Source organism: Sceloporus occidentalis, unplaced genomic scaffold (genome assembly GCF_023333645.1).
Source record: "Sceloporus occidentalis isolate IW3139 unplaced genomic scaffold, rSceOcc1.0.p SCAF_3, whole genome shotgun sequence".
Classification (NCBI taxonomy): Eukaryota; Metazoa; Chordata; class Lepidosauria; order Squamata; family Phrynosomatidae; genus Sceloporus; species Sceloporus occidentalis.
Window position 1 is genome coordinate 183,404,070 of NW_028316983.1, and position 232,456 is coordinate 183,636,525.

Genomic DNA, 232,456 nt, shown 5'->3' on the forward strand with positions numbered 1-232,456 from the left:
ACACACTGCAATATATGTACCCTTGAAAATGTATGTTTTGTTTTGCAGCTCAAGCTCTAAGTCCATATATCAAGATGCTTGAAGCTTTGATTTTTTAGGTTATTTCAAACCCAATTCCATTTGCTCTCTCAAAAATCCTGATAATGCAATTTAGATAGTTGTCATTCATCTGAAACTCCCCCCTACCCCCATTTGCTAATTATCACACCCTGTAAACCTGAGTGATAACTGGTTAAGTGCAGATGAGAGTCAATTCCCCCCAGAATGCAGTGTTGCTGCATATTAGCCAGGTAAATGTGGATGCTTCAGGCTCAGTTTTCAACATCCAGGGCTTTGTTCGTTGTTCTACCAGTCCTAATTTTCTAATGTGTTTACAGAACTGATATTGCTGAGACCACCACAGCCTGCTGTGCTTCTGTTTTCATCTAAGTGGGGCAACATGAATTCTTCAGTTACTAAGCTAAGCTTTAAGTGGGCAACTGCATACAGGGCAAGGGCTAATGCCACTTCCCAGACCCAGCCGTAAGCGGCAAACCGCTACCACAGCAAGCCCAAACACTTCCCTTTTCTTCTGAAGTCCCTCTCAAAAATGTGACATCACATCACTTTCTGTCACCACTTCGAGAGAGACTACAACAAAAATGGAGGTATTGAGGATAGTAAGTGGGGTGGGGTGTTTTCACATAGTTTGTATGGCTTTCTCAAATAAAAATTGCCCAAAAAATCACATTGAAAAAGATTGTTTGGGGGAAAATAGCTTTGGGGAATGGTGGAAGACTTCTGGGCTTCCAAAAATGGGGCCAATGCCACACTTGTCCCCACCCCTGAGCTAGGCAGGAGCCAGGAAAATGCAAGGAAACTGGACTTTGAAATCAACATAGTCCAGACTTCTTCCACTTTCTTCATTCCCTCACATATATTATTCAGGGTTAAATGTTTATTTTTATATTTTATTTAATATGCTCCCCTTCCTCAAGATTGCAGCTTACAGGCAAAGCACACCTGGTGGAAATCTTCCCCTTTTACGTTATCATATGTGAAATAAAGATATTGTCTTTGTTCTCTTAACACCACAATGTTTTAAAGTTGCAATTCTAAAACTAGATAGCTCCGGCTCATGTTTTGCCACATAGTGCATTTTTTCTGTTCAATGCTCGATTCCTTCACATGCCTAAGGAAATCTTTGGAATTGTATGAATTATGCTGGGATGTAATTAAAATAATGAAAATCTTTATGTCTGCCTTTTGATCCATTTCCTGTCAGTTTTCATGTAGTTATCAAAATAGCAGTATCTTCCAGGAAATTTCAGCTACTAATTTCTTGCTTCCATAACCGTAAGCATTAGTAATAACTTAGATACACTCAACCAACAGATAAGGAACAACAGTTCAGCAAATTTCAGAACTGGGAGAGTTGGGACACAGCCACACTATTACTCTTTTGGGCTGGCTCATAATTACACTTTTATCACTCAAAACTTTCTTACAATTCACCTTCAAAGCCAGCCAAACTGTGAAGGATAGAATCATATTGCAGGGTAGTTACACAGTAATTGACTTTCAGCTATCAATGCCCCGATGCTTCAAAGCATCTTTTTCTGAGAGTGTACACATGGTTTTCATTTTGGACCATTGCAATGCATGCTCAAGAATATCCAGGCTTTCAGTACAAAATCTTGCTTTTCACCCTGTATATTTGCTGGGATATGTTTGTAGGGATGAAGGGGACAGTTGCAGTCAAGTCTTCCTATGTTTGGGGTTTCCGTATTTGTTCAGAAAGCTCACTAAACAGGAATCATATTTATTGTAGAGATGATAGAGAAAAGTTTGCCTGTACAGCTCAATATCACAGATCCAAGGCAACATTAATATTAGTAGTAGCAGTATAACATGATCTTGAACTACAGATTCTAAGACTAGAAATAACTCAAAAATTATTGTTGCCTTTTAAAAAACTATATTGAAAAATAAGCTGAATTTATCTGAAACCTCATATTACATGAAATGAGAGATAAGAATTATGAGAAGAATAAGGCCATTTGTAATATGTTTGTACTTAACTGTGTGGAGAAACCAACCTCACTACTCCTGGCATTAATTTTCAGCAATATAATCAGTTGGATGGTTTATTCTGAACTTACCAAAAGTATGAGACAGGCAGAATTCTCTGCCTTTGGGTTGACAGTGAAGTGCATCTCCACATGTGCAAAGCAATTATAACTAGAAATAAAAATCCTCTGCACACATTTGGCTCTGGCATGCAGACCGTGTGACTTGGTGTATTGCCATCATTCCCAAACTTTATAATGCTTTTTCTTCCCAGCTTCTAGTTCTGGGGTGCTTGGGAAGTCTATTGGAGAGTGGTATACCAGCAAACTGCAATATTTTTTTCCTTGTGAAAAAAGAATTTTATATTAAATCCAATTCATCTGGATGAAATTGCATTATGCTGATATCCCCAAAAATATGTCTTGCTCATACTGGAGCATGATATTGCTGACTATGATTGTCATGCAGAAAGGCATACAAGCAATTGTATTTTTCTGATTTGTTCCTTTTTTAGGAAATGCTACCTATAAAACCACTAAGCTGCTGTTCAAATTGTCCTTGATGTTAAAAATGCAATAAAATCTTTTACCCTAACTAAACAGAGCCCCTTTTCAAAAGTGATCTTCTATCAACTTGGGACTTCATCATGGATCACACTATCAATAATTGTTTTGTATATAATCTATATTGTATATAATCTATGATCATGGAAAACAATCCAGCAAGTGCAGACATCTGCACAGGAGGCTTTCATGTTTTCCATGTGTCAGATACTACTGAGCAAAGTGGTTTTTAAACTCACTGCATTTAATCTATTGCTGCACATATTGACCATCACCTGATGTTAATGCAAATATCCTCAAACAAATGTACAGGCTAAACTTTCTTGGTAAGATTTGTTCAGAGAGGTTTCCCTTTCCCTTCCTCTAAGGCTGAGAGAATGTAGGTTTCCACAACTGAGTTATAAGTCAAAGCCTGGCCAGCAGTCATAGTCCAACATTCAAATCAGGTCACCAAACTAACTATACACAGGTATTATTTACATAAAACAGGAATGCTGTGGGAGACAACCACATGTCTCCATAAGAGATCATAACTGCATGTAAAAATCTAGGCCACATATTATATACAATATCTCCCCCCCAAAAAAGTATTAAATACATGTATAATAAATTATTGCCATCTAGTGGTAGCATCTTGCTACTGACCCTGAAGAAATAAGACTGTAATGTATTCAAGTGATATATGGTAGATATTTCTACTAATTATACTGTTCTTGCAAAAAGAAAAAATCCAAAGCACTGTCATGAAAATAGGCAATTATTATTTCAGTAAATAGTAAGCATTACTAATACATTGTTATGGATGAACTAGTCATTAGATGTAATACTATAAAGCAGCCAGAACGCTGCTACAAAGCACCTACCTAAACAAGTTAATGTCTTTATATGTTCTCAAATCTCATAGTGAAAACATGCTTATTATTTTCTAAATGTAGAATTTCTCTCATCAAAGATTTGAATTTAGCGCTACAGTAGTGCAAATACTAAATGCAAACTAGGCTACATGAGAATATGAACAGACACAACAAATCTATCTATATCAAAAGGAATTGCTGTCATTTGTCCAAAATACGGCAAACTCTTCCCAAATTTTTCAAACATTTAAATAAATAGTCTTGAATAATTAGAAAAATTTCCAAATATTCTCAGAACAGCTGGTCAATAGCATCTTTAACTTTCCAACTTTTACAGTTAAGAGGCCCAACACAACTGTTGGCTCTGTAGATTACTAAACACATGCTGTTATCTCCTCACCAGCAATATTAACTACTTTCAACAATTGTTTCAGTGGCTTAAATCAAAATAGACCTAAAAACTCAATGACACTGGGTTATATTAAAATGCAGTATCGCTCTTTAATCACACAGAAGATAGTCCTAGAATCCAAAAAGCTAACTTCAGAATTGCTTTCTAGATTCCCATGTTCTTCAAAAGCCACTTTGCAAAAAAAAATTGAAAGACTGTAGTTAGGTCACAAGTTCAAAACATGTGGCTCTCAATCAAATCATTCATTACAACAGACTATCAAAGGAATGCTTAAATAAAACCATTATTCTCAGTGTAAAATAGAGATTGCTATATTCATGAGTTGGTTACAGTGAAGAAAGGACAAAAAGTTGGCCATTTTATTGTAAATTTCAGTGCCATTTGGGGTGCTGATTCGCAACCACATCTACCTTAAGGTATATAAAATTTGTCCATAGCCAGCAAACTTAATAACGTCTGTTCCAACATAGTATCTGAATGATAGACGTATAACTCCTATTTTAATTTACTTCTGTTAATCCAGTTACACTAAAAGGGCACAGAGGAAAAGAACCACCAATGTCCCCAACTGTCAAATCCAGTTTAATACCAGGATTTGAGTATGCCAGTGGAACACAATGTTGGTTGAAAAGCAAAATGACCGTACATTTCTAGAAAATGCTTTATCTCAACCTCAATTGTGAAGTAATTATCAAGATTGTTTCTCTGTGGACTAGAACATTATTGGAGTGGTCAAGAGTAAAGGTGCGCAGGATGGAGGAACATTGCATTATAAAATATTCCTGGGCCGCTAGCCAACAGAGTTGGAAGCCTAGAAGATAAGCAAATTACAGTTGATAAAGAAGATCACTTTAATTTATGAGCTGTCACTATCCCTCAATAATATCAGGAGTTAGCTTCAACAAACCTAAATAGATAGACTGCAGTGAAAATCAAAACAACGTTGACCGAAGGACTGGTGAATTTACATCATTATGAATCTGTATCTTGCTTCCTGCTTCTTCCATACATTGTTGTTCTAAAAAGAAACCACTTCAAAATGCTTTCAGTAATTAAAACAAATGAAGAAAGACAAAATCTATTTCCCTGCTCAGAAACTATTAGTAAATCTAAAAATTTTCTAAAAATGCAATGCCAAATCTGCAAAATGTTAAAGGAAAACCACTTAGAAACCTATACCAATGAGCTACACTTCCTTCCCACTATTTATTCTTGTTTCAAGATTTCAATTAGTAGGTGTGATTAATAGCAAGAAGCAAGAGTCAGAAAAGCAGGCCATTAAGATGACAAGGAAATACATAAAACAAAACTCAATTCACACATACATTTATTAGGATCAACTAAACTGCCATTGAAGAATGCAAGTTTTTGCACTCTCCAGAATTCTTCATCAAGATAGTACAAAAACTAGGGGGTGAGGGAAGAAGCAGGGAAGTTGGGACAGATGTTGTAGCTACTACGAAGCCTGAAGTTAACCTCAGTCCAAAAATGGAGAATTCAGCCTTGGTAGGTGACTAGGCATCAAATTACATCTAGCAACATACACTGGGATGGCGAGGCAATGACAGATATCAGTTTCCTGAAAACACAAGACCAGGGGAAACTAAAGGCTGACAGAGATCTCAGATTGCATTCAGTTTGCAATTGTTGTCTTTCAAGCACTAAATGACTAAGTGGGAAACTTCAGTGATCCCACATTCTATAAATCTAATGGCAAATATCAGTTTTCAGTTAAGGCAGTAATATTTTTAATAACCGATTCTCATGAACACTTATCTGGTTTCATTCTAATGTTGTTTCCATAGTCAAATATAATACAGTATGACAGAATTTTTACATTATTCGAGTCACTTATTTTAACACCATGTTATGCAATATGACATATAGGGAGACTACCAAGTACCTGTACAAACCAAGTACAAATAATTTAATTCCAGTTTATGAACATAGCAAATCTATGTCCATGATGAGACCAGGTGTGAATTTAAAATACTCTATGAACATATCCCTTACCTATGTACAGTGAGTCCTTGGTACCTGCTTGGGTTTGGTTCCTGGACCCTTGTTGATACTCAAGTCCCATTATAGACAATGGCTTAGTAAAACAGTGCCCCTTACATAAAATGGGAAAATCAAGATTTAATTTTTGGAATTCTTTTTTTTTTTTTTAAAATATATTTTCAAGCCAGGGATGGTTGAAACCGGGAGTGCAGAATCCCTTAAGAAATGTATTTCTGAGACAGTTCTATATGAACAGACTGCTTGTAAAATCATTAGGCTCTTTCCAGAAATAGTTGTACTGATTTGGAAAGATATTTTGGTTCAGTTAAACTATTCTGTAACTGCCATATCTCCCTGGACACACCAATTTCTTCTGATTTCAGGAATTAAGCAGGGCTGATCAATCCTTGGCTGGGAGACCAACAAAGAATACCAGTTACTTCTAGGTAGGGGGAGGAAAGAATCCTTCCTGAGACCCTGGAACCACTGCTAGTCTTGAGTTGAGAATACTAGCCTAAGGTAACCAGCAGTCTTTCTATGTTCCTAAAACGTAGTAACTAAAAAGAAAAGAGAAAATCGAAGGAGCTGCAATTCTCACAAATGTCTATCTTTTGTAAGAAACAGTCATGCTACTGGAAAGCAACTGTTCCTACCTTGGTGGTTAACATCTGTTCCTACAGAGACTTCTCATTTTTCACCCACTTGCTATATTAGAGTGCCACCTAGTGTAGACTCCAAAGTTTCTGCAGCTTTTCCTATCGAGGGTTAGGGTTATGTGCACCAGCATATCCTGGAAAATACACTTTTTAATTCAGAAATTCTTAAAATAAACTAGAGGCTGCAACTCACAATCAAAACAGATAAACCACCAGATCTCTCAAACCATCATCCTACAGTGACACGTGTATGCCTCCACCACAGAATTAATTGCAGCAGTATTCTCTCACCACAGTTAAAAAAGAACACACACACTAAAATCCTCAAGCTATCAACAGGATTCAAGGAAACATACACAAAAACAACCCACAGCCTAGAAGGTATGTGTGCACTTATGAACATGTTGGCAGATTTAAAAGCCAATGGCCCAGTTATGATACATCTGTTGTTGAGACCAGTTATTGGTTGTGATAAGCAGCAAAACCTGAAGCTTTATGAAACTAAGGATAATACATAATTACAACCACTATCAATGCTGATTTAATAAAAGCTTCACTTGAAATATAACACTTTTACAAAGTTTCTAAATTATTTATTTTTGCCACTCAAGTAATAACTTCCGCTTATTGGATGGTATTAGGCTGTCGCCTTGTTCTAGTCCAGTGCAGAACAAAGAATGATCCACCTGGAAATTTGCATTAAATCATATTTGAAACTTCTCTTTTAAACAGATTATGCAGAGCCTGAGTCAAGTTTCCTTATCACTTTATACTAAATACAAGAAAAAATAAATAAATTTTGATCTCTGCTCATTGATCAGCAGATAAACCATTCTCTCACAAATTTCAAAGTACTTTTTCTTATTTGAAATGAGGGCAGACTCCCTCACATTTATGTACACAAGCAAGCAGGCAAGGTTCTAACCATTTCAGGAACAGATAATTTAATCCATATTACATAATTTCACTGAATACAGTTGATATCATTCAAAATCACTCCTGAGAGCAAAATAGGTTAGCGTTACATTTTATATACATTTATGAAAGATTAGAAACCAGAAGTGCATCCATATAAGCAAGAGCACTTCACTGTACACATACTGCTTATGATGTCCAAATGCACCTTGACTTATTCAGTAATATTTATGCTTGAAACATATGCCTTGCTAAATTATCTATTATCTCATAACCTAATGCTCTACTAATAATCAGACTGTAGGCTTTGGGACTTCATAATTTGCAGCAAAAGATCATGCCCACATCAGGATACTTCCCAGTATGAAGCTTCAGTCCACCTTTGATAAATTCTAAACTCAATCTGCCCTCTAAGACTAAAATGTGTAGCCACTACCACAAGCCTTTTGTATGCACTACTTTTACAGTAAACATATCTTTGAAAATTTTTCTCTTCCACACAGAAATATTAAAATGTATCTAGAAGTTATAGCCTATACATTAGTCTTTTTTCCTGTAATCTTCCAATGGTCAACTTCCTTTAAGGAATAAATGATTTCTTCTGACATACTATTTATACACCACAGTATGAAGAGTCTTATTGATTTCAGAATCGATGAAGTGAGAACCAGACTTGAGTATACTTCTTCCAGTCACCACAGTCAGAGAAGACTTGAATGCAGATACCGGAACACACAAAAAGAAAACGTCTGTATTTGCATGCTTTTAAAGTGAAACATCAAGCAGTGGTTTGTTCATCATCTTCTTTGCAAAGTGCGAGATGTTTTATAAAAGTTTATCATAGAGAACAGTGACAGTACATGATGTACATACATCTTCCATTAAAAAAGCACTATTAATCAAAGGCAACCAAAAATGATGTATATTTTTTGCTAGAACATTTCTCAGCTACGTAAGATCTAACACGCTTAGCTGCATCATATCCAAGAATATACAAAATTCTGCTTACAGTTATAAGCCTCCCAGAATGTCAGTTTAAAATAATTCCATGTGATGGATAAAGTTTCAGAATAGCTGTATTGTGCTTTCAAAATTATCTAATTAATGACATAAAAACCAGAAATGAAATAAGCCAAAGGATTAAGTGCAGAAAAGCAGTTCAGGTCCAATAAAATTACGTTCCTAGAACATGGGCAGTATACATCACTAATAGGCAACTGCGAAGAGGTTTCCTGGTCAAAGCTTTATTCTCCTCTCACAAAACTAAATGATTTAAATCTGCTCAGCCATGATCAGCCTGTGATGCTTATATGTAAAACTTATTTGCAAAAGTTGTCATTCTAGGAAATATTTGAACTAATAATATGTCTGGAGGGGTGAGAGGTGATTTAAAAAAATAAATACGAAGGACTCAAAAAAAAAAGGGAACATCACTGATGCAAAAGAAATACTTGCAAAGCTAAACAGTATTTTTAAAAAGACAAATTCAAAAGATTTGACTTTGTAATTACTCCCATGTTCCACAATAAATATTTCTGACCTTCCATTTTGCTAAAAACCAGATATCCTTGCTGCCATTAAAGAGGTGGAAAACAATGTTTCTTCTGGGACCTTACCGGTGCCAATCTAAGACACACCTAGTGAAATGAAAAATATTGATCTGTGACAAGAAACAGGTTGTATATGAAAAGATGTTAGAATGCTTTTCTAAAAAGAACAATTCACAGAAACAAGCTACCCAGCAGAAAGTCTGTTAACAGTTTTATTATTTCATATGTTAAATACCATGGGATAGGGCTGTAAAGATGAAAACCTTTTTCAACAACCGCCTCACAAGGGTAAGAAATTCTGCCATGATATTAGCAAAGTAAGGTAAAGGAGAAATTTACACACTAAGAGGAAACATTTCCCCACAAAATGCCTCATCATATTCCTGAACAAGTGGGATTAGCATTCTAGTAATCATTTTCCAAGAGGCAAGAGCAACAGATAAAATTTTAAAAGGATTATTAAAATAACATTTACAAGACTTTGAACAATTTTTAACTCTTATTAAAACCACAGAAAGAAATAACAATTCTTTATTTATGAGATTTCATAAAGGACTGAATGTGCAACTGACACCTGCTATTGATGAATTAATATACAATTTCGTCCAGCAGCCGAACAGTTTCTTTTTATTGTGTTGTCTAACCGTGCAAGATCATTAAAGGCAAAGCCTATATGATGCTGTACACAAAAATGGTCACCTGGGCCATACTACCAATGAAGTGGTAGGTAAATACTTTTTTTTTTTCTGGCCAAGAAAAAAAGGAAGCTGCATTTTGCATGCTTCTTTCTTTCTCTCTTTCTACAAGATGAATTTCCCTAAAAAGAATCCAATGAAAATGGCTGCAATTACAACAAGAAGTGAGGGAAGAGGGTTGGAGCCATTATCCCGGAAGGCCAAGCCAGATGGTCCAGGTTTATCTGAGTGTGCCACCTTTCTCAGCCTCAAACCTTCGTCCTGAAAATACATGGAATAAATTATGTCAGATATGAATTTAACCAGAATATATAAACATTTATTACAAGTGTTACTATTAGATCCTATTTGTTGATGTACCATTCAGCTTTAAAATATCAAAACATTAAAACTGTAGCATATAGGCATATTAGTAACAATGCCATTAGATATTAATTTACAGTATAGAAGAAAAATAAAAAGGATCTCCTCCCTATGTAATAACATGCTTGGTATTAGGACCCACTTTCAAGACCAGAAAACCAGAGGCCCAACATTCAAGGGGCTATTGTGATTTCCCCAGAACTTCACTACTCAATTTAGTTTCAGGATCACAAATTAAACAGACAACAGAACACAGGACCTTCTAGACTTTTGACAAGATTTTCATGGCTTTTCATGGTGCATGAAAACAAAACAAGGAAATTTCTACATTGATTTGAATTTTTAAAAATGCCAGCACGAGGGTAAAGGCCTCCATCTTACAGAGCTTCTCTTAAGGGTTGGGCAATACTTCTGAATAGAGTGGGCTGTGGAGCAGAGGACTAATGTGGAGGAGAGGACTAAGGTGGAAATGAGCAGGAAGGCACCTTCCTGCTCGTTTCCATTCCAGCTCCTTGAGCTCTGATGTTTGATGCCCTTAGGATACAGAAGATGGTCATTGCACGTGATACAGATTGGATGACTTCCTAATTCAAAGGATGACCTCCTGGTTCAAAATTAAAATCATAACTAAATGTTAAGAATCTATCAGATATTATGTAGCCCGAATAATCACAATCTGATTATCTTCTTCATTTTAACTGCCCTGGCTCAATGCTAGAAAATCCTGGGAATTATAGTTTATTGTGTAATCAGAGCTCTCTGACAGAGAATATGAAAGTCTCACAAAGCTACAGTTCCCAGAATTGCCTCACATTGAGCCAGGGCAATTAAATGGTCTCAAACTGGATTATTTCTGTAGTGTGTTTTGGACTGTTATCTTCTTTGATGACATGGTTTTGTAAATCCCAAACTACCAGCCTGGCCAACCTTTAATTGTAGCCTACTGATTTGATGTCACAGACATCCCAGACATTTAATCAACCAAGATAATACCTCCAGATTCAAAATGTCCAAAGGGAAGAAGAGAATGGAATACAAGAGCACAAGGCTCACTCGCAGTCTGGTCAAGTATGATTCTAGTAAAATTTGGAGTTTATATGGCTATTTTACAGATTGTAAAAAGAAAATGTCCTTTTGTTGTTTTACTCAATGATTACTTCATAAAGTTTGAGCGTGGGGAAAAGTAAAATTAAACGCAACATTGAAAAGAGAACTGACAAATAATTTGGCTTAAGCACTTTCTCAAACCCTTCCACAGGGAGCCATGCCACAGTTTAAATGTAATCCATTACGTATCATTTCATGAAATGAAACTTACTCTCAGATGTCTATTTTCCTCTGATAGTTTCACCACATCTGCCTGAAGTCTTTTGCATTCTTCCACGAGCTTTCTTGTTTCAGTGTCATTAAGTGAAACACTATGTGGTTTTGGCATTGGCCCATCCTGTTTAGTTGTATTCAGTATTGGGGCAGATTTACTTGCATCTATGTCATTCTGCAAATATTAAAAGAAAATGTTTGAAAATATAATTCTTTAATCAAAACTAGTACTGAGCATTTTTCAGTTTAAGTTAGTTTTCCAGATCTAATCTGAAGGAAGAAAAATTAAGCAACTATAAACATTTATTAAAGGTAGAAAGTCAGTAAAATGTATCAATCCTTTAAAATGTTAAGATTAAGAACAGAAAAATAGATTTTTGTACCAACCTTCCAACTCATTCTAAAACAGGAAAGTTTTCTAGGGAAGTAATAATTGAAGCCCTGTGCAAATACAGTTCCTGACCACCTAATTATGGCTGGGAGAGTAGGAACATGAATGTCACTGGGCTTTCATATTCTTCTCCATGAAACTATGACACAGAGCAATGGATGCAAACTACAGGAAAAGAGATTCCACCTAAACATTTGGGAGAACTTCCTGACATAAGAGATGTTTGACAGTAGAACACACTCCCTCGGAGGGTGGTTGAGTCTCCTTCTTTGGAGGTCTTTAAATAGAGGCCGGATGGTCATCTGTCGGAGATGATTTGACTTTATATTCCTGCTTGGCAGGAGGTTGGACTGGATGGCCCTCAAGGTTTCTTCCAACTCTACATTTCTATCATTACAGTCGCCCCTCCATTTGTGCAGCCTTGGAATTCGCACCCTCGCTTATGTGCAAGTGGCAAATGGAGGGGGAACATAATGGGGCACGTGTCTGCGGTGCATGCCCACGGGCGCACACCGCCATTCAAGCTTATGGGCGAGTTTCCTTTTTCGTGGGGGGTGGGTATTCTAGAACCGATCCCCCGTGAGCTAATCATGGTCTTCAGTAAAAATATAATATTATGTTATGGTTATCTTTGAAAATGGGTGGCGGATTGAGAGCACAAGATGACAGTAGAGAAAGGCTAACTTATCACCATCAGGAATTATACATCTGCATGAGGCTACTTTGCATTTTAAGGAGCAGTTACAATGTAAGGAAGTCATTTTACAATACGACTGAAAATATTTAAAGCAAGTTTCATCAGATTTTCTTACCATAAATACAGTTACAAACTTATACCAACTGTTTAGTTGAGGTATCTGAAAAATTGTTGAACTGAATGTAAAATTCAGCTTCCTAGAATTTTAAATTTCTTTTTAAATAAATTATGTAGTATAAAATATTTATTGGGTAAACATATACAGAATATCACAATGTCAAAAATACATACACTCATATGATACCAAACAACCATATCTTTAAAACAAATGTTCCCTCTTGAAATTGCCTGTCGTTCAAGCCAGTTATTTTTTATATTTGCATGTACAAGTATTACCACCCTATGTAAGATCAGTTCCCATACTGAAGGGCAAATGCAAACCATAGTTCCCTCATTTGGATTTAATCTCAACCTATGTTTTACTGAAAAATGGAAAAGCAACTAATCAAGACATACTTCATCGGTTCCTTCCAGATTCATTACCACAATTTCAAGTCATAACTTGATGTTACAATGAACATAATGGCTGAATTTGGAAAAACTGCATCTTGGCTTAATAAATCAAGATATGAGCATACCTTTTGTTTGCATAGAATATCTTTGCTCTTCCCTTCAAACAAACATAATATTAACTATAGTTTCTTGTTTCACTTGGGACTGGGAATCTGTGCTTAATTACTTCAAAACAAGCCAGGTATGAACTTTATATCAAACTTTATAGCCTCACATGTTAAACATAGGCCCGAAACAGATGGGCAAGAAAGAGCAGCATCCAGCCACTTCAAGGGCATGGCATTCAGATGATGCATTCCCCCAAAGTGGCCAGACACTGGTCCTGGGCTACCAAAGATGGCCTGAAGCCACCGGAAAAAAGAGTAGCTCATTTGGGACCACAGTAGCAGGCCGCTTTGAGCCCAGGCCACGTGGTCATTGCACCCTCAGCTCCATCAGGGCTAGGCGAAGAAAGAGAGCCCTCGCTCCATGTTAACTACCATCCTTTGGCCTGAGAGGGAGTGAACAGGCAGGCCCAGCTCCACCAGGGCTAGCCTGAAGAAGAAGAGCCCTCCGTCCAGTCCATCTGCCTTGGTCCAGGCCTCAGAGGGAGAGAATAACCATCCCCTTTCCCATCACCATTCCCTTCTCCTTTTGTGTCGTGTCTTTTTGTAAGCCTGAGGGCAGGGAACCATCTAATTAAAAATAATAATTGTAAGCCACTCTGATAGCCTTTAGGGCTGAAGGGTGGAGTATAAATACCATAAAAATTGTGGCTGGAGTGGCTAGAGGCCATTCTTTGTCACTGGTCTGCTTCACCCCATAGTTTACTGCTTCATCTAAAATAGGAAACGAGTTGAATTAAGTACTTCTGGTGCACCTCTGATACAAAGCAAGGAGTAAAGGAGCTATTTGTGCTTCCAGAAGTCTTGTTCTCATCTCAGCTTATAAAGCCAACACATTGCCTTCTAAGCTAATACAAAGACGTCTTGGGGCTTGCTTTTAGTTGGCAGAGAAGGCTTAGCCTACTGCTTGTTCTCATTAGTACTATAGTCTTAATGATCCTCTTTTCCCCTTCCAATTGAAGTCTTTCCCTCCCCTTGTTATGCCTCACTTTCAGCAACAATCTAAATTCAGCAAAACACAATGATACAACAATATAGTATTACAAAAGAAAACAAGCTTGTGATTGTAGCCATTCTGATCATCTTTGCAGTTAAGGCTTCTTCAGACCTTAATATTGTCTTCTATTTCAAAGCCTATTTTTTATGTTTTCTTAGCCAGCTAAAAATGACTGAATGAACCACTGAGGTAGTCAAAGAGTCTTGGGGCTTTCAGCTCCCTGAAACAAACCTGATGCATCCTGTGTGTGACCTCACTGCCTGGCTCCATCATGTCAATCTTCTGGCTAAAATCTGCAGATGTCTGAAGATTGTTGTTGTTGGCTGTAGTTATGTATACAGATCCTGAAGAAGGTAGAGCCTGAGATGGCAGGTGAGACATGCCCTCAGCACTCAGTAGATCTCTCATTGCAAGATTTAGGGGAGTGACTAAACCAACGGCTAAAGGATTAGGCTCTGCAAACCCACTCTGCTACTTAGAAAAACATAAATGTTATGCAGAAGCAGTCAAGCAACAGCTTACAAAGTATCAATATAAGCAAAAAGAGGATGGCTTCAAATACTTGATTTACTCACTAAGATTATGAGCCTAAACACATTTTTGTCAAGTATTCAGCTCCATTTCAGACCATGTAGCTTAAGTACGGACAAACATGTGTAAGATTGTGCTGCTTCCTGTGGACAGAACTAGACCTGCAAGCTACAACTATCTTTGCTGGGTTTGCTACCATACATCTCACTGCTAACAGGACAAACTTATCAACAAACTTTAAATGCAGTTTGTCTCATTAGCAGCTGAACATCAAAATACAAACAGAATTCATGCTAGGATCCCAGCCTTTAAAAATGCTTCTATTAAAACTTAGTTGAACTTAAAGTTCATTTTTATGATAAAACCACAACATTTCTTTGAACTAGCTTTTTCCCCCTAACATGATCATATTTAGTATTTACTGGTATATCACCTTCACCTCCCCAATGATCTATCTGGTATGGTAAATCCTGTGAAAAGCTGCAGTTGTTTCATTCTGAGTTTTCTATTCAGGCCAGTGAAGCTATCAAACTATACTGGACAGCTTGTTTAGTACTAAGAATTACACCCTGAGCCTCAGTAGCATTTGAGTTTATGTGGTATTGAGTGAATGATAACATTCCACAGCTGCAGTACTGCAGTTCTGCCGTTATTCTATCTGCTTGAGTGGCTTCTATAAATTTTGCATTTCTAGTATTTATCCACCATTCCTGTAATCACCATGATTTAAAAAAAAAAAAACCCAGAAATTTATAATATGCAGAAAATTGTGAATAAATGCAAGAAGATGTCTGATTTTGGTTTCTAATTTATTTACCAACTTCTTCTGATTACTAAGGTTCTTAGATGTAGAGTGCATGTAGATAATCTGTCAAATCACGAAAAATCTTTGAAGGTCTCCAAATTTCTTGTTAAAACAAGCTAGAAATTATGGTAGCCTGGGGATTCTGATCACTTTGTTTTGTTTCCTTTAAATTACCACAACATTCTCAAATCTTTCACATTACAATGTGTAACTTTAAAAAAATCAGTTTCTAAACTGAGTTCATCATTCCCAATATTAATATAGCCTATATTAAGATTTGATTATCCCAGTATATTGTCAAAAAAATTACTATCCTCTAATAAATTGCTGAAAATTAACTGTGTAACTTCCAGTCCAGTTATTAAGTTCACAGTAATTTAAATAAAATCTGAAACTTTGGTAAATGATGGTCAAAGTGAGTAACAGTCCAAAGAATCTTAAAATTATTTCATGCCTGTGCTTCTTGAAGTGAAGCAATACAGCATCCAATTGCAAAGCCTGGAGGTTAAAGCACTGCTTTTCCCTCTCTCTCCATTACAGATAAATTCCATGGTGTCTTGAACAGGTAGAATTAAATCTGCTAGATTATCTGTTTCCTGCATCTTTTAGTCCTACCTAGCTGGTTCCATTGAAATCAAGTTCCCTTCATTTCAACTGTTTCACTCTAGATACAATTAACATTGGATTTAGCCCAGTCTTTCTTTCCTCACAGCCCCAGGCAGGCCCACCAATACTTTGTGTGAGCATTAGCCATAGCCCCCAAACTATGGTAAACCAGGTGCAATTTTTCAAACTGCTGTACAAAAAATATTTTATTTATTGGATTTATATCCCACCTTTCTCCCAAAATGGGTGCTTTCTAGACCAGACATTAACTTTCACAATAATGCCCACAACTTGAAAGTTGAGAGAAAAGAGAAATGCATAGAATCCTGAAAAGCAAATGACTGCACAGGCAAAACAACAAAGCCAAAGATAGGCATTGCACACTGTGGTGAAAACAGCACTGTTCCAATAGTGGAAGCCACTCATATTATGCAGAACAACTGTACATTTAAAATTAGAGGACTTTTTTTTTAAAAGAGGCAAATAAACTTTAGGATTTCACAGGCTTTTCATTAAACTCTGAGGAATCTGTGATTCACAGCATGATCCTGCCAAAATATTTCTAAATAAGCCTAACATTTAGAGCAGGGGCAAGACCTGAGCAGTGCTACATCTTCACCTTCCTTGCAAATAGCAAATGTTTCTGTATCTTTATATAGTCCAGTGATTCTGGCATTTTGGACTTCAGGTCCCAGGATTCCTGGACATCAGCTATGATGGCTGGGGCTTCTGGGAGTTGGAGTCCAAAATCACCTGGAGAAGCAACGTTTTGGCGTCTCTGATATTGTCAGTGGAGTTAACGGCAAGCAACACAAAGGTAGTGCAGACTGCATAAGCAAAGGTAAATGAATTAAAATAATGGAATTAAAGCCTGCTCCTGTGCAGCTGATCCCCTTTAACATATACTTCCAATTGGATGTATGACTTTACACTCAATTATTACATATTTTCATATTCACCACTGCCCTCATTCCCAGAGCACTGCCATATGTCTGGATGCCTAATATTTTGCCAGCCTCTCTCAAGTGAGAAATTTAAATCCCAATACAAGTTATATCCTTGTGTCCTTTTGGCGTACAGCACCCTTCACAAGTGATTGGCTTACAAGCACTTTGCAAGCAAGATGCTTTTCAAGATTTGTCTCTAAGGCTACAATCTACTTTGACAAAATTATTTGGAAACATGCACTTCTACTATTACATGCCGTACATTAATCCAAAAGTGAAGATTACTAATATAGAATGCAAATGCATTTAAAGTATCAGAAAGATATAAAAGTTTGTGGTACTCCAGGACACTGGTTAAATTCTTCCACCTTTAATTTAAATTACATAAACACTCCAGATAAAAATAAAAAATCAAGAAATATTCTTAGCTTAATGGATTTGTACATAATGTCAGAGGGAGGAAGTCTTTTGCTTTTTACTTACCAGCTTATCATTTTCATTAGGCATTTCAAATACACATCTCAATTTGGAATCCATTAAATCCTCAGCTTTTGCATCCTTCCACTATAACAACAATGAAAATACATTAAAACAACTTCTTTATTCAAAATCTTCAAAACAACTTTTCACAATAATGCAAATTCAGACTTATACACACATTTTAAAGCACCAGAATGATATAGTGGGCAGGTTTTGGCCTGCTGTGGAGATAAATCTTTTGGCTTGTTAGGGCAAGGCAAAGAAAAGCTTTGTGCTCAGATATATACCTTTCTCTTTTTTTATCATGCGATTATAACAATCTTCCTGGTTTATGTAAAAATACACTCCTAAAATAAAAAGGATGACATCAATAATAAGCCAACATGCACCCCTAATTAGCCAATATACATGTACTGGAACAACTCCATTATCTTTTAGCTTAACTATCAATACAGAGTTGACCAAAAGAGATGACAGAACTGAGATGGGGGGGATACTGTGCTCCATGGATTGTTGCATTCTAAGCAGCCCTACAGATCTTATCAGAAGAACATAAAAGATCCATGCAAGAAGAAAGGGGTCCCTGCAACAAAACGATGCAATGTGAATTGCTTCTGTCCAAGGTTCCAGTTTCTCAATTAAGTTTACATTCTCCCTGGTTTTCCATTCCCATCCCACCTTCACCCTGCTCCAGCAACCAATCAGTAATCTGCATCTAAAGAAGAATCTCTGTCCTCAGGTTACCGCTTTGATTTCTCTCCTTCATTTGAGAGTTTTGGTGGGAAGGGACAGGACATCTCTCGTTTCTCCACTGATGTCTATGAGCAGGTCTCTCCAGGAATTAATTCATGAGGACATTTAAAAATAGCTTTTACAGTGTGGATTAGGTAATTGTATTATATGTATTATGTATTATATTAAATTATTTTTGTAGAACATACACCATAGGCAGGTTTGTCTATTTTAATTGACTGTATGTACAGCACTGTGTAAATTTATAGCTATATAAATAAAGCTAATAATAATAATAATAATAATAATAGCCTTTCTAGACATTCTACCTATTTAGATTCTATATTGTGTAGCTATGAATTTCTGTTTCTCCCTCTCCATCAACTCCATTCTATCACCTCTCTGACCCAATTCAGTTGTCCTCTCTGCCCTTCTCAGCCACCATTCCATTCCATTCAATATTTATGGAATGGTTCGGAGGATTCTTCCACAGTTCAGGATTTTCTCATTAACAATTTGTAAACCTTACTTATTTATGGGACCGTTTTGGCTTTAGTTCCATAAGCTCCAGAAGATTTTATTAAGAATTAAAGATAATGAAAACAGACCAGTATCAGAATACATGCAGCAAAATTCAAGGTCATGCTTCAATGGATACCACTTCCTTGACTTAGCCTAACAAACTTACTTCATTAATGAAAATTCCTCAAAAAATAGAGCTTGGAATATGAGGTTTTGGAAATTAATTTGATAGTGTTAAATGTGAGAATGTGGAAAGTAATTAAAAATATAAAACACTAAAAGTTAGAATTATTTGATCTATTGAGCTATTGTTAATTGGCTCATTGATCAAGATGCCAGTGCTGGGCAGACCATGGAATTTACGAAAGAATGAAGGTTTTCAACTTTGAACCTGACAAGCACATTTTCTTAATGTTTCTTTTAAAAGGGCTCTTTTGGCTTTTTTAGAATTGCCTTCCTCCAACAAGTTATTTAATCCCACATGAACTACAAATCTGTAACAGGATTCTTCCCTGGGAACAGAGGGAGTCCAAAAGATCTGGTAACTGTTTTGTCACTCACCTGCATAACTTTTTCTTTCCATTCCCACCAATATGTACATTTCACTTACTCTTGTTTGTTAAAGGTTAATAAGGAATGATTTATTTTAATTAGAGGGCACTTGCTCAAATGCAAGTAAAGCAAAGGCCTGGCAGAATTCATTATCCGAAATTTTTGAGAGCATATATAGAATGTTTTTTTTTCTGCACAACTGAATCCCTACTTTCTTTGTGTCTCCTCACTCCCAATCAAGAAATGCAGTCTGCAAAACTCAATGGTAGAGCATAGATTTTACATACAGAGGCCAAGGATTCTGTATGCAATCTGTGGCATTTGCAATATTAATGCAATCTGCACCTTTATTATATAATTAAATGAGGGTGGGTAAGAAGGAGTAGGAAGAAGAAGTAGGCAAAAAAGCAGAATGTGAAAGGTGAGGTGCAAGAAAAGGAGAAGCCAAGACAGAAACCAATGGTAGATTGATTTAAATAAATCTTTTCGATTAGTCTCAAAACACACAGGACAAAAGGAGCGACTTCTAGCCGCTTTGGGGGCGTAACGTTTAGACGATGTATGCCCCACAGTGGCCGGAAGCTGCTCTGATGCCGCTTTCCAGTCCAAAGGACTGGCTGAAAAAAGAGCTGTTTTAATTTGGCTCCTGTGCTGCGTAGTTGGGACCTATGGTGGCAGCCTGCTTTGAGAGCTGGCCGTTCAGTTACCACAGTCCCAGCCCGATCACGGCTAGCCATCTGTCTCGTCCCTAAATTATCTATGAGCATAGCACTGTGTGATTAAAATACTAATGAACTGTGAAAGGATTCACTGCAGCACACCCCAAATGTTATATAATATTTGTATGTCATGCCATGGTATGTAATAGACACCACTCCAGAACCTAATCAATAGAGGATACATTTACCGAAGAGAATCACAATGTACTGTCACCTTCCAGAAAAACTCCAAAAATCTTCCTTTCATACAGAACCAATCTATACAGGGGATATTTTGAAAGGGCCCTAGCCATCTGTCAAGCAAACAAATTATTCCCTCCCACCCCAGTCCAAGACTCACTTTTTCTCTTATTTTCCATCCCCATCCCATGCTTCTTCACCAAACTTAGTTCTTGTGTACCACTATCTAAGCTGGACTCCAAAAAGTTGTCCCTTTCCCTCTTCCCTGTTTTCCCAAAGAAATTACACAAGTTAGCCTGTCTAACAACATAGCCATGTGCCACATATCCTCCAATTCTAATATTTCTCCTCCTGACAGACCTTCCTGACAGAGGTAAAGGGATCCACCATAACAAATTTTAATGACTCAATTCACTAATTAATGACTTTATTCACTAATGACTTTATTCACTAAGCATATTTTAAACTCCAGTGTTACTTAGGGAATCTAGAAAGTTATATGAAATCAAGAGAACAAAATGTACTGAATCAATAACTTAGTTGTTGTTGTGAGCCTTCAAGCTGTTTCCAACTTACAGCACCCTAAGGTGAACCTATCATGGGGTTTTCTGGCTTTGAGAATGTGTGACTTGTCCAGTGAGTTTCCATGGCCAAACAGGGAATTTGGCCCTAATCTCCAGAACTGCAGTCCGTCATTTAAACCACTACACTAGCATCATAGAACCCCCTAAGAATGGTATCATCTTAGACAGCATGACTGAGTGAAGGCTGCTTTTCTTTCAAAATAAAATAAAATGTTTGATTAAATAAGTGCGAAAGCTGGGCACTTAATTTGTATTTACATTGTGAAAATTCTCTGACAGTAAATGACTTCATTCCCAATCCACTTCTACCAGAAATCAGAGGAAACTGGATAATCTCTGAGAACCAGGAGACATAAGATAGGACTAAGAAGGCTTGTTCCAAAAAACTAAAGACAGAATCTAATTTGTTACCCTATTAAAAACTGAAATGAAAGACATCTGTTTACTTACCACAGCCTCCATATCTGTAATGTTTGGTGGTGCAAAGATTGTCTGTACCATAAACTTGTGTTTACTTTTCTCATTAGGATCATAGTCAAAAGGTTGTAACATCACTGCATAACAGATAAAGTATGAATTACACAGAAGTACATAACCTTTTTCCTGTGAATGTTCAAGCATATTTAAAACTTAGAGCAGAAGGACTGTGTAGCAGCTCAGATAGTCACAGGTATGTTTTAACAAAATTTAATTAAAATACTGTAGGATCATACATCAAATTCTACCCTGTACTACAAATGTGTCTTTTCTAAGTATCCTTAAGCCGCATTATTATGAAACAGTCTTACAAATTAGTTCCAAGTTTTCTTGCAAAATCAAATTTGATGTTTCCACATAACAATCTAAGCTCTATAATTTGACACCAGTAGTTAATTAAATTGGTACAGATGAAAACTTAATACATCTGAAAATGATGACCATAATTTATTACAAGATTAATGCCTGTAAAGAAAAAAAAAAGAGATCCCCAACCTTTCTTCTCAGACAAAAAAGAGGAGCAGATAACTTTGACAGGAATCCTAGATGTGATTTTGTTCAAATGGTTACAATCATCAATCAGCCGGAGGTGATTTAAGAGAATTCCTCTTGCTTAAATATTTTTGTATTGTATAAATGAGCTTTAAAATAGTACTCCTTGGACTTAAACAGACCACTGAAGAATTCCAAAAGTGAAATGTTGTGTTTGTGTTTTTCCTAACAAGGACAACAAAATAAAGATCAGCCCACTCAAAAGTAGTGCAGTTTGTTCCGCATTTCTGTCAATTAGAACAGAATGGTAAAAAAGTAGCTGTTGTGCTGTTGTTTTAAAAGGAGAAGAGCATTTATTTTTAATAAGTATTCTATAAAATAGAGAACTACATACTAAAGCTCTTCCTATAGTTGATTTTATATGTTCCTTTTTTATACATTATAAAGAAACTAAGCACTTTCTTAGCAGTTTTTAAAATGTCAGCACCAGAACAGAACCTATATTTTTTCCTCTAGATTACGAGATTATGAGAGTTTTAGCTGATCACCTTTACACAACATTAGTTACCCTTAGAATCAAGGCACTGTCCAAAAATTGGGGCATCATGATGTAGGATAACCCTGTCTATAATATTAACTGTTTATATAGGCTTTCATATATTCAAAGCTCTACACAAACTTGTACCTAATGCCTAAAACAATCCATTAAGACAGCCGATTTTCTGTTCACAAAATATACTATACACACACACACACTTATGTATATATTTATTAAATAGTTGTAAATGCTTATAGGATTTACAGTTGCAACATTAACAGCCAATTTGTTGTACTAGTTAAAATGTTTGAATAGGTCTAAGAAACTCAAGTTCAAATTCCTAAAAATTTGTTCATTTCAATTGTGAAAGCTTGGTGTCAGCCAGGGTACATATATTCAGTGCACAAGTAAATTATTTTTACAACTATAGTATTAAATAAAAAGACCAAAATTCACAAAGATATTACGTTCCAAATCACTTAGTACTTTTATATGAAATTCTAGCTAATGCAGCCAAATTTAAATCCATCTTTTCTATCACCTCCTCCTCCAACATCCACCAAAGTCTACTCAAGGAAGGTGCCATACAAATAGATAATGTAAACTCATAAACAAGCATAACAATAAAAATCGTCTGTTGAAACATCTTAACAGAGACCTGTTACAAGGCCTTCCCATCAATCCTTTGAGGCCACCTTTTTCCCTCAGAAACATCCGAAGACTCCTCATGAATGACACTGGCCCAACATCCACTCTTAATATACCTTTCTTAAATGTTTAAGGGTTAGGGTCCTCAGCGTCCTTCTCCTATAAACCTTAAATCAATGGTAGCGTTTCCTGTGTTTTTCTTGATATGAATTCACTTAGCCTGAAGCTTGTCTTCAACCAAACAAACTCAAATTTACAACCATGTAATAAGAATATTACATGGGATGTGGTGGCTTAGTGATTAAGACACCAATTCTGACGATCGGAAGATCAGAAGGCTGGCAGTTCGAGGCCCGAGTGCCACATGATAGGTTGAGCTCCTATCACTAATCCCACCTTCTGCCAACCTAGCAGTTCAAAAGCATACAAATGCAAGTACAGGCAGCCCTTCTCTTATGCGGGGGATCCGTTCCGGACACACACACCCGGCATAAAAAAACGCGTAAGCTTGAGCCACATTGGAAGTAATGGGACATGTGTTTGTTGCACGCGCACCGCAACCACACACCCCATTATTTCTTCCAGGAAACGCAAGGCTTATTTCCAACGTGGCTTCCCGCATATAATGCAGGCCCACTGTAGATAAATAGGTATCACTTCAGTGGGAAGGTAACAGCGTTTGATGAAGTCATGCTGGCCACATGACCACCAGTCCAGTCCTCAGGTAACACTGGCTCTTTGGCTTAGTAACGGAGATGAGCACCACCCCCTATAGTCAGTTACAACTAGATATTCATGTCAAGGGACTACCTTTACCTTTACCTAATAAGAACATAACTTATTTAGTATAGTTTCATAGATGGTATGTTACAATAGTGACAATAAACCATCAGTTGCAAATACAGTTGGACCTCCACATTTGTAGCTTTGACTTTAGCGGATCTGATTATTTGTGATTTGGATTAATATGTTCTCTCTAGGAATCTCTCAGTTCTCCAGGGCAACTCTGACAGAAGTTGGCCATAGAGGTGTGCTGGAGAAATGAAATGTTCCTAGAGAAAACACTTCTTTAGGCATTTGTAGGTCCTTCAGCATGATTCTATGATCAACTTCTGGCAGCTGTGGACCACAGAGTTGCAGTGGAAGAGCTGGAGATTCCTAGAGAGGTGTTCCCTTACATAAAAAGTACACTATTTTTTTTATTCACAGTTTTTCCAGATTCACGAGAGTCCTTCACCCCTAACCCCAGCAAATATAGAGGGACCACTGTACTTTCTATTCAGTTTCTTTTTACTCTTACCCTTAATTCTTCAAAATCAAACTGTTCCCTTCCACTTCTAAACTTCTGCCTATTAACTCTTTATTCCTTTAACAGAACTCTGAATTCCACCAAGCAACTCTACACTGAAACCTCAACTAAACCTCATCTGCCCTCATCTCACTCTGCTCACTGCACTGACTGTCACTTTACACAACAAATTGCCTGATTGACAGTCTCCTCCCCTTCAGAGCCACTCTTGCCATAGCAGCCACTCCCCTACAGCCAGCCTGGACCAGCCTGTTGGGAAATCAAGTCTGCCTCATCACAAGGCCAAACCAAGAAAATGGTCCCTGGAGTAGGCATCTTCACTGCTGAAATGTAGGAAGAAGAGCTAGGTGCAACTCTTCCAACAAGCTCACCAAAACTCAGGTCTCTTCCCATGACCACTTTCCAGAATCCAGTCAGAAAAGGAACATAAAAGTGAGCCTCCATATCAAAACAGAAGGTTCTCATATAGGTTCAGATTATATAAAATATTAAAGGTCAAAACAATCACTATAAATTTAGATCATAGTGTGTATCTAGTACAGTTAAAAAGGAAATGGAGTACAGGTTGAGTTTCCCTTACCTGGAATTGCAAAATCCAAAATATTCCAAAAACCAAAACTTTTTTCATGGCAGCTGAGATAGTAATATTTTTGCCTTCTGATGGTTCAGTCTACACAAACTTTGTTTCATGCACAAAATTATTAAAAACAATCATATAAAATTATCTTCTGGCTAAGTGTGTAAGGTGTACATGAAATATAAATGAATTTTGTGTTTAGATCTGGGTCCCATCTCCAAGATATCTCATTATGTACATAAATGCAAATATACATATTCCAAAATCAAAAGCATTTCTGGTCTCAAATATTTCAGATAAGGGAGACCCACTGCCGATCAGTGCTCTAGTGGCCTCCACATTTAGGATAAAATTAACTTTTCAGAACATATCTGAGGGGGAAATTTCCATATCTGAGGGAAGTGCCACATTATACTGTAATAAGCCAATCTAGAAATGACTAGAACATGAATGACTAAGATTAGGCCTGGGTTTACTAGGTACAACACAGTGTGTTCACTACTGTCAGACATACTTTATTACCACCAAACAAGAGCAATAAATGTTCCAGACACTGAACATTTGCAACTTCCCTAACAGATCTGTTACACATGCAAACAAACAAACAAACATTCCATTCTTGTTCCTTATCATAGTTACTACTAACACTTACAAGACTGCTAAAAGGAAAAACCATTCATATAATCACAAATAAAAATAACATAATACTGACTGCCGTTTGCAACATAGAACACAGAGCTCTGTACCATAAAACATTTCTGATTACTGGGATCATGCCTCTGCTAAATAGAACAGATGCCTCATACCCAATGTCATGCTTTATCATCTCAGAAAGCAACAAGCTATATATGCACTTAAAATTATACATATGTATATACACCCAGTACATATACATATACGTAATCATACCATCTTCATTAAGCTCTGAATGCACCCTTGGAGATAATACAAAATTCTTGCAGCAAAGCATTAATACAGCTACATCTTTACCATTGAGTATGTTTCTCCAAGCCAAAGAAGAAGAAAACATGAGTGAAACTACCCCTTATGGTTTAGCAAGGAACACACAGGGTGGAACGTAAAGCCAAATCTCTGAAGATTACAAACTATGAAGCAACAACCTTAACATAATATGCTAATAAGTTAAACCCATTGTTAACACTACTAAATGTAGAGACCCATGGAAATTAATGGGAATTAGGTTTAGCTGTGATTTAAAAATCCCATTCACTTCAGTGGGTCTGTTCTAAGTAGGAACACCAAGATGGACTAAAAGCTATCAGGAACATCATTCTAGATGGGAACCTATCTGACCTAGCCACTCAGGTCTGCCAGTTTGTTCTCACACACAATTACTTCACCTTTGATAACAACATATACCTTCAAGTTAATGGCACTGCCATGGGCACATGCATGGCACCACAATATGCCAATATCTTCAAGGAATACTTCCTTAACACCTGCACCAAGAAACCACTCTTCTACCTGAGGTACACTGATCTTCATAATTTGTACTCATGGAGAAGACTCACTCAAGACATTCCACCAGAGTTTCAACAACTTACACCACCTGGAATTATCTACCGAACAAGTCCACTTTCTGGATACCACAGTACAGCTACAAAATAGATAAGCACCACACTATATCACAAACCCACAGACCGCTATACGTACTTACATGCCTCCAGCTTCCACTCTTAACACACCACTAGATTCATAGTCTACAGTCAAACCCTCCAATACAATCACATCAGCACAGACCAACAAGACAGGGATGCCAAACTCAAGGAATTACAACAAGCATTCTTCAAACTACAGCACCCACCACACGAAGTGAAAAAACAAATAAACAAAGCAAGACGTGTACCCAGAACTGATCTATTACAGAACAAAATGAAGAGGGAAAATGACACTAGTGATCACATACAGCTCCCAACTGGGACCACTCAGCCAAATAATCAATGAACTACAACCTATTCTGGGCAATAATGCCACTCTTTCAAGGGCCCTTGGTGGCAGACCTTTACTCACTTAAGGACAGCCTCTAAACCTCAAACAGGTACTACGCCTTGCCACAAACCAAGATGCCAACTCTGCCCACACATTTATCCAGGATATGTCATCACGAGACGTAATGGTATCACCCACAATATTAGGGGGCCTTCCTGTGCTTATCCTCCAATGTGATCTATGCTATACTGTGTCAGCAATGCCCTTCAGCTCTCTGCATTGGGCAAACAGGCCAGTCCCTGCACCAAAGGATAAAATGGACATAAATCTGATATCAGGAATGGGAATACACAAAAACCGGTGGCAGAACATTTCAATCTCCCTGGACATTCTCAGACCTCAGAACAGTGGTCATTGAACGAAAGAACTACAAATATAGATTAGAAAGGGAACCAGTAGAACTGGAATTCATCCACAAACTATAGTCCCTCAGCAATGATAACGGTTTCCTGACATACTACACACACTTCAACACGATCTGACCCCATCCTCATGAGGTGCCCTACATTCATCTATTCCCCTCACCATAGGCTAGTCCCATTGCAAAACTGGATCTGGCAGTTCATCTCCATGCACAAAGACCTATGTTTCCCATGTCTTTGTGCACTAAAGGCCATAGTTAAAATTGGACCTGCAACTTCATTTCCATACACAAAGTATTTGTAATTTGAAATGACATCCTCACATGCCAATGGCATATATATGTCTGTACCTGCCTTCCACTCCACCAAATGCATCTGAGGAAGTAGACTGAAGTTCACAAAAGTTCATGCTGCCAATTTCTTTCTTTCAGTTAGTCTCAAAAGTGCTACAAGATCTCTCTACATATTGATTCTACAGACTAACATGGCCATCTCTTTGAATTCTAAGTAGGAATAATCTTGGATGTAACTCTTTCCAAAATTTGTAAACTGGAAAAATTTTATTCTTGTGGAAAAAAAACATGTTGTTGATATTTTTAATAGAGTAATCCTTATGAGACAACTAAAGTGGAAAAATTCTGTATCAGATCAACCACCAAATGCAAAGCTGGTGATGTTATGAGAACATGCACAGTAGAATAAAGATAACACAGTAAGTGAAATATAAGGAAGACATTTTTGATCCCATTGCATTTGAAGGATAGTATGTTAAATAAACTAAATTAAGTTGAAAGTAACTTTTCATTATGAACTTTCTCTGCAAAATGTTGTGGATGAACAATGAACAGTGAAAACCAACAACCAATAATCAAAAGCAATCAAACTACTTAACATTTTTACCTGATACAGTTACAGAAGATCCTGGGTCAATAATTCCACTATTTGGCCTCACACAGTATCGACGAGGTGCCGTGGTCTTCACTTTAAAACATACTTTTCTGTCTGATGGGTTTCGTAGTTTAAGATTTGTAGTGACTACATCTGTGAAAGGACCTGAAAATGTTCAAAATTTATTTTTAAGAATCAGTTTATTTTGGGATGGTGTCTTCAAAAACAGACTTGACAAGTAAAATAGCAACAATACATCAATATACCATTTTTAGAAGGCAGAGAAGAGTGACCAGACACTTCATTCCATGCATTCGATGACGTAGACTTATGTCTACAAATACCTATGCTACCAACTTTTTTCTCTCAGTTAATGTTAAATGGTTCTACAAGATTCATTTGCATACTCAGCCTCCCACGCATTCAATAGCCGTCCCCCACTGTTCTGAAAGGTAATCCAATAGAAACATGAGGAAATGGAGATTTGATTGTGTGAGCAATCTCCTACACACATACAACTATTGGCTCTGACACCATGTACGTGCTGTACTTATTATTATTATTATTATTATTATTATTTTATCTTATATCCCGCCTTTCTCCCAATATAGGGACTCAAGGCAGCGAACAGCAGATTTAAAACAATACAATTTAAAAACAGTACACCATTAAAATACATAAATATAACATTTAAAAACAATTAAACCATTTTAAAAGTTAAAACAGTTATTAATTAAAAGAGAATATGTCATAAATTATAACATATTTTATTTATAGATTATAGTAAAGACTTAGATTGTATAGCTCAAGAAAAACTATGGATAGTTCTTAAAGAAATATGTGTGTCACAACATTTGATACATAACCTGTATGCAAGACAAAAGGCTACTGCTAGGACAGCATATGACAAAATGTAATGGTTTACAATTGGCAAGGGGGTCAAGCAGGGCTGCATTTTATCATCTTATGTGTTTAACTTGTATGCTGTACATACCATACATAAATCAGGTTTAGACTTGGAGGGGAAGTGTGAAAATTGGAGAAAGGAACATCAACAACTTAAGATATGTAAATGACACCATACTATTAGCAGAAAAGAAAAATAATGACCACAGATTATTTACAGTACATAACTTTAAAATAGACGATGAAGACATTGAAATAACTCAAGATTTTCTATACCTTGGTCCAGTCATTAATCAGAACAAAGACTGTAGTCAATGAATCAAAAGAAGGACTTGGAAGGGCAGCTATGAAGGAGCAAGACAAGATCCTCAAGTGTAAAGATGTATCATTGAATACTAAAATCAGGCTTCACCGTGCCATCATATTTCCCATTTCTATGTATCATTGTGAAAGTTGGACAATGAAGAAAGCTGATAGGAAGAAAATCCACTCATTTGAAATGTGGTGGTGGTGAAGAGTTCTATGAAGACAAATAAATGGATCCTACAGCAAATTAAACCTGAATTCTCCCTAGAAGCCAAGATGACTAAACCAAGACTGTCATAGTTTTGATATATCATGAAAAGACATGACTCACTAGAAAATACAATGCTTGGTAAGGTAAAAGTCCTCAAGAAAAGAGGAAGAATGCAATCCATATGGATAGATTCAATTAAGGAAGCCACAGTCTTGAATATGCAAGTCCTGAGCAGAGTTATTGATAATAGCGTGACACGGAGGTCTCTCATTCATAGGGGTGACATAAGTCAAAGTCAACTTGACAGCAGTTAACAACAACCAGGAACTAAAATTCATTTAAATGGCACTGTTACCACTTGAAGTATACAAGGTACTCAAAATTGTGAGGGTGAAGAAATATTTTATTTCTGCACAGAAGTAAAAAAAATACTGCTATTTAATTCCTGGGTAGATAAGTAAGTGAATTTTAATGAAATTGGTGCAGAAACAATACAATTAAGTATATCAATCTAATACCTAGACCGATAAAATTGGTTAATATGGTCAAAATTTAACATTCTTTTTAAAACACGGTTAAAAAAAGAATGAACAGAACTTTTATGACTATTGTAAGACATAAAAATGTTAATCAAAGCCTATTACATCTACAGCATGATTATTCACATTTAACACCATGATCCTTGAGTATATACCAGATCTTAGGGCTCATTTCAACCAAAATAAATAAAAATAAAGTAAGTAAGAAAAGAGAAAGAAGGATGTTCCTTACTCAGAGACAGCATATGTTTGGTTACCAAATTTCTGAAGAAAAATAAATAGGAACTTGCAACTTTTCTTTACCAACCAGAAGAAAGCACAGTGCATCTCTATAGTAAACACAACTAAGAGATATTCTCAGCATCCCCAAAAACAACATGCAGGAAAACTAGATACCTCAGAATCAAGATTGACAATGTAGCTCAAAAGTAGTAATAAATTTCTATCTTGCTATCTTGTCAGAACAAAATTGACCCAAAGCAATTAATAAAAATACGGAAAACATTTTTTTAAAGGGGGGGGGGGGGGAGGTCTTGAAAAGAGTTTGCATCCAATCTTGTACTGGAACTTATACAAACAGAAGAGTACTTTTGGAATAAATGAAATTAAAAAAACAAAAATAAAACATTAATTAGAAAGAGCCAGGGTGAAACAAAACAATTCTATGAAACAGATCAACAGCGTCATGGGGAAAAAATCTTTCAGCAGCAAAACTTCCCAATGCTGGATGTTTCACTGGTCACCCCAAAAAGAAACAAAGTATCATATAAATGTCCAATCCTACCTCATTTCAGAGGGTAGCTACTGTATATCAGTAAAATTCCATAAGGATAATAATTCCCTTTCCTTCGGTGTAACTACCACCAATGTCAAAACATTAATAAGATAACTTGAAAAAACTATTTGGGCATGCCTGGGTCAGTTTGGACATACAGTGGGCCCTCCCCTTATGTAGGGATCCATTCCAGGTCCCCTCCGTGTAAGGGGAAATCCACACGTGCTGGAGCCCCATTACAAGTAATGGGGCTCACACCCGCAGCGCACACCCCATTACTTCTTCCAGGGTGCATGAGGGGCTTTTCCAGCGTGGCTTTCAGTGTATGCTAAAAGCCATGTATGCCATGCCCACGTAAAGCGCAAACGTATTGTAATTCCAAACCATATTCTTGTACAAATAACCACTAGTAAGTCTCCGGTTCTTGTTCAAAAAGAAACAACAGACACTAGACCTTCTGACAAAACCTGCATCAGGTTTGTCACTGGTTTATTTCCACTAACGACATAACTATAAAATAATAAGTTTATTATAAATCAAGAGCTTCTCACGTTTAGTGATCCTTTACAGCACCTATGATTTTCTGTTTACAGATCCCAAGGACCACCTCAATCACACTAATTAATTCTTAATAGCATATAAAATAATGACTCCCCAGCATTGGCTGCAGAGAATCTTCCCTCTTTTGGTATTGTACAGGTCCCCAAAGCACAGTAACCCCGCCCCGCCCCCGATGGACAAGCTCTCCATTCTTACCTGCATGCTACACTGCCAAACCATGAGTGCTGTCATCCGAGGACAATAAATATAATATGTGTAACACCTTTGGTTGGACATTTGCTCTATTAGTAGAAACATCAAGAACATTTCCGACTTATGGTGACTCTAAGAGTTTGCTTGGGAGTATTTGTTCAGAGTGGGTTTGCCTTTGCCTTCCTGAGGCTGAGAGCATGTGACTAGCTCATGGTCACCCAATAGATTTCTATGTCTGATCAGGGATTTGAACCCTGCCCTTCAGAGTCAAAGTCGAATGCTCAAACCACTACACCATGCTGGCTCTCAAATCCCACGTCAGAGGAACTTAAATTAGTTACAACTACTAAGTCCTATTCAATTCAAACAGTTTGTTCCAGATAAATGTTAGATTTAGTTCTCTGATTAATTCCAGCTTTTTGGCTCATCCTTTGCTCACACAAAGTTCCTTCAGATGGAGCAAACTCTGCTAGAGGTTGCAGTATTTGTGGCTGTATTTCTCAACACACCAGACAACTTGTTTGTTCTCTTGGATTATTGTTGGCAATTCCTAGTATCAGCTGCAATTTTGTTATCCGCCCAGATATTCAAGATATTTTGCAACAAAGGAAGTCCAAAGGTGCTCTGCCATATCTTTCCTCTGGAGATTCTCTTATTGTAATATTGCCTCTACTCCCCTGGCAATAAAAACGCTCCATTCCACCCCATCCTCTGCCGACATACATTTCAACAGAGGCTCCATTCCTACCCCCATCACTGCAGAATCTCTTTCACCCTTGCTTTTCTTCTGGAAACCTGCCCACCCTCCACATCAGCGTCTCAATTTCCCCTGCTTGCGATTGAAAAAAAGAAGAACTGAAATGAACACACAAGGGACAACGGACTGCAGAGACAAAAACAACCTGCAATACCTGGCAAATGATGATGAGGTACCTTACAAGAGCTCTCACACCTCTGCCAAAGAGAAAAGTGAAATGGGTGTAATGCAGGTATATGCAGATGTATGAAACTTATTTACCATATATACTTGACTATAAGTCAACCTTATAGTCTTACCCACCTGACTTTATGTACAAAACACCTCCAGACCATTGTACAAATCTACTGGATTTCCACATAATGATGAGTTAGTTTTAAGATTAACTGTATTATTTTTATTGATGTATTTTATATGTATTTTATTATTGATATATGGGTTTTAATGGACTGTAATCCCACCTCAATCCACCTGGGAGAGGCGGGAAAATATAAATAAAATTATCATTATCATTATTATTATTATTATTTAACCTCATGTATAAGTCAAGGACAAGTTTTGGCGATTTTGGTATGACCCATGGATAAATCAAAGGTAAAACTTAGGGGCAAGTAACAAAGGATGTAAAGGATGAAGCAAAGGAAAACAATGCCAAAGCAGCTGGAAGCCACTCTGGTGCCACAAACCAGTCCTTTGGATTAAATCTGACTGCTGGCAGCACCTGTTTGGGACCACAGTGGTGGGATGTGGCCACTGCAGTCCCAGCCCTATCACAGCTGGAGAGGCCTCCAGTAGCTCTTTACCAACCATGTGCTTTGGCCCTGTTAGCAGTTGTAATAGCCCTTAACTTTACTATAACTTTGCCTGATTTTAATCCAGATAACCTGGCAAACTTACACAACTGACTTATTCAAATCTTTTAGTCCCGATTCCTCTTGGTGCTCCTTTGAAGACAAGTTCCAAAGAGCTGCCACCGCCACTATGGCATTCAAAAGGTCAGCGGTGGCCCCATGGCAGAGAGAGTAAGGGTGTTTGCACAGTGCACCCGCGTTATATCAAGAGCGCATGGGGCGGCGCGTCCCATTCAAATGAATTGGGTGCGCACCCATGGCATGCATGTGCCATCGTGCACATAAGCTCCATTCACTTGAATGGGGCTTGAGCATAGGCAGAATTCACCTTATGCAGGGGGTCCGGAACAGATCCCCCACGTAAGGCAAGGTTCCACTGTATTTCTTTTAGGTGCTTCTGGAATGGATTAAGCTCTTGGCTTTGCTGCTCTACTCAGAGGAGATGGTTCCATCTTTGATAAAAGCTCTAGTACAGTAGTCGACCCAAGTATTTTGGTCAATATGACTAAAATATCTGGATATATACATGAGTATATACAGTATAACTTTGTTTATTAAGTACAGTTTTGATTATTTAGAGTAGGCCATGTACAATTTTGGACCATGATTAAGAAAGAGAAGGTACTGCATCTGCACAAGCTAAAAAGGTACTTCCAATTCTATTATTGAAATTCCAATCACTATCCACTTATTTTGAGTCTCTTCTCACTTTTAAACATCTGCATCTGGAATTTTAACTTCTCTAATCCTCTGTTCTAACAAGTAGACAGAATATTACTCGTTTCCCAACTGTCATACATGGATCTTGTATTTTCGGCACTTTCCTTATATTATGAACTATACAATCAAGGCTTTAAACTTTAAAAAGAACCACTAGAGAAGTCTGTCATTTCATCTCATGTTATCTTAAACGTGAGATTAAAAATTCAGTTATCCACTAATAATAAACTAAAAGTGACAGATTCTTGAGAGCCCTTCTGCAAAATCACTGGGTTTGGCCTTTGTTCAGCCTTATGTTTCATTCTTTGCATATCTAACATTTGCAACAACAGGTAAGGAGACAGGTACAAAACCAGGTGTATTTGCAAAAACAATCAAAACTTGGCTAAACATATTCCTTTATTGAGGAAGTCCTATGGAACATACTATGCATTTTTCTCCTGCAATACTGTTTGCTTCTAAATATACAGAATTCCTTTGATGAGGGGCTGAAAGTTGTTGGGCTCCTGTCAGGTTCCTGTTGTTAAATGTCACTGCTTGGCTTAGTTTATGCACGCGAACAGCCTGAGAAATGAAGACTGCAATCCTATACCACTTGCTCCACCTTGAGAGCTCAACAGGACTTATTTCCAAGTAAGCACACAAAGGACTGCACTACAGATATTCTTCAACCTTGGAACGGAAATCTAGGTCCGAAACACAGTGCAGAAATAATCCAGTTTGAGACCACTTTAACTGCCCTGGCTCAGTGCTAGGGAATCCTGGGAATTGTAGTTTATTGTGGCACCAGAGCTCTCTGACAGAGAAGGGTAAATGTTTCACAAAACTAGTTCCCAGAATTGCCTAGCATTAAGCCAGGGAAGTTAAAGTGGTCTCAAACTGGATTATTTCTGCAATGCGCTTTAGACGCTAGTTCCTTTCTGTCCTACACCCCATATTACCTGGATAATATATTTTATACTTTTTGCTGTATTAGAATAGGTTAGGGGCTTTTCATCATTCTCATCTGCAGTATGACCCTAAAAGCAGTTAAAGTACACAGTATGTTTCAACATTTTGGCACACAGGAAGCCAGTTTAGTGTCTCCTTCATTAATTACAATTTAATGGATTTTAAAAGTACTGCCAAACGTCTAACTTATATTTTAGGGCTGCTACTTATGTACACGCACGCAGATCTATTTTCATCCTCTATATCATACAAATAGAAGCCTGTTTGACCCTAACGGGTATCATAAAATGAAATTAAAATATATTATAAAATTATGATGTGCAAAAACGTTTTTATATTTTAAGCCATGTAATTCTCACTTATTTTTCTCCACAGTCTTAATGCTTTTAGTGAAGAAAATACATCCTTAAATAATGTTTGCAGATAAGACAGATTCATATTTAAAATGCCCCAACCCTGCCTACATGAAAGACATGCCAGTGACCAATTTTGGCAGCAAATCTTAAAGGAAGAGGGATGGGTTTAAAGCTGGGCTATTTTTACTCTTAAGTGCAACCATCTCTATTTGCAACTATGTATACCATTAGCAATACCACTAGCAATGCGACTGTAAGTATTCTTCCAATTAAAAATGTATTAAAGTAACAATCCTATAAACATTTAACTGAAAATATGCCTCATTGAATATCATGGTGCATGCTCCTGAATCAAAATGCACAAGATTGTACACTAAACAAGTTTTTAACAAGTACCTAGAAAACATAAACTCACTACTCCACAAATTACAAAGTAATATCCAGTAGTAAACAAATTAATACAGGAACTATACACAAGTACCTTTGTGGTTTATGGCAAACTAGATGTAAGGATTCATTATTAATGTGTGTACAGACAGTCTTAAAGGTTTCTTGGGCTGCAGCAAGTCTTTGGCAGTTTGAGTGGTTTCTTGATTAAGCGGGGGTTCAACTGTTTACTGTTATTTATTTATTTATACTATGTCTTTAATTATATTTTAACTTACCTGTTTTAAAGCTTTAATTCAGATCCTGTTTTTAATCTGTATTTTATAACAGTCCCCTTTATAGCCATTTCAGTGGAATGGCAGGACATAAATTTAATAAATAAAGCAGTGTACTGTACTAAAATATCAAAGTTATGTAATTATGTTCTTTCTGTGGTGACATGTCATCAATAATGCAGAAAGATACAAGCACAGCATTCAAATATAGTATTGAATCAGCAAATATTCTCTAGTATGTTGTTGTGTGCCTTCAAGCCACTTCCAATCTATGGTGGCCCTAAGGTGAACGTATCATGGGGTTTTCTTGACATGATTTGTTTAGAGGAGGTTTGCCATTGCTTCTCCTGAGGCTGAGAGCATGTGACTTGTCCAAGGTCACCTACGGTTGTATGGCTGAACTAGGAATCAAACCCTGGTCTCCAGAGTCACAAACCACTACACCATGCCAGCCAGGGAGTAATGTCCAGTTGAGTCCTGCCAACTTAAATCCTTGAAGGACCAGCACATAGTTACCCTTATTTTTATTAGGTTGGGCTTTTCTGTCACCTGCTTTCCATGATTATCAGATGGAAGTCTTTTAAACATTCTGCACAAGAAATCTTAAATCAGATATACTTATATATTCATATGTGCTTCATATTTATGTTGCAATATTGTATACAGTATGCCATAACCATATAGTTGAGTGCAGCACAACTATATATCTTCACTGGATATCAGAGTGTTATTCAAAGGATTTTCTTTTACAAAAGAAACTTAAACTATTTTATGACAACCTAGGAAAAAAACAACTCCCCAAAATGGGCATAGCGTGACATCATGATAAGCCATGGTTTGTGTCTGCTGTTTACACCAAGAATTCCATGGCAGGCAGGCAGGCAAAGAAACCATGGCTTGTCTTTCCCATTTCTGATTTGTCTCTCTTCAGTCCTTCTGTAAGCTCATTTTACAGTGGACAGTTGAGGGGGGGAGACCAGAAACAAGTCATGGTTGTAGGTTTGAGCTGCATTAAAGCAGTTTCAACTGTTTCAACTGCCATGGCTTAATGCTAAGGAATTCTGGGATTTGTAGTTTTGTGAGCTATTTAGCTTTCTCTGTCAGAGAGCCCTTGAACTGCAACAAACTACAAATCCTAGGATTCTCCAGGATGGAGCCATGGCACTTAAAGCAGTGTTGAACTGCATTAATTCTGCAGTGTAGCAGCAGCTTTAGATACTGCAAAAAGGAATGGGTTAAATAAGTCAAGTTTGTAAACAACAGGTTCAGATCATGGCCTGGGATTAGTTAACAAGTTGTGGCTTGTTAACTGGCACTTTACTACCAACTGCAATTTTTGAGAACATAAAGCAATAATTCTGATTCATACTTGTACATCAGCACCATACAAAGCCAATGAAGGTGACTCATCTGTTTGTACTCCTTGTGAATTGCAACATCATCTTTTATTGTGAATAATGATACAACAGTTTCTAATTTGTTTTAGTATATTCAGGCAGGATTTACCAAGGTGTTTATAGTCTAAGCGTACAGTATATAACTAGCAGCTTCAATTTAGACAAAAGATGAAATCTAGAAGTACAAATGAGAAGATGACAGAAGTGGACTCCAATTAAAGGTTCTCAATACAGTATTTCTTCCCATCTAATGAGCCACCACTAATTCCTACATAATGCTACATAAAACTACATGTGCCCTTGTGTACATCTTGATACTAAATGCTTCAATCCATAAAGCCAGTTAAACTGAAATTCTGGATTCAACCTTAATCCAGCCTTTATCATAAACATTTTAATGCCCATGCAATTGTTCACAATATAAAAATATATGTACTTGCCCTTTATATTTGTTTAAGGATTCAGAAAGTTTATGGATCAGGAAATCTATCCTATGGAGAAAATATTTTTCATTCTAACATTATATTAATGTTACTATAATATCAATGACCTGATTTTAAATACTTGCCCTGAAACTCTCTGCATGCAATACCAACACAGGGCCACTACTGTGACGTTTCACTGGGACAGCATTCTATATATTTAGTTCTGAGTATTTACTTGCTAAGACCAGTTTAAAAATTATGGTAGAAATTCAACTTAACTTGGTTTTGAATGACACTATGGTCAGACCCTTCTGTCATTCACAACAAGCTTAAATCCTATAATTTGGTTTTAAGATTGTACTTATGCAAATACTCACAAACCAGTGGGGCTCAAGAGTAAACACCTGAGCAGGTTTACAGATCTATACACTAAGCTTGCCTTATTTGCATTGTACAGCACCTTACTGAGTTTGCCAGGCTAAGAAAGCTTATTTAGGGATAAATTCTACTACAATCTCCACTTTACAGGTGTATTCATTTAGGAGTGAAATCAGACTAATGCTGCAATTCTAAATATACAACTTGAACAGGTTTAAAATCTGTCTGCATAAACACACTTAAATTAGTGCTGCACATCAAGGTTAAGGTAACTTCATAATCTACCCAGCCAAACACTGTGCTTTTTCAACTGTCAGGCAGAGATCCATCCCAGCTCTGTCACCAATTTCCTGCAGCTGAAAGAAATAACAATTGATCTTTATGCATGCAAAGCTCTCCTCTTAAGCTATATTCAGGAAATCATACTGAAGGCACTACCTAGTATTATGATGTACATTCTTTAAAAATGCTAGCTGTATGAATAAAAGTTATAAATAAATGAGAGTAAACAAGTGGGCCAATTCCATGTTATCTGAAGGTTTTAAAACCTCGTTTAATAAATAATGCTCATCCCAGTACCTTGTCAATCCCTTCTGTTGATAAACTGAGATTCAGACATTCCCAGAAGTGCTACTGATTTTAACTAAATGACTACCAAGTGATGCAAGAACTACAACTAAGGATTTACTGCAAGTCTACAAACACTCACCTCGAAGCAAATCTCATAGAGCTCAATGGCCCTATTTCCAAGCAAAGTCAGATAGGCTAAGGGCAAATAAGAATAAATGCAAACAAAATTCACTGGAAGGGAAGTGGTTTCACGAAGCTACTTAATAGATTTGTGAAAACTGACAAAAATGATTGATTCTTTGCTCTTGGCCAGTTTTAAGAGAAAATCATTTGAAGCAAGTTAATCACCTCACAAGATTGCTAAGGGATCATTTTACTATTTTACTAGCTAAGGCTCCTGGCCGTTCAACCTAATTTCACAATGAAATCATTCTGAAAGATTTTTCTCTAAGCTTCAGTCTATCCTACTCAAGAGAGACAACAGTACTGTATTTCTAAGTCTTAGGGTTTGAAGCCACTCCCTACACCTAATTTGAGCCATTTCGTGAACACCCATCACTCCTGCTAAAAATGGCAATTTCTAGATGGTGATGTATTCTAAAACCATCCACCGCTGTATTTTGACAGCTGCCCTTCAAGAGCCTTGGCCATTTTCAAAATGCCCCTTTAATTTCATAATCTTCAGTACTGACACCAGTTATACCTCCTGTTGTCAAAAAGACTTATTTCAAATGATGAATACGCTGAGCACAGAAACTTCTGTACCTTGCATGGATTATGATTCACCACCAAGAAGAGGTCCCAACAAAAAGGCCACTTGGGACTGTCTTTTCATTCAGGCCAAACGTAAGAAAGCCAGCATGGCATAGTGGATTGAATGCTGCACCAAGACTCTGGAGACCTGGGTTCGATTCCCGCTTGGCCATGAAACCCAATGGGCGACCTTGGGCAAGACATAGTCTCTCAGCCTCAGGGGAAGGCAATGGCAAACTTTCTCTTAACAAATCTGGCCAAGAAAACCTCATGATACGGTCACCTTAGGGTCACCATAAGTCAGAAATGACTTGAAAGCATGTAACAGCAACAACAAAATGCCTGTTCTGTGTCGTGAAAAGTCTTGCATGTTTTCACTGACTACCATAAGTCAGAAATTAAGGCACACAAAATTTGGGGGAAAGAAAACAAACGTTGGAGGAGAATTGCTATGGAAGACGCCCTTAACACATGAAAGGGCGTTGGTGCAAAGACACCACCACTGTTGCTAGTGGCATGGAGGGAGCCCCCAAACGCAAGGGAGGAAGGAAGGATGGAAGGAAGGAAGGTGCGTGTGTGTGTGTGTAAGAGATGGAGGGAAATGGAGGGTGGAAGTGGAAAGGGGTTTTCTTGGCAACATTTGTTCAGAGGAGGTTTGCTATTGCTTTCCTCTGAGGCTGTGTAGATGGGAATATGGGAAGGCACTGCCTGAAAATACAGGAAGTGTATACAGTTCTGACCCTCCTCCTCCTCCTCCTCCTGCCAAATATCTTATACAAGCCACCGCCATCCGCATTTTGGGCCTCTCCTCCTCCTACCCAACAAGGCGGGGATGGCAAGGGGAAGAGGGGGCCCTGGAGGCCTCTGTCTCACTCCTCTGTGAGTGGTGAAGAAGGGGGCCATTTCTCCAAAAGGGGGAGAGGCCTTAGCAAGAGATACTGGAGGATCAAAAGGGGGGAGGCTGGTGTCTGTCTGGAGGGAGCAGGGCAAGGGGCAGTTTGTGAGGCTGGCTCTGTCAGGGAGACCAGATGAAAGGGTACTACTTGGGCCTAACAATGTGCTCCTCACAGACTGCCCAATACTCCCTGCCAAAAGACACTCTGCACAGGGTGACCGTGTGTGTGTGTGTGTGTGTGTTCCAAAAAGGAAACCTTTTTACAGTGTAGATATAGATACACAATACTATCCTACCAAAAGACATTGTTCACAGGGTGACCAGATGTATACGCATGTGTGTGTAAATATATGTGTGTGTGTGTGTATGTATGTGTGTGTATATATATATATATATATATACACACACACACACACACACACAAATAGCATAAACTTACTATATGTGCAAGATACAACACTGTCCCACCAAAGGACACTGTGTAGAGAGTGACCCGAGGACCTTGACCCCGAAGGAGGACGGGGCATCACAAAATGTAGGACACTCTGGAAAAAAAGACATGGAGGATGTGACCGAACTGAATGCTGAAAACTGTAACACACACAGAGAGAGAGGCCTATTCCATACAGTAAGCCTGGACTCTGCCTTTTCCATAAGGGGCGCCGGGATTTTTATCCAAGGAGCCCCATTGTCTGTAATGGGACTGGAGGAGCGGGGGGGGGGGAGAGGCTGGGAAACCAAAGGGCCCACTCTGGGTAACTATAGTGTCTGAAGCCCCTGCTCCCAAGTCGGGCTCAAAATGGAGGAGGAGGAGGCGCTGGTGGCGGAAGGGCGAAAAGTGGGTGGAGGACGGGCGTCCGGGAAAAGGAGGCGAGGCGAGGCCCCCTCCTCCGCAGCAACAGCAGCAGCCCTCGCCCGCCGCACTCTGGCCGCCGCCGCCGCCGCCGCCGCCGGGGAGGAGGAGGAGGAGGAGGAGGAGCGGGAGCGCAAAATGGCGGCGCCTCCTCCTCCTCCTCCTCCTGGGGCCGAGGCAGCCAGAGCAGGGCCCTGAAGGCGGCATCCAGAGAGCTGCACATTCACGCTGCTCCGCACAAAATGGAGGGCTGCGTACCTTTGAATTTGAGGTCTGTGGGCGGATCGAGGACCAGGATCTGCTCGTGCTTCGACAGAGCCCCGCCGGCGGCCGCCATCGCTGCTCGCACGTTCCCCCTTCAGCCCAGCAGGAAGAGAGAGAGAGAGGAGGAGGAGGAGGAGGAGCACAGGCGGCGGCGGCGGCGGCGACGCTGCTGTTGCTCTGCTAAAGCTTTCTCCCCCGCGCGCGCTCCCGCTCTCTGAGGCAAAAGCCCTCAGCCGGCGGCGCTGCCTTCCTCGCTTCCCAGCAACGCTCCTGGCGCGCGCAGCAGGCAGCAGCGGCCAAGTTTCTCGATACTAGAGTCTCTTTAACTACGGTCGCGCGCCAGCTCGTCTGCGCACGCGCAGAGATGGGGTGGGAGCCACGAAACGCGGCCGAGAATCTCTCTCTCCCTCCTTTTCAGCCTGTCATTTCCAGCTCCTCCTCACGGCGCACTCAAGGCCGAGTGGGCGGGGCGAAGTGGGGAGGTTGGCTGCGCGCGCATGCAGGGGCAGTAGCAGCGCGCGCGCGCGCGTCCATGTTTTCTCTTCTTCCCTTTCAGCCTGTCATCATCTCCAACTCCTCAGAGCACTCAAGGGGGCGGGGCGAAGTGGGGGGTTGGCTGCGCGCGCACTCAGGAGCAGCAGCAGCGCGCGTTCTCTCTCTCTCTCCGCCCGCCTTTCAACCTGTCATCTCGAACTCCTCAGCGCACTCAAGGCCGAGAGGGAGTGGGGGTGGGGCGAAGGACTGAAGAGTAATAAATAGCCTTTTTTTTAGCCACGGTGGCGCGCGCGCGCCAGTGCGCACGCGCGCCTCGGCTCTTTGGGGCTGGCAATCTCGCGCGCGCCTTCAAGCCGTTAGCCCAGCGGTTGACAGATCACTCAACGCTAGTCGTCGTCTCCTCAGCACGCGCAGGCCGAGGGGGCGGGGCGAGAGAGAGAGAGAGGGGCTGTATAGTGCCAGGAGCGCCCTGATGGTGGCGCATAGCGGGATGCGAGGCAAACGACTCACATTGAATCCCTGTCAGTCAAGGGGGAGTTCTGATAGGCTGCGGAGGGGGAGGCGAGGCAAAAGCCTATCCGACGCAGCCATAGGGAAGGGCGAGAGGAGGACTGGCTCCCAGAATGCAGTGCGGGAGTTCTGCGGCCGTGGAGACGCCGTTGCATGCTGGGAATTGTAGTCTCCAGCAGTGTCATCCCTAGTTTTAGTGTCAGATCGTGTAGTAACTCCTGGAGTAACTCGCCTATCGCTGCCCTCCTCCTTCTCCTCCCATTTCACACCATCCAGAATCCTTAGTCCTGCTTTTTCGGACTAATGTGGCTCATAAATCATAATTCCCACAGAGCACTGACTGTCAAGACATAAACAATTACATAAACATAAACAGTTGTGGCATAAACAACTGCCAAAATTAAAGATTATACCTTAAGGACTGTGGAAACGTCAAGAACGTTTTTAAAGTGTTTTTTAAAAAATTAAAATTTTAAAAATCGAAATATTTTGACATTTTAATTTTTAAAAACTGCTGGTGCCTCCTTCCTCCCCACTGAGCCTCCCCCTCTCCCTCCGTCCCTTAAAGCATTTTGAGGGGAAGCGGGGGAATGCCACAGTTAGGCATTGGAGGAGGAGGGGGGTCACACCTGGGGCGGTCCACACTCCCCACAAGCCCCTACATAAGGATTAACTGGCCACAGCATACTATTAGGATGTTAACAAAATGAACTTCAACACGGAGAAATGTAAGGTATTGCACTTAGGGCAGAAAAATGAAATGCATAGCTATAGGATGGGGGACACCTGGCTGAATGAAAGTACATGTGAAAGGGATCTGGGAGTCCAAGTAGACCACAAGTTGAACATGAGTCAACAGTGTGACGCAGCAGCTAAAATGGCCAATGCAATTTTAGGCTGCATCAATAAAAGTATAGTGTCTAGATGAAGGGAAGTCATAGTGCCACTGTATTCTGCTCTGGTAAGGCCTTACCTGGAATACTGTGTCCAGTTCTGGGCACCACAATTCAAAAAGGATGTGCAGAAATTGAAGCATGTCCAAAGGAGGGCAACTAAAATGGTGAAGGGTCTGGAAACCTTGCCCTATGAGGAATGTCTTAGGGATCTGGGGATGTTTAGCCTGGAGAAGAGAAGGTTAAGAGGTGATATGATATCCCTATTTAAATATTTGAAAGGATGTCATATTGAGGAGGGAGCAAGCTTGTTTTCTGCTGCTCCAGAGACTAGGACCCGAAGCAATGGATGCAAACTGCAGGAAAAGAGATTCCACCTCAACATTAGGAGGAACTTCCTGACAGTAAGGGCTGTTCGACAGTGGAACGCACTCCTTCCTCAGAGTGTAGCAGAGTCTCCTTCCTTAGAGGTCTTCAAACAAAGGCTGGATGGACATCTGTTGGGGATGCTTTGATTTGGATTTCCTGCATGGCAGAATGGGGTTGGACTGGATGGCCCTTGGAGTCTCTTCCAACTCTATGTTTCTATGACAATTATTTGTGTTAATTTTTTTGTGAAATGATTTTGTAATTATTAATCTGTAATCTAGCAACAGGAGATTACTGTATATACTCATACAGTATATAAATCTAGAAATGCTAATTAAAAATTTCTCAAATAAAACCTGGTTTGACTTACACAGGCGTCAATGTGTATATGTAAGTACATAAGTACATGTATATAGTGTGTATACTCATGTATAAGTCTAGTCATTTTAGTCAAAAAATTGACCTAAAAAACCTGAGTCAACTTATCCACGGCTCAATGCCAGTACTGTACATTGCATGACTATTATTTGTTTTTGACGTTTTTAATTTGTTGCCCGCTTTACTTTATTGAACCCTTTCCTGTATTGTTATGTATTATTTATATGTATTATGCTATTACTTCTTAGATTGTACGCCTTGGGCAGGTTTACTTTAGCTATTTTATTTTTTGTATGTATGGTGCTGTGTAAATCTACAGCGCTATAGAAATAAAGCATAATAATAATAATTTTTAAAGGACATCCCCTGAGGAAAGGCAAGAGTGTAATCTGTCCTGGAAGCACTGATCCCTCCTTACTCTCGTCCATCCAGCCTTTAGTATAAGTGCAAACAGATATGCCTGCTGGAGTTTTGTAACTTCTTTGACATTGTTTTCCTTTGCTTTGTCATTTACATCCTTTGTTACATGCCCCTAAGTTTTACCCTTGACTTATCTGTGGGTCATATCAAAATCCACAATTCCTAAAACCTGTCCTAGACTTATATAAAAGTTAACTTATAGTCAAGTATATACAGTATATGATTATTTTTATTACCATGTTTAATTTAATGTCACTTAATTTTTAAAATCTTGTAGTTGCATGGTGTTGTAATGGTCTGAACATTGGACTAAGACTCTGGAGATAAGGGTTCAGTTTTCAGTCACACACTCTCAGCCCCAGAAAACCTTGTGATAGGCTTGCCTTAGGATCACCATAAATTGGAAATGACTTGAAGGCACACAATAGCAACCCATAGTTGCATGCAGCTGTTACTACGGTATATACCATGAAACACAATTCTTGCATTTTTATCCGAGGTGATTTATAAAATATTTATTCTATTTCAGCCAGCTTGTATAGTTTTATAGATGGAATCTTTCTCTTCTATTCAATTATTCATAGGGCCACAGTGTGGATAATACTAATGAGAACTTGCTAGATTGCAGCTTGAAACTGATACAGTGCGTGATGTCTTGACCTCTTCCTTCCTTCAGATTTTATGTCCATTTTGTAATATTTGTTATCTCCCCTTAAACAATCTTTAGGAATAGAACAGCTTTTCCGACTGTTGAGCATTCCATGTATGCCATCACTGAGAAATTACAGAGCTCTTTAAAAGTTATACTACTGGACAAAAATTCAGTTTGTCTGAATACTTTTTTAAAGTATTAAATATCAGTTTGCACAGACACACAAACACTAAACTATAAAAAGGTTAAAACTAAAAAGGAAAAAATGTTTTTGTTTAAAGAAGTAATATGCAGATTATTTATACTGCCTTCTTTGTCACTGTAGCCACAATAACACAATGACTAGCCGTTTAATGAACGATTGCCTGCTGCTTTTGCACCAAACCCGAGATATACACCCATTCTACTTCACCAAAATATTTTGCAATTACTTTGGCTAGTTTGGGGACTTATGTTCATATATCAGCCTGTTTTTAAGTCAGATGCAAGCTACTTCTGTTATCAAGAGGTTTTTAAGGCAGAGGCCAGGCAGCTGCCTGGCTGGGATGTTGTAGTTGCATCCCCTATATTGCAAATCCTATATAGAACATGGGGCTGCACTAGGATCGCCATGGTCATCTCCATCTATATCTATGTAAAAAGACTATCTGAAAGACCATTTATCTCCCCATACCAACCTCCAAAAGGCCTAAGATCTACAGAGGATGGCTTTTGCTCAGTCCCATCACCATCACAGGCTCACTTGGCGATATCAGAAGAGATAGAGAGCCTTCTCGGTGGTTGTTTCCACCCTCTCAAACTCCCTTCCATGGGAGGCTAGTTTTGATCCAGCTTTCTAATCTATACTGGCATAATGGAGATTGCTCTCGAACAAATATGCACAAAATAGCAGGCTCATATTTCACAAATAACATTTGTGTATGCTGCCATTTTTGTCTGTTTTATTTAAAAAGTGAACGGTAACAAAAAATATTTCCATAGTAAATGGAAATTGTTTAAACTAGAGATTAAATAATAAATTCTACACACTATATAAAGATTTTCTAGGCAGCCTACAAATATGCATCTCTTTTGTGCAACCAGACATCTGCATAGGATTTTAAATAGCAATTCATAGAGTATCCCAGCAAGTACAAGTGCTTACTGTTCTGTTATTCTATTACTTTTATTTTTTAATATATATAAAGAAGGCCAAGAGTCACAAAATTTAAGGATATTTATTATTATTACACATTATAGATTAAATAAAAAGAATAAAAAGTTAGGCAGAAATTTCATTTGTGATCATACAAACTATAACATAAACCAAACAAAATTAACAGATTATAACATCCCATACATAAGTATCAATGGGTCCAGCCCATTCAAAGCCCTTGTAGAAATAAGGCTAACTGATAGTACAGAGCAAAAGCATTACAATGATTTAGGGTTAAAACAATTATCATGTAATGAGAAATATATACATGATATGTCTACAAAGAAAGCAAGGTCTCTGTGCATTGAAACTCTACCACTGCTTGAAAAACACAGCCCTTTGTGATTTTTGTCATAATCAAACAGTAGGAAACCGCGAATTGGGAAGTTGTTCTGTCACATGACTCTTTGTACTGATTGAAAAAGGAAGTGATGTGTGCTTATGTCCTTCACCACTGTGGCAAAGAGATATTTTCTGCTGGCATGAAGGATGGCAGGCATGTTCAGTCATCATCTGGAGTAAATTTGGAGGAACATGGATCATAGAGGTCATATTAATGTTCACTATTTTTCTACAAGAGTCTGTGAGTGGAGACTATTTTGCTCTTTCCATACAACCCCCACTATTAATCACCATTTTATGTATCATTACACAGTATGTGAAACTGTATGTTGATTAATGACTGAAACAATTATTTATTCCAAATAATTTCAAAGAGGAAGGTAGCATTACTGATATCAATGGGATATTTCTTAATAAATGTTTTTGATTACATCTTTAGTGCACATAAACTAGGGTTAGCTTGCAGATATATTACAGCCTAGAGCATTCTAGTCACAAGTAGATTTATGAAAAATTGAATTAATATCTCCACTTGTTATCATTACTTGGGAATTTGTCGTCTGTGCAAATTTTCTGAATACATACATCGCAGATAACACTGACAATATGCTGCAGTCACTCTATATTTATTTCATAGGGAGATGTTAATATGAGTGTTTAATCTATGAATGTACTCAGGCTATTTAGTCAGAACTATCTCTATATTTGTGAGTCTGAGTGTATATGAAGCAGACAAGTCAACAGCAACTGAGCTTACAAATACATCAAATACATGTTCTATTTAAAGTGAGATTCCAAGGAAAAAATATTGCAAAAGAAGAATAACAATGCTAAGTTGTAATCAATGTTGTATACAGGATTTCCAGATTGCATTTTAGGCTTGCTCGACTTTATTCCAGTTGGTCAAAACAAAGCAGATAATGTTACCTATTGATGCAAATATTTTCTAATGTTCTCTGACCCAGCCAAAGAACAAAGTCAAATCCCAACTCATCACCTGAATAGCAAAAAGTGCCCCTGATGCTGGAGATTTTGAACTAACACTGAGCAGGAGCAGGCAGCCATAGCCAGGAACCCACAGAACCATAATCCCTTTTAACAAGTAGTATAACTTGTTGTAGACTACATCAGCCTTGTACAAACTGGTACCCTTCAGATGTGTTGTACTGTATCTTCCATCACATACCCATCCAGCCAATGGTCTAGGCGTGATATGAGTTGTAATCCAACACATTTGATGGGAACCAGATTAGGCAAGGCTGGCCTGCTTAATATATACAGTTAGCTTATATCCACAGGGCTCTCCAATCCAATTCAGTGGCATATATCTTCCCACTATTTGTGGCAATATCATCATGACATCAACATAACTACTCAGACACAGAGCCAAGTTACTTTCAATTGACTGTTTAGTCCTGTTTTTCTACAGGCCATATTGTTCTTCCCAATGACTAGGAACCACAAGGAGTTGAAGGAAGCACCACAACTTAGAACTACTTTCTTCAAATTCAAGTGAGGAAGACAGTAGATTCAACAGCTTGCAACCAGAGAATAACTGTTCTGCTGTGATCACTCATGCTAGCCTGAGAATGGGAGCTTCAGTTAAACTAAAACCTGCTGTAATAGTCATAGTTATAACACACATTAAACCAAAGAAGGGGAGATAATTTAAGTAACACTAACAGAGTGAGATCATACATAGTCATGAGTGGTGTAAGAGTTCCAGAACTCCACTACAGCTTCCCTCTCATCAGCCCCAGGACTCACTGTCTCCTTGTAGTAGCTCCCCTATAGCCATTTTATGACAGCCAGAGAGAGATGAGGGTGCAATGGAAGAAACATCTATCTATGTCCCCATGAGCTGAAACAAACTGGCAAAGTCTTCTACCAAGATCCACCAGTCATCCAAGTCTCACCAGATAATGCACTTGGTTTTGTGTGGCTGTGGAAACATAGTCAAATGCTTCTCCAATCCCCCCAGTTACCATCAGAAATGGAATAGCCATTGGGGGCAGCTATAGTAGCGACACACAGTGAGTGCTGATAGGGACCTTTAGTTTTTAGAGAGGAAGGGAATGTGAACCTCTACAACAACCAAAATACAAACACAATCTATGATTGTAAGTATAAGGTAGAAGAAATATGCTTGCATGTGTCAGTAACAGAAAGGCCATGTCACGTGAAGTGAATGTCAACCCACTGAGGAGAATGGAACAAAGAACCTTTCTTTTGGGAAGTAATACTATAAAGCAAATATTAGAAGATAGTAGTATCTAGCACTGCTGGGGAAAGCTGCATTTGCTTATGGAATTAAGAAACTCCATTTCTGGCCCAGCCTCCGTGTGCTAAATGAGAAGCCCTCTGCAGTAGGTTTGTGGCAGATGAGAGCGGAAGAAGGTTCCAGTGCTACCACATAATATCATATTGGATTTAACCTAGTTTCAACTTTGAAAATGCTTGAAGGGAAGTTATTGCCTGAGAATAGAAATATAAGCTAGGTAAAACTGAGAATGTGGGTTTCTGTTCTGCATTGATTTAGATGTATTAAATCCATCTTAATTGGATTTTAAAGTCATGCAACTTTCACACTACACAATTATGTCATAATTCCTCTTTAACTGTCATGGCAGCACTCTGGCTAAGAATTCTAAATACCACTCCCTAAAGTGCAAACTTCAGAATACCGAAGGATGTTGCCATGGGAATTAAAGTATAATCAGAGTGCTATTATAGTGTGAAGGGTCCCCATGGAATTTTTTGAATGTCCAGTTCTCAAATTCTGGAATGGATTTCTGGCCATTTCCAGTTTTGGCCACTTCCGGATTGAGAGAGAGAGAGAGAGAGAGAACCGGATTTCCTCTCTCCACTCTAGTGCTGTTCCTGTAATTTGAAGCACACCAGTCATGCCTACAGGAGAATCCAGAACAAACTCATTCCATTGAAATGATACATATAAGACTAGTACTTAGAGAGGTGTTCATGTATCTGTCTCTCAGGTCTCAAAACAGAACAAGCCCCTGCAGCCCCACCTCATTTCTCTTAATCCTTGTCTCTTGTTTAGACTACTCAGGATTATATGACATGAGAACTGATTTCTGTTAGATTTGAAAAGTCTGACCACCATGCAAGAGATATAGTTCAATAATAATAGGCCCAAATACCTTAAAGGCACTAAATCCGACCTGATCTTAGAAGCTAAGAAGGGACAGCTCTGGTTAGTACTTGGATGGGAGACCGCCAACAAATATCAGGTGCTGTAGGTTGCATTTCAGAAAAAGGAACTGGCAGACAACCTCTGAATATTCCTTACCTAAGAAACCCTATGAAATTCATTGGGTCACTATTAGTCAGCAGGCAACCGGAAGGCACATACATCCATACACAATAAGAGCGAACAAAGCACTGAAAAATACAACTCCCTCCCCCACTTAGCTCTATAGCAAAAATGGAGTTTCAGTGAATGTAGCATAACTAAATAGCCCTCTTGCCACCATACTGACAAGTTTCAGGGAAGTTTTAGATAGTTTATAAATGCAGATATCATACAACTGGATATGTACTATACTCATTCTTCATCGAAGCAATACTGTACCATATTATTCAGGTTTAAAATAGACATAACCTAGCATGTAAAACATTAAAAGATGACAGATGAATACTGTTTTTATAATTATTTGGACCCAGATTTAAACTTATTATCTACATATTATCACACAGTACGTATAATAAAAATTAGAAGGCATCATGGACTGCCACCATTGTGCAGAATGTTTGTCATTAAGGTACCAAACCTGAGCATGCTTTCCTGAAAGTAAGCCCCATTGAAGACACTAGAACATACTTCTAAATAAACATTCATAGGACTGTGCTGTAATTGTGCAGTCATGCTTTTTCTATGCATATTCTATACTACATTGATGGTAGGCCTTGGTATGTCTCCATTTGAAGGTTCATGGTGGGACTCTTCACTAGAGTTAACATTTGTACAGAATGAGCCCTCAGACAATCCCATAAATTCATTTTTTTAAAAAAAATAATCAAAGAAATACTATTCACTGGTGAAAATTGCTATTTTTCTTATCAATGATTTCTTTGCCAATCTTTCTAGCAGTAATAAAACCAAGTTATGATTGAAGCTATTCCAAGCAGAAAAAGATTTACACAGCATAAAAAGATCATCCCAGCTTCACAACAATAATAGTAATAGGTACAGTAAGGGAGATGTTTATATGGTTATTTGACAGTTTTAACTCCCAAAAGGGAATAGTTTTAGCCATAGGTCACATGACATATCATCTATTCAAAGAAAAGATAATTCCTATGATTAATCAAGAAAGCAATGTTGCTTCTACTTATACACGAGTTGTTTATAGCATTTATTCTGTGCCCTGCCAAACCAGTGCCAAAAATCAAACAGTGCCCTGGAGCAGCACGCCATGCAACATAATGTGCTTTCTGATGGTGACAAAACTGGCTTTCCCTTCCCCTTCTCACAAGGAAGAGTTTGCAAGTGGAATTGACTACAATTTCTAGATTTATACATGAGTATATACAGTATATAAATTTTTGGGTTGCTTCCAATCATATGCTTTTAAACATAGTGTGTGGTTATGCCATTTTTAAAAAACTTGTGATTTTTAAAATTCTGTAGCATTTACAATCCATCCATTTATAAACTGTTAAGAGGAAGTCTTCATCACTGCACTTGTAGTAGTTTGTCGGCCTTTAGCTGCTTTAAGAATAATGAATTTAACCTTTCTCAAATTACCTGACACAGTGCATGTTATGTGCACTGTGCAAGGTCTGAAAGCTACCAATATTAAGTGTGTCTGTATTTTTCAAGTTGGAAAGCACTGGCTTTGTACTCCCATTATGGAACATTTTGATCTAGCTCTTAGTTGTATCACTCACACTTATGATCCACAAAGTTGTTCATAAATTCTGCTACATACACTGGCTTCATCTCACAGAAATAACACTAATGTTAGCACTATTTACTTTGTTATGTTCAACCATTTGACCAAAGATAGTTGCAAGACTACAGAGTTAGTCTGCAATTCACAAACGCCAGTACTGAGTTCTTTTCACTCTATTTTATGTTCTTTCCACTCTATTTTACAGTTTGGAAACAAATAGTTCTTACTGAAGTAACAGAGTGATTTAATACTTCCATCTGCTTGTCTCCAGATATATCACTGGTATCAAATGCCAGCACAATGGCTTGCAATGTCTGGCATGGGCAGAATGGCACTTCCCATTGAATTCTCCCATTTTCCTCATCCTGACTAGCCCCTTGGGCCCCATCACACAGCATTCCAAAGGATCACTTTATCCTCTGGATTTAGTTTAAGAAATGTAGGCAACTGTAGCAAAGAAAGAGGCAGAAACAGGGAAATATCCTGGGCAAGCAAAGATATATGTATCCATCTCTGAATCCAAGCAAGAATTTCTACAGCAGATTCTTTTAAAGTTGTTTATAACTCCCTTACAAAAAGAGTGCATTTGAATACAGCTGACTGGTCCTTCAATCCTGTCATTCAAACAGAGGTGGGCAGAACAAGTAAATAAATATTATTCATTGCATTAGAAGTTCATCACATTAAACCATGCAGAAGAGAAGTACACAACTACTGACAGATACAGATGGTATCATATATCTGCCAGATGGGCTTTAAATGAATATAAGTATTAAAGAAATTCAATAAAATATTCTTTCATTTTATCCCTTTTGGCTTCTGCTGCAGTATCTGTTGTCATTTTTATTATTATAACTTTTATGTTAAATGAAAAAATATCATTTTCATTGCCTTTCATGTAAATATTCCTAATGTATTTTAAAATACTGAGGTTCAATGCCTGTGATTCTTCTTTTCCATTACAGAAGAAATAAAAGCTACAAACTAAAATTATCAGAATTTCATTATTCTTTGTAAAAGATGCTAGAATTTTTTTCTGTTTGGGGCTGGAATACATCTATCTGATCAACAGCTTCTTTAAAGAAAAGGTTATTGTTCTAAAAACAAAGCCACTGAAGCCACATCTAGTAAGGAAAAAAAAAGATAAAACCATACACATCCTTCACTTAGTTAAAGTACTATACACTGTAATTCCATAAAGGTCAATATAAAATACTGTGTTGTAAACAGAAGAAGAAGGAATTTTGTATAAAATGTACCATTTGCATAACAAATTATTTTAAGACAAAATGTCTATTTAAAACAGCCATTGGTTTAAAAAGATTGCTTTAAAATGTTGATCAAGGTTTTAAACAGTTTGTGGCTAAGGTGAATCGTCCATTTAAATTTTGAAGAACTAATTTGAAGATCTTTTTCCTAATGTCCCCACTGACAGTACTGATGTTATTGCTTTTAGACAAGATGTCCTGTCACTTTGTTTCTGAAGTCTGTTGCTCAATAAATAAGCAAATTATGTCATGTTATTTTCAAGTAAATCAAACCAAGTAGGTTTTAACAGCATCGCCTAGTCATCTGTGTAGTCTGCTTTCCAAGTTTGATTGTTCCACTGTTGCCATTTTCATGTGTTTCCAAGGGTGGAATCTGTCGACCTAAAATTTAAAAAAAACAAAACATAACCTGTCATTCAAAGCCTTGTATGTTCTTTAGATGTAATACAGAATATGCATAAAAACAATTTCTTAAGGCAGTGCTTCTTGGGTTATCTGATGTGGAATAGCAAATAGTTTTTTTCCATGTGCCATGGACCAGCACCATATTTGTGTCCATTGGCTAAAACTGTTTTCTTCCTGGAAATCTGTGCCAGATTGGCAGCCAATGGCTCAGAGACTGGGACTAGTCCAGGGACCACCACTTTTAGTGGCACTGTCCTAAGGAATAAATTGCAGATTGGAGAGCATTTCTAAAGGGGAAACAATGTTGGTTTATGGTTATGCCAGCAGTGTGGTTAAATCCACTCCTCACATCATGAACCTGATACAAAACAGAATCTCTCTCCCCACAACTGCTCTGATCTTAAAACAAACAAACCAACCAAATCTTTACAGTTCCTATTCATTGATCTTCCATATTTTTTAGTTTGATAGTTTCTACACTGCACATCCAGAACACCTTCTTCAGATCTCCTGCATGTCAGGCTTTATACATGCACAGGGAATCACTGGGAAAATTGGTGTTTCTAATAGTTATCACTATGAACTACTTTAGTACATGCTCACACATGAACTGTAGGCTATACAGCAACGGACAATACATTTAATACCATTTTTCACAAAAACATCATCTTATGTTATTCATAAACATTTAACAATTTCATCAGAAAAGCTCAGGATCAATAATACAAGGCCATTTCATTTTTGTAGGAACAAAAAAGGAAAGCATTTGATTTAAGAGAAGAGCTAAGGCACTTACAAATTAATTCATGTGCCAAACAGCATGAAAATGCAAGTGAAGCCATGCACCTTAACCTCTACACCACTGAAGAAACAATGATTTTTGCAACCTCTGCACCACTTAAGAAGCAAAGATCTTTTGCAGTCTCACATACTGTGCCCATTTACAAAGCAGATTCTTTTCAGTCACACTTTACCTTAGTCTTTCAGTGCAAATCCTTCCTTTGCTGACTGGGGCAATAGAGATACTGTGGTCAATGGTATGTCATTGCTCGGTTTTTAGATTCCAAAGTCTAATTATGCTTTGAGGGCTTGGGGGAGTGTACACAGCTATAATTAACAATATAATCCTAGGGCAGTCAATTTTAGTAGCTCATATATTTAGACTTTAATTATAATTTTCTGATTATAACCACAAAATAGTGCATTATGTCAAACAGCACACAACTCACTGACCATTCAAGTAGACATGACTGCCACAAGGAATACAACATTTATTGACAATATAGAACAGATAGAACACAGCTAGCTAGTGACTCATAGGGTTTGCCTGTAAGATATCACAACATCAGTACTAGTTCCCATCCTAAGAGGGCACTAGTCATAATACTGGGGGATGTAGGTTCCAGAAAGCCTCAAGGAAAGACTTTATGAGAAGAATGAACTGTGATGATCCTGACAGTGGGGAAAAGTACAGATATTTCTGTTAGGTATAATCTAATCAATGGCACTTGAAGGCCTTTTTTTGCCCAATGAGTCAAAAATCATACCAAGGCCAGCTCCAGAGTTCAACAAGTACACTATGAACTTAGTCCATTTAGCATGGTAAAGAGTTGTGTGTGTAGAGTTTCCTTGCTGCTTGTATCATTTTGCTTGTATCCAAAAGGTACAAAGATCCAGATGCTGAACTCCATCCTGGCTGGATGATTTGGTAGGCATTAACAGTTATTCCTCAACAGTAGGAGGAAAGGGACAAACCAATGTTTTGTTTTGTTTTTTTGCCACTATGGTATTAATAAAATACAATTTACTTTGTGTCATTTTTGATGAGTTTCTGGGGATCAAGGGAAACAGTAGAAAGGCATATAGTAGAAGGATCATTTGTAAGTCCAGGAATACATTGTCCAACATGATGCTGTTTCTGTGGTTCCTGGAGCAAAATTTTCAATGCTGGGTACTGTGTGGTGGGGCAAAGAGATCTTTCCTTAAGGCAGGTCCTTAATGTGGCCTCAGTCATTGAAAAGGAGGTAAACCATGGTATTTGGCAATACACCTGTCCCAGTGTTTAATAGTTAGCTAAGGAGGGTGCTTGAACAGGTACCTCTTTATGTAAAATACAACTGTCTGTGATTATTTGGACCATGCAGGAGAGTTAAGACTGCTTGAGTGCATTTAGGGCTTTTAGAATGGCCAGCAGCTACAGTACAGTGGACCCTTGGTATCCACTGAGATTTGGTTCCAGGACCCTCTGTGGATAAGTGAATGCTTCAATCCCATTAAATACAATGGCATAGTGAAATGCTGTCCCTTATATAAAATAGCAAAATCAAGCTATGCTATTTGGCATTTCTATCTTTTTGGAATATTTTCAAGTCATGGATGCTTGAATCCATGAATAAAAACATCCATGGATATGCAGAGCTGGCTGTACATCAATGTGAAGATGCTATTCTGTCGGTGACATCTACAGAGGACAATAAGAGTATTCAGATGTGCCCCCACACTCATGTTGGGATAGATTCATAGATAGGTCAATGATGAGCAGCAGAATTTGAAAAAGAAGCCCTGCTAAAAGATTGTTTTGATTCACCCACCAACGAAGAGACAGAATTCAAAGATAAAGCCATATTAGTCTGGAAAATCAGTGAGCAAAAGGATCTTGAAGCACCTTTGAAACTAACCAAACGATAGATGGTAGCATGAGCTTTCATAGACTTAAACCTATTTGCTCAGTTTGATCTGGTGATAATGATTGTGAGGAGAGAGGGACAGCTATTCACCTGTCTGGCTTGTGCCTTGGTCATTGTTTCTATGGGTCTCAGAGCAGTTGGTGTCATTCACAAATACTGACTTCTGCAGTGTGGTGATGAGGAGATTAGGTAGGAATGGGGGGGGGGATTAGTCCTATCTTCTATAATCACAGCTGAATCAGCAAAAGGTACCAGGGGTGGATGAGTAGCTGGTCTCAGTGTGGTGGAATAGCTTCCATCTTGGTAGCATCTGATTCCAGATGAAGGGGGTTGAGCCTAGTGTGGACAGTATGTAGTGTGTAGGTCAGTCCCTGAATATTTCCAGTAAATCTGTCTGTAGGAGTAGATGGGAACTAGTGATCGATCGCTGTTTGGAAATTGACAGTAACAGTACAGAAAACTTGACATTGACCAGTGCCTGGGAGATCCAACATGGACTTATCCTCTAATGAAGGAACTAGGCTTCTAGAATCTTACCTTTGGAATATGAAGCCACAGACTAGATATTATCCTCTTGGACAGTTTGGAACTGATGATCATTAAATAGAAGCTGTCATTGGAGATCCTGGTGCTGAACGTCTTCCTCTTCAAGCTATAAATATTGCTGAACCTCCAGCTTTGGGACTGGAGCATCAGAGGTAATGGAGGATCTATTTGCTACAGTATCAAGGTTGGGGCTGGTTGTCAAATTTGAGACTGAGATAAAGATGATAGATGACAGTAGTACAGGGTTTTTCAGCCATACTTGAATTCATGAAGAATCTAGAGGTCTACACTTGCCATCCTTATCCCTCCCACTCTCCCTGTTGTCCCTCTTGTTGAGTCAAAATCTATTACACATGAAGCCCAAATGCCCCAGTGTTAGAGGAGTATGCTGGGTCTACCTGGGTATAGAGGTTGGTATCAAAGCATAACTGATTCCAAAAGAACTACCAACCCTATGTTTAGTCATCAAGGACTTCCAGCTCTGAGTTTGGGCAAACAAGTGCCATGGAAGAGGAATGCTGTAAACAACTGACAAATATGGTTTTATTGCCTCCTCAAGGTACCTTGATTATGGAGCACTTGAATCATGACTTTTTGGCAGTGCTTACACATCACTGTATGTGTCTAAATAAGGTGAAAAAGAAGAAATGAGAGGAAAAATCAAGGAACTGGAATATACAAAAAACTGAAACAAGACCCGACCAACAAAATCACCAGGAAAACGAGCACCTTGATCAAAAACTTCTCCATTCAACCAACCATATGCCAATTTTATCTACCACCAAGACTGTATGGACTTCCAAAGATCCATAAGGACTCCATTCCACTCTGACCCATAGTGAGTGCCATTGGATCCCCCACATATAACTTGGCCAAGTTTCTGGCCACACAATTACAAACCCATATAGGGAAACTCCCTCCACTACATCAAGAATTCAGCTCACTTCACAGAAAAAATCAACAACCTCGAACTCAAACCTGGAGACATGCTAATCAGCTTTGATGTGGTCTTCTTGTTCAGCAAAGTCCCCATAAAGGACACCATGGTACGCATCTGTTTCTGGAAGATATCACAGCCCAGTTCAAACATTGCCTCACAATAAGCTACTTCCAGTGGGACAATGGATTCTATAAGAAGAGAAATGGGGTAGCCATGGGAAGCCCTCTGAACTACATGATAGCAAACCTTTACATGGAACACTTTGAAAAGCAAGTCCTGGAAACAGAACCAAAAAGCCTACAACATGCTTCCGATATGTGGACAACACTTTCACCATCTGGGGCCATGGAGAACTGACTGTGTTTTTGAAACATCTGAACAACATCCACCCAAACATCCAATTCACAATGGAAAAAGAAAAGGAAATGTTAGGAAGGATCGAATTAGGGGAATTTAATTAGCTCAAATTTATGAGAGGCGTGTCCTAACAACGCACACAGCGGATCGTGTCCCTATGTCCAACCCCAAGAAACAGAGGCTCCAATGCCAATGAGTTGCAATTAAAATATAACATTTATTAAAGCCACACAACAAAGGGATCACACACGCACACACACATTCAATGCTAAAGCAAGGGAGGGGGAGAGTTTGGGAGTAGAGGAGAAAGGATAGAGGCACCGTTGAATAATTACCTTAGGAGTCTTCTCCAAAGCGACGGATGTGAGACATGGTGGATGGTGAACACGGCCGCGGGGAACGGGGAAAGCAAGCGGCGACCGTGGTGGCTAGGAGCTGAGTTCCGGGCAAAGCTAACTTAGAGGCCTGACAGAGACAGTGAGCGTTGGCTTAGCTCAAGTGATTTCAGTGGAGCCCAAGGCTCAGAGAACTCAAGCCTGGAGCAGCAGCTCAGCAAGCAAGGTTTTGAGGTTTGGAACTTCAGCTCAACAAGCCCAATGAGGGCAGAAATCTCGGTCCTATTTATACTGCGAAACATATCCTCAGGCTATGGCTTCCTGATGAACAAAGGTCTTGATGGCTATCTTTTGTCTAAGTCTAAAGTTAAACAATGGATACACAAAGGAGAGGTCTGACACCTTTCAGGGGAGACAAATACCTAGATGGCAGAGCTGTTTAAGACAATCACTTGTTCAATAGGAGAGAGGCAACTTCTTTGTCCTCTTCTCTTTGGGTTGCCTGTGAAACTTGTAGGGCAACTCCCAGAACTGGTTTCTTAAGGTTTAAATCTACCTTTTCCTATGACCAAGCCTAGCAGGGCTGGCTGGCTACGTAGTCAGCTCGCTTTTAGGGTAATGGCAGCTTGAAATGGGGTCAGTCAGGGGTCATGATTTTTGATCGCCTGGCTCCCAAAATTTATATAAAACCAAACTCGGTAACAGAAGGAACATTGCCGTTCTTGGATGTCCTGGTTATCTGCTAACTGAACCAACAGTTGGGCCACACAGTATACAGAAAACCTACACACAGATATCTGCACAAGAACTCCAATCATCACCCTGGACAAAAAGGAGCACAATAAAAACACTGGTAAACCAGGCAAAAAGGATTTTCCTGGAAGATGAACTGAAGTACTTAGACTGAGCCCTACAGGCTAATGGGTACTCCAGCTCAGACATCAGAAGGGCTGCCAGACTCAGAAAAATCCAGAGGAGTGAAGACAAGCAACCACCCATAGGGAAGTTATTTTTACCATATATCAAAGGAATCAAAGACAGAATAGGGAAACTGGTGAGGAAATACAACCTCCAAATTGTCTACAAACCAACCAAGAAAATCCAGCAAATGCTGTGCTCAGCGAAGGCAGGAGATACCCTCTCACAGCCATAGGAGTTTACCGCATACAGTGCAGCTGTGGACAAGTCTACATAGGGACCACCAAACTCAGTGTTCAAACATGAATCAAGGAATACAAGAGACACTGCAGACTAGGTCAGCCAGAAAAATCAGCAGTAGTAGAATACGTTATAAACCATCCTGGGCATAAAATGCTGTTTGAAAACACTGAAATTCTGGACCATGTCAATAACTATCAGGTCAGAATGCACAAGCCAGCCATTGGAATCCGTAAACACTTGGACAACTTTGACAGGAATGAAGAAACTCTTAAAGTAAACCAAGTTTAGCTACCAGTCCTGAAAAACACCAACATCAAGGCCCAGCAAATGCAAATGAAAACTACCCAAGGTGAGGGGGGGAGATTTCCCTAGCAGGCAATAGACCATTAATTAAACAGACACTCTGAGGCCTTGCCATTCAACCACAGAACAATACACAGATTAACATGCAAATTGCTTCCTCTCAAACCAACAGTATATATACCCCACTCTCTTCCATGCCAGCATTCTCTGAAGATGCCAGCCACAGCTGCTGGTGGAACATCAGGAATAAACTTTTCTATAACACAGCCTCATAGCCCCCAAAACCCACAAAAAACTATGAATGCCAGCCATGAAATCCTCCGACTTAACTCTGATTCTAAATTAAACCCTATGGAAAAATGATTATATGAGATCCTATTAATGACAGAACTGTATTAAACAGATGAACCAAAATATTAATTAATGTGCTGGTGAACAACACAATGAGTTTTGTTAGCTTCTAATGAAATTAAAGGAGACCAAATTGTAGCAAACATTTGTAGTTTGACTTCACACAGCATCCATTCATATCTGAAATAAAGGTTTGGAATTCATAAGTTTCCTAGCTCCCGCCAGGGAGAGACAATTGAAGGTGGAAAGAGAAGTGAGATATCTACGTATGTCACATAAGGGTAGTAAAGAGGGAAAGAAAAAAGATAAAAGATTTAAAAAGCATTCAAGTTCATGAAAGTGATACTTTTTAAAATGCAGATTCTGAACCTAGTTGTTGCAGCTATGGGCAGACTAAAGGAAACTGAGGGAATTGATGGGAGCCCCATTTTGTCATTGCATACTAGATTGGCAGGCCTCTCACCAAAATGTTGTATGTTCCAAGACTGGCTCTTCACAGGTGCAGGGTGTATGAGACATAGAGACTATGAAGAACCAATTAAGGGAAAGTGTGTTTTCCAAATGTGCAGCTGATGGGGAGAAGCCATTTAAATCCTGGGAATACAGCAGCAGTGCACTCGTTCATTAGACACTGCTTCCTGTAATCCGGCCAAATTTAATGAATCACAGACAGCTGTAATAGATACTCAGGTGAAATTATATTTTATTATTCAAGTCAGCACCAGCTCTTTAGAGAAGATAAAAACTGCTCAGCTCACTCTCTTCTAAGGCAGACTGAGTGTGAGCTTTATTCACTGACCTATAATGATTGATAGTGCCTTCTTGTCAGACTTGTCTAATTTCATATGTCAGCATCTGCCACTGATTCCAGTGTCCCCCTCCCTCCTCCCCCTGGGAAACCATATCCTTTTTCATGTTCTTTGCCAGCATAAGCTCCCTAGATGTCAATGATGTTTCAAATGGCAAGGCATTTTCAAGACATGCTTTTGACTAATATGTAAATGACTTAATATGCTCCCTGCAATGATCTGAAAATGCAATTCAGCCCTCAAAAATCCTCATACTTATATTTTTAAATGACAAACAGGATTTGGCCTTTTTGGGCTATATTTTTTTAATCACAGAAGCAGAAAACTGCTTGTCCAAATCCTCCATGATAATAGACAGATCACCCATGCACACTTCACCTTTGACAAGAAAAGAGGAGGTATGCCACATAACTGTACAAGGAGAATAAATAGCTATAGGCAGCGCAAACAAGAGGGGTGAAGCCACACATTATTGGCTAGGGAGAAGAATAGACTGGCACCTTCATTCCCCTCTCTGTAACTTCACTTGAACTGCTCAGCAGCACCAGGGCTTGCATCTAAATTTGCCTGAGCATATACCAGAAATTGGCACAATTGTGGAATGAAAAAATATATAGGTTCTCTTTTGGCTTCCCTTCTTCCTTCCTAATAATCAGAGAAAGGAAAATGAGGTCAAGAAGAAACAAATAAGAGAATGCAACATTGTGTCCCTTGTGTAAAGAGCTACAGTATTTCTATCTGGAAACCATACTTGCTGAATATTGGTGTATCACCATGAGTATTTGTAAACTGGTGGCAGTCACCACAGTCACTATTCTAATGTTTATCATAAATCAGAAAGCATTTAAATGACTAAATAAGAAGCCAGTGTCTTGCAGTAATAAGAGTAGACAGGGAATTTAAGTCTCAAATTCCTGCTTAGCAGAAATCTCACTTGGTAGCCTTAGCCAAGTACTCTCTCACAGGCTAGCCTAACTCCAAGGATTTACTGACTGTGGAAGCCCTTGAAGGAATATAAATGTATCAAATATAAAAATAAATAAGTAGCACACATTTCAGCCCAAGAAAAATGTAGGCAACTATTTTTGGTTGCTATATCAATGTCATTAAGGATTACAGCCATAAGGCTGCTCACACATATTAAATTATCTCTTCTCAGCAGCAGCCTAAAAATAATGTAATATTGGTAGATTTATTTAGTTAGAGGTGGTACAGTTAGATGTAAAACAGCAGCAGCTGCAAAACCTTTACAATGTCCCTATCATAAAACTGGTTGTATAGCACAAAAGAATGGATATGGAAGCAGAACTTGGAAGTAACTCTTTACAGATAGCATGTTACTTGTAGTTAGGGTGTTTGCATAATGAAGATGTAATTCACAGAGAATTTTTTTATTTATATATTTATTTATACATTGTAACTCATGTTTTTACTGCTTTTGTAATTATGGAACTGTAGTAAATGGTAGAGGAGAAATATGACATGTATTGGCTCATGTTGAAGTTTGTGCTCTATTGTGGGTTTTAAGGCAAGAACAAGGAAGACAGGAAGATAGTGTGTTTTGTTCCACAAGCCAACGGATTAAAGTATTCAGATGGCTTTTAAAATGTCATTAAAATTAACCAATTAAATCTGAGAAAAAGTGAATAAGTTACCTTTGTTTAACAATTACAACTATAGTGATAACCACTAGGAGCTGGTACTACAGCTTTATGTAATTACAGTACTTTTCCAATGTACTTTTCAAAGCCCTGCATGGAAGTTTTGAATATTAATAAAATAAATAAAACTTTTATTTATATGCTGCCTCTCTGCCAGCGGCAATTGATATTCATCTAAAGTCTATAGCAGGACACATTATGCACGCCATTGGTGGCTCAAGTGCATTCCTGCCCAGAATATGGAGTCTGGATTAAATGACTCTCAGCTTCACCATCTTCTTGACTACACAAGTATATTTATAAATTTAAAGATGCTATCTTTCAGATAATTCTAGTTCACATGAGAAACATACATATTATTTTTCTTATCCTATAACTTCATGCACTCATATCATCTAAAAATTATTAGACACTAAGTATACTCTTAGAAACAGTTTCAGTTGTCTTCTAACTCCTTTTCTCCTCTTCTACATAAAAAGCATAATGGGCTAAAATTATTTAGCAAGGACTTGCAAAAGACTAAACCATCACAGTACAAACAGTACAAACACAAATACATAAATACAAGTTACGTCTTTACTTACTGATTCCTTGAAAAAGTTCTTCAATGTTAATTGCATTTTTGGCACTTGTCTCAACAACAATCGCACCTATAGTTTCTCCATATTCTTTGGCATCTTTCATAGGTACCTCCCTAAAATAAAGTTCCACATGTTAAACTGCTGCACATATAAACATATTACCATTCAGGTGGCCACTCTTCCAATTACATCCCCATCCTCCAATAACTGAAGTATCATTAGATATTCCATACGATACAGAATTTGTTTCCCAAATGATTTAAACATGAAGTTTATCCCAGTTTTGTTCTTTTAAAATTAACACAAAAGTAAAAATATTAGACATGGAATTCATCAGGAACATACTGCTAAAAATTACTTGGGAAATATTTTTTTTTTAAATGTGACTATTATGATGAACCTCAGACAGCCTGATAGACTTTTCTGCACAGTTGTAAAACAACACAGATTGCAGAATGGACCCCAGCACTGAATCTGCCTTTTTGCTTCACTACTAGGACTTCATTCTGAATTGTCCAACCTAAAACAACATTAGGCATAACAATATTCCTTACAGAAAAGGTAATTAGTACAAGTATTTAAAGTATTGTTTTTGAAGCAAGAGAGCATTTTAAAATGTTATAACCCGAATGAACAGTTTCATACTGTTGCTGGTTAGCATGTCATGTTTCAGTACAAGTCTTAACATTGAGAGCTTACCCTCATATATGGTCATTTTCCTAAAGCAAGTATGGTTTTGTCCTAATGTATAAAGCATAATCTGCCTAGACTTTCCATTGCACTTTATATGTCACAAAATGTATGCATTATTGTGGGCCTGGGCACAGTGGGAGCCCAACAAAATGTATGCACAGTGGGAGCCCTACAAGCACAACTGGAGAGAAAATGTCCACAACACTTATTGGTTGGTAAGTGCTGGCATGGCATGAGGCACAGATCTAGGTATCAGACAACCTGTCTATCATCCAATAAAACACTTCCTGACCAGTTTGCTGGGGAATGCTCCTGACGAATGATATCTGGAATCACGTGGATGCACAGCTATAGTGTGAATCCCTGTGACCTGGGAGTGAGGCATATTTCCGGATCCCTGGACTCAAGTCACTTAAGGTGATCCCTGCTGGAGCACAGGGCATTGTTGGACCTTTTTCCCCCCAAGGGAGTGAAACCTTCAGTGTCAAGGTCCAATGGAGAGCTACTCCCACCCCAGCGTTCTGTGATAGGTTCTGCATCCCCAAAACTGCAAAAACTTTGCAGCCCATCTTTGGGACCTAGGATGCCTGGAGTTGTAACACAGCTTGCAAATGAGGTTCCAGATGAGCCAGAGCCTTTGTTTCTCTTCTTAGAGGCAAATGAATTGTAAAATATGAAGTTGCATTGAGGGTAAGATATGCAGAGGTCCATAACAAGACACACTGGCCATAACGCTGGTCTTTGAATGACAATAATATAGCCAGAATTTAGCCAGTCAAACATGAGAAGTGTGTGAGGGATTCTACTAAATGGTTCTATAAACTTTTGGGTAAGGTAAGTTTTAAATATGTACAGTGATAATCAAAGTGGTAGATCATGGACTGGTGCCAGTCTACAAGCTAATGACTGCCATCCCATGGCAGGTTTCCACGAAAAAGAAACAATTGTCAACATGCATAAATATGCTGCCAGTCCCTGGCATGCTGAGAAAAAATCCCACTGGCGCCACCCAACAATTACTGAAAAACACTGTTCTAGTACATGTGTTGACACATCCACATCATCAATTCAGACAGAGTATCAGGGCATACAAATTGTTTTTATTCCATATGTTATGGATTTGTCCTTCTAGTATTCAGTTCAAACATTTTGCCATATCCTATCATTTGTCAGAGTTACTTTTTAAAAGTATCATTCTAAGACCCAAAACATTATAGTCGCCCCTCCTTTCTCGCGGACTTGGGATATGTGTTCTTGAATATGCACAGAGGGGCAATCTCCATTATTGTCAATGGGGCACGCCACCACAGCATACAGTCCCCATGTGCTCACAGAGGTATGCCCCATTCAAGCCTATGGTTGCAATTTGAAACTGAATCTTCTCACCAGCCAATCTTGATTTAATCAAGCAAATGTCAATTTGATCTACCTATGAGGCTTGAATACATGCGAGTCTCCATTTTCACGGGCGGTACAGAACAGATCCCCCAAAAAACAGAGGGTCGACTACAGTAGCTCTTAAATCTTTAAAAAGCAACTCTTTGTTTTCCCATTTCTCAATCAGTTGTTTTAAAAATACACTGGAAAGCAGAAACATGAGACATAGCACAAATCAACACTTGAATCATGTGATATCCCTCTTCCATGCCACCATAGGCATAGAAGGTAACTATAATATTTGAAAAAGTGGTTTCATATAAACCACTACATTTCAGTTTCAGCCAACTATCTGTAACATAGGGACAATTATACTGATTCTGACGTGGTCTGTAAACTGTTATTAAAAATGGTGAAATATGGTAGAAAGGGGACTTTTTTATACAGTTGGTGACAAATACTATTACTATACCTGTATTTAAAATTATAGGGGCCAAAATGCCCTAAAAATACCACATTGTGGAAACTAAACAGAGTCTGCTCTAGCTAGTACAGTGGTCCCTTGCCTTATGCAGGAGATCTGCTCCAGACCCCACTGTGTAAGGCAAGTTATGCCTATGCTCGAGTTTCATTGAGAATGGTGTGGGGGTTTCAGCATAAGCTGAAAGCCACGTAAAAGGCACCCGCATATGATGTGGGTGCACTGTGTACTTGGATGAGAGAACACTAATGGATACCAAGTGCTGTAGGCTATATTCCAGAGGAAAGAATTGGCAAACACATTTCTTGCCTAAGAAAACCATATGAAATTTATAGGGTTGTCATAAGTCACAAAATGTGACTTGAAAGCACATACACATTTATAATACTTGATCACAGTCAAGAAGAAGCACTACTAGTCCTATGATGCTAATTTCCCTTTTTACAAAATCCATGTACACACACACACACACACTTAGAATTACTAGAATTTAAATTGCACAAATTAAGACAAATGAAGTTGAATGAAGAACACCTCTAAGGACATGCAGAATGTTTTCTCTGGTAAGTATAACTTTCCCTGCTCCACTATAACTTACTGATTATCTCAGATTAAAGCATCAAGCACTGGAAAACAACTTTTGCAAGCTTACATTCTGTTCCACTCCCCAAAACAATCTCTTTTCATTTTTAAATTTCTCCAGCAGCTCCTCATAAAGGAAAAAAAATGTTCACATCTTGTCCCTGATATCTCTGTATTACATAAAAGCTCCTCCTTCCCATGACTTAAATTATGCCAAGCCTTCACTGGTACAAGTTTCATCTTTGAATTCCCTGTGAGAGAATTAATAGTGTATTAAAAGGTCATTTTAAGCAGAAAATAAAAGTACCAGTAGTTTAATCTAAGGCTGCTTTATTTAATCCAGGGAGAGATCAGTCTACTTCAGAAAAAGTATTACAGAAGCAAATAGACTTTTACAGGGACTAGCACAGCTTTCATAAACTAAAGGATATTGTAGACCAAACAAAATCTGTCTAGAATTTGCAAAAGTATATATAAAATATGTGCCTGTAACATAAAAAGGGAACACTCAAGATAAAGGATCCACAGATCTTTTTCTTCTAGTAAGCACTGGGATATAATAAAATAACAAGAAATCAATTTAGGATGTATTCCAAAAATCAATTAAGAGAGATTTGTTGATAGCTTGTTGAATGCCCTTTTGTTTATACAATCAGGCTAATTAATACTTTGTGGAGAAATTCATATCCTGTCAGCATCAGAAACCAATGTAGATCTTTGTTTTGTATTTTTTTAAGATCCCAGATTAATTTAAATGAATCAAGAACATGGGACTGGATTTCAATCTTAGGTCAGTAGTTTCCTCCAAGCAGATTCCTGGGGCCCTTTCACATCACACAATTAAACCATAGTGATTACATTTTAACTGCCATGGTTCCATCCTAAACTATCCTGGGAAAGGGTTCAGAATTATCAGCCAAAACCTTCCTGTGCGTCTCTAAACTAAAAACTACTAGAATGCTCCTACTAGTGGAAAGAGAATGGACTATTTTCACTGATTCCAATCCTTCTCTCCCCCACAATAGCCCCGTAGTGCCACTTCCACCAATCCTGAAGGGCAGATTTTCAAGGGCCTGCAGGAGAAGGGAAGAAATCATGAACATCACCACCTTTTCCATCCCACTAGTGAAAGTTTTCTGTTAGATCAGGAGCTTTGTGCTAATGGAACAAGTTCTGGATGCAGTCCATGAACCCCATTTTTGAAACATCTGAAAAAATTACCATTCCTCTTATAACCTTCCTTTTGTCTCTGAAGAGACCTTAAAGGTAAGGACATTTGCTGCATGTTCCCAAACATCCCCAAAGATTATCTTACAAGACTGCTGACAAGGCACAATTTTAGATATAAAATGAAAAACAAACAACACTGCCAATAAGCAGGATAAATGCTAATGGCTGGTGTGTACACAGAGAGCTTCACTATGCCAGTACTTCTCCTAAAGGCAAGCATGCGCGTGTCTGGCACCAAGCCAGTCTACTTCACTAAAAAGATGTATGCTGTATTTTAACAGATTATATGGTTCCATCTCTAATACCTGATTGCAGTTTGAAACGGAATCTCCTCGCCTGCCAATCTTGATTCAATCAAGCAAATGTCCATTTGAGAACATTAAAGGAATAAATCCATGTTGATCAAATGAAACAACTGCAAAGAACCAAACAGTATATTTAACACTGCTTCTGTAGCATTTATCTCCCTTCATGGAGACCCCTTGTGCTCAACACTTTACAGAGAGCAATTACCTACAATCACTATTTTAAATATGTTCATTGCTGAGATAACAAAGCAATTTATGTGTCCTTTCCCCCCCCCCCCCATAAATTCACTCTAGAAGCTATCTACTAAATGTATTGGCACCACTATGCCATATCCCTCTCCACTACACAACTGGCAGGGTGAAAAGGTGTGCTCCACATGCCACATGTCACCCCTGCCCATTTTCAGCCTTCTTCCAAGACCACAGACCCCCCCCCCCCATTTTTTGAAAGTGGGCACAAAATCACCATAAAGTGGTAATATGCAGCAAAATAAACCCCAAACTCTGCTTAGTATGTTAAAAACTGGTGATTTAGATCCAACACACACATACAAGAGTCTCAAAAGTGCAAATAGGAAGTCACCTGTGCATCACACTTTGGTATGAAAATTTGCAACTGAAACCCACTGACCAAACCAGTTATCTACTCCTGCTTTAAGGGGAGCCAGTGAAAACTATATGTCCTTTAGAGACCATACAGATTTGTCCAATAGCTCTTTGGAAATAATAGTGTTAAATATATTGTAAACAAAACCAACAATATTCTTTGGCCATAGTTTTTTGTGGGTTTTTCGGGCTATGTGGCCCGAAACATGGCCTAGAACATGGTCACATAGCCCGAAAAACCCACAAAAAACTATGGATGCCGGCCATGAAAACCTTCGACTTTACATTCTGTGGCCATTTCACAGACAAATGTACTATAACATGAGCTTTCCCATACAATAGCCCACATCATCAGACACATGAAGCGTTATCTGGTCTTAGATATATGTGCAGTGTTATTGCACTATGCCAGCATAGTGTAGTGGTTTGAGTGTTGGACTATGACCCCAAAGACCAATGTTTGAATCCTGACTCAGTCATGAAAACCCACTGGGTTTATGATGTTTATGATATTTTAACATCTCAAACCCAGGAATTCTCTTAACATCAGGCAAAAGAGAAGTTTTGCAGAATATATAAATTTCACAATCTATTTTTTAATTTCAATTTAGTAATAATTGTTTTGAACATTCATTGCCCCCTTCCCCTCTCCCAAACACAGACAAAAATGGATCCCATATGAGAAAAGTATTCGCAGTGGTATTTGAAACATATTACTTTGAACAGCTGAGCTAAACTGAATTTGTCTATTGGGGGGGGAGAGACAGGTATTCTGAGACACATTTTTGCTTAGGTTGCTATTCCAAGCCCAATAGCCTCAAAGTGAGTCCCACTGGACTTAACAGTGCATATTTATGAGTAGACATGTATAGGATTGTACTGTTGTCCAACAAGTGAAAAGCTAGAAATAAGCTCTTATCTCAAATAGCCAATGTTTCAATTTCAGTTCTTAAAATGATAAAAGGTGCACTGGAGTCACATTAAAAATTTGAGAAGATTTGATCCATGGGGAGAGGTGCATAAGAAATTATTATTATTATTATTATTGCCGTTGTCATCATCGATTCTGAAAAACTACAAGGACAGATAACCAAGAGCATCTCTGTATTTCTGCTTCATACAGCAACTGAGGGTATCTTTTGTATCTAAAAATTATTAGAATGGGGGCATCTTATTAATCACAAGCATTCTTCAGAATTGTAAATTCTGACTGCATAACTTTCAGCCTTGCAATTTTTCTAGCTCCAAGTCTACAAGGGAAGACTACTGTCATTGAGTGCAGCTCTTAAGCCAGCCAAAGTACAAAAACATTCATGACCATATCACACTGTTCCTGCTTGATATATTACTGGATAAAAAGCTCTTAGTCATGGCCAATATTTTTGGGATGCCAATATTCATTTTATTCATCAGCAAATGTTTTGCAGATGAACATCTGAAAATAGATTTGGATTCCCACATTCTCTTTTTCTTTTCTTTTTTTTCCCTTTCCTTTTTTGGCATGCCTATAACTGTGACAGGCCTCCAGCAATCTAAAACGTTCTCTCTGGAGCTTTTTAGACTATGACTCCCACAATTCCTAGCCTACGCTAAGGAAAGAGGCAGCTCCTATATCCTGAAAACTGTTCCAGACTTTTTTTTTTCTGAGAGCAATGATAAAAAATTCATGAGAAATTTTCACTTGATAAATAAATCTTACTAATTCCACCATCATATCATGAATATACACCTTAGGGTTGTTTTATTTTTAAAATGCATTGATTTTAGTTATTTCAAAATTGTCTATAGCTAGCAGTACCACCTTCAGTTACCAGGTGGCAAACAATGACAACCAGCAAAGAAGGAAGCTGACGTCTGATATGGGACAGTTGTTTTCCCCAAGGGCCATCAGTTAACTCTGTGTCACGTGTCCTTCTGCATGGCCCACAAACTCATCAACTAATTTTGAAAGGAAAAGATAAAGGGCCTAAACAGACAGGCCAAAATAAAGCTGCTTCGGGTCACTTTGGAGGTATGCTGTTTAAATGATGCATGCATCCTAAGAGACCAGAAGCCGTGCCAAAGCCATGCTCCATTCTTAAAGATTGGAAAACAGCTTTGGCACAGCTTCTGGCCTCTTAAGAAGTGTATGTCATTTAAACAGCATACCTCTAAAGTGACCCAAAGCAGTTTTATTTTGGCCTGTCTGTTCAGGCCCAATGTTCTGCTGCATGGTAAGGCTGGGTGTAGGAAAGTAAGCAGACTGAAAAAGAAAATGAGCACAGGAGAAAGAAAAGAGCAAGAGCTGAAGAGGGAAGAAACAGCACTGTTGTACACTTGTGAGGCTGGATGCTTCACCTTGTCAAACAGATTACTATGATGTGAGATTTTAGAAAATCTATCATTTTATTATAAAAATCATAATTTTATATCAAGCATTGATGGTCAAGATATGTTGCTTTATTGGCTTGGTATTACCTAACTTCCTGACAGTAAGAGCTGTTCGACATGGGAACATGCTGCCTCGGAGTGGTGGAGTCTCCTTCTTTGGAAGTTTTTAAACAGAGGCTGGATGGCTATCTGTCAAGGTTGCTTTGATGGTGTATTACTGCATGGCAGGGGGTTGGAGTGGATGGCCCTTTGAACTCTATGATTTTATTCTATTCAACTCTATGATTCTGTGTCAACACAATGAAAAGATATAGATCACACAGCAGTGTTGGTCACTCTTCTCTTTTTACCCTATTATAAAAAAAAGTAGAAGACAACAAATAATTTGAATACTGTACCGAATATCAGAAAGATCACATTTATTTCCAGCGATGGCCATTACAATGTTTTCAGGTCCATGTTCTTTTAATTCTTTTACCCATTTCTTCAGTGTATGAAATGAATCCTAAATGAAACACATGAGGCAACAGCAAAGAACTTAGTAAATGCTTATGTTATTTATGTCAAAAGCAAATACTGTAACTATGCGTAGGTTATTTAAAAACAGATCTTTTCATAGGTTTTCCCCACTACCAAGTATACTGCTAATACACCTACCATATACACTTGTGCATAGGTTGAGAAATTTAGGTCAAAAAATTGAACCCCAATACCTGGGTCAGCTTATATGCAGTTCAATACACTATGATCTGAGCCTTTCCCTAGCCAGACTGCCTTCACAAGGGACAGCCCAGCTGGGGAGAGGCCGAGAAGGGCGATCAATCGACCTGCAGCCTCCCCTGAGCTGGGAAGGGCAACCGATTGCCTTGAAGCCTCTCCCCAGTCAGGCTGACCCTCAATTTATCCACAGTCATATAAAAATCTGAAAAATCTTAAATTATACACAAGGTTGACTTATAGTCAAGTATATTTGGTAATATTCAATCTCTCTGCAGAAACAGCAAATAAAATATGGATACAATTCCATTCAGGGGAAATGCCATATGGCTATTGAGAATGGGATATTACATTGTGACAGCAGCATTCTTTCCATAGGTGTATGAGCACTGAGAGCAGATTTCAAATCGCACTTGAGCTAGTGTCTCACTGTAGGGCTGGTCTATTGTGACAAACTATTTGTAGATGTGTGCTACGAATATACCTGCACACTTAAAATTCAGGTGTGTGCAAAAAGTGTAAAGAAAGTACTCCATGTACTTGCAAGCCATGCTTATCAATGCAAGGCAGTTGCTTATCCTTAGCAAACATTAATTAACATCTGCAAAAGGAGAAAACTAGACTATAGGCATATCTCAGTTAACAAAATCTCTAACAAAGCAGCTCCTTTTTACAAAGTCTTTTTACTCCCACGCCCCTTGCCCTTTTCTTTTCGTCCTCTATTTAGCTGGATTTTTAAAAGCAATTCAGTGGTGGGAAGATGGTGCAGGAGGACTGGAGAAATAAAGAGTTTGGTGTCAGCTTGCCACAGCACATCTGCAGTAAACAATGCAAAAAGCTTGAGCTGTAGGAGTATGAGTCTCAGCTCTAGCTGCTCTAGCTTTGTGTACCTGTCTACAACAGGCAAGGAAAGTAACAGCTGCCTCCAGAATCCCTCACTGTATAGACTGAACAGGAAACAGAAAAGTGGAAGGCAGATAAGCCTGCCTCATCAGCTCCCGCCAACAAGTTAAGAAAGCATATATCCTGAGGTTCCAGCCTGCAAGAAATATCCATCCATACCATCTGAACTGAGAACCAAGACAACAAAACATAGACCTATACTAACATCTTCATTTTTTTTCCTCCTGAATGGTTTTTAATACCTTGCCTGATGAAGAAGCCAATGTAGCTCCAAAACCTTGCAACATGCATATTAAGCATTTTGGCTGGCCCAATAAAGGTATCACTGTTTGGTGGATTTTTGTTGTTAACAGATCCAGATGTTTGGCCACCAAAATGGAAACCATAAGAAAAGTAGAAGCTGCTAGAGGAAAAAATGATTCCTGAATGAATTTTGGAAGAAGCCTTCAAGTAGTCTCTACAAGGTTCATCATGTTTTTGTTTCCTTATGGAAAGCTTTCCTAAACTGGCTTTTCCATTTGACACATGCATTTTGTTAATCTTGGAAAAAAGGTTTGCTGAAACATGTTAATGTGCTCTTCATTTTTGTGGTGTAGGTATACAGCATATTCCTATTCTTTCCATTTAATTTCTAACTCAGGCACTAGATTTTCTGTTAAAGAAATGCCCAGGAACCCATGTACTTCATTAACTTCACAGCATCTGTACTGTTGTTGTCTTTTTAAGAGTAGCCAAACTGAATTGACAAGAATGCTCCACAAATCGGATATGCATACTATCTAGATATATACAGAATATAAACTTTTTAGGGAAGGTAGGAGTGATAAATATAAATCAGTGCTAGGTGGCAGTCTGTGTGAAGAGGGCATGAATGCTAAGGCCCAATAGTAGACAAAGGGATAACTGAGTTGTTTGAACAATGGATCACATTTTTATCTGCTTCTTTCATAGGACTGGCCTCAAATAATGCCATGGAGTACTTATAGTCTTATACCATTAGTATGAAACTTGAAAGCAAGAGGGCCAAAGTCACACACAGCAGAATGAGTTTTAAAAGTAGCAGTTGACTATATTTTGAAGTAAAACACAGCATAATCTCAACTGTGGAGCCCGTAAAATAATTAAGTCTAGATGCTAAAATCATCTAATCGCATTTATTCTATAGATCAATTCAAATCAACTGGCATTTTTGGCACTGAATGTACATATCTTTCCCCAATTCCTAAACATTTTGTGTCATTATGAAAGAAGTTAGTGGTGATACAACATTTTGCTAATGCACTAAATTAATTGTATCAACACTCCTGAGATAAAAATAAATGTGTAATTCAATTTACTAAGGAACTAAAATGTAGACAAGTCCTTTTATCTATTCATTATTACTTACACTATCATATAGTTTGATCAGATGTATTTCTCATTTAAATCCAAATACATCATTTGGCTTTTAAGATTTGTAGTTTTCCATTTGGATGTAACAGTAGAGAACGTCCTGTCCATACTGAGTTCCCTCTTTTTCATTAATTTCACACAGACTAATGAAATTTTATATACTTTTATCTTAGCTATAAATACTAAGCCAAAAAAAGTGTTTTCATTACTTCACTTGCTTTATTGAAAAGTAAAACAACTTATTGATTCCTCAGTGATAGTCAACAGAAAGTCAGAAAGCTTTGGATTTCCCAAACCAGGTTTCTGATTTGGACCCTGGTCAAATTGGATGTCAGTCTTTCAGACTGGTGAATCAGGTTTCAAGTCCAATCCTGTAACATGATTGCTTGCAGAAGGCACAGAGAATACTCATGCAATGACAGGTTGAAGTGGAATTGTTGAGTAAGCTACATACTGGTGATGGAACCACTGCAATCACATAGCTTACCTGTTTGGTGATATCATATACTATGACAGCTGCTGCTGATCCACGGTAATACATTGGTGCCAATGAATGAAACTATGGGAAATCAAATACAAAACAGAGTAAGACAGCAATTAAATTTCTTAAAATTCTGTAGGTCAACAAGAGATGCATCAGCCCTTTTATTCAGTATTTTCTCATTAGTCTTATCTCTGTTAAAAAGCATATGTAAGGATCCAATTACTGGTCCCAACAGCAGACCCACTGAATCAATGGAAACAATAAATCACCACTTTTCTAAGTTCTAGAGATTGAATGACTCTGTTCCAGTTGGACTAATTATTTGATTTGGACCTTAAATCACTAAGGTAAAAGAATTACTGGCCTGTTACAGACAGCCAAAATAAAGCTGCTTCTAGTCACAGTGGAGGTATGGTGTTTCAATGATACATGCGTCCTAAGAGTCCAGAAGCCGCACCAAAGCCACGCTCCAGTCCTTAGGGCTGGAGCGTGGCTTTGCTGCGACTTCTGGACTCTTAGGACGCATGCATCATTGAAACACCATACCTCCACTGTGACTCGAAGTAGCTTTATTTTGGCTGTCTGTAACAGGCCACTGTAATATATTTTTGTGAGGTTATGTACTATGGTGAGCCAGCATGTCTTAGTGGTTTGAGTGTTGGGCAAAGGCTCTGGAGACCAGGGGTCAATTCCCTGCTTGGCCATGATGCCCACTGGGTGACCTTGGGCAAGTCTCAGCCTCACAGGAAAGCAATGACAAACTCCTCTGAACAAATCTTGCCAAGAAAACCCCATGATATGGTCGCTTTAGGGTTGCCCTAAGCCGGAAATGACTTAAAAGTACACAACAACAATATATTGAGATACATAAAGTTCAATGACAATTTTGTTCTGGAAGGACAATCTATACTATGTTAAGTGAAAAATAGCATGTTGCCATGGTCATGGACCACAAAATGAAGAACACTTCTTCCTTAACTCCCCCAGAATAATAAAGAACATGAGATAATGAAAAGCCGAATACAATGAGACATTTGACTTTTTCCCTATTTAACTATGTTTATAAATAGGCCATGTACCTAAAAAATCTTTCTTCATTATTCTTATGTAATGTCACATAGTGCAAAATATTGCACACTGCATTCCTATTTTATCAAAATTATCTTAACACAATTTCTAGAATATACTTTTATTTTTAAAAATGAAGATTTCTGGGTATATTTGAAAAAATAAATTCAACAGAATAGTCCATTTCTGCCTAACCCAACTCCATGTGCCTCAGCCATATTCCTCCACTCCCGTATTTTCTAGCTCACTTTCCTCTTTGTTCCTCTTGTTCCGTCTTCAGCCACGGACAGTTTCTTTCTATTGTTTACACATATATAGTATATTGTATAGTATATTGCAATCGGTGCCTCCTGTTCCTGACCACCACTCATATACAGACTGGCCAACTATTCTCTGAACTTCTAGATTATGTCCAACAAACACAGGGTTACTTTACAAGTAAAACTCCCAAAACAACTGGATTAATTTCCACACTTTTTAGAACTTGCTGAAGGTACCAAATGCTGTGTGCTGTATTTCATAGGAAGGGGCTGTCAAAATCAACTCTGAGTATTTCTTGACTTAGAAAACATTATGATATTCATGGGGTTACCATAAGTTGATGGACAACGAAGGCACATACACACACATACAAACAAGAGAACACCATGGCAACATGTTGGGCTAAGACAATAAAGGGAGGGTGCATAGCAGGGAAAGATAAGGTTAAGATTATTTGAGGAAGCTTTGATTGTGAATTCTCACACATATTAAATCTTTTTCCATCTGAGTAAACATAAATACTATGACTTCCAGCTTCCAAGATGAGCAAAAATTTTTGGAATGCTGGGCATCTGGAATTTAATCCAGTGTAAATACATGTGATTTCATGTGATTTCTCATTAGAAAGTCTCCTTTGATATAAGATTAAGAAAATACTGTACTTCTTCACAAAGGGTGTTTTATTAAAAATAGTAATTCCTGGCACCATATGAATTATGACAAAAACCGTTATTAAGACATGTGCTTTTAAAAAGCATGATTTGTTTTCACAATGTGCCTTTGAAGAGAATGTACATGCTCTGTGAAAACAACAACAACAACAAGCATAGTTTTTGCTTTCTTGGCTTTACAATTATTATAGTACAGTATATGAAAGACAAGATTAAAAGTATTTTATTTTTACAGCATTTTATTTTTCTCCCAAATCCATTATCCTTAAAAAGAAGCAGCAATAAAGACTGGAAACCCACAGTGATTAGTTATACCCAGGACAACTGTCATGGAAAGCTAGGGTTCAATTCTCCTGGTTCGCAACCTTTGGTCTTCTAGATATTTTGGGCTTCAAGCACCAGTCAGCACGGCCAGTGGTGACAAATTCTGGGTGTTAAAGTCCCAAACATCTGGAGAACCAAAGGTTGAGAACCAATGATTTAGAGGATATGCCAGTTAGAAATTAAACAATAGTTTATTTGTCTCTCACAAACAGACCAAGAAAAATGACCCACAGACCAAGACCTATAGGGACAGGTTGAAGAACAGGGATAGTTTGGGCTGAAGAACAGACAGTTAAGAGGGAATGTGGCAAACATCTTCAAATGTGTGAAGAAGTGTTGCAAAGATGATGGGGAGATTATCTGTTGTAATTTGTAGTCCTGATGTCTTTGGAACAGTGAAACTGCTATGTATTAAATCTGTACTTTAAAGTTGCTGTCCAATGTGCTGAATTTATCCCTAGAAGTTCCAACTAAACCCTAAAGTGGTTTCACTGGCTTATTGATACTTAAGCCACTAGATGCCAATGCAAATATGTTGATGAGAAAATGTATCCTGACACAGAAAGCTACCATGTCCAATAAATAAATATAAATCAGCTGTTGGTTGGTTGGTTTTTTGCATTAAACAAGAGCAACAACAACAAAAAAAAAAACAAACCAGTGCTTCTTTCAGCAGCAGCTGCAACAGTGAAAAAACAACAAGAAACACTGTGTTTTATGCTAAGCTCAACATTTTGTGTAAAACCACTTTTGCAAAAAAAAAAAAATGCAAGGTGAAAAATCATTTTAAAATGAATAAAAATGCTTGTAATTCACACTGTGGTAAGAAAACTTTTGTAATTTTCTATTCTTGTGTTCAAGAACAAAATATCTTGTTCAGGGCTAGCAGTAGGAGCCAATAGTTTAGCAAGATACTAGAGCTGCAAGCCAAGCCAGATGGTGCTGCAAGAGGGGCTGGAGTTCAACCAAGGCCTTTTATACATTTTGGCCAAGACTACTCTTCTGAGTTATACTATTTGCCACAAAATGGCAAGACTGATGAACAGACATAAGGTTTGGAGCCTAATACTGCTCCTCTTTCTCCTCCTGCTTTTGGTCAACTAGGTCAACAAGTGTCCAAGCACATACCTCCCTTCAGTCTATGGTGCAGGTACAAGAAGGGTCAGGGCAGTCCAGGGTCACACACAAGGTGCCCGGGGTTGTCAACAATGAAATGTAAACAGTGCAAATATAATGATCAAGGCAGTTCAGGGTCAAAACACAGGGGGAAGTCTTACAGAGGTCAGGTGTCAAAGAGGGATAAACAGAACAAGAATCCAAACAATGTCCTAGAATCCAGGAGCCAAAGGAGTAAGCAGATAGCCTCCTGAAGAAGATGCATAACATATATATGTTGGATTACAGATAAAAATGTCAGATTTATGAATATCACAGAAAGATGAGATAGAGTAAAGAAATACTTTAAATATAGCAATAAATCAAATGCATTGAAGTGAGTAACTTCAAATATTAGGAATCAACATGTCCTTAGATGCAGACGTACTAAGGCACAAACATCTGGTTTGTTTATCAGCCCATAGGCTTCTCAAAGAAAGAAGTGCCCTATGCATCAAGAAACAGACATGGCTATTTCACATAAAAAGAACACAAAAACTCTGCTACTAGACATTATGTAGCAAAAGCCAAAACAAATCAATATGGATTTTACTACAGCTTTCAGCAGAGCCCTTGCTCTTCAGTGAACCATGAATTATTTAAAACCACTTTAATTTCCATTGCTTACCAAACAGATTTCAGAAGGAGACCTCTATGATTAGGCTTTGAATGTATTTCTGTATATTTATATGCCAACAACACTAAACTGATATTGATGTCAAAACAACAGCAAAATCCTCACAAAGTCATAGTATTGGGACGGGAATAAAAAATAAACAGCCCCCAAGTGTACAACTTGACCAAGTACTTATATAGGCAGAGTGTATAGCTTAACATAATAAAAAATGCTGGGCCTGCTTATTTCCCAGCCAGGAATCATGGTAAACTCTCAGATACCAGAGAGTTTAACATTTGTTTAATGATGCAAAGCTGTTTAAGAAGAGGGCCTTTGTCCAAGAAGAAAGCCATGTGCCCTACTAAAAACCGCAGCCCAACATTTCCTGTTCCTTTTACCCCAGCACAAAACCACATGATACAAAATCACCCACCCATGTTCCTTTTTCATTTAGCAGCTAAACTTTAGCTGCTACTTATTGGACTGCAAAGAACATGCACTGATGCAATATCTGCACAGACAAGAGAGAAAAACATGCACAAAAGGGAATCTACATTGGTGTGTGTGTGTGTGTGTGTGTGTGTGTGTGTGTGTGTGTGTGTAACAGCTCCAGCTCTGGCAAAGAGCATGCATGAATACAGATTATTTTGGTTTTGTAATGGACATATGAATTTAGCTATATAAAATTTGTCTGTAACCTCCACTTTAATCTTCAGTTTCTAGGTAGTCAGACCACCTTAACTTTCATTGGAGCATTTTGCTCCACTGTTCTTCCTCCTCCCCACATGGTAAGGACTATGCAGGAGTGAAGCCTAGTTCCTGGTTGAAGGAAGACATGGAAAAGCTCCTCTCAGTACAGTATTTCTGCTGGGAATTTTATGATGCCAGGAGAATTGTCACACACACAATGTCTTCAGCTGATTTATCTGCCTTTTAAGACCACAAACATGGCACACTAAGGCAGAATTGTATTTTAACTAAAAGACAGAAGAATTATACTCACCCTCTCCTGGCCTGCTGTATCCCAGATCAAAAATTTATGAAGCTCATTTCCACAAGGCACAGTTTTAGTCATGAAAGAAGCACTAAAATTTGCAAAAAAGAAAAAAAAACAGCATATTATTTAGATGCAAGGTTTGCCTGTTATTAACAAAAAATCTCTAAGGGAAGTATTTATCAGTTTTAAGACACAAGGTTTGTCAGTTGTGATACCATGCTGTATCTAAATTTCCTAAGGGAAGGTAAATACATTTCTTTTTAAGATGCTTTGAAGTAAAAAATTAAGATTTAATTATTCTAATTTACTGGTAATCTGGAGAGTTTAATTAGGTACACCAAGGACCTGCAAACAAATAGCAATATTTTTAAATGGGAAAAAGAGGTTCTTTGGTGTGTCTTGATTAGAGTTGGAAAGCTAAGGCCAATGAGAGCCCAGAAGCATATATTCCTCTATACTGTGGCCTACTTTTTCTGTCATAAATATGATCAAAACAACCTTTAAAACATAAAAGCATGACTTCTGGAAGCCAAGAAGTTATCACCTTCAGTACATAAATTGTACATCAGACATTCAAAGGACATCAGGGAACCAGAGGAAAAACTAGACTTTCCAGCTTCTGTAGTATCTGGAGCACTGCCTTAGCAATATCCCTGCAAAATCCAGGGACTGGGTTCACCAAGAAAACCTCCTAAACATTGCCTATGATTGCCACTAGGGCCAGGTAAATGAGAAGGGAACATTTTGGCTGGATCTCACTGCAGTTCCAATATCATTCTGACAGCTACCGAACCAAATTTAAACACAGAATATTCCCAGCTGTTTTCTGATTGTTGTTGTTTTTAAAAGCTTGTTTAACCAAGACTAATTGAAAATTAAATGGGGCAGAAGAATTGCTTATCACTGCAAGAAAGTGGAAAGAGAGTTATGGGGAAGAAACTCTTTGTACAGTGGTGCTGCAAAAAGAATTGAAAACAAAGATTAATTGCTACATGATTAGATCAATGTTTCTTGCTATCAGATGTAAGAGAGTGGCATTTGGCTGTAACTACTTCTTTCTTTCCTTGAAGCTCTCTACAGTTTGGCAGCCAATGGCTTAAGGATCAGCACCAGTTCAGAGATCACTACTTTGAGTAGCACTCTTGGGTGGAAGAGAGGAATACATCTGTTCTCTGGTTGTAGCATGCTGGCGGTGGGGATAGTGCTGACTATTTTGCATCTGATCTTAGCTATAAGGCCAAGAAGTGATCCGCATGCAAATTGCTTTAGAAAGTAAAGCTAAAACTGTAATCTGTGTGCAAGACATGCCATTATTCTCTAAATCCTGCTTTTTCATTCTAAATGTGAAGGGGGCAGATCTATGAGACTGGATTTGCTCAACAACACATGAAGGACATTCTGCAAAAGCTCAGAAATAATGTAGCTGTCCTGTGCTAGTGACCTCAGATACGGGCGATTTTAAGACAGAGCTGTAAGGTAATCAATTCAGTCCAAGTTATTTACAGGTAATCCAGCCAGATGAAGGGAGAAAAAGGAACAAGGTCTTCAGCTGCTCGTTACACCTAACATATAGTACAGATAAACATAGCCAAAAGGAGGCAAGACCTGGGTCTAATCTGCACTGCATAAATAATGCAGCTTGATACTGATTTAACTGCCATGGCTCAATGCTATGGAATTCTGGGTAGTTTTGTGAGATAATTAATCTTCTCTGTCAGAGACTCTGGTATCAAACCAACTACAAATCCCAGAATTCCATAGCATTAAACCATGGCAGTTAAAGTGGTGTCAAAGTGCATTATTTCTGCAGTGCAAATGCAGCTACAGTGTTGTTAATCACAGTCAATCCAAAGCAACAAATATGCCAGGGAGCTGTTGGGAGACGTACAGGTAGCTGCCTCAAGATGCCAGGTGCCTCAGGAGTCTGTGTTTCCTATTCAACAGATGCTGGGGCCTACAAAGCCTCTCCTTATCTCTCGTACATCAATGGAGGAAGGCTCATCCTTTGCATTTACCAAGTCCTTATAAAAAGAGAGCCACTCAACTGTTTCAGCCCCCAGCTCTTTGGATTCAAAGAGGCTATTATTATTTGGAGACATACATTCCTGGCAATCTGATTCCTCTGTGTTAGATATGTCAGATTCCAGATAATGAATTATGACAGTAACTCTCCATGCCAAGTCCATCATATGAACTTATGACAATCATATAATCTTTGTTCTTGTTTTTGTGTGCTTTCAAGTCATTTTCAACTTATGACAACCCTATCATGGGAGTTTATTGACAATATCTGGTCAGAGGAAGTTTGCCTTTGCCTTCCTCTGAGGCTGACAGAATGCGACTTGCACAAGGACAAGGAATTTGAACTCTGGTCTCCAGAATCTTAGTCCAAAACTCAAACCACTATATGGCACTCATTTATTCTAAAATAGGCCAATATGCTCCAAATGGTAGAAATGCACTGTGGTGCATATTCTATGTTTTGGACTTGATATGTTGTGTTTGACTTGTCTCACCAGTCTTGCTACTGGAAGCATCTCCTTCCAGAAATGCTTGGTTCTTTCTTTCTGCTAGCGGCAAGACAAGAATATGATTATATACACTGCCTAGCCATACTATTGAAGTGTCAGATACCTCTGGCCCAATCCACTCAGGCAAAGGCTCGCCTGCTTTCTTCTGTCAAATGTGATATAATAATAATAATAAAATTTATTTATATACCGCTATTCCATGGATCATAGTGGTTTACAGCATAGTAAACACAGTTTAAAAACACAATATACAATAAGATAACAAGATAAAAAAACAATACAATTACAAGGCTGACAGAATGGAAAAACGTCACATTCAGGGGGAGAAAAATAACACCAACGTTCATGGGGGGAATGCCTGACGAAAAAGGTAAGTCTTCAAGTTTTTCTTGAAAATGTCAAGGGAAGTGGACATGCGGAAGCTCGTTAGGGAGTGCGTTCCAGAGTCTATGGGCTGAGACAGAATAAGCCCTCCTCGTAACAGCATAGCGGACATCTGGAACCGTCAACAGATGTCTTTCTCCTGATCTAAGAGTGCGGGGCGGACTATATGGGGAGAGGCGGTCCTCCAAGTACCCTGGGCCCAAGCCATATAGGACTTTATAGGTGATAACCAACACCTTGTTTTCAGCCCGGAAGCGAATAGGCAGCCAATGGAGATCTTTCAGAACAGGTGTTATATGGCTGGCCCTGGAGCAACCAGTGACCAGCCTTGATGCCATATTCTGCACTAATTGAAGCTTCCGAGATTGGTACAAGGGTTGCCCCATGTAAAGCGCATTACAGAAATCTAGTCGAGAGGTTACTAGAGCATGTACAACGGTTTCAAGGTCCCCCCCGGTCCAAGAAGGGTCGCAGCTGGCGTATCAACCGAAGCTGATAACAGGTGCTCCTAACCGTCGCATCCACCTGAGATGTAAGGTGGAACGATGAGTCAAGGAGCACCCCCAAACTGCAAACCGAGTCCTTCACAGGGAGCGTGACCCCATTCAGGACAGGTGGAAAAACGTCCTTGCCTGGACCAGGAGAACCTATCACCAGTACTTCCGTTTTCTCTGGATTCACACTGAGTCTGTTTTCCCTCATCCATACGTCAGCATCGGCCAGCTATATATGAATATACAACATTTCTTAAATCCTCCTCTTTATAAATAAATTGTATCAGAACCATAACCTCTGAACAGGGAAAGAAAAGATATGGGGACATGCTGATTACCCAGCATTGCTAATGCTAAGTAAAATCTCATGTGTCAACTTCAGTGAAACGCTCTTGGAATTAAAATTAATTCAATATTTTCATATATGCTTTCATAAAAACAAAACATTACAGTTTTTTCTACAGCCACATTTTTATTGCCAAGAGATGCTTCTGTCCAAGCACTGGTATTTTCTTCTAGATGAGCCTCCTCCAATCTGGTACCTTCAGACAGTTTTAGTATTTACATATTTGTTTTATTTTATTTATACCACTCCCTCCTCTGAACCCAGGGCTCAAGCTGCTTGATATCCAACAACACACACCTGGAACATGCTGCTGGGAATAACAACCCCCACCCCTGAACATGCTGGCTGGGAATGATAGCAATGGTAATCCACAAACTTCTGATGACCACAGGTTTAGGAAGGCTGATTTAGACACTACTAAAATCCTACTAGGGGCAACCGTTTATTATAGTTCTCTCTATATATATACACACACACACACACACACCTCTCTGAAGTACTGAGTTTTGCATTCTTCTAAGTTTACCTATAGGTTTGGATGGGCCTCTTCATGAAAAGCTGTCATCTTCATCCTTTTAACAGGCAGACAGCAGAAGTGACTAAAATGACCTTTCATCATCTACAGAGTTTTATTGCTTACTTTTTTCAAGTTCTGGATTGAGATTACTCTTGTATGATCAAGTATTTGTAATTATGTGTGCCCCCCTCCCTGTATGTGTGCATGTTGCGAAGTGTCAAGTGTTCTTAAAACCTACTTTCAAATTACTCAAATTAATGAGCTCTGTACTGCACACAAAGATTAAAATAACAAAGGAAGGGAAGTGATCTCTTGGGTATTTTGAACTACAGTATTTCTCCCTGGTACTTCACAATGTGGGGCTCTTCAGCATTCTGACAAGAAATTTTAACTGTGATCCTCTAGACACATACTTGGGAATATGTTCCTATTAAATTCAAAAGGGATTTGCTACTAAGGAAAAAAATATACAGGAAACATTCTTATGCAGTTAGAATACCTTCAGTTATGACCGCTGCTTGAATTGTAAATGTAATAATCACTTTTTCCAGAAGAGACAAACAGAAATCATATATTGAAAATGAAAAACTACAGTTGCTAATTAATAAAATTCCCAGTGTCAAGTATTTTCTGTACAGATGTTTTGTTTTAAGCAATATCATATCCAGATAACATATTTTCCATATTTAGCATAATTTCAATTAAGAACATATGGATGCCCCATTTAATGGGGAAATGTGATGTTCTTCAAATCTTGTACAGTTAAATATTTCATAAAGTTAAATAATTCCTTATATTGCTACTCATTCCTGCAGTGGCATAAAAAACACCTTAATGAATTAATGGTAATGACAAGATTCTCTTGTTCCTCTTTCTGCATTGTTTCTTCTTGTTCTAAAATTAGAATGCAACATTTTCCAAAAATTCACAGGTACAAAGAATAAATACTTCTCGGTCAAAAATATAACTTTACCTACCTTCAGACCAAGTACATAACATTTATTTTAAGCAGTTGTAAAGGTGTTACTTAGTTTGTCAAAGCAGAATCTTTGCAGGATTACCATCTCCATCTCCTGTACCAAATGAAAGCTCTGATGACCCTCCACAACTATATAGATATTTGTACCATATAGCTTTTTCTGCCACTCTTGGAATCAAAGTGCTAATCTGCCAAGAATTTCTTCTGTCATCTTATTTATTAAAATGCAACATCGAGGAGCCTCATTTGGGGCTGAAATTGATAATACTAGTGAGATGTCTCTTTTTTTGTAATTTACTTCTGAGTAAAAAGTAAAACTACACTCTTAATTCCTATTTATTTGGCATCAGAACAAAAACCACCCTCATTCAAGATCTTCACCCACATTTCACACCCAATATTTCACTGCTTCTTTATTTGTAACAAAATTTAAAAGGCAAAGACATCCTCTGCCTCCATGACCCTGGATGGATATTACATCAGGGCTAATGCTGGCATAAAGCAATAATGTTGCTATGGCTTAATCAGCAGCAGATGCAGCAGTGCAAAAAGTAGAAACTAAAGCCAATATAGCAACAGTACAAGATACATCTCCAGTACACCTGGGAAACACCACTGGCAGCAGCTGAAGGGAGAAGCCCAGGAGGAGAGCAGAGGCCACCAGCTTGAGAGGAAAAGCAGACCGGAGCCTGCCCCCCCACCTAGTACTAACCTGGTCCCCCTGGAACTTGCTGTGAGGGAGGTGGAGATGGAGAGCAGCACTTTACAAACATTGGCTCCAGTTACCACCACTCCAGCACTTCTACATTCCCGCGGAAGTCTTCTGAGAGGGAAGCGGAGGTGGAGATGGAGTGTGGCATCTGACTGGGTTTTGAACTGTTTTAACTCTTTAATTTATTTTAAACTGAGAGGAATGTTATTATTATTATTATTATTATTATTATTATTATTAGTTAATGCTTGAGGGAGTATAAGGGACTGTCTCTTGTTGCTATTGCTGTTTTGTATTTTGCATTGTACTGTATTTTTGCTGCCAGGAGAAAGTTAGATATTGTTGGTTAGTTTAATATGTTATGTGATATCTTAACTATTATTAAGTCATGTGTTTTGGTTTTTGTATCTTGCATTGCTATGTTCTGTATTTTTTACTGTATTTGCTGTATTTTCTGTACTAGTTCTGCTTATTATTATTATGTCAGTTCAGTTTTATTTGGTGGGGAGCATACTTTGTATCTAATGTTTTTGTTGTAATCCGCTTTGATTTCATGAGAAAAAAGTGGAATAGGAATAAAATCATTTTAGAGCCATTTAATTGAGGCCTTTCACACTACAGCTAACTGCGTGATTCCAAAGCTATGGCTACAACCTGTGCAATCCTGGGATTTGTAGTTTGGTGAGACACTAGAGCTCTCTAATAGAGAATTCTAAGTACCTCTCCCTATCTTGCAGACCGCAAGCTGTATCCGTGGCAATTAAAGTGGAATCGTAGTGCTATAATCTGTTGTTGCTGTGTGCCTTTAAATTGTTTTTGACCTATGACCAATAGCAAGCAAGTAGCAAGTATATTTCTATACCACTTATCAGTACACTGAAGCACTCCCTAAGCAGTTTACAATGTGTAAGCTAATTGCCCCCAACAAGCTGGGTACTGATTCTGGCAACCTCAGAAGATTGCCAGGCTGAGTCAACCCTGGCTGGTATTGAACTCACAACCTTGTGGTTTGTGAGTGAGTGGCTGCAGTACAGGCATTTAATCACTGTGCCACCAGAGCTCCTGGACTAAACCTATCATGGGGTTTTCTTGGCAAGATGTATTCAAAGAAGGTTTGTCATTGCCTTGCCCTAAGGCTGAAAGAAAATGACTTGCCCATAGTCACCCAGTGGGTGTCATGGCCAGGCTGAGAATTGAACCCTGGTCTTCAAAGTCACAGTCCAACCACTAAGCTACGGTGCTACAATTAAGAAGTGTTAAAGGGCTCTGGTCTAGTTCAACATTATACCACAAGAAAAGGGATCTTGTAGCATCTTTGAGACTGAGAAAAAGAAAGAAGTATAAGCTGGTGGTATACGCTTTCATAGACTTAAATCTACTTCTTCATAATGATAATAAATAAATGGTTTATTTATATTTCCCACCTCTCCCAGTTGGATTGAGGCGGGATACATCCAAAAACAGTCAATAAAACATGACAGCAATAATAATTTTAGTTAAAAAATGAACTCTATCATTAATAACAACAGTAGTAGAATTACAGGATAATCATAGAGGAGTGGAGCAGTATCTCTTGTATAAGGTTGGGCGGGTACACTCGTCAGAAGAGATCCGTCTTAATTGCCTTCTTGAAGGCATCCAAGGAGGTAATAAGACGGATCTCCTCTGGGAGGCTATTCCATAATTTTGGAGCAGCAACTGTGAAAGTTTTTTGGGAGGTTGTTACTAATCTAGTTGTTTGTAGCTCTAATAAATGCTTCCCAGATTTTCTGAGTATGCAGGGCAGATTATATAGGGAGAGGCATTCTCACAAGTAACTCGGGCCCAAGCCATGTAGGGCTTTAAAGGTGATAACCAACACCTTGTACTGCTCCCGGAAGCTGATCGGCAGTCATTTTAGCACAGGTGTTATATGGTCAAACCTGGAAGACGCAGTGACCAATCTGGCTGCCATATTTTGGATCAGTTGAAGCTTCCAAACTTGGCACAAGGATAGCCCCATGTAGAGCGCATTACAGAAATCAAAACAAGAGATTACCAGTGCATGTACCACTGCTTCAAGGTCCTTTCAGTCCAGGCAAGTATGCAGTAGGCATATCAACCGAAGTAGACAGAAAGCACACCTGGCCGTCGCATCCACTTGAGATGACAACTGCAAGGACAAGTCCAGGAGTACTCCCAAACTGTGAACACAGTCCTTTAGGGGAAGTGTAACCCCATCCAGGACCGCTTGACATATTTCCTTCCCTGTGCTTGCATGTTGTGCTGCCACAAAGTCAAGACCAACTGGAGACCTTTGGCTGCCTGTAGCAAAGCAGACAATGGTGCCAAGGCAAGGGGCAGAATATCAAAAGCCTGCAAAGGAAATTATCAGACGGGGGGAAATTGGGGAAGAAAAAATCATACTTCCAGAAAAGTCATGCAATTGCACTGAAAGTTTTCAGATGACATCGTGCTTATTCAGGATTTAACCCATGAAGTTCTAGGAATGCCCCAGCAACAAACCATTCCTGGGACTTCCCTGTTAATGGTTTGTTGCTGGAGTGTTCCTGGATCTTCATAAGTTAAGTCCTGGATAAGCGCAACATGTCTGAAAATCTTCAGCATGACTTTACCGGAAGTATGCCTTTTCCTCCTGGCACCCCACCCTGGTCTGATAATCTCCTAAATTACTTAGCACATGAAGCAGAAAATCGCTTTCCTCACCCCTGGCAGTAATAAATACAATCCTCTCAAAGTTAATAGCCATTGCAGTTCTACACAGATAAGGCCAAAGATCAAAACTTTCTTCTTCTAGTCCTCCTTTGCTATTCATCACACCTCAGCAAGACCTCTTTCCTGAATTCCTTTCTTCTTCGCCCACACCATTATTTTTGCTTCTTATGCTGCATCCACACTGCATAAATAATCCAGTTTGACATCACATAAACTGCCATTGCTCAATGCTATGGAATGCTGGGAATAGTACATTTGTGAGACATGTATCTTTCTTTGTAAGAGTGCTCTGGTGCCAAAACAAACTACAGTTCCCAGAATTCCATAGCATTGAGCCATGACAGTTAAAATGGTTTGAGCATGGATTACTTCTGCAGTGCAGATTCAACCATATTCTTGCAATGTTTTACTGCCACAGGAGTTCCTGTGCTGCCTGGGCTAATGAGTCAAAAGGTATCCTTCTCTAGCCTAGCACTGTATTCTGTTGGCACAGAGAGATTTGAGTAATGATAGTACTGTTCCTAACAGTCAAAACCTGAAGTCAGGCTTGCTCTTTTAAGCTTCCAATCACTTACTTTAAAACAACTTGGCAGAGTTGTCTCTAAATATAAACTAGCCTAAATTAAATTCAAGTCAGGATCTGGTTTGTCTATTATATTGCACAGTTTGTAAGCTTTGAAGTTCTGGAAGAATTTAATGAAGACGAATTACATGCCAGCCACTTGTGCTGTGTTATCCTGTCTTGTTAAAAGCCAAGGCGATGTGATGAATTATAAAATGAAATCTTGACTTTATGAGAAAGCAAATATGTGCCTAGGAATTAGTAAATATTAAATATCATAATTTGTGTTTAGATGACCTTCATGTAGATACTGTTAATCCAATGATAAAACTTAAGTCTAAATAAAATAGTTGTTAACTCCCATTTGGATTTACTTTTTCCTGGTCTAGATTGAATCATAAATATTAAACCAACAAACGAAATCAAATACAGCAGTGATTTCTATGAACCTTAATGCTCCTCTGTGTCCTGTTCAAACAAATGCTATATGTCCGGTAATGCTGACACTTGAGTCTGCCTGAAAATCATACAGTACCTATCTAAAGTGTGAGCTATGTTCCCTAATCCCAGGGCATGGGTCTGACTGCCATTACTCAGTACAAAGAAAATGCACTCTGCATACTTAGAAATGCACTGTTTATTTTACATACTCCAGAACTCTATTTGATTTATATTAGGCTCCTCAAAAGGGAATAGCAGTTGGTAAAACCATCAATGACATCAGTACTTTATGGGACAACATGGGAAAAGGTGTTCTTAGCTGTGGCACCCAAACTGGAGAAGGCCCTCCACCTGAAGGCCCAAATGGGCAGGAATGCTGGCTTCATTTAGGAGCCAAGTAAAAGTATGGCTATTTACTAAAAGCTTTGGGTCTAAGTCATTTCATATTGTTTATACACATGTTTTAAACTGTTTTAACCTTTTTAATCTTTTAACTTGTTAACCTGTTTAATATGTTTTAATCTATTTAAGTTATTTTTATTGCTTAAAATGTTTGAGCCTGTTTATATTGATTTTACTTGTATACCACCTTGAGATCATGTGATGTAGGGCAGGATAAAAATTATTTAATAAATAAAATAAATAAAAATAAACAAAGAGGTATCTATAATGTCCAGTATGCCTCCCCAAGCAAACTACAATCATGTTCACATTCTGAAAGACAAAAGAGTATGTGAAAAGCCTTTTTGGTGAAATTTCCATTTCTGTCCTCACTCTATTTCAGCTGATGCAGAGAGAGCTATACTAGCATGCAGTCTAGCATGTAGCAATTATTCCTAAAATACAATTCATTGTTCAAAATGGTCTACAAGTGTCAGTCAGGCTGTACACTGTAGATGAACCAAGAGCAAAAAATCAGAAAATTCTAGAGCCATTAAAATAACAAGCTCAGAGGAAAAAGTAGAAATGAGGGAAAACAGAAAATGGGATTATAAACTTAGACAACAAAAACATTGTTTGACTCCATTAGCCCCATGTAGCATGACCAATGTTAAAAGTTAAAAGTTAAATATCATTTACAGGAGTGATCCTTAGGCTATCTGATGTGGAGAACCAATAATATTTTCCCAATATGCCAGGAACAAGCACTAAATTTGGGCCCATTAGGTACAATTGTTTCTTCTTTTTTTCCCCTGGAAACCTGTCAGAGACTAGTAGACAGTGGTTCAGGAACTGACACTGCTCCTGTACTTTCAGCAGCACTAATCTAAATGGCCTTGGGTTCATCATCCCTACCATCAGCACATCCAAACAAACAGAGGAAGCAGATGTAAAGGAATATTAATTCCACATCATTAGTCACATATTTAAAACTCACCTAGTTTTATTTCTCAAAAGACACAGTCAGTATAATTAAGAACAATCCATGACATTCAGATTCAATTCATTGCCGAGAATGTGAAACTCCAAGATTCCATACATATGCAATATAAAATAATGTAACAGAGACTTTCTCTCTGCATATCTCCAGATTTATGTGTTTTGCTTAAAGAAAAAACACATGCAACCTCTGCATACACAGGCCTAATTTCTCTTTTATCCCTGTCTCAAGTAAACCTATTGAATCCATTAAATTTATCTACATCTTGACTCACTATTCATCACTTGACTAAATGTGTCTACTCTAACTCAGACTAACCAACAGGATGCTAGTCATAGACTTTACAAGTTGCTATGATTGCCAAAAGTATAACCATGGCAGCATGGCAAGTCCAAACAACTTAGATCACAGTTAGCTGATCTGGTAAGAATATGAAGAATGTTGTGTTTAAAAAGAGCCAAAACACCAGGAATCTTATGAGATCCATTTTTAGAAAGCTCATGTCAATGAAATTCTGAAGACTCACCACCAGCATACACTGTTTTGCACTTTCTCATTCCCTTCGCCTCCCCCATCCCAACACCAAATATGCATGAGCCATCCTCCAGGAATTTTCAAAACGTTAAGAGCAAATGCATATGTGTCTATTTAGTATAAGATTTATAATGAAATATTACTTTGGGGGATTGAATAAAATGGAATATTTGTAGGAATATTTACCTCATAGCACCTATATCAAACAGAGATCAGTGAAAAACAGGAGAAAATACTCAAGATGCTCTTGTAAGGTAAAAGGGAGGGAAACCATTTATTTAGGAAATCCATCTTGGAATAGGAAAGGAGAGGAGACAGACAAAAGAAGCCTCTCTCATGTGTGGAACTTGGCTAGCACCCATCATAAGAAGCCTAATGGTCACTCTCTTACCAGACAAAGGGAGGCAAAGGACTAACTTTTGGAAGAAGGGGAAAGTGACCTCTACAGGCAGGAAAGGCATGCTCTCTAGAGTCCCCTTTCACTAATTACTCTATACAAATGTTGATGCTTTTTTGCTTTCAACAATGTCATGTCATCACCTAAGCTGATGTCAATTGCTGTTATATGTATCTAAATGTCACTACAACACACATTCCATTCCATTCTTTAGAACAAGGCTGGGAAATCTGTAGATCTTCAGATACTATTGGACTACAATGCCCATCACTCCAAATCACTGACCAACCTGGCTGGGGCTGAGGAGTTTGAGTCCAACAATATCTACATGGTCACAACTTCTCCACTGTTTTAGTGGGGCCCATAGAACAATCCAGAAAGCCAGCATGATGTAGTAGTTTGAGTGTTGGACTACGACTCTGGAGACCAGAATTCGATTCCCCGCTCGGCCATGAAACTCATTGTTTTGAAAATTCTTGGACGATGGCTCATGCATATTTGGTGATCTTGGGCAAGTCACATGTTTTCAGCCTCAGGAGAAGGCAATGGAAAATCTCCTCTGAACAAATCTTGCAAAGAAAACTCCATGATAGGGTTGTCATACGTTGGAAACAACTTGCAGGCACACAACATATATACACCTAGAGCAATCCAAACTTTCAGAAAGTAAAGACAGACAGAGGAGGAAAGAGACTGTTGCATACTAACAGTGCAAGGTACATGTTGGACTATGGTTTGGAACCAGCAATATTTAAAGAAGTAAAGATGCCTTTTCAGTTAGTAACTGTTTACATTACATGTCTTCTTACATCTTTAATTATAAAGTGATTTGGTTAATAGTATTTATTTAACTTAAATGAAGTGTACAAATATACACAATAATACTTACCCAATAGTGGGACTAATATTGTGGTCAAAATGATCCTGAACAAATCGACAAACTATACTTGATTTGCCAACTCCAGTATCCTGAAAATTTAGAAACAAAGAATCAGCCAGTTATCAACCAGTTATCAGTATCAGTCTAGTTTAAACCTAAAGAAATTCCCTAAGGGCCCAAACAGACAGGCCAAAATAAAGCTGCTTCGGATCACTTTGGAGGTATGCTGTTTAAATGACACACAAATCTTAAGAGGCCAGAAGCAGCATACCTCCAAAGTGACCTGAAGCAGCTTTATTTTGGCTTGTCTGTTCAGGCCCTAAGTTTGCTCCCCTAGAGAGCTGATGAGAAGCCATAAAACACAAAGTGTTGTTCTGCCCTCAGGGAAAAGTTAAAAGCTCACTCATGTGAGAGACTGGAACAGGGGCAAAATGGGGTATGGTGGGACAAGAACTTCAAGTGTTAAGATTGATTGATTGAATTTATATCCCACCTTTCTCCAAAATAATTTTAAATGGTGTCATGTTTTATTCCCTGTTGATGGTTTTACCACAATTTTATATTCTGCTGTATTTTATACTTTTAACAAATTCTACACCAGTCAGAAAAGTTTGATTTGAAAGTGCAATAAACAAATACATAATATTAATTGAATTCATCAATTAATACTCATGACATCCATGATGGAACCACTTTAATTAATCACACTAATTGTTTCTACATATAAGATTTCTTACAGCCATCTGAATTCCAAATCATGATTTTACTCAGCAAATGGTCCAAAAGCTGAAGTATAATGATTTCAATTTGTTTCTCTTTTGGTCCAAAGCACACTGCAGATATAATCAAGTTTGAGGCCACTTTAATTGTTCTGACTCAGTGCTAGGGAATCCTGGGAATTGTAGTTTATTGTAGCACCAGAGCTCTCTGACAGAGAAGGCTAAATGTCTCACAAAACTCCAGTTCCCAGAATTCCCTAACACTGAGCCAGGGCAGTTAAAGTGGTCTCAAACTGGATTATTTCTGCAATGTGTTTAGGATCTTTTGTTTCTCTTCCGCCCTTTGCAGGGATTTTGTTCCCATTTTCACAAATATGATTTGAGACTTTGATAATATGATACGCCACCTCCAGAAAACAGAAAGACTGATAAGCCTACTTTTTCTATTATTCTAATTTAGAAAGCAAAATGGTTTAAAACATGCACTCTCAGATTCTTTGAAAATGATAGATATGAAAAGTGAGGGGACTAGTTTCAGAAGACCCTTTCTCAGTATGCTGAATTGGGAAATGTTCCTAATAAATCTCAGTGATTGTTGGTTAAGTCTCCATAATAATAAAGCCAATAAAGCTCCACCGTGAAGTTATGGTAAGTAAGTTTTGGGTGCAGTTTGAATATCACTGATAAACCTAGCAGAAATAAAATATGAATATTTTTAAGGCAAGTGGGAGGTGGGGGGTTGGTAGAGGGAGTCTTCTCCTGTAAAACATTTAATTGTTCTTATTTTTTGATTAAACTTGCCATCTGATCCTTAAAATCAAGAATGCTTGTTTGAATTACCACTCTGCATTGATTTCTAGCCTGTACTTGTTCCGGGGCTTTGGCACACTGTCTACTACACAGATTGATCTGTGAATCTCAGTGAGTGATTGGGACTGCAATGGGTTACCTTTGCTTACTTCCTTCTAATGGTATGATTCAATAAAAATCGTTCATTTCCCATAAACTGGGTAAGAGAACATGATAATATCTTCACAAATAGAAATGGTTCTTGGTAAATCATAATTCAGATGTGTTCATCAATAATCAAAGCATAGATTTAATCATCTCCCCTAATCCTCTAATCAAAACTGATTATTTCAGTTTGATGAAGCTTGTCTTGCATCAGATCTTGCTATCAATTAAAATATTTAAAAATCTAATCATATACACACACACACACACACACACACACACAAACCAATTGTTTGTGTGTGTACAGAATCTCCCTACAAGTATGCACAGTGTATATTCATATTTTAAAGGTTGCTTGATTTGGAAAGGAGCAGAAAACATCACTTGTGTATGTTTTCAACCTAAACCCGGCTTCCATACACATTAATATTACACCTGCCATGCAATCTCTCATCTTGCCACAAGGGGAAGACCTTAGACAAGATTTGCTAAAGTACCAATTCAGATAATAATGAGTGTTATTAGACAATTAACTCAAATCTTTATTCCTTTTCATTGAAAAGTAACATTACATCAATATACCTATAAAAACAGATATGTTGTAGGTTACCCTGGAAAAATCTGAAAGGAAAGTATACTTATGTAAAAAAAATAAAAATGCAATTACACATTCTATGATGTACAATAATCTAGATAAATATTCCATCTGTTATTTCAAAAAACCTACTACCACAATGCCTGGAGTGTTGATGGACTTGGCTGTAAATAGCTCTTCTTGACTTAGAAAATAAACACAGCAATCTTATGTCTACCAGTTCATTCCCAGGCACAATTCAAAGTGCTGGTCATGACCTATAAAGCCCTATATTGCTTAGGTTTCGACTATCTGAAAGACTGTTTCTACCCATATGAATCAGTCCGTTTTAAGATTTACAGGGAAAAGATTTCTCTCAATCTCACTACCATCCCAGGCTTGGTTGGTGAGAACATTAGAGAAAGGCTTCTTGGTGGTTGGTCCCACTCTCTGGAATTTCCTTCCCCGCTTTCCTTTCACTGGCAGGAAAAAGAGTTTTTTGCTTAAACTGTCTTTTAATCTGTAAAGAGATGAGCTTATTATTGGGATGTTTTATTTATCTTTTTAAAATTGTGTATGCTTGAAAATGATTTTATACTGTTGTGTGGTGATTTTAATTGTTTTTAGATTTTTATTGGGAAGGATTTTTTTGTGTTAGTTGCCTTGAATCCCTATATTGGGAGAAAAGCAAGATATAAATACAGTGGGCTCTTGGTATCCGCTGGGGTTTGGTTTTGCGACACACACACACACACACACACACACACACACACCATGGATAACAAAATCCATGGATGCTCAAGTCCCATTAAATATAATGGCACTGTAGAATGGTGTCCCTTACATAAAATGGCAAAAAAGGTTTGCTTTTTGGATTTTTTTTTAATATTTTCAAACTGCAGATGCTTGAATCCATAGATAAAAAATCCATGGCTATGGAGGGCTGACTGGAAATAGAATAATAATTATAATTATTATACAATTTTATCATTTTTTATATTTCCGTGTATATGGGTAATGTTGAAATTATTTTTTTCCAGAATGAAAGTTGGTAAACATTTTTAAAAGAAAAAAAATTCTATGTGACTGATAGCACCACTTGCAACGAAAATAACAACAGCACAATTTTAGATTTTTAAATAAAGAAGGAATAGGATAAGAGCCTATGAGAAAAAAGAAAATGCTGTGGGATGGGACAGATATGGGGGCAGCTAATGTCTGTTTGTGCACAAATGTGTACATATTGGAGAAGCATGTTAGGTCAGATTATCTGTCAAAAGGTGAAATAGTCCAAATCACTAGGATGAACTTGTATGCTAAAGGAAAATCCCTAGAAGGAATTCTTTCCTTAAAGACATGATGGAGCCTATCACTTCACTTCCATTTCAGAATCAATTTTAATCACTGTCCAGCTGAGCACACACTGACAGCTCTGTAACTTTTTCCATGTTTTGCTAGTGCAGCTGTAGTTCTTAAAGTCACATCCCAATGTGCAGCTTGGGGAAAGCATTTAAATACAGCTGTCAGTCAATATAAATGTATAATGCTTTGAAAGGTGTTAGGTAGCTACTGGCTACAATTATATTTTTGAAAAACGCAAGGATCACCTCAGACTGCTTTTTCAGAAACAAAACCCTCTGCCTTTCCACTCATAACTAATTCAGTTTTGGAAGGCAAATGCTAAAGCCCATTCATAATTTCCATAGCACTGTATTTGGAGGTTCAGTCCATAAGTGGTAGTCATTGTCAATCAAATGTAGTAATAAGTGATAAGCAAAAGTATAAAACTATCCTATGGCAATGTCTTAACATCTGAGGTCCAAACCACAGTGCAGAAATAATCCAGTTTGAGACCGTTTTAACTGTCCTGGCTCAATGCTAGGTAATTCTGGGAACTGTAGTTTTGTGAAACACTTAGCCTTCTTTGTCAGAGAGCTCTGGTAGCACAATAAACTACAATTCTCAGGTTTCCCTAACACTAAATTAAGGCAGTGAAAACAGTCTCAAACTGGATTATTTCTGCACTGTGTTTTGGAACTGAATATAGGAAATCAAAATAGACTATGTCTTTAAATACAGCATACCTTGTTTATTTGGGGGAGTGGGGAGTTAGTTACAAGAAATTATTATTCACTAATTACAGTTTGTTGATACATTTGTATGTGAACAATTAACAACTTATGCTATAAACTGTTAAGAACTACTACAGAGTTTTTCTGTGCCTGACTGTGTCCTCTTTTTAGAAGAGTTCATTGCAGTCATTTTAAGCTCTTCACTACTGAAACTTGACATATGCATGCAAACCTGTTTTCCAAAAATCTTTTTTTCTTTCTGAGGAAACTTTTGCATTTTGATTTTATCATCAGTTTTTTAGATACTCTCACAAAGGTTAGGTACCTAAAAACCGATGACAAAATCAAAGCACAATTAAAGAAATCATCACATTAAAATCATTAAAATGTTAAAAGCATAAAATCATTTAAAAGAAAAGTTACTAAGTTAAAAATAGATCATTCCGCCATGTAAAAAGCCTCCCTGAAAATAGTTACTCATTAAAGCCTGCTTTCATAAAACAGTATTTCTTGACTTGCAAAAGAAGAGAAGAGGGGACCAGCCTAGGCTGCTGCCACACTGCAAAAGCAATGCAGTTTGATACCACTAACATCCATGGCTATGGAATTCTGAGAAGTAAAGTTAAAAGTGGTATCAAACTGCTTTATTCCTGCAGTGTGGATATACTGTCCTTAGCCTCCTCTCGAAGGAAAGTTGAAAGGCTGGGAGCAGCCACTGAAAAGGCTCTCTCCCATGTCTTTACCAGACAGGTCTGTGACAGTGGTGGGACAGAGAGAAAACCCTCCCCCCTTGAGAATCTTAAGACTGGCAGCTTTATATAAGTAATAAGTTAAAATAAGATGTTCAAGGCTTCAGATACATTATATTCTTCCAAAAAATCTTTATATAACAAATATTTTCTCAGCTGCTGCAAATGAAAACTCTGGCAGTCAGTTAAAAAAAAAAACATGGTCAGCAATGTGCTGACAAAAATAATGACTGCTTTGGAATAAACCATTTTTGTAGCTATAACATATATGTGTAAGTTGATTAAAACATGTTGTTCTAATTCTGGCAACTATTTTCAGGTAAAAAAAATGATAGGAATATGGGACACTGTTGGTTACATACACTTCTTGTTATCTGGCCCTCTAGTGGAAATTGATGTGTGGACCCAGTATGTAATAACTGCATGCCATTATTTCAAGGTGTCTTTTCATTCTATCGCCTGCTAATTGGCACTTAAATCATTATCAAACAGTAACCGGCACATAAACCTTTTATCATGAAATAATAATGCATTCTTTACTACCAAAGAGTGAATTATTTATTATGAGCTGGCAGTTTTAATATTTACAAGATGTAGATAAAGTGTTTCTGTAAACCACATTCTGTCAACTGGATACATATGGCTTGCATATTATGTCCTGAGCGTCACATTATTATCATTAGAATCAGCATTCATTAAAAAACAGTGTGAGAATTCTAGTGTACTACATTGCATAAAAGTGCTGCATGTCTAAAGGACTGTGTATCAAGAATGAAGTGTGTTTTATCCAAACTGCCAAAGCCAGAAAATGCAAGGTAGAACAAAAGCAAAATAAGGTGAAATATAGCAATAGCAAGTACATGTCTATACCACTTATCAGTCTATTTCAGTGATGGCGAACCTATGGCATGCGTGCCAGAGGTGGCACTCAGAGCCCTCTCTGTGGGCACATGTGCCGTCGCCCCAGCACAGAGTTTGCTAGAGTTTGTTACTAGAAAGCCAGAGGGACACGGCACTTTACAATAAATAAATGGGTTTTGGGTTGCAGTTTGGGCACTCGGCCTCTAAAAGGTTTACCATCACTGCTATACTGGTATTTCACTGGTACTGAACATGCAACCTAATGGTTTGTGAGTGGCTGCAGTACAGGCATTTAATCACTGCACCACCAGGGCTCTTTTGCGCCACCCCCAATATATAAAGTGTACATTTCTTGTATTGTGGAGTAGTTCCTGGCCCCAATGAGTGCCAATGCCCCTAACTCCATGGAATAAATTTATACTTCCCAAAAAGGGGTAACTGCTAAATGTCAGTTATGTTTCACTGCATGATTTACTGAGAAATGGCATCAGGTATTTATGACCCAATATGATACATTAGCTGGGACAACAACAACAAAAAGAACAGATCTGCTTGTTCATTTCTGGTCCTTTTTGTCTCTTTTTTTAAATAAGAAAAAACCATACATGGCTGGTGACTGAATTCTTGTTGTTATTAACTGCTTTCAAGTCAATTCCAACTCATGGCAACCATGTGGATAAGGTATCTCCAAGTATCCCTATCTTCCACTGCTCTATTCAATAGCAATAGCAAGTACATTTCTATACTGCTTATCAGCACACTTAAGCACTCCCTACGTGGTTTACAATGTGCAAGCTAATTACCCCCCGACAAGCTGGGTACTCATTTTAGTGACCTACGGAAGGATGCAAGGCTGAGTTGACCCTGGCTGAGTCGACTCTGAGTCAATCCACTGACTGAGTCCATCCATCTGGTCTGTAATCTTCCCCTCCTTCTACCTACTACCTTTCCTTGCCTCATTGTTTTTTCTAGTGACCCATGCCTTCTTATTATGTGACCAAAGCATGATAGCATCAACTTGATCAACTTGGTCATCTTGGCTTCCAAGGAGAGCTCTGGTTTGACCTGTTCAAGGATGCATTTGGATGTCTTCTTGGCTGTCTGTGTTATCCTAAGTATCTTCAGCAGCACATCTCAAATGAGTTTATTTTCGTTCAGTCTGCTTCCTTCACTGTCCAGCTCTCACATCCGCACATGGTAATAGGGAATACTATGACCTGAACGAGTCTGACTTTAGTGCTCAGTTGTATGTTTTTACTCTTCAGGGTCTTTTCTAATTTTTTCATAGCTGCCCCACCCATTCCTAGATTTATTATTTCTTGGTTGCAGTCACCATTCTGGTCAGTGTTTGATCGTAGGTATGTGAATTCTTTAACTACTTCAATTTCCTCATTGTCTAGACTCAATTTATGTATTTATTCTGTAGTCATTATTTTTGTTTTATGTTCAGCATTAAACCTGTCTTTGCACTTGCATCTTTAACTTCCTTATTAACTTTTTTCTGCCAATATTATGGTGTCATCTGCATATCTTAGGTTGTTGATATTTCTTCCTCCTCTCTTCACTCTTTCTTCTGATTCTAACTCTATTTTTCTTATTATGTTTTCAACATATAAGTTGAAGAAATAGGGTGATAGGATACAGTCTTGCCTCAGCCCTTTGCCTTTTGGGAACCACTCTGTTGCTCCAAATTCTATTCTGACAGTGGCCTCTTGTCCTTGGTACGGATTTCTCAGTTACTGTTTATAAGCATGTTGGTCTGTTCTCTGTACAGTGTGCAACAAAGCATGACTCTAGGGTACCAAAATGTACTGTCCTGGTACAAATCAGTTAAATTTCAGCCATAATGATATAAATATTTTAATAAATTGTTTAATGCATTAAAACTATTAAATATATTGCTGTTGCTGTTGCCCTCGAGTCAGCCTGAGTTCATGGCGACCCTGTCAATGAGACACCTCCAAGTCTCCCTGTCCTCCACTGCTCAGCTCAAGGCCTGCAGACTCGTGCCCATGACCTCCCTAACTGAGTACAGCCATAATAATTAAAAGCCCCCTTGTATCCCATTTTGGGGGAAAGGTGGGATATAAATCCCATTATAAATAAAAACTACTGGGCTTGTCAACTTTTTCTACAGAATCCTGAAATTCTTGTGAGCAACAAAATGCTTCCCTCCCAAAGGCACTTCCAAATGAGGCCTCATTCATAGACCTTTATTGGGAGAACCAGGCATCACCAAACTCCATTTGCAATACAGTGGGACATTGGTATCCATAGGGGATCTGCTCTGGACCCCCCCCCCTGCAGATACCAAAATCTGTGGATGCACAAATCCTAAAGGATGGTGTGGGGTCAGCCCAGCAGGATCCACAAGGGAGAGGAGGGGGTTCTTCCAATCATGGGACAGCAAGGAGGAGGAGGAGGTGGTGGATGAAGACAGTGCCAGTTCCAGATGCGGGGCCATTGGGGGTTCCCTGCTGCCACCTGGGGCACCTCAGCTGTGCAGCCCCGGTCATGGGGGGGAGTGGTTCAGCAGGTGCTCTGGAAGGACCCCAAGCTGCTTCTTCCCAGAAATCCTGGTGCGGGGAGGGACCTGCATTGGGGAACCTGCATCAGAAGGGACAGAGGGGGCTGTGGCAAGTGCTGCTTCAGCTTCCTGGACTGCAGTCAGGGGGGCCGGGCCAGGTGGAGAGGAGATGCAGGGCAGAGACATGGCCACTAACCACCATCTTGAGGAAGAGGCAGGCAAGCCAGCTCCAACAGGCCACCAAGGGAGAGCAGATCTGTTGGACTTTTCCCCTTCCCTACTGCCATTCCCTTATCCTTTTGCTTCTTGTCTTTTTTAGACTGTAAGCCTGAGGGCAGGGAAATGTCTAATTAACAAACTGTAAGCCGCTCTAATAGCCTTGGCTGAAGAGCGAGGTATAATTATTATTATTATTATTATTATTATGGCGCGCGCTCACACACACACACACAAACACTTTCTCTCCTTCCTCCTCCTTCTCTTCTTTTTCTGGCACCACTGCCTCTCTTCCCTCAACTTGCCTCCCAGGCTGGCAACAGGTGGAGGGTACCGTGAGTATGGAGTGCTCTCTGCCTGCCTTCATGGACAGAGGGACAGCCAGGGCTGTCCCTAAAGATGGTGTAACTGCATCTATGCTTAGCTATTGGGGACAACCAGGGGCTTGCCACCTGTGGATAAGGAGGGCCCATTGTACTTCCATGTTTTCTGAATGCTTCTTCCATATTTGTTTTCATACCTCAGAAATCCCATTAAGGAGGAACAGGTAGAATAGCTAAAAAATATTTGGTCTGGCACTGCTAGCAGCCATCATATCCGGAAGTACCCCAAAAGAAATAGGGGTAAGACAGTGCTACTTTTTGGAGAGTTGTTGTAAGATTCATACTCTGAAGGAAGACCCGATGAGATGGCTGTTTAATTTAATTGGCTGTATAATTTAAGGTCAGAAGACTGTTGTGTGTTTATAAAAAAAGGAAAAATTATTAACACTGGACTTTTGAATATAAAATAGTCATTAGCAGATCATTATCTAGTCTATCATTAAATTGAGTGCGGTAATATTATTTATATATGACTAATTGCACAACAATGTGAATACAAACAAGCATTCAAGCACATATCCACTGAAAGCAATACTATCCAGACAGGCATCTGTAGATAAGATACATATTTTGATAACACAGACAGAATTCTCTTCCTTTGGACTGAGTTACTTAGATATATATTTTCAAGGAATTCATATAACTCGACTCTTTGTGGCCCCAATAAAAGCGTTGACATGAATTCTGTTAGCTTATGTTGCCCTCTCTTCTGCCCATTTCCCTTCCTTGAACTGACAAAATGGGTTACAGAAGTGGTATTAAGGATTCCACAGTCCACCTTGGGAGATTTCAAAATGCATCCCCATGCTTTCTGGGTCAAGTTTAATGCAGGATTTCATAGATCCTGATTAATTTCAGATTTTTGTCAGGAGAAGGGTATCCTACTGTCAAGGTAATATGTAATCAAGACTGGGCCGAAGCTATGGCTTGCCAGTCATTGGTTTTGACAATTTCAAAGAGAATGTATATATACATTGCACTCAGCATGAAGAAGTATGGGTACATCTGGTCCAGCGTTCTTTCCTTAGTACTCAGCTGCCATGAGTACCTTGAAATAGTTCAGCTCATTCACCAGCTGCAACCTCTTTTAGAAAAGATGGATTTGAAATCAGCTATCTGTGCTGTAGTTTTAATTATTTCCAGGCCAGAATACTCCAACACCTTCTCCATATATCCTGGAAATGAGAATTGGTCTAAAATGCAGAAACAGCTATTAGCTCCACTAGTTTTCTGTTGGTTTCAAGAGTCAGTTTTAAGGACTTTAAAGACTTAGGCTGCTGCCACATTGCACAAATAAAAGTAGTTTGACAGATTTAACTGCCATGGCTCAATGCTATGGGATTCTGAGAATTGTAATTTTGTGAGCTATTTAGCCTTCCTTGTCGGAGATCCCTGGTGCTCCACCAAATCACAAATCCCAGGAAGTTAAAGTGGTGTCAACTTCAATTATTTCTGCAGTATAACAGCAGCTAGAAAAATGCAGTTTTATACCACTTTAAGTGCCATGGGTTCAACTTATGGAATCCTGGGATCTGCAGTTTATTATGGCATTAAAACTCTTTGACAGAGAAGGCTAAATATTTTACAAACTACAAATTCCATAGCATTGAGCCATGTCAGCTAAAGTGGTCTCAAACTGCATTATTTCTGCAGTGCAGAAATAGTCTTTAAACCCCTATAAAGAGTTGGACCTAGTTAGCACAAAGACTGCTTGTTCTCATATCTATCGGCCTCCTCTCTGAATTACTGTCTTCAGTTATCAAATGAACAAGCACAAAAGATAAAACTCTTTGCATATCTGGTGGCCCTCCCCTATGAAATATGCCAGACTTTCTCTCAGATGTCTTTTACACAGACAATGGCGCGTTACAGACCACCTGTTTCGGGCGGCCTGTAAGCGGCCCTTTCCCCGCTGTATCGGGGCCTCAGCTGCCACAACGGCAGCCTCTGAGGCCCCGATCCGCCGCTTTCCTGGCCGTGGGGAAGTGGCAAAAGGCCGCTTCCCCGCAGCCTGGAAAGGGGTGTCCTTGGGGCTTCATGCCCCAAGGACACCTGATGGCGGGGGGAAGGAGGAGAAAGGGGCCGCTTGGCCCCTTTCTCCCTTGCGTCCCTGGCGCAGCCGTCTAAAGGCTGCTCCAGGGACGCAAACCTCAGAAGGAGCTCCATTTCGGAGCTCCTTCTCGCACCGCGGAAAGGGCGCTCTAGGCGCCCTCACGCGGCGCGATGTCACATCCGCGCCGCCTCGTTTGGAGGCGGCGCGTTCGTGACGTCGTAATGGTGGCCCCTGTGTGGAATGGGCGCCGCCATTTTGTACGGACTGGGTCCATACTAGGGTTAGGGGCGTCAGGAAGTGACGCCCCTTTCTAACCCTAGTACGTCCCCAGGACATACTTTTATGCCCGTTTGTAATGGGCCAATGAAAACAGTCTTATTCTAACAGAAACTTAATATTTTATCTAGTCACTATTCTACTGAGGTTAATAACAGTTTCTTTTAAAATGTATCTTAATAAAATTTATTGCTTTTATTGTATTTCCCATAAGCTGCTTGAAATTCTCTAAAAACCTAGTATAACACTAATTTGTTGTGTGCCTTCAAGTCGTTTCCCCTATCATGAGGTTTTCTTGGAAAGACTTTCAGAGGAGATTTGCCATTGCCTTCCCCTGAGGCTGATAGCATGTGACTTGCCCAAGGTCACCCAGTGGGTTTCTTGACCAAGCTGGACATCAAGCCCTGGTCTCCAGAGTCATAGTCCAAAAGTCAAACCACTAAACTATGCTGGCTCTTATGACACTAATATAACTGTACATTTTTCCTAACATATGTTAAGCCACCCCAGGATCTTCAGGAAGTCATTGATGGTTGTTCCACTGCAAATAGAATTTCTTCATTATGCCACAAAAAATGCAAGCCCTTCTCAGTAGCAGCCCAAGAAGAAGCAAAGACATAGAAAGTTTTTAATTCCTTCTGAAAATTCACTTGTTTCTTAACCTTTCCCTTGCTTATAAAATTGATAAGAACCCTGCTGTTCTGCTCATTTATTTTCATACTGTATTGTAATGTATTTAAGCTGTGGTTTTTACAATACTTTGTACTGTACCACTTTTGAGATTTAATATACTAAGCATTATATAGGTATCAAAAAATAATTATTGAAATGTCCCAGAAACATGTTAATAAGTATATTTACCAGTTGCTTTCATTAACATGAATATATACCTATTTGTGTGAGCACATATCCTTCTTCAGATATATAGCATCTCTCAAAATGAGCACCATTCTACCAGCTGTACCACAAGCAAGAATCTTTAATGGTAAGAATTTCTACTTACAGCCCAACCTATTCATTTTTATTTATAATAAAATGCTACTTAATTCAACAGTTTATTCCCAATTAAGTGGATGTTGTTGTTGTGGTTGTTTGGGGTTATTGTTGTTGTTATTTGTAAGCACCTTTGGGAAAGTGCTGGGTTTTAAGTGCTGGGTTTAAATGTACAATAAAAAATTAAAAGTATACATGTGACATGCTAAATAATTGGACGATTCAGCCTCTTCCAACCTGTCCATCATGATGTCAGTTATCCAAAGCATACTCAACTCTGGTGCATATATTGAATTAGAAATAAAAATGCACTTCTAAAATCATTGTGTTGGCAAACATCATCCACAGGAAGTATAAAATAGACATAATGCATTTTGGCCACACTTGAAAACTAAATATTACATGCTTGCAAAACAAACAAACAAACAGTATCAGCTCACATTCTGTATCTGTGTTGAAGACAATGCTATTTGCCTTTACAGTGCTTTGATTTTATCTCTAATTATATAATCAACAACCTTTACTCTTCTCCCCATCTATAGTCATATAAATGCCTGTGTGTGCTCTCTGGTTTCCTAGATAGGCATGTGTACTTACCACTCCCAAGGTATGTGGAACAGAAGACTGCTTAAGATATCCTTAGACCTATCAAAATCAAAGACCCACTTTCCTCATGATCAGTCTACTCTTTTGCATGACTAAATCTGGATCCACCCCATGGTTTGGGGGATAAATTATTGTCCATCCATATTTCTCCCCATACATAAATAAATTACTAATTTTCAATAATATGTAAATAATTAAGAAGCAGTCCACCACTGCTAAATACTGGTTACTTCAAGCAAAGTAATGGAAATAGGATCCTCTTGTAGAGGCACAGACTTCAACATGATAAAATTATAAGTACTAACACCCAGTTATCTTCAAACCTCAAATCACCCAGCTTTGATCATTTACACTTTGCATTGGATTGCCTGAACAGTGAAGACTTGTTATTTGTACAAAATGACAGACATGACACTATACCATCACAAAACTCAACCAGCCTGTTCTAACCGTCTTTTCTCTGACACTGGCCAGAGTACTTTGCTACAGGAAGGATATTGCATTCTTGGAAAAACTGACTGCCAGTTTCATGAGAGGTGACGCGAGGGAACTATGATCAAAATGGGTGGTTTTTCTTGGCTGTTTAATTTAAGGTCAGGGCAGAATCTCCACCCAGCAACTACTAGTCCAGGCTAGTGGAATTCAAGCTCTTTATGTCCTCGTTTCCTGTGCTTCTCTCAGACTCTTGTTTATATGCAAGAGTTGTGTAAGCTTGGTACATGCAGTTCTTCCACAGTCTTTTTTTTAAGCCTCTTGTAAATCTACTCTTAGCATTAATGTCTTTCATAAGACACAGGCTTTTCAAAATACTTACTTTAATGGCATAACTGTAAGTGTAGTTATACTGGAGTTAAGTCATATTTAATGTAGTAATTATTAATGAGACAGGTTGTATGTTTTGCCTATGAAAGAACAAAGCTTCTCACATTTTCTAGAACAAAAGTATTGAGATTAGCATAGGCTACCCTTATTTATGTTTTTTAATATGAAAAGCTGTTTTTACAGAAGAAAGTGGCTATTAAATTAACTCCAGTTAATCAAGGTGGGGAAAGTACAGTCCTCCAAAACAAACAAACAAAAAAACCCACCCATACTAATTTTTAAAGATACCTTCAAGTCTCCTTGAAGTGTGTCTGCAATCATCTATGCATTCAATACAACCTGAGCTGGAAAAGGTGAGAGTCTATTGTAGGCCATTGTATTGCAGCCATGTGTGCATGCTTAGAGCAGGCAAGGCTGACAGTGGCTACTTCCTGAATCCCTTACTGACTGATCATGTGTGAACAGCAAAACAAGGAGAAAACAGGTAAGCCTACCTTGACAGCTACCTCCAGCATATTTTTAAAAGCACATATGTATGGTCTGGCCATCAAAATGACAATCATTTCAAAAATGAAAGCTGGGAGGGGGTAATCATCCCTGGATACAATCAGGAAGAAGCTTTCAAATGGTCTCTGGAAGGTTGAAAATGTTATTTATTTATGACAATTTACCTAACCTGGTTGTAAACTGTTTTGAATTTAGAAGTTTGCTGAAACATGTTGAACTTTTCTTCTTTTTTGTGCTGTTGTTTCTCTCCAGGTTATTGATTCAAGTGAGTCTGTTATGTTATTGGATGCACCCTTGATGCAGTTATACTCAACGTCAAGCAACAACAAGATACCAAGATCAGAATCTCTAAACATCATCAGGTGTAACATGTCTGCAAGATAAATCACAGCAAAATGCAAAACCTGCAGGATTAGCTGTAACAACTATTGTGGATCTACCACAAACATGTATATGTTTTACTAGTAAATATCTTGTAGAATAATTTTATAAAATTATTCCAATTATTCAATCTATTTCGAGTGGATTTAATATCTACATTGAAATGTAATTTTAATAAACATTGGTTGGATTTTAAAAGATTTTTGCCTTGTTTGTCACACTCAGTGCCATTAATGGTAAAACTAGTGTCCCCCCCCCCCCCCCCCGCAGACAGGTTTCTGCAATAAAGGCAATAATGGTAAATCATCACGGCTGTGATAAAACAGTGTCTACTTTCAACAATGAAAAGTTTATTCAGAAAGAAAATAGAAGAAGTAAGATTCCCTGGAAACTGGTTTGTGTGGCTGTGCCAATTCCAGCAAAGAACTTACCATAACTCTGTAATGAACTCTTCTAAAAAGGAGGATATGGTCAGGGACAGGGGAAAAACAACCTTTCTTTCCCTCTTAACTGCTTTGCATGCAGTTACTGACCAGCTACTGCCAAAAATCAGTTAGAAGTATGTAGAAATCTTTTTCCCCTCTGGAGCACAAAACGTTACTTGCTAAATATAAACCACAAAAGACCATGTTTGGCTAAAACATATTTGATCTTGCTTGTAGAAGACAGTGAGAAGTGAAGGAAACAAACTTTCTTTGTATGTTGTTCAATAGCTCAGAATACTCAAGAGTATATAGGACTTGGGATCGTCGTTAAGTTGGAAACTATTTGAAGGCACACAACAGCAGCAGCAACAACACTTTTCTCAGAAAAGTATTCCTGTTGATCTGTTGTAGCCAAAACAAGATTTAAACTGTGGGAATTTTAAAAAGATATTTATTATCTAACATACACTAACATACCAAGTCCACAAAACTGTGAAACCTTCACGGGGACAATCAAAATGCAGAATATGTTTGTTTGGTTGGCCCCATCAAGGTCTCGCTCTTTTGTGGATTTTGGATGTTATTGTGCTTTGCTGCATGGCCAACACAGCTACCCCTGGAAATGCTAATCAAAACAAGGATTATCCCAGTGACAAACTTAATGGGGGAACCTGGGAAATGTTGGTCCAAAACACACTCCAGAAACAGTCCAGTTCAACACCACTTTAACTGCCCTAGATCAGTGCTAGGGAATCCTGGGAATTGTAGTTTATTGTGGCACCAGAGCTCTCTGACAGAAAAGGCTAAATGTCTCACAAAACTGCAGCTCCCAGAATTCACTAGCATTGAGCCAGGGCAGTTAAAGTGGTCTCAACTGGGTTATTTCCGCAGTGTGTTTTGGACCACAGGGAGCCATGGTGGCATAGTGGATTGAGTGTTGGACTACAACAGTCTAGGGTTCAACTCCCACCTGGGCCTTGAAACCCATTGGGTGACCTTTGGGCAAGTGACCCTCTCTCAGCCTCAGAGGAAAGCAATGGCAAACCTCCTCTGAACAAATCTTGCCAAGAAAACCCTGCGATAGGCTCGCCTTAGGGTTGCCATAAGTCGGAAATGACCTGAAGGCACACAACAACAACAACAGCAGAAAACATATTGAGACTCAATGCTAACCGGTGAAAGGAAGCCTGTGCTTAATATACCATATCTCCCTATACCAACTACCTAGAGTCCTAAATATTTTAATGTACTATGTTATGTACGCTTTTAATTGTACTGGTTTTTAAATATATATATATTTTAAGCCCTCTTCCTCCCCTGAGTCCCAGTTTTGGGGAAAGGGGTGGGATGTAAATAAATATAATAATAATAATAATAATAATAATAATAATCAATTGCCTTTATTGCAAACCATAGGCAAAATAAGAACAATATACGATACTCTACAGAAAGTCCTCTATGGTACAAATGTCACAAGCTTATAGAAAGGAGATAAGTAATTATATTCCTTGTGAAATAATAAAAGCAGGTTCAAAGAAGGTTTCTTTTTCCATTATAATTTATATTTCACCTAGATTAATAAGATTTCTGGAGATCAAAGAAATATGCAAAAAAAAAACCACAGAAGGAACCAAATAGAAAGAAGGAAGGAGATAAATGTACTTAATATTTAGTATGTTGTATATGTTTTATTTTATGTATGTTTTGTTTTTAAATTTTGTAAAATTAATAAACATTAGGATTTTTTAAAAAAAGAAATAACAATAGCAGGTTTGAAACCATTTTCACTCCTGCCATTATTACACATTAACTATTGATTCAATGATGATGATGATGATGATGTGTTGTGTGTGAGGTGAGAAATGAGAAACCAGAGCCAGGAGGGAGGAGGAGGAGGACTGTCTGCCTCCATCCTTATCATCTTTCTAGCATTACCTTTGCCTCCTTGCCAAAGTTCCCTGAAAACAAATGGAGAAAGGGAAAGGAGAGACAGCAGAACCAGCCTAAAGGAAACCCACATCTGGCTGAATGATGTGGGCCAAAATCAGGGCAAGACAAAGGAAACCCCCCCCCCCCCCAGACGTGGCTGTTTCCAGGTCTCTCTCTCTTCCTCTGGGTTGCGTGGAGTCTCTTTTCAACCCCCCAAAACCATGTTTAGGGCTCAAAAAGGCCTCCCACCCATAAAGGAGGACCAGGCCCCGTCCTCCTTTCCCAGGACCCGTCCTCCCTCCACTTCCACCTCCCCATCCAGGAGCAATGCCAAGACTATACATTTTGTTACAGCATAACAAAAGCAAAGCAAAACAACAAGAAAAGGCCCTCCATTTTGAGCATGCCAAAAACACGGCACAGAAACACGGCCCAGTTCTTTTGAGAAAGCTTTGGCTGCTTTTGGCTGAGTTGCTGCGGAATCCTGGGAACTGCGGTTTCATTGTGGCCCCAGAGAGCTCTCTCTCTCTCTCTCTTTGACAGAGGAGGCTCGGAGCCTCACGAACAAAACCCTACAGTTCCCAGAATCCCCTGCAGCATTAAGACAGGGCTCAAAATCAAGGTTTCGAGCCTTAAGAGGCAGGAACTGAGGGGCTCTTTTGAGCTCCTAGTGCTCCCCAAACTGTGCCCCTTTAAGAGGATTTTGGACTCCAATTCCCAGAATCCCAAGCTGTTGGCCGACGCGGCTGAGGCTTCTGGGAGCTGTAGTCCGAAAAGAACATTCTCTTAAAGGAGCACAATGTAGAGGCATATATATATATATGGAGATAGATATATGATATAGATATATGATATACACACTGAGAGAAATATATTCTATCCATATCTATATATCTATGGATAGAAGATATTTCTCTCAGGCAGTCTGTCTCGCCTTCGTCCTCCATCTTGTCCCGCCGCCGCCCACTTACTCCAAGCAGACAGACTTTCAGCTCCCGTATCGCCATCATCGGCGGCTTAATCGCATCCTTCGTCGGCCTCCTAGGCTCCTCGGAAAGGCTGAGGAGGCGGCGGCGGCGGCGGCGGCGGCGGTTTCTGGGCGGCCTCAGCACTTCAAGCCACCGCCGCCGTCGTCACATGGGGCCCGGCTCCTCCTCGCCCTTCCAGGGGCTCCCCTCCTCGCCCAGGCCCAGAAAGGAGGGCCGGACGAGAGCCCCTAGTTCGGCATCTTTTAGGAGGCGGTGGACATTTGGGGGGCTCCCCTCCTGAGGGGAAAGAACAAAGGCACCCACAAAACAAACCCAGCCTCCTTCACAAAGACAGCCAGAGAAAGAGAGAGAGAGAGAGATCCCGCCCATTTTGTTTCTCCCTCACAGACATCCCTCTCTGGGCCCACACGAAAGGGAGCTCTTTATTGTTGTTGTTGTTGTTGTTGTTGTTGTTGTTATTATTATTATTATTATTATTATTATTGGAGGGGGTTACAGAATAAAAGGAAAGGTTCAGAAACGCAAGTTATAAGGAATTATTTCATAGGCCGGCAGAGAAACACAATAAAAGGTTAAAATACAAATTATTTCATAAACCAGCAAAGATACAGAATAAAAGGAAAGGTTAAAAACAGTATTTCATAGACCAGTGCAGATAAAAAGGGGATACAGAATTCAAACAAGGTAAAAACACAGGTTATAAACAGTATTTAAAATATCCTTGCAGATCCCAGTAGAGCAAGGCAAGATTGGTACTAGTCTGGTGAGGATGTTGTTGCCTTTTGGTGATGGTTTCACTCAGTCAGTGGGTCAGGCTCTAAAAGTAGGGTGGCCATATTCCAGTCCCTCATATCTGGTCATATAATTTGCATATTGTTCATATTATTATTATTAAGCATATCTAATAACCTTTTAAAAGAACAAGCAGTGATGCCTTTATTGGGACAGCCAAAATGCACATTATATAAAGGTAAAGGTTTCCCGTTTGACGAGGTTGTCAAGTCACGTCTGGCTGTAGGGTTATACTTCATTATCGCCAAACAGTGATACCTTTATTGAGACAACTCAATGCACAATATATATGTTGCAAGCTTTCAAAATGTTACTGGCTTCTTCATCAGGCAAAACTTTAAAAACCATACAGGAGGGGAAAAAGTAAAGATGTTAGTCATATGCCTCCGTTTTGCTGTCTTTGTTCTCCGTTTAATAATAATAATAATAATAATAAAAATTTTATTTTTATACCGCCCTTCTATAAATCAAGGCGGTGTACAACATACATAAAATACATGGCATATCATATACATCTACAAAACACATATACCATATAACTAAAAACACAGTCCATTGAACCGTTCCAGCCAGCTGCCACTGCTGACGTGGGGGGGGGAGGGTTAATCGGAGCTTGTATTACATGGTATGGATGGAGTATTTTTTGCAGACTGTCACCTGCTCCTTCTGGCCATGTGACAACTAGGAGATTCTCAATGTCAAGGAAATTTTGCAATGCAAAATGATACCTCCTTTGCAATCCAATATATCTCCATCCTTTGTGAGGCCACAGGCGCCTCAGCTAGACATAATCAAGCCTATTATTAATTTGCACTCTGATTAAACAAAATCAGCACGTTAATAATTGCACTTTAATATTTCAACATCAGTACCAGTACCAAACTAAGGGCCAAAGCACATAGCCCGGAAGGGTGCCAATTGCGCCAGGACCGCAGCGAACACATGGCCCACTCCCAAAGTGGACCACAGCAGAGGTCCTGAATGGGTTGCCAGCAGCAGCGGATTTCATCTGCTCCTTTTTGGGCTGGCTCTTGCCACCTCAGTTTGTCCTCCATGCTGCTTCCAGCCACTTTGGGGGCGGGCATCATGTAAACAGAACAGCTGAAAGCTGCTTTATTTGGTCCATCTGTTTTGGGCCTAAGAGCTCTTTCTTTCTTCTCCCCCTTGCCCCCAACAAGCTGGTATGAAGACTGTGCCAGTCTTCTTGCACAGTTTCTTGCTTCATCTCCACTGCTCCATTTTAACCTACCCATCAGCCTGTGACAAAGGCAAAATCCATGATTTACTGCTTCAACTGGCCCAGAAGGATGGATATTTTAGTCCATTTTTTCCCCAGGCTTTCCAGGACAAATGGCAATCCTATCTAAAGGAGAGGAAGGAAGAGTGTGTGTGTGTGTGTGTGTGTGTGTGCGTGCGCGCGCACGCACGCAAGTACTGTACATTTAGGTTTTGCTTTAAAACACAGAATTTAGCAGTGATGTAGACTTGAGTCATTTGACTCAGACTTAAGTTAAACTTACTGTATATAGTCAGGTTTTAGTCAAAAAAATTGACCCAAAAAACCTGAATCAACTTATCTACATTTAATGTACTGTACATTAACTCTTATTTAAAAAGGAACCATCCCCTAGTGAAAGGCAAGAGTGTAATCTATCCTGCAAGCACTGACCACTACCCCCCACTCTTCTTCAATCCAGCCTTTAGTGTAAGTACAGTTATGCCTGCTCGAGTTTTGTACAATGGGCCCTTGGTATCCATTGGGGCTTGGTTCCAGGACCCCCCTTGGATACCAATATCCGTGGATGCTCAAATCCAATTAAATATGATGGCATAGTAAAATGGTGTCCCTTATGTAAAAGGACAAAATCAAGGTTTGCCTATGGGAATTTGTATATTTTTAAAGCATTTTCAAGCTGTGGATGCTTGAATCCATCGATTAAAAAAATCCTTGGATAAGGACGGCTGACTGTAACTTCTTTGGCATTGTTTTCCTTTGCTTCACCCTTTAGATCAGTGGTCCCCAAACTGTGCTCTTTAAGGGATTTTGGACTTCAGCTCCCAGAATCACAGACTATTGGCCAACATGGCTGAGGGTTCTAGGAGCTGAAGTCTAAAATCTCTTAAAGGGCACTGTTTAGGGACCACTGCCTTAGATCTTTTGTTACACACCCCTAGGTTTTATCCTTGACTTATCCATGGGTCATATCAAAATCCAGAATTTTGAACCCAAAACTTGCTCTCAAATTATACATGAGGTCAACCTATAGTTGAGCATATATGATAAGTCACTTCAGTTATTTTACGTAGACTTGATTTGACAAACATGATACACTGAATGACACACTGACTTGACTTGAGACTTGTATATTTTTAGTTACTGACCTACTGATACCATTTACTTTGAGCATCAGGCAAAACCTGCCCCCACAGGGCAAGGCACATTTTTTGGTGAGAACAAGCAAATGCATTATGCAAGGGGCTTGAGGCAGAAGCATCCTTCTAAAGCTTTTGAAAAGCTTGACAAGGCTCTTCTGATGTGCAGCAGGCACAGGCTGCCAAGCAGACCTCAACCTTCACCTCAAGCCCACTGCCTAATGTGCTTGCTTTACAAGAAATACACCCCGCATTAAAAATTGGCCCCCAGACTTGAAAGTATCTTGCAAGGACTTCAGACTTGAAAGTAGAGACTTGAGACTTAGACTAAAAGACTTGAATACATCACTGGAATTTAAAGACTTTATACATTGAACAGGTTCAGGTATTGATTGACTAGATGGCCTAACCTCAAAGGAGGACCAGGCACCTCATAATGTAGGATATTCAAGAAAAACATAGGGCATTACCAAATAAAAGCTAAAAACACTTGTAGAAATATAGATTTATTCTTCTTAGTCATGCTGACATTGGAGGATATGTTGAAATTCCTCCTGAACAGAAGGCTGAAATCTAGTGCATGACCTGGAAAAGAGGGATGCCTGGCCACCCTGTTGACATTACACAATTTACCATACTACTAGCAGAAAACATCACAGACCTAGAGTAACTTCTAAGGAAAAACAAAGAAGAAGTGCAAAGGCAGACTTTCTGCTGAACATAAAAAAACCCAAATATAATGACCACAGAGAATCTACACGATTTCAACCTAGACAGTGAAGAAACAGAAATAGTAAAAGAGTTCTCCTACCTGAGATCAAACTTTGACCAGAACAGGTACTGCAGAAGAAGATTAAGTATGAGGAGGGCTGCTATGAAAGAGCTAGACAAGACCTTAAAGATATACAACTGAGCATTAAAGTTAGAATTGTACAAGCCACTGTATTCCCTGTTACCATGTATGGATATGAGAACTGGACAGTTAAGAAAGCAGATAGAAAGAAAATAATTTCATTTGAAATGTGGTGCTGGAGAAGAGTGCTGAGGATTCCATGGACAGCAAAAAAGACAAACAAATGGGTCCTAGAATAGATCAAGCCTGAAATCTCCCTGGAAGCCAAGATGACTAAACTAAGGTGGCTGTACTTTGGTCACATCATGAGAAGGCACGACTCATTGGAAAAACAATAATGCTAGGAAAGATGGAGGGAAGCAGAAAGAGAGGAAGGCCGCACACTAGATGGATGGACTCTATTAAGGAGGTCATGGGTATGAATTTGCAGGAATTAAGCAGAGCAGTGGAGGTCAGGGAGTCTTGGAGATGGCTCATCCACAAGGTTGTCATGAGTCGATGTACTGAAGAGCAGTTAACACATTGAACAGGTTCCACTCGATTTTAGGTGATAAAATTATTTCCAAAAGTAAGCCTCAGAATATGGCAATGGCAAACCCTCTCTGAATTTATTTATTTATTTAGCTAACAAAATTGAAAACATTATGATAAAAACAATACAGCGCGCTCACATATACGCTGGAAGCCACGCCGGAAAAGATCCTCTTGTGCCTCAGAAGAAGTAATGGGGTGTGCGCCCCATGGTATGCCACATGCACGAGCCCCATTACTTCTAATGGGGTTTGAGCTACACGTTTTTTCCCTTACGTAGAGGGGTCCAGAACAGATCCCTGCATAAGGAAAGGGCATGCTGTACAAAATTTAAAAGTTAAAAACAATATAAAGCATTAACATTTAAATACAAAGTTTAAAAACAAACAATTTTAAAAAGTTAAAAACATTGCATGTTAAAATTTAAAATATATTAGAAACTCTGTACAAAACTCTATACAAACTTTGCACAGCATTTAAAGTCCAACATTTGTCTTGTGACTTGACTTGCCAAGAAAACCCCGTGATAGGGTCACCATAAGTAGGAAACAAGGCACACAATAACGTTGATTTAATGGATTTCCCCCCTCTAAACTGGGGCTTCAAATGCAACTAATAAATCACTTGTTGGTATACAATGGGATTCACTCACAAAAGAACCTGAAGATAATCTAGCCAGCTGGAACATTTACACAAAACCCTACTTTTATCATGTAATCACCCTCTCATTCATGGAAATTTACAGAGGTCTATATACTGTCTTCCATTTTCTTTTATCAATAAGAAAGCATTAAGGTAAAGATGAGAGTTGCTTGATTGCTGCTAGCGCAGGCAGCCCATCTCAAAGCAAAACGTGCTAAGGTTGCACACACTCCTACAAACACTTACCTTGGAGTAAGTGTTTTTAATTCAGAGGGGCAGACTTCCAAGTAAACATCCTTCACTGATTTCACTGTAGATAATTTCACTTATAGCCAGGAATGTGTACCGTCTGCACAAACAGAAATCTCAAACTCTACACAGGTGACCAAAAAAGAAATACTGTATTCTGTGACCTACAGAAATAATGCATATTTGTGGGTATGGACTTATTTTGCACAATACAGTGTTCTATCTCATGGGGTGCTTTTGCAACCTTAATCCTTCAAATGAGTCAGTGGCATGTAGTTGAGCATGGGAAATAATTATGTGTAGACATCATGGTTATAGACTATTAAAGGCTCCTTACTTATTCTATACTCTGTCATATAGCAATGAATATCTGTACATAACACATATTGCCTTCATATCCACTATTTAGCTTAATCTCAGCCTGCACTTATATGAAAGATCCAGTTATTTCACGTACATGTGGCTGTGCTTTGTATCATTAAGCCTCTCAAGGTGGTTCACAAAGTTAAAAAGTTAAAATATTTTATTATGTTGAATCAACATAGGTATTTTAAAATATACAAAGCAATTATCATTATAATATGAAAGATGGATCTATGTTCAATTAAAAGTAGTCTGGAAGAATCAGGTCTTTATGGAATATTTCGTAAGAAGGGAGGGCCACCACATAAAAGTTCCTATATTTTATTCATAAAGATCTCAGGGTAGCATACAGTAAAATCAATTTAAACAATGTAAAACATTTAAATTTTAAAACATTGTAAGATAATTTAAAGAGACTAAACTATATTATGCAATAAAACTATATGAAATTCATGGGGTTACCATAAATCAACAGGCAACTTGAAGGGATATACATACACACATAACCAGTTAAGGCAATTTAGTTTCACAACGAACCTTTTGGGTTTCTTTCTGGCAGCATCCCTGTCTCAGGTACAAGCCCCATCATTTCTGCAGAAGGCAAGCCAGCCCATTGGGGGGGGGGGGGGGGGACTGTTTTTAAAAAATAGTTATTGACCTTTCTCACTTACCGTATATACTCTACCTCATGTACAAATCAAGGGTAGGTTTGGGGACCAAAATTATAGATTTTGATATGATCTATGGATAAGTCGAGGGTAAAACTTAGGGGCGTGTAATAAAGGATCTAAAGAATGAAGCAAAGGAAAACAATGCCAAAGAACTTACAAAATTTTATCAGGCATAACTGTGCTCACACTAAAGGTTGGATGGATGAGGGTAGAGGGAGGTTAGTACTTCCAAGGACAGATTATACTCTTGCCTTTTACCAGGGGATGTTTCCTTTTCTTAATAAGAGTTAAAATACAGATCTTATATTGACCCGTGAATAAGTCCACTGAGATTTTTTGGGACAATTTTTTTACTAAAATTGCTAGATTTATACATGAGTATATACAGTACCTCACGCTGTATTTTAAGTGCAAAAATGTCCTAAACACAGTCTGGGCAAACAACCAAAGGCTGATTGCTTCACTCACAGCTGATAGCCAACAGCTAATGAGCAAGCCCAGTCAGAGAGTAGCTTACAGTTCTGCACTTACTGTACTTTAGTAACTACAAGCCTTAGGTCCCAAACAAGTTCAGCAATGTACAAGTCAAGTACATAGCATCCAGTCGACAAACACAGTTCAGGTCAGGTACATGGCATCCAGAGTCAACAAACATAGTCCAGGTCAAGAGTTCAGGTACATGACAGGGGAATAGATAGGTCAGATATCTCAACTACTGGAGGGCAGGGCTAGGAATTTATAGATTATTAGCTCAGTACAACTACTGCTTAATTAATTGCTGCTTCTTATAAATCCTCTGAGACCTCCCCAAGCCTTCCCTTTGTTGTCTCCACTTGGCAAAGGTAGGTAAGTGGTCTTCTACCTGAATGGGCAGGACTCTCTGCTAGAGCTGGTACTGCACTCTGGTATTTCTCTGAGATATGTAGCTCTGGAACCTCCTCCTGCTCTGGCTCAGCAGCAGGTCCACTGTTTCAATCCATGTCAATGTTCTGGAAGCATGGCATGACAAAAAATTCAATTGTACTTTTAGAGGAAACCCCCATTTATCTGATGGGTTAAGGGACTACAGCACTCTCAGAAACCAGAAGTGGTCAAAAAGCATTACCCCGTTTCATTTTTGGGCATTCCAAGACCTCTTTGGTACATAAGTGGCGGGGGTGGGGAAGAATGTATGCACAAATGCACACACATACATAATGCCTTTCCAACCTCCAACTAGAAGGCATAGCACAGCAAGGTACCAAGCCTGAAGCAGCAGCAGCAGAGGAGGAGGGTGCCCAGGGATTGGAGCCAGAGTCTGGGCTGCTGCAGTTAGGCCAGCCTCTCTCACTGTATGGACCCCATGGCCGGCCTTCTCCATCCCTTGAACTCTCCAGAGCTTTATCATGAGCAGGGAAATAATACAAAGCAAGGGAGCCCCACTTCACCCATAAATACCCCCACAAATGCTTACCAGACATCCCCTTGTCTAAGGCAGGCATTGTGTGTCTATTTGTGTGTATGTTGCTCCCCAGCCTTCACCCATACACCGAGGAGGTTCATTCATACAGAAGGTGTGCAATAGGTCTTCAGCACTATCAGATACTACAATTCCACAATGTTTATGAAGATGTGGTACTAAAGAAAACAATCCCGCTTGAATGGGTAGCATTTTTTAAATATAATGCAATTGTAGTGATAGAGGAAACTGACATGGTAAGGTCCTAAGCGCAGAGGGACCCATGCCCTTCTCCAGAAAAGTGTTAACTATCACTGAGTCAAGATGATAAGACCTATCCTAACAGATTTTAATTCCTGGCCATGAAGGGAAGGCATGGATCCATATAGAAGGTACATGTCTTAAACTGCCAAGTAATTTGTGCTCATCATCAAACCTATACAAAAATGTGGCCTCATCCATCTCTGAAGCCCTCAAAACTATGGCATCTATGTCAGAATGAGGAAAAGTTATTTTATTTGCAAAGGATGGCACCAAATGGTCCCCCATAAGTCACTAAGAGTCCCACCTGATCTTCAAGTAGAGAACAGGGCTTTGGCAACTGAAAGAAATGCCCCAAGAGACCTCAGGAAATCAACTAGATCCAGCAGCCCTTGAGGACAAGCCCATGAAATCAGTCCTACACTCTTCAAGAGCTAAAAATAAACAATAGGTCAAACTTGTTCAGCTAAAGAATCCATCCAAGAGCCATTCTAGCTGCCCTATCCATGGAACATTGTCCCTTAAATTAATGCAGAACACCAAGCTTATTATTTGTTTTGCTACATACAGTGGGACCTTGGTATCCGCAGGGGATCCGTTCCAGCCCCCCCCCCCCAATGGGTACCAAAATCTGTGGATGCTCAAGTCCCATTGTCCCTAATGGAAGTTCAAGTGAAGTCCTGTTGTCCCTAATGGCAGCACAGCCACATGCACATGGCTGCGCCACTACTGGGGACAACGGGGGCTGTTCCTAATGGGGACAATGCAAGCTTGCCATCTGTGGATGCTTAAATGCACAGAAGGAAAGATCGTGAATACTGAGGTCCTACTGTACTTTGAGCTACATACTGAGGCAGACCCATGATTGTCATAGTAGCCACGAAGTCCTGAGCTACTGCAGTAAAGGTGGCCCTGGTATGTGTATATTCATAACCCCAAGACCTGGAGTCCTCAGTGCTATCTTTGTCAAATAGTACAGGGAGCCTGCTGGGGAGCAGAATGCATGCTATAATTTTAAAAAAACCCAGTAGAGTCAATCAAAAGCTGTGCTGGATAGGGAATCCCATCAGAGAGGTGGCATCTGTTTATACCAAGGCTGCTCCATTGCTCTGTTCCCCAACCTCAGTTCTGTGCTATGTCCATTAATTTGGACACATCTGCCCCAGGTTTATACCTCTCCAGTCAGGTTTCAGTTATATATGTCAGGTCAGCACATTCTTTCTAGATTAGCTCTCAGTTTGTCACCGCCTTCCCACAGTGAGTGATGTGGCATTCAACCACAGTAGCCTAAGCCTTGAGGGCACTCTAATTAAGGCAGAATGAATTATAAGACTGAGACACAGACTGGAAGTACAATCAGCACAAAAATATCTGACTCACTGTGATAGCTTTGCCTCTTGTCCCCACTGTACACTGTATGTTTTAGAACCCCAATGGTGGCCCCTCTTCCCTATATCCACAGTAGTGAGTTGGGTCTCTGTCACCAGGCAGATGTGTTTTAGAGTCCTTGTTAGCATCATTGCCAGATGTTCACTTGTCCAGTGATGTGTCTTCAAGTCACTTGTTGACTTATGGAAACCCTGTGACTTAGGCAAGGAGTACTTAGAGGTGGTTTTGTCAGTTCTTTCCATTGAAATATAGCCTACAGTACCTGGTATTCACTGGCAGTCTCTCATCCAAGTACTAACCAGGCCTGACCCTGCTTAGCTTCCAAGATCAGATGGTATAGATAGGATTAAATTGTGTTTGTGACTGTCTGATACTTTTTTACATCATCTTGGCAAGTTTGGGTCTGGGAAAAGATATGTAGGCTGAGAAAGGATTGGGTGAGTGAATTTTCTAAGCTGCTTGCACAATTCTCATACCTACTGTGGGCAGGGGAAGATGGGTCATGCCTGTGCACTTTGATTTTCTTTGCTTCTGTATTATACAAATTTTGGGAGTCCAGCTTCCACTGGCCTCACCTAGTGGAGGGATGCACTCCAGTCCAAGGGCCCTGTATTGAGCCATAAGGGATTGGATTGCTGGGCATGGCTAGTCAGGGTAGAATTAGTTGTTTGGGAGCCCAGTTCTACTACTGTCTGTGAAGGGAAGCTGAACTGCATCAGTGAAAGGGCTGGAATGCTTCCCTACTTTATACCATCCACTGCATTATTTACAACCAGTAAAATAGTAGCAGCATTGTAGCAGCAGTGTGTGTTAGAGTTCAGCACCAAATAGAGCATTGGGTTGACCTGGAACTACACCCAGTTCCAGAACAGAACATCTCTCACACAACACACAGGAGGTAGAAATGCTCTCCTCACCTACCCTCATGAGTGGTTTGCATAACTTCCTCTCCAACTGCATACTTCCCTGTTGTCATTGCACTGTATCTCAATGGCCCAGTGCCAAAAATGCCTTTCCAAGCTGTTGTTGCAAAGGAAAACAAAACTTGATCCTCATCTTTGACCTTCTGTGATGTATACAAGCCCCAGAACTGTAGTTGTCTTCTTCTTGCCAGTGGAGTACAAAGGGTGGTGTGGTGGGGACGATCTGCCCTGGGTGAGGGTGCATTGTCTAGCAAATGCTGCAGTTCTTTCCTCCTTTCCTGCCTCTTGGGAGTCCATGAAGGAGGTGCTGGGTGGGGGAAGCCACTGCTCTTGGCTCCTTAGAACTAACACAGCTTGGTGGTAGGTGCTGGCAGGGTGGGTTTTTTTTAACTCAACAGTTTTGTGTAGTTTCTGTTTTTTATTTTTTAAAAAAACTGGTTCTGTTATTTTGTATCAGCAGATCTACCACATAGAGGAATGAAATACACTAGAAGTCCCATGTCTGAATTCCAGGACAGGAACTATAACCCAAACTCTAAACAGGTTGAGTTTTCCTTATCCACAATTCCAAAATCTGAAATATTCAGAAGGTGATTCCTTGTGATTGGGTGGGCTATAAATAATAATAATAATAATAATTATTATTATTATTTTCCAAAAACAACCAATCAACCAACCAACCAAAAAACAAACATTAACAGGTGGCTGAGACAGTGCCACCTTTGCCTTCTGATGGTTCAGTATACACAAACTATGTTTCATGAACAAAAATATTAAAAATGCTGTATGAAATTACCTTCAGGCTATGTGTACAAGGCATCAAACATAAATGAATTTTGTGTTTAGAATTAGGACCCATCATGTATGTATATCTCATGTATGTTTATGTAAATACAGGTATTTCAAAATCCAAAAAAATAAAACAAAACAAAATAAAATAAATCTGAAATGCCAAACACTTCATTTTGGACAAGGAAGGGTCAACTTGTAGTGGACAGTGGGAGAGGGCAGTTTGGAGGAGGTGTAGCTGTATATTACTGTAATAGAGTTCCATTCTTATTCTTAATTTTGTTTATACCTTAACTTTTCCCCAAAAATGGGCTGCAATGAGGCTTACAAATTAAAATAATTACAACATAGTTAAAAATATACCCCCCCCAAAAATTAACATTAAAATGGAGTTAAATATTAACAATAGTAAAATAATTTAAAATATATATCTATGTAAAAAGGCTAAAACAAGAAGAATTTAAGGGAAGATTTGGGCAGGATTGCTCTGTCATTGTGGCAAAAAATTAGAAGGGTGATTCCAATTATACACTGGGAAATGCTTCTTGATGGTAATAGTTCAACAGTGGACTACTTCAAAAAGTGGTGGACTCTTCATAATTGAAATTTTTTAAAGCAAATTTGAATGGCCATCTGCTAAAGACGTTTTAGCTAAGGATTTCTACACTGGCATGGGGTTTGACTAGATGCCCCTTGGGATCCCTTCCAGCTCAATGATTCTATGACATGGATAAACAGACATTCTTGCTACTTTACCCCACCTTTGTTGCTTCTTTTGAGGCCTACTCAGTCACAGGCAGGAATGTAGGAACCTGCCTTATATTGACTCAGTCCCTTTGTTTAGTGTCAACTCTAACTGGCAGCAGTCATGATTCTGCAGAGTTACAGGCAGGGTTTGCTTCCTAGTTCATATAGGAGACCTGTGACGTATCTTGATTCTAACTGGGGCCAACAGTTCTCAGCTTCTGAAATCAGGTGAGGCCACATGTTTAATTCCTTCTGCACCCTGTCCTAAAGTTGTGATCCTGGGCCATTTGTGTCTGGGATTAAGGACCACTGAGCCCAGTGGACTTTCTTCTCAGTTAACTTGTACAGTAGGAATGGGGAAAGTACATTCTGCCAGATGTTGATGAGATGCAACTCCCAGCTTTCCTCCCATGCTGGCTAAAACTACTGGGAGTTACATTGCTACAACATCTGGAAGGCTGCACTTTACCTATCCTGGACTTATATAACCAAGCTATGTGATAGTTACAAATTGAAGAATGTGGTTCAACACAGAGGACAGAGGGAGCTGTTCCCAGTTACTGAAAATCATTTAGTTGTACAGTACAACAGGAAGGTGTTTTAAATGATCTGTTCTGGGTGTCAAATAGGTACAGCTTCATGCCATCCTCCAGCACTTCCTTGGCTGAATCTCAAGTGCTTGAGTTCAGTCTCTTCCTCCGAATGCAGTTTTATATTACCTGGAAGGGTGGGAGAAAGGTAAGACTTGTAGGTAAGAGTATGGACTTTGAATCTCCTTGTTAAATTCACAAGCCAAAAAGAAATCTCCTTGTACAGATTTGCCCCTTCAAGGTTGTGAAGGCTGAGATTCACGGCTTGTTCCTGAGTAGTTCTAAATTAATTTTAATAATTAACATGGAATAGTTGAATTGTGAATTTCAGTTTTAGGCCTATAAAAGTAATTATGCTTACTAATCCTTTGTGGACCAAAAGCAAAAGCATTGGGAAATGTGGCATAAACATTGTTTTGAGCAAGAGAAAAATACAGTGATAATATGTAATATGTTAAATAGACTACATTGTCACAAAATTCTGGGCCAAACAAGATAAGGAAGAAAAATGTAAGGACAATCTTCTTTTATACATAGTGATACAAAAGAAGAAAATGTTCAGACAAGTATTTGAGATATAAGCAGTCTCTGACCCATTCTGTTCCAGGAACCACCAAAACTGCTTGCCTGCATTCAAAGACCTGTGGTTAGAGAAACATTTCTGAGGAATGGCATATTTCAGTGTTTTTAAAGCAGAAGGAAAACAACTTTTATCATCCTCGCCTCTCACCCCCAACCTTTTGTAACAACTTCTCCTTCTCCACTGACAAGACATTTTGAATTTACCTTTTATGAACAAACTGCAAAGTATTTATATGTAAATAAAAAAACACATTTTAACAAGGATAAATAACAGCTCAGTGGTAGAACAGATGCCTTCAATGCAAAGTCTTATTATCTAAACTCAGGAGGATTTGTGGTAATATGGGTTGGAGACTTTTGTGAAAGGCAGTTTGGATGCGAAATGCTAGCTAAACAAACCAATGGTATGACCTATAAATCTTTTAATGTGTACTAGCCAAGACCTAATTTGTATACCCTCCAATATTTGATAGATGAAAATTGGGACACATGTGACCAAGATGACAAACATTAACAATGCAGAGGAACACAGAAGCTAGGAGAGGCTGCAGCAGTTTGCTTTTGTCTGATCCTGCTGGAATTGATAAGGTTCTGTCCTGTCTGTTCTTTCCTTTTCCTTTTGCTGAGTTGAGTGCAAACTATTTTTGCACTTTGGACTCAGTTTGCAGCAATGGAAGTAAACTGAGAACAAAGGGGGGGGGGGTAGGAGCGGGTTCTGGACATTCTTTTTGCCCCATCTGCTCGACCCCAGAGGCACAGTGAGATTTGTTGTCACTGGAGAACCTGTATAACTGGGAATTCTTCTCTCTATAAGTTTGCTGAATACTGTATTTATGTCTCATAGATGGATACCAAGCAAAGAAAATCAAGCCAAGCCAAACCACACTGTGAAACTGACTAAATTAGATCTCACATTCATAGGTTTAATCAATGGAACCTTCAGTTTGAGTTACAACCATGTTTTAGGTTTTTTCCCCATTTCAGTCCCACCATCTGCAACATGTGAAATAAAAATACCTGCACAGCTGTTTTAAGGATTCAAATGACATGATGTATGGGAAATGATCTGAGTACTATTGTCAAGTATTCTTATTATTATTTGCTGTTATTATTAGATATACTGATTAAAAACATAGCCATGTCAAAATACCCTTCCATGGTGAAAAGGTAATACATCAGTAAGACTATAACATTGGAAAGCTATCTACCTAAAGTGGCTGTTAACTAACGTCTATTACTGCATGTCATATAAAAGCCAGAATAATTTTGCCAAAATTTTCTCATAAGGATTAAATAAGATTACTGAACTTGGTTTGGGTATAGATTATGTTTAATTGATCTTTGGGTTCCATTGCTTTTGTAGTCCGTTTTGTTTTAATTGTTGATGTTACTCTCATTAACCACTTTGATTTATTTTGAACACAATAGGGTAAATAAATTAAAATAACATTTGACAATTTTTAATAAACTGATTTTGGAGTTGGGGAGAGAGATAAAAATAATATTTATATGTTCTTAAATATGCAGTAAGTTTAATATGATACTGCCGGCTCACTGCCATGCTTCAATCCCCCTTTTTTGTTTTCTTCATCAAGAGAGAGAGAGAGAGAGAGAGAGAGAGAAGAAGGGAGGAGAGGAAGGAAGGAAGGAAGGAAAGAAAGAAAGAGTGGCTGGGGGACCACAGTAGTGGTGTCACCCAGCAGAGGCGGGAGGGAAAGGGCTACGCTCCACAACCAGGCTTCCCTCTACTGTGCCAGGGGCCTCCACATACATTTCAGTTACAGGAGAAAGAGGTGTGGTGAGTGGGTAGGTTAAGAAATAGGCAGAGAAGACCAGTGAGCAAGCTTCTCCCACCCAGGGAGTGTAGCAGCACCCAGCAGAGAAAAACGGAAATGGGGCACTACTCCCCACCACTTTCTGGACTGCCCTCCTGGGCTCCTGCCCTCTGCTCCACTTGGTGCCTACATATGTGCTCCAGCTGCAAAAGAAAGAGGCAGGGAGGGAGAGTGGGTGGAGAAAGAATAGGGAAGGTGAGTGAGACCCCTGGGGAGCTTGGTGGCAGCAGTAGTGACCAGCAGAAGAGACAAAGAGAGCAAGAGCTCCACTCCTCATCGTTTGTCTGTGCAACCCGCTTGAGCTTCTTCCCCCCCATTATCCCCAGTGCTTCCCCATACACCCTGGACATGGGAGGAAAGGCAGGTTGACAAAGAGGCAGGGAGGCGACTGAGCACTCCAGTCCCCCCCCGGCCCCCCAGTGAGGACATTGCTGTGGCCTCAGGGGTCTGCAGAACACAGGTTAAGAACCACACTGCCTTAAACTAGTAATTGGTTTAGTTCTTTGTTCAAATATGATTTACATTAACTGAATGCCATAAGAAACCATTAAAGTCTATTTGTAAGGACAATAAATTATATGGCTGCAACACTTATACAGCAAATTTCTTCATAGAAGGCAGATGGAAAATAAAACAAGCCACATGCCTTTCTGTCCATTTACTTTACATTGTAAAGTATGAGAGGGCATCACATTAACTCCACAGACTTATTACTGTGTAAATGGGCTTGAATTATGCACTATGCCAAGAAGAGATAACAAGTTTCTTCATAGACAAAACTGCCAAATAGGCATGAGGGCAATGTGCACTGCCAGCCAGCCATCTGAACTTCAATTTCAGATGGCTTAGAGATGTGCTGTGTAAGTATCTAATCAGTGGACTCTGCAGAACCAAATACATACCAAACATTCTCATAACCACATTCTGTGAGTAATTCTCCAAACAAATCTTAAATAGACTTAAATAAACTGAAGCATATTCCCTGATCAATTCAAGAACACTCTGCTATTGCATTTCATTATAAAGATTTATCCTAACTCAGATTTCAGTATCAGTCCTGTAACTATACCCAGCTAGATTACAGGTAATGGAACAAGACAAGTCGCCCCTTCACATTAGTGGTTTTGACTATTAGCGACTTAGTAGCTGCTGCTTATCAAGACCAATTTCTTCATCTTCTCCTCATCATCCCTCCCAGACAGTCAAAGGAAACACATTTCTAATCTACTTCCACTTTCAATCCGATGTTAGCATTCTCATCACCATGAAGGATCCACCTTCTTCCACTTTCAATCCAGAGTTTGGAAATGAGAGGGATGCGAAGTCTGGCAAAGTGGAGGAGGAGTTGTTTTTGCCTGGCTGGGAGGAGGAGGATGCTTTGTAGTAATCAGACTGCTAATATTGGATTGAAAGTGAAAGGAGTGTAGAAAGGGGGAGATGTGGCCAGGTTGCAAAGAGTGTTACGGGTAGTGCTCTTGGTGGGAGAGAACTCTGGATCATTCATGCCTGAGTGGAGCTAGCATATTCACTCCCCCCCCCCCACTTTTGCAAGGGTCCTCTGCCCCTAACCCTTGTGAATGTGAAGGAGTGACTGTAATTTGCAAAGTTTACTTTAAAGTTATCCTAGCCTAGTAAAGTTTGGGAACATGTCCTATTAGCTGACACAAAGATAATGATGACGATAGATTTTCTATTTAAAAATTATTTGCTTTATACTGCACCTTTCCTTATAATAGTTCAGGGCAGTCTTAACATGAGCTAATATAAGGAAAGGTGGGATATAAATTAAATAATTGTTTAAAATAAATCACGGCATTCTTAACAGGAGGCCAGTGTGGTGCAGTGGTTTAAGAGTTGGCCTGGGATTCTGGAGACCAGGGTTCAAATCCCCACTTGACCAATTTCACACCTCTTCCGCTTCAGAGAAAAGCAGTGGCATCCCGCTCTTGCTGAAAAAATATTGCCAAACCCCCACAGTGAGTCACCTTAAAGTCACCATGGGTTGGAAACAACTCAAAGGCACACAGCAACAAAGCCCTAACATAAAAACATTTAAAGCCACAAATTACAAGTAATAAATCTAAACGTACAAAGTATGGTTGGTTAAAAATATTATTCTTAACTACTGTGAAGTTAACTTTGATATGGTGACCTCCAGGTTACCATATCAGCAACAGTCCTGCTTAGATCTTGCATCCTCAGTACCATGGCTTCCTTGATTGAATCTATCTGTAATTCACTTTGAACTTTGAGAATCTCCCAGTAACCACATAGTCAGAAGGAAGCGGTTCCAGCCTGCAAGAAACACCCCACCATACCATCTGAGAACAAAGACAGCAAAATGCAGGCCTATGACTTTACATCTTCAATTTTCTCCCTCCTGTATGCTTTTTAACACCTTGCTTGATGAAGAAGCCAGTGGAGCTTTGAAAGCTTACATCTATATTGTGAATTTTGGTTGTCCGGATAAAGGTATCATTGTTTAGATGGTATCTATAATGCAGTTTACAAGTGTCTAAATTTCAAGTATCTAAAATAATAATTACAAATATTTGCTAACATATATTAAAGGCTACACGAACAACATCAGTCAAAGATAAACCAAACACTTACTTATTCTCTTAAATCTAGTCTAGATGTGTATATTTTAACTGGCACCTTAATTAAAAAGTGGAAGAGACAACCAGGTCCCTGACAGAAGAGAGATGAATATAACTGGAGTGTCACAACCAAGAAAGCCCTGCCATGTGTGGTAATCCAGTGGGACATACCACTCTAAGATGCAAGCAACAGATCTTCCTCAGCTGACATTAAATCCTGGATGGCTCAGTTCTCAATCAGACTTCTGGATTCCAGAGTTCTGGATTCCAGCGTTTTATGAGACATCAGGACAGAGCTATCTTGTCACATCTTAGTTATCTCTCCTTAAAAGACAGCCGATTCTATAAAGCTTTCCTGGGCTTCCTAGCACATGGAGAAGTGCTAGAGAATAACAAAAGAACACTACTACAATGCATTTTCCCAAAGGTTCAGCTGTATGAACAGATGGACTTTAGCAACCATAAAATAAATGTTTACTATTGCACAGGTTTAATAGCAGAAACTTCCCATAAAGAGGACAATATTATTTTCTTCCTTGCTGAAATACAAAAAGTACACATACATATGAAACCTACCTACACAAGAAAGAAAAACTTTCTAGAACAATCTGTTGTTACATATATACCTGTATAGTGAGGCATGAATAAAGAACTCTATGATGATTAATCATGACCTGATTAATCATGACTTACAATCAATAAAATTGACACATACATTTGTACTTTGCACAATCATTTGAACTTTGATTTGTAAAATGGAATGCAAGAATAAATAAAAGTGGTATGCAAAATAAATACAATAGAAGCCTGTGTAAAACAAGTTTGACCAGGAGTGGGAATAATATTAGCCCTTCAGATATTTGTGGACTAAAACTCCCAGCATTCTTCACCATTGGCTAGAAATCTGGGCTATTGGAGACTTAAAAAATTATATCTTTACACTTTCCAGACTGCTTCACTCAAACAACACAACTATAGAGTTTATCACTCAGAGGAAAACTGGAAGTTTAAACGGGGTTTATCCTATGAAAATCGCACAATTACTATTAAATCACAATTAAAATTTTCACACACAGCAGTCATTATCCCAGGAATAACCAGGCAATAAATAGCAACAAATCATTCATGGGATTTTCCTATGCATTATTTGTTGCTGTTTATTGCCTAGTTATTCCCGGGTTAATGCTTTAATCACTTTTGATCATGATGTTGTGTGAAAAACTACTGCCATTGTGTGATTTTCACGAGATATTCCTGGAATAATGGTACTTTATTCATGATGTTGTGCGATTTTCAAGGGATAAACCCAGTTTACATTTCCAATTGTCCCCATGTGATAAACTCCCATGTTAAAAAGGAAACTACTGTATAAGAAATCGTTTCACCAAGCTATTTAAAAAGATCAGTGAATTTCTTTCCACTGGGAATTGTTCATCTTCCAGAGGAATGCATTTGTCTGTAAAATTTATTATGATATGGGTAGTAAACAACCAAGACTGGCCTCATTTATGCTACTGAGTCCCTGTATGGACCTCATCCTTCCTCCTCCACCTCCCATCCTGACCTGTAAGCTGCTTTTGTGAATTATTTCTAGGAGCCTGCTAAGCAGTTAGCTAATGCTTATGTTCATTTTAATGTTCAAAGCAACTGCCTATTTCTGAACCCTTCCTCTGTTTGGTTCTTTAATTAATATACAGAAATGGAAACTGGAATTGATTTGGTCCTCTATCTCTAGCCTGGAAATTACCATCAACTTTGCACTGTAATGTTTGGCAAAATTATGCTGGACTACTTTACAGGAAGCTGATGTCTCATCTCCTATGAGACTGAGTAAGGCTAAGAGATAATTTAATAAATTAGTGGTGGTGAGGTGGTAAATCAAATATGTATTTACATCATCTGTAAAATGGCTCCCAAGGAAAACTGGAGTGAAAGGTAATGGGAGCAAGCACATCCAAAGATCAGGATGGGAAAAATCTGACCAGATCCTTTTTTCCAGTAATTTCTTCTTTGACCTCAAAGATCAGCTCCCCGTAACAGTGGGATTGTGACATAACCCTGCACAGAGATTAATAAGAGATAGAAAACAGCCAATCCTTTGCCCTCCTACTTTACTTCTTGGTACTCTAACCTCCAAGCAAACAGAAGAGAGGGAGAGTGTGGTCCATTTCTCATTTTACTTTCGTAATTTTGTCTTCTTGCATTATTTTAAAAAGGATTTCCTTCTGTACAGCCAGACATTTTTCTCTACTTTCCTGCAAGTCATAATGTAACTCAGATGGCTGATGTATCACAATGTTTATGGTTTTTTAAAAAGTATTTTAAAATGAGAACACTCCTTATTTGCCGACAGGATGTCAGCATCTGAATTGTGATAATGGTTATGGGCTTAAGCATGATTAGTTTTGTTGGACTATAGCCAACATAGTTTCAAATTCAGACATTCCAGTAATTTCTTAAAATGATATAGTGCAAAAACACTATAAATATAATTATATAGAAGATTGATTGAAAACTATAATGCAAAATTTCTTTTGGGTGTTTTTACATTATTCACATTGAATAGTTTCAGTCACTCCCTCCTATTTGAAATGTGAGGGAGAAACTCTCAAGTGATCATTGTTGTTTGTGCAAAGGTTTACTAAACACTGGAACAAAAAATTACTAATAAAGGCAGGCTTTTATTATTGAAAGCTTTTTCTTTTTTGGCTGATTTTAAAAGCAATGTGGGATAGAAAAATTCTTACTACTTAAAATTACTATGAAAAAACCCCAGTTTTTCAAACAGCATTATTTAGGAACGTAATAAATTTTAATAACAGCCAATGCTGGACAAATGGGATGACTGCAATAGTACTCATATCTAACATCAAAGCTTTAATTAATTTTTCAGATTGGCAATGGGATTCAGAAAGCTTTAAATAAACTTTCCCAGCCTAGTTTTCAATGGCTTTTTTTCTTCTTAGTTAAGACACATAACTTCTCCCTTTTCAATCAAACTTGGGGTGGGGCTGATGAAATCCAGGACCGCGAAAATGAATACAGTTCATATGCAGCTGACCGATATAATAGAAAAATATGCTATTTAGTTGTCATATATTGAAAATACAATCGTCCCCCCACATTTGCAGCTTTGACTTTTGCAGATTTATGTACGGATTTCATAAATATGTTCTTTCTAGGAATAGCTAGGTCCTCCAGTGCAACAGTGGTCAACTTAAACCAACAGTCACACTGAAGGACCTATTGATTCCTAGAAAGAACACTCCACTAGAATTTGTAGCTCCTTCAGTACAATTCTATAGTCAATGTCTGGCAGATGTTGACCACAGAGTTACACTGGAGGACCTAGTGATTCCTAGAGAGGTGTTCTTTCAGGTAAAACATAGTATTTTTGTTATTTGTGGTTTTTCCACATTCATGAATGTCCTGGGCCTCTAGCCACAGTGAATGTGGAGGGATGAGTGTATTTACAAGTATTCCAATAAAAATATATAGTTGCCAAGTAATATTTTGAATGTGTCTGATGTTGTATGCAATGTTGCATGGCTACTCTAAAGTAAACCCTGCTACATTCAACTTCAGTAGGACTTCTCATGTGGGTGGATATGATAGTAGCACTTAACTTTCCCCCTATTTTTTAATTCAGTTTCTTCTAAGCAGTGGAAAATCAGATCCATATCTTTTAGAAAAGCCAAATACGTTCCAGATATAAATCTTCTGGAAAACCTACATTACTGAACTTGAGGTACTGGGATGTACACAGAGTAGACATATACTACTCTATAAATTCTGATTTGCTGTGAGATGGAGGGAAAATGACAACAGTTAATCAGTGCTGCTTTTTAGTTACTCCGGAAATGACAATCTGAGAAGAAACAGGGTAGCATTAACAGAGAGGTGAGATGTAGCAAAAGCAGTAAAGGAATATAATGCAAAGCCTGCCTGAATAATATGAATAAGACTTCATGGAAAACCTTTCAGTGGCAGGATACAGACCGCCCCTTTCCCCGACGATCGGAGCCTGAGCTGCCACAGCAGCAGCCCCGGAGGCCCCGATCCCCCACTTTTCCAGGCCTCGGGGAAGCGGCAAAATGCTGCTTCCCCACAGCCTGGAAAGGGGTGTCCTTGGGGCTTCATGCCCCAAGGACACCCCAACAGCGGCGGGAAAAGAGAGAAAGGGGCCACTCAGCCCCTTTCACTTTTGTATTGCTGGCGCAGCCATGTAAAGGCTGCGCCAGCGATACACGACACGAAAGGCCTAGTTGAAGATGCAGCAACTGAGACTAATTGCAACTTTAACATTGCTACAGAGGTGTAGTTGGCTATCTTGCTATCCTAGCCTATGTTGCTTCAGTAGCATCAGCATAAGGGAGCTAATAGGAAAGAACATGTTAAAAGAGCACAGTGGCAGAAAAGTAACCATGTCTTTGGCCAGTTTCATTGGTTTTCATGTCTTAATGTCATTGAAACAGGGTAATGTCACTGCAATGGGGGACAGCAAGTATATTGTTTCTGTAATCCCTAAATCAGTTTTCTGTGTCAGTAATTTATAGGCCAACAAAAGAGGCTGATGTCAAATTAGCAGATGTACCTTTTCATAGTCAGTGATGGGGCTACCTTCACTCCTTCAGTAACAGAACAAGTATGTAGACTACACACATAAATAATCATTAAAACCTCAGCATGCATGGTGGGGTAACTGGATATCTGTGTCCTGTTTAAATGGCATGTGTTTGATACAATTGTTGGAACACAACTAATAATCACACTTGGAAAAAAAAAAGATCAAGTTTAACCAGTTGGGAGGGAAATTCTTTTTGCCAAAAGCATTCTTTAACACACCTCATTCCTTGACACCCTTGCACATCATATCACATTAAGTGTACTAAACATATTATTAATGCATGTTTGATGACTAGTCAAACATAAATCGTCCACTTATGTCTAGCATTCCTTCTGCCAATTATTGTCTTTAAACACAGATGTATTGAGTATCACAAAGTGTCCAGACAGAAAAATATTACTTTGTATTGTTTTTATATGGGCACAACCCCTTCAATGTAACCCTGTCTCTGGCTATAAAGGTCATCTGTGGCAAGGTGCTCCATATTCCATTTCACTGCAGCTCATACCTACATGAGACAGCCAGTGGTGAGACAATACAGAATACAACACTACTGTCTGCAAGGGGAACCATCAGTGCCAATATTTTATTTAATACCTAAACAAGCAGACATTTTTATATATTTATCTATAAATATTCCATCTCCTTTGCAATGTCATGCATCTCTTGATCCAACAGCAGTGAGAGAGAAACCACCCATTTGCTCAGCAGTTTTCATTATTAAAATAATTTACAGAGTATAATTACTGGCTCAATGACAGCACAATCATATGCATATTTGTTAGACATACCAAAAGATCAATGATCTTTAGTTACAGGTAAATCTGCACCAGTCTCCCTTGGTGTGTTAACAACTGATATTTGAACCAAGGATTTCTCACCTGACAGATCACATTCCTAGCAACTGTGATACCCCTTCTATTCTTCTTGTCAAAACATTAGATTCTACTTAAGTTTCAATATAATTATATAGAGACCAGTTTCATGGACTGAGGAAGGGAACAACAAATTAGATACATAATATCTGTTTAAAGAGCATATAAAATCTATACTTGTTAAAATATTACATACTATAAAATTCATAATTTAAAAATAATCCAGATAGATCTGCTGGCAGAACATGTTGTTTTAACAAGTATTGGTTTTGTACACTCTTTTAACAGGTATTATGTGTCTAATTACTAATTGTTCCCTGACTCAATCCATAGGTATTACTGGTCCAAAACACACTGCAGAAATAATCCAATGCTAGGGAATTCTGGGAACTGTAGTTTGTCAGACATATAGCCTTCTCTGTCCGAGTGCTCAGGTGCCACAATAAACTACAATTTCTAGGGTTTCCTACATGGATCCAAGCCACTAAAAGCAGTCTCAAACTGGATTATTTTTGCATTGTGTTTTGGACCACTGTTATTAATGATAATGATGATGTGGCAAAATTGTCCACATTTCATTATTAGGTAAATCTAAGGCTTTAGTTACTGAAAGTAACGTGCTTATTTTGAAGCTTGCAACTAAAATTCCAGTTTCAGATAGGTGGCTCAAGTATTTTTGTAAAAAGCAACAACCTTTTAATTTAATATGTACTAGAGGCCATAAACCGATGGTATTTGTGCACAAATAATTGTGGACAAATTTGGGACATGATCTGCTTGATTGTGCCACCAACTCTGGAGTTATTTCTACAGGGAGAGAGTTCTTTATAGAATGACATCACAATGATCTGATCTACTTATGGCTATACGTCAGACCTCTGAGCTCCATCTGGCTATAAACCAGTGTTTCAAGACACAATTCAAACAGTAAGTCCAGTTTTACAGAATCCACAGTTTGCTGTAGGCAGGTTTGTTTGAAAGATGAGAAGGTCTGTAGGAATGTAGTGAAAGGCGTGGAAAAGGCACTGCTGTAGTAACCTTCAATAAGCTAGAAGCAAAATAACAAAGATGAAGCAGAAAGAGACAACAGGACAAGGTCAAGCAAGGTGTTTGTGTGGAGAAGTGTCAGATAGTGAGCAGGTATCTAATCCAAGTAAGGAAAAATTAGGACAGAGTAATTAAAAAGCCAAAGCCAGCATAGTGGTTTTTTGTGGGGTTTTTGGGCTATATGGCCATGTTCTAGAAGAGTTTATTCCTAACGTTTCACCAGCATCTGTAGCTGGCATCTTCAGAGAAGATTTCTCTGAAGATGCCACAGATGCTGCAAAACATAAGGAACAAACTCTTCTAGAACATGGCCACATAGTCCGAAAACCCCACAAAAAACTATGGATGCTGTCCATGAAAGCCTTCGACTTCACACCAGCATACTGGGTTTGAGCGCTGGATTGTGGAGGCCAGGGTTCGAATCCCTGCTCTCCCACAAAAACCAACTGGGTGGCCTTGGGTGAGTCACCCTCTCTCAGTCTCAAAGGAAGTCCATGACAATCCCACCTGAACAAAAGCTGCCAAGAAAGCCCTGTGATAGGTTTACATTAGAGTCGCCATAAGTTGGAAATGACTTGCAGGCGCACAACAAAATTAAAAAGCCAGAACCAGCATAGTGTTTGAGCACTGGTGGAGACCAGGGTTTGAATCCCCACTTGGCCATGAAAACCTAGTGAGTGACCTTGGGCAAATCATACTCTCTCACCCTCAGAGGAAGGCCATGACAAATCCCCTCTGACAGCTTCACCCCTTAAGGTCACCCTAAACCAGGAAAGGCTTGAAGGCAAACAACAACAAAACTAAAATGCCAACCCCACCACACAAAAACCAACAGCAGCAAAATCAGAGCCAGAACTAGAATTAAGGGCAAGAAAAAGCATCACAGTCAAGTGCGTGGCTTTGAACGAAGCCCAGCAACAGTCACAAGTTGTAGCGGGAAGACTGGCAAATATGAGGCAGGCAGGAATCTGAATTTGGGAAACCCGAGTGGAAAGTTGCCCAGGGTTTAGCAAAACCATCCTGACTTCAGGATGACCAGACGTCCCCCTTTTCCTTTTCCAGGACCTATCCTATATTTCAACCTTCTGTCCAGGAGGAATTTCTTCATTTTGAGCATGACTTAAGAAGCATTAATTTATATTTATAGGAGTATTTTTAGCTTTTCTTTGGTCATGTTCCCCATTGTTCTTAAAAGTCCTGAATTTTAAGGTGCCTTGTCTTCCTTGGTGATGAGGACATCTGGTCATCCTTTCCCTGCTTACACCGCTAAGGCAGAGAAAAAAAGGGCAGTTGTTAGGTGTCTTCAAGTCATTTTCAACTTATGAACATCCTAAGGCACCCTATCATGGGGTTTTCTTGGCAAGACTTGTTGAGAAGAGGTTTGCCATTGCCTTCCGAGACTGAGAGAGTGTGACTCACCGAAGGCCATCCAGGATTGGCTTTTGAGGCCAGAGCGAGACTGCATTCACACTGCAGAAATATTGCCAACCATTCACATTTGCAGCTTTGATTATTTGCAGCTTTAATATGTTCTCTCTAAGAATCTCTAGATCCTCCAGCGTCTGCCAGACGTTGACCATAGAGTTACACAAGAGGACCTAGATTCCTATAGAAAACACTTCTCTAGCCATTTGTAGGTCCCCCGGCATAATTTTATGGTCAACGTCTGCCACATGTTGACCACAGAGTTGCGCCGGATGACCTAGAGATTCCTAGAGAGGTATTCTTTCAGGTAGGAAAAAACCCTAGGTTTTTTATTTGTGGGTTTTCCACTTTGACAGGGGCCTGCGCCCCTAACTCCATCAAAATGTGGAGGGACCACTTTCCCTGCCATGGCTCCATAGTATGGAATTCTGGGAATGGTAGTCTGTTGTAGCGCCAAAGCCACATTCACGTGAGTTAATTTTCTTCCTGCCAGCTTTCTTTCCAGACTAGCTTTGACAACTATACATAGGTCTACATAATGCAGCTTGACACTACTGCAACAGCCATGGCTCAGTGCCACAACAAACCATCACTCCCTAACATGGAGCCATGGCAGGGAAAGTGGTGTCAAAGCAGATTATAACAGGTGTCACAACTGACCCCCATTCCCAAAAGTCCCTAGCATGGAGCCATAGCAGATAAAGCAGTGTCAAAGCATATTATCCCTGGCGCCACGACAAACCACCATCCCCAAAATCCCCTAACATGGAGCCAGGGGAGGGAAAGTGGTCTCAAGGCAGATTATTCTTGGTGCCACAGCCAATTATAATAACTTTATTACGGCCAATTGGCCAGCACGGCCACAGCCAATTACCATTCCCAGAATCCCCTAACATGGAGCCATGGCAATTAAAGCAGTCTCAAAGTATATTATTCCTGGTAGCAAAGCAAACCATCATTCCCAGAATCCTCTAACATGGAGCTATGGCAATTAAACCAGTGTCAAGCCAGCTTATTTCTGGTACCAAGACAAACCACCACTCCCAGAATCCCCTAACATGGGAGCCATCGTGGAAGAAGGCAAAGCAGTATCAAAGCGGGCTATTTCTGCAGTGTGGATGGCAATGTGAAGGGGAAAAAAGAGAGAGAGAGAGAGAGAGAGAGAGAGAGAAGGGAAAGGCCTCGTCGTGAGCAGATTCTCCTCAGGCTTTGGGCCTCCTTCCTTCCTTCCTTCCTTCCCTGCGAGGAGAAGGAAGGAGGCGGGGGCAGCCCTGCTGCTGCTGCTGCTGCTGCTGTGTGTCCGTGTCCGGCCTAGTCCCCTCCCTCCTCGGTGGCTCCCGAGTCTTCTCTCCGCCGCTTGGGCCTAAAAAAGGGCCTCATCACGACGACGACGACGACGACGAGGAGGAGAAAACGAGCGCTTTCCCCTCCCTCATGTAGGCCCTGGAGCCGGGCGGGAGGCTTCTAGGAAGATAATAATGGCGGGTAAGGAGGGCGAAGAAACACCCCAAAGACCCCGCTTTCACAGCCCTGGCTGAAGGCTATGGAATTCTGGGAGTTGGAGTTTGTTGTGGGGCCCAGAGCGGAGCTCCACAACAAACTCCAACTCCCAGAATTCCATAGCCTTCAGCCAGGGCCTGCGTGGTGTCTTCCCCCCTTTTCCTCCTTCCTCACCCAAAAGGAGGGTCTGAGGGTGGGTGGGAAGGCCCTGGGGGTGAAGGGAGGTACTGGCAGCGAAGGATCTCCTCTGTCTCCCCCCAAACTAATAATAATGATGATGATGATGATGATGATAATAAAGAGTGGGATATTAGGGGCTCCACAAAGGAAAAGAGGGGTGAAATGGTGAGTATTTCCCTCTTTTGATAGAGTTTTCACCATTTGTAAAGCTTTTTGCATGGAGGGTGGGGAAAGGGGGGCATTGGGGGGATTGCTTTGCCCTCCTCCTCCTCCTCCCCATAATAATAATAATAATAATAATAATAATAAAGGGTGGGATTGAGCTCCTCCATTGCAAACTGAGGTGTGAGAGTTAGTTTTTACATTGTGTTTTGTCTGTTGTTTGTAACTCCTCTTTCCTCTCTTCATAATGCTGTGGGGTGTTTTTTAAGGGGGCAAGAAGTGATGATGATAAAGGGTGGGATATTGGGCTCCCAGGAAGAGGGTGAGGCTTTCCTTAGAGTTTCAACACTGTGTTTTGTTTGTAATTTCCCCCTCCTTCTCTTTTCCATGGTGGGTATTTTTAAAGGGGGCAAGACATGTGGGATTTCTCTGCCACCCCTAATAAAAAAGGGTAGGAGTGAACTCCAGCGCAAGGTAAGATGAGGAGAGAGGGGTTTTATTTTCCCCCACGTTGTTTTTCATCTGTAATTTGCAACCCCCCTTTTCTCTATTCAGGGTGGTTGGGAATGCTGTGGCGTGTTTTTAAGGGAGCAAGAGATGATGATGATGATGATGATGATGATGATAATAATAATAATAAAGGGAGGGATATTGAGCTCCAAGGAAAGGAGTGAGGTTAGGCTTTCCCTCTATCAGAGTTTCTACATTGTGTTTTGTGTATACAGTAATTTGTAAGCCCCCTTTCTCTTTCCATGGTGGGGATGGGTGGGTGTTTTCTGTGGGATTTCTGTGCCCTCTCCATAAAAAAGATTGGGATCGAGTGCCAATGGAAGGTGAGGAGAGGCAAGAGTTTTTCTCTTTCCACTGTGGGGTGTTTTTAAGGGGGCAAGAAAGGTGGGATCACTCCCCCCTCCATAACAATAAAGGGTGGGATTGAGCTTCAATGCAGGGTGAGTGGCTTTGCACAAAACCTCCTTCCATGGTGGGGTGTTTGTAAGGGGGCAGGGAATGGGGAACCCAGTGGCAACCCCCCCTCCCACTAATAAGGGCTGGGATTGAGGTCTAATGCAGAGTGAGGCTTTGCAAGAGTGTTCACATTGTGTTTTGTTTGTAATTTGTAACCCCCTTCCCCTTCTCCTTCCTAGATTTGTCGCTGCTCCAAGAGGACTTGCAAGAGGAGATTGAGGGATGTGAGTAGCCCCTTAGCCGCCCCCTTCTTTCCCCTTCAGCCCTGCCTGTCCTGTCCCAAAGTAGGGCTTGTGGGTGGGGTGGGTGGACTGGGTCACTCCTGTTTGGAGACTCCGGTAAGGGGGATCCTGAGGTTTGGATGGAAAGGGGAGAGGAAACCCCATTGTGGGCCTTTCATAAAGTTCTCCCCAGGGTGGAGGAGGAAGAGGAGAAGAAATCCATTAACTGGTTTTAAAAAAATTGTGGAGGAGGTCCAAGTTGCATTGTGGGAGGAATCAGCCATGCTTAGCTGCCCTGCCTACATACAGGCGTCTGGGTGTGTGTCTTTGGCTTGCAAAGTTATCTACATGTGTGCTTTTTTCTTTACTTTCCCGGAGGCTGCTGCTGAGTGGAAATGGGGAAGGCCATGAGTTGGAAGGGTTGGTTGCGCTAATAGCATGGCTGCTGCTAGTTTAATGAATGAGATTTAGGTCAAGCTGAGTATGAAGCTCAACAATAGTGCCCTAATATTGAGAGGCAGACAGTATTAACAGGTTGAATCTCTCTTAAATGCTTGGGACCAGAGGTGCTTTGGATTTGGGTCTTTGTTGTTGTTGTTGGAATACTTGTGTTTGCATATATGCACATAATGAGATAGCTTGAAGATGGGACTCAAGTCTAAAAACAAAATCTGTTTATGTTTCATGTATACCTTTTGTTATTGTTGTTCTTGTTGTGTGCCTTCAAGCTGTTTCCGATTTTTGGCGACTTTAAGGCAAATCTATCATGGGGTTTTCTTGGCAAGTTTCTTCAGAGGGGGGTTGCCATTACCATCCTCTGAGGCTGAGAGAGAGTAACTCACCCAAGTCACCTAGTGGGTTTTACATAGCTGAGCTGGGCTTTGAATCCTGCTCTCCAGTCATAGTTCAACATTCAAACCACTGCACCATGCTGACTCCCATACTCTTTTCACACATAGCCAGTTTTAAATAATATTTTAATAAGTTTGTCTCTATTGAATCATCAGAAAGCAAAGGTGTCACTATCTCAGCCACTCATGAAAAAAATGTTTTTGAAGTATCTTGAAATTCAGGAAAAGGTAGGGTCAACTTGTATTGTTTTTCCTTTGAAGAAACCTGCTGTTCATCAGGCCTAGTTGAAGATTGTGTGGAAATTGATTATGTTCTGTGGCTTTTGTTCTGTTATCTTTTGAAGTTAATTGGGTTGTGTTTTGTTGAAAGTAATCTTGTTTAGGTCTGGTACAACTGTTGAGTAAGCCTGTATTCATATTTAGACAGGAATGAAAATAGATTCTGTAGCTTTCCCCAAAGGCTCTGCAAAAAGCAAAAAAGTAAAATATAGTTAAAGCTTGACCATGTGGCATTGGCTTTGAACTTGCTGGTGTCTAAGTAGCCTCTCCTGCTCATGGAAGAGCTTCTCATAGTGAAAGTGGAAGAATGACTTTTCCTCAAATCTGCCCCAGATAGCAGAATTTGGGATGGGAAAACAGGATGCAGTGAAGGCAGAGGCTGCAGGGAGAGGAGGGTAGAGTTTCACTGTATGAATCAAATTCCAGTGACTGCTGACATTAAACTTTGCCTGTTAAATTAGACAAAACTATAGATGGTTATATATTCTTTCAGAAAAACTTGATGTTGTGTTTACAGTTCTGTGAAATTACAAATGCTTTCCACATATCAGTCCTCAGATTTGGTTTCTTTCTCCTTTTTTTGGTAAGGTATTGGTAGGTAGGTTAAGAGTAATATTTACCGAGTAAAACATATATACATATATTTAATTAGAATCATACATTTGTTTCTGAGTAGAGTGTGTTTTGATGATTACTGGTACAATTGGCCACCTTGTGCCCTGCATAAAGTGAAAGGAGGAATATAACTAAAATTAAATACGTTCAGCAAATCTTACTGATTTCTTGTAATGTATGGCTGACTTCCACAGAAGATGGTAGCAAGTGTAATGACAGTCTGTCCAGATGTTAATGATGGTGCAGAATATAATGAGAACTAAATTATGGAAAAATGAACTGCAGGGAATGAGGTCCTAAATAAAGTAAGAACTAAATATAAAAGGGATCTTAGAGGATGTGTCTGTATTAAATTGCAAACTCAGTAATGGAGATGTGAGATGACAGGATAGTATAATACCCTACATACCAACTTTCCCGTCTCTTGGCACTTTTAGATGTTTTATATTGTATCTCTCATCTTTTCTGATGTTTGGCCATGCTAGCTGTGACTGATGGAAGTTTTAATACCTGGGGCAACCCACAAAAGTTGGTACCCTCCAAATGTGTACATTACAACTCTCATTCCTAAATAGCATTTCAGCAGATCTACTTGCTGCTGATAATGGGAATTGTAGCCAGGAAGGCTCCGTAGTGGGCATATATTTTTTAAAGTATAAATCTGGTGAGTGTTTGCTCTTATGTTTTGTTTTTCAGAGTTTTAAAACAAGGTTCCTCAACAGGTTTCTAGGGTTTGTGCAAGAGATTGTGATTGGGGGGGGGGGATCTTTTTGAGCTAAAGATATACCATAATAATTTTTATACAGGGGTTCCTTGAAATCTGAAAATTATTGCAAGGATTTCTCCAGGGTAAAAAGGTTGGGGTAGACTTCTTTAAAGTGTTTCCAATGAATGAAAGTAAAGTTAGAGAAGACACAGTTATTTGATGATTGTCTGAAGTGTTATAGCATTCACCATGGTACAGCTGTACACAAATTAATATTCATCAGGTTGTGCCTCTCTCTTCCTTTTGCTGACCATAGAAAGTGGTACTTGTCATATGAGTTCTAGTGTCTTTACTTACAGAATGATTGGGATTGTAGTGGGAAAATTTTATCAAAGAGGAGCATTTTTCAATGAACCATTGGTGTGTTTGAATTCTACATTAGCTTCACTTCCTGCAGAAGTCTGCTTTTTGCCAAAGTTCTTCAGATGAGAACACTTTATTTCTTGTTCTTGCATGCTTCATCCTGAACTGTGTGACCTGTATGTTCCAGGAGTAGTGCAGCTGTCTTGGCCCTTCATAGAAAGAAATGGGTCATCAAAAGACCTGATTTGTACTCATGGCTTTCAGGATTGAGATGAGGCTTAAGCTGGCCATAACTAAGACACTTACTGGCAAAGCCAGCAAACTGAATAGCTTGTAATAAGCTGGTCTGTAAGGAGAGAATGGCTACTGTGTATTTCACTTTAGTTTTCTGTATTTGGTCAACAAACTATATACACAACTTATTATGGCGATTTAGATTTATACTGACTAATACAAAGGTCTCCGTGTTCTGTGTAAATTGTAAGTAAAGCAGATGTTATTTTGTTTATAGCAGTTGTGGGGAGGCTGTGGCCCATTTCCTGGAGAATATAAATCTGTTACATGTTATTTTAAAGCCGCCGCTCACTTTAAAGCATATGTGACTGTTATGTGTTTGATACCTGAGGTCATGAATGTAATACATTGCAAAGTTTTTAGGATTAGGTTCTGCTGGATCCTAAACTGGTAATCCCCCTCTTACCTGCAGCTCTCATGCAACCTTTAAACTTGCCACAGAAAGATAGCAAGCCCTCTATAGCAGTCCATAGAGAGATGTTGTAGCACCTTTGAGACTAACTGAAAGAAAGAAATTGGCAGTATGAGCTTTCGTAGACTTAAGTCTACTTCCTCAGAAGTCTACAAAAGCTCATGCTGCCAATTTCTTTCTTTCAGTTAGTCTCAAAGGTGCTACACCATCTCTCTATGTACTAATTCTACAGACTAACATGGGTATATCTTTGAATTCTACCTCTGTAGCAGGTTTTTGATATTTAGGAATGGGAGAGGGAGGGCAAGAAAGGCCTACTATTGAATTATTCTGTTAGATCTTAGTGTATAATAACATTATACTTACAACTGAGCCTGGGAAAACACAGCATCCTAATTTCTAGTTAGGGCTCCAGTGTCGATCTTTCTAGTTCTGACCTGCTAAAATTGTTTACTTCTGGAAGTGAAATGACTAGTAATTTAATTCTTGTTAGAATTTTTCTTACAGAAAAATTTCTTGGTCAGCACTGGTTGAGTTGCTGTGTCATAATGGAATTGTTAATCTCGTTTAGACAGGGCCCATTGAATCAGTGGGAATTATGTTAATCAACATACAGTTAAATTCCATTGATTCTGTGGACCTATTATAGTTGTGACTAACAATTTGATTTACACCTACACGTGTTTACTTCAGGGAACTAAAAGGAAAAAGAGGTGTTTAGTGTTTATACTTTTGGTACTCATATATAGATAAAATACAGAATTCTCCTTAAAGAGGCCTGTAAAGAGACAAGTTTTTTTGGATGCTTCTGTGTGTGAGTTCTAAACTTGTTGTTTCCCTGCTTAGAGGTTTAGTTTTTAAAACTTTTGTTTTAGGAGTCTCAGAAGTTTTTCAGTCTCTGGATGGACTGCTGAAGTTTCTGATCTTAGGTTGCTTTATATACGTTCTGGGAGATTGCAGCTACAGAATCAATTTGAATCTTTGTCTGTTATCAGAGATGATGAGGAAGAGCAGCAGGGATAGACTTCAGGGACAGAGCAGGGGACCCTGGGAGTACCACCAAAGGGAACAGTCGCTGCTAAGCCTCGGAGGAGGCGTGTGATGGTTGTGGGGGACTCCTTGCTGTGAGGTACTGAACCAGTGGTTTGCAGGCCTGACAAGATGTCTCGGGAGGTGTGTTGTCTCCCTGGGGCAAAGATCCGTGATGTGACAGAGAGGCTGACAAGACTTGTCAAGTCCACTGACCATTGTCCCTCTCTGTTGGTACATGTGGGAACCAATGATACTGCAAGGCACAGCCTTCAGAATATCATAAGGGATTATGAGGTTTTGGGTAGGAATTTGAGAGAGGTGGATGCACAGGTTGTCATCTCATCTCTTCTCCCAGTCGAAGGGCATGGCCCAGGAAGGGAGAAGAAAATAGCGGATGTAAATAACTGGCTCCGTAGATGGTGCCTCCAAGAACGGTTTGGATTCTTGGATCATGGACTGAGGTTCCATGAGGAAGTATTTCTGGCAAGGAATGGGTTGCATCTCACGCCAGTTGGCAGAAATGTTTTTGCCAATAGTCTCAAGAATTTGATCAGGAGGGCTTTAAACTGAGTTTTGTGGGGGAGAGAGACAGCAGGGATGGAGAAAATAACCAAACTGTCAGACATGCCATCTAGATTTTAGAAGAGTGGATTTTAGTAAATTTAGAGAAATACTGGGGGTGATCCCATGGTCAGGAATACTAAAAGATAAGGGAGTTCAAGATGGATGGGACTTTCTCAAAAGGGAAATACTGAATGCACAATTTCAAACAGTTCCAGTGAGAAAGAAAAATGGGAGGTGCTTCAAGAAACCAGGATGGATGACTAAGGAACTTTAAACTGAGCTAACTTTTAAACAGAGCATGTATAAGAAATGGAAAAATGGGAAATCACCAAAGAGGAATTCAAACAAATAGCAAGCACATGTAGGGGTAAAGTCAGAAAAGCTAAAGCACAGAATGAACTCAGGCTTGCTAGAGAGGTTAAGAACAATAAAAAGGGCTTTTTTGGATATGTCCGCAGCAAAAGGAAGAAGAAGGAAATGGTCCACTCCATGGAGAAGATGGCAAAATGCTAATAGAAGACAGAGAAAAGGCAGAATTACTCAACACCTTCTTTTCCTCAGCGTTCTTAGAAAAGGAAAAGAGTGCTCAACCTGAGGATAACGGAGCAGAAGACAGACTAGGGGAATTTCAGCACAGAATAAGTAGAGGAATACCTTGTTAACCTAAACAACTAAGTCTCCAGGACCAGATGAACCACATCCAAGGGTATTAAAAGAGCTGGCAAATGTAATATCGGAACCATTGGCAATAATCTTTGAGGACTCCTGAAGAACAGGAGAAGTCCCAACAGACTGGAGGAGGGCAAACATTGTCCCCTTCTTCAAAAAGGGGAAAAAAAGAGGATCCCAACAATTATTGTCCAGTTAATCTGACATCTATACCAGGAAAGATTCTAGAGCAGATCATTAAACAGAGAGTCTGTGAACATCTAGAAAGCAATTCCATAATCACAAAAAGTCAACATGGGTTTCAGAGAAACAAGTTATGCCAGGCAAACCTGATCTCTTTTTTTGATAAAATTGCCAGCTTGTTAGATGAAGGGAATGCTGTGGATATAGTATATCTTGATTTCAGTAAGGCCTTTGACAGGGTTTCCCATGACATTCTTGCAAACAAGCTTGTAAAATGTGGGCTAGACCAGGCAACTGTTACATGGATTTGTAATTGGTTGACTGACCGAAGCCAAAGGGTGCTCAACAATGGCTCCTTTTCATCCTGGAGAGAAGTGACCAGTGGGGTCCCACAGGGCTCTGTCCTGGGCCCAGTGCTATTCAACATCTTTATTAATGACCTGAAGGACAAAATTGGGGGCATACTTATCAAATTTGTAGATGACACCAAAATAGAAGGAGTAGCTAATACCCCAGAGGACAGGATCAAAATTCAAGATGACCTGAATAGACTAGAAAGCTGGGCCAAAGCTAACAAAATGAAATTCAACACGGAGAAATGTAAGGTATTGCACTTAGGGCAGAAAAATGAAATGCATAGTTATAGGATGGGGGACACCTGGCTGAATGAAACTACATGTGAAAGGGATCTGGGAGTCCAAGTAGACCACAAGTTGAACATGAGTCAACAGTGTGACGCAGCAGCTAAAATGGCCAATGCAATTTTAGGCTGCATCAATAAAAGTATAGTGTCTAGATCAAGGGAAGTAATAGTGCCACTGTATTCTCCTCTGGTCAGGACTCACCTGGAATATTGTGTCCAGTTCTGGGCACCACAATTTAAAAAGGATGTGGAGAAACTGGAATCATGTCCAAAGGAGAACGACTAAAATGGTGAAGGGTCTGGAAGACATGCCCTATGAGGAACGATTTAGGGAGCTGGGGATGTTCAGCCTGGAGAAGAGAAGGTTAAGATGTGATATGATAGCTCTGTTTAAATATTTGAAGGGATGTCATATTGAGGAGGGAGCAAGCTTGTTTTCTGCTGCTCCAGAGAACAGGACCCGGAACAATGGATGCAAGCTACAGCAAAAGAGATTCCACCTCAACATTAGGACGAACTTCCTGACAGTAAGGGTTGTCCGACAGTGGAACACACTTCCTCTGAGTGTAGTGGAGTCTCTCTCCTTGGAGGTCTTTAAACAGAGGCTGGATGGCCATCTGTCGGGGATGCTTTGATTTGGATTTCCTGCATGGCAGGGGATTGGACTGGATGGCCCTTGTGGTCTCTTCCGATTCTATGATTCTATGGTTCTATGATTCAAAGTGTGAAACAATGGATTCTGTTGTCTGTGGTTTAAAAGCTAAGACTACACACTAAAATCTGTCTCTATATTCTTAACATATTGTTACCTTAGCATTATCTCTTCCACAAGCAACAGCTAGGGGGGAATCTCTTTTCTTATGCTTTGGAAGGCATCTGAATAGATGGAAGCAGTATTTTAGTTGAGGTGCTTCACATGGAGATCTGCATCCATACTGCTGAAGCAAGTTTGTATCATTTCTGTGACTGAGCATCTATGGAAACTGTAGTGATTGTCTACCAAAGTGAAGATCAATTTTGTTTATCTAATGCAGAATTGTTTTTTTTTCAATATAGACATGTAGCTGGGTTAAATATACACAAGTATGCATACATGTATGTATAAACTCTCTTATGTATTTTATACAAAAATATATGTAGTCAGGGAATTGCCAAGGGTCAAGAAAAAGATGAGCTTTGTTGAGACACATGATAATGCAACAAAGCTGAGTTTTGTGCTTAGTAGTAGATAAAATTCCTTAGTAGTTGTGGACAGTGTTGAAACTTGTTTCACTGAAAGAGTGAAAAATAATTCTTGCAAAATAGATAGGTATTTATTTTCTGTATTTGTTGGTAACAATACACTGAATGCTCTTATCTTTTGTGGACGAATACTGAAGTACTGTATGTTTGTACAGCTTTAAGATGCCTGTTAGATAGAATGCACACTTGTTGGAGGATTGATTTGAAATCGCATACATATTTATGCCTGCTGTGGTTCCATTTAAAACATGCTTTGTTTTTCATTTTGTTTCCTTACTTGGAGTTTTGATTTGAAGATCACATGTGGAAGACAAGAAGCTGCGGCAGATATATTGTACTTATTTGACAGTAATTAAATGTTTGAAACCCAGAACTATTCTGTGCTTTAGTATGTGGTTTTGGAAATCATTAGATGATTTTCACATTAAGAAATCTTGACCTTTTTTTAAAAAAACACCTACTTGATCTTTTTGTTACTATTACTCTTTATTTTTTGTTTAGCATTTCTGCAGTTCAAGTTTTGGTTAATCCTGTAGGCACAAAACATTAATACGTTAGATTGCTGGCAAAGGTTGGAATATTACTTTGAAAATAGCAATTTGCTAAAGTTAGGTTCTCATAGTAGGTACAGAGGGCTTCCCACATTCATTGATTCCCCCCCCCCTTTTTTTTTTTTTTTTTTTGGTTAACTGCTCTCAAGTCAACCCCAGCTCATGGTGACCCTGCAGATGAAACATCTTCAAAACCTCCTGCCTGCCACTTCTCTGCTTAGGTCTTGAAACTAAATAAATAAATAAATAAATAAAACTTATTTCTACCCCCTTTTTGTTAAAACAATCAAAGAGGCTTACAGTATTAAAAGAATACAACAATATATACAAAATATCTGCCACTGCCCCCCTTAAAAAACAATTAAACAGTTTAAGGTTAAAATTACATAAAACAGTTAAAACAATAATGGTGGACAGAGTCATCACATATATGTGGGGGATCGTTATATGGCTGAGTAATTTACTCTGGGAAGGCCTGTTCAACAGCTTTCTTGAAGCTGTCTAGATTGGTAATTTGGTGGATCTCGTCTGGCAGGCCATTCCACAGGCTGAGAATGGTTGCAGAAAAGAAATAATGGGTTAGAGGTAAAGATCCTATTTAGGTCCATGACCTCCTTCATTGAGTCCATCTATCTGGTATGCGATCTACCTCTCTTTCTACTACCCTCTACCTTTCATAGTATTGCTGTCTTTCCTAATGAATCCTGTCTTCTCGTGATATGGCCAAAGTATGACAGCCTCAGTTTGATCATTGGACCAGGAAAAGTTCAAGATTGATCTGTTCAGTGATCCATTTGTTTGTTTTTTTGACCGTCCATGGTATCCTTAACACTCTTATCCTTATCTAGCACCACATCTTGAATGAATTGATTTTCTTCTTACCTGCTCTTTTCACTCTCCAGCTGTCACATACTGCCCAAGACATGTAGAAGGGCATGCAGTGATGGCACTTCCCTACTGGGATACTTCACAAATTTCAAGATTTCATTGACAGTGTGCACTGCTGAATTTCTACTCCAGAGCTGTAAAGTTCTCTTCCAAAGTATTTCCTACCTGGTTTTTCTTTGACAATCCATCACTGTCTTTACTGACTATATTCCTTACTTCAGACTTCAGTAGAGCTTTCATTAAGTGATTCTGAAATAGGATCTTTACCTCTAACCCATTGAGCATCTTAGGTCCAAAACACACTGCAGAAATAATAAGTTTGAGACTGCTTTAACTGATATGGCTTAGTGCTAGGGAATTCTGGGAATTATACTTTATTGTGGCACTAGAGATCTCTGACAGAGAAGGCTAAATGTCTCACAAAACTACAGTTCCCAGAATTACCTAGCATTGAACCAGGACAGTTAAAGCTGTCTCAACCTGGATTATTTCTGCATTGTGTTTTGGTCACAAGTCTTTGAGCGTGTCGTTTCCCACCTTTGGCATAAGGAGATGGATGCTTTCAAGTTTCCTTTGCAAGTGATATTTAGAGATATTCAAATAACGTGCTTTCTATTCATGTAAACCTTTCTTACACCAAAAATGTCAGTCTAGTTCATCAGTATGTCTCCATAGAAAAAATTCCCCTTAAAAATTCACAAACATGGCACAATGAAGATAGTTAGGAATGTGTGTAGATGACACCTTCAAAAACTTTGTAGGGAGGTAGTGGAATATTTCTTTTTCAAAGTTGTGTTATCAGGAACAATACACCAAAAGCACTGAAAACTGCTAGTTTGAGTGTGCCTAACTTGCTGGGGTAATTTTGGGAATGTGGTTATGGGAGATGCGTCTACACATTTCCTATAGGCTTTGCTGTTTGTTGTTGTGTGCCATCAAGTCATTTCCAGCTTATGCTGACCCTATCATGGGGTTTTCTTGGCCATTTTTGTTCAGAAGAGGTTGCCATTGTTGTCTTCTGAGTCTGAGAGCATGTGACTTGCCCAAGGTCACTTAGTGGGTTTCATGGCTGAGCTGGGAATCGAACCCTGTTCTCTAAAGTTGTAGTCCAGCACTCAAACCACTATGCCACACTGGTTCTTTTGCTATAGATAATTCCCTGGAAAAATACAGATTTGGAAAGTTTTAATAAGACTGAATCTGTGGCCATTTATCGTGATGATGGTTAATTTTCTAAAATTAGAAACACATTTTCTGTTAGAAAAATGTAATAATAGAAAATTTTCCACTCTACTGGTTCAAGACATTTTCTAAATTTGCTAAAGGAAGGTTTAACAATGATTTTGTGGTTGCTTTTAACAGTTGGATCATGGGCAGAGACTTGGGGAGCTTAGCAATAATGCCCCAAAGCCCTCATCATGCATCAGGGAGACCCATTATGATGTGTATACCATGAGTAAGTAACAAGAAGTCAGTTATCATCTACAGTGTAGAGCTGTAGGGTAGAATAAGAAAGCATGAAGAGAAGTGGAATTTTTATCTGCTAGAGAAGAGGTTAGGTAGGGAAAGGGATGAACTCCTTTTCCCTTTGCAACAATGCAACAATGGAAGGTGCTTTTTCTGACTAGCTGCGGACTATAGTAAAATGGCTCTGTTTACTAGTTTGGATCATCCTATAAAGACAGAATGGTAAACTGAGATAGTACAGATAGAATGGCAGAAGAGGATTTCATTGATGATAAATCCCTGAAGGAATTGGGATCTTCTTCATTTTTGGAGATAGCTGGTACTTGCAAGTTTTCCATTTGTAACTTAATCTTTAGAAATGCTTTAAAATAATAATCTGGTAGTAATTAAGCTTAGATAGTTTGATACTGATATGGATAATGTTGTCTGGAAGATACAGACTGGAAGAAGCTTTGTTGTATGTTTTTGTTGTTCAAAACATAATTAAAACTAATGTACACAGTTAATTCAAAATTCATATAGCTGAGCATCTGTAGTCCTGGATTGTAGCCATAAGCTGTGGTCCTGAAGGATCATGCTGAAGCTATTTGTGCATGCCTTCTGGACTTTCCATACAGTACTCCCACTTATTAGCACTACTTTAGTGTAAGAAGTGAGATGCTGTTAAACTATGAGGGAGCCAGCCAAATCTTATGGCTTTTGCTGGAGAAATCTCTGTACATAACATTGAGTTCTCACGCCATCTCCATGGCCTTCAAAGTGATGGCTGGTGTGGAAAATTAGCAAGAAATTATCATACCTTTAATGTCTGCATAAACATGTATAAGATTGCAGCTGTAATGCAGTCTGGGGTATGGAACAGCAACTAAAAAGGGCTACCTCACTTTGTCTTTAAACCTAATGATGTAAGAGTAGTATGAATTTCTAGATGTTTTCTCCCACCTAAAACCAGTAGAGATCTGATTTAGCTAACTTTTAGATAACTTAAAGAGGGGTGTCATCTTAATTTTACATGTTTTATGAATATCCGAAGAGTGTTTTCCAATAACCTAAAGTAGTTGAGCTGAAATAATTTGAATTGCGGGTGATGGGGATTACAGTTAGTGCAATTTAAATGGCATATTCAGCCAAGATTGAGCGTGTTCAAGATGGTATGGTCACAGACCATACCTCTTAAATATAACATCAGGATTAAAAGAGGAAGAAAACAAATATTGGAGAACAATATTGTACTTAGTGATGGCAGCCAGAATAATTATATCAAGAAAATACAAAATAGAAGAACCACCATTAGTAGAAGAATGGATACAAAATTATTATAAAATGAGAGAGATGGACAATTTAATTTAATAAAAGACAAACCAAATGTAAAAGTAGAAAAGGATTGGTGACCTATAGTACAGTATTGGAAAGAAAAGTGGGGAATAAATAATGACAGTAACAAAGAGAGGTATACCAAAAAATCATCACAAAACAAACAAAAAACAACAAGAGGTGTATGAAGTAAGAACTGAAAAGCAATACTGGGGTACAAACAAGGAGTCTTAAAACTGTGGAGTTGAAGGCTTTCATGGCCAACATCCATAGTTTTTCGTGGGGTTTTCGGGCTACGTGGCCATGTTCTAGAAGAGTTTCTTCCTGACATTTCGCCAGCATCTGTGGCTGGCATCTTCAGAGAATGCTTGCCTGGAAAAGAGTTGGGTATATATATATACTGTGTCACCCTGGGAAAGGAGGGTGTCATTTCAATTACAATTTCAACAGGAAAGAGGAAACCCTGAAAGTAAACAAGATTTGGCTTCCAGTCCTGAAAAACAGCAAGCTGAAGACTCAACAAATGCAAATGAGAAATCTCCCAGGGTCAGGGGCTTCCCAGCAGACAATGAGCACTAATCAAGCAGACAGTAATCCTTCTTTGCAGATCCTCCCACCCTGAGGCCTGCCATGAGCAATAAAACAATACACATGCAAATCACTCCTCCTTTCCCAGGGTGACACAGTGTGTGTGTGTGTGTGTGTGTGTACACACACACACACACACACACACACACACACACACACACCCAACTCTTTTCCAGGCAAGCATTCTCTGAAGATACCAGCCACAGATGCTGGTGAAACGTCAGGAAGAAACTCTTCTAGAACATGGCCACATAGCCCGAACCCCCCAAAAAAACAATAGTCTTAAAACTACTTTTTTCTACATATATATATATATATATATATATATATACAAAGTAATATACACACATAGATAGATAGATAACCACTGAAGAAAAATATCAGTGCGTTAACAGGAATTTGAGAAACAAGAAACAGAATATACAAGAAGAAAATTAAAAGAAAACGGCATTCAATTTTATATACTGTATTTTCATTGGAAAGAAAGGAACTGTCTAGTTAGCTAGATGGAACAGATTAGAAATGCGAAGTTTAACTGAGACAAAGAAAGGTTTGACAAAAAGGCAAGATATGTAATGTAAAAGATCTGACATAAATAAACAAGTAGAAATTATTTCTATACAGAAGGTAATAGAACAGAAGATGTACAAAGCACAACAACCAAATAACTCAACCAAGTTGAGTTACTTTTGCTTTTTATACTTTATGAAAACATGAATAAAATATTAAAAAATAAATGTCATATTCAAACAGATGCAGAGTATTACATGTAAGTAATTCTAATGGAGTACTTATAAATAATTTCAAGCATTAAATCTCAATACCTCCTTTATACTATTAGACTTTTCAGAAGATAAACAGTGAAGTTTCTGAAAACTATCTAAAAATGGAAAAAATCATGTGGGCAAACATGGCAGTGGGAATCTCTCTATCTCACATTGCTATTCAGTCTCTCAGTAGGGTGTTCTCAGTTAATGCTGGAGTTCTTACAGCTGTTGTTGTAGGAAAAAGGGAATTGTGAAGGTTTAGAAGACCCTCCACACTACATTAATGAGCAACAAAGTGACAAATGTACTAGATAATTATGTATTAATTGATGTGTGTCAATGCGGTTTGAACTGGTTATGATTTACCAGGAAAGGAATCTTGGCATCATTATCAGTAGCTCAGTGAAGATGCTGACCCTGTATATAATAGCTATGGGGCAGGGAGGAGGGAAGGCAGATTCCATCTAAAGAATCATTATAAAAGAATGGGGGAAAATGGACAATGGATAATGCAAGTGGCCATTAAACAACATCTGGAAGGCCTACATTTGCCATCTACATGCATTGCTAAACCCTCTCTTCATCAAGTCCTGTGGTTTTTCAAAATATAGATGTAGCTTGAGTATCTCTTACCCAAAATCTGAATTTTCCCCCCTAGGTGGCTGAGATAGTGACACCTTTGATGGTTCAGTTTACACAAACTTCGTTTCAAACACAACATTATTGAAAATATTATATAAAATTACCTTCATATTCCAAAACCTTGGGGAAAAAATCCAGAACACTTCTGGTCCTAAGCTGGAGTTGCACATATCCAGAAATGTGAGTTTTAATTTTGATGTTGCAACTGGCCCTGACTCTCTAGGGAGGCAAAGTAGCATTACTATATTCTCTAGCACATTTAGAGTGGGAGCCTTGTGTCGCTCACATTTGCAACCAGGGACAGCCAATTCATCTTAATAGTACAGGTGCCAAAAAGGCAAAGTGGTCAGCTGTCGGAACATGGGGGACTTTTTCGCCTCCGTGTGAGATCCTGGAGGGCTCTATTGTCTCTCCATGTTCCCATCCTCCCTATGAGATTATTGGACTGAATTTTGTTTTGCCCCCAAATAGCCAATAACATTCTTTAGGACCATGAGAGGCACTGTGTACTTTTTTTTAGACCTCTAGAAAACTTCCTTTTGCCTATACAGTTGGCCCTTAGTTCCATTCCACCACCATTCCACAGATGCAAAAAACATGGGACCTCAAGTCCTCTGATTTTAAATGGCAATGTGTGCATATGCATGACTATTAGGGGGAATGGGGCTTGTCATCCACGGATGCTTAAATTTGCGGATGACAAATTGGGGTGGGCAGACTGTATACGACTTCTTTTAGAATGGGAAATAACTGGAAGTCCAGTTTGAAAGGAGGCCTTTCAGTACCTAAAAAATACGAGGGACACCTTTCTAACACAACCCCCCCCCCCCCAATGTGGCACTGTGTTCAGTACTACCTCCTCAGAGCTTCAGGGGTGCCTTTTGTTATATGGAGGTGAAACAATTGTCCTCACAGTTTTGGGGTTGCCATGGAAACATATGGGGGAGCATAGAATTGGCTTTGGGGACTGCTGACGGCTTGTGGACCACACTTTGCCTACCCTGCAGTAAGGACTATTCAGTTATAATTCAGAAATGTTCTTCTAGTTCTTGATGGGTGCTCCTGTTTGCTTAAATGTTTAGTTCCTTGAAAAACTCCAATGAATAAAATGCTTGACTGCAGCCTACTCAACCTTGGTGCCCTCTAAATATATTTGACTACAACCCCCATCATCTACAGCCAAGCTGAGCAATAGATAGATGTTAATGCAACACATTCGGAGCGTACCAAATAAGAGTAAACTGTTTTCCTGTGTTCTTCTCTAGTCTCAGGAGTGTATATGTAATTTACCTGAGTGATCGATGAGGTATCTGAGTTGAGTTGTGATTTAATGGGGGGGGGGATTAACAAAAGAGGGTCCTTCCAAAATAAAAATGATTTAGTCCAGTTAATACTTGCAGTTAGCCTTGCTAAATCTTAGTTGAAAATACATTTTAAGCAAAGAAGTGATTTCATTTGTCTGTAGCTAAACTGATCTCCACAAGCAATCCCATGTTGACTGAATGTCTCTTGGACAGTCTGAGGCATGTTACAGGAATAGCTAACAGGAACTTAACATGGTGCAATGCAGACACATTTTCACAAAGTTGTAGTAGGCTGCATTAACTGATTTTTAACCAAACAGCTGAAAATCATTCCTAGAGATAATCACAAGAATGGTTTTGGATTTAATTTGTCATGGGGGGTGGCCAAAAAAAGAGGGTTGAAGAGTCTTGGGGTCACGCTGGGGACTGTACAGTCAGCATGGTGCTCTGGGTAGTAATTGGGGGACAGTTTTTCCCCAGAAAAAAAAATTAAAATAGGAGTCTGTGGGCTTTGGGCTGATGGGGGACTAGGAGACCAAAAAGAGTTCTTCTCCATCCCTAAATTAGGCAAAAGGAAGACAGTGTATGCATTTTTAAAGTGCTATCATATATGTATATGTTGCATGTTTGGTGTGGAGACAACACAAGGATTTAAAAATACATGTACACAAGGCTTTAAAAATATATAGAGGTGTTGTGTATCTATGTTTTACATGTTTGCTGTAGAAGATGCCAGTGGACTTGGTAGTGGTTGTCTGGCACATAAAACATGGGAATCACTCTCAATATCTAAAATTAGTATTTCTGTTCAGCAGCTTAATATATGTGTAAAAGAAGCCACCCAGTTTGGGGTTTGATTGACATTAAATTTTCAGGCCTTTCGGGTTGTTCATTGGTCAAGTGACGGACCAGTAGAAAGTTAGCACTTTAATGTCTGCATAAGGAAAGTTGTGTGTGTTTCCTGTACCTTTACAAAATATTTGATATTTGGAAATCCCAAATATACAGTCGTTCCTCCCGATTTGCTGTGCGGTGCTACACACTTAATTTTGTCCCTCCCCGCTTGCCATCTGCGAAGGACTGAGACAGCAGACTCCTAAGTCTGCGAATGGGGAGGACGAGTGTAAGCAAATAAATTAGTACAGCCTTTAAGAACAAGTAAATGTTTAAGGAAAAAGGTTGAAATAAATTAATGGAGGCCATTAATCTTTAAAGGTGAAAGATGATATAAATAATGTGATGCATTAAGAAAAGAAGACTATTGCATAGGCTACCTTTTGTATCAGTATTAGTCATCCTTCTGTTTTAAAATACAGAAATGTGATTATAAGGAATATTTCTGATGTTTCTGATAGTTGGTGTGGATGACTACAGCTCAGAGTCTGATGTGATTATTATACCTTCAGCCCTGGACTTTGTCTCACAAGATGAAATGTTGACGCCTCTGGGAAGATTGGACAAGTACGCTGCAAGTGAGAATATTTTTAATAGGTATGATATTTTATCCTAAAGAACAGAGTGCATATTTTATAAGGTGCTTTTTAAAAATTTATTAAATTCATGTACAGGGCAAAAATTGCCTTTCAGAAGGGCATTCTCTTAATTGCATTCACATACTAGTTTGGTGAATTCTCTGCTGTTATCAAGGGCTACTTTGCATATTAATTTTTGCTGAAACAGTAATATTGGAAGTTACTCTATTTTTTCCTCTCCAAAATAAGCCTGTTGTGGGTATACATATGTAAAGATGAGTGTCTGCTTTATGTGTTAAATTTTTAATAGATTTGCAAAATAGGCTTGTGACATATCCATTTAGAAAGATCAGTCTTCCACCTGATACTACAATACAATATATTTTAGAAATTATCTTAGATATTAAACTTCAAAGCAAATTTTAATGTTTTTGTTTTTAGCGGTAGTACTCAAAACTTTTACCCTTTAGACTACCCTTTACAGGTGGACTTCGCCCTGCCCCCAACTCATAGTAATATAGGAACAACATTATTTAATGTACTGTGCATATTTTCATTTGCACATTTCTGTATACTTGCCTTTTAATATTTTATAAAGAAATAACATTGTTCAAATTAGGAGAGTTTTATTTCAGTAAATTCAATATTTAACTCAACAATGTGTAAATTTTACACATAAAAATGTTTGGGAAGAGGTTGGGAGATCAGGGCCTCCCAAGTTTTACCCCCCCCCCCCCCCATGAGCAACTCTTGTGCTTGCCCCAGAGGTCCCACCCCAACATTTGAGAACTGCTGCTTTTTAGTATTCTTGTGTATTAGAATAATATGATTCTAATATTGTCCAGGAATAATAGTTTAGAATAGTTTTCAAACACTGTGAGAGAGAGGAAGGCAAGCCAGCTCCAACAGGCCTCCAAGGGAGAGCAGATCTGCTGGACTTTTCCCCTTCCCTACTGTCATTCCCTTCTCCTTTTGTGTCTTGTCTTTTTTTAGATTGTAAGCCTGAGGACAGGGAAATGTCTAATTAACAAACTGTAAGCCGGGGTATAAATAAATATTGTTGTTGTTATTGTTGTTATTATTATTATTATTATTATTATTATTATTTTGTTCAGAATGATCAGCTTCTGTCTTTTGGGAAGTAAGCCCTGTGTGGATTAGTGGACAAAATCTTAGACCCATAGCAAGCTAGGTCAAATTGCCACATAGTCACAAAGCTCTGGGCAAACTTACAGACACTTAACCTAACTTCAGAGAGTTGGTGGGAGAATTTTTAGAGACAATGGTTATACAACAGTGATACATTGATTCCTTGTAAACTCTGTAAAATAACAATTTACATTTTCATATTCTAGGCAAATGGTGGCTCGAAGTTTATTGGACACTTTGAAAGAAGTGAGTGATGATGAAAGAGATTGTATTGCTGTATTGGAAAGAGTCAGCAGGCTAGCAGATGATTCAGGTAATGTGATTTAAAAAAACCCTACCTTTGTCGGATAATGGGGTAAAAGCAAATATTTTGGTATTTTATGGGTGTTGTGGAAACAGTAATGGAATTAGTCTGTTAGATAGAATAGAAGGTTATCTTTATTTTCCCGAGATACATTTTCAGAGAATAGAAAAATAACTGTTACCTCACAGATGCTGTGCAGTCTATAAAATCAAAATCACAGTATTGTTATTAGCCAATATAAATAAAAATAATGAATTGAGAATAATAAGAGCTATTTCAAAATGGTTCCTATTAGCAAGTAGATCTTTTGGTCAAAACAGAAGGATGGTTGTTGTGTGTGAGAAACACTGATATAGGAGTGGAGCAATTAATATTTCTTAGCGCTCTTGCAATTTTACAAGGTGCATGAGTTAAGTTACACTTAGAGGGTTTGAAAAGTGAAAAATGGTTGATGCTAATGGAGGAATGATCATAATAAGAAGAAACAGACTATTACTAATCTATTAGCAACAAGAAGAGAAAGCTCTTTGATAGAGAAGTGTCAAAATGTTTTTTACTTGACAATTATAGTACTTTGAGCAGGATTCACAGATCCCACCCCCAGATTGCCAGTGGTTATCTCCTCTCTTGATCCTCTGTGAATTTTGGGGAATGTGTGGGAGAAGATGGATCTGGCACTCTTTTGTGCTGACTTTGCAGAAGTAGACTTGCAGAAGCAGACTTATAGTAGCTGCTTTTGCAAAAATGTTATCTAAAATAAAATGCTGTCCCCCCAGACTCTATGGCACATGCAGAAGCCTTTTTAGAAAGTGCTTCATATGGGGTTTCAGGGCACTAAGGAAATATTGTGAGTCACTTCTTCCCTAGTATCTTTATAAGCATGGGTAGATGGTAGGGAAGACTTGTACTGTACTGGTCCAAAGCATTTGATGAAGTAAAACAAAAGTCCTACCTGCTTTCCGCTGAAGCATCTGTACTTCATCTACGTTCATTATGGGGACATGATTTTTCCTTTTGCAAAGGTAATGCAAAAGACAGGCAGGCTCTCTCTGCTATTCCTTTGGGATGTGGAGAAAACACAGTTGATTGGGTATGAGAATCCCAGCCATAAATAACAGCTGACAATTAAGTCAAGCCAAGCCACAGTTTGGGGATATTTGATTTAACATGTTCTCTTTTAAAAGAACTGTTCATTTGAATTGTGCTAATAAGATGTATTTTACTAACACTGTATTTAAATAGGAATTTGAGTTTTCACTCATATAAATATGTCACTTACAGATGCATTTTGATATTTTTATTGATAGAGCCAACAGTACGAGCAGAGTTAATGGAACAAGTGCCTCATATTGCTATGTTTTGTCAAGAAAATAGGCCTTCAATCCCTTATGCTTTTTCAAAATATTTATTACCCATTGTGGTGCGATATCTTGCAGACCAGAATAACCAGGTGAGAATGTCTTAAAGTTAGTGAAAAAAATAAAGATAATTTAGAGATTTTACATGTTACTACTTTAGCACAAGTTGGTTTGATATCATGAGACAACATTGTGCTTTGAAAAAGCAGCAAAACTGGCACAGAGCCCCTGACTCATTATTACTTGTAGTGTTTTATATCAGGAAGGTTGCCCAGCTTTATTCTTGGAGGTTAATTCTGCCTCATGTTGGCTTTACCTTGACCATGGTGATAGCTCTCCCATTGTGCAGACTTGCAGGATTTGATTTCTTGTTTATATGGCGACAGTTGGAAACCATGTTGGGTATGTTTGATTCTTTTAATATTTTATATTTTTATATTTTTTCTGTGCAATATTTCAGCTAAGCATTTGTCTTTCTTTGTTTTTGATTTTTTCACTTTTATTTTCTCTGTGTTTGGTGTCCTGATAGCACAGAGCATACTGTAGTTTAATACAATATTGCAGGCTACAGTTGGATTATGTTTTTGAAACATGAGACCAATATAACTTTTTCTTTTTTAATTGTTAAACTAAATAGTTTACTTTATTTCCTGCTAGGATTGTAAATGGACCATTGGACTTCAGTAGGTTGATTGATACTGAGAAAAATTGGTATGCAAGAGTTTAAAACTCTTATATAGAAACGTTAGTCCTAAACTAATGTTTCACACCAGCAGTAGTATACATAATACCAGATCTTAAAAGTTTCATGGCATTATTCCAGTGTTCAGAAATCATAGATGTAAGTAGTGCAGTATATGGTGTTGTTCGAGACTCTACACTCCTGTGCATGTCTATTCAGAAGTATGGCACATTGAGTTCAGTGAGGCTTGTCCTAAGTAAATGTTTGTACAGTTTTAATTACAGCCTGAAAGCGGCTTGTTGAAATATGATGCATCAGAGTTTATCTCCTGTTGCTTTAAAAAAAAATTGCTTTAAGGCTTTATTGCACAGATGAAATCATATTCAAGTGTCTTTCACTGTCCCCACTGCTTTTTTTTTAAACATAGGTGAGAAAAACAAGTCAGGCAGCATTGCTTGTTCTGTTAGAGCAAGAACTTATTGAGCGATATGATGTGGAGACCAAAGTATGTCCAGTTCTTGTAGAATTGACTGCTCCAGACAGCAATGATGATGTGAAGACAGAAGCTGTGGCAGTAAGTAGAAGAGTGAAGTTATGTGCACAGCAATTACAGTCCATTGTTTAGAGAAGTGCCTCTTAAGATATCTCATGTGAAGGGCTAGCAGGTGTTTTCTCACCATGTACTCAGGGTCAGCACCATTTTTGTTCTCATTGGCTGCAGTTCCTTCTTTTCATTTCTGGAAACTTACTAAGGATTGGCAGCCAATGGCTCTTGAACCAGGATGAATCATAGAATCATAGAGTTGGAAGAGACCACTAGGGCCATCCAGTCCAACCCCCTGCCATGCAGGAAATCCAAATCAAAGCATCCCTGACAGATGGCCATCCAGCCTCTGTTTAAAGACCTCCAAGGAAGGAGACTCTATCACCTTCCGAGGAAGTGCATTCCACTGTCGAACAGCCCTTACTGTCAGGAAGTTCCTCCTAATGTTCAGGTGGAATCTCTTTTCCTGTAGCTTGCATCCATTGTTCCGGGTCCTGTTCTCTGGAGCAGCAGAAAACAAGCTTGCTCCCTCCTCAATATGACATCCTTTCAAATATTTAAACAGGGCTATCATATCACCTCTTAACCTTCTTTTCTCCAGGCTAAACATCCCCAGCTCCCTAAGTCGTTCCTCATTGGGCATGGTTTCCAGACCCTTCACCATTTTTGTCGCCCTCCTTTGGACACGCTCCAGTTTCTCAATGTCCTTTCTGAATTGTGGCGCCCAGAACTGGACACAATATTCTAGGTGGGGCCTGACCAAAGCAGAATACAGTGGCACTATTACTTCTCTTGATCTAGACACTATACTTCTTTTGATGCAGCCTAAAATAGCATTGGCCTTTTTAGCTGCCGCACCACACTGTTCACTCATGTTCAACTTGTGGTCTACTTGGACTCCTAGATCCCTTTCACACTTAGTTTCATTCAGCCAGGTGTCACCCATCCTATATCTGTGCATTTTATTTTTCCGCCCTAAGTGCAATACCTTACATTTCTCTGTGTTGAATTTCATTTTGTTAGCTTTGGCCCAGCTTTCTAGTCTATTCAGGTCATTTTGAATCTTGATCCTGTCCTCTGGGGTATTAGCTATTCCCCCTAATTTGGTGTCATCTGCAAATTTGATAAGTATGCTCCCAATTCTGTCATCCAGGTCATTGATAAAGATGTTGAATAGCACTGGGCCCAGGACAGAGCCCTGTGGGACCCCACTGGTCACTTCTCTCCAGGATGAAAAGGAGCCATTGTTGAGCACCCTTTGCGTTCGGCCGGTCAACCAGTTACAAATCCATGTAACAGTTACCTTGTCTAGCCCACATTTTACAAGCTTGTTTGCAAGAATGTCATGGGAAACCTTGTCAAAGGCCTTACTGAAATCAAGATATACTATATCCACAGCATTCCCTTCATCTAACAAGCTGGCAATTTTATCAAAGAAAGAGATTAGATTTGTCTGGCATGACTTGTTTCTCTGAAACCCATGTTGACTTTTTGTGATTATGGCATTGCCTTCTAGATGTTCACAGACTCTCTGTTTAATGATCTGCTCCAGAATCTTTCCTAGAACTGATGTCAGACTAACTGGACGATAATTGTTGGGATCCTCTTTTTTCCCCTTTTTGAAGATGGGGACAACGTTTGCCCTTTGCCAGTCTGCTGGGATCTCTCCTGTTCTCCAGGAGTTTTCAAATATGATTGCCAATGGCTCCGATATTACTTTTGCCAGTTCTTTTAATACCCTTGGATGGAGTTCATCTGGTCCCGGAGACTTAAATTCATTTAGATTAACAAGGTGTTCCTCTACTATCTCTTTACTCATTCTGTGCTGAAATTCCCCTATTCTGTCCTCTGCTCCATTATCCTTAGGTTGAGCACCCTTTGCCTTTTCTGAGAAGACTGAGGCAAAGAAGATGTTGAGTAATTCTGCCTTTTCTCTATCTCCTGTTAGCATTTTGCCATCTTCTCCACGCAGTGGCCTTACCGTTTCCTTCTTCTTCCTCTTGCTGCGGACATATCCAAAAAAGCCCTTTTTATTGTTCTTAACCTCTCTAGCAAGCCTGAGTTCATTCTGCGCTTTAGCTTTTCTGACTTTACCCCTACACATGCCTGCTATTTCTTTGAATTCCTTTTTCGTGATTTCCCCCTTTTTCTATTTCTTATACATGTCCCGTTTCAAACTTAGCTCAGTTGAAAGTTCCTTAGTCATCCATCCTGGTTTCTTGAGACACCTCCCGTTTTTCTTTCTCACTGGAACTGTTTGAAATTGTGCCTTCAGTATCTCCCTTTTGAGAAAGTCCCATCCGTCCTGAACTCCTTTATCTTTTAGTATTTCTGACCATGAAATCGCCCTCAATACTTCTCTAAGTTTACTGAAATCCGCTCTCCTAAAGTCTAGGATGCGTGTCTGACTCTGCCTGGCTTCTCCTTTCCACTGTATTACAAACTCCAGGAGAACATGGTCACTTCCACCTAATGATCCCACCACTTGCACCCCATTAACCAAGTCATCCTTGTTGGTTAGGATCAGATCTAAAATAGCTGACCCCCTTGTTGCCTCTTCCACCTTTTGGACCATGAAATTGTCTTCCAGGCAAGTGAGGAATTTGCTAGACCTTGAGGATTTTGCTGAGTTTGACTTCCAGCAAATATCAGGATAGTTGAAGTCGTCCATCACTACTACATCTCTCTTTTCTGACTGTGTGGTCATCTGTTCTAGAAAGATATCATCCAATTCCTCAGTCTGACTTGGGGGTCTGTAGTAGACTCCCACCGTAACACCCTTGTTGTTTCCCTCCCCTTTGATTCTTATCCAGATGCTCTCCACCTGGCTTCCATGATTGATGTCCAGGATCTCCTCACTGGTGTAAATATCTCTGACATATAGTGCTATTCCTCCTCCTTTCCTGTTTGGCCTATTTCTCTTAATAAGGTTATACCCCTCTATTTCCACATTCCAATCATGAGACTCATCCCACCAGGTTTCAGTGATGCCTATTATATCATATTTGCTTTGTTGTACTAGGAGTTCGAGTTCATCTTGCTTATTTCCCATGCTCTGTGCATTAGTGTAGAGACATCGCAGACCATGGTTCCCTTTTACTTGCTGCCTGTGCAAGTTTTTTTGCCTCCCACTGTTGGGTCCTTGCACTGTTTGCCTTGTTTCCTCTATGTCAGTTTGACTATTTTCGCCATCCCTTTCGCCTTCCTTAATATTGTCTCCCTTCCCCTCGGAACTCAGTTTAAAGCTCTCCTGATCAAGTTCTTGAGACTGTTGGCAAAAACATTTCTTCCAACTGGCGTGAGATGCAACCCGTCCGTTGCAAGAAGTCCCTCCTCATGGAACCGCAGCCCATGATCGAAGAATCCAAATCCTTCTCGGCGGCACCATCTGCGAAGCCAGTTGTTCACATCTGCTATTTTCCTCTCCCTTCCTGGACCATGCCCTTCAACTGGCAGAAGAGACGAGATGACAACCTGTACATCCATTCCTTTGAGCTTCCTACCAAGCGCCTCGTAATCCCTTTTGATGTTCTGAATGCTGTGTCTTGCAGTATCATTAGTTCCCACGTGGACCAAAAGGAAGGGGTATTGGTCAGTAGGCTTGACCAGTCTTGTCAGCCTCTCTGTCACATCACGGATCTTTGCACCTGGAAGACAACACACCTCTCGAGACATCTTGTCAGGCCTACAAATCAATGCTTCTGTACCCCTCAGCAAGGAGTCCCCCACTACGACCACACGCCTCCTCCGAGGCTTAGCAGCGACTGTTCCCTCGGGTGGGACTCTCAGGCTCCCCTGCTCTGTCCCTGAAGTCTGTCCATGCTGCTCTTCTTCATCCTCCTTGATAAGGGAAAGAGCTTCGAATCGATTCTCTAGCTGCAAGCTCCCCGAACAATTCCTTCTTGGCTTACTTCTCTTTGTGACATTCCTCCAGCTGTCTGCCTCCTCTGTTTGGCAAGTGACCTCTTCCACCCTAGCATCTTCCTCTGCGTGGTACTCATCCAAGATGGTTAGTTCTATTGTGTCCAGGAAATCCTCTTGTTCCCTAATCTGCTGAAGTGTAGCTACTCTGGACTCCAGCTGCTGCACTTTCTCCTCCAAGAGTGCTACCAACTTGCACTTGGTGCATGTGAAGTTCTCCACTTCTGAAGGCAAGAAGAGAAACATCCCACAAGAGTTGCAGGTGACTGCGGCAGATCCCTCGTTGTCCATACTGCAAAGTCTTTAGTAATAAATATAACAGTCAATCTACTGGGAATACTTCTTTAAAGGTAAGTACTGGCTGCTATCTTACACTTAAAGGGGAGGTTCTGTTTCAATATCTGATTCTAACCTGATGCCACTTGAGCAGAGTTATTGAGTTAAAGAAAATGAAAATTTGCGCGCCGTTAGGCGCGTGGCTCTGGAAGGTGGTATAAAAGCTAGTCTGCTAGCTCCGCCCCCTTGTGACTCACAGATGTGACTCACAGAAGCTCCGCCCCTTCAGCAACGAGCACACGGTCTCGAGCACACGGTCTCAAAATGGCTGCCAAGCAGCTCCTCTCCTTCTCCTCTCTCTGGCTGGACTGTTCTGGAAGGCTCTGGAAGGTGGTATATAAAGCTAGTCTGCTAGCTCCGCCCCCTTGTGACTCACAGATGTGACTCACAGAAGCTCCTCCCCTTCAACAACGAGCACACGGTCTCAAAATGGCTGCCAAGCAGCTCCTCTCCTTCTCCTCTCTCTGGCCGGACTGTTCTGGAAGGCTCTGGAAGGTGGTATATAAAGCTAGTCTGCTAGCTCCGCCCCCTTGTGACTCACAGATGTGACTCACAGAAGCTCCGCCCCTTCAGCAACGAGCACACGGTCTCGAGCACACGGTCTCAAAATGTCTGCCAAGCAGCTCCTCTCCTTCTCCTCTCTCTGGCCGGACTGTTCTGGAAGGCTCTGAGGATGAGTCTGTCAACCACCACTTGGAGTATCCCTGGTCTAGAGAGGAGGAGTGTGCATCCTTTTTGGTCATGAGAACTGCATGCAGTGTCATGTGGTCAGAGCCTCTCCTTTCTCCTTCTGTCTCTTTTCTTCCCCACTTCAGTGGGTGTACACAGACACATGCTCTCACATACACAGAGTTCAATGTCCACCCATCCCCCAGTAGTCCTACTGAGATAACAGTTTATCCATTCCTGCTAAAAGCAGATACAGGGTAGTCTCCAGAGCCAGGGATTAAAAGGGTTTTTCTCTAGGCAAAAAAATGGATAGTTTGCTATCACACAGAGTAGCTGAAAACCACAGATTATTCACCCCACTGTAGAAAGTTTTTGCCACAGAAATTAGATCTTTTCTTTCTGAGATACATCATAATCTTAAGGATAAGCATGTTTGAAAGTTTAGCAAAATCTTTGTTCTGAAAACATTATTTGAAAGAAGGAAATGAAGAAAAATGGTGATATGTTTCAAAGCTGCACACAGATTGCTTAACTTTTTTTTAAGTAAACTATCCAAATTACCCTTCCCTCTTAACACAGTTAACTTAAAGCAGTCTGAGATCCCAAATGGTATAATAATTAATAAAAAAAAACATAATATCTTTGTCTTGTTCACTTAGGGCTTGCATGCAAAGAATTTCATTTATTTCAGATGTGATCAAACGTCGTTGTATGGTTTTTTGTTTGTTTTTTGCTAATCTTCAATCAACACTATTGCCAAATGCAGAACATTTAATAATTTTTCTTTCCCTGGTTCCAGTTTATGAAAACACTTACCATTGAACAACACATTATTGTTATTTCAAGCCTATCTGTATATTTGAAATTATATTGCAAATTTTTCTTGTAAAATTTTAAATATTCATTAATAGGGCTGCTTTTTTAATAGTCCTTTTTTTTGGGGGGGGGGGTACACCCATGGAAGTGGTTCCTGATTCATCTGTTTCCATTAGCAATGTTATCCGAAGTAACTGTAGCTTAAAGATGTGAAAGATTGCTGGTTTTGCAGCATTCAGAACTTTATCTCTATAAGCTGCATGTTTGTACCAGTTTGTGATACTGCTCATGGAAGTGCAGGTCTAGTAGAGAGTCTGGTAAGAGTGAAGCTAGCCCACAAAATTACAGTGTGTCCTTCCGTTATGCGGGGGATCTGTTCCGGATCCCCCATGTAAGCGAAATACTGCATATGGTGGGTCCCATTGAAAACAATGGGATTTGTGACCGCGGTGTGGTGTGGCCATGGGCACGCACGCTATTGCCTTTTCTGGCGCGCAGGTTTCAGCATACGCCTGGAGTTCCCTATTCCTCTTTGTTCAATCCTTGTGGTAAATTTGTGTGTTTAGCTCTTTCTCCATAACTGCTTCTCTCATTAGCTTTAAGTTGTCAAGGGCTTTTTGTTTCACTATACTAATGACATAGGAGTAAATAGTAATTAAATATTTTATAATCCATATTTTCACATCTTATTTTCATAGCATTACTGTTTGACTAGATGTGTCATATTTTGTGAACTTTGGAAGGTATACCTACTGGATATATAGCTAATTATTGTTTCCTTCTGATTAGATAATGTGCAAAATGGCATCCATGGTAGGAAAGGACATTACAGAGCGGCTTATTCTTCCTAGATTTTGTGAGATGTGCTGTGATTGCAGAATGTTTCATGTTCGTAAGGTAGGATCATCTTCCCTTGTAAATCTCTGCCACTGTTCTGATGTTTAACTGTGAATACCTATGAGCACTAAATCCATCTTGTGTATTTTGTGACTGAACATCTGTCATCTGCTACAGGTATACCAGTCATGCTAGAATTTCAGCTCTTTTTTGAAATGAATGACAGACTTTTTATAGGCTAGAGAATTTTGTTAATGCATCTATAAACAATCATTTACCTTGAGATGTCAGTGTTTTGTCTAGAAAATTGGACTTTGGAAAGATATTTTAAAAATTCTGCATTATCATGAAACTCACTGAGTGACTAACCAAGTCATCAGTAAAGTCTGGCTATGAACCTGAAATGACACATTTTATATACCATCTTGGTCTTCCTTGGAAAAAATACATTTCATTAGCTCCATTCACTGGTATTTGGATATGGCAGAAGTGAATGAGATTGAAGGCAACAGTATTAATGAAGAGCCAAGTAAATTCAGATGTTACTGATGCTAAAAGCGGCACCACTTTTCTGCAAAATATTGAGCATTTGGTCTGATCAGAATACATAACTGTAGATATATTTCCCAGTCAAATCGTAGTAAATATTTTATCCATAATTTATTTATTTAAAATTAATTTATTTGATCCATAACAGTATTTTTATATCCTTCCCTGTATCAGAAATATAAGGGCAGTAACAATAAAGCCAGTTTAAAGTAATTTAAAACCTTAAAGCACTAAAAGACTCCAAAAGTTTTAATAAAAAGTCATGATTTTACATAGCACCAGAATGAACCTAGTATCGGTATCAATCAGGCCTCTAAAGGGAAGGGCAGTCTACAGTTGGGTCACCATACCAGAAGAAGCCCTCTCCCATTTTGTTGTGTCAGATATTGCTTCCACTGACAGGACATAGAGGAAGGCCACTCAGCAGACCTTAATACTCAGGCAGGCTTATATAGGTCGCTTCTCTAAGTGTTGACGTCCAAAGCCATTTAGGGCTTTTAGGGTCATCATAGCTACCTTGAATTCAGATCAGGAGCATATTGGCAGCTAGTGGAATTCCTTTGAAACTAATGTGATACTGTCAGCCCTTTGAATCGTATTTGTATATTTGCCCTCCTGCAGATATCAAAAGCTGTGGAACTTCAAGTCTCACTGGTTTTAATGGTGGTGTGGGAGAAAGAGGTGGGGCCATCTGTGTATGGCAAGTCTGCAGTCGGGGCAGGCCAATTGTATAGATCTTATAAGATGTTTCAGTTAGCATCCTAGCTGCTGCATTTTCCAGCAGCTACCAATTCTAATTTATTTTCTAAGGCAGCTCTGTGTGGAGTATATTGCAGTAGTTGGTTGCTGTGGTTAGGTGTTCAGGAAAGACCATAGTTTTCCAGTTATTGGTGGCTGCTGTTAAACCCGGAACTCCCTTCTCAAAGCCTTCCATTCTGGCCCTCTTACTGTGCTTACCTGTGTCCTCCATCAGCTCATTACAGCATCCAGGTATTGTTCCAGCACCTGCACAGCTCCAGGTAACCCCAGTGACATAGAGAAGTAGAGTTGAGTGTGTCAGCATGGCAACCAATTAAGCTTTTAGCAACTTTATCCAGCAGCTTCATATTGATATTAAACAGCATATAAGAGTGGGTGGGACCTTCTGGCACCCCACAACATAATAGCCACAGGCCATCCAGGAATTCCCCAGTTCCTGAACAGGAATCTCAAACTAATATTTACTGGAACCTGCAGATAAGAGCAGAACCCAAGCTTATAACACAGTGCCCCTTACTCTCATCCTGAAGAACAAGTCCTGTAAGATACCATGATCAGTGGTACCAAATCTGCCATGACACCTAGGAAGGTCAACAGAATAGCAGTTCCCTTCTCTTTCATTCAGTACATTCAGCCCTCCTTATCCACAGATTTTTTATTCACAGATTCAAGCATCCACAGCTTGAAAATATTCAAAATAAGTATACATTCCAAATGACAAACCTTGATTTTCCATTTTACTGTATATAAGAGACACCATTCTGCTCTGCCATTATATGTAATGGGACTTGAGCATCCACAGATTTTGTTACTCACAGGAGATCCTGGAACCAAATCCAAGCAGATAACAAGGTCCCACTGTATATGTTGTCAATCAAGGTAACTAAGGGTGTTCAGGTACATGCCCTGGACTGAAACCAGACTGAAATGATTCTGGATAACCTGTTTCTTCAAATAATGTTTGACGTGTTGTGAATTGTGTTAAAGCATAGTATTTGGTTAGTTGACTGCTATACTAGCCTAACTTTATTACAGAGAGGATAAAAATCTGAGGAATCCTGCTATTAGAATTTTAGTGAAGTACAGCTTGGTAGGGTTAGGGCAACCCACAAAGTTATGTGCCAAAATTACATGGCTTTTAAACACTATACTGGCTACACTATAGAAAGATCTTGCATATGACAGTGCCAGCATGTGATTTTCTGACATCCTAAAGTGTCCCAATGCAAGAATCAGATGATTTTTTTTACCAATTAATAGATAATATGGGAAAAGCAAATAAATAAATGTTATTTTTGATGTGGGGGAGTAATTCTTTTTTTAAAATCCTAAATATGACTATTTGTTATCCACTGAATGTGAAAATGGCATACGTTTATTTTTTCTTTTAAACAGCTGCATGCTCACCCCAGTCAGAATGCTTTTTATCACAAAGGATAGTCCCATGATGTCTCAGAGGACAGCTTCATAGTGAATGGAATTTTTCTGGCCACCAACTCCCAACCATATTAGAGTTTTCATAATTTTAAAAAAAACTATTTACCTGTCAAAAACAATAATGTTCTGTTTTGCTCCTGCAACTAATTTAAAATAAACAATGTATCTTATAATTTGAAACTTTAATTTTTATTTTTAATTTTTAAAAATATTTATAAAAGGTTTATATTCCATTTCTTCTAAACTGTATTACTTTCAAGATAACAACAACTTCACTGAATAGCAGATCTCCAAACAATAGATGCAGTGCAATAGTTGTGCAGCTCATTAAATGCTGCATGAAAAGTAATTTTGAAACTACTACCCTGTTTTCTTTAATAACTGCATTGGTATACATTCTGAAGTTCTGATAATATATATATGTATTCTTTTTCAGGTGTGTGCAGCCAATTTTGGTGATATTTGTAGTGTAGTTGGACAGCAAGCCACTGAAGAAATGCTAGTAAGTCATAATTCCAGAACAAGTTGCATTGTAGTAGAGGTACAGGTACACAGAATCATAGAGTTGGAAGAGACCACAAGTCCAGTCCCTTGCCATGAAGGAATACACAATCAAAGCTCTCCCGATAGATGGCTGTCCAGCCTCAGGTTAAAAACCTCTAAAGAAGGATACTCCATTATTCTCCGAGGCAGTGTGTTTCACTATCAAACAGCTCTTCCCAGCAGGAAGTACTTCCTAATGTTTAAGTGAAGTTTCTTTTCCTGTAGCTTGAATCCATTGCTTCTATTCTCTGAAGCAGCAGAAAACAAACTTGCTCCAGTATCCTTTAATTCACTAGGGGGGGATACAGACAGCCCCAAAAGGGTGGTTTTCAGCCACCCCTTTTAAGCTGGATTGGGATCAAGACAACTGAGGTCTGGCACCAAACCAGCTAGATTCTGCTCCTTTTGGGGGCGAAGAAAAGTCTCCCCTTCCCCCATAGAGCCGGCTTTTCCTCCCCCAAAGCCAGCTCTGGGCAAAGTGGCATCTAAGCACCACACCCTCAAGTGGGAGAGAAGCCGACTGGTATGTCATCGCCAGTCCAGCTTCTATCCCGCTTGGGGGCGTGGGGCATTTAAACGCCACGCCTCTGAGCCAGCTCCAAGTGGGCTCAAACAGGCTGTCTGTTCAGCCCTTAAATCTTTAGTTCTATGCAATTTCAAGATTCAAGTGAGACAGAGTAGGATTGGTCACAATGACAATCATGGTTTTGTAGCTCTTCACAGTATATGGCTTTATTTATTTGTACAATTTGTATCTCACCCCCCCCCCCACAAATTTGTTTTCAAAAAGCCTTACAATTAATTACTACAAATATAATTAAAGCATAAAGGAAATAATGTGATATAGGGCTGAAATAGACTGGCAGAAGGGGCGGTTTTGGGCTGCGGCAACCGCAATGTCATGGCCCCAATCTGCCTTGAAGCCACCCGAAAAAGGAGCAGCAAAGAGCCACTCCTTTTTCAGGCAGCAAAAAGCTTGCTTTGCACCCACGCCACAGCTGGAAGCTGGCTTCTTGATGCTCCAGCAGCGTGCGGTGTGTAAACGTCATGAATCCGCCCCTGTGTAAATGGCTGCCCAGAGGGCAGCTTAACTTGCTGTTCTGTTCTGGCTGTTAGTGTGTAATAGCTAGAACAGCTACAGCTGTCTTGTGACTTAACAGTTCTTTGTGCCTATTGGACATACAAATGTTTTTGTGGCAAATTAGAAACATTATGGGATGCCATTTAATTTCTTATGCTGTTACTAAAAGTCTTCATAGCTGTATGCATTATATGGATAATTATTGATACTATATCCCCTTCTCTCAGCCAATCCATATATGCAGAATATTTGTGTGTGTATACAGTTGTATAAATTCCATTAATTCCTTTGGGACTTCTGCAGTTCTGAATGCACTGTTAACTGTGTGTCTTTCTTGTATTATATTTGTGTGATTCTGAACAAACCTTATACTTTTTGTTAGAAAGTTTATTAATGCAAAATGTACTGCATAACTCAGTTGGTGATAATAAATGATAAATCAAATGCAAATATAGGTATATCTATAGTAATTTCCCCCCACAAAAGATTACATTGATAGTGACAAATGATTTTGGCACCTGATCCCTGTACAATAGGTCTACATTGTTCTTGCCAGCATCCAATAACATCATTTTAAGTGAGGTTCCTGTTATTTTTGAGATGGTAGACTTTCCCCCCATAAACCTATCAAATGGTTAGGTCATGATTCATAAGATGAAACTAATCAAATCCCTCCTGATGGCATTTTGTTTTCAGCTACCTAGGTTTTTCCAGCTTTGTGCTGATAATGTGTGGGGAGTGCGAAAGGCATGTGCTGAATGCTTTATGGCTGTTTCATGTGCTACATCACAAGAGGTCCGTCGGACAAAACTATCAACACTTTTTATTAATCTTATCAGTGACCCTTCGCGATGGGTAAGATGCAAATTGTTAAGTTCACATTTTTGTTCTTGATTATTCTTGAAGTGTGTATGTCTCCATTATCTGGAGAATGTTTAAACACTGACTATTTGTACGCCTATCATGAGAGAAGACCAAAAATTACTGTACACAGACAGTCCATATTTTCACCTTTTGTAGATGGATCATTAAGTTGCATTTAGCAAAGTTTCACTTTCATTGGATAAAAGTGGTGAGGTGATCTTTGCTAATACCTTCTTCTCTCCATACCTAGGTTTGGAGACCTCTCTAGAACATCTTAAGGCAGTGAGCTGGCACCAGTGGCGGGGTAGGGAGTGGAAGTTAGCAAAGAAAACCTTTCCCCCCAAAGATTTTTGTGACAAATTAGGCAACCAAAGAGAGTGCTTTTGATGAATTGAAGGATCTTCTACCCCACAGAATCCAAGTCAATTATTAGGAGTTTTCAGATATATTTCTGTAATTGTGAGGGCCAAGATATTTTGTGAACCAGCATAAAATAATGGTCTGAACATAGGAATATGGCTATGGATATCAGGGTCTGAATCCCTGTTTGGCCATAATTTTCTACTGCAAGAAGCTGTATTTAAAAGAAGTATCTGGAACACATTCTTCTAGGTCCGTCAAGCTGCCTTTCAGTCCCTGGGGCCTTTTATATCGACATTTGCTAACCCGTCCAGCAGTGGCCAGTTTTTTAAAGAAGATGAATGTAAAAACACTGAGGATCAGAGCTTTGCAGAGGAAAATAGGTATGGATAGATAAAAATGATGTTATTGAAGTTGTTCTGTATATCTTCCCATTCTTTATAAAGAAAATTTTGGTTTAAAACTAACATGGCAAATTTCACAGCTAACACATCATCAGTGGATTTTGGCATCTTGGATTTAGGCCAAAGGTGCCAAAATCCACTGCTCACTGTTTGACACACCCCCTGTCCCTCTGTACACGTGTTGTGTGTGTTGAAAACCTGACCTAGAGGGTTTTCCAGTCCTCCAGAATTAGTTGTTAGGGGGTACATGGGATTATAGAGGGAGAGAGAATTATCTTGTTTCTGCTTGTCCATGCACTTCCACATGCATTATCTAAAAATGGCCACTGCCAAAAGAGTTGTCTTCTCATTGGTATGTGTTGGGCTGTGTTTGTATTAAATTGTTATGTGTTGTGGAACTTCTTAACAACATAGTTACTCTCTTCAATAAAGGAGTGGGTTTGTGAGGTCCACGACCCTTATGCAAATTGGCCAGAGTCATCCTTTTCCCTTTGTGACCTTTGTGGTGTAGGTTGATCACTCCTGATCATGCTAGAAAGATACTTATAACTAGTTTGGAAGATACCTTAAGATTCACATTTGTTCTCTTGGTCCAGCAATGAAAGTATGGTGGAAACAGAAGAAATTCCAACCCATGATATGCAAAGCCAAACAGATCTGCTTTTAGATGATGATGTGACTGATTCTGCAGAGACCCTTGAAAATGGCGAGGAAGAGAGTAACTCCGTATTGGCTCATTCCCAGGCTGAGGCATTATTACGTTGCACTTTGTCTCCAGAGTCATGTAAAGAAACTGCAGATGTGAATGAACAGCCTTTTGTTCACTATAGCATAGCAGAGCTAACTGCACCTGCACTGAGTTCCAAGGAAAACTCTCTTTCAGAACAGGAATTGTATAATTCATTCCATTTCTGGAGGACTCCACTTCCCAAGATAGATATTGATTTAGAGCTTCAAGAACCTGCAAAAATACTTGATTCTGAAACTCAGAAAGGAGAACAGGAGGTTGTTGCATCCACTTCTTCAAACATTACCATGGCTACAAGGAAGGAGTTAGAAGAAATGATAGAAAATTTGGAGCCTCATATGGATGATCCAGATGTTAAAGGTATTAAAGCATTTTTAATTGCAGGTATGGTTTAAACTAGATGACCAGATAATGAGGGCTGTGACTAGTTATGAAGAGCCCTTTCTTTCTTTCTTTCTTTCTTTCTTTCTTTCTTTCTTTCTTTCTGTTGTCCCTGCTATGTCCCCAGGAAGGGAGCCAAGAGAGTGGCAGAGGGGCGAAAGCACCCCTCGTGCCTTCGTCACTTGCTTGGTCACTTGCTTGGTTCTCTTTCTGGGGTGGGAGCTGGGCTGGTAATGAAGGCACAAGGGGCGAGAAGTAGAGGCGGATTGAGGCAATGTGGAGACTTTCCACATGAAGCTTTAGCTCAATCATAATGTGATATGGTGTTATGGCCATGAACTGATACCAGTTTTTGTGGAACAGGCAACTCAACATCCAAAGAATAAAATGGGCATGAAAATTTGGCTTCGTTACCCCATTAAAGATAGATGATCTAGGATTTAATCATTTGTACTCACCCAGCCCTCAACAGCCCCCCACACTGGATGCCAGCAAGCTAGGTGATGCCAATGTTTGCCACCCATGCTACTATTTGTCCCTTCTCTCAATTTTGTTTTTTGTACAAAGGCTTAAATTATAGGGTCAGCAATTTTTTATGGGCTAATGAGGCCAAATTTTCATGCCCATTTTATTCCTTGTTGCCTATTCTCCAAAAACTGATATCAATTCATGGCCATAACACCATATCACATTATGATGGTGCTAAAGCTTCATGTGGAAAGCCTCCACAGTTCCACTACAATCTGATTCACCTGCAGGCTTGGAAGGTTGAAAGCTATATACTTAACTGAGTATTTTTAAAGGTGAACATTTGATATTTGTTGATGCTTTGAAACATGCTATTTTATAACTGCCTCTGAAAGCTTTTGCTTTAAAGATTCTGTTCTATGTAGAAGCAAATAATGTGGTTATTTGCATAAATTGTGTCTTCATCTAACACAGCTGTCCTCAGGACTAGCTTACATATCCCTTTTCTCTTGGCAGTTTTCTTTAAGAGGTTTGTTTCTGATTGTTAGCATCAGTTATGGAAAGACCTAATAAACATTATAATATATGAAGTATGTTGGTTTCAATACATCTTTTTATGAACTTTGTAAGAAACAGGCCAGCTGCTCCCGCGCTCCAAATAAGTCCAGTTATCTAGTTCATACCATGTTGTTAGCAGTTCCAAATATGTCTCTTAAATCCTGGATTACTCTCATTGCTAGTTGTGCTAGTTTGCAGATGTTAATCCATCGATTCATTTAAAGTATGTTCAATTAAACTTTCTTGTATTTTGAAATTGTTTTTGTTTTTGAAAAAAACTAAATAGCTTTTTTTGCCTAGAAAAGGCAAATAATGGCCTAGAAAACTGAGCATTTGGTCAGTTAATGGCATCACCACGTAGTGAGCCTATTCAGCTCATTATTAGTGTATCTACTATCATCTCAGGTTGGTTTGCTTAGTTCTGAATACAGAACTTTAAAGAAATCTAGTTAGGAAGCTTCTTGCCTCCTTGTGTTATGGCAGGAGTTTGTTGTTGTTTTTTCTGGTGGTGAAATGAATTTTCAAGTGCAGTCCCCTTAACAGCAGAAACCTAATTTAGATAAAGCAGAGTAGCTTCTTTCAGTTTTATTAGAAGCCATCTGATACATGTGTTTTAGTGTTTGAAAAGGCCAATAGGCAACTGAACTGTGGAAAGTTTTTTTTTTACATCTGCATGCCTCAGGCTGTAATCACATAGAAGTTTCCTGTGTGAAGCAGGAAGGAAATAAGCAGAAGAGGAAGTAAGAGCATTTTAGGAAAGCTGGAGAGAGAAGTTGCTAACAATAAAAGAAGGATGTTGTGTAGCTATGGACATCATATTTTGGCAACACAACATTAAAGATATAATGTGCAAAACTAAAATAATAGAGTAAAATAAATAATGAAAGATTGGTATCAACACTAAAAGTAAGACAAGCTGGACTTGATAGATGGTTGATCTGCTTCACAAAGAATAAATTTGTTTCTTTTTCTGAAGCTAGCCTCATGTGGCAGGACTACTTACAATAAAGGTGATAGTCGAGAGGATCCCTGTAGAAATTTTGTGTGTGTACGTAGTGTGCCTTCAAATTGAGTCCTGAAGAAATCATCCCTAGTTTCTCATTAATCAAGCCTCTACTTTAAATGGCTGTTGAATGTACCAGGCACAGTATAGAAAAAGCTTGTCCTATCTGAGTTCTGTTAAATAGGGATTTTAATTGTCTCACTTTTTTGTATTGAATTAGTTTTAATCATGACTAACTATTGCTGGATACATCTTTTCTATTTCCACTTAAAGGATTCTAATATATGAGCAGTTTGAGCTAGGAAGGAGATGAAACTACTTAATCGCCTCTCTTCTCATCTCCTAGGTATCTAAAAGCACTTCATATTATTTTCAGGTATTTTAATATTGATGTATAGCAGGGGTAGGCAACCTTTTTGAGCCGGAGGCCGGGTTGCTGTCCCTCAGACAACTGGGGGGCCGAAGCCAAAAAATAAATAATTAAATAATTAAAAAAAAACCAGGACAAATGTAGGACAGAATTTTCAAATGGAAGACACTTTTTAAAAAAAATGGAGGACAGGCAAAAAAATTTGCTGATTTTTTAAAAAAAATGTTAATACACTGGTGCCTCGGGTTACGAAATTAATTCGTTCCGCCATTCCTTTCGTAACCCGAAAATTTCGTAACCCGAAAAATAATCCGTTAGCACTGGAAAGCCTATAGCTGCACTTTGCAGCATTTGAATTTCGCGCCGAAATGGATTTCGTAACCCAAAAAATATTTCGTAACCCGAAACAGTTTTTGCCAATCCAACTTTTTCGTATCCCGGAAATTTCGTAACCCGATCATTTCGTATCCCGAGGCACCAGTGTATAAATGCATGTTTCTGAGGCTTCTATAGACAATTGCCCCCCAAAGACCCCGGCGGCAATTGGTGGCAGGACCGGGCTGGGGCCGGTCCCAAGGCCTCGCCGGGCCGCATCCGGCCCGCGGGCCGCAGGTTGCCTACCCCTGATGTATAGTTTACATACTGTTCTTCTCAGTTTCCTTTTCCTTTGCCCTCATTGTTTTGTGCCTTTTTTGCCCATGCATTCTTACTGGCTGCAGTGGCGTCAATAGGGGAGTGCAAACCACACTGGGTGACATGCCAGAAGAGGGGTGATACCGAGTCAGGCCCTCCTGCTGCTGCGGGGAGAGAGGGGCTGAGCACTCCCTGCCTGCCCTCGCTGCTATGTCACTGGTCTCCTCATGAGGAGTCTGGCGCCACAGCAGCACAAATGAGGGTCAAGTGGTCCACTCCTGCCTTCACTGTACTGGTACTGACCTCCTCATGAGGAGGCTAGTGCTGGCATAGTGAAAGAGAGGACTGAGTACACCCTTTAGGCTGCCCCCCCCCCCCCCCAGCAGCTCCCCTGGCAGCAAGTGATACCAGGGGACACCACTGACTGACTGGGGTAGCCAACATGATTTTCTCAATTTCACACAGCCTTTTCTTGTGTGATGAAATCATATCTAGACATTGCTTTTGTTATGTGTTTTCAAGAATACTGTAACTTAGGATGAACTTACTGTAGAGGTTTCTTGGCCAGATTTATTCAGGGAAGGTTTGCCATTGCCTTTCTCTAAGGCTAAAAGAATGTGACTTCCTCACAGTCGCCCGGTGAGTTTCCATGACTGAATGAAGATTTGAATCCTGGTCTCCAAGCATCCTTTAGGTCAGCATTCAAAACACCATGCTAACTCTCCTTATATAGATGCTCATGAATAAAACTACTAGAATTGCCACAGCGAGTGTGGCATACATAGTATATCACATCACAGGTTTGATATGTTCCCCAGCATTGACCTGGACTCCAGTAAACAAATCCTGTTGAGTTTTAGGTACTGAACAAGAGCTCTATTTCAATGAAAAGGGCCACCACCCCTGCAAAGGTTCCCAAAGAATAAGCTTATTTGGTCAAGAGGCCAAAGCATTGCAGTTTGATGTTGATCTTGGTGCCAACACAGGGATAATCAATAGGCAGTCCAGAATCAAAGACAAGAATAAGGTCCAACAGAAGTTGGTAAAGCCCTGTGTAAAATTGCAAGGGGAACATGAAGACTAAAAACAAACTCTTGCTTTTGGTAGGATTTTTTAAATACATAATCCTTTAAGGACAATATAGAAAGAGTCCCCTCAGATATGCTTTAGATGCGAGATCGATAAAGTATAGCCTGTGGGCTGAGCCGATTACTCCTGGTTCTCATAAAAATCACCTTTTGAAACTAAAATACTTTGTGGGAGGGCAGAAAATGTAAAGAAACTGTTCCCCATGCCCCCTAGAGAGTGTCAGAGTCTTTTTTCAGCTGAAAAATAATTAAAAGAAGGGCATGAGGGTGATGATCCTTCAAGAGCAAGTGAGGGCACATTGGCAGCTTGAATCTGGAATGTACTTATCCCTGCTTTAGCTTTAGAGGCTACTGTTGCTGCAGAGTATTTAAACATGGACCATAATAATGTGTGATGGCACCGTGAGAGAGGTGTAAAGTAGAAAATCCTGTTCAAATACAACTTCAGTCATGAATTCATTGGCAAACCACTTTATCTCAGCCTCCCATCCTATCCCTACTCCATTCTGCAAGATTGCGATACCAACTTCCATTAGCAGGGTGCTGTAAAGACTGCTAAAGTAATGTATGGGAAACTTGTTAAAGAATATACTGTATAATTGCTGTTATTGTTCTTTCTATGACTACATCACACATGCAGCTAATAAGTCAGCAAGACTTTCTCTGCTGTGTCTAGCAAAGCCCAGTGCACTCGGCAATTAGTTCATGTCTCCATTCCTCCAGTGGTATATTCAACACTGAACCTTTGTTTTTTGTTGTTGTTTTTTTGTTTTTCAAAAGAAGATTCTGTACTCTCTCAGCCTTTTGGAAAACCAGAAGAACCTAGTGCCGAGCATAACCAACACAGTGACCCCTGTCTCAGTTGGCAAATAGCCAGAAACAATTGCATTTTTTGCCCAGCATGAATTGCTGCTTTCACCTCTGTTGGGCTTAACAACCACTAATACAGCTCCCTGTAATGTTAGCGGGAGAATTTGTATGTCAGCTTTGTCTGTTGACCACCACTGATGTTTTATACTATAGTGCACAATTTGTTCAGTAACAAGAATTAAGTCAGAGTACACAATGAGGCAAAGCTCCATAGTTTGTAAGTATAAACAAACATAATTTGCATAACATTATCATGGACTTGGTTTGTTCTTGAATAGGAGTAGGTAAACTATGCTATACATCCTCCTCAATTCTGAAATTCTTACCCAAAAGATTAAAATCTTTTTAAAAATCCAGTGAAAAACAAAAACCTTGATAGAGGGTATTAATCAGTCAGATGTGGGATCCTTTTACATCTTAATTCTTGTTTAATATTTTCAAAACTGTAAGGGCTGGAAAGTGGTCTTCATTAAGCTTTTTAAAAGGTACAGGTCCACACTAAGGAGTTGGGAGTGCCTTGTGTTTCAATTATGAAAGAATTGTAGTTCCTTGGCTCACTTTTATTTTATTGATTACATATAAATGTTATAAATTTAAAGCAGTTAAACAAAATAAATGATAGAGAGCTGGAAAGCAGCAGATCCCAAGGTGTTTGAGAATTTTTTTTTTCTAGTTCTGGGAAACAGAGTAGCTTTGTAAGATGATGTACTTTGGAAGACGTTAGGTTTAAAAAAAAGACTCTGGTAATACTTTCAGCAGTCAATAAGAGTTAGATGCAGGGAAAAGGAGGATGTCAGTAAAATTGCAAAGTGAGGGGAGATCTAGCAAGACAAGAAACCTGGGTATACATGAATGAAGAGAGTGGCCCAGGCAGGTTGAACCCTGAGGAGCAGAATGACTACAGCTTGATAGAATTTGGTAGCAAATGCAGGGTGCTGGAGGAAGGTTTGTAGTTGTGAGAAAGGAAAAACACCAGAAGGGAAAATGAAATTAATAATGGCATTCTCTGATTTCTTCTGAGAGGCTAAGAAATCCTACACATTTGTATCTCCAAAGTATACTTGTTTTGCCCTGATCTACTTTTGTCTTTGCTGCTGGAAACAATGTCAATTTGGCAGCATTTTTACATATGCACTGAAAAATCTCTAACAGAGCTGTATCTTGTGCTGTTTCTTAGCTTGCATTTAAAATATTAAGATTTAATTTTCTATTAATTCACTGCACTTAATGAACAAATTATTTTAACTAACAGTAAAATACTCAAAGCAATAAAAAAACTATAAAGCTCAACGTGTATGAACTCTTAATATTGAGAATGTTGAGAAGTTGGAGCATGTCCAGAAAAGGGCAGCCAAAATGATGAAGGATCTTGAAACCATGCCCTATGAGGAGAGACTTAGGGAGCTGGGTATGTTTAGCCTGGAGAAGAGAAGATTAAGTGGTGATATGGTAGCCATGATTAAATATTTGAAAAGATGTCATATTGAGGACAGAACAAGCTTGTTTTCTGCTGCTGCAGAGAATAGGACCCAGATCAATGGATGCAAGCTACAGAAAAAGAGATTCCACCTAAACATTAGGAGGAACTTCCTAGCAGTAAGAGCTGTTTGACAGTGGAATACACTCCCTTGGAGTGTGGTGGAGTCTCCTTCTTTGGAGGTTTTTAACCAGAGGTTGGTGGCCATTTGTTGGGGGTGCTTTGATTGCTAGTTCCTGCATGGCAGGGGGTTGGACAGGATGGTGTTTGTGGTTTCTTCCAACTCTACGATTCTAATTCTATGATCTAACGTGGTTCTTAGCACTGAACTGGTTGAACCACAAGCCAGTCAGAATTGCTGTATGTTGCAACCTTTTCAGAGGTTATTTAAATATTACTTTTACTTATTGATTATATTTATATCCTATCTTTCCTCAAGGGTCCCTCCCGCAATTTCATTCTCACAACAGTCCTATGAGATAGGTTAAGCTCAGAGGTAGTGTTCGGTTCAAAGTCATCTGGTGATGGAGCAATTTTGATAAAGTCCTGCTTTTGTCTACTGAAGTTCTAAACTTTTGTGCTGATGGAATATGAAGTATGATTTAATTTACAGAACTCAGTTGTGAGGAGGCTGTTGGAGAAAGACCTCTGTCTTCTCAACATCTGTAGTCAGTTGTAAGAGAACTGCAAGGTTTGTGTAATGGCCATGGGTAGAACAGCTCTCTGACATGTGTATGCTTCCTTTTGTGCACAGCACAAGTGGAGGTGCTCTCTGCTGCTCTCCGGGCCTCAAGTCTGGATCCTCAGGAGGAAGCTGCCACAGGCAATGGCAAGTCAGTGGATTGCCAGAGTGACTTGAACATCAAAGACCAACTGAACTGTAAATTAATTCAGAATAATACGGTGCCTTTAATCAATGATGCTGTTGAGGTAAATAATTAAAGATTTATTACTTAAGACACGTTGAATCAGAGTTTGCTACCACAACACAAATTATTTCATTGCTGTACTCTGTAGTAGTTTACTGTTGAGTAAGCTAATGCTGCGTATGTGCTACTGCTGCTATTAATATAATTATAATACTATTATTATGCCTCTATTCTACGTTGTATCTTTCTTCTCACCACAGGACATTGTAGAATCTGCTCTTCGTTATATTCATCATGATTCTGACTTAAGTACCAACAGTAGTTTCAGTCCTGAAGAAGAGAAGAAATCCAAAATTCAGGTATTTATTCATTTGAGAAACGGCACTTTGTGAACTCTGGGTTTTTTAATGTAATTCATTGCCAGTCTCTTAATAACACAAAATATAAACATAGCATTTAAAGCAATTTAAAATTTACACATATTTTAAGCAGTATAATTTTCTTAAATATTTCATGTAATTTTCTCTCTTTCTGTTAAAATATTATATTACATTTGGAAATTTAAAATGGGTCTTTAATTTTTTTTTGTTCAAACTGTTATGATTTCCTTGTGAGCCTTGGAGTTGGAAGTCTAAACTGTAGTTGGCTAGTGTAGTTCTCAGTGTGAAATGGCCATCCCATGACAGACCTTTCTGTTTCTCTTTTGCCATAGAGCTACCAGCAATTAGGGGCAATACAGAAATACTGCTGCATGTATACTTGGCATGGTATTAGCCAGCCACCATCTTCTTGGTCACTATCTATCTTTTGCTTGCCATACCTGAGGGAACTGTGCAAGGAATTTCCCCCACTATGCAGATGGTAGGGGGCAGCTGAGCCCAAGGTCTAATTGCCAACTGCCCGCTGTCCAGAGACAGGTACAAGTGGCAAAGGGCAGCAGCAGAAGTGTCTTCATTCCCTTCCTGCCAATAGGAAGGCTGTCAGAGACAAGTTATCCAGATGGGAAAGTGTGGAAAATTTATCCCTTCTAGCCCTGCTCAATCTGTATGATCCCTTTCTGTTGGCTGTCTTTTGCATGTCATTTGAGTCTCCATCCATAAATCCAGGGATGCCTGTTTTCAAGCAACTAAGATGTGCCTTGCATTCTTAACGTGCTTGTTTATATTGTGCTGTTATTTTGTATACTGGAGTAGTTTTCTCAGAATATATTTTAACATTCTGCTTTCCATTTTAGGATGTTGTACCTCAGGCCTTGCTGGACCAGTATTTATCTATGACAGATCCATCTCGAGCTCAGACTGTTGATACAGAGATTGCAAAGCACTGTGCCTATAGCCTTCCAGGTGTGGCTCTGACCTTAGGTAGACAGAACTGGCACTGTCTGAAAGATACCTATGAGACTCTAGCCTCTGATATGCAGGTAATGACAAATTTGAAAAGAACTAGTGTAGTTAGTTGTGCTTCTCTGTTCTTCCAGCAACAAACCTAAGTTGCCTAATGGATGGAATGAGATATTGGGCCATTTCTTGTGACTGTAGCGTTCTTGGTATTTTTTTTCAGGAATAGAGATACCAGTGACGAAGGGGAAACTACTTTTTAGCCTGTGGATTTGTGGATATATTACATTTCTGAAAGCCAGTGTGGGGTAGTGCTTTGAGTGTTGGACTATGACTCTGAAGACCAGGGTTCAAATCCCCGCTCAGCCATTAATCACACTGGGTGATCTTGGGTGATTCACGTGCTCTCAGCCTCAGGGGAAGAGAAGACAATGGCAAACCCCCTCTGAATATATCTTGCCAAGAAAACCCCATGATAGGATTGCTTTATGGTTGCCATAAGTTGGAAATGACTTGAAGGCACACAGCCACAACAAAATAAATTATATTTTTCTTTCTGAGTAGTAGAGCACCTGTTAGGGCTTTACTTTAGTCCACACCGATTAGTTGTCTAATGGAACAGCTTGCTATGATGTAATTTCTAGAAAGCAGTACTCATATTGTTTAAACACTCTGCAGTATGCAAACAGTAAATCCACTTAGCTAGTAAATGAATTAAAAGCAAGGATTAGAAAAGCATTTTGATCTGTGCTAACATTTATTGCAAGAATTTCCTTGCTGTATTCATAAAAAGCTGAATTTTTACCAGCATTGTGGGTTAATGCCTCTATTTAGTACTTCTGAGTTTCCAAAATATGCAAAATAGGATTAAAAGGTGGTTCCTCAATTTTTGATGGAGCTGCCTCTGTGACATTGGAAGGAGTACCAAAGTGTCTTCTGGCAAACAGAAATAAGGAGGCAGGGCATTTTCGCCTGTCACCTTCTCCACATTTTAATCCTGTTTAATAGATTAAAATATCTGTCTTAAAACAACACGTGAACTAATTTGTTTTTATTTTATTTTAATATTTGTGCAACAAAACTAATGCTAACCATTTTGTCTAATTTACTAACAAGTGGAAAGTTCGAAGAACACTGGCATTCTCAATACATGAACTTGCTGTCATCCTTGGAGACCAGCTTACAGCTGGGGATCTGGTTCCAGTCTTTAATGGCTTCTTAAAGGACCTGGATGAAGTCAGGATCGGTGTGCTTAAGCATCTGCATGATTTTTTGAAGGTACACTCTTCTTTTATGCACATAAAGTAAATTTGTCATTATCTTCTCTGCATAGTTGGGTTTACTAAGTAAAATGTATAAATGAAAAATATAGGCAAAAACAAATACAGTGGACACTTGTTATATGCTGGGGTTTGGTTCCAAGATCCCCCGTGGATAACAAAATCCGTGAATGCTCAAGTCTCATTAAATATGACATAGCAAAATGGTGTCCCTTATAAAAAATAGAAAATCAGCATTTGATATTTGAAACCTATACTTTTTTTGAACATTTTCAAACTGTGGATGTTTGCATCCGTGTATAAAAAATCCGTGTATAAGAAGGGACAACTGTATATAAACAAAAATAAAATGTAACTTTTAATGGTTATTTTTAAAGTAAGGATATATAATTTCTCCCTTGATTTAATTTCTTCCATATTGCTGATTAACTGTTTAATATGTACTGTTTTTAAATAATTTATCTTTTGGTTACATTTTATTATTTTAATGAGTGATGTTTTAATAGTGTACTAATTTCCTTCTATTTTAATCTTCACTTTTGTATGTTTTTAATTGTACTATTTCAATATGTAAGCTGCTTTGTGTCCCAATTTTCTGGGAAAGTGGGATGTAAATAAATATAATGATGGTGGTGGTGGTGGTGGTGGTGACTTGTTATGCCAAGGTAGTTCACAAAAATTTCAGAACTGCTTTTCTGACCAACCTCATTTTTGATAAAACATTTTGTTCTTTATGCACTTTCAATTCCGCATGATTCTGACAATGTTCATAATTATATTTCCAGCTTCTTCACCCTGATAAAAGGCGAGAATATCTTTATCAGCTACAAGAATTCTTAGTTACAGATAATAGCAGAAACTGGCGTTTCCGAGCAGAGCTAGCTGAGTAAGTTTACTGTTATAGTTCTTTTAATCTTATTATTATTATTATTATTATTATTATTAACCTTTATTTATGAAGGTTGCTGCATTTTGTATTTTTCTGAAGACCACACTGTTACTTGGTGCTTCTTTCATCCTTGCAACAGACTTGTGAGAGAGTGGATGCGGAAGGTCATCCAGTGAGTTTTATTGCTGAGGTGGGATTTGGGTCTTTTGTCTCCCAGGTCCAATCTCAGTATTATACCACACTATAAGCATTATTTTACACTGGCTCTTATGTTTGTAAGGTAATTAACAAGAAAGGTCACACAGGGGTAGCTGTGCTGGCCATGCAGCAAAATAAAACAAAAACCAAAATCCACAAAAAAAGTGATACCTTTATTGGCTAACCAAAAAACACAAAACATAATGCAAGCTTTCAAAGCTGCACTAGCTTCTTCATTCGACAAAAAATGTTTAAAAGTCATGGTATGGTGGGTGATGACAGTGTTGGATCACTGTATTTTGTAGCATATGTTTTTTCTGCTGTAGTTCAGTTGGTTTGGAGGGATTTCAGTGCAGGCAGAGGCCACCCTGCTATTGGCCATGTGGAGACCAAGACAAAGGACATTATAATTTAAACTCCATTAGCACCAGTAAAGGAATTCCTCTTGCTAGCAAATATTCTACTTTTATACATGTTAAACTACTGATTACTAAAAATATTTTTGCGTCTTGCAGAACTGTAATTGTAACAAGTGGCACCTGCAAGAAAACACTGCTATGTACTGTATATACTCGTGTACAAGTCGACCTCATGTATAAGTCGAGGTCAACTTTTGGGGCCAAAAATATGGATTTTTATATGACCCGTGGATACATCGAGGGTGTGCCCTCCTCAGTGTCCCCCTCGCTGGGCTTTCCTCACAAAAGAAGCCCAGCCAGGGAGAGGCTTTTGGGCGATCGCGCGCCCTCCTCGTCGTCTCCTCAGCCAGGCCCCTTCGCTGAAGAAAGGGTCTCGCCTAGGAGAGGCTCTAGGGGAAGGCGACCGCCCTCCCCGGCGTCTCTTCGGCAGGGCTCTTTTTCCAGAGAAGGGGCCTCGCCGAAGAGAGGCTTTGGGGGAAGGCGACTGCCCTCCCCGGTGTCTCTTCGGCAGGGCTCCTTCTCTAGAGAAGGGGCCTCGCCGAAGAGAGGCTTTTGGGGATGGCGACCGCCCTCCCCGGCGTCTCTTCGGCAGGGCTCCTTCTCCAGAGAAGGGGCCTCACCGAAGTGAGGCTTTTGGGGAAGGCGACCGCCCTCCCCGGCATCTCCTCAGCCAGGCCCCTTCTCTGGGGAACGCCTGGCTGAAGAGAGGCTACAGGGCGTGTGATCATCTCCCTTGCTGGGCTTTTCCCATCGGAGGGAGCTGAGCCAAGAGGAGGGGCTGCAGGGCAATCGGTCACCTTTGCCTGCATCTCCCCTGCTGGGCTATCTCTTGCAGAGGTAGCCCAGCTGGGGAGAGGCTTGGTCAAAGAACCCCATTGCCCCGTATATAAGTCGAGCCGCGATTTTGGATGCCATTTGGGGGCAAAAATTTCTCGACTTATGGTCGAGTATATATGGTATCTCATATTTGTGCAACCTCCCTTCCGCCTCTTCTGCATCTAAATGCTTTTGTTTGGAACAAGCCAATTGCACCTTCCTCCAGGATACTATAAGGAGCTGAAACAAGCCATTAAATCCTCTCTGGTTTGCTTTTCTAAATGGCATTTAGAACTCTTTGGCTACTGAATAAAGTCAGTGCTCATTGGGCTACTAGGCAAGGAATGTTTCTTTGTTTTCCCCTTCATTTTTTTTTAATAGAGATTTTGTGCTTCTGCATTCCTTCAGAATGAATATGGTGATTCTTCACTTTTGTTTCCAGTGTCCCCATTTTGGATCCAGCTCTTTTGGCTGGAGCAAAATGGCACAGTTGGCACTTAGAAGAATTTACTGAATTAGCCAGTGTGGTGTAGTGGTTTGACCATTAGACTATGAGCCTGGAAACCAGAGTTCAAATCGGGTTGGGCATGTAAACTCACTGGGTGACCTTGGGCAAGTCACTCTCTCGGCCTCAGAGGATGGCAATGGCATTTCCTCACTGAAGAAACTTGTTAAAAAAACCCTGTGATAGGTTCGCCTTAGGGTTTCCATAAGTCAGAAACGATTTGAAGACCCACAACAACAACAAACTGAATGAATAAACCAAACAGCCTTTTAAGTAGAGAAATCTTATGGTGCCATATTCAAAGGTCAGCATAAGAGAAACTTCTTAGTTTATATGAATAAGTGTAGAGGTTCTAATAATAGTGTTTTGAAAGGTGCAGGGGACTGTTGAGGAAAGGAAATGAGTGGCAACACATCTCTACACAGAGTTCAAAAACAAGTCGAGGGTCTAGTTGATTAGTTACTTTGACCATCCCATCTTTCTTCCAAGGAGCTCTGTGTGGTTCTACCACCACATTTTATCTCACTTTTCTATTAAATATTCATAGTAGCCTACAATAAGTTTAGTGGCAAAACTAAACAGTCTGTTCTTCATATAGCATTACTATACAATTTCAAGCAAAATACCCCCCAATTTTAGGATGTGGGTGCTTTGCCTTTTTGCCAGGTGAGGAGCTCACACTTAGAGCATGTAATATGTTAAGCTCCAGTTGGTTCAGTGGGACCGCCTCCCAAAAAGATTTAACTTGCTGGCATTTCCTGCTCAGTAAATATGATTAGGAATGTGAGGCCTGGTTCCTTTTAAGAAGAGCAGGAGCTCATCTCTCAGCCATGTTTGCCATGTAAAGTCAGACTGCATTCCTAAATTCTCTTTTAGACCTCACTAGACCTATCGGGAAACCCATTAGAGAGCTAGCATGGTATAGTGATTTGAGCATTGGACTAGGACTCTGGAGACCAGGGTTTGTATCCTGGGTCAGCCATGTAAACCCACTGGGTGACCTTGGGCAAGTGAGACTCTCTCAGCCTCAGAGGACAGCAATGACAAACCCCCTCTGAAGAAACTTGTCAAGAAAACCCCATGATATCTCCATAAATTGGAAATGACATGAAGGCACACAACAACCTATTGAATTCATTAAATTTATGTTTTCACTAATCAGTCAACAATTGATTGAATGGTCTAGTCTGGTTGGGACTAATGAAGAAGATGCAAGCATAATTAATTACTATGATCAGAACAGATGCAGCCAATGGATTCCACCTACTTTCTAGCCTCATTTGGAAATACTGCTGTAGCTTAGACTGAGACCCAGAGCTTTTCTGTATTAGCAGGATTCATTATGATCCTCAACACTTAGAGGAGTGGAAGATTCTTCGCTGAACATCAGAGGTTTCGGGAAGCAGAACTAGCACAGACAACAGCTAGAGTCCAGGCCTGTGCTAATGAGACAGCAGGAGAGGAAGAAGCTAGTATTCATCTATAGTCAGTATGGCAGCCACATCTGACTATACTCTCCTGATTTAGGATTTCCTAGTCATGTCACACCATTTTCAATATTGTTTAGAAAACAAGTGATATTCTATGTATAAGAATTCGTTTTTCATTTACTGTTATGAAGTAGCATAATGTTTGACCCCCTAAGGCTAGGCATGGTTACCCTCTTCTTGATTCTTCTTGATTTCATACCAGTTTTGGCCCTTTGTTCATTTGATTCTTGTAGGCAACTGATCTTGCTTCTAGATCTGTACAGTGCCAGAGACATATATGACTACCTGCGACCTATTGCTCTCAGCCTTTGTGCAGACAAGGTCTCATCTGTTCGTTGGATTTCCTACAAGTTGGTATGGGCTGTAAAAATAACTGAAAACATATTTAACATATTTGCTATTTGAGTAGGTTGCTTACATTTTGAGCACTTTACATTTTTTTGTAGGTTAGTGAAATGGTAAAGAAGCTGTATAATGATCCAGTGTCAACATTTGTGGTCGATCTCATGAATGAACTAGTGGAAAGGTTCTGCAGATGCCCCAAATGGTCTGGTCGCCAAACATTTGTGTTTATTTGCCAGGTAAGAATCCCATAAAGTCTTTCCCCTTTTTTAAAAAATTGCAGCTTAGTACCAAAAAGTTTGCTTTGCTCTTCTACTTTCAACACAACATTATTTCTGGATTTTTTTAAAAAAATCCAGGTAATGTGTCTAATAAGAAATGAGAGGCATAAGTGTTTGGTAGGATTTTATTATTTTTCATACAGTATCCCTTACTATAAAAACGAATGATTCACTATAGACTAAGCCCAATAAAACCTGATTCTCTTGTATTTCCAGTGTGTAGTTTTGTTATCTTAGAGATACTAAGCCTTGAACTTTTGTGTAATTAACTAGTTGTATTGGTGACAAGAAGAAAGAAGAGGCAGTACCAAAGAAGCAAAAAACCCAAACAAACATGGGGGGATCCTTATGAGTGGTTATGGGTACATATTTTGTTATGTTATTTTGAGGCTTCACTTTTTGATTAACTGTGTTAATCAGCTGTTATCTGTGCACTGCTCTGGAATCCATGTTGCTTTCTTGTTTGCTGAAATTCAGAATAGTTTGTTAATCTTTTCAGACTATTATTGAAGATGACTGTTTGCCAATGGACAAGTTTGCTGAGCATCTATTGCCCCATTTACTACACTTGGCCTCGGATAGAGTTCCCAATGTTAGAGTCCTACTGGCAAAAACCTTGAGGCAAACACTTCTAGAGAAAGGTGGGTGAGACTACAAACCTTGAGTATTTTTGCTGTGTTTGGTGTGCAGTAAAAATGGTTGTGTTTTTATGTTCTCCATGTGTTTTGCAGTATGTTCGTAGTTAACCAGTGTAGGTACTTCATGCCTTAGTATTTTCCTCAAGCTTATTTTCTGATCTTTTCTTCTAGACTAGTCCATAATATTTGAAATACTAAGCATACAGTGTTTTGTCAAAATTGAGGCAGCTGTGAGATTTTCAAGGAACCAGATTTAGAAGAAAGAGAAATGGACCCCAGTATGTCCTGATCTTTTTGTTTACTCCTACCAACCCCAATTGCCTGCTTTTCTTCAAGATGGTACTTAATGAAGAGGTGCCAGTTGTCAAATCTACCTGGAATTTAAAGCCTCTGACATGGGAATCCTTCCTTCAGTGAAGGAGCTTATTATGCTTACTCAGTAGTACCCTTCAAAGCCTTGCAGTTAATCATAGCTGTCAGAGCTACACATGTTTCAGATGTCAGAAGGGGAGGCTTTATCCCAGCAAGAAGTTCTGAGATTGTCATGTGAGAAGCCTTGATTCAAACTTGAATCCTATTCCAAGTGAAACGTGTATCTAGGACAGAGTGAACCAAGATTTGCCAGAGGCCTCCAGAAATCTCAGTGGATATAATCTGCATCTCGTTAGGGCATAGCAACCTTTCCTACAATACACCATCAAGAACAGTTGCAATAGATGAAAAGAGTAACTTTGTACCTCTTTTTCCAGGCTCATTTCTAAAATTTTATTCAGCTCTCTATGAATAGTTTAATGACATTATATTTTGGTTTTTTCAAGTAATATAAACTTTGGCCAGTATCTGGGCAAGGAAAGGCAGATAGTGGTTGCTACATTACCTTTTGGGATTCCTAATACGTTTATATTTCAGATTTGTGATAAATAGCTTGAGTATGATCTGCCTAGAGCTTTCTTTGCAGAAGCCCTGGTGAGAAATGAACAATATTTATAAAAAGGGTGAAGTTACAAAATTGCCATTTTAGAAGGAATATTCTATTCCTTCAGCTACAGAAGCCTTACCAAACAACAGCTGATGTAAAATGAGCTTATGCTCATTTTGTGAGATGATCCAATTCTCGATCTTTATGTCAGGCATAGGATGATCAGTCTAAGAAACTACTGGTCAATCTTTGTAGTGGAGAGGATTTCATGCTGGCCCTGTTAAAGGTATAATCAGCACCTTGTACTGAGCCAGGATGAAACAGGAGTATGAACTTTATTATTTATATTTGCAGCCTCCCTTTCGTTCGGTGAGCTCCAGGCACTGTATATGACTTCTCCCTCTCCCTACCTTAGTTTCACAACAACTGTCTGTGACAGGTCAGGCTGAGATAGATTGACTGGTCCAGTTTCAACAAGGTGGTGTCATGGCTCAGTAAGACTTGAACCTGGATGTTCCAAGTCTCAGCCCAACTCTCTTAACCATCACTCCACACTTACTAGGTGTTCTCCACAACTCACCTGTTATGGTCACTTCATCTGCCAAAGTACAACACTAAGAATTTAATGGGGGAACTGGATTCTTAAATATCTTGCATTGAATTTGGAAATTAATGGAACAGAATTTTAGTATACATTTTTTGTATGCTAAAAATTGTTGGTTTGGATTGTTTCCAGTGATACTAGTGCAAAATTCCTTTGCTCATTTTTTACCAGTTAACACCCATTGGAGTTTTTGTGACACAGATCTTGATGTTCATGAGTCGTCCTCCACTTTCTGGAAGGGGTTTGGGGAATGCTAGTACTCCAGAGGGAAAGGGGACAGAATACAGTAATAGACTGTGTAAGCTGCATTTCACTTGCACAATCATTTTGGCTTTGTTTAGTATAGATGTGCTCTGTGTTTTGCACCCTGATTTGCACTTTGCATGTGGGGTCTGACATTTTAATTGTGATGCTTCTTTTCTCTCCCCTCCCCCCTTTTCTCCTTGCACAGAATATTTCCTAATGTGTGTCAATTCCCATCAAGAAGCGGTGGAACAGACAATCGTGGCCCTCCAGATGGATAATGACAATGATGTAAAATATTTTGCAAGTATCCACCCGGCCAGTACCAAAATTGCAGATGATGCTATGAGCACAGCCTCTTCGACTTACTAAAGTACACGCTGAATGTTTCTTTAATTTTAATAAAAAAACAAAAGCATTACAAAATCGCAGGCAATCCTCAAGTGCTCCTAAAATGGATGACCGAAACCTCTTTTTTATGGAGGACAGAATCTCTTGCCAGACTTTGACTTCACTTGGATTTTATCTGAACCTGAGACCAAGAATTTAGAGTCAAGAGAAAAATAAATAAACATTACCTGTTGAATCTTGACTCTAGAAAAACTTTGCTCAGAGGATTGTATTTGCCACCGGAGCCTTAAATCTTCTGTCTTCCTGAATATGTGAAACTTGAATTGGCGGAGCATTTTCAGTATAGAAGGGAAGTGATTCCCAGAGATTGGTATTTGTTACCTCCTGAGGAGTTAACTTAGCAAGCTGTTTTTTCCCTTTAGGAACTGATAGCAGAAATTTTCATAGCCTGTAAAAGATGATTTTGTACCAAGAAGCAAGAGACACCTCCAGTATTAGCTATTAAAGTTTTTATCCTTGAAAATACTTAATTTGTGTGCAGCTGGGCACATCCTTAAGTGTGAATAGTTTTGATGTATGTAAATGAGGGAAAAGTAGAGATTTGGTGTTTGGGTTTTTTTCACCTTAAGGGCTCAGTGCTAACACTAAACTGGAATCTTGATTTTAATCCTTAAAACACAGCATATTGCTGTACCCATTAGCAGAAATTTCCGCTGAGTACCTGTGTCCTAATGTATGTGTTTTTCATGCTGGTCATGACCTGAAGGAAACCTATTAGCACATGTACTTCAAGTCAGGTATTTTTAACTTGATCATGATCAGCTCTGAGGTGCAACTTTTTCATCATACAGTGTACATATCTGTGATCACTCTCAGGAGTGCTGCAGTCTTTAATCATGCTGTTTCAAACTGTTGTGTTGAAATGTTCTGTCGTCCAAATAAAAAAAATATTAATAAGAGTGAATGAAATCTTCTCTTAGTATCATGTAAAAGCTTGAACATATGGAATGCTTTTAATCTAGTCTCCTTTTGCTGTTGTTATGATGCTATGGTGCCCAAGATGCTATAGTTACATTAGCATCATGGTGTCACAGTGTTTTGATGTCAGTTCATTTTTTCCTAAATAGGACAGCTGAATCTAGTTCCTCTCAAACTACAGGGATGAAAATACAGGCTGAAAATCCAACCCACGATTCAGAATGAGGGTGGGGAGAACGAGTTCATCCTCAGTTGGGGAATTGATCCTTCTCCTCCTGTGTGTACACACACACAAGTGTATATATGTATGTGTAGCAGGCCCACGCATACCTTGTTACAGAGAGATGATGACTAGTTAAAATATTGCTTAGAAGTAGCTGACAATGCCACATTGTAAATCCTTAGACTGTGGTCTGGCCTTCATGCTGTCTTATTCCTTTTCAGAGAACTTCACTAGCCATCAGACTCGCTAGTCTGTACTCCCCATTAAATATACAGACTCCTCTCATGCCATGTATTGATGCATGCATGCACACACTCATGCTTAATCTCAGTATGCATTGATTCAAATAAAGCCTTTACATCAGGTTGGCAGTCTGGGAAACTGAGCCAGGTAAAAAAGTGTCTATCACCAGGTGCATAAAATTTTCTGCAAATCTGAACATCAAGCAAATTTCAGGTTGTCTTGACTGTAACCAGTATTAAAAATTGACCCAACTGAAAGTTGATATATCACTCATGCTCTGGTTCAGGCAGAAGACTAGAATATAAAGTGTGTTGGGGTGTAAGAACATTGTGACATTTGATGTCCTGGCTCTGGCTTTCATGAAGCCTCTTGATATTTTATGCCAGCTGCACAGCCTTAAAATCCTATTGTTAATCCCCATTAATGTAGCACCATTTAATCAACTGGATTTGCCATTGAATTAATTGGATTTGCCCAACAACTGATTGCGATTTCATTCTAGGTTATGCTAACCAGAGTACCACTAACCCTTAGTGCAGAGTGAAGAAAATATGTCTACCCTCCCAATAATGCCAGCTGGTATGGCCAATTACAAGAGATAATGGACTTTGCAGTCCAGCAACACATTGGAGGGTCGCTAGTTGACAACTGGCGCCCTACTGCTTTCTTTTGCCTTCTAACTATTTTGTCACAGTGTATTGTAAAGGCCATACATTTGTTGTGTTCAAATGTTCTTTTAGCATTCTTATCAGCAGGCTTATTTTAGCGGTAAGCTCTATGAATGGCTTGGAGCTGGTTGGTTTTTAAATATCTTATTACATTTAACATATATACATATACATATATACATATATATATATATATATATTACATTTAGCACCTGCTTTTACATGGGGTTGCAGTGGTCTACCCAAGGGACTGAATGGGTCTATATTTTTTTCAGCAATATTACAGCATGTAACCATTCCCAGTATCACTATGCTTTTCTTACAGACCAGTATGACCTACATATCTATTTGTAGGTTCATGCAGCTTTCTGGAACTTTTTTTAATGGTTTTCCCCACAGAATGGAAAGAATAAAAGACAGAATTATGAATTTTGCTGTGTTCAACTAATTTCTTTCTTGTAAGGCTGTTTTCCCATTACCTGGCTTCTACTGGAAAAATCCTTTGATGATGTTACCCTTCTAATCTTTTTTTTGGTGCTCAAGCTGGGGGGGGGGGGGCAAGAAATTGTTCAAGGGCCAGGGTGGTGCTGGCAGCAGCTTGCCCTCCTCCTCTTGGTTGAGAATAGCCTCAGCTCATGCCTCCCTTTCCTGCCTTACTCCCCAGGCAGCTGTCAGTTTAAGCCTTCCACTTTCTGCCTCCTAGGACAATGACACTGCTGCAGCAATCACCTGTGTCAACATCCAGACTGGTGACAAGAAGTGTCATGATGGCCAAGCAGACTAAAAGGAGAATAATCTGCTGCTGCTGCTGTTACTACCAGGCTGGCCTTGCCACAGCGGCACAGATCTCCTTTAGGGTTGTCTTCCTTTTTGAGATGAGGAGGATGGCATTGAAGGAAATCTCTGCAGCAATGTCATCCTAGGAGGGGTCCAGTGGAGGAGATGACGCAGAGGTGTTGTGGTGCCAGGACAGGAAAGGGAGGTACAGGCATCACCTCTGCATTGTCTGTTTCTTCAGTCACTGTAGAAGTGTTGTTATAAAACAGTATTTGTTTTGAAAATGAAATGGTTTCTCATTAATGGTGAAGAATGTCCAGAGGGTGTTATTATTATATAAAATGTTAAAATATGAATATACATAAATGTGGAAAGAAAAATATGCACACTAAACAAAATATTTTTATTCACATACTACAATCTGGGGGCAGGAGTTTTACAACACTCCTATGTAGATGTAAAGAGGGTCACGGGGATTAAACATTTGAGAATCACTGAACTATGCTGTGTACTTTTTTTAAAAATGGTGTTAAGAAATTATGTTTGAAAAGCTAATCTAGGGCTGTTTTAATTCTGTTCCACCAATTATGTATTAGATGTTTAGACTTCAGCTTTTACAACAAGACTGTGCCCCTGTCATCTACCAAGTTTTTTTTTTTTTTTTGGGGGGGGGGAATACAAAACCCATAATCACTTAACATGATGGGCAGATGTATAGACCAAGAAGCCCAGCAAAGAACAAATAAACCTGGAGGGGCACAGTTGGTCATCTTGTTGTGGGAACCCAATCTCTGCTTTACAGACTCCTCTTCCATGTCGCCTCAACTGTTTGCATGAAATTTCAATAATCTCACCTTTACACAGGAGGAATTTGGAAGATCAGTCTTAACATCGCAGGGCGATGTGTACCCACCCAATACACTACATGCATGCAACTATCTCTTTCTCCTATCCCCATTTCATCACTGTTCTGCTATTTTACAACTAGGGGAACTGCTGTGTGTATGTGGCTTATTTTCCCATTAATAACTGAACAGCAGCAAGGACTGCTCCTTTGGGATCCACTACAAGGTGCCATCATGTGATGAAACTCTCTCCTGACAGGAAGGGGAGTTAGCTTTATTAGAAGCCATCATCAGAAGCCCCTTGAAGATGTGGGTCCTGAAAGAGCAGCACTCAAACAATAATCACAAGGCAGGAGAAAAAAGCTGTATACACATAGTTCATGTGCATTTCGCAGCCTGGCCCTCAGCTGGAAAAGAGCTCACAAGGCGCTCTCAGATTAGAAATCTGGCCTTTGCTCGTAGTTTTAATGTTCCAAACAGCAAGGACCTTTATAAGTGGATTCAACTAAATAGAATTCCACAAGTCTTTCAGATCTTTACACTAAATATATGAAAACCACATGTTTAGACCCCTGCTCCAAGTCATAGATGTCAGGCAAATTGCTGCATGGGGTAGAGTAAATCCAGGCAACCCGCTCTGTCCTCTAACCATTTGATCAACCCATCAGTATTAGGGTAGAAAAGGCTCTCAGAAGGTGACTCAAGAAAGTAATTATTTGTGGATGTCAACATACTTGGTGTTTTCTGCAATTAATAAAATCATTTATAGATGGCTGTTGAATTTATTTACTTGATTAACATGGTCTTGACAAAACAGAAGTTAACTGACAGCAAGTGACTTGCTTGATGAACATTGATTACATAAATGTTGAACAATTTAATAGAAATTAGTGGGAATTTAAAACAAAAAGGTTTAAATACTGCCAGAATATATAAAATGTATGTAACAGGCCAAGAAAATGCTTTATGCATACAAACTGTCATCTGACCATCTCCATAATTCATTTTCTTCAAGATTCAAAACAAAACAATAGGCTGTTCTCTGTAGCTTCTCAAAGCATTATTTGTACAAAAATTAAATCACGGCCAATGATTTCCCACAGTGCAACAGGCAAAGAAAATAACCCCACCAACAAATAAATATGCAGACTAGAAACTAAATAATCTATAAGCACCCTGTGAAATTCTGTTCATCATTACTGAGATGGCCATTTCAGTGAGTCTTAAGTATTTAAAAATGGCCATCTCGGAAAGACAAATTACAAGAGGAACACTAAGCACAAGGAAGCTGAAACCTGCTCAGGAATCCTTGGCTCAGTTTTTTTTCCTTTTTAGACTATCTCAATAGCTTCCGTATACAGAAATCTATATTATCTGCTCAGGGTCGATATATTGTGTCCATCATGGTCCTCTATGTTTAATCATTTAGAAATTCGGAAATACAGTCTGCCCTTCCCTTACGCAGGGGATCTGTTCCGGATCCCCTGCATAAAGGAAAAAACGTGGATGCTCAAGTCCCATTCAAATGAATGGGGCTTATGCCTGTGGAGGCACGGCGGCAGCAGCACAGGGCACAGGCCGTAGGGAGAGCGCGCCATTGTTTCCTTCCGGCACACACCTCCCTCACTTCGGTCACGGCTTCCAGCGTAGTGTCCTTCTGCTGCTTAGAAAGCATGGCAAGCCACAACTTTCCTCCTGGGCTTGCAGGTGGCCGCTTGTCCCAGCAACCACACTCAACAAGGCCTAGGAAGTACTGTGAGTGGAATTGGCCAACCATTCCTTTTCCCCTGCTGCACCTTAGGCATCCCAAATGTGTCAAAGGACAGTGAAACTTCTGGAGCTATCCTGAGGTGCTCTACCAGAACTTCCATGTTCCTCAGCAATACATGTTGCAATGACAGGTCACGATGTCCCACCAATCACTTTAGCTCCAAGTTTGGATAGGAAACTGAGCGCTACTGGACTCTGGAAATCTGGTGGCACCTTAAAAACTCAGTGGAGCAAAGATAATCTCCAACCATGTCCCAGGCTTGGTGTCCCTATAGGGTTTTTTAGATTATTGACATTTTTTAAAAAGATAAACACATTAAGGAACTGTCTGCTATATACTTATACAGTGCTTATAATTTCACTGACAATTAATTGACATCCTCCAGTTAATCACTCCTATAATTAAGTGCACTGCCAAAGTTCAACAGCTATTTGTGGACTGCTTTCATTTATAGGGATACACCTACCAAGCGCTTCAGCTTAGTTTTACATGACATTTCACAGAGCTTTAAAATGCCAAATGAGAAAGAGAACATATTTTGCACTTGAAGAAACATCCTGTCCCCCTGTTCAGGTTACATTTAATTCTCATGATAATTCTATTTTATAAAGCTCCTCTCTTACCAAAAGGCACAAATAAAGGTGAGTAAAAGCAGAAATAACAACGAACAAGAAATTCCCAAAGCAGGCCATATAGGTATGATCAGGAGCTCCCAATCCTTAGCCTCTAACTACTACACATATGTTTTACCTATACAAGGGAAAAAATGACCATGGCAGATCATAGGTACATACATTCTGATTCTGGTGCTGAAAGTGCAGCCACTTTGTGTGCACACTGAAAAATCTGCACACTATCACAGTCTGCACATCATGAATATGTACAGCCTTGTAGGGTAGCCCACAAAAGGCAAAGAGCCTAGCAACCTGCATTCCATGCTGACTTGAGAGAGACAGAACATTATTTCAATGCTGCCAGCATAAAAATGCAGGATACTAGCCTTTTAATGTCTAATCTTTTAAAAAGCTTTCTATGGCATGTACAGGAAGAGGAAAGAAACAGTGACCTGTTCTTCACAAGCCTGCTTGCCTTCCACACTGGGCTTGGAGGAAGAGGCTATCCATCCTGCATAGATACCATGGGCACAATGCAGAGAAGGGACAAAGTGCTTGCTCCGTCCATCCTTCCCTTCCTCCCTGGCAAGGTCATTTACTTGCCTTGTGGGAATTCCTAGTTGCCAATGGCTACCGGATGAGTTGTTAAGTACAAGGCTGGGAATGCATTTTCCACCACATCTACACAGTGAAAAACCATGTGTGAAGCAGCCCTGAGCAGATAATGCCTGAGAGAATTTCCACAACTGCTCCAGAGTGAGTCACTAACATTGTTAAATCATTAAAGGTCACCTGAAGAGTGTCTGACATGGCTATATAACTGCTGTGCTGCATACCCTTCTGCCTCATTTCAATTTGCTTTGTCTTTCTAAGTAACCTGAGCCTGATAGGCAGAAGCCACAAGTAAGGAGACAAAATGACTCCAGGTTGTAAAAGACAGAAATATTTACAGAATATACAAAGCCTCAAATTTACAGTAAGCTGCACAGTCCTGGCTCCACCCAGGTGATATCTTGAATACCTCAGGAATCCAATTAAATTGGTGTTTCCTTTCTGTCCTTGCTTGGCGATGGCTTCACAGGCTCCTTGATTGCCTTTGGCTGCTCTTTTGCTGCCTTTGTCTCTGAGACAACATCTCTTGGCGGCTGCGGCAGTGGCTGAGACACACTCCCCCGTTTCTCAAGCTCCTCTTCTTCCTGCACCTGCTGCTCTGATTTGGCTCGCTGCATCTGCAAGAGCCGAAGCTGCACTCGCAATTCAATGATGGCCTCTCGCTCCTCATGAATCGCTTGGTTCAGATGGTTGTTCTTAATCTTTATCCAACACAAAGGGGGTAAAAAGGATCATTTCAGCTACATTCAAACAGCTGCTTATGGGGCTAATGAATCATTAGTAGGTATCACTTAGGGTTGCTATCCCTTGGAAGGGAGCCAAAATTCATTTGTGTGAGAATAAAAAAATTAGAAATGAAAAATTAAGTTATAGGAGGAACTGGGAATTAATGACACTAAACTGAACACAGTAATATAAAAACACTCCCCCATTAAAACTGTTATATTTACTAGAAAATATCCTAGTGTGGATGCTCTTAAAATAAGACTGTTTATACAGGATTTTTTTTACATTTACATTGATTTGGGTCATGTCCCATGGAGAGAGATAGTAGTCAAAGCCAGCTAAACACACACAATCTGCAGCCAATAAGACGAAGGTTGGGTGTTTCATTCCAAAATATAAATAGGACACCAGGCTCCCCATCCCTATTCTAGTCTTTCGCGTCCTAGAAAAAGTTTATTCAAGATTGTATTCTCACCTCTAGTTCTTCATTCTGCCTTTGCAAATCTTCCAAGATTATCTGCAGTTCCTCCTCATCTTCACTCTCACTCTCACTCTCAGAAGAATATTCTTCAGTTTCACTTCGACCATGCTGACGACTAAAATATAGAAGAACAAATTTCTAGCATACCTCATTCTTGGCCTTGTTACCAACTTTCATGTTATGGAATACACAACTATATGTACTTAAGTATATATGGCGTTGTTTGAGTACGTACACTTTCAAGGTATTATATTAGAAAGGAAGTTTCTTTTCAACAAGTTAGTTTAGTTTACCCGTGAATGATGGTAACTTCTAGAACTACAAAAACACAATAGGCCCCCGAACAACTGTTCATGGGATTACTAAGAATTATTGGATTTTAGGTAGATTCAAACTGAATTAGATTGTGTTAGGATGAAGCAGCGTACATTGACCAAGGCTTTAAGTACATTGACCTGGGCTCTGGTGGAACAAGAATTTGAATTACTAGTTTTAAAGTGTTGTTTTATAAGTCTGAAAGCTGGACAAGGCAGAGGTTTTGTTACCTTTGCATTTCTGCTATTTCAGCTCTGAGGCGATCTATCTCCTCCTTCTCAGAGGCAATTTGTCGACGCAGAAACTGTTCCATTGCTATCAGCTCTTCTTGTTCTGTCAAAATCTCATTCTCCTGAAAAAGGCAATTAAAGAGTATTTGAGCAGGTCCTACCTACAAATAAGAGATATTAGACTACAGTCAGTAATCTGCTCATCCAGAGCTTTTACTTTCTTTCTTGACTAGAAACAGTTTGTGATGCAGACTGGATGAAACGGGATGGAGTAGAGGAGAGGGATAGGTTGTTGATTTGAAGGAGAGGAACTATAATGTCCTGAAGTACAAATAACATTAATTGTGAACTTCACTAAACTGAGGTACTTATTGGCTATATGAGGAAGTTCCTTGTGCTGCTTGTTTTAACCAATTTAAACTAATTTAATGCAGCAAAAATTTTATGAAATTATATTTCTCCTCCTGAATCTTAGCCTCTTAAATACCACCAATTCTGATTTTTTTTTAAAAAAAAAAATCAAAGCAAAGCATACTAAATTCCAGAGAAACCACAAGTAAGCAAATGTAGGTTCAAGTGAAACTTAGGGCACATAAAGTCATTCAGCTTGTCTTTGCATGATAGCAAAATCTTAGTATTTTTGTATTAGATGGTGCATCTTTGTACATTCTGCTCTTTGTTCCCAAACTGTAAGGATTCTACAGACAAGCACTGAGAAAAGACTGTAAACAAGAAGGTATTGCAACTGCCTTTAGAACAAAATATAAGAGCCTCAATCCAGGGCCAGTAGAAATAGAATGAAGACAACAGATACTGGACCAAGCTTCACATCTTTCTAACCATCCTGCCTCTGCCTTTAAGATAATCCAAGGAACTTTATTCAGCTGCAGCTATACATTAAGATTTAAAACAATCTGTAGCAGTCCAGGAGTTCTCTTTCAGATGTGAATACCTGTTTATCAAGAATTAAATGGAAATATGATTAATAACAGCATTTACCTGAGCGAGAAGAATATTAATAACTTCTTCATTCTCATTCATTTCCTCTTTGGAAACATCTTCCTTTGAAAGGCTGGCAATCTCTCGTGCAATCTTTGTTTCGCACTCCTGTATTGAAAAAAGTTATTGATTAATGGCCGCTGCCATGCAGAATAATATAGTTAAACTAAAAAGAATAGTACTTCACACAGTTTTTGTGCCTACAAACATACCAAGAAAGATTTGAAGTTATTTCAAACTTCCTCAAATAGCATTAGTTGATCAGATTAATCAATCAGATTCTTCTCTGGAAGAGGTGGTTGCCAAACCAGTGCACCTGTTTTGGAGTTTTGGGGAACACAACTTTTGATTCTCACTAGCAAATTGAACAAGCTGATATAAGTGACACTTCCACATATCTGAACATACATAGATTAAGAACACAAAAGCAACGTCTGGTAAAACCAATGTAAATATAAATACAAGAGAAGTTTAAAAGGTAACCATGATATGAGGTCAAACACCATACAATGAAACTGAAACCTAAAGCTTTCTCATAGAACAAGGAGACATCTAGAACATTCCACTGCCCTCTCAACAGAAACTAAGCAAGCATGAGGAGTAAATTATCAGGAGTCCACTTTACTATACTATTCAGATCTTGGAAAAAATGTTTTTGGGAATACAGCTTCAAGAAAGCAACAACCAAGTCATGATGCTTGATGAATTCTAGGATTTGCAATCCAAAATAAATAATATGCCAGTAATTAAATGGGGCAGAGCACAAGGGTATCCAACAAGGATGTGATCACCACAGACAGTTTAACTCAGGCTGTGGAATGCATTGTTTATATGTATTTGTATATACCACTTTTCACTTTTTCAGGGTGCTGAACACAAACTCCCTTCTCAATGTAATCTCATAACAACACTATAAATTAGGTCAGTCTGAGACAGAGTACCCAACCAAGGTCATCCATGGAGTTTCAAGACTCAGCAGAGGCTTGGACCTAGACCTCCAAATCCCAGTCCAACACTCTCCACTGTTACAATGGCTCTCAATTCAACTCTTGTTAACATGCAGCAACTGGCTATGCCACTTCACTGATTTTCATTTCTGCTGTCTGATACAAGGTGAAGCATGAACATCTGTGCTGCAGTGTCTTGGTGAAGACAGCTCTCTCATAAACACAGGAGGAGTAATTTGATCCAGAAAAACCCCAAAGACCCCTATCCCTGCACTAGATGTAGGGATAAGCTCTGCAAACAGGAAGGGATTGCTGGGTATCCAGGAACAGCATGACATTTTGGGTACAGCTACGTAAGTCATTCTTCTAGTATCTCAGGCAAAGGAAAAAAAGCAACTTTTCTTCCCATCTGTCTGGACAACGAAAGAAAACATAGACACTTACTTGTCTTTTAGCTTCTCTTAGTTTCCTTTTGAGTGCAGTCAAAATTCGTTGCACTTCCCATAATCTCTCCTCTTTGGATAAATCTTTGATCCCCACCTGTAGGTCTCGGTGCAAACAATTCAAAAGGAACTCCTGGTAAAACAAACATACCATATTTAGCCATTTCATTCATCTTCTTGGCTAAAAACCACCCCTCTCACTATTCCATGGAGCACACCAACTTCAACAAGATATTTATATCATATGGAAAAAACAGAGTATTAAAACTGCACCAAAATAATTTTCCACAGTAGTTTTAAAGACCATAAACTTTTGATCCTTCTCCTACTTCAAAATTCCATAACAGATCTAACACTAAGAAACAAACACTTTGTATGAGGAAATCTTGAAGATATCTTCTCTGATTAATGCAGGTGGTAGGCATTTAGAAACAGATGAAACAGCAAGAGGAAATGTAGAATAGAGTCCCTCCTTATCCACGGGTTTTTTATCCACAGATTCAAGCATCCACGGTTTGAAAATATTAAAAAAAAGTATACATTCCAGATAACAAACCTTGATTTTCCATTCTATGTAAGGGGCACCATTTTGCTATGCTATAATATTTCATGGGACTTGAGCATCCACGGATTTCGTTATCCATGGGGGATCCTGGAACCAAATCCCAGCAGATAACAAGGGTCCGCTGTAATTTATTCAAGGATGGATTTATAGGTGTTCAATCAATTCAGATTAATTTCCTTCAAAAATGCAACCATTCAAGTCATTTTTCTAACCCGCACCTTCCATTCAAGGTTTTCAAGACCTTTCATTTTTATTCAAACAACGTAACTTCTGTTTTGGCTTTATTTTAATTAAAACAGATTTTCTTTAAACTGTGAGCCTCATTGCATGAGGAAAGCATGCAGAAACGGAGCAGGAGAAGCAGCTTTTCTCATTCGTCTCCACATCCCATCAAAGCACTTCTGTTCTCTTTTGAAGGGAGATGGTCATAAAAATGCGTCTTTTGTCATGTAGGAAAAATCCTTTGGCAAAAGGCATGCTTTTAAATAACATCTCCTTTGGAAAGAGAATGGAAGTGCTATGACAGCATGTGGAGAGGCAAGCAGAAAACTGTTTCTCTCCAGCTGCATTTCAGCTTTCTTTTTTCATGCGATAAGACTGTGTGACTCTAAAGTTGCTTTTTTAAAGGGGTCCTCAAAGCACAAGGAGACCACAATTTATTTGGAACCTGAGCCCCATCATTCCTATTTCATATTTTGGCTTGTCCAGTACTCAGGCCTCAAAGTCTTTCTCCACCACCTATTTTATAACAGATGTTGCAGGAACAGCCCTTTAGTGAAGGTGTCTCCCATTTTCCATTAAACCTAAAATCTATTCCTTATAAAATTTAAGTATTGCTCCAAAGCTGTACAGAAATACAGTTAGAATTGAAGGATCAAGGTAAAATGCTGATGCAGGGCATCTGGATTATAAGTAAAGCTAAGTTTAACCTTAACTCAAAACTTTCCATGTTTTTTGGAGCATAAATGAGTTTTAGAGCCTTAATTCTCTGAAATCCAAATTGTCTTTAAAATGCCTAGGATAAATCTATTGCTTCTTATAATAAATGCTGCAATATCTGAAAAGAAAACTGGAAGACCCACAATTGCTGCAATTATGAATACATTTAACCAATTTAGAAAATGACCAACCTGTCTTCTAATTTCTTCTTTGATGCTTTCTGGGGTTTCAGGCAATGCTGGCATTGTAGCCATGTTGGACCAGCGAAGTGGTTTTGTTACTGGCTTTAAAACCACATTTCCAAAAAATTCTTGGACATGAGTGAAAAACATGTACAAGACACGGTTGCTGATCTGGGAAGAGAATCACAACAGCACTTTAGGAAAGAATGTTCAAAAACTATGTTAACATCTATACTATACATGCTAAATAAAAGATACACATATATTTCTCCATTATTTGAACTTGTTAGTAATACTACCATGTTACCAGGAGCCCTGGTGGTGCAGTAGTCTGCAGCCATTCACAGCCATAAGGTTCTGAGTTAGATCTCAGGTAGGGTTCCAGAGTCGACTCAGCCTGGCATCCTTCCAAGGTCGCTAAAATGAGTACCCAGCTTGTTGGGGGCAATTAGCTTACACATTGTAAACCGCTTACGGAGTGCTTAAGTGCACTGATAAGCGGTATAGAAATGTACTTGCTATTGCTACTCATGTATGGAAAATAGCTCAGGAAATCAGCTACAAATTGGTTGTATTAATAACTTTCAATGGAAATATATTTCCACAGCTGTGAAGTGCCGAGAAAGTGTCTCAGACAAGAGGGTTAATTGGGTAACTTGCAGTCCCAATGACTCAGTGAGAATGTCATGCTTAACTATGGTTTAGTGAGACTCAGGTGAGCCAACCTCCCTTGAGGCTGCATACATTCATTTCCCCCCTCTCCTTCCAGTATGAAGGCCATCTGAATTTATCAAATTGTGATTAATTTTAACTATAGTTAATTTAAAATATAGATTGCAACTAATCATAGTGAAGAGTAGCCACAGGCTGCTACATTCAGACAACATGATATTCTCTGGTTAAGCAAAATCAGAAGCAAAGGCTTCCAAAACACATCACCCCAACTTCACTAGGGGAAGTGGGAGGGAGGGGTGTAAGCTTGGTCATAACTTGTTAAATAAGGAACTGGCAAAGTGCCATCAGATACATCCATATGTGGTTTGTTTTGCACTCCCAAGATCTTCTGGACCTCCTCTGACTCTGCCCCTCCACTGCAAAATGGAAAGGCCTAAAAATGGCTAACCATACCCCAGAAGTCTACAGGGGATGTGGCAACCACTTTCTGAGGGAGGAGCTGTGGAGGGCTTTTTTAGTCCAATGCAGGTCCACCCCACAAAACCAAAACAAAACAACAACAAACAAGTGATAGAAAGTCGCTTCCTGTTTTGAAAAAAAGTCCTTCCTTTGTCTAGAACAGCAGCCCTGAAATGGCCAGTCAAATCTCCTGGTTGCTTCTGTCCCCCACATACATTCATGGCATGGAACAGGGCAAAGTTATCCCATAAGATTCCCCTAACTTGTGTGAGTGCCCACCCTTATGCTAAGTCAGAGTTTATTGTGCATCAGAAGTTTCAGAAACCAAATTTTTGCTTTAAAGGAAAATATTGAATTTTATAGTTCCCAATATTCCAGCTGAACTAAAACTTTAAGTTAATGTGATCCTCTTTACGTAGCCTTTTAGGTAGCCCTTTAAGCAGAAAAATATCGTGATTAATATTTTTAACCTGTCCTATAATACAGTGTTTCAACAAATTAAAAATATCTTCCATCACTTGTCATGAGTCTAAACAATGAGAGGAAATCTGTTGAACTAAGCTACCAGTTTATGGGCTTGACATCTGACTTGTTTTGATAACTAGCTTTCACATTAAAATCCGGAAAAGTTCTCCAGTCAAGAAAGCCCTGGCTATAATTAAACTCTTTATCTTAATACTACATACACAACAAAATCACTTATGCTGGTTCTATTAAGGCATAAAAAACATTACCTAAACCTCTTTCTCAGAAAGCCTCATTGCCACTAGATCACATACTTAATGCAACTTTGAAAAGGTAACATGGCTTATACTATTCTGAACTGGAAATAATTTAATTTGAACACATGATAGAATACATTTAAATCAAGAGTACTTTTTATACTATCAAATGATTTATGATGGAATTTTACTTATGCTTATTACACAAAACAGTTATATCATCTTGAAGATTTTGTACAACACTCAACCAACTAGTTTGACAACATCCAAGAATAAAATTAAACCAAAATTAGTAGTATCAAATTTGCCCATCAAGGAATAAGGCCAAGACCTCTACAACTGAATACTGGCAATGATCTGGTGCAGGTGAGTTAAGTGGTGAAATGTGGTCTTCCAGAAGAGGTTAGACTGCATCCTCACCACTGGTTGTGCTGGCTAGTACTGATGGGACTTGAGGTTCAGCATCACTTGCAGGCTACACAATTCCCACCCTTGATTTAATGTAAGAATATTATATGCTTATGTGCCAATGATTTCAATAGATGGTCAGTAGATAGGATTTTTACCACCAGCGATTGTTAGTTTCTTTAAAATGCTTTCTTTGTTTTTAATCAGTTTGTCTGAAAACACCTCATCATCATTTTTCAAAAAGTCTCCAATATTCCCAATTTAAGAGACATGTTTGGATAGTATGGTTGAACCAGTGTGGTCTAACAGTTTGAGTGGTAAACAACGACTCTGAAGAACAGGGCTCGAATCCCATGGAAACCCACTGGATGACTTTGGGAAAATCATACTCAGCCTCAGGGGAAGGCAAAGGCAAACCCCCTCTAAACCAATCTTGTCAAGAAAATCCTGCAATAGCTCCGCCTTAAGTCCACCATAAGTCAGAAACAACTTGATGGCACATAACAACAAAGTGTGACAGAAGAACCAAACACCAGGAGCCAGTTTTTTTAAAAAAAGAAATAATCAACAACTCTGTTTTCCAGCTCATAGTATCTTATATGTGGGGCTCTTTCACTACAGAATTATAGCACTATGACTCCATTTTAACTACCAGGGTTCCAGCCTATGGAAACCTGAGATATGTAGGTTAGAAAGGGGTACTTAGAATTCTGAGCCAGAGAGGTTTAGTGCCTCACAAAACTACAAACCCCAGGATTCCAAAACCTTTCCAAAATACAGAAAGAAGAAATAAACTGTCTTCTTTGTGGTTGTAAACCTGGCTTTAAAATGTGTACTTAGATTGTGCCACCTTCCTGTATGTCAGGAGTGGTAACTGCCAGATGCAACTCATTGGGTCCCCCTGTGAAGGTGCAGTCTGCCTATGCTGAAAAAACAGTTCAGCCTAAAAATGGCCATCTGTACCCTCAGAAGCATCCAGTGGGTATGACTGACCACGCATCAAGTTATTTCATTGCCTGATTTAGGCCTAAAATAGCATTTCCCTTAAGCTGGCTTTCTGATCACTTGCGTTTTGAGAAAAAAGGAGACTAGTTACAGGGGGTGCAGTAGTGGACATCAAAATGGAGTATGTCCTATCATGTTGAAATGGCAGTAATTTCTAATAAGTGCATTTAGCATTATAGCCTATTTTTTCATTGCTTTTCAATGCACATGTAGCTGAAGGCTATTCTTTAGTTCAACTCTATTACCGAACTATCAAAGACAGCAGCATATGCAATCGCCTTTATGCACCAGAGTGTACACTTTAGTTCTCCAGAGTTATGTTTTGTTGCAAGCCATTCATAGCAAACAGGCTAACAAAAATAACTAAACATGCATCCCAACTACTAAAATATGTGCTGGCAGGCACATGTACTGTACCTGAACAGTTGGACTGAGTACGATGGAAATGTTCTGGATATTCATTTTTGTTTCCAGCTCCTTTGCAATTACATGGTCCATATGCACAATCAGCCAGGAGATCAGGAGAAAGTTGCACTCTGGCAGCTCTTTCAGGAGACGCTGACACTCCTGCAGTTTCTCAGCCTCCAAACTCTTGCCACAGGCATCTTCAAAGCGAGGCATCAGCTCTTTGGTAAGCAAGTTCTCAGGCAGTTCACGCAGGTATTGTTTCAATAAGCTGGCAACAGTGTTGGGCTCATACTCCTCCAGGTTGGGGGATTCTTCTCGGTCATATGCTGCTTTTAGTTCATCCACCTTGGATTTAATTCCTTCAAAAATGTTCAGAATGGTTTTGTTAAAAAAACCTCTGAGAATAAAAAAAGCAACCAAGTTTACAATATGTCTGTGATAGTTTAAGTAAATTACTAAAATTTCTTATTATGTATGTAGCCCACTGTATTCACAGAGGCTCTGGGTAAGTGACGCTCTCTTAAAGATTCTAAGAAAAGTGAGAAACTACTGAAGTCTTACTGAGCAGTACTATATTCTTTACTAAGTAGTAAGTATCACTAAGTTCAACAGGAAATATTCCTAGGTAGGTAAAATATTTATTTTTAATATTTAACAGAAGTTCCTCCAGTCCTCAGGAAAACACTGAGATTTAATGTAGCAAAAAACTGGAGCACTTTGTTAGTTAGGGATAGGGATCACAGATGTGAGAAGAAGCAAGAATGAAAATGTGTGTAGTGGAAAGAAAGAGACACCATGGTGTAGCAATTTGAGTAATGGACTAAGACTCCAGGAGACCAGGTTCAAATCTTTGCTCAGTCATGGGAAACCATTGGCTGACCACAGGCAAGTCATACCCTCTCAGTCTTAGAGAAATGAAACAGCAACCCTCCTCTGAATAAATCTTGCCAAGAAAACCATATGATAAGGTTGCCTAAATGAGAGTTGACACAAAGGAGGAGAACAACAATGTAATAGCATGAAAAGAAGGAAGCAGGTGGCTGATTTGAATTTATGGTACAGCAGGAAGAATTTCTGGGAGACAGGATGAAGTGGAATAGTCTGGATGGCATCTTTTTGATGTAGCTATTTCACTATCCCTTCAGTTTACTAACTAAATATTCCTTTTAGAAGGACACTGATTCAATGCTTCAGGTTTGCATGGTATTTACTATTTCTTTGAGATAGCTAACCATAAAGGAAGGGAGGGCTCTCATGGGCTGCTGACTGCAGGAGGGAAACGCTCTACCCTGCCTCCATCAGTTTACTTGGTAAAAGGCAAATATATTTTAGCCTGTTAAGAGAAAAAGTGGTTTCCCCTCTGCTGCATCTAGTATGGAAGCAAAGACTTCTAGTCTCTTTCCAGGCTGAAAAAAACACAGCCTGCTAAATTTCATGAGATTATTTACAAAGCTGTTCGAATCACAATGGCTCACTTGTCTGTATGACTATTGCCTGGTCACCTCCTTATGCTTACACTGGTTATCTTTCAAGGCTAAGTATAATATCATATTCCCTTGCTCATGTAGTAGCACAGATGGGCATAATAAAGGATAAAGGATTAGGAGTCTCAAATATCACAAAGTCCTTGAAGGGTAAATGAATTACTGTACTTCTGCAGAGGTCTATGACACCCAGTGCCAGAGAAGTGTGGAAACTGCTTTCACATTTGTGTGTCACATACACGTGATATTCACATACAAGTGATATTCACATACAAGCTCTCTTTACAGTATTTACTTCCTATGATTTACTTTAAAAATTTACTACCTTCACTGTTGCCTGAATTTGCATTTACTTCTTATCAACATAGCTTGTTCATTGCATTTAGATTGCTGGCATGATGTACTGCACAGGTGGCCTTCATAATTAAGAATACAGCTGAATAATTAAATAAGTGACTCAAATCATTGTTTCTTTCAGTCGGTCAAGGTTACACAACTAGTGTGACTGCTAATTATCTTGGAATTACTACCAGGGTTTTCTTCAAATCCAAGCTAAAACTCTCAAATGCTGCTCAACATTTCCTCTGTCCTTCAAGAAACAGTCTAATGAGGGCTTCTTCATATACACTTCTCTTGGAGAAAAATCAAAATGAATGAGTTGGATGGGGGAGAGCACTTGAGCACATCTCAGTTAAAAAGATATACAGTCTCTTATCACTGATAGCAAACTTTCACAGATAAAGTGTTTGAGGAATGTATATGTGTCAGTATTCTGTCACAAAGATTTAACTATGATGTATGCTGCTCTAGTCAGGAAGGAGGTGTCAGATAACTGAGGAAGCTGCTTGGAAAACAAAGTACTGCTCTTGGAAATCACAGTTTTAATTGATCTCTTAAAGGACTCTCCAATATCAAATGAAGAATACTGGGCTTGCTAAATTAATCTCTTAAACAGATCCTTCCAGTCTCAAATTTAGAAGAAACTATGAGTAGAGCTAATCACATTTGAGTTTGGGAAACTATAGAGGCTTACTGAATTAGAAAAAATTGTAGAGTTTTAGAAGTAGCGAAAATGGAAAACAATGTCATTTTTTAAAAGGTCTGAAGGTAAAGCAAAGGAAATCTACCCTAAGGTGAAGCACTATACCTGAAACTCTGTAGATGCCTTCACATTTCATGCCATATTTCTCTACATAATCAATACATTCCCGAAAAACTGCAGGCAAACGTATGCCATCATACAACATGGTCCTTTCGGCAGCATCTGCCAAAGGGATTCCAAACACAGGTCGATAGCTGGGAATATCCACTGGTGGGACATCTGTCTCCTGAGTTGGCTTCTTCTTTTTCTTCTTCTCTTTCCACTGTTTGACAACATCTGCTGCTGTTAAGTCTTTTGATTTCTTCTCTTTATGCTTTTCCTCCTTGTGCTTGTCCTCTTTATGCTTTTCATCTTTTGGTTTTTCTTTGATTTTAAAATCTTTTTCCTTCTTTTTGGAGAAACTTGGTTTCTTGAAAACATGAATCCCCTTGGAGCGCTTTAACTTGGACGGACTTTCAGCTTCATCTCCAGAGCTGTCTTCCTGGAAAGCTGCGTAACCTTCCGCTGTTGAGAAAAACAAGAGGAAACTATCAAGTGTTGACTCTGTCTAGAAAAAGACATGTAAGGCACAGGAGTATTATAATTCTTATTAATATAATACATATTACCTTTTGCTTAATTAAGCAAGTTCAAGACCTATGGCAGATTCTGACCAAACCTTGTACTTTTCCCTTCCAATTTGCTCTTGCACTGATACACACTTTTCAGGACTAATTCACAAGCAGAATTACTTGGTTGCCACCCCTAGCCAAGAATATAGATAATAACAGCACCATGCAGTTTATAATCATTCCAGCCTGCAATGTAATCCTTGGCATGGTTGACCTGAATAAAACCTCATCACTGTTAAATGGGCTTATTTTGTAATAACATGTGTGGAATGACAGCCTAAGTGTTTTCCATACATATTTTACTATGAAGGAATATAACATATCAAAATTAACACAGAATTCATGTTGTAGAGCGATGACTGGTATGAATTACAAAGATCAACTTATCTTTAGAAAGGAAGTTATCTAGATTGTTGCTCAGCTGTCAAGGAGGTGTATATTATTATTATTATTATTATTATTATTATTATTATTATTATTAACCTTTATTTATATAGCGCTGTAAATTTACACAGCGCTGTACATACAATCTTTTAGTTAGACAGTTCCCTGCCCTCAGGCTTACAATCTAAGAAATTCCTAGGATTAGCCTAATACAATGTTGCAGTCTCAAATCAACATCCTCCCAAACATTCTTTTAAAAACCAAGCTAGAAAACAAAGGATTCACTTCCAATCTTGATCCATTCAGAGCTTTGCTACTGTAACGAAAGACTGGATTCAAAAATCATTTAATTGCTCAGTTAAAAAAAAAAGTCTAAACCGATGTCCTTATACAGTCAACCCTCCTTACCCACAGATCCAAGCATCCATGGGTTGTAAATATTCAAAATATATATAAATTCTAAAAAGCAAACCTTGATTTTGCCATTTTATATAAGGGGCATCATTTTATTATTCATTGTATTTAGTGGAACTTGAGCATCCATGGATTTATGTATCATCCTTACGTATAATCATATAATAATTATATGCATTTGGGGTTATATAAATTGCATACATTATTTCAATTCCACAGTCAAAACAACTGCTTTTGTTGCAAAATAAATTGAAGTGTATTGCATAGCTGCAATACAATTACACTGCCTCTGAAACATATGCACAGGTTTCTACTAAGTTATATCTGTTCTGCAACTAACCCTGCCTATCCTGTAGGCAAGAACAAGAAACTCATTTATTAAAATGTAACCACCCACATCCTTTCTTAATTGCAACACCTATATTAAGATAAAGGAGAGGAAGGCTCAGAAGAGACTTTACATTCAATGTTTACTGATCAGATATCTCAATTTGCTGGTGAACTCTCTATAATTTTGATGGGATGTCCAAGCATGGTTGACAGGCCGCTGAAGGGAGGCTAATAGCTCTATATGGACTATAAATATGGAACGAAATAGTTAAATGTATAGCACAGGAATGTATTACTGTGGAACAGCCTTTTAGAAATATGCCTGGATGAAAAAGAAAATGATGGTAGTTTTGTCATTTTTTGTTTTATGCCATATACTTTTAAATTAAATCTTTTAATTTCTCTGTTGAGCCAGACACTGTTCCTGTCCTTCATACAGTCATAGTTTGAGATCTATCATCAACTTCCTTCCAACCAAAGCTTGGAAAAATTCCTTTCAGAATTTAAGAAGCCAGAAGTAAAACACAAGTGTTACTACTTTTCATTTTTGTTTTTGTTTTTTAAAAAGGCTCATAAGTTCTTTTAACATCTTAGAAAGCAGATATTATGAAAACTATGATTTTTACAAACAATCTGAAACTGACTGAGGAAAAAAGTGAGGCATCCCATACTAAACACACACAAAAAAACCTTACAGATTTTTCATAGCAAACCTTCAAAGAAATATTTGACAGTTAAATCGTAATATAAACATAAAGAACATTTTTTTCACATACATACACAGGGTCATGAAACACAGACAGTAAATAATAAAAGCACACTTCTGTCACACAGATGAAAAAAAGATACCTACTTCTTTTCTCCTTCTTCTTAAATTTTCCTTTTTTCTTCCCATGCTCTTTCTCATCATCAGACACTATGTCTGGAGGTTCATGAAGGCTGTCATGAGGGGGTGAAGGTTCACCGGTTCGATATAAGCCGGGGAATTTGGTTGGGCTGATCTCTTCAGAGCTTGGGGTCCGTGCAAGGCTCCCGCCATGTTCCACCCTGCGGTGCTCACTAGGGCTGCTGGTTGGAGGCAGAAAGCACTCTGTCATTCTTACTCTCTGGCAGCACAGCAACACAAGATCTTGTTACCTGTCCATCATGCCTGCAAGAAGAGGAAGATATGGTGTCATTACAAAGTACTGCACTGTGTAAGCAGATGCTTTCAAGAACCAGACTATGTACACTGAACTTCGTTTTGCAAACAAATAATAATTTGCCACTACTGCTTGCACACATATTCAGCTACAGGTTTGGAAACCTATAATGTATTGCAATTATGCAATACAATTTAAGTATGCAAAATTGGTTTTTAAAAACAGCTTTGTGCAATTTCCTTAGGGAATCAGATACAGTTACACAAGCTATTTGATTCCCCACTTTCTGGGTGTGAGAAGACAGACACATCAGCCTGCTCATGTTGTTGCCTGCCGCAAGTTTGAATGCAAGCACCATCTTCTGTTTGCAACACATTGACAACAACAATTATGCAAGGGCACAAAATGATCATGCACTCTTGTGAGAGGCAAGCAGCATTATAACCAAAGAAATACTTTGCTGGACAACATATTCAATCTTGGATCTGTTAGCAGGTTGTAATACTGAGGTTCACAGCCTACAACCAGCACATGGAACGAAAGCTGCCTTTTTAAAAAAGACTCTAAATGTGGAAAAGAGCATCAACATATTTTCCTACCCTTTGTTGAAGATATCAATAGCTTGATACATTTGAGAAAGCATCTTAAATCCATCTGTTCATTAAATTAATTCAATTAAATCCTAGCCAGGCAGTGGTGGCGCAGTGGTTAAATGCCTGTACTGCAGCCATTCACTCGAAACCACAAGGTTGCGAGTTCAAGACCAGCAAAAGGGCCCAAGCTCGACTCAGGCTTGCATCCTTCCGAGGTCGCTAAAATGAGTACCCAGACTGTTGGGGGCAAATTAGCTTACTTGCTAACTTGCTGTTCACCGCTATGATCTTTGGAATAGCGGTATATAAATAAAACAAATTATTATTATTATTATTATTATTATTATTATTATTTAATCCACAAAGCTTACTCAACTGCTGACTATTTCACAAAAGCTTTCATGAAGAAGGGGGATATGTAACTATGGTAAAATAGGCTGTAACTCCTTGCACTGCACACATTGCAAGCCACACCAGCATTTTTACCAATTTTACATTCTTCAGCCCTCTGACATAGGTATTAGTATTACCAAAGAAGACTTGAGATGAGAGTTATTCAATTATGACCACCCTTTATATTAATGTTAATGTTTTTGATGTTAAAAACTATTTTTCCCAATGGTTACAGGCATGGTGTAGTGGTTTGAATGTTGATTATGACTCTGGAGACCAGGGTTCAATTCCCCACTCGGCTATGAAACCCCCCGGGTGACCCTGGGCAAGTCACATGCTCTCTGCCTCAGGGGAAGGCAATGGCAAACCTCCTCTGAACAAATTTTGCCAAGAAACTCCCATTATAGGTTTGCCTTAGGGTCATCATAAGTCGGAAACAACTTGAAAGCACACAACAGCAACCACCAAGCCAAAAAAGTAACTTACCAGCTGCTTGATGCCCTACAACAACTTTCTTCTTTACGTCAGGGTGCAGCTACACTGTAGAAATACTGCAGTTTGACACCACTTTACCACCATGGCTCCATCCTATGGAATCCTGGGATTTGAAGTCTTGTGAGGCACCAGCACACTTTGGCAGTGAAAGCTACAGATCTAGTAAAACTACAAGTTCCAGGATTCCAAGGATGGGGCTACAGCTCTTAAAATGGTGTCAAACTGCATTATTTCTACAGTGTACCCTCGGTTCTGGGGTGAAGAACATTCTGTCCTTGAATGTAAAAAAAGTACAGTGGTCCCCCGGGTTACGAAATTAATTCGTTCCGCTGCCCTTTTCGTAACCCGGAAGGCTTTCGCAAGCCGAATTGCCATAGGCGCTAATGGGGAAAAGCCGCGATTTGGTGCGAAATAGCGCCGAAAAGCACCAAAAGTTTTTTCGTAACCCGAAAAAACTTTCGTAACGCGGAACAGTTTTTTTAAATAATTTTTTTTCGTAACCCGGGAATTTCGTAAGGCGGCGCATTCGTATCCCGGGGTACCACTGTAATGCATTTTAAAGTGAACCTCTGTTAATTTCCTGCATGTAAACAGTTTATTTGTTTCATGCAATATTACAAAGCAAAGCTATAAACCTCATTGAAAACTCCTCCCTGAGCCAGCATTGCCTTCCATGTGACCTGCAGCTATGTGAAGTACACTCTGTTCCTATAACTCAAAAGTGTATTGAGAATAAGTTGCACACTGGTAGAACAAGTTTTCATTTAAAAAACCAGCATCAAAGCCTAACAATTATGAAGACAATTCCCAATTCCCATGTGAATCATTGTCTCTCTTGCTAATAAAGGCCTTCCAGTGAAGTGTCAAAAACAAAGAGTGTGTGTGTGTGTGTGTGTGTGAGGCAAACTGGAAGTAAGGTATGGGTAGGTACTAAGACCCAATCTTTTTCTCTCCAGACCTAATAACAGCTTGGACTGAGAAAGCAGTATTAAGCAAAAGGGTTAAACTTTCCCTCATCCAGCACCACTGTTTCAATGACATCTGAGGCCACAACAATTGTTTTAAATTTTAAAAATAAAATAAAATTTGAGAAAGCCAATAAAAGTCTTGTATTATAAGAACTTTGGGCCAAGAACCAACCACTTAGGAAAGCCTATTCAGACATCTACACTGAACAGATCCTTCTATAAACACTGCCTTGTATTTCAGAAATGCAGAAGACATTTCTCTCATGTAAACCTGAACACAGTGGGGTTTGCTTCACAGGGAACATACCCCAGGATCAAACTTCATGTTTCAAATCTAAAACACTTGGTCTTAAGAAGTCCCACTGGTTTTCAGCTCCAAATACTTTGTGAAAGATAAGGAAGAAAAATGAGCATCCTGTAATGGCTTTTCAGATCACAATGAAATTATAGGCATGAAATTATAGGCCTAGATGTAGCTATCCATAACATATGTATTTGTGCACAAATAAATATTCAAACATACACACACAACAGATGAAGAACAGTGATTGCCCATGACATTTCATGAGAACAGCAGATGCTGGCAAACAGACCTATCGGTCATGATGATTTATCAGATGATGTTTAAAAGTTTTCCATTTGTTTGGGTGGTTTTTAGCACCTGTAAATGCAAAACACAGGGAAGATCCCAGCACTGACTTATGCAATTAGAAACAATGCATTTCACAACGTTTCCTGTCACGTAACTTGCCACTCGTACTTTGTGTGTGATTCCAGTTCAAATGTCTTTTGCAGTGTTTGCCCAGATGTGCAGAGATCTGAACTTTGTTTAAGATAATGAATTAATTATTCTTTCACATTCCGCTCATAGCCACAAATTGTCATGTCTACAAGTTAAAGCCTTTTCTTTTACATTAGTATTCACTGCAAGTAGTAAGAAGGCAAAACTGGATGGGTGGGATGAACATACTCTAACAGCATGTGTATCCAAAGGGGCTTTATTATCACATAATTGCATCCATAAGGCTGCAGCCTGCATTGTTTAAAACTACAGGTGACTTTTAAAACATGTTAAGCGACATGTTGAATCAGAACATCTTGTCCAGTTTTTAAATAAGTAGCCATGTTAGTCTCTTGTAGCATAAAAAGGAGAATGGGAGAGGGAGCAAATGAGAGTGTGGCAGCATTCTGGTTTCTAATTTAGTATGAGCTTTGGTGGGTATAAACTCTCTTCTTCAGAGTGAAATTAAAGCGTAGGTATAAAGCATATATAGAGAAGTTGCAACACCAACATTAATAACACATCCTAACAAAGGTTGTGTGTGTCGTGTGCCTTCAAGTCATTTCCGACATATGGCAACTCTAAGGCAAACCTATCATGGGGTTTTCTTGGAAAGATTTGTTCAGAGGAGGTTTGCCATTGCCTTCCCCTGAGGCTGAGACAGTGTTACTTGCCCAGGGTCACTCAATGGGTTTCATGGCCAAGCAGGAATCAAACCCTAGTCTCCAGAGTCGTAGTCCAATGCTCAAACCACTATGTCATGCTGGATATTATACATATATATTTGAATTTATAAAACTATAACATAATCTAAAAAAAAAATACAACTGCAGACTACATTTAAATAATGCTATCACTCCAAATATAAATCACAGATTCCTCAAGAAATAAATTAGGCTGGAAGAAGAAAATATATATAGTTTCAATTAGTTTAAGCATATTTATACAGTTATGGGCATGGGATAGAATGTAATAGGATTCAGAAAGATGCAAACCATGCCGCTTGTCATAAAATTTCAGAACTAATAAATAAATCTAATCCAGCAGTCAAGACACATGGGTTGTTCTGACTATGAGCAAATGGCACATGGCACTATCACTTTAAGACCTCTTCCCCTCATTAGGGACAGCCCTTGTTGCTTTTTGTTGTTAGTTGCGTTCCAGTTGATCTTGACTCATGGCGACCCTGTGAATGAGAAGTCTCCAAGCCCCTCTATCATCCTCTGTCTCCCTGATCAGGTCCTGCAGGCTCAGGCCTGTGGTCTCTCTGATTGAGTCCATCCATTTGGCGTGTGGTGTTCCTCTCTTTCTATTACCTTCTACCTTCCCCAGCATCTTTGTCAATCAATCAATCAATTTTATTTACAGTCTTCGACCTAAATATCTCAGAAATATATTAGTACTAACCAGTAAAAACAAAATTACAAATATTCTGGTACACCTAAATAACATCAGCTAAAATACAAATGTGCATATAGAAATATGATAGCTCTGGGTAGCTTTTTCTATACCAGAAGAGGCAATATAAACCTGCTGCCATACAAGTTTTCGAAGCCAAAGTCATCTCAGTTTTACTATATGGAGCACTAATCTGTACTTATAATAACTTTGATAAGATTGAGATATTACAGCCTCTTTGTCTTTTCTAATGAGTCATGGTTTCTCATGATGTGGCCAAAGCATAATAGCCTCAATTTAACCTACTATTAAAGAAGTAAAAGTAAAGGTATTCCCCACTGACAAGGTTGTCAAGTTGTGTCCGACCATGGGGGTGGTGCTCATCTCCATTACTAAGACAAAGAGCCAGCATTGTCAAAGACAACTCTGTGATCATGTGGCCAGAATGATTGCACAGAACACTATTTATTATTATTTATTAATGGTATTTATACCCCACCCTTCAGCCCTAAAAGCTCTCAGAGTGGCTTACAATTATTATTATTTTAATAAGACGGTTCCCTGCCCTCAGGCGTACAATCTAAAAATTGTTTACCTTCCCACCAGAGTGATACCTGTTTATCTACTTCCATTTGCATGCTTTCCAACTGCTATGTTTGCAGAAGCTGGGACTAGTGACGGGAGCTCACCCTATCATGCGGAAATTGGGCCTCAAACTGCTGACATTGCAACTGTCAGAGTTAGCATCTTAACCGCTGAGCCACTGCATCCCTTAGTCAACTATTAGGCATATTGAACAGCCTGTGAAGAGGTAGCATGTTTGGGGTAGCATGAAACGGAAGCAAACTGGTAAGTTGTTTATTATCACTGCATATTTTACCTTAGCCAGTATGGCACAGTGGTTTGAGTGTTGGACTATGAATCTGGAGACCAGTATTTGAATCTGCGCTTGGCTATGTAAATCCCCGGGTGATCTTGGACAAGTCATACTTTCTGAGGAGGTCCATGGTAAACCCCCTTCTGAAGAAACATGCCAAGAAAGCCTTGCGATAGGTTGGCCTTAGGGATGCCCTAAGTCAGAAGACAAACAACACACACACATGCACACAATGTTTTACCCACCACCACCACAACCGCACTCCCAAGGGCCACCATTGAGAACAGTGGTTTCCAAACTCTGGTCCTTCAGATGTGTTGGGCGCCAGCTCCCTAAAGCCCCCAGCCAGCTTGGCCAAGTCATAGGAGCCCTGGTGGTGAAGTTGAATGCCAGTACTGCAGCCATTCACAGCCACAAGGTTGTGAGTTCGATCCCAGGCAGGCCTCCAGGGTCCACTCAGCCTTGCATCCTTTTGTAGGTGTCTAAAATGCATACCCAGCTTGATGGGGGCAACTGGCTTACATGTCGTCAACTGCTTAGAGACTACTGTATAGAAAAGTACTTGCTATTGCTAACAGTCTGGAATTCTGGGAGCTGAAATCCAACAATGAAGAAGAAGAAGAGCCCTCTGAAGAAGAGCCCATCTGACATCATTTGGCCTGGGAAAGAGTGAACAGGCAGGCCCAGCTCCATCAGGGCTAGCCTGAAGAAGAAGAGCCCTCTCTCCAGTCCATCTGCCTTGGTCCAGGCCTCAGAGGGAGAGAAGAAGCGCTGGACTTTATCCCCCTCCCCACCGCCACTCCCTTCTCCTTCTGTGTCATGTCTTTTGAGATTGTAACTTTGAGGGCAGGGAATCATCCTAATAACTATCTGTAAGCTGCTCTGAGAGCCTTTAGGGCTGAAGAGCGGGCTATCATACCCTAAATAAATACACTTGTCCCTCCATATTCGCTAGGGTTACGGACACAAGGCCCCCGTGAATAAGGGGAAACAGCAAATAACAAAAACACCATGTTTTTAGCTGAGAGGACACCTCTCTAGGAATCTCTAGGTCCTCCAGCGCAACTCTATGGTCAACGTCCGACAGACACTGGCCACAGAACTGCCCTGGAGGAGCTACAAATGCATAGTAAAAGTATTCTTTCTAGGAATCTCTAGGCCTTTCAATGCAACTTTTAGTTAAAGTTGACCATAGAGTTATGCCAGAGGACCTAGATATTCCTAGAGAGAACGTATTACTCAAATCCGTGAATAAACAAAGCTGCAACTATGGAGGGATGAGTGTAAATAAACTGAATAATATCTGGAGGACTAAAGTGTTTTGGTTTAGAGGCTGAGAGAGTAGAGCTCTGGTGAGAGAGAGAGAGAGAGAGAGCCAAGAGCTGAAATATCAGCCAAGGTGGAGGGCTGCTCAATTCCGCCCCTTGGCGCTAGAGGGCGCGCGTGGCACACACCCCTTCCGCCTCGTGCGCATGCGCAGTCCGGAACGTCCCTCAGCAGACGCCCACCCCCCCATTGCCTGCAATGGATTTGGGAAGGAAACCAAGAGGCTGAGGGGAAGTGGACAGCCTTAATTAGCACTGACCTGAGGAGGTGGGAGTGGGGATCCGCAGGACGACTCGGCTCCCTTCCGGCGTCACGACGGACCCGCTTTGCCCCCCATCCCAGTCTGGTGTGTGTGAGGAGGGAGCAGGAGGCGCATGCGCGGACTCTCCGCTTCCGTCTTTTCCCCCTCTCTTTTTCTGAGGCCTGTTGAGGGCAGAGGCTGCGCATGCGCAAAACGCGCAGGGAGGAGCCGTCATAGCAGAGGAAGAAGGCTGCTTCCCCAGAGAAGCTGAGGCGGTCAGCGCTTTAAGTGCGCATGCGCAGTCGCTTCTCCTCGAGCCTCCTTTTCTCCTTACATAACGAATGAAACGGCAACTGCGTGACGTCATTTTTAAAATTCCTTTTGAGGCATCTTGGGAAATGTAGTCAATGTGGCACTGAGGGAAAGGGAAAGTGTGCGGCCAAAGATCAAAGCGCATTATTTCCTGTCAGAAATGTTACAGATATTGCGTGAGTCTCATGAAGTGAACCATAACCCTTCTTAGGCTGCATCCACATTAGAGAAATAACCCGGTTTGGCACCGCTTTAATTCTTTTCTGGCTCAAGGCTATGGAATTCTGGGAATTCTCCTAGAATTCCATAGCCTTGAGCCAGAAAAGAATTAAAGCGGTGCCAAACCGGGTTATTTCTCTAGTGTGGATGCAGCCTTGCTCTGTGTGCATCTACACTGCAGGAATAACCCACTTTGACACCACTTTTAACAGTCATGGCGTAGTGTTAGGGGAATCCTGGGAACTGTAGCTTTGTGAGGCATTTAGCCTTCTCTGTCAGAGAGCTCTGGTGCCAGTCCCCCCCCAAAAAAACCTACAGTTCCCAGAATTCCATAGCATTGAGCCCTGGCAGAGATGGATTATTTCTGCATTGTGGATGGCAGCCATGCGTTGCCTGAGGTCTTCAGCCTTTTCTGTCAATGAACTCTGGTGTATCACCAAACTATCAATTCCAGGATTCCATTGGATGGAGCCATGGCAGTTAAAGTGGTGTCAAACTGCATTACATCTACAGTGTAGATGCACCCACAGTTAATCGAGGACTGTATACACATTGCAGAAATAATGGTGTTTGACTTGGCTTTCGAGTGGATGCTCAAGTCCCATTAAATACAATGAGGGTAGTAACATGGTGTCCATTATATAAAATGGCAAGATCAAGGTTTGCTTTTTGGGAATGTATATATTTTCAAAACATCTTCAAGCTGTGGATGCTTGAACCCATGGATAAAAAAAATCCATAGATATGGAGGGCCAACTGTAAATGAAACCTTTCACCTTATGCTGGCTCTATACACAAGGTAAACCTTCGGTTAAAACAAGGTAACATTTCTCCTGAATTCTTCCCACACTGTCAGCTCCATCAACCAATTTTCCTCTCCCTTCCTTGTCCCTAGCTAATTTCCTAGCCCTTATCATTTCTCTATTCCTAACTGGCCCTATCTGCTTTGATCTTCTCAAGATTTAATCTGCCCATGTCCTTATCTCTGTTTCTAGCCAGCCTTATCTCTGTTGTTAACAGGCCCTATCTGAACGGACTCAAAGGCAATCCTCTGTTTTATATTCTTTCCTCTTTACAGCCGTAGCTCGTGGCATTGCATGAGTTGGCTCTACTCAGTCTTGCTTAGCTTCTTCCTTCACCCACATGGTGTCATATTTTTTTATTTTAATGTCCTCAATAGAATTACTAAAAATGTCTATTCTCTGAAATCACTTTTTCAGGGCCAATCTTGGGATGAACACCAAAGAAGTTGTTATTCTCAGCTGATGAAGACAATAAGGCAGGCGTTTCTTCTTTCTGATTCAACCAAACAGGCAAGAGCATGTTCAGTTGCACTGGTTTCTTGTGAAATTCAATAGGTGGAGATCAGTCCGTCTCTCCCTTGGGATCTAGTTACTTCCAAAATAATCTTTCTCCCCATTGCTCAATTGTTGGTAAGCTCACACAACATTCAGTCACCTTCCTATTGCTACACTTGGGCTCCGTGGCCAGTTTTATAAATTAGTAAAGGTGTAAAAGGGAAAGACAACTGACCTGCTCATGTTGCACTTCTATAAATACTTCCTCTTCTCTGTTACTTATGCAGAAGACAACTAATGAGTGGACTATTGTGTGTTCTCTCCTTCCAAGAAGTGAACCACAAATGGCATTGATACAGGGCAGTGTTTCCAAAGCTAGCAAGACCTATATAGGATTCAGTTTTTGTCCATGGGTCATCTTTGCTGATCAAAGAGCCACTGCCTCCTTGCAATTTCCACCTCAATATCACCAGCCTGGTGATGGTCTTATAAAGTTCTTTGGACCAATGGTGAGTTCTGTGACATTTGCTGAGAATTAATGGCATTGTGGTGAAGTGGTTTAAAAGTATCAGATGGGGCTTGGGGGACCCTAGGTCAAGTCCTCACTGAGCCATGAATCTCTTGGGGTGATCTACTGTACTCTCTCTTTCTCTCAGCTTAACCTATTTCTCAGGATTGTTGTGAGAATGAGAAATAAAAAGAGAGTCCTATACTGTACTCTGCCTTGAGATTGTTGTTGTTGTTGTTGTCATCAATATCCCACCCTTTCCCCAAAATTGGGACTCAGGGCAGCTTACAATATTAAAAAAGCAGTACAATTAAAAACATACAAAAATTGTACATTAAAACAGAATTAAATTATTACATATTAAAACAAATTACATGTTCAAAGAATAAAATCCAGTTAAAAAGGTAAAAATGTGTAAAACACTTTAAAACAATGCAACACCCCAGCCCATTTTTTAAAAAAACGTATTGGAATAAAGGCATAATTCTTAGCATCTGTTTGCTTCCTATATAGCCTTTGGGAATCTATCTTCCATTGGGCTCACCTTGGGAAGGGTGCTCCCCAGCCTAGGTGCCCATTTAATCAGCCATGATTAATTAGATTGCCAGTCATGGGAGAGCCTGAGTAGAATTACAGTGAGCCCTTGACATCCACTGGCATTGGGTTCCTGGACCCAAAATCCGTGGATGCTCAAGTCCCACGAAATACAATAGTTATATGCTTTCCATTATATAAAATGGCAAAATCAAGGTTTGGTTTTTGGAATTTATATATTTTTTGAATATTTTCAAGCCGTGGATGTTTGAATCTGTGGATAAAGAATCTATGGCTATGGAGGACCAACTGCAATTGTTTAAAGGCTCAGTTTTACCATTAGCTGAGATACTAGACTCCATCAACAAACTAGCTGGAAAGCTTCTTTGCTATATACCATCTGCTGAATCACCACCAATAAACCTTATTGTGAGAGAGTAGCCATAAGTCAGATTTGGTTATAATGACACATGCCTTGATTACATCCCATTTGGACTACTGTAACTAGGGTTGCCATAAGTCATGACCTCCAAACCAGGACAAATGTAGGACAAATGTAGGACAACATTTTCAAATGTAGGACACATTTTTTAAACAATGGAGGACACTCCAAAAATTGGATGCTTTTTTAAAATGTTAATATAAATGCATGTTTCTTAGGCATGCTCAAAATGGAGGACATGGACAGGTTGCTTACCTGTAACGGTATTTCTTCGAGTGGTCATCTGCGAATACATACAAATGGGTTGTACTGTGCCTGCGCAGTGCCTTCGGAAACTTCTGGAATCACTAGGCAAAGTACACTTTGCAACATGTTGAAACTTTTTGGCGGTAACCCCGCCCATCCCCTATAAAAACTCCGTTCCTGCTCTTTTCCCCAGTTCCGCAATTTTCCGCCGTGTAGGCGACAAGAGAATGAGCCAATCAGAGCAGGACACTGAGGGGAGGATGGGCGGGATTTGTATGTATTCGCAGATGACCACTCAAAGAAATACCGTTACAGGTAAGCAACCTGTCCTTCTGCTTCGTGGTCTCTGCGAATCATACAAATGGGTTGAGACTGGCAAGCTAAGGTTAATGGAGGCGGGAGTGTCATGACACCAGAGTGAACCAACAATGTTAATGGTACCAATAAAAAGATAACTGAACACCAGTGTAAGAGTTGATGTTTTGTTTATAAAACTTATAAAAGAAATCCCACCTCATGAACCAGCTCAGATGAGGGCACCCAAAAACACCAAGCATTGAGCCTTTCAGGTTATGCACAGTCTTGTGCTACACATAATCAATGTAGTCCTGATACCAAGACAGCCCTCCCAAAAGCTGCATCCCTTTTGGCTCTTGTGTCCAACCTGTAATGCTTAATAAAAGTAAGAGGTTGTGACCATACAGCAGCCTTACAGATATCATCCAGAGGGACACCAGACAGAAAGGTAGAAGAGGCTGCTACCGCCCTTGTGGCATGGGAGCGAACCCTGGTCGGTAAGGACCTGCCCAAGAGTTCATAAGATAGGGCAATGGTACTAGATACCCACTTAGAGAGTCTCTGAGCCGACACAGGCCGTCCTTTTTTCGGTTCCGAGTAGCACTGGAACAGCCTCTCGGAGCGGCTCGAGTCTCTAGTTCTGTCCAAATAAAAGGCTAGGGCCCTAGGAACGTCCAGGGTATGGAGGGCCCTCTCGGTATCGGTAGTCGGGTTCAGGGCCAGGGTAGGTAGAACAATGTCCTGGCACATATGGAAGGTGGAAACAAACTTGGGCAAGAAAGTAATATCTGTCCTGAGAACTACCTTGTCCAAGTGGAACCTAAGGAAGGGCTGGTCACGGCGTAAGGCACAAAGTTCGCCCGCACGGCGGGCAGAAGTAATGGCCACCAAAAAGACCATTTTCCAAGTCAAGAGTCTGATGTCTGTGGTGGCTAAAGGTTCAAATGGTCTAGACTGTAAGGCCCCCAACACAGTCTCGAGGCTCCAAGCTGGGGCCGGTAAGGATACCTGAGGGTGCAGGTTATTGCATCCCCTCAGAAACCCTTTAACTAGAGGGTCTTTGAAAAAGGAGGGCCTGCCCTCAAATTGGAAGAAGGAACAAATAGCCGACAGGTAACATTTAACAGACGTGAGGCAGAGGCCCACGTCAATTAGGGACATCAGAAATTCTAGGACCAGCGGTGTCGTTACCTGGGCCGGGGAGAGGTGCCTGTCAGACAGGAACCGAAGAAACTTATTCCACTTCAGCCTATAGGACTTCTGGGTGGCCGGTTTCGGGGCCGCCAGGATGACTCTCTGCACCGAGACTGGCAACTGGGCTAGGGATGGATTCTCCATGCCACCAGGGGAAGGGTCTCGATGTCCGGGTGTCGGACCCGTCCTCCCTGGACCGTGAGGAGATCCGGCCTGTGCTCGAGTCGGAGAAAGTTGGCTTGAGAGAGGTGAAGAAGGCAAGGAAACCAGGGTTGTCCCGGCCACCAAGGCGTGATCAGGATCGCGTCGGCTGCATCCGAGGTCATCTTGGATACCGTCCTGGTGATCAGAGGGAAGGGGGGAAAGGCGTAAAGCGCTATCCCCGACCATCGAAACCCGAATGCATCTCCGAGGGAGTCGTCGTTCGGCGTCTGGGAGCAGAACTGGGGACAATGGGAGTTGTACACGGTCGCAAACAGGTCTATCTGTGAGGTTCCCCATCGGGTAAAGAGGTCGTGTACCGTCTCTGGATGGAGTCTCCACTCATGGCATGACGACGGGGACCTGCTGAGTAGGTCTGCATGAGAGTTCTGGGTGCCTGGTAAGTGTACTGCTTGAAGTAAAATGTCTCGGGCGATGCACCAGTCCCATATCCGGAGCGTGATATCTAGGAGAGTGCACGACCTGGTGCCTCCTTGTTTGTTCAGGTAGTACATCACCGTGGTGTTGTCTGTCCTGAGTTGGACGACCTTGCCTGATAGTGAGGACTCGAAGGCTTTTTCCACCGCCAACAGTTCTAGTGCGTTGATGTGGAGCACCTTTTCGTCTAGGGACCAGATACCTTTGGCCCACAGGTCCAGAGCGTGGGCTCCCCATCCCTCTTCCGAGGCGTCTGTAGTTAGCACCAACTCTGGCTGGGGCAGTGAAAAGGGCATGCCGACGCAGACGTTCTGGGAGTCGAGCCACCAGCGGAGGGAGCGCGCGACTGGTCTTGGAACGGTGAGCCTGCGGGACGGGGAGTCTCTTTCCAGGTCGAAGACCGACAGGAACCATGACTGTAGGGGTCGAGAACGAAGTCTTGCCCACGGTGTGACGAATGTTGTCGATGCCATGTGGCCCAAGGCCACCTGGATGTCTCTGGCTGCGACCCGCCTCCGGGCGGTGCATCGGCTGATGGCTCGAACCAGGGCATGGGAACGGTCTGGAGGTAGGTATGCCGTACAACTGTTTGAGTCAAGGATAGACCCTATGAACCTTATCTGCCTGGTGGGGAGCAGTTGGGACTTGTCGAGGTTGACCACCAGTCCCAGGTCCCGTAAGAGCTGGAGTGTCTCTGAGGTGTGTCGCTGCAGTTCTTGACGTGAAGGGGCCACAAAGAGCCAGTCGTCCAGGTACGGGAGGACCCTCATGCCGTGGCGGTGCAGATGGGATATCACGGGCGCCATGCACTTGGTGAAGATACGAGGCGCTGTCGACAGGCCGAAGGGGAGGACGTTGTATCTTCTCCCGTTATTTCACGGCAAAGGCCAGAAACCTGCGGTGCGACTCCCGGATGCTGACATGGAAATAAGCGTTCTTTAAGTCGATCGTCGCAAACCACAGGTCCTGTTGTAACAGAGGTAAAATAGAAGCAAGCGTTACCATCCGGAAGCGGCGATAAGACAGGTAAGTGTTCAATTCTCTAAGGTCCAGTATGGGCCTGATCCCTCCGTCAGGCTTGGGGACCGTGAAATAACGGGAGAAGAAGCATCTGGGGATGTCGATGGGATCGACAGGGGAGATGGTGCCTTTGGCAAGAAGGGTGCGTACTTCGTCGAGAAGGGTGTCTGAGGGGGGTATGGAAAGGATAGCTCCAGTTGGTGGGAGCTCTTCAAATTCAAGGGCATAACCCCTACAGACGATGGTGAGGGCCCAAGAATTGGTGGTGATCGAGGCCCAGGTGGTAGAAAAAGGCCTCAGTCTGTCAAGGAAAGAAGGGGTAGAGGAAGCGACGGAGTACGCTGCGTCCCCTCAGTTTCTTTTCTTGTTTTGGCCTGAATCCTGCCTCCTGTAGTTCTTCTTGTATTTGGGCCCCGACCGGCAGCCTGAGGAGGAAGAAGACTGGGACGGAAAACGCTGCCTGGACTGGTCCTGGCGCTGGAAGGGCTGATCTTGTTGGTAAGGTCTCTGGCCCTGGCCATACCACTGGCGTATAGCGGTAAAGCGCTTGCGGGAAGATGACTGGGGGGAGGATGACATACCGTGCTTCTTTGCCGCGGTCCTCATCCTATATTTAAAATTGCTGGTGGGGTAGGCAATTTGCCATGAACACGTCTTTCGATGGGGTCTGACGCCTCCTCCTCGATCTGGGAGATCTTGATGTCCAGAGCATTGCCCATTTTGATGACGTGCTCTGCGAAGGTCCGGACGTCGTTGGACGGCGAGACTGCACCAGGCTGGGCAAAATCCTGGTTGACCGATTGGTAGTCATTGTCTCGGGAAGACAGAGAGTCACCTCTGGGACGGTAACGAGCTCGGGAAGATGTCTCTTCGTCCGATTTGAGGTCTACGACGTCCAGATCGGTGGTAGCTTCCGCGTGACGGGGTGAAAACGCCGATGCCCTGGAAGGTCTAGAAGAGGCTCTTGGCCTGGGTCTCTGAACCCGAGGTTCGAAGAGGGACTCGACAGCATCATGAGGGACTAACTTGTAATATCTGTCCGTCTCGGTGTCATAATAGTACTCAGGCTCTAGGTCTCGAGATGGCGACGGTGAAGCGACACGGCGCGTGCGAGTTGGCATTGGAGTAAGGGAACGACGGTCATCTCTGGAACTAGCAGGGGAAGCAGGTTCCGAGAGAAGTTGGCCGGCATCCTCTGACGTATGGCGAAAAGCGGGGAGAGGCCGGGACCCCGATGCCGAATTGAAGCGGCGATCCGAGCGGCTGTCGTCAGTCTCGGGAGCCTTGGAAACCAAGCTCCTTGCAGTTCTAGCTGCCAGGCGAGGATCTGATGGCCGATGGTCGGCGTCCGACGGCCTGCGGTCGGTATCCGAACGCCTATGGTCGGTGTCCGAGCAGTCATGGGGCGCCTCCCTCTGGTGGATCACTAGGGGGTCCCGTTCATCGGAATGATGTCGCTTCGACGCAGAATGGTCCCCGTCCAATGAAGAAGTACGGGGCCTCTTGGATGATGAAGGGGTCCCCGTTTTTGTCGGTGACTTGCCCGAGCCCGGAGGCGTCAGGGTCTTGGTGGTTGAGGGCCTCGAAGCGGAACCCGACTTCGAAGTAGAAGAAGTGGGTGCCTTCGGAACAGAGGATCTCGAGGCAAGGCCCTTATGGGAGCTCGAGTCCTTGTCGACAACACGGCTCTCCTTAGAGCTTTTCTTATGTTTGTCCTTCTTGTCCTTCTTCGGGGGCCGAGGGACTTCTTCCGACGGGCCCTGGGACTCAGGCACGACCAGAGTAGTGGGGGCGTCCACCGCGAGAGTCGACAGGTCAGCAGGTAGCGGCTGAGTTGGAGCCTCGACGAGGGTTGGCAAGGGGGTCGCAGTAGAAGAAGCCCCCACAGACGACATTGCCCCCGAAGTGAAGACCTTGGTATATATAGCAGCTTTCAGCCTGGTCTCCCGATTTTTCCTCGCTTAGGGGGATAGGGACTTGCACAAGGCGCAAGAGGCTGGGACGTGTGTCTCTCCCAGGCACAGAAGGCAGGACGAGTGGGGATCCTGGCCGGGAATCTTACCCCCACACACGGAGCACTTCTTGAAGGGCACCGATGGCATGATCCGGAGAGCGAAGTCAGACGGTCCGGGTTGGCAACGAGCGAAGAAAGACAAGCCGAGGAAAAAGCAAGCGCGAAGTCTAACAGTCCGAGGTCTAAAGCCAAATTCAGATCAAGGGATAAGGCAGAGAAGGGTTAAAAAACGGTCCGAGGTCAAAATTCCAGTGATTCCTTTACTGAGATAGAGAACGAAGTTCCTAATGGCAGCTAACGCGGCGGAAAAAAGGAACTGGGGAAAAGAGCGGGAACGGAGTTTTTATAGGGGATGGGCGGGGTTACCGCCAAAAAGTTTCAACATGTTGCAAAGTGTACTTTGCCTAGTGATTCCAGAAGTTTCCGAAGGCACTGCGCAGGCGCAGTACAACCCATTTGTATGATTCGCAGAGACCACGAAGAAGAATTTGGCATTATTCCTAAACAGATGGCAGAAATGTACTTCCCTTTCTGCCCAAACACCCCCCTCCATTCCAAAACACACACTAAGCACATTGGGGCAGTTCACATGGCTTTACTGAACATGGCCTCTTTGCATCAAAACTATCAAAGCCAAGCCTGTGAGGGTCTAGCTTGTAAATCAGCAGAGGTATTTATTGCCCCTGTAATTTAGCAGGACCAAATGGCATGCAAATAGAGATAGAAGACAGTAGAGATGCATGTAGGAAAATCCTATCTATCTGAGGAGGGGGAGAAAGAATGCAATGATTTTCCAACACAATGGCAACCCCTCTCTGAAGAAATCTTTGCAAAGCCCTGGGAAAACCCTTCCTTCCTTCCTTCCCCTGTGAGAGAAGCCTACCGGGCCTTGCAAAGTCTTCTGTTCTGAGTCTCTGCCGGGCTGACTGAAAAGCTCCCCCTCCTCCTCCTCCCTGCCTGGCCAATAGGGATCATGCAGGAGCTGGAAGCCTCGCTGCAGCACAAAAGGACGGAGGCTGCTTTGGAAGGGAAGATAGATCAGGCATCCAGCTGTCACGGGTGACAGAATGCAGAAGCCGGGAAAGACCTTCCCCAAGGTCAAAAAACCGGGAAGGTCACGGCTGCAGCCGTGAAATGGCAAGCCTAACTGTAACGCACTCTATGTGGGGCTGCCTTTAGAAATTCTCCTGAAACTTCAGTGGATTCAAAACATCACAGCCAGAATGCTGACTGAGGCCCAGTTACAGGGAACATGTCCCTTGTTAAAACAGCTTCACTGGCTACTGCTTCTTTTCTGGGTTCAATTCAAAGTGCTGGTCATGACCTATAAAGCCCTACATAACTTAGGTCCAGACTATCTGAGAGACTGTGTCTCCCCATTGAACCTGCTAGAGCCCTAAGATTTTCAGGAGGACACTTTCTCTCAGTCCCAGCAAGGTCACAGGCTCGCTTGGTGAGGGCACGAGAGAAAGCCTTCTTGGTGGCTGCTCCCACAGAAGGCTAGACTGGCCCCCTCTCTGCTGGCCTTTCGCCAGCAAGTAAAATGTTTGTATGCAGGTAGGCATTTGGTATATAATGCATAGCGGGTGGTTTTTATGGAGCAGGTGGGTTTTTAGTTATGGTTTTAACTTCGGATATTTTTATGTGATTTTATATTGTGTGTAGATTTTTTAATTGTTTTGAATTTTACTGAAATTTTAAATGTTTTCTCTGTGAGTTGCCTTGGGTCCGTCTGGGGAGAAAGGCAGCATATAAATGAAATAAATAAATAAATAAGTTAGAACTGACTCGAAAGCATATAACAGGCACATAAATGTGTGACTATCATGTCTTAAATACATTATGCATAATTCTAAAAGAAAATGTTTCATAATCCATTTTTCCAGGGGGGGAAAACATGGGGATGGGATGGGAAAGAACTCTCTCCCCCATTTACTACTTTTTTCTAGGCCTTCACAGTTCTATTCAGTTAATATGGATGTAGAGAGAACAGGTGGAGGGGAGGACAGACAGAAAATATACCCTAAGACAGGGGTGTACAAAGTGAGACCTAGGGGCCATGCTTTTGCACATCACCTAGATAACGGATCCCCTTTCCCAGTGACCCAGCAGTTCTATCCCTTGGGCTTTGGTCACCCACCCTGCCCTCTTTCCTTCTTAATTCCTTCCTGGGTTGGGTACTGGAACCCCAAGGTGACCCATATGTGGACCAGTGTTTTGGTGAGTTTGCTGTAGCAATTGTGAAGATTCTCCACCAACCTTATGCAGATTGGCTCCCATCCACTTACTGTGATCTGCAGATTGCTCCAGCTTTGGCTTGAGTTAAGTGAGGCTCCCAGCTAAGGTGTAAGTTTTCAGCAAGGATTTGCGCAGAGGCCATGCCTCTTTTCATGGTGGGGGCTAGGCAGCAGCAGCTCTTCTTACTGTTTGCAGCAGAGCAGAAGCTCAGGTTGCTGAAATAACTGAAAAGCAGGGTCATTTGCAAGGATAACGGGTGGAGAAACTTTGCCCAGGCCTCCTCTTGCCCAGTGAGCATTTCATTAACACATGACTTTTGAACACTAGGTGACTCAGGATGCTCTTTCTCTAGTTTCAGTATTTGCCTGAACAAAGCTTGGCTCCAGAGCAAGAAAAGAACAAATGGATGCCTGGATGCACACATGTGCATCTGGACACGGCAATTGTGCAGATTCAAGCATACAGCATCCTGCCAAAAAGAGTGAGTAAAATGCAAGATTTCTCACACTTGGCCAAGCAGTCTTTTACCTTTCTACACAGTCCTTTTGAGTCCTATAGCACTTACTCTGAGTGGATACAGAGCTGCAGCCTTGCAGCACAATCCTATACAAATATACTAAAAATAAGGTCCCACTGAATTCAATGGGCACAACTGCCAGGAATCAGAATACAGGATTAGAACCTTAATCACTAAATTGTGGCAAATAACACTGCAATTCTGTATACATTTACCTAAGAGTAAGTCCTAGCAAACCTTGGGGGGGGGGTCTAATTTCTGTAGAGAAATACGTATGTATGAACAGTAAATGTGTTAACAGGAAATCAAACCGCATTGTGTTTTCTCAGACATCTCAAGATTTAGTGCAGTTTACTCCTAACTGTACACAGAACTGAAGAAGCTAAGTGGAGCCAAAATAAAATTAATCAGCTGCAATTATGTGTATCTATGTCTTTTTAAGTTAATTGCTCCAAGAGATATACAGTACCTCCTTGCACAACGCCTCTTGCTTTGTGCAAAACTGCTTAAACTGGCAAGCGCACATTCCCTTGGCCATTTAGTGGATAGGAAAGGGTGGGGGATGGCCATTTAGTATCTGGGAGAGGGTACATGGTACTCAGGCAGCAGCCATTTGCATCCAGGAGAAAACAGCTGCTGTCACCCTCCTGGATCTCCACCATACTTGCTCAAGATCTGGGAAAGTGACACCTGCTGTTTGCTTTTGGCTGCAGAAGTATAGTTCTGCACTGCCAAGGCTTTTCACGCCCTCATCTGGCCACTAAATGAAAGCTGCCTTCCACTGAGGTTTGAGGCAATTACCCCCAAATTGTGTGTTATACTGGCCATAGCCATTATTTTGGTTTTCATACCAAGGCTTTTTGTTGATAAAAAAATTCCCCTGCATTTAAAGTAGCCATATAAAAGGCAAAAAATGAGATTTTCTCTATTCTATAGAGAAGGGGTATTGAGTAGATAGAGGTAGGAATTATGTAACCCTCCAGATGTTACTGGATTACAACATCAGATCTACCTATCCTAGCCATCGGCGCTACAATTCAACATCTTCCAATCCCTGAATATGAGGAAAGTTAAAGGATTGTGTCAAGAAGAACAAATCTGTTGAGAGAAAAAAAATGCCTAATACACACTGAAAATTTATAATTAAGGTGGCCAGGGAGTATAAAAATGCAAGGAAACCAGGGAAATCAGACCCAAA

General features: G+C 39.8%; 4 protein-coding genes and 1 long non-coding RNA gene across 17 annotated transcripts; 2 read left to right on the top strand and 3 right to left on the bottom strand.

Moving 5' to 3' along the window:
• Window positions 1-7,453: 7,453 nt before the first annotated feature.
• On the bottom strand, window positions 7,454-42,004 carry VAPA (VAMP associated protein A). 3 transcript variants are annotated; one of them, XM_089517026.1, is made up of 7 exons: window positions 41,416-42,004; window positions 28,112-28,264; window positions 21,249-21,352; window positions 17,513-17,593; window positions 14,372-14,611; window positions 11,377-11,553; window positions 7,454-9,956 (listed from the first exon to the last, which is right to left on the bottom strand). In XM_089517026.1, the coding sequence occupies exons 1-7, from the start codon at window positions 41,492-41,494 to the stop codon at window positions 9,801-9,803; spliced, it is 990 nt and encodes a 329-aa protein (XP_089373152.1). In that variant the 5' UTR covers window positions 41,495-42,004; the 3' UTR covers window positions 7,454-9,800. The 3 variants fall into 3 exon arrangements, with proteins under 3 accessions (XP_089373152.1, XP_089373153.1, XP_089373154.1); XM_089517027.1 differs by having other exon boundaries at window positions 14,372-14,500; window positions 41,416-42,000; XM_089517028.1 differs by lacking the exon at window positions 14,372-14,611 and having other exon boundaries at window positions 41,416-41,977.
• Window positions 42,005-46,340: 4,336 nt separating this feature from the next.
• RAB31 (RAB31, member RAS oncogene family) lies at window positions 46,341-110,233 on the bottom strand. Of its 4 annotated transcripts, XR_016280601.1 has the most exons (9): window positions 110,122-110,233; window positions 92,113-92,192; window positions 79,237-79,318; window positions 74,142-74,213; window positions 71,041-71,147; window positions 62,999-63,108; window positions 56,489-56,707; window positions 54,239-54,272; window positions 53,156-53,240 (listed from the first exon to the last, which is right to left on the bottom strand). XR_016280601.1 is itself a non-coding variant. In XM_089517030.1 (8 exons), the coding sequence occupies exons 1-7, from the start codon at window positions 110,158-110,160 to the stop codon at window positions 61,289-61,291; spliced, it is 600 nt and encodes a 199-aa protein (XP_089373156.1). In that variant the 5' UTR covers window positions 110,161-110,233; the 3' UTR covers window positions 53,158-53,240; window positions 61,254-61,288. The 4 variants fall into 4 exon arrangements, 2 of the variants coding, with proteins under 2 accessions (XP_089373157.1, XP_089373156.1); XM_089517030.1 differs by lacking the exons at window positions 54,239-54,272; window positions 56,489-56,707 and adding an exon at window positions 61,254-61,398 and having other exon boundaries at window positions 53,158-53,240; XR_016280600.1 differs by lacking the exon at window positions 54,239-54,272 and having other exon boundaries at window positions 53,161-53,240.
• Window positions 110,234-137,036: 26,803 nt separating this feature from the next.
• PPP4R1 (protein phosphatase 4 regulatory subunit 1) lies at window positions 137,037-194,229 on the top strand. Of its 7 annotated transcripts, none has more exons than XM_089517032.1 (20): window positions 137,037-137,226; window positions 138,729-138,773; window positions 155,500-155,635; window positions 156,972-157,078; window positions 158,377-158,519; window positions 159,537-159,683; window positions 166,185-166,292; window positions 169,414-169,479; window positions 171,298-171,456; window positions 172,078-172,208; window positions 172,826-173,337; window positions 180,580-180,755; window positions 180,955-181,053; window positions 181,929-182,114; window positions 183,148-183,309; window positions 184,097-184,197; window positions 187,862-187,982; window positions 188,075-188,209; window positions 188,751-188,892; window positions 190,864-194,229. In XM_089517032.1, exons 1-20 carry the CDS (start codon window positions 137,220-137,222, stop codon window positions 191,025-191,027), a joined length of 2,847 nt encoding a protein of 948 aa, XP_089373158.1. In that variant the 5' UTR covers window positions 137,037-137,219; the 3' UTR covers window positions 191,028-194,229. The 7 variants fall into 7 exon arrangements, with proteins under 7 accessions (XP_089373158.1, XP_089373160.1, XP_089373159.1 ...); XM_089517034.1 differs by having other exon boundaries at window positions 155,551-155,635; XM_089517037.1 differs by lacking the exon at window positions 137,037-137,226 and adding an exon at window positions 137,414-137,586 and having other exon boundaries at window positions 155,551-155,635.
• Window positions 194,230-194,417: 188 nt separating this feature from the next.
• On the bottom strand, window positions 194,418-219,961 carry RALBP1 (ralA binding protein 1). 2 transcript variants are annotated; one of them, XM_089517040.1, is made up of 10 exons: window positions 219,799-219,961; window positions 212,420-212,716; window positions 209,873-210,331; window positions 207,251-207,600; window positions 203,574-203,735; window positions 201,880-202,011; window positions 200,489-200,596; window positions 199,490-199,611; window positions 198,939-199,059; window positions 194,418-198,438 (listed from the first exon to the last, which is right to left on the bottom strand). In XM_089517040.1, the coding sequence occupies exons 2-10, from the start codon at window positions 212,661-212,663 to the stop codon at window positions 198,160-198,162; spliced, it is 1,977 nt and encodes a 658-aa protein (XP_089373166.1). In that variant the 5' UTR covers window positions 212,664-212,716; window positions 219,799-219,961; the 3' UTR covers window positions 194,418-198,159. The 2 variants fall into 2 exon arrangements, with proteins under 2 accessions (XP_089373166.1, XP_089373167.1); XM_089517041.1 differs by lacking the exon at window positions 219,799-219,961 and adding an exon at window positions 215,751-215,808.
• Window positions 219,962-220,114: 153 nt separating this feature from the next.
• Window positions 220,115-231,672, top strand: LOC149317203 (uncharacterized). Its single transcript, XR_016280602.1, has 4 exons — window positions 220,115-220,268; window positions 221,532-221,624; window positions 231,094-231,222; window positions 231,588-231,672. It is a non-coding gene; the product is annotated as an uncharacterized LOC149317203 (long non-coding RNA).
• Window positions 231,673-232,456: the final 784 nt, after the last annotated feature.

What these genes read in the sequence shown, in the direction of transcription:
- RALBP1 (XM_089517040.1), bottom strand. Translation starts at nt 212,663, where the DNA reads ATGACAGAGTGCTTTCTGCCTCCAACCAGCAGCCCTAGTGAGCACCGC. An exon ending in AGGCATCTACAGAGTTTCAG is followed by an intron (nt 207,601 to 209,872) that starts GTATAGTGCTTC and finishes ACATTTTTGAAG; the next exon opens with GAATTAAATCCAAGGTGGAT. An exon ending in TACTCAGTCCAACTGTTCAG is followed by an intron (nt 203,736 to 207,250) that starts GTACAGTACATG and finishes TTCTCTTCCCAG; the next exon opens with ATCAGCAACCGTGTCTTGTA.
- PPP4R1 (XM_089517032.1), top strand. An exon ending in GCAAGAGGAGATTGAGGGAT is followed by an intron (nt 138,774 to 155,499) that starts GTGAGTAGCCCC and finishes TGTTTCTGATAG; the next exon opens with TTGGTGTGGATGACTACAGC. An exon ending in AAGCCACTGAAGAAATGCTA is followed by an intron (nt 169,480 to 171,297) that starts GTAAGTCATAAT and finishes TTTTGTTTTCAG; the next exon opens with CTACCTAGGTTTTTCCAGCT.
- VAPA (XM_089517026.1), bottom strand. Translation starts at nt 41,494, where the DNA reads ATGGCGGCCGCCGGCGGGGCTCTGTCGAAGCACGAGCAGATCCTGGTC. An exon ending in ATCTTCTGTAACTGTATCAG is followed by an intron (nt 21,353 to 28,111) that starts GTAAAAATGTTA and finishes TCTGTTATGCAG; the next exon opens with TGATGTTACAACCTTTTGAC. An exon ending in CTAATGAAAATGATAAGCTG is followed by an intron (nt 14,612 to 17,512) that starts GTAAGTAAAAAG and finishes TTTTCTAAGTAG; the next exon opens with CAGAGTGGGTTTGCAGAGCC.
- RAB31 (XM_089517030.1), bottom strand. Translation starts at nt 110,160, where the DNA reads ATGATGGCGATACGGGAGCTGAAAGTCTGTCTGCTTGGA. An exon ending in TGAAAGTCTGTCTGCTTGGA is followed by an intron (nt 92,193 to 110,121) that starts GTAAGTGGGCGG and finishes CTAAATTTTCAG; the next exon opens with GATACTGGAGTTGGCAAATC. An exon ending in TATATGATATCACCAAACAG is followed by an intron (nt 71,148 to 74,141) that starts GTAAGCTATGTG and finishes TGTTTCATTTAG; the next exon opens with GATTCATTTCATACACTGAA.